The sequence below is a fragment of the Lissotriton helveticus genome, chromosome 2_1 (genome assembly GCF_964261635.1).
Source record: "Lissotriton helveticus chromosome 2_1, aLisHel1.1, whole genome shotgun sequence".
In the NCBI taxonomy this organism is placed as follows: Eukaryota; Metazoa; Chordata; class Amphibia; order Caudata; family Salamandridae; genus Lissotriton; species Lissotriton helveticus.
In genome coordinates this window covers 133,086,703-133,375,060 of record NC_136059.1, presented here as the reverse complement: position 1 = coordinate 133,375,060, position 288,358 = coordinate 133,086,703, and positions in this window count along the sequence as shown.

The following is a 288,358-nucleotide window of genomic DNA, read 5'->3' as shown; positions in this document are numbered from 1 at the left end:
ACAGTACTCTAATGATCCAGTCTCTACGTATGTACTTGTACAATGACCGAGACAAAGTTACATAACCAAAGTCCCCCCCCCCCTGTCAAAGGTTAGTTGGTTGAATACGCTGTCCAGAGCACAATGTAATGTGGTAGGGCCCAGGGGCAGCATGTTGCATACATAATGAACACATGGACCCAGATAGATCGTGGAACTGGGTACAGGCACATGCGCTTGACTTCTTTTTATTACCAGGGTCACATGTCCAGTGACGTCTGTGCTCGATGAGTGTCGGGTGAATGAAAGCCAGCCCTTCGGGAATGGTTGATGCAAACAACAAGTACAACAGTAATCATTGCATCAGACACAGAGATTCAATCATAAAGGGTCAATGATTTGTGCTGCACTAAGGTAGGGGCACCAGATGTGAAATAATACACAAAAGATTCTATCGTAAAGGGTCCATGACGTGTGGTACACTGAGGGAAGGGCACCAGATGTGAAATTATACACTAAATAGTGTATCATAAAGAGTCCATGAGTTGTGCTGCACTGAGATAGAGGCAGCAGAAGCATTTAGTGTCTGCGCAGCCAGCGGTGGTGCACGGTGCACGCGAGCTGCACTGGGAACACTGTGTGTAACCTACTGGACTGCTTCATCTGCAATTGTGACTTAATGTGAAGTATGAGCACTGCTATCTGCAGTGTACATCGAAGGCAGTAGTCAGCACAGACATCAGGGAATGATTTTAGTCACTTCCTCTTGACAAAATTTGAGGACATAGAGTACAAATCTCTCTGCAATAAATAAATCATGTCTCAATTTAAATTGTGAGCTCTGCTGACCGCAGAGTAGGTGTATGGAACAAAAGATGACACATTTATGGAATACACTGACGAAATCTTGGTTCTTCTGAGTACAGTTGTAAAGCACGATATAATTAAGCTGGAATCTGAACTGGTTGTTCATCATATCGTCCACCTTTTCCAGTAGGGAACAGCTGTGGAAAATAACAAGCTTCCAAACTTTTTTCCCACACACTCATGGAAGTTCCTTTTGCTTTTTTCATCTGGAACAATTCAATAGTATCTCCTATCAGTTCTTTTGAATGTAGAGGGTGTATAGTATAATGTTCCTAAATTTCTTCTTTTCTTGAATTCTCCACTTTTTCTATTTGTCCACTTGAAATATGTGTTTTATCTTCTGAAGTAATTTCTTCTTCTTTGACATTTACAGTTTTATAGTAAATATGCCATATTTTCCGACTCTTTGTGGGTACACCATTGTTAGACCTGTCTGCTTCTGAGAGTCACCTCACCATTATGATTTCTTTTGTTCCCCTGTACCTCCCAAAATTTGTCGCTTTTCTTTGTCTGCCAGGACTTTTTATGTGTTGTTTCATGGGGTTAGATGTTCCTTGAAGCCCAGTTGCTCACCAGGTTTGTGGCACCTATTTACAAGACATGGTGAAACCGGTGGCATTACAAACTGGGGTTGTCAACCCAAAGATATGGCCCAAAAATGGTAGACACCCTTTTCCCTCATGTGAGTGACTCCCATTTGAGCCTTCATGAACTTTGACCTTTGGAGGTTTTGGCGCCCTTTGTTTAGCGCGTTTTTCTGACAAGAATTTCTTTATTTCCTCTCAGGTACACAAAATGGCTGCTCTAGAACCACAGTACGGTGGCTCTGTGTGGCCTAAATACACCTCCAAAGGGCCATGTCAATGTCACAGCCAAAGAAGGTTCTAGAACCTTCTGGCTCGTGCCAGCACCCCAGGGCACTGGCTATATAAGGCTCAGTCCCTGGCGGCCATTTTAGATTCATTTTAGATTCCAGACTTGACACCACATTGACACCTGCCCTGTTGACCCCTGAGGTGGCTGGTAGCGCGGGCAGTAGAGTGGCAAAGGTCATTGGCATTGACCCTGACTGGCGTTCCAGTTATCCGCATTAGCGGTGACCTTGCCCCTGCCCAGGGAGTGCCTCATCACCCCCAAAGACTGTGGCCAATATCGTGTGCTTCCCCGCCCCCCCGGTTGTGAATTGCGACAGACTTCACGAGTCGCGTGGCGAGAGCAAGTTCGCCGCGACCGCGATCGTCGACTGTGCCCCCTTCGCAACAGGCACCTCTAGAGGGGAGCTCGGACGTCTCCGAGCCCCACCAGCGTAGAGCGCTTCCTGCGCGGATTGAAGGAGAGGTGGTGCGCCGGGGCGGGGAGCGCCAGCCTTTGTTGGGCGGGACTAGCGTCCCTGCCACTCCCCAGTGACCCAGAAGTTGTGGCCGTGGGCTGGAGCCACCCTGAACGCGGAAGTCAGAGGGAGGTCCGGTGAGCCCCTGAGAATTGCGCCGCTGGTGTGAGGAGTGCTGTGCCCTGACTGAATCACTTTTCAATCACAGCCAACGTGAGGTGGGCCCGTTTCTTCCACTAATGTGCAGCGTTGTGAAGGAACTGTGAACCGGCATTGTCTTCACTAAGCGCGGAAGTTGCGTGACCTCGCCGGCAGCCTGTTCGTCAGTCCAAAGACTTTGAACTGGTGCCGCCTGAGTGCAAGCGATGACAAAGCCCGTAGGCGTGTAGAGACCCCACCGGCAAGCAGAGATCCTATCCCGGTGACAGCCGCGTGCAAATGAGATGTTCACTGTGTTTCCTTGCCTTTTTAGATACACGCGCGTACTCTTTGAATGAGCCTTAAAGAGTCCCAAAAAGCATTCTATGCCCAGAGAAGCCTGTAGGCATTGTTATTGAAACCAACACAAACTGTAAGAGTTATCTTTCCAAATTGAAACGTAATGCAAATGTAATGTTCCTAAAATATTTAATTGGTGGCAGTGATACCAGAAATGAACATGTGTTTATTTATTTAAATGAGCCAGTATTTATTCTGCTAGGCGAAAGTGATAAATAATCTATTGATTTGTGATATTGATTGCTGATAATAAATATTCTATTTATTGATGCTATTTATTCCTGAAATGTATTCTATTTATTGATGCTATTTATTCTTGATATTATTTATGGAACTACTCATTACAGAATTGAAGCCCTGAAATGTGTGACTAAAAGAAATGTATATGTGCTATCCCAATCATCCCTATTTACAGAGAATTTTTACATAAAGGAATCGTATTTTTCTACAGCAGTGGTGTGGTGTCCTTCTTTTTGGTGTGGCTGCACAGGGGGTTATTATTGGGTCAAAGCCGGCTTAACACTACAGCCTTCACTTGCCTTGTCACTTGTGCCAAGCTACCCCCTTTGTGCTGGGCTTGCCCATCGCAGGTCCAACATAAAATTGGTGCTCAGCGGGTGGGATTGCGAGCCGTGCTTGTTTTGTACCCCATTATAATTCAGTGTGCACCACAGGTACACACCTGGAGTTTTCTCCTAGCGGCCCTCTAATTCAATCTTTTGCTTTTTCTAAATTCTTCCTGGAAGTGGGTGGAGGTGACCCTCAGAGTTCCTATCCTTGTAACCTACTTCGGGGTGGTTGTCCACACTTTTCACTGACAAGATGGAATTCGAAATGTCAGAGCTGGAGACCTATACTGTGGCACAGCTCAAGGATTTCTGTCAGGAAAGGGGAGTGTTCGTTAGGCGAGGGGCCAAAAGAGAGGAGCTCCGTACTAGTCTGCGAGCCTGGGTGGAAGCGCACACGGAGGGAACGGTGGAGGAGGAGGAGTCAGACAGAGGTACTGTCATTGAGGGAACTGCGGAATGTCCCCTGGGGGTGGGTGAGATGTCAATCAGCCCCAAGGTAGCCTCACGGGAGGGCAGCAGTGTATCCTCAAGAGGGTTGTCAGAGACCGAGTTAGCCGACAGAAGAGAGGAAAGACAATAAAGATGGGAATTGGCCAAGATGGAGATGGAAGAGAGAATGGCAGGGAGGAGAATGGAACATGAGTTCAAGTTACGAGAACTCGACCTCCAGGCCCACAACATCACTCCGCAGGGTGTCGAGTCAAAGGAATTTGCCAGGGAGTCCAGGCCTCATTTACCCAAGGACGTAGTCGCCAGTTATACCGCTGGAGACGACATAGGCTGACAGCCTGTGAGGTCTCCTTAAGAGTCCATGGGATCCAAGAGAAGCATTGGGGTGGTGGATTATACCGGTACATGCCTCCGACAGGTAGGGATGCCCTATTGGCCCTAGACCGGGAGGAGCAGGTAGAGTACCCCGCCATGAAGGTGGCGCTCATCAGAAAGTTTGGGTTGACCCCAGAGAAATACCGGCAAAGGTTCAGGGGCAGTCACAAACTGAGCTCACAGAATTGGGTTGACTTCCTGGATTATGCCAAGAAAGCCCTAGATGGGTGGGTCCAAGGTAGTGAGGTGGAAGACTATAGAGGGTTGTACGACCTAATACTCAAGGAACATCTACCCGAGAAATGTCTTCCCGAGCTGAGGCAACACCTGGTAGACAGCAAACATACTTGCCCCCGTAAGCTTGCTGAGGAGGCAGACATTTGGGTAAGTACCCGAGTGTCTACGAGGGGGACGGGAGGAGATTCTCAGAAGTCCGGACAGGGCGCTCCTCAGAAGAAAGGGGGAGAAGATAACAAGAAACAGGAGTTCTCCAAAGGCCCCCAAAATAACTTTAAGGGGAAAAGTCACTTTTCCAATTCTAAGGCTATCCCGCAGAAGAACCCTAATCCTGCCTAGAGTCAGCAGCCAAGGGTTATCCATTGCTTTGAGTGCGGTGGTATTGAACATTATAAGTGAGACGTGAAATGCCCAAAGAGGCCAACCCCTCCCACTGGAGGAAAGACCCTGGGAGTCGCTAGTGTAGCGCTCGGGGAGGAGATGCCCATAGATAAGGGAAGGGAGAGGGTGGGTGTCACCTTAGTGTCCTTGGGAGATCGGGAGATGGTTCCAAAGATCCAGGTGCCCTCAAATACTACCAAGTATGGGCAGTGAGTCACCATCAATGGCCATAGAGGGGAAGCTCTGAGAGATACAGGAGCCAGTATGACTATGGTAAGGAGTCATCTGGTGTCCTCGGAGCAGGTGATTCCAGGCGTACTTCATCCAGCCGCGATGGCTGACGGCAGAATGGGCCACTATCCTGTGGCCGAGGTTCCCTTCGAGTGGGGAGGGGTTGCAGGTTCACTTCGAGTTGCCGTAAGCCCCGCCGCGCCAGTCGATTGTCTGCTGGGTAATGATATGGAGCACAATGCCTGGAAGGAGGTGGAATACCGGACTCATACTGAGATGCTGGGTACAACTGCTTGGGGCTGTGTGAGTACCAGGTCTGCGGCTGCTCGGGAGGAGAAGTCGCGTGGGTTGGAGTCTGGAACAATGGCCCACCCAGCTGCTGATGAGGGAGCGTCTCGAGAACAGGAGGAGCCTGCCTCGATGTCCGTGCCCCGTGAGACGGATAGGCCACCTGTGGAGGTCGACCCGGAGTCCGCGGAGGAGGACATGGTTCCGTTGGAGGACTTGCCTATCCCCGCTGAGTGGCGAGTGGAACGGGGACCATCCAGGGAGGAACTAAGCAGGGGACAGAGGGAATGTCCCACCCTCGAGGGTCTGAGGCAACAGGCCGAAGCCCAGGCAGCAGGTAACGAGTCTGGGAACTACCGTGTTTACTGGGAGGATGGTCTCCTCTACAGTGAACCCAGGGCACCAGTGCACGGATTGTCACGGGCCCTGGTAGTCCCACAGTGTTACCGAGCCTTCCTATTAGAGTTGTCTCACGAAATTCCCTTGGCAGGACACTTGGGTCAGGACAAGACCTTTGCCCGGCTTGTCCCCCACTTTTATTGGCCTCGAATGAGGGTGGCGTCTGACGCATACTGTCGGTCGTGCGTGTCATGCCAAGCCAGTGGGAAAACAGGGATGAAGCTGAAAGCTCCCCTGGAACCACTTCCCGTCGTTGGTACCCCCTTTGAAAGGGTGGGCATCGACATTGCTGGGCCCCTAGATCCACCAACATCATCCGGTCACAGGTTTATCCTGGTACTGGTGGATCACGCCACAAGGTATCCAGAGGCAATTCCTCTGAAAACCATTACTGCACCGGTAGTGGCGAAGGCCCTGATGGGGATCTTTACCCGAGTGGGATTCCCCAAAGAAGTTGTGTCTGACAGGGGGACCAACTTCATGTCAGCGTATATGCGGGCCATGTGGAAGGAGTGCGGAGAGACCTACCGGTTCACCACTCCTTATCACCCACAGACCAATGGTCTCGTGGAAAGGTTCAACCAAACCTTGAAGGGTATGATTAGAAGTCTACCCGAAAGTCTGCGGAGGAAATGGGACGTCCTCCTACCCTGTTTGCTCTTTTCCTACAGGGAAGTGCCACAGAAGGGAGTGGGCTTCAGCCCCTTCGAGCTTTTGTACGGGCACCCTGTACGTGGACCTCTCAGTCTGGTGAGGGACTCCTGGGAAAAATCTCCCCGGAAAGTTCCCCAGGATGTGGTGAGCTACATGCTGGCCTTCCGAAGCCAAATGGCTAAGTTGTGGAAGAAAGCTTCTGACAACTTGGAAGCCAGCCAGGCAGTCATGAAAGCGTGGTATGACCACAATGCTCACCCAGTGGAGTTGGAGCCTGGACAGAAGGTGTGGGTGATGGAGCCTGGAGAGCTGAGCGCCCTCCAGGACCGATGGACAGGCCCTTACGAGGTATTGGAAAAGATGGGCAGGACTACCTATCTGGTGGACATGAAAACCCCTTGGCACCCGCATCGGGTGTTACATGCCAATCGCCTCAAACCCCACTTTGAGAGGCCTGAAGTCATGTTGGTAATGGTGACTGACGGTTCAGAGGAAGAGGACACTGAGCCTCTCCCCGACCTTTTTGCGTCTCAAGAAAAGGATGGGTCAGTGGAGGGAGTGAAACTCTCACCATCCCTGACTCCTGAGCAGCAGGAGGAATGTCGCCAGGTCTTGGGGTCATTCGCTCCTCTGTTCTCCCTTGTCCCGGGCAAGACCCACCTGTGTACCCATGACGTGGACACTGGAGACAGCCCACCTGTGAAGTCGAAGTCTTACTGGCTGTCTGACAAGGTGAAGACCAGTATCCAAAGCGAGGTAGCTAAGATGCTGGAGCTAGGAGTCATTGAACCTTCAAGTAGCCCTTGGTCTAGTCCGGTGGTTTTGGTTCCCAAAGCTGCCCCACCTGGCGCCACACCAGAATTGCGATTCTGTGTGGACTACCGAGGACTAAATTCAGTAACCAAGACAGATGCTCATCCCATCCCTCGGGCGGATGAACTAATTGACTGGTTGGGAGCTGCCCAATATCTCAGTACCATTGACCTTACTGCAGGGTACTGGCAGATTCCCATGACTGATGGAGCCAAGGAAAGGTCAGCCTTCTCCACACCTGATGAACACTACCAGTTCTGCGTCATGCCCTTCGGGCTCAAGAACGCTCCTGCCACTTTTCAGCGGCTGGTGAACACGATCCTCACCGGGATGGAGTCATTCTCTGCTGCTTACTTGGATGACATCGCTGTCTTCAGTAACAGTTGGGAGGATCACTTGCAGCATTTGCAAGCCGTTCTCCAGGCCCTGGAACGGGCTGGCTTGACGATCAAGGCCAGCAAATGTCAGATTGGACAGGGGTCGGTAGTGTACTTAGGTCACTTGGTGGGCAGGGGAACGGTGCGGCCCCTTCAGGCGAAGATTGAGGCAATCATGGCCTGGAAACCCCCCAAGACCCAAACTGAGGTCCGAGCCTTCCTGGGCCTCACAGGTTACTACAGACGATTCGTAAAGGGGTATGGCACTATCGTGGCACCTCTTACAGAACTCACAGCCAAAAAGCAACCCAGGAGAGTCATCTGGACGGAGGCTTGCCAGTGAGCCTTCGACACTCTGAAACAAGCATTGTGTAAAGCTCCAGTCCTGAAGGCTCCAGATTTTTCGAAAGAGTTCATTGTCCAGACAGATGCATCCGACATTGGCATTGGGGCGATGCTATCGCAACTCAATGAAGAGGGTCTGGATCAACCTGTGGTCTTTCTGTCACGGACACTGCTTCCCCGGGAACAGAGGTGGAGTACCATCGAACGGGAAGCCTTTGCGGTGGTCTGGGCATTGAAGAAGCTGCGACCATACATGTTTGGTTCACACTTCCTTGTTCAGACAGACCACCGACCCCTTCGTTGGCTCATGCAAATGAAGGGGGAAAACCCCAAACTGTTGAGGTGGTCTATCTCCCTACGGGGAATGGACTTTCTGGTGGAACACTGGCCCGGAGTTGACCACGCCAATGCAGACGGTCTCTCCAGGTATTTCCGCCTTAGTGTTGAGGACTCCCAAGGGGTTGGGTAGTTCTCCCCACTTTCAGCTGGGGGGGACGCGTGTTAGACCTGTCTGCTTCTGAGAGTCCCCTCACCATTATGATTTCTTTTGTTCCCCTGTACCTCCCAAAATTTGTCGCTTTTCTTTGTCTGCCAGGACTTGTTATGTGTTGTTTCATGGGGTTAGATGTTCCTTGAAGCCCAGTTGCTCACCAGGTTTGTGGCACCTATTTACAAGACATGGTGAAACCGGTGGCATTACAAACTGGGGTTGTCAACCCAAAGATATGGCCCAAAAATGGTAGACACCCTTTTCCCTCATGTGAGTGACTCCCATTGGAGCCTTCATGAACTTTGACCTTTGGAGGTTTTGGCGCCCTTTGTTTAGCGCGTTTTTCTGACAAGAATTTCTTTATTTCCTCTCAGGTACACAAAATGGCTGCTCTAGAACCACAGTACGGTGGCTCTGTGTGGCCTAAATACACCTCCAAAGGGCCATGTCAATGTCACAGCCAGAGAAGGTTCTAGAACCTTCTGGCTCGTGCCAGCACCCCAGGGCACTGGCTATATAAGGCTCAGTCCCTGGCGGCCATTTTAGATTCATTTTAGATTCCAGACTTGACACCAAATTGACACCTGCCCTGTTGACCCCTGAGGTGGCTGGTAGCGCGGGCAGTAGAGTGGCAAAGGTCATTGCCATTGACCCTGACTGGCGTTCCAGTTATCCGCATTAGCGGTGACCTTGCGCCTACAGCACCTGCCCAGCGAGTGCCTCATCACCCCCAAAGACTGTGGCCAATATCGTGTGCCTCCCCGCCCCCCCCCGGTTGTGAATTGCGACAGACTTCACGAGTCGCGTGGCGAGAGCAAGTTCGCCGCGACCGCGATCGTCGACTGTGCCCCCTTCGCAACAGGCGCCTCTAGAGGGGAGCTCGGACGTCTCCGAGCCCCACCAGCATAGAGCGCTTCCTGCGCGGATTGAAGGTGAGGTGGTGCGCTGGGGCGGGGAGCGCCAGCCTTTGTTGGGCGGGACTAGCGTCCCTGCCACTCCCCAGTGACCCAGAAGTTGTGGCCGTGGGCAGGAACCACCCTGAACGCGGAAGTCAGAGGGAGGTCCGGTGAGCCCCTGACAATCGCGCCGCTGGTGTGAGGAGTGCTGTACCCTGACTGAATCGCTTTTCAATCACAGCCAACGTGAGGTGGGCCCGTTTCTTCCAGTAATGTGCAGCGTTGTGAAGGAACTGTGAACCGGCATTGTTTTCACTAAGCGCGGAAGTTGCGTGAACTCGCCGCCAGCCTGTTCGTCAGTCCAAAGACTTTGAACTGGTGCCGCCTGAGTGCAAGCGATGACAAAGCCCGTAGGTGCGTAGAGACCCCACCGGCAAGCAGAGATCCTATCCCGGTGACAGCCGCGTGCAAATGAGATGTTCACTGTGTTTCCTTGCCTTTTTAGATACACGCGCGTACTCCTTGAATGAGCATTAAAGAGTCCCAAAACGCATTCTATGCCCAGAGAAGCCTGTAGGCATTGTTATTGAAACCAACACAAACTGTAAGAGTTATCTTTCCAAATTGAAACGTAATGCAAATGTAATGTTCCTAAAATATTTAATTGGTGGCAGCGATACCAGAAATGAACATGTGTTTATTTATTTAAATGAACCAGTATTTATTCTGCTAGGCGAAAGTGATAAATAATCTATTGATTTGTGATATTGATTGCTGATAATAATTATTCTATTTATTGATGCTATTTATTCCTGAAATGTATTCTATTTATTGATGCTATTTATTCTTGATATTATTTATGGAACTACTCATTACAGAATTGAAGCCCTGAAATGTGTGACTAAAAGAAATGTATATGTGCTATCCCAATCATCCCTATTTACAGAGAATTTTGACATAAAAGAATCGTATTTTTCTACAGCAGTGGTGTGGTGTCCTTCTTTTTGGTGTGGCTGCACAGGGGGTTATTATTGGGTCAAAGCCGGCTTAACACTACAGCCTTCACTTGCCTTGTCACTTGTGCCAAGCTACCCCCTTTGTGCTGGGCTTGCCCATCGCAGGTCCAACAACCATTGACAAGAATGACTACAGGTTCAGTATCCTCTGTTTCTACACTAACAGTTTCAATATTTTCTTAAAATCTAAAGGTAAATACACAACTCTTCCTTTTAAACATCTGTGTAGATATTTTGGAGGCAGCTTACCTGTTTTAGGCTCCATACAACTTATAGCCTGAAAAAAGTGCACAGATTGTGTAAGAATGGCCTCATATGTATTTAAATCTTTAAGTTCAGGAGGTATGGCTACCAATTCTACGTATGTATGTACAGTTCTAGCTGGCATTTTGTTTTCTTCTAATTTCTTGTAACTATATATACAAATACATTGTACAGTACCTTTCCATTTATCATTGTTTTCATTTTCATTTTTTAAAATGGGGAGTAGTGTGGCGCCGCGGTCAGGACAACTGACGGTGGACGCTGGGGATCACGGTTCGATCCCCGGCTCTGGTGGCAGGGGTCTGCCCAGCACCATGCGACTCTGAGCAATAGCTCGCTTAATCTTCCCAACGACCCCCAGTGCCAAGATTCCCCTTCGGGGGTGATTTGTGCGCTATACAAGTATTGGATTTACTGGATTTACTGAATAAAAACACATGTACATTCCTAGTTTGAATTTTATAATGAGTACGTTGGCAACAAATACATACATAGTTAGGATTTTCACCAGAAACTACTTTAACCCCTTTGACGCTGATGACGAGCTCAGCTCGTCATCAGCAACGCCTGTCGTACGCTGATGATGAGCTGAGCTCATCATGTAACATGGGTTTTTTTCAAAACGCAGCACGCAGCGGGAAAACCGCTAGCACGCATGCAGTTAAACTTTGTTATTTCTTTTTCAAACTTCAGATCAGTACTATCTTCCATCTCTTCTTCAACACCTACACTTATCAAACTCTCACTTTCTCTACACTCCTCTTGACCAGCAAAGAAACGTAACTCTACATCATCACAATTCTTTTTTACATCCAACACTGAATCATGCAAAAGAGCTGTATTCATTTCATTTAGACATAATGCAGGACTTTTCACGTAGTATAATCTTCTAACTAACTTTTGCATTTTCGAATGATGTACTGCTAACATTCTTAAATGATGAAAACGACTTTAACACACTTTCCTAGAAAGACAAGCCAGGTAATTACCTTGCAACCCTGTATTTTTTCTCACTTTGCAAGGATGCAGTCCTTGTATATCTTAATCTTCTGTTTCACAGTTTTTCTTCCATATTGTCTTAAGAAATTTAGTAAACTATCAATAGATTGTTGAAGTATACTACAAATACTACTACCATCCCATGTAAACACCGGAGCTTGGGTACGTCTTCCTTGAACTTCCTCAGCTATTACTTGTCCAACATTTTTAGGAACTAACTTTTCTTTTTCAATTAGAGAGCCGTTTTTACTTCATAACAATGACCACAGGTATCAACTGCATGCAGTAATCTATTTTGTTGAACTTAACAAAATATTGTATCTTTATATCATATAGTTACTGCTTACCTATATACCGTGTTAAGTTAGCATGAGCTTATTAAATGTTTAAACGCCATTTTTCCTTTTGCTGCTTTTGCACACAACACATAATTGTTATTTTAGCTTTCAACCTAGAAGAGCGTTGTGATTTACATGAGAATAATATGATATTGCTCTGATATCAGCTTTGCTTTGTATACTGTCTACACATTGAGTGCTGAAGCCTCCAAGGATAACCTGACACAGTGTTGTTGTGAGGTCTGATCTTCGCACCTTCCTAGACATAACATTATTGCAGCTGCTGACAAAATCTGGCTTTACGCGTGTTTTATATTGCTTTGCTTAGAGCACACGTATTACACTTGATGGTGCTTCGCATGCAGAGATCTGGTGGAAGATGATGTGATCCTCTGCCACTGAGATCTTGAGGTATGGGCCCGCCCTGCTAAAACCCAAAGAGACCTTCTTAGATATAATATATGCTAGATAGGGAGGGTGAGAATTAGGTGTTATTAACTCCTATTCATTTCAGCATTTTAGCATGCTGTCACCTTTCACATTTTATGGACTAGTAACTATGCTGATAACTTTGCTTCTATTGATATGTTTGCTTGTATTATCTAAGATACTGCGTTTGAGAACCCTGCATTAGTAAATAAATATTTCAAATGTGCACGTGTCCTCTTTTACTCCACGTTCTGGTTTGAAATGATTGTATAACGAAAGAGTGTTCATGTGTTCCACGTGACCTGAGGTATTCTAAGTTCATGTTCTGGTCTGTCTAAACATTGGGAGTTTGTTATGACCAATGAGACACTGTAGCTAGCTCGGTAAGGGGATTTGGGTACTAAGGTGAGTTTTGGGCCACCCTAATTCACTGAGGTTCCAAATCTCTATGGACAGTCCTGTCGGAGAACGGAATTCCCGCTACAATAAAGGGTTCATAAGTTGTGCTGCACTGAGTTAGTGGCTCCTGAAGCACTCAGCATGTGCGCACCATGCGATGATGCTATAATTGATATCAAGGATACTAAAAGGATATTATGTAGGTTTTAGGGATATTTTAGTTAGTTGCCTATTGCACTCTGTAATTAATGAATGAGGCCTTAATTGTGAGCCCTGATGAACGCAGTGTAGGCAGGAGGCAGTGGTTAGCAAGGGCAAGGGCCCACAGCCACGTGGCGTTAAGTTGAGCTGCACAGTTATTGGCAATTCAGCGTGTGTGCAGCCAGTGATGATTAGTGGTGCACTGAGTTAGTGGCACCTGAAGAAACCAACATGTGCACACTCAGCAATGATCGTCCTTTACACATACTTGGTTGCCACATCTGCCAACATTCATGTATTGTGTGGCTGAGGGACCATGCTGTTCTTGGAAGGTCCGCTATCCTGTTCTGCACTACCTCAGTGGTAGGAGGGAAGAGGGTTGTCCGGGGGAAGTCCTGAGGCTTTTGGCAGTGGCGATTGTGGCCTTCTTGGGTGTTAGAGCTGCATGATCAGTAACTTTATGACATGTGTTGGTCTTCAGATATGATTCTGGGCTGGGCTCCCTTTCACACTGTAGGTAGTCATCCTGGTTTACACCAGTAAAATGCAAATGTTAGATTCCTACTTCTAACACAGCTTATTGCCTGTTTTTGGATGGCACCCCATATTTGGCTGCTCGTTGAAGATATCGGGAAGTGGTGTGTTTGTGTTATTCGTGTACGGAAATGCCTACTGTGCCTATTGTTGCTCTCATTTGTGGCAATTTTTTTTGCTGAAGCCATAGCTGGAAAACTGGGGATATCAGCTGTTTTCACTAGGTAGAGAATAGAATGATAATTTAAAATCACTGAAAAAAACAAACGTTTAATGAGGATTTTAATTAGAAATTAGCATTTAAAAAACGTTGAATTTCACTGCAAAAAAACATAGGTTTCAGGGACGTTATAGTTATAAATTAGCATTTAAAAAACCTTTGAAATTCACTGAAAAAACCATAAGTTTCAGGAACGTTATAATTAGCTGGACATTTTACTCTTACAAAACCATAAAAATTCTGCTGTTATACTTAGTTTCAGGTACGTTATAGTTACAAATGAACAATTAAAAAATCTTTGAAATTCACTGAAAAAACCATAGGTTTCAGGGACATTATAGTTATAAATTAGCATTTAAAAAACCTTTGAAATTCACTGAAAAAACCATAGGTTTTAGGAACGTTATAGTTAGCTGGACATTTTCCTCTTACAAAACCATAGAAATTCCTCTGTTATAGTTAGTTGAGCTAATTATGACTCGCACCCCCGAAATGCACTGCTGATGACGTCCCATATTACATCATTCTTGACCTGGTCAGTGACATCAATGATGACATCACTGATGACATCTCAAATGACATCACTGATGACATCATCCACGTGGAAATCTGATGCACCTCCTCACACCTTAATAAAACCTTATATACAACCAGTCTAAAATATAGACAACCATTTTCTAAACAATAGAGATGCCAATACCAGTTACTACGTACACACTCACTGATTCCAAGGTCTACACACACATCCACTCATTCACCCATACAGTCACTCATACATGCAGTGACTCATGGATACAACACTATTATATGCAATCATACACCTATACAAACACTGACACTCCGCCACTCATCCAGAATTACTCACACATGTAGTGAGTCATGCAAAGAATCTAAAACACTTCTATTTACTCATCTATACAGTTATACACACAATCTCACTTATTCATACATATACTAACATATACTTGCTCTCTTATACAATCACTGATACAAGTACACCCTCATCCATACAGCCACTCTCACAATCATTGACTCTCACATATAGTCATTTATAGACTCCAACTCTCACATGCACTGCATTTTACATATGTAGTTACTTGGACATGTAGCAATAAGATATCCATTCACTTACCAACACACCAATACACACACTCACCCACCCATACAGCTATTTCCACAAGCACTCTTAAACCCATACACCCAGTGAATGAATCACTCACACATATATGCACAGAGCCACCGACCTCCCACCCTCCCACATACACACACACTCAGGCACCCATACAAATACCCAGTCAGCCAACTTCCTCCCCAGGATCTCCCCATAACACCCTGCGAACCCATAGGCTTACATTGAGAGCCCCCTGCACCGATTGATTCCCTTTCTCACCCTCCACCTCTTGCTCAACACTCAGACTTGGCTGCGCGCCTAGATGAGATTTCTCTATGGTTGCACCTTCTAACTTCTGAGCTACATGGCATGAAAGCCCTCTCAAATTACTTTTTCTCCCTGTTCAGCTCTTTCCTCACCACTGCAAATGTGTCCAAAGCACCCACTAGTGATAGAAATCCCATGGACAAGCCTTTAGCCCCCGCCTTCTTGAAATCCATTCCCATGTCTAATGACCCCTCTCAACCCAGAAGATATGAGACCTACCTTGTGTTCACAGATCTTCAGGACTTGCACAATTCTTACCCTATTTGGTCTAACCCCGACATGAGCCCGCAGAGACAAATACAATCCATCCTTTCTAACCCCAACAGAGAACCTCCTCGCAATCTTAGAGGCAGCAACAAGGACAACCTCACTCATGTGAGCGTCACCCTGAATCCTTACCCCCCTAATCCCCTACAACTTATATGTGTACTTCTGAATTGCCGATCAGCCAGTAAACACACCACTGATATCTTCGACCTCATCCAACACAAGAATTTGGACATTATCATCTTCACTGAAACTTGACTAAATCCCGCTTCTACTCCTATTTTAGACCTCCTAGTCCCACTCATGATATAATTTGGTTAGAGAGAGCTTGGAAATTGGGTGGGGGTTAAGTCTGTATTCATAGGAACACACTTTTGATTTCTCACGTTGAGTCCTCTGCCCCCTCCTCTTCTGAATATTTTTCTCTCAGCATCTCAAGCAAGAACTTGCTCGTTTGCAAACTTCACACCTTCTACCACCCCTGGTGGACAATCTCCCCTTCATTGAGCACTTAAAGGAAATCATTTTTAGCAATGTTGACTCAGCTATGTCCCAAAATCTTCCTTGTTGAATGTAATCTTCACTGGGCAAACCCCAAATACCTTGTGGTATCAAGCCTTAAAGCTTTTTCAAATGATCATGATCTAACTCAGCACTGTGACCAGCCAACTCATAATAAAGGAGAAACCCTAGACCTCATTAACTCGAAAGGGAAGACCATCACCCTGGATTCCATTTCCCCATGTGACTGGTCAGACTACCACTGCATCCTCTTTTATATCAACAAGGAGGTACAGTTGAGGAAGGCTCAACTAACAAAATCAAGCATATGGAAAAAGGACCTCAGATCAATAAACTCTGTTGAGCTAGCTGCCCTTTGTACATCTGCCTTCTCCTCCCAAGCTGACTTGATTGAGGTGCATTTACTCACTGACTCCTCCAACATCCTGGATGACATTGCTCCAATTCAACATAAAAATGCATCAACAAAAATATTCAAACCTTGGTATAATGAAAACTTAAACACGGAACGTTGCAACCTTAGGGCAGTTGAAAGTTCCTGGAGATCCTATCCCTCCTCGGACCAACTTAAACTCCTAAGAGAGGTTAGGAGCCTCTACTACAAACAAATCAAGAGCGTCAAGGCTAACTACTTCAGGCACCAATTGGATCAAGCGACAAAGCGTTACAAGAAACTTTTCGAATTGGTCAAACAGCAATCAGTTGTAGGTCCAAACTTCTCTGAACCTGTGGGCAGCTCACCTTCTTGCGACACACTTGCTACTTTCTTCATTGAGATATCAAAACTCATCTCCACCGACCTCGCCACTAAGAAGGCTTTACTGCTCTCCAGGGCAGCATCATCCCTTGACTTCTTAGTAAAGCTCAACTCTACCCCCCAGAATGCCAAGAACAATGCGTCTTGGGGCACCTTTACCCGATTTAGTGAACAAGACATCATAAAGATCCTCCTAAATATTAACCCATCCACCCACTTCAATGACCCGTTACCCCCGGTCATCTTCAAGGAAATCAAGAATGCACTCATACCCAACTGGACAAGTTTTGTAAATGCTTCTCTATCTCAAGGCACAATCCCCGACTGCCTAAAAGCGGCTCAGGTATCTCCTATACTAAAAAAAACTACTGCTGACAAGACTAATCTCAATATTTTCCGACCTATCTCCAATAGCCCCACCACAGCAAAACTCCTTGAAAAATGTGTTCAATCCCAACTCTGTGCTCAAATAGAGAGCTACCAACTCCCAGACTAGCATCAATCCGGCTTTCAGGAAGGGCATAGCACCAAATTGGCTCTCACTCATGTTATGGATGACATTTTAAAAATGCTCGATCAAAACAAATCCTGCCTCCTGATCCTCCTTGACCTTTCCTCCTCTTTCAACATAGTTAATCATGACAACCTCTTATCCATTCTGCAAAACAGGATGGGTTTTTGTGATCAGGTGCTACAATGGTTCTAGTCCTTCCTCCACCACAGATCCCAAAGAGTCAAGGCCAATCACTCTCTCTCCTAGCCCTCTCAAGTTCTCATGGGGGTAACCCAAGTATCTGTCTTATCTCCTATCCTCTTCAACTTTTTCCTAGATCCATTAGCTAGCTCACTAAACTCCATGGGTATTCTTTTCCACATGTATGCTGATGACACACAACTCTTTTTGAAAATCTCATCTCAGGAAAACATCATCTCACTCAACACTACCCTAACATCTACTCAAAACCGGTTAACTAAGAACCATCTCCTGCTCAACACCTCAAAAATGGAATTCCTGCTCATCTCCCCTCCGAACCGCATCCCCAAGCTAGACGTCTGGCTGAGTCACCTCACTGCTTTCAACTGCACTCCTCTCATCGTAGACTCAGATAAATCTCTAGGAGTCACCATGGACAAGCAACTGAATATGAAAAATCATATCAGCAATATTTATTATGGTGCAAACCACTTGATGAGGACACTAAGAAACATCAAACCTTTCCTTTCACTTAATGATTTCAAGCAGGTGGTCCAAGCGCTTGTCCTACCAGGGCTAGATTATGGCAGCGCTACCCTCTGGGGCCTTCCCAAATACACCCTGGCTCCACTAGGGGCATCTCTGAATGCTGCTGCTAGACTGGTTACAGGCTCCAAATGCAATGTGCACATATCGCCAGTCCTAAAATCTATAAATTGGCTCCCCTATGGAGCAAAAATTCAGTTAAAGATTGCCGTTATGATAAACAAAGCGATTCACTTCAATTCTCCCAGGTATCTGGCACAAAAACATGAACTATCTTGTAGTGAAAGAGCCTCAAGAAGCACCACTACTTTCCTCTTGAAACCCCTTATCCTGGGCAAAAAGAGAACTTGTCACAGAGCCTTTGCTGGCGCTGCCCCAAAGATATGGAACTGTCTACCACTAGAAGTACGCAGAATATCCTTAACAACGGTGTACAAACTGGAAGTCAAAAAGTTCCTTATGAATAAATTCCTTCCATAAATGGGCTAGGTTCTACTGCCTGATGACTTTTTTCCTACTTCCATGGCACCATCATTTACTGCTATGCTTGTTTATAATATATTATGCCCCTCCTTCACTACCCTTGTACAATTGTTTAATATAAGCACCATGTGGCATTTGTTGTGTAATCTGTGATCATTCTTGTTTTTATCCCTACCTGTTGATGTATTTGCATTATTGTCCTTCCTTTCCTTCCTAATGTAAAGCGCTCTGATATCCTATGGGATCTTGTTCACGCTATATAAAACATTATAAATAAATAAATAAAATAAATAAATAAACCAATCAATAACCCATATAGACACTCATGTAGCTACTCACCATCCAATGCAGCAGCTTACACAGCCATAGACAGACTGATACAGACATTCACACAGTTTAGTCACTGACCCATGCATTCAGTAAGACACATTAAATCACTTACTTTTACAGTCAGTTATTCACCTACTAAATCCTCCATCCAGACACGAATACACTTATACACCCACTCATTCTTCAATACACCTTGGCCAATATATATATAAAACATATTTAAACTTTACACAAATACACAGTCATCGGTGATGTCATCAATGATGTCATTAGAGATCTCATCAGTGATGTCACTGACCATGCCATGAATGGTGAAATATATGACGTTATGAGCAATGCATTGCGGGGGTCCGAGTTATAGTTAGCTGAACTAACTATAACACAGGAATTTCTATGGTGTGTAAGAGTGAAATGTCCAGCTAACTATAACACCCCTGAAACCTATGGTTTTTTCAGTGAATTTCTATGGTTTTTCAAATTATAATTTCTAACTATAATGTGCCTGAAACCCATGTTTTTTTCAGTGAAGGTGAATGTTTTTTGAAAGCTAATTTCTAACTATAACGTCTGTAAAACCTATGGTTTATTCAGTGAATTTCAAAGGTTTTCTAAGTGCTAATTCCTAACTACAATGTCCCTGAAACCCATATTGTTTTTAAGTAAATTTTAAAAATACGTGCATACTATTTGTAGCAAAAAACTAACTGTAACAGTAGTCTGATATAAGTTATAATTTAACAATGTTTAAAACTTAGTTAGCACTAATTAAAATTTAAGTGTAGAAAAACTGTGACACAGCAGCTATGATACCTGACTTCGAACAACACCGCTCACAGTTTGATCCCCGGCTCCGGCGGCACGTTAGTCCACCACTACCTTGCTTAATCTTCTTGATCCCCCAGAGCTCCGGGAAACCTCTCTGGAGCTAGCTGTATGCCTTAATTTAAAACCATAGTGATGTTAAATATTAGCACATATTTTATTTTTCTTCTATTGGGAATGATTTTTTTAATATCCTCTATTTATAATTACGGCAATTAATAGATGTCTTTTGTCTTAAGAAGCTAAATGACACGGTTTGCCGGGTAACAGTTTTTAAGCTCTCCAATGTTATACATATACGTGTGAGGATCGAAATCAAACCTTCACGGCTTCACATTTTCTAACTTTTACCAACACATGTACAAGTTAAACAGTGAAAAAGTGAGCATGTCTGAACTTAAAAAACATGACATCAAAATGGGCGGAGCCCCATGTTCCTTCAGTAGACGATTGAATAACCAAAAAGTATCTTAACCGCACTCGTTGATTGCTTAGTTGTGTTTGTGAAAGTTATTTACAAGTGTCACTTCTGTGATGCAGGTTCCTTTATCTAGTGTCAGATTCTTCTTTTGGACAACAAAAGATATTACTGAGTTGTAAGTTCACTGAAAAAACATAGGTTTCAGGGTTGTTATAGTTAGCTGGACATTTCACTCATACAAAACCATTGAAATTCCTCCGTTTTAGTTAGTTCTGCTAACTATAACTCGAGGACCCGCAATCCACTGCTGATGATTTCGCATATTACAACATTCATGCCATGGTCAGTGACATCACTGATGACATCTCAAATGACATCACTGATTAGATCATCCGGTGAAGGTGGTTTGGTTTGTTATTTAAATATGCATTATATATATAGCAGTCTGCATTGAAGAATGAGTGGATATATATCTATCTGGATGGAGGATTTAGTAGCAGTGTGATTGACTGTTTACTTGACTAATTTATGGTATCTCACTAAATCTATTGGATAGTGACTAAACTGTGTGAATATCTAAATCACTTTGCCAGTTGTGTAAACTGCTGCACCAGTTGGTTCCTAGCTACATGAAAGTCTATCTTAGTTATTGATTAGGTAACTGAGTATTTGTATGGGAGAGTAAATGTGTGTGTGGTGCTTTGCGGGGTGTGTGACTGCCCAAATATGTGTGTATATTTCATTCAGTAGGTATATGAGGTTAAGACTGCATGTTATAACAGTTGCTGGGTGAGTGCATATCTCAATGGGTGTGCTGATAAGCAAATATAGCTCTCAATTAACCCTGGGCAAAGCACTATGCTACGCTGGCGTAGTTTGCGAAGTTTGCACAACTTCGCACTACGTGAGCTGCATGTAGCACAGTGCGAACACGGGTAGAGCAGCGTAGCGTAGTGCAGCAGTCATTTTTTGCTTGTTCGTGGTCCTCAACGTCATGTTCGCGACCGCGAGCAAGCAAAATGACATCCTGGCGAGACTCTCAACGCGGGGAGGTCAGGTTTCTCATTGCGAGTGGTCGTGCATGCTCGCGACCGCTCGCGATGAGAAACTACCAGTTCGCGTTGAGAAAGCTGCCGCTCGAGTAAAAATCTACTCGAGCGGCAGAAAACTACAGCTCGCACTGTGCAAGATGCCGTTTTCAATGAATGCACAGTGCTGGATGCTTGTTCGCACTGTGCAATCATTGAAAATGCATCTTGCACAGTGCGAACATGCTACTACGCAGCTCACGTAGTGCTACGTGAAGTTCGCGTAGTGCGAAGTGCACTTCGCATAGCTTCGCGTAGCGCTACTTCGCGAACTACGCCCACCCTTACTCTCAATGGTACATGTCCGACAAACTAGAAAAATAAATGGCAGTGTATGTGACAGCTGTTCTAGATAGATAAGTATACATAAGACTCAGTGATTGAATGGATAACTGTATACTCGTAATAGTGATTTTATAACACACTAAGTATGAGTTACTATCTATATGAATAAATGAAGTGTGTAGCTGACTAAATGTAAGTATGATCGATTATTTGCATAAGTGAGTCGGATGACTGCATAAGCGCGAACAAGATCCTTGCAGATTCCAGAGCGCTTTACACATATATGGGATCAGAAAAACAAAAGGAGCAGAAGGTTATCAGTGGAGTGCAAAGTAAGGTAAAGTAAACAAGGTACATAGTTGGTCAATCCAGACAATGTAGGGAAAGGATAGATGATGAGTCTCGAGAGTTCCATATCTTATATTCATGTGAATTTAGCCATGAGGATCGATTTGGAGATGAGGAGATAAGTCTGGTTTCTGGAGTGAGGGCATTCCAGATCCTGGGTGCCATCCCTGAGAAGGAGCATTTATAAGTTTTTTCCTTGTGGAATCTTTGTGGTTTCAGAAGAAGATTTTCTGTGCTTCTTGTGGCTCTTGAACCACCTGAAATTGTCAATTTCTGAGTGAGGTAGCTGGGCGAGTATTGGTGTATAGCCTTGTGTGTCGTGCAAGTGATTTTCAGATGGATTCTAGCTTCGTAAGGCAGCCAGTTCAGGGATTTTAGTCAGGAAAAATGTGCGAGCGCTTTTTTGATCCAGTGATAAGTCTCGCTGCAGCGTTCATAGAGGCTCTTAGTGGTGCGGTTGTTGATATGGGGAGACCACAGAGGGCCATGGTCTATCCGAGGAAAAACTATGGCTTGTACTGCTGTCTGGAAGTCCTTGGCTGGGAGGAAGGGTTTAAGTTTCCTCAAAGTATTGATTTTGGAAATTAGCTCCCTTAGTTGCCTTGTTGATATGATGTTGCATATTGAGATTGGCGTCAAGGGTTATGCCTAAAGATGGTAGATTGGACGTTGAGTACAGTTAGGTGTTTAACCCCATCGTCACTGATGACGGAGCGGTTCCGTCATCAGCGTCGGTTGGGCTGTGCTGATGAAGGAACCGCTCCGTCATCGGCACAGCCCTGGGGGGGAGCGCTGGCGCTCCGCCCCTGGGGCATCGATCCTGAGGTTTTCAGCTGGGATGGCAGCGGAAGACTTTCCGCTACAACCCCCGGCCCCCCGCATTTCCTGGTGACATCAGAGCGCTGTTGCGCGTGCCGACGTCATCAGAAAGTGCTGGACGCGCTTGAATCCATATCTTTCCAGCGCGTCCAGCTACAAGGTAGGTTTTTGGTCTCCGGTGGGTCGGGGGGCAGTTTCTTGGTGCCTTGAGGCATCGGGGGGAGGAAACAGTGTTTCCTCTCCCCTGATGTTCCAATGCAGGGCATTCCTGGTGCAGGATCGCGCACAGCATCGCGATCCTGCACCAGGAATGCCCCCACTAGACACCAGGGATCCTTTCCTGCAAATTTTAGGAAGCGACCCCTTGGGCAAGGGTCGCTTCCTTGGGGGCTAAATATTTTTCAGACTTTTCTGCCCCCCCCCCCCCCCGGGCGCAAATCGGGTCAATTTTTTCTGAATCTCGACCCAGGGGGGGGCAGAAAAGGCCACTAGATACCAGGGATTATGTTTTTAGTGCAAAGGAAGCAACCCCTTGGGCAAGGGTCGCTTCCAACGGGCCACATTTGTTTTTTTAGTCTTTTCTGCCCACCCTGGGGGCAGATCGGCCGCTTTTTGGCCCAACTCTGGACCCAGGGGGGGTAGAAAAGACCACTAGACACCAGGGATTATTTTTTTTATTAAAATGGAAGTGACCCCTTGGGGAAGTGTTGCTTCCAGGGGGCTAAATATTTATTTTAGACTTCTCTGCCCCCCTGGGGGTAGATCGGGCATTTTTTTGAGATTCTGGATCCAGGGGGGATAGAAAAGCCTACTAGACAGCAGGGATTGTTTTTTTGTATAGGATGTGACCCCTTGGGCAAGGGTCGCTTCCAGGGGGCTTAAAAAATATTTTAGACTTTTCTGCCCCCCCCCTGGGGGCAGATCAACAGTTTTTTTTCTCATTCTGGACCCCGGGGGGGGGGGGGGTAGAAAAGCCCACTAGACACCAGGGATTGTTTTTTTGTATAGGAAGCGACCCCTTGGCCAAGGGTCGCTTCCTTGGGCCCATATTTTTTTTAAAATATATTCTATTCTATATTTTTGTCTTAATTTTGCCTTTCTGCCCTCTGGAGGGAGCAAAAAAGAAACACTAGACACCAGGGAAAACTTTTTATTTTACATTTATTGCAATCCCTTGGGAAAGGGTTGCTTCCAGGGGCCCCAAATTTAAAAGATTTATATTCTGCCCCCCATGGGGACAGACACCCCATTTTTGACATACCTTGTGACATTGCCTGTTGTAATTGTTTGTTTTTCTTCTAATGTGTATTGTTTTATTTTCTCTTTAGATTGTTGCACTGTGCGGTTCCGTTACTGGTGGTTCTTCTGTTTGTGTAGTTGCATGTGTTTGGTAAGAGACCTTTTTTGTTCAATTTTAATGTAATTGTTTTTTTTGCAAAGTGTGTAATAATACAAGTATGTTTGGTTTCTGTCTTTTGTGATTGTAAAACATGATTTGCATTTGTTCTTGATGTGTACTGCTGTAGATGTAAGTTTTTTTGTCTTCTTTCTAATGGGATATCGTTGCCTATTTGCTGTGTCTTTGCAGAGTAGGTGCTGGTGAGTGTGGTGCGAACACGTTGCGTTTTGCGCTGTTTCCTGTCGCAGGCACTAGGCAGACCCAGGCAAGTGAGGTACCATTTCTTTCAGGAGACCTGGGGGAACGCGGGGTGTGTGGAAATTTGTTGATCCACGCAGATTCCAGAACTTTTCACAACAGAAATGTGAGGAAAATGCATTTTTTTGTAAATTTTTTAGCTTTGCAAGGGATTCTGGGTAACAGAACCTGGTGGGAGGCAGTTGAGTCACCCCATCCTGAATTTCCCTGGGTGTCTAGTTTTTAAAAATGTATAGGTTTGCTAGGTTTCCCTAGGTACCGGCAGAGCTAGGGTTCAAAAACAAAAGGTAGGTACTTTGCCAAAAAAGGGCCCGTTTTCACTGCAAAATTGCGGTGCGACCACATTGCGTTTTGTGCTGTTTCCTGTCGCAGGCACTAGGCAGACCCAGACAAGTGAGGTACCATTTTTTTTGGGAGACCTGGGGGAACACGGGGTGTGTGGAAATTTGTTGATCCACGCAGATCCCAGAACTTTCCACCACAGAAATGTGAGGTAAATGTGTTTTTTTTGTCAATTTCTCATTTTTGCAAGGGATTCTGGAAAGGGGCGACCGCTCGGTCCCCCCGAACATATGGATGGGGGCCCGAACCTCCCGGGAAGCCATTTTGGGCGGGGTGGGCGTGGCCCGGCTGGTATGCCCAAAGCGGCGTAGCTGGAGCGCGCCTTCCCCCGCCCGAGAGGGGTTGTCCGAGACACCTCGAAGGAAGACCACGCCCAGTAGGCGTATCAGGGACGGGTACATGCCCTCCCGCAGAAGGATAAAGGAGCGGGAACCCAGAAGATCGTCCTCTTGTTCCTCGGATCTGAAGGCTGCACCCACTCGTTGCTCGTGAGCCCTCGACGGAACAAGCAGCAATTTTGAACGTGGTAATCCTGTTTTTTCTCTTTCAGTTCAACACGGTTTTTCAGGACCTCGTGGATCGACCAAAGGCGGAGGACTCGTAACCATGCCTAGCAAACAAGCAGGAAAGGGTTCCGAGATGGAGAAGATGTTACGCCTATTGTCGACCCGGATGGCTTGTATGGACCGAAAGCTCGGTCAAGTCCAAACGCTCGGTAGAGGTTTGGCGGAGGTAAAGAAGCAATTGGCTACAATGAACGACCCAGGTCAGCCAAAAAAGGTAATAGGCCCGGCCTTGCCGGGAGTGGTTCCCGGGTTAAGAGGGAAGCGGATCAAAGAAAGGGCAGTCTCGGGGGGGGTCCCGGCACCAGAGGTGCCACCCATCGTCCCCCTAGTACCGGCTGGTGTCCCGGTTCAGGAACCAGTTTTAGGCCAGCCTATCCCAGTGGTGATCACCTCGACCGAGGATGATGAAATGCCCCCAGAATTGGCCGCACAGTTGACCGCATGGCTTAAAACAAAGGTGGGGGGCACAGCGACCCCGGGAGATCCGGCCGAAGAGGCCAGAGTGTTAATGAAGCAGTTGCGGCAATCGAGAGATGTCGCGAAGGCGAGTGTTCCTCTTGTTCCCCCACAGGTGGCGCCAGGAGTACCAGCAGCTGGTCAGGAGAAGGCGGCGGCAACAATAGCCGATCCGGGTAAGATCGCATTGCCAATGGTGGGGGAGGGCTCGTTACCCTCAAGGCGGGAAAAGGTTGCACAGCACGTTCCCTTGGCCACAAAAGAGTTAATATGGGGAGACAAGTATGTCAACATATTTTCATTGTTAACGGACCATCGTGAGATGGAGTATGCTAAAACGCAGAAAGATTTGTGGCACCCTAGTGTATGGTGCGCCAAGATGGCTGAGTTCAGGGTGGAAGAGACAGTGACGAATTGGGTTAAGGCCTTCTCTATATTTACCGCAGTTATGGGGGAATGTAAACCTGATGTTATGACTGAGTTGGTTTGCTATCAGAACCGCATTATGGACTTTTATTCAATGTATGAGGGGGAAGAATGGAAAGGCTATGACATGAAGTTCCGAAAAGCAAAGGAATATGATGCTTCTCTGTCTTGGGATTGTTTGGACTCGGTGTCATGGCACAAGCAACTCCTGCCAGGGGCGACAGGTACGTCCTCGCCAGGCGGGAGCGAGTCCGGAGTTGTCCGCCAAAAGCCCGGGGTGCCCTTTCGAGCAGGCACAGGTGGGGGCTATCAGCCTAGAGTTGGCGGGAAGGGCGGACAAGGAGGGGTCTGTTGGGGCTTCAATCGAGGCAATTGTAACAGACCGCAGGGGACATGCAAGTTTAAGCATGTGTGTGCCGGCTGTGGGAATTCCTCACACCCGGAAAGTGCATGTAGATCAAAGAATGGCGGGACGGGTGGAAAAGGAGGACCTAAGCAGGAGTGAGGTGGACCTTTGTAACCGATTGCCTACACCCGTTGATCTAATGGTTATGATTCCGTGGTTAAACAAATACCCTGATCATGTGTCCGCTGGGGTGTTGAGGAAGGGATTCTTACATGGCTTCCACATCCCGGTGGGGGAAGTTCGAGGGAATTCCTTTTGTAGAAACCAGTTATCGGTACGGCACAACCCGGGCGTGGCAGAAAAGAAAATAGCAAAAGAAGTCAGTTTCGGCCGAGTGGCTGGCCCCTTTTCATGCCCGCCGGTGGCCGATTTCATATGTTCCCCGTTAGGGGTTGTCCCGAAGAAAGACCCGGGGGAGTTTAGACTCATACATAACCTTTCTGCTCCCAGGGGTTCCTCGGTAAATGACGCCATAGACCCAGAAGTTTGTTCGGTACGATACGCATCGTTCGACGATGCCGTGGCCATATTGAACCACCTAGGCCATGGGGCGCTGATGGCAAAATGTGATATCGAATCAGCATTCCGGTTGCTTCCGGTGCACCCGCAGGATCAGCGCCTGCTAGGTTTTGCATTTCAGGGAAAGTATTACATGGATAAATGCATGCCCATGGGTTGTTCCATTTCATGTGCATATTTTGAAATGTTTAGCTGTTTTTTGGAATGGGCATTTACAGAGGCCACAGGGCATAGACATGTTATGCATTATCTGGATGATTTTCTGTTTTTGGGGGCAGCCGGTGATATGAAATGTGCACAGGCGCTGTATGATTTCTGCATCCTCATGAATGAATTCGGTGTCCCTTTGGCACCAGGTAAGACGGTCGGACCATCTACTTCACTGGAGTTTCTGGGTATTGAGCTCGATTCTGTGGAGGGGTGTTTCCGACTACCAGTAGACAAAGTTCCGGGCTTCCTTGATGCAATGCCTGAGTGGGGAGAAAGTGACCCTGCACCAGTTACAACGAACAATGGGTCAGCTTAATTTTGCCTTAAGGGTGATTCCTATGGCCCGCCCGTTTTCGCGCTCTATCGCGCAGGCTATGGGTGGTCTCAAAGAGGCTCACCACCGTACGAGACTGTCTGGAGAGGTTCACCAGGATATGCGTATTTGGTTGGCATTTCTGGCGGACTTCAACGGTCGAGTTGTCTGGAGCTCCCCGCCAGAGTCTTCGGAGGAATTAGGTCTATGGACCGACTCGGCGGGAAGCGTGGGTTTTGGCGCCATCTTAGGTGATCGATGGTCGGCACAAACATGGCCAACATGGTGGCACTCCGACGGCCTCACAGGTAACATTGGGTTCCTGGAGTTATTCCCCATCTGGGTTGCTCTGATGACATGGGCTGATGACTTCAGGGGACGCTCAGTGGTGTTTTGGTCCGACAATATGACTGTCGTAGATTGCATTAATCAACAGGCAGCACGCTGCAAAATGATTTTGAGATTGTTGAAAGAGATTGTGCTGCTGTGCATGAGATTGAATGTACTGTTCAGGGCAAAACATGTGCCAGGTGTACTGAATCATGCGGCTGATGCACTCTCTCGTTCACGTATGCAGGCATTCTGGGGTTATCTGCCCACAGCAGACTTAGCGGCAGCACCATTCCCAGAAGCAATGTGGCTAATCGGTGCCTCGGATTACAAGACCTCGTGGCAGCGAGTTTAGCCCCCAGGACAAGGAAAGCATACGAAGGAGCGTTTCGTTCTTATTGCACATATTTGGGTCCTGTGGGGAGTCTGCATTGGGGTCAGGAGGAGTCCTTCCTGGGGTACCTGGTAGCACTACACAGGGAGGGCCGATCAGTGGCAACGGCCGGTAGGCATAGGGCGGCCATTTCATTCATGGCCCAGGTACACGGCATAAAAGACCCTACGGGTTCCTTTTTGGTGAAGAAAGCCCTTCGCGGCTGGCAGCGCCTTGAGGGTTGCAAGAAAGATAAGAGGCACCCGATTGGCTTGGACAGACTGTCTCTGCTTTTAGCAAAGCTGGACGAGACGTGTTCCTCCCATTACGAAGCAGTTCTGTTCCGGGCAGCGTTCACATTGGCATTTCATGGGGCCATGAGGGTGAGCGAGCTTGTCGCAAGGAACAAGAGAGATATGGAGGGAGGTTTGGGCAGGGATCACATCCAGATAAGGGGTGATTCGATGGTAATCATGATAGCCAGGTCCAAGACCGACCAGGGGGCTATGGGAGATAGTGTGGTCGTACAGCGCAAGCGAGGGTCCCCCGTCTGCCAGTTGAAGTGTGTGGAAGACTATTTGGCGCTGAGAGCGGCCGCTTGGCGGGGGAGCTTGCTCCGACACAAGGATGGCACCCCACTGACGAGATTTCAGTTTCAGAGGGTGCTGGCACTGGCAATCGCTGACGCGGGCATGGACCCGTGCGATTTTGGGACCCACTCCTTTCGGATAGGGGCTGCTACTGAGGCTACAGCCAGGGGTCAGAGTGCCGAGGAAGTGAAACAATTGGGCCGTTGGTCCTCGAATTGCTTTAAGAGGTATGTGCGATTGCACATGTTGTAAGTGATCAATTGACATGCACTCACGTTTTCTGTCTTTTGTTTACTTTGCAGTTTCGCGGCCTGCCATGCAGGGCGGAATTGGAGGTCGACCCTACATCAAGAGACCAGCGGTCAGAGATCACCGACTGGGGAGAGGATGGTATGGGTCGTGGGCCACTCATACGTGAGGCGCGCCGGTGACGTATTCAAGGAAGGTGACGCGATTCACGCACCTGGGGAATACGGGTTCAGAGTGGCTTTCCATGGGAAAGGTGGGCTCGTTTTTGACCAATTTGAGTCATTTATCGAGGGACTTTTAGGGCGGCATAGGTCACCGCCATCTATAGTCATAGTACACCTGGGTGGCAACGATTTGGTGACACTGGGTAGACGAGTGTTACTTGAACGAATCCTGTCGGCTGTTAGCTGGTTGGCTAAAAGAGTCCCGGGGTGCACGATTGCCTGGTCCCACATGATTCCTAGAAGGAGGTGGCAGGGGGGCCTTTCGGTGTCAGCTCTGAACCATTCAGTTAAACGGGTAAATAATAAGATTAATAGACTGTTCCGTTCTGCACAGTTGCATGTCATTCCTCATGGGTGCACGATGGGGTTCACCTGTCCAGGGAGGGGAATGATTTACTAATAGGAGATTTGGTTGCATGGCTGAGAGGTTTGCGGAAGTATGACCTATAGGAGGAGTTGGGGGACCGGATAGTCGGTCAACTATCCGGTCTGTGGCGGTAAGGTCATGATCGGTGAGCAGGAATTTAAAGGTCCCTAGAGTGGGGCGCCACCCACAATGGATGGGAGCACCCGGGGGAAGACGGCCATTGGCCCCTTCCACGGGGAGGCGGCACCCACTAAGGATGGGGCGCCTAGGGGGAGATGGCCATGGGCCCCTCCCAGGGGGGGAGGCGGTTAAATGCCCCTCCTGACTAATTTCCCGGGGGCCGGATATCCGCGACGGCGAATAAAGAGTATGGGGTGGGGGGGAGAGTCCACGCTGTCCTTCCTACAGAGACCTCATACGGGAACTCGGACGACCCTTAAGATGGCGTCGAGTAGAAAGGGGGCCCCCACCACGACAAGGGAAGTTACAGATGGCAATGAGGGTAGAGCCCTCTGCGCATGCGCCGCTCACACGGTGAGGGCGGGAGTTTGGTAGTAGGGATCTGACACCAGTTAAGACCTTGCCGTTGGCCCTTAATGCTAGGATGTACAATTTGAATTAGAGTGTATGCATTTTCAGGATGGTAGCCAAAAGTACATGACTGCATCGAAATGTAATAAATGTCAAATTGTACATAATGCATAATGATGAAACTTTTAATGTTTTAAATTTTGTTTCATATTTTAATAAATACGGCCGGGAGGGTGACTCCCTCCCGTCTTCCAAAAGTTCAACGATTGTCCGACTTCCCATCCTTGGGGATGTGTGTTGGGAGGGGGTGGCGGGCATCCCGGCCATATGGGTGACAGAACCTGGTGGGAGGCAGTTAAGTCACCCCATCCTGAATTCCCCCGGGTGTCTAGTTTTCAAAAAGGTATAGGTTTGCTAGGTTTCCCTAGGTTCCGGCAGAGGTAGGGTTCAAAAACAAAAGGTAGGCACTTTGCCAAAAAAGGGCCCGTTTTCACTGCAAAATTGTGGTGCGACCACGTTGCGTTTTGCGCTGTTTCCTGTCGCAGGCACTAGGCAGATCCAGGCAAGTGAGGTACCATTTCTTTTGGGAGACCTGGGGAAATGTGGGGTGGGTGGAAATTTGTTGATCCACGCAGATTCCAGAACTTTCCACCACAGAAATGTGAGGAAAATGCGTTTATTTTGTCAATTTTTTAGCTTTGCAAGGGATTCTGGGAAACAGAACCTGGTGGGAGGAAGTTGAGTCACCCTATCCTAAATTCCCCTGGGTGTCTAGTTTTTAAAAATTTATAGGTTTGCCAGGTTTCCCGAGGTGCCGGCAGAGCTAGGGTGCAAAAACTACAGCTAGGCACTTTGCCATAAAAGGGTCAATTTTTAACTGCAAAATTGAGGTGTGACCATGTTGCATTTTGCGCCATTTCCTGTCGTAGGCACAAGGCCCACCCACACAAGTGAGGTACCATTTTTATCGGGAGACTTAGGGTAATTCAGATTTGTAAATCAACTGTTATTACCTATTGAATTTTCATGCATTTCTCCCTTCCAAATGAAAGACATTGTGTAAAAAAAAATATTTTTGAAAAATTACCAATAATTCTCATGCTAGTATGAGTATTCCCAATTTTGAAAATGTGCAAATATATACTGTTTCTAAACTCTATAATTTGTACCCAATTCAGAAATACATAGGTGTCTTTCATACCTATTTTTCCATGTATACATTTTCCAAGAATAAGTGCTCTATACCCAGTAAATAATAAAATACCATTGCAAGTTGCTTGTCAGTTTTTGGCTCTGCGTTCGTCGGGTTCTTGGTGAAACTACAAGTCCTTTATATCACCACAACCAGGAACATCAAACGGATGTAACGGTATATTGCTTTCAAAGAGTTGTCAAAATTACAAGAAGTTACAGGTGAAAACGTTGAGACAAAAGGCTGGTTTTTAACTAATTTTCAATTATTCCAATATCTAACTGTTAGTTTCTATAAAGAAACCTTCATGGATTTAGACAAATGACACCTTTCTGAATTCAGAATTGTGTCTACTTTTCGGAAAGGTATAGCTTTCCAGGATCCATTATTGCTTTCAAACTCATTTCTACCATTAACTGGAAGGAGGTTAAAAGCTCTAAAAATAGCAAAAATAGGCTATGTCCCAGATAATTGCCAAAACTGTGTGAAAAATGTTGGTTCTCTGACAAAACAATGTCATTCCCTAAAAGATGAGAAAATGGAGATTTCAGCCCCACAACCCCTTTTTTGATAACATTTGCAGGGAAAAACCTAGAGGCTTTCATTTGCAGCCCGTTTTTCCCAATTTTCTGAAAAAAAACTAACATTTTACCATATTTTGCTTAATTTCTGGGACCCCTGCAATGGAATCCTCAAACCCTGGGCACCTTTAGAATCCACATGATGTTGGAAGAAAAGGACGCAAATTTGGCGTGGATACCTTATGTGGTCAAAAAGTTACAGGGGCCTAAGCATGTACTACCCCAACTCGCCATAAAAAGGCTTAGCACAGGAGGGGAAAAGGCCTAGCAGCGAAGGGGTTAAGCCAATCCTGAGTGATGGGGATTTTAGTGGCAGGGGCTATTCGAAGGAATTCCGTTTATAGAGCATTAAGTTTGAGATGATTCTCGGCCAGCCATGTCTGTGTGTTCCTAAGCATTGTATTGAGTAGTTTGATGTCTTCAGGGGATTGTATTTTAAAGTAGAGTTGGGTGTCTTCTGCGTACATGTGAAATTGTACATTAGATGCTTGCAGTAGTGCGGTGAGTGGTTCCATGACTAGTTTGAATAATGTTGGGGATAGGGAGGATCCTTGTGGGACACCTAGTGTTACAGGAGCGGGCGAGGACATTGTGTAGTTGATCTTGAATTTCTGAGTCCGGTTATGCAGAAAGGAGGTAAACCACTTGAGTACAGTCCCTGATAGACCGAATCTGATATTCAGCAGCTCGAGTAAGTTCTCGTGTTTGACGTTGTCAAAGGCTGATGAGAGGTTGAGTAGGATGAGGAGGCAGGTATCGTTCTGATCTAAGATTTGAAGTGCCTCATCAATTATGTGTGTCATGGCTGATTCCGCACTGTGTCCTGCTCGGAAGCCTGATTGGTGTGAGTTGAGGAGGTCAAACTGATCGGTGTGTTTTGTCAGTTGGAGGTGTACACATTTTTCCAGCAATTTGGCCAGGGTAGGAATATTGGAAATAGGACGGTAGTTGTTTAGGTCCGTAGGGTCGGCTGTGAGTTTCTTAAGTATGGGGGACACTTGTCCCAATTTGAGGGAATCGGGGATGAGTCCTTGTTGAAGTGAGCTGTTAATAATTTTGGTCCAAAGCGGGAGAAGCAGTGGGATGAAGTCCTTTACAGCGTTTGCAGGTAGGGGGTCTGCAAGGTAATTAGAGGGTTTCAGGGTACTGAGCATCTTGCCTATCGTTTCTTCTGTGTAGGTGTGAAAGGACGACCATGTAGCATTGTTTTTTGATTCAATGGGTGTTATGCTGAGGGGGCCGGAGTAAAGGCTTAGATCATTGAGGAGATTGTTCCTGATGTTATCTGTCTTTAAAGAAAGTAGAGAATTCTTTATATGACGGTGGAGTCCTAGTCGTGTTATGCGTTCGTTGAGGTTGTTCCTTGGATTGAGTTTTGATTAACTCAAACAGTTTTTTGGTCCGTTTTGTTTTGCGTGGTCAAACTGGTGGCTAAAGAAATCTGCTTTTGTGCGTTTGATTTCCCTAAAGTAGGCGTTTCTCTTTTTCTTAAGTGTTTTAAGGTACATAGCTGAGGGGGCTGATCTCCAGTTGCGTTCTGCCAGTCTCATGGCTTGTCTATCTTTGTTAAGCAGACCATCAAACCATGGTTTTGAGTTCTTAGAGGAGTCCCTCTATAACTGCAGGGGGGCGACCTCATTGATTATTGAGGTCATTGAGTTGAGGTAGTGGTCGGTAGAGAGCCTGAACGTCTGAGGTATTTGTAGGGGGTAGGAGAAGATTGTAGCTGGGGGAAGGCAATGAGTTGGGGTTGAGTTTCTTCAGGTCTCTTTTCCAGAACTCAAGCTTGGTGGATTGAACCGGGTTGAGTTTAACATTTTCGTTGATGAAGAATGTGATAATGTGGTGGGCAGACCAGTCACAGTCAATCCGAACCAAGTTGGGTGGATTCCTTTTTGGAGATGATTAGATCTTGGATAGAGCCTTTGTCATGAGTGGGGCTGTTGCAGATTTGGATGAGGTCTAGAAAATTGAGGATGTTTTTGAGACTATTTACCACTGAGTCATTGTCACCGTTCCAGTGAAGGTTGAAATCACCAAGGAAAGTTTGAGTGTTTTGACGACCGGAGTTAGTTGTGATCATGTCCATGAGTTATTGAGTGAAATTGAGGTTGTCGCCTGGTGGGTGGTAAATAATATGTAGAGAGCATACTGGTTTGCACTCGCTAATGAGGTCGAGGCAAATGTGTTCACAGGTGGAGAATATAGGGGAAGTGGCTCTAGTAACTGAGAGGTCGCTCCGATAAATGCATGCGATTCCACCGCCTGTCTTGTCAGTCCTATCCAGTCTGATGATGTGGTAGTTGGGTGGTACTAGAATGTCAATGAGTGGTGATGAGGATTCTGTTAACTAGGTTTCAGTGAGAATGGTGAGGTCAAGGTCCAGTGCGTTGATGAGGTCAGCTATGTCAGAAGCATGGCTAGGGGCACTTGAGCCGCGGGGTGACGAGGGAGGAGGAGGAGTCTAGAGGTTTTTTTAAGGTTATTAGGGACGGTACCTCTATTGTTATATGTGGGGGACCTATGCGGGTTGGAGTGGATAGTGGGGATGGGAAGGTGAGTGGTGGCTATGTGGGTCAAGAGAACGGGATCATAAAAACGTAGGAGGGAGCAAAATTCGTAACCCGAGAGTGGATTGATGGTTCGTCGAGGGCAGGTGGCAGAATTACGGGCGGGGATTGAGGTCCAGTATGGAGAGTTTTGTTTGCAAGAATGTGTAGGATGGGTGGAGAACTTGTTAGGTGAGAGGGTACTGGTGGGTGAGGGGTGTGCGGGTTGATTAGAAAACAACTCTTTGAAGGTATGAAGGTATGAAGATCCTCTTTGAGGTAATTTGAGATGTCATCAGCGATGTCACTGACCATGTCATGAAGGATGTAATATGTGACATCATCAGCAGTGGATTGCGGGCCCGCAAGTTATAGTTAGCAGAACTAAATAGAACGGAGGAATTTCAATGGTTTTGCATGAGCGAAATGTCCAGCTAACTGTAAAAGCCCAGAAACCTGTGTTTTTTTTCAATGAATTTCGAAGTTTTTTTTAAATGCTAATACCTAACTATAACATGTATGAAACCTAGGGTTTTTTCTGTGAATTTCAAACATTTCTTAAATGATAATTTTTAAATGTAATAATATTTATATGTATTTTTTTATACTGATTTTCTACAGTTTTTTAACTGTTTATTTTTACAGATTTATTTTCTGAATTACAATATATATTTTTAAAATATTGAAACTGAAATACTGAAATATTGTTTTTTTGTTTTATATTTTCAATTTAATATATTTATATTATTTTCTTTATTGTTTTTTTAAAAATTGTTTTATGGAGTCACGCACCGAAAGCGTACCTTTCTTGATCACTACACGGAACCTAGACGCCAATTTACGAAATGTTGTGAAGAATCCGTGTAGGGTGTGGGACGGTTGTGTATTTTCTGAGATGTGCGCAGTCGCTAACCGACCAGTACACGTTTCCAGCTCCCGCGCATTCGCGACTCACGCTCATTACTGTACGCGACGTTCGTGCGCTTCAGCGTGACGTCATATACTTGTTCGGCGGGGTGGGTGTTTGACACTCGCAAATTATTTTTATGACGAAAATTATATATATATATGTCTTTAATACACATATTAGGGGAAGACATTATCTAAGCTATTCATAAAAATATAATTTTTTTACTTGTAATAAACTTAGAATACTTTTAAATGCAATTTCGCGAAGTTGAGTTGGGTGCGTGCTGCGGACCTCATGTGACCTGAAAAAAAAAGATTTGATTGGTTCATAACATTTCCCATTCTAACTATTGAAGGACCCCACCCATTTCCATCATTCTTCTTTGAGCTTCTTTGGAGAGTGATCTCTGAGCTTGGAAGAACCTATTCCCATTACTTTTTTTTGTTGGTGTTTTTGAGAATAAAACCAACATTCTTCAGTGTAAGCATTTTTAATGGAAGCTTCACGCCCACAAAGGCCAGTATCGGTGGTGTGGAAGTGTTTCACATTTCATGATGAGCAGAAGAAAGTGAACGCCACCAAAGTAACCTGCATGATCTGTGAGAATGTCTTGTCCCGAGGTAGTGCTGAGATAAAATACTCTTGCAGTACTGCCTCGATGTATAAGCACCTGAAGACTCTAGATCCAGTGAATCTGGCTCGGGAGGAGTGCAGGAGAGAACAACAGAACACACCACCTGCAGTGCCTGGTACCTCTGGCAGTTCTACATCACCATCATCATCAAAAATACGTCCTGAATTTGTTCTACTGAAGCAGCACTGCGTAAAGTGAATCAAACTAATATCGTATGAAGAGCAGTCTGTTGAAACAGTGTATGCAGTGCAAAACCATCATTGTTGTTAGACTTTTGTTTTGTGGTATATAAATAAATAATACCGGGACTATTTTTGAATTACATTAACAATAACAGATAGCTCAATAAATAAGAGGCAGGATCCGATGTGTCCGAGTCAGAAGGATTTATTCAGGCAAAAGGGAAGGGACTGGAACGGGACAGCCTGAAATAAAATGAAAAGGAAGGCAGCTGCACCAGTTCATCGACAGTGCAGCATATATATAGTACAACATTACATTACATTATGTTATGTTATGTTATTTCGGTTCTTCTATAGCGCAACAGCTACTCCAGAAGGAGTGTCCCGGCGCTTTGGCGAAGGAAGCCTTCAAAACGGCAACACAACACAACAGCAAAGGAAAATGGCAAGCCTATCTGGTAAAAAGCCAAGCTTTTAAAGCCTTTCTAAAGGACAAAAGACAGGGAATCTGTCTGAGGAAAAGCGGGAGCTCATTCCATGCACGGGGAGCCAAATGGTGAAAAGAGCGACCGCCCTGTCTAGCTCGTTTGATGGCCGGGACTACCATTTTAGACAGGGAAGCAGACCGTAAGGCTCTGTTTGGTTTATAGAGAGCCAAACGTTTCCTCATGTATCTGGGACCAATGGCATGAAGAGCTTTGAAAGTCAGCGTCAGGCTCTTAAACTGAACTCTCTTGGCTATGGGAAGCCAATGCAGCTCTTGCAGCAGTACAGAGGCACTTGCACGTCTAGGGAGCCCGTAGATGGCGCGGGCTGCTGAATTTTGGACTACTTGAAGCCGCCTCACCAGGTACTTGGGAAGCCCCAGATAGAGGGCATTCGCGTAGTCCAATCTGGACCCTACAAGTGCTTGGACAATGATCCGTCTGTGTTTGATGGATATCAGGGGCAAAAATGTTCTAAGCATCCGAAGGATGCCAAAACATTTCCCCGAAAGGCTAGATATTTGGGGCCCATAAGAAAGATCATCGTCAATCATAATACCCAAATTTTTGGCTTTTACGCTTGCCTTAGCAGGTGGAAACAAATCCTGAGGCCACCAACTTTTCCAATCTGGCTCAGAAGCAAAACCAAAAAAAAGCAGCTCCGATTTATCGGAGTTGCATTTTAGACCATGCTCCCTGAACCAGCCGAAGACCGCCTCTAAACAGCTTCTGATGCGGCTCCAGTCAAACACCTCGTTCCTGTTATGGGTAAACAGGAGTTGGGTGTCGTCGGCATAGGACACGATCTGGGCGCCGAAGGACTCCGCTACCTCTGCAAGGGGGGCCAAAAAGATGTTAAAAAGCAGGGGGCTAAGAATAGACCCCTGGGGGACTCCCACTTCCAGAGGTGCTATAACTGCGGAGTGAGGAGGCGCCCAGATCGTTTGTCGGCGGTCGGCTAAGAAGGATTTAAGCCAGTTCCACACCGTCCCCCGCAGACCACATTCCCAGAGACGTATTAGGAGGGTTTCGTGGGGAACGGTGTCGAACGCCGCCGACAAGTCCAACATGACAACATGGCCTTTCCTCCCGCATCCAACACCTCTCTGATGGCGACAGTGACTTCGAGCAACGCGGTCTCCGTGCTGTAGTTTGCACGAAAACCGGATTGGGTATTGTGCAACAGATCGTTCTCTTCGATGTAGTCCGAGATCGCTCTGTGCACATGTCTTTCTGCCACCTTCGCCAAGGCAGGAAGGAGAGATATAGGCCGATAATTGGCATGAACAGTGGAGTCTAAAGTTGTTTTTTTTAGGAGTGGCAAAATAAGCGCACCTTTCCACGCCGAGGGAACCACACCGGAAGACAGAGAAGCATTAAGAATGGAGTTGATAGGACCATTTAAGACTGGGGCTATTTTCTTAAGACAGGAGACCGGGCAAGGGTCCAAAGGTGAGCCAGACTTCAGCCCAGTAAGAAGGGCTAACGAAGAATCAGGGCTTAGTGGGGGAAATTCGCAAAGAGTGGGGGCCACAGCTGGGTTAGTGAGGGAAAGAGCACCCGTTTGATCCACCTTAGTACCATTGGAGTAACTGGCAAGGGACTCTTGAATAATCGTTATTTTGTTAACGAAATAGTGTGCCAATTCCGTCAGCCAAGATTTTGAATGGGATTGAGCCAAGGTACTCCGGGACGGCGCAGTAAAATCCTTAACAATTTTGAAAATGTCCCTACTTGTGTTTCCCGCATCGTCAATACGACGTTCCAGATGAAGTTTTTTCTCATTCCAAATCAATTTATGGTAGGATCTAGTCAGAGTTTTAAATTTGGCTTTTGCCGAAGGGTTGTAGTCCTTCCGCCAAGCTCTTTCGGCTCTCTTGCAATTTTGGCGAGCTTCCCTGAGAAGTAAACCCAGGGGCGGAAAGCCTCTTATTACCTACCTTAGTCATTTTCTCAGGAACGAGAGCTGCCAATCTTGCCGTGAACCAGTCGGTGAAATAGACTAGATCATCTTCTACGTTGCCCGATAAAATACAGGGTGCAGCTTCCATCGCCTGTAATAGGCTCTCATTAGAGAGAAGATGAAAAGGTCGGGACACACGCTTAGAAGAACTCACAAATTTCCTTCTGGGGGAGAAACACATTACATTACATACAGTAGGCGTAACTTGTGACAAGCGTAAGATAAGGACACATAGGCGGAAAAAGAAGGCGTGCACAGGGCGTGCACGTAGTCATGTGATGTGAAACGTCATAGAAGTGTCATGAATGGGCGGAAACATGGAGGGGGCTACCTGAGAGTAGCTGGGACCTTTAACCTAGTGGTGAGCGCAAACGGGCAATGACGTGTTACCAGGGAGAACTGGGGGCTATGACTTCTGCACTAGAAGAGGAGACTATAAGTCTGCGGTGTCAAGACGACATGTACCTATAGCATATCTGGTATCTGGTGTTTGGAGTACATGTTGATAGAATCTAAAAGTTATCAGGGCAAAGGCTACTTGACACTAAGACTGGTGCATGCATTTATTCTACATGTATTGCGTGTGCTAGGAATATTCTATGAATATTAATACAGTATTTCTCTTGCATGGAGACAGAAAGACTAGACCATAGTTGAAACTGTTGATGCGGTTCAGTAGCTTAGGAATGTGAAGACGAGAGACTGGACTGATAACTAGAAGCATAACATACTCTTGGCAGACTGGCAGGCAGAGCCAGGCCGGGCACCGCGCTGCGCGGCAGGAAGTAAGTGAAGGGTCAGGGATGCAGGTGGGGGCTGTATCGCTCCTCGGACTGGGTTCAGGAGACTGGAGCTTGAATCTGGTGTCCGGGCCCTTTTGAGGCCTAGAAACGGGGACAATGCGGTGAATTAACGTGCACACTGTAAAACGTGGCAACATAGGCCTAATACTCGTTGTTTTCACGAGAACTGGATACTGACATACTAGAGTTGGACACAACTATAATTGCGTCTTTAATCGATCAGAGGGGGATATATGCATATCGATAATGCACATATGGCATAGGATGGGGAACACGTAGGCACACATGGCAAGGCAAAATTTACTTTTCCACATTCCCTCCTTGTGCCCTACGTTTCCATCAGGAAACATCAATATTCATGATACCATCTATCTGTTCATATAGCATCATTTGCTCGTCTCGAATTGTCTTGGAACGGGATTTAGGACTAGGAATACAAGAGGTAGCACACATGCCGCAAATCGCAGGGCCACATTGTAAACAGAGGCAGCAACTGAATATGATCATTACTGCTATACCTAGGAATGACAATACTTTCCATCCCCAGGCAGATATTATACTCCAGAGCCAACCGGACCATGTCCAGGTGCCTGGATTCTGGTGTAACTGATGGGCAATTTTATGAAGTCTGGTTATAGCTGAATAAACAAACGGCGCATTATTAGGAATGAAAATGCAGCAACTAGATCCGATGACTCTACATGCTCCTCCTCTATCGGCCAGTATGACGTCAAGAACGAGACGATTTTGGAGCACAACAAAACGCATAGCAGATTGTTCTTCAGTTAAGTTACTTAGAGCGGAAGTAGTCTCATTCACTACTGCTTCAAGGGTTCTGGTTAACCTACGTATTAACTTACTATTCTGGACAGGGCCTATAAAGAAAAAGAAACCTTTATTGAAGTCTTGATATTGTTCTAGAGCAGTTTGAGTTTGATCGACAATTGGGGACTCGGTCTCCCTTCTATGTCTAACGTGTACTAGATGTGTGTTTCTGTGATAATCAGATGGGGCTAGAAAAACGGGTGGCAGTAGGAAGGCAATGTAACAGGTTCCATCCCAATCGCGGGGCAGATGAACATATGCGGTCTGACCACAAACAAAATAAGAATGACGTGAGGCTTTGAAAATAGATTTCCCACTGTCACTATACTCGACCATAGTAGCACAATCACTATGTCCTACATGTGCGGAACCATTCTTTCTGACACATAATTCGCCTTTAACTGGTAGTACTGAAATAGCAGGCAAATCTGGAGTAGTATCGGACTGAACATTCAAAACCATGAAATTCGAGGAATAATTACCTAAATCATATACTTCATTTTCTAGATCTAACCCTGTTCTATGGGAAAGACCTTGCTTGTCTGGGAAACATGTTCGGTTCAGAAGGGACATATCAGTTGTGGAAGACGTTAACGTGGACCATGCTCCACACGAACCATTATGTGAAAATGGATAAGGAAAGAGTGGCAGAACTCCCTTCGGTGTCTGGAAAGGGGGGAGTCGACCACACACCCAACAATTGGTGGCATTGCTGGTCTGGTGTGAATAATGCAGCATTCGGATAAAAGTATTATTACGCATAGCAAGACGATAGGATAACTCGTGAGGAGGCAGATCACTAAATGTGTGCTCTACTGTAACGTTAGAAAACATATGTACATGTGAAATAGGAAAACATAAATGTAAAGTATAACTTATGCATGTAACCATAAGACTCAGGAACAATAAAAAGAATAGAGTAACGATACATCTCTTAGAGTTTTGACTAACTCTCTCACTGTGTGGGTCTATCTCATACATGTCAGGAACCTGTCTAACCGTTTCACCCGAGAGGGACTTAGACAATTAAACTGGCTGACTTACTAGACCTCAACTTGGATTTATACTCCTGCTGCGGAGTTTTCTCTAACAGGGGAATTTTAAATTCCGTTTCTGGGCAGTCCTTGAGAACGGGGCAGTCCTTGAGAAATGTTTTAGTTTTAAGTCCATGGAATTTCTTGACGTGGCTCGCGTGTAGCCACCCTTTTCGGTTCTCGACCTTCACCGCAGTCCGGGTGGTGAGGAGGACGAGACGGGGCTGCTTCCAGCGGGGTTCCAGCGGACTTGAACGATCAAAGTTGCGGACCAGCACGAGATCCCCCGGAACGATCTCATGTGGTTTCACATCGGTGTTGTCTGGAAATGCAGCGGCAACCTGTGAACGACAAGATTGTAGTGCAGACATCAAGGAGGCAAGGTAATCTGTCAGCATATTACTGTCAACATCAGTTATGGTACGGGGTCTAGGTGTAACCCACATGTTAGGGGGATGACCAAACACTATCTCATAGGGGGACAGACCTGAACGGGAGTGGGCGACCATTCTCATATAAAAAAGGGCAACTGGCAGTGCTATTATCCAATCCACACCTTTCTCTGCACATACTTTGGCGATGCGGATTTTCAGAGTCTGGTTATGTCTCTCTACGAGACCGGCTGCTTCAGGATGGCGTACACAATGGAACTTCCACTGGTACCCTAACAGAAGGGAAACTTGTTTCATGAGCTCGGATGAGAATGGCTGGCCGTTATCTGAATACACGACCCTAGGTAATCCATAGCGGGGAAAATACTCACGAACCAACTGACTGGCAGTGGTCGCAGCTGTGTAATCTGGAACTGGATATGCTTCTGTCCACCTGGACAAAGCGCATACAACTACGAGGACATACTTGAAACCTCGACATCGCTCCATCTGAATATAATCCATCTGGAGGACTTCAAAAGGGTGGTCAGGAGGATGGAATCCACCTTGTTCCACCGGGACACTTTTACCTGGATTGAACTGACAACATATCATGCAGGTACGCACTTTCTGTTTGGCGGCTGCTCGTAAATGCTTGTTGAACCAAATGTTCTGGATACTGTCTAACATGGCTTTTTCTCCTAAATGTGCTGGACTATGTGCGGTGTTAATAATGACTTGAACCATAGAGTCGGGGAGAAACCATGTGGCTTTTCCCTTCGTCAACCATCCTTGATCTGTCTGGACCCCTCCTTGTTCGGACCATTTCTTGATTTCATCGGGAGTAGCATGTAACTGTATGTCTATGACATCTTGTGTAGGGTCCTTAACTGTCATACAAGTAGTCTGTTCTGGAATGTGTGTCTGTGTCGTGTTAACTGGAATGTCTGGAGTCTGAGCTGTAAGCTTGGCTGTTCGATCTGCTAGATCGTTACCTTGGGAAATGATATCAGTGACTTTCGTATGTGCCTTGCACTTCATGATAGCGATAGCTGTCGGCAAATGTATTGCATCTAACAGAGCTTGAATGAGGAGACCATGCTGAATCTTGGTTCCATGAGATGTCATGAAACCTCTCTCCTGCCAGAGCACTCCAAAGTCGTGTACGACTCCGAATGCATAACGTGAATCTGTGTATATGTTAACTTTCAGGTCCTTGGCACGTATGCAGGCTTGGGTCAGAGCGACTAGCCCTGCTGCTTGAGCAGACAGGGTGTCTATACGATGTGTTTCAATAACTTCGGTTTCAGTAGTCACTGCATACGCGGCTACTAGTTCTCCTGTACTTGTTCTCATACATGAACCATCCACATAAAGTGTCAGGTCGGGATCAGATAATGCAATGTCTGTCAAGTCTTGTCTTGGCTTTGTCATGGTGTTAACAACTTCCACACAGTCATGTGTGGCAGGATTTGAAGTAACTGACGGTAACAGTGTAGCTGGATTTAAAATGTTGCAGCGTCTGATTTCTATGTGTGGCTGAAACAATGTCAGTTCATAACCTGTTAAGCGTGCAATTGTCAAGTGCTGAGTCTGTGTTCGGTTTAAAAGAACTTCCACGGAGTGTGGAACTTGTACTGTCAGGGAGTGTCCTAACACTATGGAATCACTTTGTCTGATAGCTAGAGCTGTGGCTGCAACTGACTTGAGGCACGCAGGCAGAGCCTGGGCCACTGGATCTAATGTGCTAGAAAAATAAGCACAGGGCTTGTATTGTCCTGCTTGATCTTGTGTAAGAACAGATAATGCAGTACCATCACGTTCTGTAACAAAAAGTGTAAAAGGCTTACTGTAGTTCGGTGTTGCTAGAACAGGTGCATTACATAAAGCTTTCTTTAACTCATTAAAAACAAGTGTATGTTCCTGGGTCCAAGGGAGGACAGACGATACGGCTGCCTCCTGTGTCGTTAACTGTATAAGTGGTTTGGCTAGAAATGCGTACTGAGGAATCCATTGTCTGCAGTAAGAAGTGAGGCCGATAAAAGCTCGTACCTCCTTCTGTGTCTTGGGCTGTGGAAGACATGCTATTAACTGGATACGGTCTGGTGTCAACTGCCTACCCCTCTTGGACAGTAAGTGTCCTAAGTAGACCACTTGCTGGACACAGAATTGCAATTTGGAAGGGGACACCTTGTGCCCCATCTCGGCCAGAAAATACAGAACTGTAAGTGACGCACGCTCGCAGTCACGTTCAGAACGGGCTGTGATCAGTAGATCATCGACATACTGGAGCAGGGCAGTGTCAGTTGGCATGTGAATATTGTCTAGTTATCTTTTAAGTGCTTGACTGTAAATGCTAGGACTTTCTGTGAAACCTTGAGGTGCTCGAGTGAATTTATAGCTTCTTCCATTTAAACAGAAACCGAAAAGGAACTGGCTGTCTGGATGAATGGGGACACTGAAAAATGCGTTCTTGAGATCGATAACTGTAAAGAATGTGGCTTCAGAATCAATGGCTGTTAATAGAGAAGAAATATCAGGGACTACTGGGTACTGTGGTATAATACACTTATTAAGTTCTCGAAGGTCAATCACTAATCGATAAACCGGAGGTGCATTTGGATCAGTACGTTTCAGGACTGGAATGATAGGAGAATTACATATATTGGAGTCAGTTTCTACAACCACTCCTTGAACAATAAGTTTGTCAATAATCTTGGATAAGGCTGCTACAGCCTCAGGTGGCAATTTGTACTGTCTGATTCGTGGTAAAACAACACCTTGCTTCAGGGTCACAAAATGGGGTGTGATATGCATACAACCTACATCAGTTGGACCTTGCGCCCATAAATGCTGTGGTACATTCAATAATCTTGGATCAAAATCACGTAATACATAATGACCTTTAAAGTCACGGAGGAACAGACGGACCCCTTCTGGGGAGCAGCATATAACCGCTCCTAATTCTTTCAGTGTTTTAATTCCTAACAGATTCTCTGGGCAAGATTTCGTGAGTAACAAATCTGTAGTTCGGGACAATGGACCAACTTCTAGAGTAACTGGTTTCGATATTTCATTAACAATAGGCTTTCCTGAAAATCCAAGGGAAACATTTCTAGAGCCTGAGAGCGGAGCCCCTGGAACCTCGTCATGACTGATGGTAGTCCTACTTGCCCCTGTATCAATCAGAAACTTTCTGTCTTTCCCTAATACTTGACTATGTACATAGGGACCCTCTTGATCTACAGGTATCTCGATGAGAGGCAAGCCTACCTCCCTCTCTAGGCTGTTTCATGAATACTGCTGATATTTTGGATACTCTGACTGTGCGTACTGGTACATCTGCTGTGTAACGTGTTGTGTTGCAGCTATAGGCTGCGGTGCTGTGACTGTCTGTTGTGCATTCTGTGGTGGCTGGGAAATCTGTGAAACTTGTTCTTGTCTAGGCGGACGTGGTCTTTCTTTAATCTTACCAGTAGCTATGTTGTGTTTCAGAACTGCACATTCGTTTATAAAATGACCTGGCTGTTTCCAGTAATTGCATGTCCCTTTAACGGGAACTGCAGGATGACTGGCTTGATTCGGATTTCTCTTCTGACTGTCTTGCGGAACAGATTGTGCAACTAATACTTTCATTTTCGTGTCTTTCATACGTCTCCTTTCGTGTTCCTGCTCTTCCCTGATTCTGTTCTGGTGGTACTGGAGCATCTGGAGCATCTGTGACGGAGTATTAGCTTGCCAAGTACTTTCGACTTTCAGTACTCGATTTTTAACTTGTGGACTTGAATTCTCAACTAGTTTGGTAACAAAAAGATGGGGATACGACTCACTACTCGTTTTCAGACCACTATTAATAATAAAACATTTCTCAAATCTAGAATAAAAATCACTAGTATCTTCGTCTTGTTTCTGTTTACAGGCTGAGATGGCATCCCAATCTTCCTTTTTCGTGGCTAGTAATCTTGGCAAGACTTGTATTAACAATTCGGGCAAAGCTTTAGCTTTATCCCCAAGACCGGTACCTGGTACTCGTGAATTATCTTCAGCTTCTAATGCTGTCCAATCTATCTTTTTCTCTCCCACCTCCCATTCTTTTTCTTTGAGTTTTTCATATATGCCCGCAGGCAACAGGACCTTTAACATTTTAATGATATCAGGATACGTGTATTCTCCCATACGGAGCATGTCCTTTAATTCACGGTGGAACCCTGCTGGATCTTTATCATGACAGGGAATTAACTTTTTCATCTCTAAAAGTTCTATTTTTGTGATAGGGGTGTAAACAAATACTCGTTCTAGACCACCACCATCTTTCTTGACTGGATGTACTTCTCGTAACGGATTCTGTCTGTCTATGTAGAATGATTTACTTTCTGGGGGTGAGACGTGAACAAAATGTGGATTCAGAAACGTTCGGTATTTGTGGCGCTGTTCTAGAATGACACTAATTAAATCGGTACCTAGACCTTTCCATCTGTACTGTAGTAACTTGTTCAATATATCATGTGAAGGACCTGGATCAGAATGCTGTTCCTCATATAGTGTAATGAGGTGCTGGATCATATATGTACCCACCAGACGTTGCTCGGCTGGGGGCAGTTTCAGAAACGTTTGTGCCACTATTTCGTCTGGAAAAGTGGTAGAATCAGTAGTCCATCGGACTGCTGATCGGGCTAGTTCTTGTTCATGCATTGTACTAAGCTCACTATACCCTCTTGACTAGCGAGACGCAAGTCATAAAAGCTAGTATCTGTGGCCCTTGTTCCCCTAAAACATCTTTGACGAGGCCCTTAGATGGGAATACTCTTGCCCCCAGAGACATTCCAGCTGTGACGGACCTAGCATTTAAGGTTTTCAGCTGGAATGTCGCAGGGATTGCAAGTAAGTTGGCACTACCGGACTTTGCTGCTTGGGTGGATGAGCACTCAGTGTGTATTTTTCAGGAGACATGGAGTATGGCCCCGGTCCATAGGGTGGGATACTCTTCGCATTCTGTTTCCGCTCAAACTTCGGAAACGGGGAGAGGACGTCCCTTGGGCGGCCTCCTTATCTGGGTGGCCGCCTCTCTAGATTGCAGAGTAGAGGAGTTTCCTACTGGCTGCCCGGATATTCAAAACATTACCCTAACAGACCTAAGGGGGAGATTGGTTCTAAATATCTATAACGTTTATGCTCGTGGGACCAAGGGTGGACGTAAGTCTCCTGTAATATCTCTTCTTGAGACCATCCTAAAAAATACCCCTCACAAGATGCGTACATTGGTTGCAGGAGATATGAACTGTACTTTCGAGCCCCTTGGCTCGGACGTAGCCCTCGACCAAGATGAGGAGGATGCTAGGATGGGGATTCCTGTACTGGAAATTCCTCCGATCAGGAGGTGGTCAGAAGTGGCCCTCCAGCTATATTCCCTGTGTCTTGAATTAAACTTACGGGCAGCTAATGGGAGGACAAACTCGGACCGGATGGGGTCCCATACTTACAATAGACCGGGACACACCTCAAGGATTGATTATTTGTTAATAGATGTACACCTGTGGACCCATGTAAGGGACATGCTGGTGGTCCCTGCTACTGAAAGCGACCATAATTCGCTTTCTTTGAACATGGACCAGTGGTGGCGCCCTAGAGGAAAGGGATACATCACCCCGGTACCTGCTCCCCCAGACGAGTCAGAAGTCTCCCTCTGCGGTAGAAGAATAAAATGGGCGAAATTGGTCCTCTCTGAGGCAAAGGTAGGAGAAATTTCATCCCTCCTAAACCTTGCAGAGGCAATCCTTGGGTCCCCATCTGAAGGAGTGGGTAGAGTGAGTGGGCTTTTTGTCTCCCTGGTAGCGGCCTTGACAAATCTGTTCACCCAACATCCTAATAAGCCGGGTAATAAAAGATCCATAAAGCCCACTGATGGATGGTATACCCATTCATGTAGGGCACATAAGGCAAAATTAGTTGAGGCAGTAAAGTATAAATCCCCCTGTGAGATACAAGACGCAAGGAAGGCCTATAACAAAGCCCTTACAACTGCCAGGAGGGAGTGGGAAGACAAGTTCTGGGAAGACCTCCTGCTAGCAAGTAAAAGTAGGGACACAAGAGCTTTCTGGAATCTTATAGGTTCACGGAATAAACCCGCTGCAACTATGAGACCTTGCAATATCCCGCCCCAAAACTGGGTAAATCATTTTGGGGCGCTATACCTCCCTCCAGATGGGGACTTGAATATGGGGGCGAACCTCTCATTAGTAATTGAACCCCAGGCCTATGATCTCTTCACTCCTGTAGAAATTGAGGGGGTCATAGGGTGGGTAGCCCCCCGCAAGGCAGCGGGCCCAGATGGCCTCCCGGGGGACCTTATGAGGGCATATCCAGTAGAATGGGGAAGGGTGATTGCTGCTCTCCTCAATGACATCATGATGGGAGGAGCAGTACCAGATTCTTGGAAAGGGGCAGTGGTGGTCCCGATTTACAAAAAAGGGTGTAGGGAAACCCCGGGGAACTACCGCCCAATAAGTTTGATAGACTCCTCCCAAAAGATAGCCGGTAAAGCTATATTGGGAAGGATTCTTCATTGGGTGGAGGAGAACAAAATCTTATCAGATTACCAGGCAGGCTTTCGGGCAGGAATGGGGACAATTGAGCAGGTGTTTAGGCTGGCACTTTTGGGGTGGAAGGTGGTGGATCTAGGCAAGGGTAGTCTTTATATGGCCTTTATAGACCTGAAGACTGCCTTTGACCTGGTCCCCCGGGAAGAACTATGAAGGGTACTTCATAAAATGGGATTACCCCCTTACATCTTGTCCCTCCTTATTAACCTCCATGCCAATACCTATGCACAGGTCCGTTGGGGTAAAAACGGAGAGGTCACTGAAAAAATCCCAGTGTCCAGGGGTGTAAGGCAGGGCTGCGTCTTGGCGCCTACCCTATTTTCACTTTACGTAAATGGGGTGGTGGAACATCTCCAACAAGAACCAGCTGACGCTCCCTGTCTCGGAGGAGTTCGGATCCCCACCCTGCTTTTTGCGGACGACACGCTTTTGATCTCGAAGACTCCTCAAGGCCTCCAGAAACTGCTAACGCGCTTCCAGGAGTTTTGTGTTGCAAAAGGGCTAATAATAAACGTGGACAAAACCAAATATCTAGTCTTAAACCCTCCACGGAAATTGGGCCGTCCACCTATGCTTAACTCTGTTGCCCTAGAGAAAGTATCCGAATTCGATTATCTCGGAATTCGGATTATGGATAGAATGTCCTGGGCAAACCATATAGACAAAATGGTCCTCAACCACAAGAGAGTAGGAGGAGCTCTTATGAGGGAGTACCGGGCCTCACCAAGGAGATCGCTTACCCCGGTAATTGAAATTTACAAGACCAAGGTAGTTACATCAGCCTTATACGGGGCAGAACTGTGGGGCCACTCCCGTTTGGACGCTCTGGTGACAGCTGAGAGTAAGCTTCTGAAATCAATAATTGCCATCCCCCTGAGCACTCCATCTGTACCAGTGCTGTTGGACACAGGCTGCAGAAGCATTAAAGATCAAGCCTTGCTTCGCCCTCTCCTCCTGTGGACCCGAATCTGGAGGGGTGAAGAGTTAAAATCCTACGCTGATGGCCTGAGGGATATAATGAGTCTGGGGGGCTGGGCAAAGATAAGATGGCTAAGAGACACCAAAAATCTTATGGAGAAAATTGGTTTGGGGGACTATTGGTCATCATGTTCAGCCCCACCGAAAGATGTGGTAAAGGCCCTTTTTTGGAAATGGGCCGCGGAGCACCTCATTACAAACTCGACCCATTGCAAGTCTACTGCCGCCTTTTTACTGGTTAAAGACACTGTGGCATTTGAACCCTATCTGGACTTAATTACTCTTCCTTTTGATCGTGCCCTTTATTTTAAATTTAGAGTTGGTTCCCTTCCTCTTGGTGCTTTTGTTTCTAACTGGAGCTCCAGGGTTCGTAAGTCCCCAAATTGTGCATGTTGTCCGAGCAAGGTAGAGTCTGTTGCGCATGTTCTGTTTGAATGCCCAGATTATGCAAGGCCCAGGGGTACTTGGTTGAAGCCCCTCTGCCAAAATATGGGCACACGCAGCCACCTAACAGCTTTACGCATCCTAACCACGGACACATCCCCCCCGATCGTATGTGGAATTGCTAAGTTTTTAAAACAGTTTTGGCTTATTCGTTGTAAGAGATTGTCAGTAGCGATTTAATTCTGTTTTAGCTAATTTATCAGCGGACATCTTTTGTCCTTTTATCCCTCTTAAAGGTGTTTTTTATACTGACTTCTTTAAGTGATGCTTTTTGTTATATTGAAAATGATTGTACTGTAAGTGTCCTTATAAGATATCTTGCATATCGAATAAAAGCCTTTGACTGACTGACTGACTATACCCTATTCGTGATTTCAGAATGTGATCGGTAGCTTGGAATACTTGCTCAAGAGAACGCTGTTCTGGTGCTGGAGGAGGAAAAGCTTTCTTGTAATCTAGGCGTGAATGTCGGTCGGAAAGTCTAGTTCTACCTACATACGCTATTCTGTCGGGATTCTCGTTGTCTACCTCTTCAGTAGAAGAGTCATATTCTTTCTCGGTTACTTGTTTTGCTTCTCGTTTCTCGTGTATAGTTATGATTTCCCTACGAATTTTCTTGTACATACTCTCTATACAATTTTGTGTCTTGTGTTTTCCCTCGGCTATATTGTCACTCCACCTAGTCAGGACTTTCAGTTCTTCTGGATCTTTTTCTGGATAATCTTGCTCTCTTATTAAACAGTTAATCAGGAACTTTAAAATCATGAGCTGAGTCTCAACTTTTCTTTGAACCATGGCTTCCTGAATACTTCCTGGATTTACTCCTGTACGGATGAAACAATATATTCTGTCTAGATGTTCTCCCATATCGGGCAGGGTGTCCAAATAGCCGGCAACCCGTCTTAAACGTAATGAATATATGACCATGTGATCATCGCCTGGAACTGGATCATAACGACATTCAGTAAGTGCTCGCTTGATATCTACGTATGTAGACACTTTTGGCGTACGCTGTAACGCTAGTTCATGTAGCGTCAGACGTCTTGGTTGAGGCGGGGTACGAGGAGAACCTCCCCCCGCGGCTCCTAAACTAGAATCGTCGGTGAATACTGTACGGGCTGGTAGAGTGACTGGCAAAGCGGGTACATGTACTGTGGGCTGGGCCGGGGGTGCTGTAACAGGTACTGTAACATTAACTGGACCCACGGGACCAGCGGCTGGAGGAGCAGGAATTACATTATTAACGGGAGCAGGCGGAACAGGATTTGCATAGGCTGGTACTGTGTCGTCCAAATAGGACGAAAGAAAAATATCAGCTGCGGTCGGTTTGTGACGTAGCTTAGTCGGGACCAATGGCGGCGGGAAATTACAGGGTGCTTCCGGGGTTGCTTTTGGCAAGCGCTCGGCAAGAAGAGGATACATACCTTTAATAAGGGCATTTCTCTGTCTGTCTGACTGTTCTGCTCTAACTCGTTCACCTTCTTCGATTAATTCCCTTTCTTGGGCTTTTTCTGAGGATTCTCTACTTAATTCTGTTTTTCTGAATTCTTTTTCGGTTCTTTTATGAGATTCTTTGCGCCATAACTCGATGGCATCTTTCTGGGACTGTCTGGCTTTCTTTTCCCATAATGCTTCTTCTACTCGCATGATGCACTCGGCATCCCATGTACCTGATACGGGCCATCTATATTTCTCTTCTAGTTCCTTAGTATAGTCCGCCCATAAGTCTAGATATATTATGGCATCTAAGCCATGCTTGTGATACATAAAATGTCCTGGACTGTCCCTAGGAGGGACAGGAACTGCTTCTTCGAGTAACCCTTTTCTGGTCTTTAACTGACGTAATTTCGAGAACAGAGGCATTTCGGTAGTACACTTGGAATACAATACACAATAATCACTGTAATAAAATAGCGAACAAAGCACTCATACCACGACATAAAAATACATAAATAACAGTTCGAACAGAATACTACCTGATACACTGAAAACAGAACACATGAATTTCTCGAGAACGAAACTTACTAGAATTACTGGATGCACTGCTAACACAGTACAGAACATACCGGTCCCATAAAGAGACACGTCAGGACCCGTATCCACCTAGGTGAATACTTCGGACTGGATCTGCGTACGCAAACCCATCGGACCAGGACCAAACTAATGATCCTGTCTAGATACTTCCCCTGCGACGGTACTCACCGGGAAGCAGAAACTGGAAGGCCTCGGACTGGACTGGACTGCCACGACGTCGGACTACGAACTTCGGAAACTTCGGTTACAGGTGGGCCTCCGGATACTTCGGACCTTGCTCTCTCGGCTTGGGCTCTGGTCGGGACGAACCGCATTCCACACCGCTTCGTCTGGATGTCGGACCGCAGTCTCCGTCTCCTCCGTGGGCCTGAGGGAGACTTGAAGCAGAAATATCTGCACGTGCACGGTATTGTTCCGTCACGGCTGCAGAGGGTCAGGGGACCAGCGTTGCATCGCCAGCGCGTGAGGAAGGGGCTCGTCCCTATTCGGGCGCCATTATGTGGTATATAAATAAATAATACCGGGACTATTTTTGAATTACATTAACAATAACAGATAGCTCAATAAATAAGAGGCAGGATCCGATGTGTCCGAGTCAGAAGGATTTATTCAGGCAAAAGGGAAGGGACTGGAACGGGACAGCCTGAAATAAAATGAAAAGGAAGGCAGCTGCACCATTTCATCGACAGTGCAGCATATATATAGTACAACATTACATTACATTACATACAGTAGGCGTAACTTGTGACAAGCGTAAGATAAGGACACATAGGCGGAAAAAGAAGGCGTGCACAGGGCGTGCACGTAGTCATGTGATGTGAAACGTCATAGAAGTGTCATGAATGGGCACAAACATGGAGGGGGCTACCTGAGAGTAGCTGGGACCTTTAACCTAGTGGTGCGCGCAAACGGGCAATGACGTGTTACCAGGGAGAACTGGGGGCTATGACTTCTGCACTAGAAGAGGAGACTATAAGTCTGCGGTGTCAAGACGACATGTACCTATAGCATATCTGGTATCTGGTGTTTGGAGTACATGTTGATAGAATCTAAAAGTTATCAGGGCAAAGGCTACTTGACACTAAGACTGGTGCATGCATTTATTCTACATGTATTGCGTGTGCTAGGAATATTCTATGAATATTAATACAGTATTTCTCTTGCATGGAGACAGAAAGACTAGACCATAGTTGAAACTGTTGATGCGGTTCAGTAGCTTAGGAATGTGAAGACGAGAGACTGGACTGATAACTAGAAGCATAACATACTCTTGGCAGACTGGCAGGCAGAGCCAGGCCGGGCACCGCGCTGCGCGGCAGGAAGTAAGTGAAGGGTCAGGGATGCAGGTTGGGGCTGTATCGCTCCTCGGAGTGGGTTCAGGAGACTGGAGCTTGAATCTGGTGTCCGGGCCCTTTTGAGGCCTAGAAACGGGGACAATGCGGTGAATTAACGTGCACACTGTAAAACGTGGCAACATAGGCCTAATACTCGTTGTTTTCACGAGAACTGGATACTGACATACTAGAGTTGGACACAACTATAATTGCGTCTTTAATCGATCAGAGGGGGATATATGCATATCGATCATGCACATATGGCATAGGATGGGGAACACGTAGGCACACATGGCAAGGCAAAATTTACTTTTCCACAGTTTGCTTTTTTTTTGTTGGGATGGCTCTTAATTCCTGAAGTTACATTGTTTTTTGTTCTTTTTTCATTTATTTTTTTAAAAAACACCAAAAAACATAACAAAATTGTTCATAAAAATACAAAAAAAGGAAAAAAAGAAGAAAAAAAAGTTCTTCTCCGAACTAACTTCTCTGGTTAAAGAAAGAACTATATTTGTATGTTAATTCTGTTAGATTTGAGTGCTGCTTTTGACACCGTCTCCCATTCCATCCTGCTGTCCACCCTACAATCTGTGGGTATTGATGGTCCTGCCCTGGCCTGGATTGCTAGCTTCCTGTCTAATCGCACTTTTCAAGTCTTTTCTTCTTCGTCTGTCTCCTCCATCTTTTTTCTTCCTCTCATGGTGTGCCCCAAGGGTCTATCCTCAGCCCCCTCTTTTTCAATCTCTATGTGAGACCTCTTGCTTTCCTGGCTGAAAAAGCAGGCCTCACGATTTATTCATATGCAGACGACACACAAATCGTCTACTCGCTATCCACCAACAAACATCTCCCTACGTCCTCCTTGCAGTCCGGGTTGGTACAAATCTCCAACTGGATGCACAGCCATAAATTAAAATTGAATGGTGACAAAACAGAGCTACTTCTATTCGGCTCTCTCACCTCGCTCTGGGGTCCCCAACACTGGCCTCATCAGATGGGCCCAACTCCCACCCCTTCAGCCTCAGTCCGCAACCTCGGGGTCCTTTTTGACAACCAGCTGTCTTTTAAGCAACACATTGTAAAAGTCTCAGCCACATGTACCACCATCATAAGGTGGCTGAGAAAAATCACGTCGATGCTTCAAGCTGATACCCTGAGGACAGTAGTCCAGGCCCTTGTTACATTTCGCATGGACTACGGGAACATTCTGCTGCTGGGTGACTGTAAGGAGGTAACAAAGAAATTACAGGTGGTTCAGAATATGGCAGTCCGCCTTCTCTGTAACTTGCCTGCCAGATCATCGGCCTCTATCCATCTGCGCAAACTGCATTGGTTGCGCATTGAGAGCCGAGTAAAATTTAAAGCTCTGTGCATAATGCACCATATTAAAATGGGTAAATCTCCAAAATATCTGTCCTCTTTAGTGCAGCATTATGCTCCCTCCTGCACGCTAAGATCCTCTACACAAAACAAATTCCAGGTCCCTCGGGTCAAGAGAGCTAAAATGGGCGGCCTCTCATTCGCTCTACTTGCTCCTTCCCTATGGAATGCGATGCCTCAATCCTTGCGATCGGAAACTTGTTACTTGAGATTCCGTAAAGGAATTAAGACCTGGCTTTTTAACATTTAATATGCGTGCTCATTTCCCTCTCAAAACTTAACTTACTTTCTGTTTGCTTTAGCGCCGGGAAACCTTCGGGTAGCTGCGCGCTTAATAAATGTAATTATAATAATAATAATAATGTGTGAAAGTTTGTTTGAATGTATGTGTATAGCTTAATTGACTGAAAGAATGCATTAGTATTGTATAGTGAATGTATAAGTGTAGAACTATAAGTGTGTTGGTTGGTTAGGGGACTACATGAATAGTGGATAGGAGTTTGAAGCAGTCCATGTGCTAAGGCTGCACTCACTGCATGAGTACTTGGGTACTGACTGAATGATTAGAGTACTGCAAGGAGAGTGCCTGGGTGAATTTATAAGTGGTTGGGTTTTGGCGCAGTGAATGGATTAGTACATGGTGCTGAATACCCACTAGAGGAGTGCACAGGGAGTGACAAGGTGTTTCGTGGTAGTGTATGGATACTGACTGGAGAATCGAAGGTGTAAAAGACAAATGTGTAGGTGGTTAGAAGACTGCATACATAGTGGATAGGGGTTTGAAGCAGTCCATGTGCTAAAGCCTGGCACACTGCATGAGTACTTGGGTACTGATTGAATAATTAGAGTACTGCAAGGTGGGTGCATGGGTGAATTTATAAGTGTTTGTAAGTGTTTGGGTTTAGGTACAGTGAATGAATTAGTACATGGTGCTGAATCGGTCACTAGAGGAGTGCAAGGGGAGTTCCAGTGTGTTTGCTGGAAGTATATGGATGCTGACTGGGGATTTAAAGGTGTGAAAGACAAGTGTGTAAGTGGTTAGAGGACTACATAGCCCATGTGCTAAGGCCTGGCTCACTGCATAAATACTTGGGTACTGACTGAATAATTCGAGTACTGAGTGCCTGGGCGAATTTATAAGTGTTTGCGTTTTGGTGCAGCGAATGGATTAGTACATGGCGCTGAATGGGTCTCTAGAGGAGAGCAATGGGAGTGACAGGTTGTTTGCTGGAAGTGTATGGTTACTGGCAGGGGAATTAAAAGTGTGAAAGACAAGTGTGTAGATGGTTAGAGGACTGCATGCACACTGGATAGGGGTCTGAAGCAGTCCATGTGCTAAGGCCTGGCTCACTGCATGAGTTCTTGGGTACTGACTGAATGATTAGAGTACTTCAAGGAGAGTGCCTGAGTGAATTTATAAGTGGTTGGGTGTTGGCGCAGTGAATGGATTAGTTCATGGTGCTAAATGAGTCACTATTTGAGTGCAAGGGGAGTGACAGGGTGTTTGCTAGAAGTGTATGAATACTAACTGGGGAAGCCAAGGTGTGAAAGACAAGTGTAGGTTGTTAGAGGACTGCATGCATGGTGGATACAGGTTTGAAGAAGTCCACGTGCTAAGGCCTGGCTCACTGCATCAGTACTTGGGTAATGACTGAATGATTAGAGTACTGCAAGGAGAGTGTCTGGGTGAATTTATAAGTGGTTGGGTTTTGGCGCAGTGAATGGATTAGTACATGATGCTGAATGGATCACTGGATGAGTGCAAGGGGAGTGACAGGGTGTTTGCTGGAAGTGTATGGATACTGACTAGGGAAGCCACGGTGTGAAAGGCACGTGTTTAGGTGTTAGAGGACTGCATGCATAGTGGATAGGGGTTTGGAGCAGTCTATGTGTTAAGGCCTGACTCGTGGCATGAGTACTTGGGTTCTGACTCAATGATGAGAGTACTACAAGGAGAGTGCCTGGGTGAATGTATAAGTGGTTGGGTTTTGGCTTAGAGAATGGATTGGTACATGGTGCTGAATGGGTTAGTAGAGGAGTGCAAGGGGAGTGACAGGGTGTTTGCTGGAGTGTATAGATACTGACAAGGGAATTGAAGGTATGAAGGACAAGTGTGAAGATCGTTACTGCATGCATAGTTTATAGGGGTTTGAAGCAGACCATGTGCTAAGGCCTGGTCTGCATGAGTACTTGGATACTGACTGAATGATTAGAGTACTGCAAGCAGAGTGTCTGGGTAACTTTATAAGTGTTTTCGTTTTGGCGCAGTGAATTGATTAGTACATGGTGCTGAATGGGTCACTAGAGGAGTGCAAGAGTGATAGAGTGTTTTCTGGAAGTCTATGGATACTAACTGGGGAATTGAAGGTGTGAATGACAAGTGTGTAGGTGGTTAAAGGACTGCATGCATAGTGGATAGGGGTTTGAACCAGTCCATGTGCTAAGCCCTGGGTCAGTTTATGAGTACTTGGGTACTGATTGAATGATTAGAGTACTGCAAGGAGAGTGCCTGATTGAATTAATTTAATAAGTGTTTGGGATTTGGTGCAGTGAATTGATTAGTATATGGTGCTGAGTGTATCTCTTGAGGAGGGCAAAGGGAGTGACACGGTGTTTCCAGGAAGTATGTGGATACTGACTGGGGAATTGAAGGTGTGAAAGACAAGTGTGGAGGTGGTTAGAGGATTGCATGCATAGTGGAAAGGTGTTTCAACCAGTCCATGTGCTAAGGACTGGCTCACTGCATGAGTACTTGGGTACTGACTGAATGATTAGAGTACTGCAAGAAGAGTGCCAGAGTGAATTTATAAGTTGTTGGGTTTTGGCGCAGTGAATGGATTAGTTCATGGTGCTGAATGGGTCACTAGAGGAGTGCAAGGGGAGTGACAGGGTTTTTGCTGGTAGTGTATGAACACAGACTGAGGAATTAACGGTGTGAAAGACACGATTGTAGGTTGTTAGAGGACTACATGCATGGTGGATATGGGTTTGATAAGTCCATGTGCTAAGGCCTGGCTCACTGCATCCGTACTTGGGTACTGACTGAATGATTAGAGTACTGCAAGGAGAGTGTCTGGCTGAATTTATAAGTGGTTGGGTTTTGGCGCAGTGAATGGATTAGTACATGGTGCTGAATGGGTCACTAGAGAAGTGCAAAGGGAGTGACAGGGTGTTTGCTGGAAGTGCATTCATACTGACTAGGGAAGTGAAGGTGTGAAAGACAAGGGTGTAGGTGTTAGAGGACTGCATGCATAGTGGATAGGGGTTTAAAGCAGTCAATGTGCTGAGGCCTGACTCATTGCATGGGTACTTGGGTACTGACTAAATGATGAGAGTACTACAAGGAGAGTGCCTGGGTGAATTTATACGTGTTTGGCTGTTGGCGCAGTGAATGGATTAGTAAATGGCGCTTAATGGGTCACTAGAGGAGTGCAAGGGGAGTAATAGAGTGCTTGCTGGACGTATTGGTATACTGACTGGGGAATTGTAGTTGTGAAAGACAAGTTTGTAGGTGGTTAGAGGACTGCATACATAGTGGATAGGCGTTTGAACATGTCCATGTTCTAAGGACTGGCTCACTGTATGAGTACTGGGTACTGACAAAATATTAGGGTACTGTAAGGAGAGTGCCTGGGTAGATTTATAAGTGTTTGAGTTTTGGTGCAGAAAATGGATTAGTATATGGTGCTGAATGGATCAGTAGAGGAGTGCATGGGGAGTGACCGGGTGATTGCTGGAAGTGTATAGATACTGACTGGGGAATTGAAGGTGTGAAAGACAAGTGTATAGGTGGTTAGGACTGCATGCATAGTGGATAAAAGTTTGAAGCAGTCCATATGCTAAGGCCTGGCCCAGTGCATGATTACTTGGGAACTGACTGAATGATTAGAGTACTGCAAGGAGAGTGCCTGAGTAAATTTATAAGTGTTTGAGTTTTGACGTAGTGAATGGATTGGTACATGGTGCTGAATGGGTCACTAGAGGAGTGCAAGGGGAGTGACAGGGTGTTTGCTGGAAGTGTATGGATACTGACTGGGGATTGAAGGTGTGAAATACAAGTGTGTAGGCAGTTAGAGAACTGCATGCATTGTGGATACAGGTTTGAAGCAAACCATGTGCTAAGGCCTGGCCCTCTGCATGAGTACTTGGGTACTGACTGAATGATTAGAGTCCTGCAAGGATAGTGCCTGGGTTAATTTATAAGTGGTTGGGTTTTGGCGCAGTTAATGGATTAGTACATGGTGCTGAATGGGTCACTAGAGGAGTGCAAAGGGAGTGACAGGGTGTTTGCTCAAAGTGCATGTATACTGAATGGGAAATGAAAGGTGTGAAAGACAAATGTGTAGGTGGTTAGAAGACTGCATGCATATTGGATATGCTTTTGAAGCAGTCCGTGTGTTCAGGCCTGGCTCAGTGTATGTGTACTTGTGTACTGACTGAATGATTAGAGTACTGCAAGGGGAGTGCCTGGGTGAATTTATAAGTGGTTGGGTTTTGGCGCAGTGAATGGATTAGTACATGGTGCTGAGTCGGTCACTAGAGGAGTGCAAAGGGAGTGACAGGGTGTTTGCTGGAAGTACATGTATACTGACTGGGGAATTAAAGGTGTGAAAGACAAATGTGTAGGTCGTTAGAGGACTGCATGCATATTGGATATGCTTTTGAAGCAGTCCATGTGGTAAGGCCTGGCTCAGTGCATATGTACTTGGGTACTGACTGAATGATAAGAATACTGCAAGGAGAGTGCCTGGGTGAATTTATACCTGTTGGCTTTTGGCGCAGTGAATGGATTAGTAAATGATGTTTAATGGCTCACTAGAGGAGTGCAAGGGGAGTAACAGGGTGCTTGCTGGAAGTTTTTGTATACTGACTTGGGAATTTAAGTTGTGAAAGAAAAGTGTGTAGGTGGTTAGAGGACTGCATGCATAGCGGACAGGCGTTTGAAGCAGTCCATGTGCTAAGGAATTACTCACTGCATGAGTACTGGGTACTGACAACTTATTAGAGTACTGTAAGGAGAGTTCCAGGGTAAATTTATAGGATGTTGTAATGACCAGATTTCCTGACCAAGTTATCAGCTCACCCAAACACCACGAACCCAGTCATCACGTAACTTCATCCCTTCCCATACCCTATTTACAACAGTACCTGGGGTACTTACCTGGGAATGGGGAACCCACACTCTATACAAGCTTGCACAGCTAATATACCACTAAATCCTAGAAGAACTACGGAATTCCATCGTATATCCTATGATCTCACCTTATAGCCCCACAACAATCTGGCTCGGGCTAATCTACTCTCACTCGCATCGGAGAGCAGCTCCAGCGTATAACGCCCTATGCTGAGCGATCTCTCTTTATAGTGTACCCACTTGTAGTCCCACGACAATCCGGCCCGGACTACTCTACCCCCTCGCTTCTCGGGGAGCAGCTCCAATATATACATATATAACACCCTATCTTGAGCGATCTCTCTTTATAGTGTTCCCACTATCCTATTAATACCTCCTGCTCTCTATTGGGAATTTCCTAAGTACCTAATATCTACTGGAAGTGTCTTCTATCATATGAATTATTATTATCCCTCATGTAATGGATAGGAGATCCGATCCTCACACACAAGAACTTCCAAATTATTACATTCAAGAATTATTCCCTGACATGAAACTTACATCACTCTCCGTCTTCAGTTACCTATAGGAAGTGAATAGCCCATCCTTCCATACGACAGTACCTGGCTAAAGAGAAAGGTTAGCTCTATCATGGAAACAATACTCACAGGCATTTATTAAGAACTGGGGTCCCTTTATTAAACAATAAAAATAAACATTGCATTATAAAGTCATAGTAACACCTAGCAATCTAAGCATAGCCTGAACAGTAAAGGAAAGAGTTAATGTATTTGCGCACTATAATAGCAGGACAGACTTCACCTTATAATTACGTAGTCCGGTTCTGGCTGTCGTCTGGGTCCCTCTGTCATCTGTGCCTCGGCTCATATCAGACTCTGCTCTGCACCCACGGATACACGTCTGCACCGCTATGCTCCTTCACCTCCGTCATCCCTCCAAAGCACTGGAACCCTTCTCTGGTCTTCGTCTCTGTCTCTCAGCTCTGCACCGGTCAATCTGCACTGACTTCTCCTCTCCCACGAACTGTCTTCACTTCCAAGCTTCAATCTAATGGTATAGTTTCCACTACTCTGAGAACCATCCGTTCAACTAACTTCTTCACTCTGATTATTCCAATTCTGGCTACAAACTAACTCCAACTGCTCTAACAGACCAATTTGCGATGTAGCGTCGGTCTCTTCAAAGGATCGTCTGCGTATGTCTACCAAGAATCATCTGCCGCCTCTACCTCTCTGCATTTCGATAATATAGAGAGCCCTTCGTTCGTGGAAATTTCCAGACAGTTACCTGCCGCCCGTCAGACTCCTGTACCAGGCTCTGGGCTCTCGACGCTCCCACAGTGGCCACCTGTTGTTTCGTCTTAAACCCGAGCTCCGTTTACATTCCTCCGATAAGGGCCAGCTCTGACCGGTTCCTCTCCAGCGATCAACAGCTCATAACTAAAATATTACTCTTGACCTACAAGCGTCTCGGGCAGCCGAGGCAGAAAGGAAAACGGAGTCTCTCTCGTTTGGGCCTTACAGGCCCGAAAAGGATAAAAGAGAGGCACAGCTCTGTCAAAGTACACAGGCAAGCCCTACCAATAGGTAATCTACCTCCTAGTATAAGCCTTCAGGCCCGAAAACGATGTAAAGGGCACAGAATTATGTCAAAGTCAATAGGCAGACTCTAAGAATAGGCTAAGAATAGGGATCTATCCACTATACTAAGATGGTAGTAGACCACAGTCACCACCACTCAGAAAATAGAACAAATTATATGGACACTACAGATGTATGACGGTACAACTCGTACCGTTACAACACGTCCCTTTACGACGCAGTTTTAACAACGCAAGTCATTACTACGACTTGCGTTGGGGGGCGCTGATAGTGAATAGTTTAATTTACTATTCCAACACCAGTCCCCCTGGATAGTAGGGAAGGTGTTGGATAGTAAATTAAACTATCCCCTGTCATAGAGCGCCCTCCAGCGAAAGTCGTTGTAATGACTTTCGTTGTTAAAACTGAGTCGTAACGGTACCGCGTTGTAGCGGTTCCGTTGTAAAGGATGTTTCCCAAATTTATAGGTGTGTGGTATATAAATAAATAATACCGGGACTATTTTTGAATTACATTAACAATAACAGATAGCTCAATAAATAAGAGGCAGGATCCGATGTGTCCGAGTCAGAAGGATTTATTCAGGCAAAAGGGAAGGGACTGGAACGGGACAGCCTGAAATAAAATGAAAAGGAAGGCAGCTGTAGCGCGCCTCATTACGGTTTAACATACATATATATAGTAAGACATTTCCATTACATTACATACAGTAGGCGTAACTTATGACAAACGTAAGATAAGAACACATGGGTGGAAGAAGAAGGCGTGTACGGGGCGTGCACTGAGACATGTGATGAGAAACGTCATAGAAGTGTCATGAATGGGCGGAAACATGGAGGGGGCTACCTGAGAGCAGCTGGGACCTTTAACCTAGTGGTGCGCGCAAACGGGCAATGACGTGTTACCAGAGAGAACTGGGGGCTATGACTTCTGCGCTAGAAGAGGAGACTAAAGTCTGCGGTGTCAGGACGACATGTACCTATAGCATATCTGGTATCTGGTGTTTGGAGTACATGTTGATAGAATTCAAAAGTTATCGGGGCAAAGGCTACTTGACACTAAGGCTGGTGCATGCATTTATCCTACATGTATTGCGTGTGCTAGGAATATTCTATGAATATTAATGCAGTATTTCTCTTGCATGGAGACAGAAAGACTAGACCATAGCTGGAACTGTTGATGCGGATCAGTAGCTTAGGAATGCAAAGAAGGAGGGCTGGACTGATAACTAGAAACATAACATACTCTTGGCAGACTGACAGGCAGAGCCAGGCGGGGCACCGCGCTGCGCGGCAGGAAGTAAGTGAAGGGTCAGGGATGCAGGTGGGGGCTGTATCGCTCCTCGGAGTGGGTTCAGGAGACTGGAGCTTGAATCTGGTGTCCGGGCCCTTTTAAGGCCTAGAAACGGGGACAATGCGGTGAATTAACGTGCACACTGTAAAACGTGGCAACATAGGCCTAATACTCGTTGTTTTCACGAGAACTGGATACTGACATACTAGAGTTGGACACAACTATAATTGCGTCTTTAATCGATCATAGGGGAATATATGCATATCAATCATGCACATATGGCATAGGATGGGGAACACGTAGGCACATATGGCAAGGCAAAATTTACTGTTCCACATTCCCTCCTTGTGCCCTACGTTTCCATCAGGAAACATCAATATTCATGATACCGTCTATCTGTTCATATAGCATCATTTGCTCGTCTCGAATTGTCTTGGAACGGGACTTAGGACTAGGAATACAAGAGGTAGCACACATGCCGCAAATCGCAGGGCCACATTGTAAACAGAGGCAGCAACTGAATATGATCATTACTGCTATACCTAGGAATGACAATACTTTCCATCCCCAGGCAGATATGATACTCCAGAGCCAACCGGACCATGTCCAGGTGCCTGGATTCTGGTGTAACTGATGGGCAATTTTATGAAGTCTGGTTATAGCTGAATAAACAGACGGCGCGTTATTAGGAATGAAAATGCAGCAACTAGATCCAATGACTCTACATGCTCCTCCTCTATCGGCCAGTATGACGTCAAGAACGAGACGATTTTGGAGCACGACAAAACGCATAGCAGATTGTTCTTCAGTTAGGTTACCTAGAGCGGAAGTAGTCTCATTCACTACTGCTTCAAGGGTTCTGGTTAGCCTCCGTATTAACTTACTATTCTGGACAGGACCTATAAAGAAAAAGAAACCTTTATTGAAGTCTTGATATTGTTCTAGAGCAGTTTCAGTTTGATCGACAATTGGGGACTCAGTCTCCCTTCTATGTCTAACGTGTACTAGATGTGTGTTTCTGTGATAATCAGATGGGGCTAGAAAAACTGGTGGCAGTAGGAAGGCAATGTAACAGGTTCCATCCCAATCGAGGGGCAGACGAACATATGCGGTCTGACCACAAACAAAATAAGAATGTCGTGAGGCTTTGAAAATAGATTTCCCACTGTCACTATACTCGACCATAGTAGCACAATCACTATGTCCTACATGTGCGGAACCATTCTTTCTGACACATAATTCGCCTTTAACTGGTAGTACTGAAATAGCAAGCAAATCTGGAGTAGTATCGGACTGAACATTCAGAACCATGAAATTCGAGGAATAATTACCTAAATCATATACTTCATTTTCTAGATCTAACCCTGTTCTATGGGAAAGACCTTGCTTGTCTGGAAAACATGTTCGGTTCAGAAGGGATATATCAGTTGAGGATGACGTTAACGTGGACCATGCTCCACACGAACCATTATGTGAAAACGGATAAGGAAAGAGTGGCAGAACTCCCTTCGGTGTCTGGAAAGGGGGGAGTCGACCAGACACCCAACAATTAGTGGCATTGCTGGTCTGGTGTGAATAATGCAGCATTCGGATAAAAGTATTATTTCACATAGCAAGACGATAGGATAACTCGTGAGGAGGCAGGTCACTAAATGTGTGCTCTACTGTAACATTAGAAAACATATGTACATGTGAAATAGGAAAACATAAATGTAAAGCATAACTTATGCATGTAACCATAAGACTCAGAACCAATAAAAAGAACAGAATGATGATACATCTCTTAGAGTTTTGACTAACTCTCTCACTGTGTGGGTCTATCTCATACATGTCAGGAACCTGTCTAACCGTTTCACCCGAGAGGGACTTAGACAATTAAACTGGCTGACTTACTAGACCGCAATTTGGATTTATACTCCTGCTGCGGAGTTTTCTCTAACAGGGGAATTTTAAATTCCGTTTCTGGGCAGTCCTTGAGAACGGGGCAGTCCTTGAGAAATGTTTTAGTTTTAAGTCCATGAAATTTCTTGACGTGGCTCACGTGTAGCCACCCTTTTCGGTTTTCCACCTTCACCGCGGTCCGGGTGGTGAGAAGGACGAGACGGGGCTGCTTCCAGCGGGGCTCCAGCGGACTTGAACGATCAAAGTTCTGGACCAGCACGAGATCCCCCGGAACGATCTCGTGTGGTTTCACGTCGGTGTTGTCTGGAAATGCAGCGGCAACCTGTGAACGACAAGATTGTAGTGCAGACATCAAGGAGGCAAGGTAATCTGTCAGCATATTACTGTCAACATCAGTTATGGTACGGGGTCTAGGTGTACCCCACATGTTAGGGGGACGACCAAACACTATCTCGTATGGAGATAGACCTGAACGGGAGTGAGCGACCATTCTCATATAAAAGAGGGCAACTGGCAGTGCTATTATCCAATCTACACCTTTCTCTGCACATACTTTTGCGATGCGGATTTTCAGAGTCTGGTTATGTCTCTCTACGAGACCGGCTGCTTCAGGATGGCGTACACAATGGAACTTCCACTGGTACCCTAACAGAAGGGATACCTGTTTCATGAGCTCGGATGAGAATGGCTGGCCGTTATCTGAATACACGACCCTAGGTAATCCATAGCGGGGAAAATACTCACGAACCAACTGCCTGGCAGTGGTCGCAGCAGTGTAATCTGGAACTGGATATGCTTCTGTCCACCTGGACAAAGCGCATACAACTACGAGGACATACTTGAAACCTCGACATCGCTCCATCTGAATATAATCCATCTGGAGGACTTCAAAAGGGTGGTCAGGAGGATGGAATCCACCTTGTTCCACCGGGACACTTTTACCTGGATTGAACTGACAACATATCATGCAGGTACGTACTTTCTGTTTGGCGGCTGCTCGTAAATGCTTGTTGAACCAAATGTTCTGGATACTGTCTAACATGGCTTTTTCTCCTAAATGTGCTGGACTATGTGCGGTGTTAATAATGATTTGAACCATAGAGTCGGGGAGAAACCATGTGGCTTTTCCCTTCGTCACCCATCCTTGATCTGTCTGGACCCCTCCTTGTTCGGACCATTTCTTGATTTCATCGGGAGTAGCATGTAACTGTATATCTATGATATCTTGTGTTGGGTCCTTAACTGTCATACAAGTAGTCTGTTCTGGAATATCTGTCGGTGTCGTGTTAACTGGAATGTCTGGAGTCTGAGCTGTAAGCTTGGCTGTTCGATCTGCTAGATCGTTACCCTGGGAAATGATATCAGTGACTTTCGTATGTGCTTTGCACTTCATGATGGCGATAGCTGTCGGCAAATGTATTGCATCTAACAGAGCTTGAATGAGGAGACCGTGCTGAATCTTGGTTCCATGAGAAGTCATGAAACCTCTCTCCTGCCAGAGCACTCCAAAGTCGTGTACGACTCCGAATGCATAACGTGAATCTGTGTATATGTTAACTTTCAGGTTCTTGGCACGTATGCAGGCTTGGGTCAGAGCGACTAGCTCTGCTGCTTGAGCAGACAGGGTGTCTATACGATGTGTTTCTATAACTTCGGTTTCAGTAGTCACTGCATACGCGGCTACTAGTTCTCCTGTACTTGTTCTCATACATGAACCATCCACATAAAGTGTCAGGTCGGGATCTGGTAATGCAATGTCTGTCAAGTCTTGTCTTGGCTTTGTCATGGTGTTAACAACTTCCACACAGTCATGTGTGGCAGGATTTGAAGTAACTGACGGTAACAGTGTAGCTGGATTTAAAATGTTGCAGCGTCTGATTTCTATGTGTGGCTGAAACAATGTCAGTTCATAATCTGTTAAACGTGCAATTGTCAAGTGCTGAGTCTGTGTTCGGTTTAAAAGAACTTCCACAGAGTGTGGAACTTGTACTGTCAGGGAGTGTCCTAACACTATGGAATCACTCTGTCTGATGGCTAGAGCTGTGGCTGCAACTGACTTGAGGCACGCAGGCAGAGCCTGGGCCACTGGATCTAATGTGCTAGAAAAATAAGCACAGGGCTTGTATTGTCCTGCTTGATCTTGTGTGAGAACAGATAATGCAGTACCATCACGTTCTGTAACAAAAAGTGTAAAAGGCTTACTGTAGTTCGGTGTTGCTAGAACAGGTGCATTACATAAAGCTTTCTTTAATTCATTAAAAACAAGTGTATGTTCCTGGGTCCAAGGGAGGACAGTCGATACGGCTGCCTCCTGTGTCGTTAACTGTATCAGTGGCTTGGCTAGAAATGCATATTGAGGAATCCATTGTCTGCAGTAAGAAGTGAGGCCGATAAAAGCTCGTACCTCCTTCTGTGTCTTGGGTTGTGGAAGACGTGCTATTAACTGGATACGGTCAGGTGTCAACTGCCTACCCCTCTTGGACAGTAAGTGTCCTAAGTAGACCACTTGCTGGACACAGAATTGCAATTTGGAAGGGGACACCTTGTGCCCCATCTCGGCCAGAAAATACAGAACTGTAAGTGACGCACGCTCGCAGTCACGTTCAGAACGGGCTGTGATCAGTAGATCATCGACATACTGGAGCAGGGCAGTGTCAGTTGGCATGTGAATATTGTCTAGTTGTCTTTTAAGTGCTTGACTGTAAATGCTAGGACTTTCTGTAAAACCTTGAGGAGCTTGTGTGAATTTATAGCTTCTTCCATTTAAACAGAATCCGAAAAGGAACTGGCTATCTGGATGAATGGGGACACTGAAAAATGCGTTCTTGAGATCGATAACTGTAAAGAATGTGGCTTCAGAATCAAGGGCTGTTAATAGGGAAGAAATATCTGGGACTACTGGGTACTGGGGTATAATACACTTATTAAGTTCTCGAAGGTCAATCACTAATCGATAAACTGGAGGTGCATTTGGATCAGTACGTTTCAGGACTGGAATGATAGGAGAATTACATACATTGGAGTCAGTTTCTACAACCACTCCTTGAGCAATAAGCTCGTCAATAATTTTGGATAAGGCTGCTACAGCCTCAGGTGGCAATCTGTACTGTCTGATTCGTGGCAAAACAACACTTTGCTTCAGAGTCACACGATGGGGTGTGATATGCATACAACCTACATCAGTTGGACCTTGCGCCCATAAATGCTGTGGTACATTCAATAATCTTGGATCAAAATCACGTAATACATAATGACCTTTAAAATCACGCAAAAACAGACGGACCCCTTCTGGGGAGCAGCATATGACCGCTCCTAATTCTTTCAGTGTCTTAATACCTAACAAGTTTTCCGGGCAAGATTTCGTGAGTAACAAATCTGTAGTTCGGGACAATGGACCAACTTCTAGAGTAACTGGTTTCGATATTTCATTAACAATAGGCTTTCCTGAAAATCCAAGGGAAACATTTCTAGAGCCTGAAAGTGGAGCCCCTGGAACCTCGTCATGACTGATGGTAGTCCTACTTGCCCCTGTATCAATCAGAAACTTTCTGTCTTTCCCTAATACTTGACTGTGCACATAGGGACCCTCTTGATCTACAGGTATCTCGATGAGAGGCAAGCCTACCTCCCTCTCTAGGCTGTTTCATGAATATGGCTGATAGTCAGGATACTCTGACTGTGCATACTGGTACATCTGCTGTGTAACGTGTTGTGTGGCAGCGATAGGCTGCGGTGCTGTAACTGTCTGTTGTGCATTCTGTGGTGGCTGGGAAGTCTGTGAAACTTGTTCTTGTCTAGGCGGACGTGGTCTTTCTTTGATCTTACCGGTAGCTATGTTGTGTTTCAGAACTGCACATTCGTTTATAAAATGACCTGGCTGTTTACAGTAATTGCATGTCCCTTTAACGGGAACTGCAGGATGACTGGCTTGATTCGGACCCCTCTTCTGACTGTCTTGTGGAACAGATTGTGCAACTAGTACTTTCATTTTCGTGTCTTTCATACGTCTCCTTTCGTGTTCCTGCTCTTCCCTGATTCTGTTCTGGTGGTACTGGAGCATCTGGAGCATCTGTGACGGAGTATTAGCTTGCCAGGTACTTTCGACTTTCAGTACTCGATTTTTAACTTGTGGACTTGAATTCTCGACTAGTTTAGTGACAAAAAGATGAGGGTACGATTCACTACTTGTTTTCAGACCGCTATTAATAATAAAACATTTTTCAAATCTAGAATAAAAATCACTAGTATCTTCGTCTTGTTTCTGTTTACAGGCTGAGATGGCATCCCAATCTTCCTTTTTCGTGGCTAGTAATCTTGGCAAAACTTGTATCAATAACTCGGGCAATTCTCTAGCTTTATCCCCAAGACCGGTACCTGGTACTCGTGTATTATCTTCAGCTTCTAGAGCTGTCCAATCTATCTTTTTCTCTCCCACCTCCCATTCTTTTTCTTTGAGTTTTTCATATATGCCCGCAGGCAACAGGACCTTTAGCATTTTAATGATATCAGGATACGTGTATTCTCCCATACGGAGCATGTCTTTTAATTCACGGTGGAACCCTGCTGGATCTTTGTCGTGACAGGGAATTAACTTTTTCATCTCTAAGAGTTCCATTTTTGTAATAGGGGTGTAAACAAACACTCGTTCTAGACCACCACCCTCTTTCTTGACTGGATGTACTTCTCGTAACGGATTCTGTCTGTCTATGTAGAATGATTTACTTTCTGGGGGTGAGACGTGAACAAAATGTGGATTCAGAAACGTTCGGCATTTGTGGCGCTGTTCTAATATGACACTAATTAAATCGGTACCTAGACCTTTCCATCTGTATTGGAGTAACTCGTTTAATACATCATGTAGAGGACCTGGATCAGAATGTTGTTCCTCATACAGTGTAATGAGGTGCTGGATCATATACATACCCACCAGACGTTGCTCGGCTGGGGGCAGTTTCAGAAACGTTTGTGCCACTATTTCGTCAGGAAAAGTGGTAGAATCACTAGTCCATCAGACTGCTGATCGGGCTAGTTCTTGTTCATGCATGGTACTGAGCTCGCTATACCCTATTCGTGATTTCAGAATGTGATCGGTAGCTTGGAATACTTGCTCAAGAGAACACTGTTCTGGTGCTGGGGGAGGAAAAGCTTTCTTGTAATCTAGGCGTGAATGTCGGTCGGAAAGTCTAGTTCTACCTACATACGCTATTCTGTCGGGATTCTCGTTGTCTACCTCTTCAGTAGAAGAGTCATACTCTTTCTCGGTTGCTTGTTTTGCTTCTCGTTTCTCGTGTATACTTATGATTTCCCTACGAATTTTCTTGTACATACTCTCTATACAATTTTGTGTCTTGTGTTTTCCCTCGGCTATATTGTCACTCCACCTAGTCTTTCATTTCTTCTGGATCTTTTTCTGGATAATCTTGCTCTCTTATTAAACTTTAAAATCATGAGCTGAGTCTCGACTTTTCTTTGAACCATGGCTTCGTGAATACTTTCTGGATTCACTCCTGTACGGATAAAACGATATATTCTGTCTAGATGTTCTCCCATATCGGGCAGGGTGTCCAAATAGCCGGCAACCCGTCTTAAACGTAATGAATATATGACCATGTGATCATCGCCTGGAACTGGATCATAACGACATTCAGTAAGTGCTCGCTTGATATCTACGTATGTAGTCACTTTTGGCGTACACTGTAACGCTAGTTCATGTAGCGTCAGACGTTTCGGTTGAGGCGGGGTACGAGGAGAACTTCCCCCCGCGGCTCCTAAACTAGAATCGTCGGTGAATATTGTACGTGCTGGTAGTGTGACTGGCAAAACTGGTGCATGTACTGTGGGCTGGGCCGGGGGTACTGTAACAGGTACCGTAACATTAACTGGACCCACGGGACCAGCGGCTGGAGGAGCAGGAATTACAATATTAACGGGAGCAGGCGGAACAGGATTTGCATATTCTGGGACTGTATCGTCCAGATAGGACGAAAGAAAAATATCAGCTGCGGTCGGTTTGTGACGTAGCTTAATCGGGACCAATGGCGGCGGGAAATTACAGGGTACTTCCGGGGTTGCTTTTGGCAAGCCCTCGGCAAGAAGAGGATACATACCTTTAATTAGGGCATTTCTCTGTCTATCTGACTGTTCTGCTCTAACTCGTTCACCTTCTTCGATTAATTCCCTTTCTTGGGCTTTTTCTGAGGATTCTCTACTTAATTCTGTTTTTCTGAATTCTTTTTCGGTTCTTTTATGAGATTCTTTGCGCCATAACTCGATGGCATCTTTCTGGGACTGTCTGGCTTTCTTTTTCCATAATGCTTCTTCTACTCGCATGATGCACTCGGCATCCCATGTACCTGATACGGGCCATCTATATTTCTCTTCTAGTTCCTTAGTATAGTCCGCCCATAAGTCTAGATATATTATGGCATCGAAGCCATGCTTGTGATACATAAAATGTCCTGGACCGTCCCTAGGAGGGACAGGGACTGCTTCTTCGAGCAACCCTTTTCTGGTCTTTAACTGACGTAATTTCGAGAACAGAGGCATTTCTGTAAACACAATACACAATAATCACAGTAATAAAATAGCGAACAAAGCACTCATACCACGACATAAAAATACATGAATAACAATTCGAACAGAATTACTACCTGATACACTGAAAACAGAACACATGAATTCTCGAGAACGAAACTTACTAGAATTACTGGATGCACTGCTAAAACAGTACAGAACATACCGGTCCCATAAAGAGACACGTCAGGACCCGTACCCACCTAGGTGAATACTTCGGACTGGATCTGTGTACCCAAACCCATCGGACCAGGACCAAGCTAATGATCCTGTCTAGATGCTTCCCCTGCGACGGTACTCACCGGGAAGCAGAAACTGTAAGGCCTCGGACTGGACTGGACTGCTACGACGTCGGACTACGAACTTCGGAAACTTCGGTTACAGGTGGGCCTCCGGATACTTCGGACCTTGCTCTCTCGGCTTGGGCTCTGGTCGGGACGAACCGCATTCCACACCTCTTCGTCTGGATGTCGGACCGCAGTCTCCGTCTCCTCCGTGGGCCTGAGGGAGACTTGAAGCAGAAATATCTGCACGTGCACGGTATTGTTCCGTCACGGCTGCAGAGGGTCAGGGGACCGGCGTTGCATCGCCAGCGCGTGAGGAAGGGGCTCGTACCTATTCGGGCGCCATTATGTGGTATATAAATAAATAATACCGGGACTATTTTTGAATTACATTAACAATAACAGATAGCTCAATAAATAAGAGGCAGGATCCGATGTGTCCGAGTCAGAAGGATTTATTCAGGCAAAAGGGAAGGGACTGGAACGGGACAGCCTGAAATAAAATGAAAAGGAAGGCAGCTGTAGCGCGCCTCATTACGGTTTAACATACATATATATAGTAAGACATTTCCATTACATTACGTACAGTAGGCGTAACTTATGACAAACGTAAGATAAGAACACATGGGTGGAAGAAGAAGGTGTGTACGGGGCGTGCACTGAGACATGTGATGAGAAACGTCATAGAAGTGTCATGAATGGGCGGAAACATGGAGGGGGCTACCTGAGAGCAGCTGGGACCTTTAACCTAGTGGTGCGCGCAAACGGGCAATGACGTGTTACCAGGGAGAACTGGGGGCTATGACTTCTGCGCTAGAAGAGGAGACTAAAGTCTGCGGTGTCAGGACGACATGTACCTATAGCATATCTGGTATCTGGTGTTTGGAGTACATGTTGATAGAATCCAAAAGTTATCGGGGCAAAGGCTACTTGACACTAAGGCTGGTGCATGCATTTATCCTACATGTATTGCGTGTGCTAGGAATATTCTATGAATATTAATGCAGTATTTCTCTTGCATGGAGACAGAAAGACTAGACCATAGCTGGAACTGTTGATGCGGATCAGTAGCTTAGGAATGCAAAGAAGGAGGGCTGGACTGATAACTAGAAACATAACATACTCTTGGCAGACTGACAGGCAGAGCCAGGCCGGGCACCGCGCTGCGCGGCAGGAAGTAAGTGAAGGGTCAGGGATGCAGGTGGGGGCTGTATCGCTCCTCGGAGTGGGTTCAGGAGACTGGAGCTTGAATCTGGTGTCCGGGCCCTTTTGAGGCCTAGAAACGGGGACAATGCGGTGAATTAACGTGCACACTGTAAAACGTGGCAACATAGGCCTAATACTCGTTGTTTTCACGAGAACTGGATACTGACATACTAGAGTTGGACACAACTATAATTGCGTCTTTAATCGATCATAGGGGAATATATGCATATCAATCATGCACATATGGCATAGGATGGGGAACATGTAGGCACATATGGCAAGGCAAAATTTACTGTTCCACAAGTGTTTGAGTTTTGGTGCAGAAAATGGATTAGTATATGGTGCTGAATGGATCAGTAGAGGAGTCCATGGGGAGGAACAGGGTGTTTCCTGGAAATGTATAGTTACTTACAGGGGAATTGAAGGTGTGAAAGACAAGTGTGTAGGTGGTTAGAGGACTGCATGCATAGTAGATAGCCGTTTGAAGCAGTCCATGTGCTAAGGCCTGGATCACTGCATAATTAATTGGGTACTGACTGAATGATTAGAGTGCAGCAAGGAGAGTGCCTGTGTGAATGTAGAAGTGTTTGGGTTTTAGCGTAGTGAATGGATTAGTACATGGTGCTGATTGGGTCACTAGAGGAGTGCAAGAGGAGTGACAGGGTGTGCCTGGAAGTGTGTAGATACTGCCTGAGGTATTGAAGGTATGAAAAACAAGTGTGTAGGTGCTTAGAGGACTGCATGCAACATGGGTAGAGGTTTGCAGCAGTCAATGTGCTAAGGCCTGGCCTTCTGCATGAGTACTTGGGTACTGACTGAATGATTAGAGTACTGCAAGGAGAGTGCCTGAGTGAATTTATAAGTGGTTGGGTTTTGGCGGAGTGAATGGATTAGTTAATGGTGCTGAATGGGTCACCAGCGGAGTGCAAGGGGAGTGACAGGGTGTTTGCTGGAAGTGTATGAATACAGACTGAGGAATTGAAGGTGTGAAAGACAAGTGTGTAGGTTGTTAGAGGACTGCATGCATGGTGGATAGGGGTTTGAAGAAGTCCATGTGCTAAGGCCTGGATCACTGCATCCGTACTTGGGTACTGATTGAATGATTAGAGTACTGCAAGTAGAGTGTCTTGGTGAATGTATAAGTGGTTGTGTTTTGGCGCAGTGAATGGATTAGTACATGGTGCTGAATGGGTCACTAGAGGAGTGCAAAGGGAGTGACAGGGTGTCTGCTGGAAGAGCATTCATACTGACTAGGGAAGTGAAGGTGTGAAAGACAAGTGTGTAGGTGTTAGAGGACTGCATGCATAGTGGATAGGGGTTTAAAGCAGTCAATGTGCTAAGGCCTGACTCATTGCATGGGTACTTGGGTACTGACTGAATGATGAGAGTACTACAAGGAGAGTGCCTGGGTGAATTTATACGTGTTTGGCTTTTGGCGCAGTGAATGGATTAGTAAATGGTGCTTAATGGATCAGTAGAGTAGTGCATGAGGAGTGACAGGGTGATTGCTGGAAGTGTATAGATACTGACTGGGGAATTGAAGTGTGAAAGACAACTGTGTAGGTGGTTAGGACTGCATGCATAGTTAATAAAAGTTTGAAGCAGTCCATGTGCTAAGGCCTGGCCCAGTGGATGATTACTTGAACCTGACTGAATGATTAGAGTACTGCAAGGAGAGTGCCTGAGTGAATGTATACGTGTTTGGTTTTTTGCGCAGTGAATATATTAGTAAATGGTGCTGAATGGGTCACTAGAGGAGTGCAAGGGGAGTGACAGGATGTTTGCTGGAAGTGTATGGATACTGATTGGGGAATTCAAGTTGTGAAAGACAAGTGTGTAGATAGTTAGAGGACTGCATGCATAGTGGATAGGAGTTTTATAGCAGTCCATGTGCTAAGGCGTGGCTCACTGCATAAGTACTTGGGTACTGACTGAATGATTAGAATACTGCAAGGAGAGTGCCTGAGTGAATTTATAAGTGTTTGGGTTTTGGTGCATTGAATGGTTTAGTATATGGTGCTGAATGGGCCACTAGAGGAGTGCAAGGGGAGTGACAGGTTGTTTGCTGGAAGTGTATGGATACTAATTTGGGAATTGAAGGTGTGAAAGACAAGTTTGTAGGTGGTTAGAGGACTGCATGCATAGTGGACAGGGGTTTGAAGCAGTCCATGTGCTAAGGCCTGGCTCAGTGCACGAGTACTTGGATAGTGACTGAATGATTAGAGTACTGCAATGAGAGTGTCTGTGTGAATTTATAAGTGTTTGGGATTTTGTGCAGTTTTTAAAAAAAATTTTAGATGGGTACTGGTGGTAACTGACTCTGACTAACCAGTCCTAGATCCAGTGCTATGCTAAAAGACACTTAAAATACAGTTAAAACACTTATACACTAGGGAACACTATGTGTTGGGGTACCCCTTTGATTAGAATGACCTCCTCTGTAAGTAGTACATAATAGGGGGGGTGGATTAAAACTACCTCTTAAAACACGCCACAGGGAACGCTTGCACACTGGTGAAGGGGGGTCTGATCAGACGTGTGTAAACATGCCCTTTGGCTGTTTTAATTTGGGGGATAAAGTCTCCTTGAATTGTAAGTTTCCCTTGGAACTAACTTGCCCACCAGGTATTTCAGTTAGCGCCACAGAGCTGAGTTGCAGAGAGGTGTAAAAAGTGGCACATCCTAGACCACCTCTCTGCAACGAAGCACATTGGTGCTTACTGGAAGCACCTGGTCGACTAGTTGGCCCCCAGGGGCCCTCAGGATTGAAGTCAAATTATTTCCCCATTACATGCCCCAGGGCATGTTTGCACACATCACCTCAGGCCCCACCCCCTCTCTTCACTGCAGTGTAAACGCACCCTGTGGCTATTTTAATTTGGGAGATTAAGTCCCCCTGAATTCTGAGGGTCCCTAGTGTCCAAGTAGCCTACTAGGTACCACCAGTAAGTGCCACAGAGCTGCGTTGCCGAGAGTTGTAAAAAAGGGCAAGACTTGGACCACCTCTGTGAAACGCAGGGCAGTGGTGCTTACTTGAAGCACCTGGTGGACTAGTTGGCCCCTAGGGTCCCTCAGGATTGAAGGAGAATTATTTCCCCATCTTAAAACCCACCACAGGGCGTGTTTGCACACGTCAGCTCAGGCCCCATCTCCTCACTTTATCACTATGTAAACGCGCACTTTGTCCGTTTTTATTTGGGAGATTAAGTCCCCTTGAATCCGGAGTGTCCCTAGGGTCCAAGTAGCCCACTAGGTACCTCCAGTAAGCACCACAGAGCTGCATTGCAGAGAGGTGTAAAAAGGGGCACGGCCTGGGGCCCCTCTCTGAAACACAGCACAGTGGCGCATTCTGGAAGCACCTGGTGGACTAGTTGCCCCCCAGGGTCCCTTAGGATGGAAGGGAAAATATTTCCCCATCTTAAAACCCACCAACAGGGCATGTTTGCACACGTCACCTCAGGCTCATCTGTGAGAAAGTGCCATCTTTCTTGCATGGTAAGCCCACACTTTTTGCTGATTTGCTGATGTGCTTTGACTGAGTGTGCCCTGGGCTCCGGGCAATCGGTTGCCTATGGGAATGTGTTCCTTCCATAAAACTGTATTGAAGCTGAAACCCAATCGCATCTCTGGCCACATGTCAGTCCCTGGTAAATGGTACACTAGGTACCCAGGGCATTGTGACCAGAGAAGACCCTCAATGGGCGGCAGACCTTATTGTGCCACCCTTAGGGGCCCTACACCCTGACACCCACACACTGCCTTTGTAGACTGAGTGCCCTGGTGCAGAACTAAATATAGAGTCGACATGGCACACATCCCTGTGTGCCATGCCCACAAACCCACTGCCCTGTCATACATCAATGACCCCTCTAGCTAGTTGCCGTATGCCAGTGGCGTGGGCACAGGTGTATGAGCCCTGTGGCCCTACAGTACCCAGGGCCATTCCTGGGCACTGTAAGTGCAGTGATACCATTAAGAGTATATGGTGCTGGGAGGTTGTCATTACGAACTCCACAACAGCATAATGGCTACACTAAAGACTAACAAGTTTGATATCAAACTTATCAGCACATTAAACCCACACTGATGTCAGTGTGGTATTTAATGTAAAATGCTCTACAGAGGGCATCTTAGAGATGCCCCCTGAACCCTAACCTACGATCCAAGCCTTCTCTGAGAGGCTGCCTAGGCTGCCACAGAGCTGACATGTTGCTGTACCCCTGGGTGGAGAGCCCCCCGCTCTCCTAGGCCTGCAACAATGCTCATCCTTGGCGAGGTGCTAGGTATCCTCCCCCAGGATGGGCAGGCCGAAGCTTCAAAGGCATATCGCCTTTGTGAGACTTTCCAAACCACTTGCTGTACTTAGCAACTGGCCTCCACCGGTTCTGACCCCCTCTCTGGCGGGAAGACTGGCGGGAATCACTACATGAGGAAAGGAGGCGTGCCAGCCTGAAGCACAGCTCCAGGTACCGGCCATCTTGAGGATGGGGAGCCCTGTCCAATCAGAGATAGGCTCCTGCCCTCCTCCCACAGGAGAAGAGCAGGATAAGAGGTGTACTCACCACAGGACAGGGACCTACTGGTCCCTGCAACTTCCCCTACCGATAACGCCCCTAAATTTAGTATTTAGGGGAACCCTGAACCTTCCTTCCTCAGATCCCGATTTCAAAACAAGAAAGATGACCTGCCGTACAGCTGCTAACAAGAGGACGACACCAACTGACTTGGCCCCAGCCCTACAGGCCTGTTGATCCTTGCTCCTGCTCCTGCTAAATCCTGGACAGAAACCGCAAGAACCCCGGAGGGCCTGCCTGCCTTGACCCTCTTAGAGGAGGAAGTGGCTCTGCTCAAACAGCAACAACCCTGGTGCCAGCCACGAACCGCGAATGCAGCCCACTCTGAACCCGCAGAGCCCGGCCTGTGCCTGATTAGACAAAGACACTGAAGACGTCCCCCTGGTGATTCTGACCTGGAATCCAGTGCCCAAGGATCCTCCTCGATGACCCAGACAACGCCTGCAGACTCAGAACCAGGGACCCCTCCAACCACAGCCAGCAGAGCGTAAGATTTCCCGATGTCCAAAGACACCCCTGCACCCGGCACCCCCGGCCTCCTGTGCTCAACTCCAGGGACCCTCAGGATTCATGGGGAGTTAATCCCCCAACTTAAAATGCGCCACGGGGCGTGTTTGCACAGTGGTGAAGGGAGGGGGTAGGCATGTGATGACATGTGTGCAAACACGCCCTTTAGCGCGTTTTAAGTTGAAGAATTAATACCTCTTTAATCCTGAGAGTCCCTGGGGGCCAACTTGCCCACCAGGTACCTTCAGTAAGCACCACGGAGCTGTGTTGCAGAGTACTGTAAAAAAGGGCGCGGCCTCTGAACACCTCTCTGCAACGCAGCTCTCTGGCACATACTGGAGGTACCTGGTGGACTAGTTGGCCCCCAGGGGCCTTCATGATTGAGGAGAAATTAATTATCCAACTTAAAACACGCCACAGGGCGTGTTTGCAGACATGTCACCTCAGGCCACGCCCCCTTCCTTCACCAATGTGCAAAGGAGCCCCGTGGCGAGTTGGTAGTTGGAAAATTAATTCTCTTTCAATACTGAGAGTCCCTGAGGGCCAACTAGCCAACCAGGTACCTCCAGTATGCGCCTCGGAGCTGCATTGCAGACAGGTGTTCAGAGACCATGCTAGTTTTTACACCTCTCTGCAATGCAGCTCTGTGGTGCTTACTGGAGGTACCTAGTGGGCTAGTTTGACCGTGGGAGAGGTGAGGTGAAGCACAACTCCAGGCCCCAGCCATCTTGAGGATGGGGAGCCCTGCCCCATCAGAGATAGGATCCTGCCCCCCTCCCACAGGAGAGGAGGTAGATAGGGGGTATATTCACCCCAGGACAGAGACCTATTTGTCCCTGCCCTTGCCCTACCTGTAACACCCCTAAACTTAGTGTCTATGGCCACCCTTTACCTTTCTTCTTAAGATCCCGATTTCAAAACAAGAAAGAAGACCAAGAAGAAGGAGACCTGCTGTACAGCTGCTAACAAGAGGACGACACCACTCTGTACCCGCCGAGCCGGCCTGTGCCCGAGTGGACAAAGACCCTGAGGATGTCCCCCTGGCAATTCTGACCTGGAATCCAGTGCCCAAGGACCCTCCTCGATGAGCCAGATGACGCCTGCAGATTCAGAACCAGGGACCCCTCCAACCGTGACGAGCAGAGGGTAAGATTCCCTGACATTCAAAGACCTCACAGCACCCGGAGTCCCCCGACCTCCTGTGCCCAACTCCAGGGTGCCTACCTACCCTCCAAGATCCCAACTTACCCCTCGAAGTGTTTGTCTCTCCAGAAGATCCACCGTCCCCGAGCCTGCAGCCTTTGTTCCCTTTTATAGCTCTCCATTGAATAACATTGAGCGCCCAACGGTTCAAAAGCACCCTGCACCCAGTCGCCTGAGTGCCCCTGACAGTGCAAACTTTATCCTATCCTACTTCCCCATTTGCCTTGTGCAAGTAACCAGGAGCCCAGACCCCACAGCTAGCCAGCAGCCACCAACCAAATGCCCCCTGCCTCTCATTGGGTAACTAGGGCCTAACTACCTCTGCACCTGGCTGCACCTGTGCTGCTGAGTGTGTACCAACTGTACCTTCCTCACCCTGGGAGACCCCTGAGTCTATGCCCAGAACCTTAACTCTGCCAGTCAAGTACTTACCTAAAAGCTGATAACTCACTTTTCTTCCATAGGCTAACAATGATTGGTTTCACTTGGAAATTCTTCTAAGTGTGGAGTTTTGAATTTTAAAATATTCATCTAAAATCAGCCGAACTACGAATTCCTATTTACTCACCTGCTATCAGGTGAGACCTCAGGGCTGCATCTTTGAGCCCAGTACTGACCCTGAAAAGTAATTCTAACCATACTTACCAGTAACTTGAATTTCCTTCCATAGGATATCATTGCCTGCCTTTTGCTGAAAAAGTTTCTAAGCGTCGATTTTTGAAACTTACAAATATACTCTTAAAATTGTGCCAACGATAAAAACGTAATTACTTGCGTGTTTTAGATAGAGGTCCCAGTGCTGAACCTAGGAGTCCAGCACTGGATTACAAAAGTAACATGAACATACTTTACCTGCAAATTGAATTTCCTTCGTAGGATAACATTGCCAATTCCAACTGAAAAAGTTTCTAAGTGCCAACTTTTAAAATACAATATTATTCCTTAAAAATTACCACTGTAACCAAAACTCTTTTACTTAACTGTTTACAGCTCATGTCCTGGAACTGAATCTAGGATCTAGTCCTGTGGTTAGAAAAGTAATCTACAAAGTAACAAATTGCCTTTAACCAAAAATTCCCATTGAGCTCAATGTTGCATTGTGTTTGAAATTGTGTTGCCTATTGAAACAAACTGTAACTGTTGCATTCAGGAAGTCTATTGCCTATTTGAAAAGTATTTAACTAAAGTAACTCATCCTGAGAAAGCATATTTTGATACCTTGTTGGTTCTAAAATAAGACAAGTATATCTTTTGATATAAAACAATTGGCCTAGAGTTCAAATCTGAGTGTGTGAGACCATTTGCTTACTGAGTGTGTACAACAAATTCTTTACACTGTCCTCAGATACTGCCTTACTGCTTGACCAAGCTACCACTTTAGAGAGTAAGGTTAATTCTAACTTTAACCTCTGCCAAACCTCTGGGGACTGGGGGCTCTATACACACTGTACCTTACTTTGGTCCAGTATATATAGAGCCACTTTCCTGCATTGGTGGATCAGCTGTGGGATACAAACTTGCATTTGTTGGACTACTTGGTTACAATCTGATCACACAACAGAACTCTTGAAATTCACTTTAGAATTCTGAAATTGGTTTTTCCAAAATACTAAAAGTATTTTCTGCGCCTTGCTTGAATCCCATTAGAAGTCACTATAGGCAAGGTTAGAGGGTTAGAACTGTCAAGTTAGAATGTTTCAGCAGAACCCACCTATTAGTGAAGATAACACCATAGACCTGGTTTAGGAGCTCGACCTCACACCTTACTTACACTTGAATTTCAAGGAATTGTGGTCCTTATGTCATCTTAAAAATATACCAATGGGCCTGCATTCAACCAAACTAGGGCTCCAGGAGCTCCAGGATGCCGCCCCTCTGAACATGGTGATGACCAATACGAAGGAGGAGAGGTATCAGAGGAGGAGGATAATTCCCCCCAGTCATCTCTAGGGAGGAGAGGGCCCACATACCCTTAACTCCAAGAGTCAATTTCTAGGATCATAGGCCTCACACAGGTAGACCAATCCCCAGGGAAAACATTGGGAATAGCCCCAGTGAAGAGGACAGCTTTTTAGCAAAGCTGGCCGAACGAATAGACCTTGTGCCTTATTCATGAAGGACTTGCGCCGCCGGTGCGTCACTTTTAACATGGGAAAAAGTGACACACCGGTGGCGCAAGGCTCTCATAAATGAAGCCCCTAGAGTCCAGACTCCTCGCTCTAGAAAAAGAAAGGAAATAGATGGGTTTAGCACCCATCAATGTTGGCAGCAATACTAAAAGTACTAATAGGGAGGAAACTTCTGATCCTAAAATCCACAAAAGGATTGTCTCTAAATTTGAGGAAGGTGATGACATCACCAATTGGTTCACAGCCTTTAAGAGGGCTTGTGAAATGAGAAAATCAAAAAACCTCTCTGGGGGGCACTACTGTGGGAACTGTTCTCTGGTAACTGCAGAGACAGGGTTCTAACCCTCTCTGAGCCAGAAGCAGGGTTCTATGATCACATGAAGAGCACTCTGATTGAGGGATTTGGACTCACCACTGAGGAATACAGAATTAGACTCAGGGGGGCTCACAAAACCCAGACCCAGTCCGGGATTGACTTTGTGGACTACTCAGTGAAGACACTGGATGGTTGGTTAGCTGGACATGATGTGCATGAATTTACTGGACTTTACAATTTGTTTATGAAGGAACACATATTGAGTAATTGCACAAATGAAAAGTTGCAACAGCATTTGGTAGACCTAGGTCTAATTTCTCTTCAAGAATTGGGAAAGAAGGCAGACCACTCGGTCAAGACAAGGGTGACAAGGACAACCACTGGGGGTGACCAAAAGAAGGTGGTCACAAAACCTCCTCAGGGGAAAGGTGGTGAGAATCCCCAAGATAAAAATTCTGAGTCTTCCAAAGGGCCCCAAATATCTGTGCAGGTGGGTGGGTCCCAAACTACTCCCTATGTGCCTCAGCACAATAGGGGAAATAACTTTGATCCCTCCAAGGCCTATTGTAACAACTGTAAGAAGTTGCAACATTTAACTGTAGATAAAAATTGCCCCATAACAAAGCCCCTAAGGCACCCAGTACAGCCACTTCGGGGGCAGTCAGTCTACAATTGGTATCTGAGGAGTGCATATAGCAAATATGGATGTACACTAAAGCAAGTATATTTTCCATGGGGAAGGTTGAGTTTGCCAATGCTGCTGTGTGGCTACCCAACTTAAAATAGTTTTTACAGTACCCCTGTGTGAATGGGAACAGAATAGAAGCCCTGAGGGATACAAGTGCCAGTGTCACTATGGTGAGAGATACACTGGTTTCCTCTGAGCAATACCTAGTTGGAAAAACTTTTCCAGTGACAAATGCTGACAGTGTCACTACCATTCATCCTATGGCTATGGTGACAGTAGGCTGGGGCGGGGGGTTTACTGGCCTGAAACAGGTAGCAGTCTCTCAGAAATTACCAGCCGACTGCATGCTTGGCAATGACCTAGAAATCTCAGCCTGGGCTGAAGTTGAGTTGAAAACCCATGCAGCCATGCCGGGTATCACTGATTTGGTGTATGTGCAAACAAGAGCACAGAGCAAAAAAGAAGAGTGAACAAGTAGGTTTGGAGCCTGAAAGTATGACCCAACCAACCAAGAAAAAAATCAAGAAGACTGGGAGACCAGCTTCTGCACAACAAACCTCTCAGGACCCCTCTCCTCAGTGAGAGTACTTGGAAACCCTAGAGGGAACTGAGCCATGGAGCTTGAGCCTTACCATGTGGAATTCCTAGGCCCAGGGGCACCCACTATGGAAGAGCTGTGCCTGGGTCAGCTAGACTGTCCCACTCTTGAAAGCCTGAAGCAGCAAGCTGTTTCAGAAGCACAGGGAGATGTCAGTGGTACCCACAGAGCTTATTGGGAAGAGGGATTGCTGTATAGTGAGGCAAGAAACCCCACTCCTTGAACCACCAGGAGGGTAGTAGTGTCACAGAAGTACAGGGAGTTCCTTCTAACTTTGGCTCATGACATCCCCTTAGCTGGACATCTGGGGCAAACCAAAACTTGGGAAAGGCTAGGGAGTCACTTCTACTGGTCCCAGATGCACCAAAAGGTGAAGGAGTTTGTTAGCTCCTGTGTTACCTGTCAAGCCAGTGGCAAGAAAGGTGGCCACGTAAAGGCCCCCTTGATACTACTGCCAGTGGTGGGGGTGACAGCGTCAGGAAACAAATTCATTATAGTGGTAGTGGATCATGCCACTAGGTACCCTGACGCAATTCTACTTAGGACTACTACAGCTCCTGCAGTAGCCAATGCCCTCCAGGGTGTGTTCACCAGGGTAGGGTTTCCTAAGGAGGTGGTTTCAGACAGAGGTTCTAACTTAATGTCTGCTTACCCAAAGCACATGTGGAAGGAGTGTGGAGTGCAGTACAAGTTTACTAGCCCATACCATCCACAAACCAATGGACTTGTCGAGAGGTTCAACAAGACATTGAAAGGTATGATCATGGTGCTCCCTGAAAAACTCAAGAGGAGACGGGATGTCCTGTTACCATGCCTGCTTTTCACTTATAGGGAAGTGCCACAGAAGGGAGTAGTATTATCCCCCTTTGAACTTCTGTTTGCTCATACTTGTGGGCGGTCGATCTTTCATGGTGTTGACCGCCAAACTGTGGAATGCACTTCCTGTCCACATTCGTTCTTTGGAAAATCTCTTTGCTTTTAGGAAAGTCATGAAAACCTATCTTTTCCCCCTGCCTTATTAGCTTCCTTTTGACTTCCGCTTGTTTGTTATGTTCCTTTTCAGACATAGCGCCAGGACGCCCCTTCGCTGGGGCAGCTGTGCGCTCAAAAAATACACTTAACATAACATAACATTAACATAAAAAAGGGTTGGGAGAGGCCTCTACAAGAACCCAAGCAAGTCATTGTGGACTATGTCCTTGGCCTAATGTCAAAAATGGCTGAGTTCATGGAAAAAGCATCCAAGAATCTTGAGGCCAGCCAGGAGCTTGAGAAGCACTGGTATGACCAAAAAGCTGCACTGGTTGAATTTCAACCTGGGCAACAGGTGTAGGTTTTGGAGCCAGTGGCACCAATGGCTCTCCAAGACAGATGGAGTGGCCCTTACCCTATCCTAGAGAAAAACAGTAAGGTCACTTACTTAGTTGACCTGGGCACAAGCAGGACACCCAAAAGGGTTATCCATTATCATTATCATTTACCTGGGCGGTGGTCAAGTCGGACTCCGAGGCTGACCTGAGGCTGACTCCTCTCCACGGACTCATCTGACGACCCCCAAGATGCGGACCATCAGCAACACCCACAACGGACATCCCGACGGATGTATGCGAGCCTGAGGACTCTGAGGAGAACGATCGGCGGCGGTCTGTAGGCTCCGGTGCCCGTGTACATAGACTGTCCAGCTCGGAAGGCGGAGCTGGGAGACCTCGGAGACGGACAAAAGGTAGGATCCTCCGTATCCCCAGCGCGGCCCCACCAGTTGGTAGCCCCCCGAGACCACAACTCGCCGAATATAGGCATTTTGAAAAAAGAAAAAAAAAACGGGGAATCACTGCTTCTGGGATTAAAGAAATGCGGCTCGCCTGTCCTTAAAATGGCGGCCGCATAGGACCTTCTCACTCTTAAACTCACTGTTCTCACGCTGGAGACACAGACAGGGAGAAAGGACTGGCAACCGGAGCCAGGGAAAGAAGACCTCCCTAACCCGACCGAACAGACAGCGAAAAGAGACTAACTAATTCTTACAATTGAATTGAAATAGGACTGGCACCGGGGAAGAGAAAAGATACTTCCCAGAACCCACCTAACTCAGCAAAGGAAACTGTCAAAGGACTAAGATACTCAAGAGAAAGGAGAACTCCCAGAAGCCTCTCAAATGATAAGGAGAATGGCAAATGCACAACAAGTCATGGAGTGGAAAGAAAGAAGGGACTAAGAGAAGCAAAAGGAACCTTCCAACTTCAAGAAGAAAAGTAGAAAGAAAGATAGGACCAAGGAAAGTAAAAAGGGAATAACAACTTCAAGAGAAAAGAGAGAAAACCCTCCCCCCTCGCAGGAATTAATCAGGGAAAATCTTGGCTGACTTTGTGTACTGGCTACTGATCTCAGGACAATTACCCAGCTCAATCAGAGATAGTCAATTAATTAATTAATTACCCTTAACTAACTACAACTATTTACTAACTACATACTTGAATAAAGCAGCATAATCTAATAAGGATTAACGAACAAAGGAACAAATTAAAACTGTATGTTGCAAGTCAACTCAACCTACGATAGCTCCCACGTATACAAAGGTGTATCACTATAAGCAAACTATTCCACTAAGGAGCTATTACCTCCACCTCGTAACAATAGGAAGTAGTTACTACACTGTTACAACCACCAAGATACTCCAGCTGGGAACTACTCACTACATAACGTTCAATTGACCCCGGCATATCCCCAAGGTGAACCGAAAATGGATGGTAGTCACCAAGGATCGACTGGGTCGTATGCAAAGAGCATAGAATACCCTGCAACGCTATCCAAAAATGCTGCCAAAAAACTCAAACACTATACCTTGAGAAAAAACCCGGACATACTGTTCTCTGACCCATATTTTGACAGTGTCAAAGGCATCATGATGAATGATCTTATTTTCTACACAGACAAAACAGCCAAATGGCGCAACGCCCTTTCAAATATGCTGTTCACTAAATCTATAAAAAACATACCATATGGCATAAAGATAACGACCACATTAACCAAAAGAAGCAAGACAGAATTAAGCATTACTATGTATAAAACGAGAATAGTGCTGATACAAGCAAGTAATAGAGAACTCGAGAAATTCGAGTTAACCTTTCAAAACTTGAAGGAATACATTGAAAGACCAAACCACCAAAATAACTTGAAACCACCAGACTGCACGCTTGAAAACAACGACTCCAATACTAGAGACATCACTCCAACTGACAACCTTAACAACCAATCTGCTATCACCGAAGACGTAATCGACAACGAGATGGTAATTACAGAGAATGAGATAGAAAGGATAACACTGGCCACTATTCCTGGAAACAAAGTGAAGAACCGGGCCCCAAGGAAAGTATCGCTGACGCCAACGCACAACTCCACTGCGCCTGAAGAAGAATGTACCCCAGCCCCAAGCGAGTCCCGCATGGATGCCAACGAAACGAAAAAGACAAATGATTTCGACCTCCTCCAGCCTCCACTGAATGCTAGTCCTGAGTCCCATAGTTCCCTATCCACAAAAAGACCCCTCACACCCCATAACATAAGTTCTAATGGCGACATCTCGAAAAGAGCAAGAAATCACAAACAATCTAAGGTTATTAAGAAAAGATGTGTGGCAGTGAGAACAGATCACTCACGCAGAAGAGCAAACTGCAATACTCATCCTATCAGACCTATTGCACATAAGAAATCATCCCGAACACAGAAAGAAGTCTATGAGCTCCAGAAGCTCGTAGGCAACCTGACACAAAACTCAATAAAAATCTCACAGACAATTGGGAAAATCTGGGAGATGGCATTAAGTACACACACTAAGGTCTCACACATCCAGAATCTGGTACTTAGACCCAACAGACCTATCAGGACTAAGCCCCTGTCAAATGAAGAAGCTCTTTCCTTACTCGAATCGTATGAACAACCTGCCTGCAATAGGGAGGAGAACATCAAAACAGTACCTATTGACTCTAACAGAATGTACAGAAAGAATGACAGGAAAGCAATTCATCAAAACTTACAACATATTCAGCTAACAGCTTCCAAACCCGATAGCGAAAAACTTGTTAAAGCACAGAAACCCCTGAATTGCCTACTACTTAATTGTCGCTCGGCGACTAAACACGCATCAGACATAGCTGCCCTCATCATTAATAAGGAAATTGACCTGGCCATCCTCACCGAAACATGGCTCAATGAATCTTCTTCTCCTACCATGGATCTCTTAATACCCCCACAATACAACATCGTCAGATTAGACAGACCAAAGAATGTGGGAGGAGGCATAGCTTGCATTCACCGCTCAGAGATTGAGGTCTGCCAATTCCAATCTGACCCCCTAGAATCCTGCGAATACCTTGGTATTAAGGTGAGAACACCAAATAATCAAAACTGCAACTTGCACGCATTCTACCACCCACCAGGAGAGAACGCAAAGTTCACAGAGCAACTGATGGAGATCATAACAACCAACTCTAATTCGGAGGTCAATAACATATTCCTGGGCGACTTTAACCTCCACTGGGATGACGGCAATGACAAACTGGTCAACTCGCTCAAAGACTTCCTCAGTGAGCTAAAACTTATACAATCTTGCAACCAACCCACGCACTCACATGGAGCGACCTTAGACTGGATTATTTCAAGAAAGGATGAGGCATCAATCCTCGCTATAGACCCATGTGATTGGTCGGACCATCATACCATAACATTCGCGTTACCTACAATGAAAAAGGGCAGGACCGTGCAACCACGCAATCTCAAGAAACTGATCAGAGACACAAAAGAGGCGAATATCGAACTACTGGTCGAAAGGTGTGAGACAGACCTGAAACCACCCAACAATAAGCAGAATGTTAATGAGATGACTGACCACTACCTAACCTCAATTGGCAATATCGTTAATGATACCATGCCCCAAAAACTGAAAAAAGTCGCAGAGAAACCAAAAAACCCTTGGTTCAATGAATCACTGAATGAGGATAGGCGCAAACTGAGAATGGCCGAAAGGAAATGGAGACAGCATCCCTCCTCCCCTGAACTGAAAGCCCTCAGAAAAACAAGGAAAGAATATAACAAAAAGATTATCAACTCCAAAAAAGAATTTATCAGATCTGAATTGGACAGTGCCTTAAATAGACCACGAAAGCTCTTCGAGATTTTAAAACTACAGTCGAATAAACTGGCCAAAACGGTTCATGAGAAGACAAAAACACCCATAAGCTGCGAGGAATTCTCTGCACACTTCACGGAAAAATCCAAAGTGCTAGAAGTTGAACTCACAAATGCAGCAACTAACATTATGACCCTTCCTCCACCTAAAAATGAGGCCATCGTCTCAGCAGAGGGTCCTCAAACAAAAAATAAGGCGAAATGGGACACATTTGAATTATACGACCAGGGAAAAATCGCCAAAACACTGGCGGTACTTAAGCCAAACAACCACTACCAAGACCCTCTACCGGGAAAATGTGTAAGAGAAATCAGCCACACTCTAGTTCCGATATGGACCGACATAATAAATGCCTCACTTACACAAGGGACCCTCCCGGACTGCCTAAAAACAGGGCAGATAATGCCCATCCTCAAAAAACCGACGGCTGACGCAACTGACCCGAACAACTACCGACCAGTGACCAACATCCCTCTACTGGCCAAACTCATTGAGAAGTGCGTGCAGGGCCAACTAAGTCAACACATCGCTAAATTTTCGCTACTTGACGATTGCCAATCAGGATTCAGAACGGGTCACAGCACTGAAACTGCGATCCTGCATATTGTTGATGACGCCCTACAAGCCCTAGACCGAAATCAAACAAGCTTATTGATCCTCCTAGACCTGTCATCAGCTTTTGACACGGTAAAGCATGAATTGCTAATGACCAGACTACAAGACAGGATGGGTCTGTCAGGGAACGTGCTGAAATGGTTCAATTCTTTCCTACAGAACAGGACTCAACGATACCTGGTTAACCAAGCAATCTCCGCCCCGAGCCACAAGGATCAACGCTCTCCCCAGATCTATTCAACTTATATGTTGAACCTCTCACGGAGATCCTTCAAGAATCACAGGTATCCTATCATATGTATGCAGACGACACGCAACTATACATAAAAATAGCCTCCCTTGAGGACATCGACCTAATGAACAGAACACTAAAGAGAGCTTTGCGATGGTTAACAATAAACCATCTGAAACTAAATTCCCAGAAAACAGAATTCTTGCTAATTTCACCGACAAAGAGCCAATCTGAAGTTAAAGAATGGACCAAACTGGTGACGGTGCTAAATTGTACCCCGACCCTAGTTAATTCAGTCAAATCACTTGGAATTATACTAGACGAAAACCTCGACATGAAAGATCATATTAACGCAATGGCCAAGAGCGCCCGCTTCCATTTGAATTACTTAAGGAAAGTGAAACCCTTTATCTCAGAGTCGGATCTAAAACTGGCTATCCAATCACTTGTCATCTCGAGGATCGAATACGGCTGCACCACATTAGCGGGTCTCCCGAAAACAGCCACAGCACCACTAAAAGCCTGCCTCAACGCAGCGGCTAGACTCATTACGGGAACGAGAAAATTCGATCACATTTCCCCGCACCTGAAAGCACTAAACTGGCTACCTTACGAGGCCAGAATCCAAATGAAGATGGCCTGCATTACACACAAAGCGGTCCACCACAACACGCCTAGATACCTGGCTAAGAAACTTAAGCTTTCAGGGGGTAACAGAATAACCAGAAGCGCAAAAGAACTACTACTACGACCAGCCTTTTTCCACAAGAAAAAGACCTACAACCGAGCATTCTCCGGAGCGGCCCCCAGAATATGGAACTCCCTCCCTCCAAACTTCAGGATGATTCAAAATACCATGACATTCAAATGGGAACTGAAGAGCCACATGATGAGTAAATACCCGACATAGAAAAATTAAGAGGACTGAGACGGTCACCTACAAGAATGGAGGCTGCTCCTCGCCATGAAACATGACTGTTGCCGTGTTCAAGCTGAGGCTAGACACCTATAACTATATCTCACAGTCAAACATTATAACTGCTACCTCATTGTTTTTATCTACCCATTTCATCTTTGCGATGCACTTGAATGCCTTATAACCCTACCCCACCGAGCTAGATGCGATATTTCTGACCTGAGCTCAGCCTGCTGGTCATCTATTGCTAATTGGGCATCTAATAGGGGTATATATATCTAATCACATCCCTACAATACACTGCCTTCAACCTCATATCTATTTTGTTACTATTAATGTTAATATAATGTTTATATGTCTTTTCTTTCCATGTTAAGCACCTACTGCTAATTGCACAGATAATAGGAACACTCATATCTAATCACAGCGTTGAGTATAGTACCTGCTACCTCAGATCAATTTGTTATTATCAATGCTATTTGAATGTCGATATGTGTATTTCTTTCCTTGTGAAGCGCTCTGATACCCACGGGTCTTGTCCGCGCTATACAAAACTCTATAAATAAAATAAAATAAAATAAATCCATGTCAACCGCCTAAAGCTCTACAATGACAGGACTGACATCACCTTGCTGATGGTGACTGATGGGGAACAGGAAGCAGAGAGTGAACCTCTCCCTGATCTCCTCTCCTGCAGTCCAACAGATGGGTCAGTAGATAGGGTTGTCTTTTCAGACACCCTCTAAGCCCAACAGCAGACTGACTGCAAGCAAGTCGTGCAACAGTAAGCTAGTCTCTTTTCCCTGACACCTGGCCGGACAAACTCTTGTACCCATGATGTGGACACTGGTGACAGTGCACCTATCAAAAACAATATCTGTCATCAGTCAGACCAAGTCAAGGAAAGCATCAATGCTGAAGTCAGCAAGATGCTGGAGTTAGGGGTTATTGAACCCTCTGATAGCCCCTGGGCTAGCCCAGTGGTTCTGGTCCCCAAACCTCATCATAGGGTGAAAAGAGAGAGATGAGGTTCTGTGTTAGCGTGGGCGTAAAATCCGTTTCGTTCGTGGAATTTGTGGATTTTTGGCAATTTCGCGATCCGCGAATCCCGCGAATTTGCCCAAAAATCCTTACATTCGTAAAGCTGGAGAATTTTTTCGCTTGGTCACGCTTGAAAAATACAATATTGCGCGCACGGCGTTGACTTACCCTGATTCTGTGTTCGCCGAGATGTTTTTCTCCTGGTTTGCGTGTGCTGCGCCATTTTGGATCTTGCTGCGTGATCGCGCAAGAGTTTTTCGACCGCGATTACGTCATCGTGGCCCGCCATCCTGCAGAGTGAGAGTTTGACAATGCGAGTAGGTCATAAGGGCCCGCGATCACGCATCGCAGGAGTAAACAATGCCGAACACGTAGATGCGGCGCGCAGCTAACTTCCGGCGGGAGATTTGAACAGCTCACTTTCCCGAAATTGCAAAAATTGCAATTCTGCACAAGAAATCCACCGTAGGCAGCATAAACCTTCTGAAAATGATGATTTTGATCAGAATAACTCCTCAGATTGACATTTGGCTGCACTTTTTGTTGCAAGGAGTCCATTTTCTTGGGGGGGGTGGGAGGAAGGAAGTGCCTCAGAGTCTCTAACTTCCTGTTCCTGTCCAGCAGGCTCCTCCCAGTCCCTTTTCCATGTCCTGGTCACTTTTCATTTGCATCTGGAGCTGAAAGGATTAATTTTTGTGGCTGCTGCTGGATATTTGTATTTAAGGACTTTTTGGACTTTGGAGTTTGGATCACTTTTGGACTTGAGATTTTAGAAGTAAGTTGGTGTTGTTTGTTTGGGGCATTGCAGTTGCTGCAACTTAAAAAAATATATATATTGTGGGTAGCCACAGTATCCAGTAGGCCCAGGGTTAGTCATGGGTGCATGATACAACTGTTTCTGTGATTTTGTTTTACTTAATTCTCGATTATGTTTTGGAATTTTAGCTCACTGTTATATCTTGATTTTTTTTTTTATGTTGGGGTTCCTGTAAAGTCTCACTAGCCAGTAGGCCCAGGAATAGTGAGTGGTGCATGGACCAAGTCTTTCTGTGGGGTCTCTTGAATCTAGACATCATTGAGGGCATGGTTGGCATTGGATTGTGGTGATTTTTATGTGTATTTTGACTTTTTGGGGTATTGTTGGGGCCTGGCCATGTGGGTGGGGGCCATTGTGAGGCCTGGTCCAGGCAGGGCCTGGCCATGTGGTGGGGGTCAAGGGGCCATTTTGAAGCCAGGCAGTGTGCTCAGGCCTGCACCCGGTTTGCCTTGCTTTCAACCATTATGCCCAGGGGTATTCAGTGGTGCATCGACCTAGTCTTTCTGTGGGGCCTCTTGAATTTAAACATCATTAAGGGCATGGATGGCATTGGATTGTGGTGATTTTTGTGTGTTTTTTGACATTTTGGGTGCTGTTGGGGCCTGGCCATGTGGGTGGGGGCCATTTTGAGGTCTGGTCCAGGCAGGGCCTGGCCATATGGTGGGGGTCAAGGGTCCATTTGAAGCCAGGCAGTGTGCTCAGGCCTGCAGCCAGTTTGCCTTGCTTTCAACCATTATGCCCAGGGGTACTCAGTGGTGCATGGACCTAGTCTTTCTGTGGGGTGTCTTGAATGTTAACATCATTGAGGGCATGGATGGCATTAGATGGTGGTGATTTTAGTGTGTTTTTCGACTTTGTGGGTGCTGTTGGGGCCTGGCCATGTGGGTGGGGGCCATTTTGAGGCCTTGGCCAGGCAGGCCTTGGCCATGTGATGGGGTCAAGGGGCCATTTTGAAGCCAGTCAGTGTGCTCAGGCCTGCACCCAGTTTGCCTTGCTTTCAACCATTATGTCCAGGGGTACTCAGTGGTGCATGGACCTAGTATTTCTGTGGGGCCTCTTGAATTTAAACCTCATTGAGGGCATGGATGGCATTGGATTGTGTTGATTTTTGTGTGTTTTTCGACTTTTTGGGGTGTTTAACTGATGTTCCTCTGGCTTCCTTTGCTTTTTGGTGCACAAGAGAACCACCAGTGCCAGGAAGAAGTCCTTCAGCAGTGTGTGCAGCACAACGTCACGTGTGGCCACAGACAACTCTGCAACTCGTGCAACTGCGGCCTGCTGTTCTGACATCTGAAGAAGATGGGCCCAAAGAAAATTGGCCGTAACTCCTCTACAAAGAAAGTTGCCACTGCCAGTAAGAAGGAGCAGAAGAAGCAAGTGGTGCCACTTACCAAGGAGACTGGTGTGCCCACCCACACTTTTTTCGGGAAAAAAAACCAATGCCTGCAGCAGCGGGGTCCGCCGGGGACCAAGCTGGGAGCAGCACCTCCGCTTCATTGGCCTCTGTGCCACCACACCTAGGGGCCTATTAGGATGGCGGACGGAGGTGCAGGGACCGTCTGCAGGGGCAGCGGCGGTCCCTCCGTGCAAATTAGGATGCGACCGCCACCCTGGCGGTCACATCCTGTATTTTTAACATTGCGGTGGGTGCTGCTTGATGCAGCACCCGCCGCAATGTTAAAACCACATGCAGTGCATTTGCATGCACAAAGCTCCAGGCACCGCGTGGTGCCTGCCGCTTTGTGCAGGCAAATGTAGGGCGGTACCATGGGTACCCCCCATGTGCACCCCCATCCCCCCTTCACCCTGGGGGCCTGCAACGGGCCCCCAAAGAAAGGACTGTATGCCTTTTCGTGGCGGCAATGCCGCCGCGGAAAGGCATGTCCCAGGTCAAATCATAATATTGCTGGCGTTGTCTGAGAGACACCGCCACCATATTAGAGCTTTTCCGCCGCGGTCTCGCCATCCTAATCTGGCAGGGGGTCTTTGGAGGCACTGCTGCGGTGATTCCGCATCCTCTGGGCCGGTGGTGGCTTCCGCCGGCCCAGAGGATGCAGAATGACAGCAATCCTAATCGGCCCCCAAGTTAGGTCCATGAGTGCTGCAGAGGCAGCCACTTTGGTTGTTCAATCACCATCGAACAGTGATGTTGGCTCATCGCAAGAAAGTAGCATACAATCAGAGCCGCAACAACAACCACAGGTGCAACTAGTACAAGCGCAAGTACATGGGCAAGGAGAGGCGCAAGTACATGCGCAAGGAGAGACGCAAGTACATGCGCAAGGAGAGGCGCAAGGAGAGGCGCAAGGAGAGGCGCATGGGGAGGCGCAACTAGAGGCGCATGGGGAGGCGCAACTAGAGGCGAATGGAGCGGCACAACTGCCCACAATGCTTGTTCCTCCAGAAGTAGGGGCACATCAGGAAATCGAGATTCAAGTGGAGGTATCATCCGAGGAAGCCACTCCTCCTGAGAATGATCCATTGTCTTCCAGATCCCCAGCAAGAAAAAGGTTAAGGAGGGCTACTATAAGTTCTTCTTCAAGCACCCTTCCTTCTCTTGATCTTGCTCTTGATTGGAACCCACAAATGCAGTCTGAGGGGGAGGCACGCCATGAGCTGACAAAGGTAGCTAAGCCTAAAAGGAAGGTTCCCGCAAGGTTTCCACTTATGGGTGATGACGACGAACAAGAAGTGGTGTCTTCTGCTGCTGATGAACAGTCTGACGACGACCCAGTCATCACAGTCGTCACTCCAGCCCCAGTGGGCATGCAGCAGACAGACATTTTGACCCTATCCCGAATGGCTGCTGAGTGGGATGTGGGCGGCGTGGCACTGGTACCACCACCAACACAGTTAACTACAACACCATCACGACCTACAGCTTCCATATTTTTTTTAGCCAGAAGGGCCGGCAGGGACCTCCATCCAACTCGACCTCCATTGCCTCAAGTAGTAGTGCTGTAAGTGAACAACAGAGTCGAATTCAGCCACGCCCATCCTCCACTTCATCTGGCATTGAAACTCAAAGTAGCACCTCCACCATCAGCAGACTTCTCCAGTCCCCAGTTTGGGACTTCTTTACTTTTAGCCAAAAGGCGGAAAACATGGTAATTTGTTCGATTTGTAGATAAGCAGTTAGTCGGGGTAAGCTTGGTACCAACTATGGCACCGGAGGCCAGAGAGGTCATCTCAAAAAACACCACACTATCGAGTGGGAGGCGCACCTAAGGAAGATCCAGGAAGCCAAAAGAAAAACAAATCCAAATGTATCCATTGATATTGCATCTGATGATGATGAGGGGCTGATCGTGCGGGGGGAAGTGAAGAAGTCAAAGACATTTTTTCTGGTACACCCAGTACCCCTGAAAGCAGCACTGCAGTGGTAGCGCCCAAACCACTACCCCTGCAACATGTATGAAGCACACTAAGAGTCTGGGAGAGACACCTATGTGAAAAAGTACATCAATTAACCTAACTGGTTTGAAGAAGTCTGCATCATCATAATCACGTAAAACGGTCCAGACCACCATTAGCCGAATGTTTTGGTTGGATGCGCCATTTGAACGCAACTACCCACCGGCAGGTCTGTATAACGCAAAGCTGGCTAAAATGCTAGCGCTGGACCTTCTCCCTTTGTCTTTTGTGGAAGGGGGGTGTTTTCTAGAATTTGTGGCAACAGTCTGCCCTAAATGGAAGGTTCCTAGCCTAGTTCTATTTTGCCAGAGTTGCGGTTCCTGCACTACATCAAGATGTGCATGAGGTGATTGGGGCAGCTTTGCAAAAGAGTGCTTTTCACACTATCCACCTTACAACAGACATGTGGACCAGTTACCAAGCCCTTGATTACATGTGCATCACTGCACACTGGGTCTCTTTCACAGGGGTTAAAGAGAAGCTATCTGCAGGTGTTGTTCCAGACACAGTTTTTCAAGCTACTCGGAAACATTCAACACTAGCCATGTTTGCCATGGAGAAAACTCATACTGCACCTAACCTTTTGGAGGAGTTTGATAGGAAGGTCTATGAATGGCTGCATCCAAGAAATCGCATAGTTGGTTATGTTTCCACGGATAATGGCAGCGATATATAGTTAAGGCCATGCAGGATTGTGAGTACTTCAGAGTGCCGTGTTTGGCGCACAGTATTAATATCATGGTGCAAGATTTCTTGAAAAAAGAAAACACAGTCAGCAAGTTACTGACCACCTTCCGAAGAATCTGCACACATTTCAGCCATTCTTTTAAGGCCCGGAAGCAGCTGAGGAGCATTCAACATGAACGTAAACTGCCAGTCAAAGGACTCATCCAGGAGGTGGCAACACGTTGGAACTCAACCTTTTACATGCTTGAGCGTCTGTCTGAGCAGTGGGGGGTGATAAATGATTATGTCTATAAACTGGATTCTACTATGAAAGACATGAGGCTAGAGTTGGAGGAATGGAAGCTAGTTGCAAGCCTGACAGACATGCTTCGTCCTTTTGAGGTCTTCACGCATGAAGTCAGCCGGGAGGACTGTTCTTTGGGCAAAGCTATCCCATTGTTGGTCATGCTAGAGCACCAACTGAAGTCGGTGTCTTTGGAAACTGATTAACGAGGGAGTACGTTCACCCGGCGGAGACGACTGCACTCGTCAGATGGAGTCAACTATCGTATTAAAATTTTTTCCTACAATGGCTGCGTGAAATACCCACACCCAGTTTGAATAGTTTTTGTCACAATTGCAGAACACAACATATGAGATTTGCCATTACATTATCTTTATTTCGGACACCAGTACATGACGTTTACCGCTTCAGCCCTGCTGGCCAAGTCCAAAATTCTTGAGCATGGATCGAAATATTGATTGGGAACAGACGTGATCTAATTTTAGAACGTGAACTTTGTGAAGCTCGCCCTGAGGAAGCCCTGTGTGGGGCGAAACACGTTGGCTGTTCTGGCTGTGTTGCAGGTTTTTGAAAGACGTTATGGCATTCTAAGTGACAAGAAGACAAGATTAAAAGATTCAGTGTTGAAAACGAAGAAATAATTTGGATTTGTTTACTACATTGTGCATTCATGCCTTTTATAATTGTTATGTTGCCTCTCTATATTTAAGATATTGAAGGCGGTGTCTTCAACGTTCCGAGATGATGCTGAAAAGCAAGACGCATATCAGTTGGCGGAGAGATTATTAAGCCGCCTAGTTGACAATGAAAGGCTTAAAAACATAAATACAGAACAACATTACATTTGTGCCACTATTCGGGATCCACGGTACAAAAAGGCAGTGGCCAGTAAAGCAATCATTCCTTTTGATGAAGCAGATGTTTCAAAGTACAAACATTGGCTAGCTGTGTCAGCCACTCGGTTCGAAAAAGAGCGGCAGAAAATTCAAGGAGCCGGCAGGCGTACAACTGAATCAGCAGGCCATCCGGCGTCAAGTTCCACTTGTGAATCTGTGGCCGAAGGGAGTCACTTTCCCTCACAGCCGTTAATGACACCAGCAACCGTATCATCATCCTCCCCTGCACCAGGCCCAGCCATAATATTGTGGGAAGCGGATTGGCTAACTCATCAAGGGTTTGCTTGTTCCAGTGATGCAAAGGCCACAGATGGTACGCAAAGTGGAGCAACCCTGGAGAACCTTGAGTCGATGGTGCAGGCCTCTCTGGATGACCCAACAGAGGTCTTTGTTAATCAGAACCCATTGCTGTATTGGTATAGGAAAAGGCCTCTATAGCGACTGATCACCAACCTGGCTCTAAATTATTTGTCTTGCCCACTCGCAAGCCTGTCTACTGAACGTGTTTTCAGTGCTGCTGGTGCCATTGTAACTTCAAAAAGGACCCGCCTCTCGCCCAAAAATGTGGAGAGGTTAACACTGATCAAGATGAATCAGCACATCATACCACCAGATTACAAAATATGTGAATGCACACAGGAAGAAGAGGACACCGACTTAGGTGACAGTAGTTCTTGTCTGTTAGCTGACCTACTTCTGTCTCAATTCATAGAGTTTGAGGACAAGCTCTACTTCCCTGATACCGAGGCCTGAAAATTACTTCCTTTTTTTTTCGTCCTTATTCACTTTTATTCCTGTGTGTCTTTCTTTGTTTTGCAACTTTTACCACAACAAAACTCTAATGACCTAATCACAACAAGTCCATCAGCAGCACTGTCTTCATCTTTTTTTCCTTATTGATTTGAAGGTGCCGCAGTCTGCATTCCTGGGGTTCACAAGTTCACAACTCAATCATGCTCCTCTATCCTCTTCCTCCAGACTCCCCCTATCCATTTCCCTCAAGGCAGATGGATGGATTACGCAGAATAAAGAAACTTTGTCTTTGTAGACGAGTCCCCTCAAGTGGGACTGAAATTAATGACTGTCAAATCAAAGTTTATTATTTAGTTAGTTAAAACCATAACAATTTAAAACCAGTATTTTAAAACAAAGAAAAAAATAAAAACAAATCATTGTCGTACAAGAAAAATAACCATACAATCGTTTCATCTCTTCTGATTGTTCTAAAATTCATTATAAAAAAAAAAGACAGTACAGTAAGATCAGCCATTTTCCTCCTTAACCAAGTTTCCAGTCTTTTTACAGAGCTTAGTTGATACTCTAAGGAATTTAATCAATCTGCCCTTCAGAGGGTGGGATCTTCCGGATTTACATACATTCATTTCATCTCTTCTGGTTGTAGTTTGCTGGATTTGATCTGTCTCCTCCTTTAAATATTGGAGTCAGTATCGAGCCTTGCCAATTTGTTGGTATACAGTTTTAGAGCTCTACCTCTTGGTGTAGACCAAGTAGATGGTTACTCCAATACGATGTATCATGTTTAAAAATTGCTTGGGGAATTCCGTTGGGCCAGGAGCGCCTTCGTTTCGAGCTTTCTTGATTGTGCGTCTAACTCCTTCGCTTGAAAGGAACGAGTGAGTTGTTGCTAGTATCAATTGGCCATTATCCTCTGTGCACTTTAACCCATCTATCGATTTCTTTTCTTTATGTGAGGTATCATCTTCTTCTGAGATGGTGATTCCTTTGATCCCAATGGGTTTGTCATTTCCCGCGGCTAAAATCTGGCAGTTTCTTTCTGCTGTATCTTGGGTATTTATTTCGAAAAACCTTGAGGTCAGGAATCCCGCCCACTCACGTTCTTGAATATTTGACGTTAATACGTTCACAGGTCTCTGCAGTTTATTTATGGTAAGCCAAAACTGCTTTGAATTTGATTTCTTGGAGATACAAAGCAGTTCTACCCAGAATTTGTCATTCATTTTTCTTTTTTCTTCCAAGAGTTCTTTTTTATATCGCTTCCTTAGCTGCCGTACGCTGTCCCAGGCTGCGGTGTCAGGTACTGTTCTTTTTAGTCCCCTTATATTTTTTTTGAGGTTGCGTTTCAAGGCTCGTAGACCTGCAGTTGTTGTTTTTACGGGGTGATTTTTTGGACATGATATCTTGTCTGCCTTTGTCCTGTACACATTAGAGAAGAGAGGTCTGCTGTAAATTTTTCCCAGACTTGGGTGGTGGTCTGGGCTTCTACTTTACAGGCATTTATCTTATTTTCTAGTTGTTGCTGAAGTGTTCCCATTGTTTCATTTGACCATTTGAGGCGTTTTAGGTCAACCTTTTGTATGCCTCCTTCAACTATTGTATTTGCCTGATGTTTAGTGATTTTTAGCCTGAAGTGTATGAGTTGAAATGAGTGATCACTCTTGGTTGTGTACTCAATAGAAAAGTGGGAGAGGAATGGCATCAATGATACTGAAATGACTGTGTAGTCTAGTCTTGATCTTATCTTTCCCCCGTGAAATGTATGTTTAGGTGGGAAGTCATCTGGAGTTCTGCCATTTATTACTCTTAATCCAAGAAACTCAAGAGCATTTACCAAGCCTTGTCCTGCGTGATCCTTTTTAAACATTGTTGGCTGATATTGTTGTGGCACATTCCAGCATATGTTATCCGATGCTAACAGGTCATCCTTATCCGGGGTATGAATTAAGTTAGAGTTAAAATCTCCTGTAAGTATCAGGTCCCATGAGGGAAAAGTACTCCTGATGTTTTTAATTGTCGTAATTAGCTGCATATTGTGCTCTGCTTTTTGCTTGGTCGACGGATGAGCATATGTATTTATCAGCAGGACAGTTTTTAATCTCTGCACAGACACTGAGGTTAGTTTGATCAGTTGGATGTTTGGTCCTACTGAGTCCATCTGTTCAGAATCAATTTGTAACTCTGTGGATATGTAGACCGCCAGGCCCCCTTTCGGCCGAACATAAGATTTAGTTTTGGTTGCTGGTACCGTATAGTGTATGTAATTTATTAGAGGTAGGTCTTCTAGTGCCCAGGTTTCTTGCAATGCGATTATATCGCATTTTTCCAACTTGTCTAGTCGGGACCCGCTTTCTAACCATTTTAAGGCTCCCGCGATGTTCCATGAGAGCATTTGGATGTTTCCTGAGTCTTGAATGGCTAGTTCATTTTCAATCGGTCACTTGCAAGTGTTCGTATTTAGCGCTCCTGGCAGCCAGTCCCAGTTATCCTTAGACCCCTCCGTTCTAGGTGCCAGGTCATTCTGTCGGGCTCTATTCAGTGCTGTAGGAAGGCTGCTGCCAATTGCTCCTCTGAGTAGTGTTTGATTATTCGACGAGGTTCCTTTTTGCCTTTGACCGATATAATTGATGTTTAAATTGCTGTTTAGAGGTCCCGGGTAGCGAGGTTTTATTGGTCAAATAGTATAAGGCTGGTATGTTTGCTGTTAATTTCAGAATATTTCTCCTATTCAGAATGTCATGCAAACCTTTTGACTCATATTCTGGAGTTAGCAATAATTGCCATTTTGATGAAATGTTGCGGTCTTGAGCCTGATGTACTGCGTCTTTACTCTTTTTTTCCGTTTTGATTTGCTTTGTATAGTCTTTAATTTCTACTTTTATGTTTACGTGTTGATTATTGTCTCCCAACTCAGAATGCAAGGCATCGATGTCATCAAGTCCGCATCTGGAATGTTCGGGAGTTACCGATTCCTGGTGCAAATTTGTTCGGGTGTCATCACCATTCTTTTTGGGTAGAAGAATTATTTGATTTTCAACCCATGTCTGTGTTTCCGCATGACCTGACACTTTGAAGATTTCTATTTTTTTACCTTCAATCTTGCTGTCTCCGCGCTTTTGGATCTCCAGGTTCTGGTTTTCCTGTTTATCAACACTTTTATTCACATGCCTTCCAACCTCACAGGTTCCTGTGAAGTTTTGTTCCCTGTTTTTGGTGTGGGTTTTTTGTTGATCTCGTGTATTTGCTGCTTTATCTCCCTGTTCTATTTCGAGCCGGGCGTTGTGAGGTGGTATGTTGGTCAACCTGTGTCCGGGTTGTTCATGATTTATCTGATCATCTTTGATGGAGTCAGTACTTTGACCACTTTTGCTCTGGGAATCTTTAGTCTCCTTTAACGTCGTTGTGTGAGCATTTCCAGATGCATTTCCCGCCTGAGTGGGTTTTTTCTTTAGCCCATGTTTATTATCTGCTTTTCTTTTCGTGATGTTCTTTTGGTCCCCGGTGTCTTTGGTGTCTTTGCATGGTTCCTGGGTTGACTCTCCACTACAATCTTTTGTCTGGATAATTTCTACAGGATTTTCCTTATCTACAATTTCTGAAATCATGTAGCCTAACGAGTCTTCATCTGTAAAGCTGTCCGAGTCCATAGTTGCATTACTTATTTTTGCACTAAAGAACATTGGGTAGATCTTAGTTTTTTGCTGTTCTGTAGTTGGAGACTGTTTGTTCTGTGCTTTTCTATTACGTTTTTTTTTATTTCCTTGACAGCTTTAATCCTATTTTACTTATTTCCTCCTGGTTGGGAATGTCAGTATTTCCGGATGACTGGTTACCAGTTTCAGTCTTGTTAGATTCCGAATTTACGAGAACTTTGATGTTTTCTCCCTTATCGTTTATTTGTTCGTCCTTGTTTTTATAATCTCCCAAGCTTGATTTATTTATTAATATTATCTGTTCGAGAAGTGTAGGCAGAAGACTTAATTTGTCTATTATTGGGCTACAAGCGCACTGAGCAGAGTACTTTGCCTGAACTCTTGAAATGAAGTTGTTCATTTTTTCCAGTTTGGTGTTAATCCCTGCTATTTGTGATCCAATTATATTCATGAGGTCAATTTGTATGTCCATTTTATCATTTTGCATGTTAAATGCCGTTATTGTTGTCTGTAATGTGTTCAATAAAGATTTAGAGATCTCCGAGAGCACACTTTGATCGATGACTTCTCTCCTTGTTGAGCCTGTGATTTAAATTCTTGGTTGGGGTTTTGGTCATGATTAACTTGGTGCCTGGTGTCATTAGCCTTCCTAAAGGGATTGTTGTTATTGCTTATTTTTTTATTTTTTAGCTCCTTGATAGTCCATGTTATTTTGAGCATTGACGTTGCGCTTACTTCCCGCTTGGAAAATGGTTTCCAAGATGGTGTTTGCATGATATCCTTCGCTAACGCCGACATTGTTTCTTTTTGCCCATCGTTTTTTGTACATTCCTGGTCGCCTTGATCCACCTGGTGCACCTGAGCGGCTATCTGGTGCCTTGATGTTCTTACGATGTTTGTGGCTGGCTTGGGGGTAGAGCATGTGTGCTCCCCTTGAGGTGTTTTAAAGATTGCTGTTGGAGAATTAGATTTTTCCCTGTGGCTAGGGTTCTTATGACTAGAGTTTAGCTGGCCTTCTATTTGATTTGAATAATCTAAGCTATCTCCAATAGTATTATGTATAATGTCGTCACTTTTTGTTCTGTCTGCTTGAACCTGATCCATGCTCAGGCATGTGTCCTCTTTACATGTTATGCCAAAGCTAGTGCCATTACATGACACCGCCTTGTCTGTCTGATTTGTGCCAGGCTTTCCCACACTCTGGCTCGGTTTTTGCCACAGCCATTGTTCAATTGTACTATTTAGGTTTAGGTTTGGCGCTGATTTGTTTTTTTCCTTGTTATTTTCAGGCTGGGCCGATAAGGCTATCTGAGGTGCTAAAGGAGTCATTTGGCCGGGGATCTCCGCAGATGTGGAGTAAATGGCAGCTCCAGGGTCCTTGAGTAGTAGCAGTCTGTCACTCGGATCTGGCTTTCTTTTAGAGCCTTCCTCTATGCTTCTAAACATTGTTAAGAGAGGCGATAAGAGTGGACTTTTTTGCTTAGAGTCACAACCTTCGGGTTTTGAACCTTGTTTTTTCTTATTAATTTGTTTTTCGCTCCTAGTTTTCTGGGCAGGGGTCTGTCTAACTCTTCCTGATCTCATTTCAGTGATTTGGTAGTCACCCCCAAGGTCCTGCTACTGCCGCTACTCCTCATTGCCAAAGCCCTAATTGCTCGTGTCCCCTCCTTATAACCTGTCCTGTGACTCCCTCTTTCGACAATGATATACTTGGGCAGCAATTAGGCAACAGTTAGGCTGCAAGTACATTCCTCAAACTGTAGGCCGAATGAAAAGAAGGTCTCTAACTGCCCACCCCCAGCTCCCAGCTCTCTCCGCTCAGGGAAGCAAGTCGTGACTCCCTGCTGTACTGGGGGTTCCTGTGACCCCTGGCCCGTCCGGCGATACTTGCTGCTCGCTTGCTGCCCCGTCTCATGCAGTTAACAAGAGCGAATTTCTTTTCCCTCCGCTCCTCTCCACCTGTCTCTACTCAAATCTCTGGAGCACGAGTCACTCAAGCAATACCATTGATACAAAACCCCGGGCTGGGCTCATTGACTCCTCGCTGAACGAGCACCGAACAGCCCTGTAAGCACTCACTGTTATTCGCTGTTAACTATTTTTTTTCTACAAACTCGGTGCTTTACAGCCCCTACTGCACTCAGAGCTTTGCACCCCCCTGCTGCATTTGGGGGTCGAGACCTCCACTTGGTCCACTCCGCCCTCCGTGCAGGAACCCAGGTGAGCTCACTCGCAGCTGCTCACAGTTCCATCCGAACAGGAGAGAAAGGCAAGGGGCTGAAAGAATACTTGTGGCTCCTCTCCTTGAGGTTAATCAACCCCCCATGGGGCCGCGATGAGGTGGGACTTTGCCAAGGCTAATGTGATGGCAATAGAGGCGGCTCCTGTGGGGACCCGCTGTTCTCGAAAGAAAGCACTCAGCCGCTCCTGCTGAGAAAGCTCCCGCCGCACCAGGGGGGACTTCCGCCTCCCGTTACTCGACGTGCCTGGGGCTCACCTGTACCGGCACAGTTTTGCCTCTCAGTTCCGTCCTCGCAGTTCGCTGGTTTGCACGGCCAGAAAATTGGGTCCGTGACCCTGTTTGCCTGCACTCCGGCTTCTTTTGTGGCGGGTGCGGGGGGATGGCGTTGTTCTCACAGCGCTTTGATCAGCGCTCACGCCCGACCTCACCGCACCCGTAGCCTCCTATGCTCTGCTCTGCTCGCTCGGCGTCTGGCTGGATGCAAAACGTGGATTGGACTCCTCCAATTTACCACGATAATATTGTACCTCGATGTTTCAAGGGCCCAGCAAAAAAGGAAAAACGTCTAAAGAAAGTTCCAAAAAACACTGTTACGTTCAGCCCAACCAGTTCCAGATAGTTTGTGAGACCCAGGCGGAATAGCTCTACTCTACTCTGCTCACAGCACGGCTATTCTGCTTACTCTGCTGCAATAATCAGGCAACTCCCCCCAGAGGTGTACCGGCAGCTCTCTCTTTCAGGTAAGCACTGCGAGGGGGGGTCAGATAATTTTCTGATAATTTTCTGCCAGGAAAGATACTGGGAAAGTACCTCTTGGGACCTCCAACGTGGAATCTCTCTCTCACTGCCAAACAGCAACAAACCAGGTCCCAATTACTGACTGACTACATGCTTGCTGATTGCTGACAGAGTTATTTCTGAAATTGACAGGAGAGGCTGCCCTGTGGGCCCTCACTTTCCTAAGAAGATCTGGACAAAAAGTAGAACAGGTAATGAATAATGAGAAGATGGCATGCAGTGGACAGCAATGGCTGTCTGGCTCTGATGAAACCAATTGCTGTTTGTTTTTTGTGCATGAAATGAATCATATGTCTTGTCTTAGTTATTACTTAATCTTTTACACAGTAATTGTAACTCATGTCTACTACTCTGTTTTTTTTACCTTGTTTAATTCAAATTGTACTTCAACTTCAGGGGCCACTACGTTGCATTTTCCAATATGCAAAATGTCCTTGGAGTGGACTCACTTGCCAATATACCATGATGATTGAATTAAATAATATATATTTTTTCTTTACAGTCACTCACTGGGATGGATGGATCATCAGCATCGGTTTACGGAAGAACTATGGCCAATTAATGAGTGGCAAACATGTAAACCAGTCTACAACAACTACTGCAGCAGAACTACATGTCTGTCTATTCGTGGTATGTAGTGGTCGAGGGCAAGGTGGAGAACTAAGCCTTATGGGCCCAGCGGTGCAGGGCACGCCTAATATCTCCGGGTTCACGTGCCTTGTCGGACAGAGACACGAGACACTCTGTTAAGCGTAGAAAATCAAGTTTATTATCTGCAGCTAAGCACAGCACAGTTGTCCCAGAAGTACACCAATGGTAAGTTCTCAGGAGACTGCCACTTACCACCGTGGCTCACAGCCTCTTATAGTACACATATTTACAATGGCCACTCCCAAAACATACAAAACTGACAAATAGGACAAGTTCGAAAACAAGCTATCAAGTATCTTAAACACGCCCTCCTTTTAGACCCCGTGTGCTCTCCTCCCCTCAAGTTAATCAACACTAGTGCCAGTAATTCAATTTGCAGGTGGTAGAATATGTTCGCGTATTTCAAAGGATAGTTTGTGTAATAAGAGAATACATGAAGAGAATAGCGAAGGCCAGTCAAATAAGATAAAGTAAGAAAGAATGGTGGGACCCAAACAGTAGAGTAAGACAAGGATTAATCAGTCTAGACATGGATTGCCAAACTCGGCTAGACCCTGACATTGGTTTCGTAAACAAGGACAAGGGTTTACTTTTTAACTAGGGAGACGCAAAGCAGCTGAAAAAGCAAAAATACTCTGTGCGCTTTGCTGTCTGAGTAAAAGGCAACACAAAATGGCGCCAGATACAAAATGGCGGCTGAATACGAAGTGAAATCGAAAATCACAGAACCTCAGAGGCAGTGTACTGTTGCTGTTATGCCAGGCAGAGTCCACTCCACTCCACACAGCAGTTCATGTAAAAATGGGGCTATGTGGCTTGCTGCATACAATTAGATATGCTTTGTCTGTCTGACAAAGAGCCTAGGTATGCTACATCTGGTTGCTTCAGTCAGTGGTGCCTGCCTTGACTGTCTGCATGGCCCTGCCTCAAGCTTGGGCCAAACATCCGTTATGTTTGCGAAATTTGCTGTTTTTCGTTTTTTCGCAAATTCTTGAGCGGAACGGATTTTTGGCCCATGCTTGCGGCAGGGCCATGCAGACGGTCAAGGCAGGCACCACTGAGTGAAGCATCCTGATGTAGCATACTTAGGCTCTTTGACACAGACAGACAAAGCATATCTAGGGTTTAGGGTTTAGGGTTCAGTGCGATTTACTGGGGTTTTTGGGTTTAAGATGGTAGGGTTCCCGCGGAGTCTAGGGCTCAGGGCCCGATGCAGGCTAGTTCATAATGATGTTGGCAAGGTTTTAGGGGGGTTTGGCGTTCTTTGGTCCAGAATTGGCAGAATTTTGGCCTTTTTTGGTGTTTTGGGATGCGTGTGTGAAAAGTGAAAAGTAGTCGTAGACCTTCTTCTTCTTCTTCTTCTTCTTCTTCAAAGAGCGCAGTGGTTTGATTTTGTTCACCCTTGCTGAGATTCTTGGGAATCGCTGGAACAAGTGTCCAGGTAAGTTTCCAGAGTATCAAAGTAGTGGAAGTGCTGAAAACAGCAATGTTTTGTGAACGGCGCAATTTGCCATGTTTTGGATATAACAGCATAGCATGTTTTTGGGGGGCTGTTTGGGGGTTTTCTAGATTTGTGGGGCTGTGTTTATGTATCTGGGAGCACTGCTGGGAAGGTCTAATTTTGATTGCAAGTGGTTTGAAGAAAATCCATGGTGGAAAAGGAGGGTTTGGGCCTAGTTGCAGACAGCGTTTTGGCACAATTTAAACTGAGGCCTAGCAGTATTGCATGTTTTTGGGGGGCTGTTTGGGGGGGTTCTACGTTTTTGGCGGTGGGTCGGGGCATCTTGGAGCACTGCTGGGAAGGTCTAATTTTGTTTCAAGTGGTTTGAAGAAAATCCATGGTGGAAAAGGGGGATTTGGGCCTAGTTGCAGACAGTGTTTTGGCACAATTTAAGCTGAGGCCTAGCAGTATTGCATGTTTTTGGGGGGCTGTTTGGGGGGTTCTACATTTTTGGGGCTGGGTCTAGGGGTCTTGGAGCACTGCTGGGAAGGTTTGATTTTGATTGCAAGTAGTTTGAAGAAAATCCACGGTGGAAAAGGGGGGTTAGGGCCGAGCTGCAGAGTGCGTTTGGAGCGATTTTCAGGTAGGCCTCTGTAGATTTTCTAAGTGTGGCATTTTCCATTTTTGCATTTGGCCTGTTTGGGGGTGTTCTACTTTTTTGGAGGTGGTTCGAGGGGTCTGGGGGCACTGCTGGGAAGGTCTAATATTGGATGCAAGTGGTTTGTAGAAAATCCATGGTGAAAAAGCTTTTCTTTTTTAGCTCACTTGCGTGTTTTTGGGGGCTGTTTGGGGGGTTCTAGGTTTTTGGGGATGGTTGAGGGGTCTGGGAGCACTGCTGGGAAGGTCTAATTTTGATTGCAAGTGGTTTGAAGAAAATCCAAGGTGGAAAAGGGGGGTTAGGGCTAGTTGCAGACAGCGTTTTGGCACAATTTAAACTGAAGCCTAGTAGTATTGCATGTTTTTGGGGGCTGTTTGAGGGGGTTCTACATTTTTGGGGCTGGGGCGAGGGGTCTGGAAGCACTGTTGGGAAGGTCTAATATTGGATGCAACTAATTGGAGAAAATCCATGGTGAAAAAGTTTTTCTTTTTTAGCTCACTTGCGTGTTTTGGGGGGCTGTTTGGGGGGTTCTAGGTTTTTGGGGCTGGGTCGAGGGGTCTGGAAGCACTGCTGGGAAGGTCTAATTTTGATTGTAAGTAGTTTGAAGAAATTCCATAGTGGAATAGGAGGGTCAGGGCCTAGCTGCAGAGCACTTTTGGAGCAATTTTCTGGTAGGCCGCTGTAGATTTTCTAAGTGTGCCATTTCCCATTTTTGATTTTGGCCTGTTTGGGGGTGTTCTACTTTTTTGGGGGTGGGTTGAGGGGTCTGGGGGCACTGCTGGGAAGGTCTAATATTGGATGCAAGTGGTTTGGAGAAAATCCATGGTGAAAAAGTTTTTCTTTTTTCAGCTCACTTGCATGTTTTTGGGGGGCTGTTTGGGGGGGTTCTAGGTTTTTGGGGTGGGTTGAGGGTCTGGGAGCACTGCTGGGAAGGTCTAATTTTGATTGCAAGTGGTTTGAAGAAAATCCATGGTGGAAAAGGGGGGTTAGGGCCTAGCTGCAGAGCGCATTTCGAGCGATTTTCAGGTAGGCCTCTGTAGATTTTCTAAGTTTGGCATTTTTCCATTTTTGCTTTTGGCCTGTTTGGGGGGGGGGGTTCTAGGTTTTTGGGGGTGGGTTGGGGGGACTGGGAGCACTGCTGGGAAGGTCCAATTAAGTTCTAAAATCGCAGTTTACACTTTACATCTAGCTTGAGGGGAAAGATCCGCAAATTTCACCCACACTTATTTATCCTTGAAAAGGAGACTCAGAGTACGCACTTTCGAAAAAATGCTTGTATGTATTGTAATACTGTCGACTCTGAAACTGAAAGTGTTATTTTGCACTACACAGCGTACATTATATTTTCTTCTCCGTGGTGTTTTAATATCTCTTCCTGTTTTTCCATCAACAATTACAGGCCGGCTTTTAAGGATGAACTCAGGCTTACCATTAGCGAGCAGCAATTCAGCATCCACCAGACAGGCAGTGGACAAGGTGTCTTCTGGTCCCCAACATTGATCGACGGAGCGTCAGACGGAATGGAGGAGTACCGGAAAAAAGAGGAATGGCTGGATGCATGCAACTTCCCAACTACAACAACATACAGTTACAGTATCCATCTTTATTTCTACTTATCTTTTAAGTAATGTTATTGCTTTGAACTTCTATGAGTGTGACTCTGTGCATTTGTTTGCTCTCTGCTTCAATTCATCCCTCCAGCCATTGTATACTTTTTTCTTTGCTATTTTTGAAACTAATTTAATGTACTAAGTGGTTCTTCTCTCTGAGGGCAGATAGGCAAGTGAAATTGCGTAATTACTGCAGCCCTGTACTGTCACATTGTTTCTTCGCAGTTAGTACATTGTAGAAAGTACTACTTACTTTTCAGTAACTTATCCATTTAGCAAACAACTACATGCATGCAGTAGTGCATGCACTTCCTTTATATCACTTAAAAGATTTATGGATAGCTTTGTATCCAAAGACTTGTTTATCTTCATTTCTTGTTTGTCCATGCTATGGTTTTTTTCCTCTCTCCACAAAACTTTCCCAACAAACCCCATTCCCTTCCAAGTTTCAAACCCTAACCCTCTTCCTCCGGGCTGTGTGGTTTTCATTGAGGTGTGAGTAAATTACAACAATAATTCCACACACTTGCTGGGGAGGATAAGGTGCAAGCAACCTCCTCAAATCAATTTTATGGCAGCTAGATGAATCCTAGGATATTGTAATTCTGGTTAAAAAAACAACGCTGAGTATTTTAAAACAAATTCCGAATTTCATGCCCACCATCGATTGGATCCATCGTCAACATCATACTCCTACATGTCAAGAAGACTTGTTGTTACGCTGCTGTGTCACTGTTCTTGTTGTAGCCATAATCATCCATGCAAGTCTTTTTTCCCCATAATTATCTTCAGCATTTCTTAGGCTACTGTTCCTTCTAATACTCCTCTCAGGCCACTCAATGTCTCATTTTTTGTACTTTGTTTTTCATATGCTGCTACTGCTAGTGTGGTACCACTCCTACTAACACCAAAACAACGGAATTTCGCTCCGGGATGGCGTAATCGCCATTTGCCATGCAGCCAGCACTGTGCCTAGCTCTATTCTCAAACACGAATCACAGGTAAGATAAGCATTTTGGGGAGGTAGAATAATGGGATAGGACTCGGAGGAGAGACTGACAGTAGTACTAGTAAAGTACTAGTAGGCCAATTGAATTTACTAACTCTGTTAGTAGTACTTTTGAACATTTTTGGAAGTTTTAGATAATTCATGCTGGTAAGTTTGAGGAAACCAAACGTGCCGTAACCCCCGCCCACCACCCCACAAAATACCATCAACGTGTACCCTATGTTGAAGTATGTTAAATAAATAATTATATATTTTCCCTAACAAAAATAAACTAGTCCCACCCCTCCCTAACCCAAACAATTGTCCATTTCAAATAGTCCTCTGAAAAGTCCCAAATAATCCCCAACTCCCGATTCCCACCCCCCCAACGGTCTTTAAAAAAGGTGCCGTGCTGGAGGCTGACTGCTGGTGGACACGGGGGCAGTGCTGGAGGAGGTTGTTGATGTTGACGCCCCCTCCTCTAATTCCCGAGCCCACAGCCGGCGATATTCTATGCAAATGGCCTCCAGCTTCCGGGCCCTGGCCCGGACAGCCATCTCCTGTCTGGTGAGCTTTTTGGGAGCATCTATATGAAGAAAGAAAGAGAAATAATGTAACCAATAGTCTTTAACAATAACACAAAGTAATTCAACCCAAAGTTGTCTCACAGTAACACTAGCAATTTGAAAGCACTGTATAACATTTTTGCATGTATCTTTCCGCCGTCTTTAGCCTGTAACAGTGGGAGTTTCAGGAATTCTACTACCAGGCAGCACTATGGACTCAATACATAGTCAGAGAGTCAGAGAGTACACCAGTATTCTTCTTTTTTTCTCTAGTTTTGCGAAAGAAATTATTTGTGTGTGAACTTGTGTTAGCCGGCATAATGCCAGCTCAGTCAGCTTGCACCCAAGAAAAAGAGACTGAAGCCATGATGACGCAGACTTGCATGCATTACTTTAAGCAGTACATGCAGGTGGGGATAGGGAAGCTCTTACTTTTGTATAGGGGTGGCACTGGCCATACTTGGTTACATCAAGGGCTACTGCTCAATGTAATTTATATTTCGCACTGCCCCCCCTGGGCCTTAGGTACTAAAAAAGGTAAAAGGAAGATTATTAATTTCTGATCATGTATCCAGACGATCACATGATCTCTTTGCTTATATGATGGATGACTTTAGGTGCTTTGTTGTGATAGATTGAGTAAACAACAGCGATAGTCCACCCATGATTAACACAGCAGAAAGAAAATTATGAACATAGGGAGTGAGTGTGGTAACCATAATTGCCAGAGGAAGGGACTTGACTTGATATAATTATCAACTATACAATACATACACAATATATGCTGTGCTTGCAAAGTAAACTACTGTACTGTTACTTTAGGCAAGGGAGACTTTCTGAACAATCACAACTTGTAGTATTTGGATTTCCTCTGCTTTGCTACTCTGGCACGGACATCCTGTTCGAACAAAGTAACACTCTACATGCACTGAGCGTCTGCTCTACATACACCTCTGCTATGTATGAGGAAGAAGATACCATCCAGGCTTCCAAAGTAAACGTCTATCATTCTTCTTAATGTCTCAACTGTAACAACTTTACTTTTTCTCAACAACCAAATAACACCCTTTTCATTTTATTTGGTAAACCACCCTCTTGGCTTGCATTTGAGTTTCACCCAAATGATATATTGCAATGCCCACCACACATGAATTTTCTGATTCACCCACACAGGCAGTCATTTTTTCTTTCTCCCCCAACCATCCTTGCTTCAAGCAGCCATGCATCTGATTCCTTCCTATAAGCCACCTATGCCTGCATTCAAAAACACGTATCATTCTTTACAGTCATAAATGTTACGACTCGCTCGTCCTTCCATTGACCCTAAGTTCTATTCCTTTTCATTCATCACATCCCTCAAGTTCATCTGATATGACTTGGCTTCACGATAAAAGTTTCTCAGCTGATTTCTAGTCAAATAGAGAGGGCCATTGCTTACTCGAGAACTACCACAGGTAATGCTATTGCTAAGTCAAGGGTGACTGTCTTCTCCGTGATTGGCTAAAATGTAGTTCTTAATCAGTAACTCTTCTTAACAGTACAGTGTACTTGTAGTAGTGTACTGTGTACTGTGCAGTACATCATACACTCCTTTGCAAGCCTACTGTAAAATGTCAATAAGTAAGGAGTATAATAATAACTTACTACCGTCCACCGCTGCTGAGCCATCCCCCTCAGCTCCTCCTGGTGGCACTTGTGGCGCCGCCGCATCCAAGCTTGAGTGGACCCCTCCGTGCTGCTTGCCCCAGCACTAGTGGTGGCAAGTGCTGCATCCGATGTTGTGACGCCTAAAAAAAACATGTCATATTTTTAGATGCCATACACCACCCCCTACTTCGTCTCATAATGGAAGAGAAAATGTTAAACAATTTTTAACTATTGGGACTGAAAAGAAGTCACGGTTTTGGGGAGGGTGTTAACTTATATGGTTAGCCATAACATGCAACTCTTTTTGGCACAACTGATGAATGCTTGCTCTTTAAAGTGCAACATTTTTATAATTACAGACAGAACCAAATACTCCTCATCACCACCAGGAGGACTTGAAGTTCCAACAAGGTGAGGGCTCCCGAGTACCGCACAGTTACTTCTGACTGAGGTATGTGGAAAGTCGAACTGCACCTATCATCAACAATGTCCTATTTCTCTTGCACATTCTTCTGTATGTGCAGAATAGTCCCTGAAACACTAGCGGTATGGTATGTGCTACTACCAAATCAAAAAGCCAACTACTAGCTTAGTCTTGGTGGACATTGACATTTTGTTTTTGGAAATTGTCAAAGCACTAACATTAAGAAGACTGGAATAGACAGCAAGGGCAACCCAGAGGACTGCACTGAGTGCCTCTAGATCTATTGCTGGATCAGAGTTTTGTTTAACACCGTTTGCTGACTGGGCAAGCTTAGCTACCTACACAGACCGACTCATAAATAATAGTAAATAATAGTAGCACATAGAGTGATGGTAGAGAGGCAGGATAGGAATGTAGAAACAGTCTACAAGAAGATAAAAGACTATTTTGTAAAAAAATAGAATTAGGAAACAGTTTGGAATGAATAGGAGCTGTAAAAGTTAGGGAAGCATAATTATATTAACAGCAGAACAACTTACTGGGGCCAGCAGAAGAGCCTGCAGAGGACCGTTCCTGCCCACTCTGTTCCACCGGAGTCTGGGGTGTTGCTGTCTTCTTGCCCCTGGGAGGTGCTGATGATCATGAAATAAACACAAACATGGAAGATTGTTTTTTAGGAAATAAATGATTTCTTTGACCACAATCTAAAATTATCTCGGGGAAACAAATTAGCAACAATTGCACTACATGTATTGACCTATCTGATCTGGTCAACTAGGAGGATACTAGTACAGTATTTCTGGATTCGCAGACCGTCTACTTGGAAAGTTATGTAAATCAATAACTAAACCAACATCAAAAAGTTTCTACTACGACTGCCAGCACTCAGAGCACGCGACGTGACAGACACAGTCCGTCATCATGATTGCAGAGCACAAAAAAAGTCCTACTACTAATAACAAGTCATAATATACTCAACCTATCAATCCAGCACTATCTGTTCTTCTTAGTGGCAGCAGGAGTACAAAGGACGGACTAGACTTGAGTCTATAGTCTCTCTAGCATTACGCAGTTCTGTAAAGTACTACACTCATACATATTCAGGCCAAATGAGCACAAAGTTACTAACAAGTAAGCATAGTAGCAACGCCACTGAGGAGGCGAGCACCTGCAATCACAGAAGCTATTTAAACATTATTTTACCTGCAATGTAATCGAATTGGCAGCAAACATATATTAGCAATAAAACACAGAGCAGAAGAAAACAAAGTAGTTATTAAATAGCTACTCACCAAGGCAAGGGATCTCCACGCCTAGCCGGTGGAGCAGGTCCTGCTCCCGGTCGAGGACGTCGGCCCTCCGGTGCGTCGCTTGGTCATAGGTGTGCCGGACCCCCGACTACCTCCGCATGGCCCGGCACACCTTATCCCACCGCTGGCGACACTCCCGGAGGCTATACCCTTGACCGAGCCTGCCCCCTGCTGCCACGGTCTTAGGGTGGTGGCGCAGAACAAAAAATATAAGAGGGGCCACCTCCACCGCGGTGAAAACCTACCTTGCCACTACATGCTCCCTCCTCAATCGCCCGCATGGGAGCCGGGTACGGGGTAAGGGACCCTTCCCCTTACTTTTCCCGGCTCCCTTTGCCATGGTCCTGGGCGCAAGAAGTAAAGAATAGGGGGAACAAAATAAATAAAATAAAAGAGAGAGCTAAACAAAAAAAGTAGTTATTAAAGTAACAAAAAGTTGAAAAAAACACAAAATATAGATCTAGACAAATAGAGAGATAGATAATGAGCAAAAAAGAGCAAAAAAAAGTTCAAAGAAACAAAGGATTGCAACGATTGAAAGAGGATAGAAAAGCCATGCCCAGAACCATAGCAATGAATGAAAAACAAGATGGCCGCGCCCATTGAGGACCGCGTGGGGAAGTTTGTGCGATATTTTCCCCGCGAGCACGCAAAAACACATGCAAACTTGCAATAGCGCCCTGCACACAACGAGAGCTTGCAAATAGCGCCCTGAAACCGAAATACGCAATGCGCACAAGATGGCCGCACCCACGTACGACCGCATGGGTAACTTCGCGGTCGGTGCGCTGCAAGCGGCCCGCAAATACACAAAAAACCCTGCGAACACGCAAAAAAAATCCACGAATTCGCTGATTATGCGGAACGCGAATTCACAAATTTCGCCCATACTTAGTTCTGTGTGGACTATAGAGGGCTCAACTCTGTCACCAAGACAGATGATCACCCTATTCTAAGAGCAGATTAACTGATAGACAAATTGGGGGCAGCCACATTTCTCTGTACCTTTGACTTGACTGCAGGGTACTGGAAGATTGGCATGGCCCCAGGAGCAAAAGAGAAAACAGCATTCTCAACACCTGATGGGCACTATCAATTTACTGTAATGCCTTTTAAGTTAAAGAATGCCCCTCCCCCTGTTGGAGTCCTTTAGTGCAGTTTATATTGATGATATTGCTGTCTTTAGCTCCACCTGGCATGATCACCTGATCCACCTTGGGAAGGTTTTAGCAGCCCTGCAATCTGCAGGCCTAACTATCAAGGCACCCAAATACCAGGTAGGGCAGGGCACTGTGGTGTACTTGGGCCACCTTGTTGGTGAAGGTCAGGTGCAACCCTTATAACCCAAGATCCAGAGTATCATGGACAGGGCAGCTCCAACCACCCAGATCCAAGTCAGGGCATTCATTGGCTTGACTGGGTACTACAGGAGGTTTGTGAAGGGATATGGATCCATTGTAACTCCCCTCACAGAACTCACCTCCATAAAGATGCCCTAGAAAATCAACTGGACTGTTAGTTGCCTAAAGTTAGTTGCACCAATTCTAAAAGCACAAGATTATGCAAAGCAGTTCATAGTGTATACTGATGCCTCTGAGCTAGGGATAGGAGCGGTCCTATCCCAGAGCAATGATGAAGGCCATGACTAACCTGTTGCTTTTATAAGCAGGAGGCTATTCCCCAGAGAGCAGCGTTGGAGTGCCTCTGAGAGGGAGGCCTTTGCTGTGGTTTGGTCCCTGAAGAAGTTGAGGTCCTACCTGTTTGGAACTCACATTCTGATTCAAACTGCCCACAGACCTCTGCGATGGCTAATGCAGAGGAAAAAGGAAAATCCAAAACCACTAACATGGTCCATTTCCCTACAGGGAATGGACTTTGAAGTGGAAAACCGACCAGGGACAGCCCATGCCAATGCTGATGCACTTTCCAGGTTCTTCCACTTAGACAATGAAGACTCCCTAGAGCAAGGTTAGTCTCATCACCTTTAATTTGGGGGGGTATTGTGAGAAAGTGCCATCTTTCCTGCATGGTATGCCCCCACTTTTTGCTGAATTGCTAATGTGCTTTGACTGAGTGTGCCCTGGGCTCCTGCCAATCAGGTGCCCAGGGTCTGTGTTACTTCCTAAAACTGTATTGAAGCTGAAACCCAATTGGCATCTCTGGCCACATGTAAGCCCCTGGTAAATGGTAGACTGCATGCATAGTGGATAGGGGCAGTGGCTCCGGCCAGGGGGCACGTTTCCAGAGTGCTCAAAGGAGGGGGCGTGGCCTCCGGCGCAATGCCGCTCTTTTTCTTTCTATTTTTGTTAGGAAGGGGTGCCTTTCAATTAAACATTCTGGGTGCACATAAAATGAGAAATGTTTGTTCACATGTATGACTATCCTTAGAAGTTCAGCGTGGTGACAAGGCATAGCATTATATATCGGAGTACTTCTCCCTCACATGTGTGCCGAGAACGACTGTCACCCCCTTCTTTTCCTGATATTCTTGGCCCTGGAGACCCCATCCCCCAAGGCCAGCCCCCCAATTGTTTTTTTAAATTAAAAAATTGGGAGGCCTTAATCGGCCCCAGGGACCCCATCCCCCAGGGCACGTCCTTTTTTTCCCTAATTTTCAATCTTTTCGAGGGTGGCTGCGTTGCCCTCCTCCTCAGGCCTTTTATTGCCCCGGGGACCCCTCCCCCAGCGCCGGCCTTTAAAAAAAATATATTTATTACATTTTTCTAAAAATTTGGGGGAGTGGGGCCGCGTGGCCCCCCCTCCCAGGCCACTAATAGAGCCGGGGACCCCATCCCCCAGGTCTGGCCTTCTACATTGGGGGGTGTGGGGGGTCCCCAATCACTCCACGGTCCCAGCCGGCTCACCCTTCCCTGCGGGAGCCAGCATTGCTTTTCCACATGCAGCTTCCGGTCAATTTGGATTTAATTTTGAAAGAGAGAGCAGGTTTTCCTGCTCTCTCTATCAAAATTCAAACCAAATTTACTATGGCAAGACGGGAGTCACGAGGCTCCCGCCCTGCCATATCAAACTACAGTGTCCCAGGGGTGGGCACCCCGGGACACTGTAGGAGCCGACCCTTAGGGGGTGGCGGTCCTCTGGGCTACGACAAGGCTCCAGGAGTGGGACCACGCGGGCCCCCTCCCACCATTTCTAAAGCCCTCGGGTGTGTGGGGGGGCCGTGAGCCCCCTGCACATATTACCATAAAGCCCCGGGGGTTGACTGTCCCCAGGGCTTGGGGGGCCTTTGAGCTCCTCCACTCATGTTTTTTAAAGCCCCGGGTTGTCTGTCCCCAGGGCTAATATATTGCCCCCGGGTCTTGGCCCACCGGCGGCTAATTAGAAACAAAGCGTGAAGGTCTGCGCATGTTTTTTTTTCCGTGGCAGGTTGAGTGGCTCTTACGTTCATCCTGTGAATTAAAAACAAAATTATAATTTTTTAATTTTGGGGGGCCTTGGGGGTCCATGTGGGACCTATTGTGCAGGCCTAGTGGGTCAGGGTGTTTCTACCCTTCCCACTTTGTGTGTTTTGAATGTTTGTTTTTCTGCTTTCTTGTGCCTCGGTTCTACCGAGGCACAAGATGGCTGCCAACATTTCCTGGTTTGAAGTGTTGACAGCTAGTTAGCATAAAGCTTGTGCTCGGGAGGGTCCACGGCCCTAGATATATATATGATTTAACTTTTGATTTTCTCAGCAACTACTGAATGGATTTACACCATTTAACAAAAAGCCACGACTCTGAACCAAGGGCTACCTTTTTGACAAATTTGGTGTCATTCCGTTCAGCAGTTCGGGCTGTAGCTGCGGCTAAAGGTTCCTATGGGAAATTGCATGGGGAAAACATGTTTGGGAACCCCCTTTTTTCTCGGCCCCCGCTTGACAAATCATCGTGAAACTTCCAGGATAGGAGCAGACCGGAGCGGGCAATACGTTTTGAAAATTTTGCAAATATTTGTCAATCGGCGCCAAAGTTATTGGGAATAGAATGTTGCAGATTTCCAATGGAAAATAGGTCCTAACTATAACTACCTACTGGCTACCACCAGCAGGTAATATATACACATATACCATTCAAGTCAAGTCAAGTCAAAGATAGCTTTATTCGATTCCATAAAAACCATAAAAGCACATGTAAAAAACATTTGGACGTTTAAAATTAACATTTTAATTTAAGATAAACAGTTTCAATTCCATTCACAATTCACAAATGCTGATACACCTGCACCCTACACAGACTTTTATTTACAGTACACAATTAAACAGAACAGTTATGCGCATGTACACCCCGAATTTTTAAGCGTACTCGCAGATGTTATATTTCCTTTTTTGTGATCCTAGCAGAATGGACTGCAGTTTTCTTGTTTTATATGCCAGCTTTTCCCTTGGTTACATTCCTGGCTGTTTCTCGTGTACAATCTGCATCAATTATTGAACCACTTGCGTTTAACTAGATTATGTTCAACCTGTTGCCAAACATCGAATAGCTGCACGTCATGGTAAAAGACATAAAAGGAGCTCACTTGCCTCAATTGAATTATAGCACTCTTCTCACTTACAATGTAAAATGACCGATATATTGATTATTGCTTAAAGTAAACATGCATTGACAAAGCCAATATTTGTGACATTGTAAGTAACAAGGAACACAAACAGAGAGAGTGATAGGGCTCAGGAGAAGTAGGAAAATGACACCACAGGAAATGTAGGACTTAAAATAAGTGCTCCTGCTGTTTCTCTGTGCTGCCAAACTTATTGATACGAGAACTGAGGCACAGGAAAACACAATAGTTTCCCTTAAATATTTGGGAATATGATGTGTGTTAATGATTGAGCATAACATTCAATAGTACTCTTCCTATGTACACAGTTACAAAATGGAGAACACAAACCTGATGACCCTAATAGGACGATTCTCCATTTTTGTGAAATTGAGAAACCCAAATCCTATAACGCATCTGAATGAATTGGATCAAGAAACACTGAAAAAGGGGTGGGTATTGGAGAGGATATACAGCCTGATTCATGAAGCGAAATAGCGCCCGCAATGGCTGCGAAAACGCAATTGCGGGTGCAAAACACGGAATCGGCATTCAAGTACGAAATAGCGAAATCGCAAAAAAATAATAGCGAGCGGAATAGCGATTACGCTGTAAAAGTCGCAGACTCCGGGAAGTCGAGCATTAGCGATAATGAAATAGCGACCAACCACGGAATCTGCGAATTGAATAGCGAAACGCAATATTGTCTCAATCGGCATTCATGAAAGAAATACATTAGCGAAAAATTGTAAATCGCACATTAGCGCGGCGCAATTTAAGGACAACTCAAAGCAGGTGGTAACCATAAAAGCCATGATTAACCAAAATTTGAAAAACTGTTAGCCAATCACCAACAGGTCCAGGCCTGACCAATCACACATAAGGACATTCAGCAGCAGCAATAGGCGTTCCACAATGCCTGGGATGTACATGGTGGTGAGGCGGCGAAGGCTACAGCGAGCAGCACGGAGGAGACGCATGAGGCAGGCAAGGATTTACCGGCAGCGGGTCACCTTGCTGGGGCAAACCAGAGAACAGATTTATGCTAAATACAGGCTGAATGGGGAAATGATCACCTGGCTGATACAAGAACTCGACCCCATCATGCAGCACCCAACAAGGCGAAACAATTCTGTGCCCACACATGTGCAGGTATTGTGCAGCCTGCACCTCCTGGCATCCGGCAGTTTCCAGGGCATAGTAGCCGCTGCTGGGGGGATTTCCCAGCCCACCATGTCACGCTGCCTCCACACTTTTGTTGACGCCATGCTCACCCAGCTCCACCGGCACATCACATTTCCCACGAGCCAACAGGATTTGGACCTCACAAAACTACAATTTTATAATGTTGCCCATTTTCCCCATGTCCTTGGCTGCATAGACTGTACCCACGTCGCCATCTGCCCACCAGCTGGCACGGAGTATATGTACCGCAACAGGAAGTCGTACCACTCCCTCAACATACAGATGGTCTGCAATGCCAAGACCATCATCACTGACATTGTGGCCCAGTACCCAGGGAGTACCCATGACTCCTTTATCTTCAGGCACAGCGGACTCCACACACGACTGATCAGGGGAGAGTTTGGGGAAGGACACCTACTTGGTAAGTACACTTTGTCGACAATGTCACATTGCTATGAAGTAACTGCGCTGCACAGGCAATCAACATCTGCTCCTCTCATTCAGGTGACAGTGGCTACGCCCTACGGGAATACCTCCTGACCCCTTACCTCAACCCTGCCACACCTCAGCAACGCCGCTACAATGTTGCGCACATCCGGACAAGGAACTGTATTGAAAGGACATTTGGCCTGCTCAAGAGCAGGTTCCGTATACTGCACAAGACAGGTGGGGCCATGTATTACAGTCCTGCAGCGTGCTGCCGCATTGTGGCTGTCTGTGCAATGCTTCATAACATTGCAACCAAGCGCCGGATACCAGTTGACATCTCAGGCAGTGAATCTGAGGGGGTCGACCGGCCACCAGCACATGCGCACCATGCACGCGGGGAGAACCCAGCTGAAGGCCACAGACGTCGCAACCACATCACAGCTAACAATTTCTAGCCCACCCCCTTCCCCCACCCCACATATCACAATTGCATGCAAACTGTAATGATTACACAAGGCGTATGTGTGCACCAAAATAAATGTATTTGTTTGAATCACAAAAAAATAAATGGGTCTTCGTAACAACTATTTACAAAATGCAGTATTCATGCATACTGCATGAGACGCTCCATGGCAGGCTTAAGTTCAGCCTGCGCCTGTGTCCCTGACACAATGTCATTGGCGCCTCCGGCGCACAATTCCCAGGCGCCTGGGAGCCTCTTCCTCTTCCTGGGCAGCTGGAGCTGGGGCAGCCCTTGTGCTGCGCCTAGGTGGGGGGGCCTGCGTGGCAGAGTGGCTGCTGACACTAGAGGCACCCTCACTAGCATCATCACCCCCCACAATTGCCGGAATCACAGGTGCGTGCAGTGCGGTGACGGCGGTTGTCAAATGCTCCAGCACCCGGGTAATATCCTCGCAGCACTGGACGAGTTGGTGCTGCTGGGTTAACGAGCGCCGCGCAAGCAGGGTGGTGGCATTTGCCGAGGCATAATTGGAGCGGCTATAGGTGGACAGCCGGCTCAGCAACTGGTGGTGGCGCCTGCTAGCAACACTTCGGTGCTTCACCAGCGCTGCAGTGTTGTGTTCCATAGCCGTCGCCATGCGGTCAATGGCCGCCGTCATGCGGTCCACCCTCTCGCCCACTCCCGCCACATTGCGGCCGATCTTCTGCAGCTGGAGCTGGATGGCTCCTTGCTGCTGCGACTGGCGCTGGTGTAAACGCAGCATGCGCCGCTCCACACTCATGCAGGCGTGGAAATGGCCATTGCCCCTCCTGGTGGTCGGCCGCTGTGTAGCGGATGTGGCTGGCCCAGATGGTGGTGGACGAGCTGCAGGTCTTGCAGCAGCTGGTGTTGCAGGTGCGGCAGGTGTGGTGGGTGGCCTGGCCTTGGCAGCCGGTGGGCCTAAGGCAGATGCAGCAGGCAAGGTGGGTGGCCTGGCCTTGGCAGCCGGTGGGCCTGAGGCGGATGCAGAAGGCAAGGTGGGTGGCCTGGCCTTGGCAGCCGGTGGGCCTGAGGCGGATGCAGCAGGCAAGGTGGGTGGCCTGGCTGCTGGTGTTGGCGCTGCCGCAGGGGCTGGTGGCTGGGTAGCAGGTAGGGATTCCTCCTCCTGGGCCTCCTCGTCGATCAGCAGCCTCTCACTGTCGCTGCTATCTCCCGCACCTGTGAGGGTAAGTGGATACTCATTAGGTGCATGTGACTGTCAGACGTGCAGATGTTACATGCATGCTGGGTGTCATTCCCTGGGTGGCTGTGTATTTGCGCACTTTGGAACCTTTCGGGCCGCATTGTGGTACTACTACATTGTGGACATACTACGTCTCCCACAATGCTTCAGGGCATTTCCTGATGCACGGCATGACTAAGGGCCAATGAGTGAGCCTATTTGGTCAGGGGCGGTCATAGGGGACAGGGTCGCAGTCGCATGCCACTTACCTTGGGTGTCTTGGGTGGGGCGGGAGGAGTCCAGAGGGGTCACGCCAACACACGCCTCCCTCTCCAACGTGTCCTCTACCCGGTCCTCCAGGGGGGTGTTGGGTGGGACAGTCGGTCCACCACCTCCGGTGCCTGATGCCTCACCAAGGCGCTCCGCCACCCTCTCCTTGGCACGCCCTCGGAGGTCGTACCACCGCTTTTTTAATTCCTCCAGGGACCTGTCCGCAACGCCCACAGAGTTCACGCTTGCGGCAATCCCCACCCAGATCCTCCTCTTCTCCTGCTCTGGGACCCTCCGGGAGTTTGCACCAAACAGCTGGTCGTGGTTGGCCACCACACCCTCTATGAGGTTCTCCAGCTCCTGTTCGGAGAATTTCAGTTTGCGCTTGCGGCCAGCGCTGTTGCTGGGTCCGGGCTGCGGGTCGTCTGACATAGCGGTCGCTATTTCGGCGGGGTCGGGATGCGCAAACGGCGGGTTGGTGGCAGCTTTCCGTCGTGGACAGTCGACTGATAGCGTCACTGTGGTGTTTGGGGGTGGGATTTGGCTGCTTCCTGGTTGTGATGTCATCACGGTGCTCGGAATGCGTCTTCCCGTTTTCCAGATCCCGCGAGAATGCGACTCGCAATCCCGTGCAATCGGGATTGCGAGCGAAATCTCGTGCGATCGGGATTGCGAGTCGCAATCCCGATCGCAGGTAGCCGGAAATAGCGATTATTCTGCGTTTTTTGTGGGTCGCTAACGGCTTTAGCGCCCGCATGCAAGTCGCTATTTTTTCTCCGAAAAGTACATGAATGCCGTTTTGCGTTTCCTCAATAGCGAGTCGCTATTGATCGCTATTAGGGACACGCAAAACGGCCCGTACATGAATCAGGCTGTTGGAGATTTAGTAGAGTAAACACAGTAGTGGCACCATAATGGAATAAGGACGAGTAGCGGTACGCGCTCAAGGAAGACATAGGGCAGAGTTACTAAGATGTAGTCAGGGATAGAGGTACCAGGATTTATGTAAAGGTAGATATACTTGGGTATTGGTAGGAATCGCAGTACTGGAAAGGGGCGACCGCTCGGTCCCCCCGAACGTATGGATGGGTGCCCGAACCTCCCGGGAAGCCATTTTGGGCGGGGTGGGCGTAGCCCGGCTGGTATGCCCAAAGCGGCGTAGCCGGGGCGCGCCTTTCCCCGCCCGAGAGGGGTTGTCCTAGACACCTCGATGGAAGACCACGCCCTGTAGGCGTCTCGGGGACGGGTACACGCCCTCCCGCAGAAGGATAAAGGAGTGGGAATCCAGAAGATCGTCCTCTTGTTCCTCGGATCGGAAGGCTGCACCCACTCGTTGCTCGTGAGCCCTCGACGGAACAAGCAGCAATTTTGAATGTGGTAATCTTGTTTTTTCTCTTTCAGTTTCGAGGGCCCACAGATTTCAGGACCTCGTGGATCGACCAAGGGCGGAAGACTCGAAACCATGCCTAGCAGGAAAGGGTTCCGAGACAGAGAGGATGTTACGCCTCTTGTCGAATCAGATGGCTTGTATGGACCGAAAGCTCGGACAAGTCCAATCGCTCAGGAGAGGTTTAGCAGAGGTAAAGAAGCAATTGGCCGCATTGAACGACCCAGGTCAGCCAAAAAAGGTGATAGGCCCGGCTTTGCCGGGAATAGTCCCCGGGGGAAGAGGGAAGCGGGTCAAGGAAAGGGCGGTTTCGGGGGGGGTCCCAGTTCCAGAGGTACCTCTCATCGCCCCCCTCGTACCGGTAGATAACCCGGTTCGGAACCCAGATGTAGGCCAGCCTATCCCGGTGGTGATCACCTCTGTCGAGGACGATGAAATACCCCCAGAATTGGCCGCACAGTTGACGGCATGGCTCAACACAAAGGTGGGGGGCACAGCGACCCCGGGAGATCCGGCCGAAGAAGCCAGAGTGTTTATAAAGCAGTTGCGGCAATCGAGAGATGTCGCGAAGGCGAGTTTTCCTCTTGTTCCCCCACAGGTGGCGCCGGGAGTACCAGCAGCTGGTCAAGAAAAGACGGCGGCAACAACAGCCGATCCGGGTAAGCTTGCATTGCCGATGGTGGGGGAGGGCTCGATACCCTCAAGGGGGGAAAAGGTTGCACAGCACATTCCCTTGGCCACGAAAGAGTTAATATGGGCAGTATGTCAACATGTTTTCATTGTTAACGGACCATCGTGAGATGGAGTATGCTAAAACGCAGAAAGATTTGTGGCACCCTAGTGTCTGGCGCGCCAAGATGGCCGAGTTCAGGGTGGAAGAGACAGTGACGAACTGGGTTAAGGCCTTCTCCATATTTACCGCAGTTATGGGGGAACGTAAACCTGAGGTTATGACTGAGTTGGTTTGCTATCAGAATCGCATTATGGATTTCTATTCAATGTATGAGGGGGAAGAATGGAAAGGCTATGACATGAAGTTCCGTAAAGCAAAAGAATATGATGCTTCTTTGTCCTGGGATTGTTTGGACTCGGTGTCATGGCACAAGCAACTCCTGCCAGGGGCGACAGGTACGTCCTCGCCAGGCGGGAGCGGGTCCGGAGTGGTCCGCCAAAAGCCCGGGGTGCCCTTTCGAGCAGGCACAGGTGGGGGCTATCAGCCTAGAGCTGGCGGGAATGGCGGAAAAGGAGGGGTCTGTTGGGGGCTTCAATCGAGGCAATTGTAACAGACCGCAGGGGACATGCAAGTTTAAGCATGTGTGTGCCGGCTGTGGGAATTCCTCACACCCGGAAAGTGCATGTAGATCAAAAAGTGGCGGGACGGGAGGAAAAGGTGGACCTAAGCAGGAGTGAGGTAGACCTTTGTAACCGATTGCCTACACCTGTTGATCTCATGGTTATGATTCCGTGGTTAAACAAATACCCTGATCATGTATCCGCTGGGGTGTTGAGGAAGGGATTCTTACATGGTTTTCACATCCCGGCGGGGGAAGTTCGGGGGAACTCCTTTTGTAGAAACCAGTTATCGGTACGGCGCAACCCAGGCGTGGCAGAAAAGAGAATAGCAAAAGAGGTCAGTTTAGGACGAGTGGCTGGCCCCTTTTCCTTCCCGCCGGTGGCCGAGTTCATCTGTTCCCCGTTAGGGGTTGTCCCGAAGAAAGATCCGGGGGAATTTAGACTCATACATAACCTTTCTGCTCCTAGGGGTTCCTCGGTGAATGATGCCATTGACCCAGAAGTTTGTTCAGTACGATACGCACGATGCCGTGGCCATATTGAACCACCTAGGCCCTGGGGCGCTGATGGCGAAATGTGATATCGAATCAGCATTCCGGTTGCTTCCGGTGCACCCGCAGGATCAGCGCCTGCTAGGTTTTGCATTTCAGGGAAGTTATTACATAGATAAATGCATGCCCATGGGTTGCTCCATTTCATGTGCATATTTTGAGATGTTTAGCTGTTTTTTGGAATGGGCATTTACCGAGGCTACAGGGCATAGACATGTTATGCATTATCTGGATGACTTTCTGTTTTTGGGGGCAGCCGGTGATACGAACTGCGCACAGGCGCTGTATGATTTCTGCATCCTCATGAATGAATTTGGTGTCCCATTAGCATCAGGTAAGACGATCGGACCATCTACTTCACTGGAGTTTCTTGGAATTGAGCTCGATTCTGTGGAGGGGTGTTTCCGACTACCAGTAGACAAAGTGATCAAGTTCCAGGCTTCCTTGATGCAATGCCTGGGTGGGGAGAAAGTGACCCTGCACCAGTTACAACAAGCAGTGGGTCAGCTTAATTTTGCCTTGAGGGTGAATCCTATGGCCGGCCCGTTTTCGCGCTCTATCGCGCAAGCTATGGGTGGTCTCAAAGAGGCTCACCACCGCACGAGACTGTCTGGAGAGGTTCGCCAGGATATGCGTATTTGGTTGGCATTTCTGGCAGACTTCAACGGTCGAGTCGTCTGGAGCTCCCCACCAGAGTCTTCGGAGGAATTAGGTCTATGGACCGACTCGGCAGGGAGCGTGGGTTTTGGCGCCATCTTAGGTGATCGATGGTCGGCACAAACATGGCCAACATGGTGGCACTCCGACGGTCTCACAGGTAACATTGGGTTCCTGGAGTTATTCCCCATCTGGGTTGCTCTGATGACATGGGCGGACGACTTCAGGGGCCGCTCAGTGGTGTTTTGGTCCGACAATATGACTGTTGTTGATTGCATTAACCAACAGGCAGCACGCTGCAAAATGATCTTGAGATTGTTGAAAAAGATTGTGCTGCTTTGCATGAGATTGAATGTACTGTTCAGGGCGAAACATGTGCCAGGTGTACTGAATCATGCGGCTGATGCACTCTCTCGTTCACATATACAGGCATTCAGGGGTTATCTGCCCACAGCAGACCTAGAGGCAGCACCATTCCCAGAAGCAATGTGGCTAATCGGTGCCTCGGATTAAATGACAACGTGGCAGCGAGTCTAGCACCCGGGTCAGGGAAAGCATACGAAGGAGCGTTTCGTTCCTATTGCACATATTTAGGTCCCATGGGGAGTCAGAATTGGGGTCTGGAGGAATCCTTCCTGGGGTACCTGGTTGCACTACACAGGGAGGGCCGATCAGTGGCAACGGCCGGTAGGCATAGGGCGGCCATTTCCTTCATGGCCCAGGTACACGGCATAAAAGACCCTACAGGTTCTTTTTTGGTGAAGAAGGCCCTTCGCGGCTGGCAGCGCCTTGAGGGTTGCAAGAAAGATACGAGGCACCCGATTGGCTTAGACAGACTGTCTCTGCTTTTAGCAAAGCTGGATGAGACGTGTTCCTCCCATTACGAAGCAGTTCTGTTCCGTGCAGCGTTCACATTGGCATTCCATGGGGCCATGAGGGTGAGCGAACTTGTCGCAAAGAACAAGAGAGATATGGAGGGAGGTTTGTGCAGGGATCACATCCAGATAAGGGGTGATTCAATGGTAATCATGATAGCCAGGTCCAAGACTGACCAGGGGGCTATGGGAGATAGTGTTGTCGTGCAGCGCAGCCGTGGGTCCCCCGTCTGCCCGTTGAAGTGTGTGGAGCGCCTGCTTGGGGGGGAGCTTGCTCCAACACAAGGATGGCACCCCACTGACGAGATTTCAGTTTCAGAGGGTGCTAGCACTGGCAATCGCTGACGCGGGCATGGACCCGTGCGATTTTGGGACCCACTCCTTCAGGATAGGGGCTGCTACTGAGGCTACAGCCAGGGGTCAGAGTGCTGAGGAAGTGAAACAATTGGGCCGTTGGTCCTCGAATTGCTTCAAAAGGTATGTGCGTTTGCACATGTTGTAAGTGATCAATTGACATGCACTCACGTTTTCTGTCTTTTGTTTACTTTGCAGTTTCGCGAGCCTGCCATGCAGGGCGGAATTGGAGGTCGACCCTGCATCAAGAGACCAGCGGTCAGAGATCACCGACTGGAGAGAGGATGGTATGGGTCGTGGGCCACTCATACGTGAGGCGCGCCGGTGACGTATTCAAGGAAGGTGACGCGATTCACGCACCTGGGGAATACGGGTTCAGAGTGGCTTTCCATGGGAAAGGTGGGCTCGTTTTGGACAAATTTGAGTCCTTTTTTGAGGGACTTTTAGGGCGGCATAGGTCACCGCCATCTGTAGTCATAGTACACCTGGGAGGCAACGACTTGGTGACACTGGGTAGACGAGTGTTACTTGAACGAGTCTTGTCGGCTGTTAGCTGGTTGGCTAAAAGAGTCCCGGGGTGCACGATTGCCTGGTCCCACATGATCCCTAGAAGGAGTTGGCAGGGGGGCCTTTCGGTGTCAGCTCTGAACCATTCAGTTAAACGGGTCAATAATAAGATTGGTAGATTGTTCCGTTCTGCACAGTTGCATGTCATTCCTCATGGGTGTATCCGGGGTGACCATATGTATCTGAACGATGGGGTTCACCTGTCCAGGGAGGGGAATGATTTACTCATAGGAGACTTTGTTGCATGGCTAAGAGGTTTGAGGAAGCATGACCTATAGGAGGAGTTGGGGGGACCGGATAGTCGGTCAACTATCCGGTCTGTGGCAGTAAGGTCATGATCGGTGAGCAGATTTCAAGGTCCCTAGAGTGGGGCGCCACCCACAATGGATGGGAGCGCCCGGGGGAAGACGGCCATTGGCCCCTTCCACGGGGAGGCAGCACCCACTATGGATGGGGCGCCTAGGGGGAGATGGCCATGGGCCCCTCCCAGGGGGGGAGGCGGTTATATGCCCCTCCTTACTAATTTCCCGGGGGCCGGATATCCGTGACGGCGGATAGAGAGTGTGGGGTTGGGGGGGAGAGTCCACGCTGTCCTTCCTACAGAGACCTCATACGGGAACTCGGACGACCCTTAAGATGGCGTCGAGTAGAAAGGGGGCCCCCACCACGACAAGGGAAGTTACAGTTGGCAATGAGGGCAGAGCCCTCTGCGCATGCGCCTCTCACACAGTGAGGGCGGGAGTTTGGTAGTAGGGATCTGACACCGGTTAAGACCTTGCCGTTGGCCTTAATGCTAGGATGTACAATTTGAATTAGAGTGTTTTCAGGATGTTAGCCAAACGTACATGACTGCATCGAAGTGTAATAAATGACAAATTGTACATAATGCATAATGATGAAACTTTTATTTAATGTTTTAAATTTTGTTTCATATTTTAATAAATACGGCCGGGAGGGTGACTCCCTCCCGTCTTCCAAAAGTTCAACTATTGTCCGACTTCCCATCCTTGGGGATATGTGTTGGGAGGGGGTGGCGGGCATCCCGGCCATATGGAAAGGGGCGACCGCTCGGTCCCCCCGAACGTATGGATAGGTGCCCGAACCTCCCGGGAAGCCATTTTGGGCGGGGTGGGCGTAGCCCGGCTGGTATGCCCAAAGCGGCGTAGCCGGGGCGCGCCTTTCCCCGCCCGAGAGGGGTTGTCCTAGACACCTCGATGGAAGACCACGCCCTGTAGGCGTATCGGGGACGGGTACACGCCCTCCCGCAGAAGGATAAAGGAGCGGGAATCCAGAAGATCGTCCTCTTGTTCCTCGGATCGGAAGGCTGCACCCACTCGTTGCTCGTGAGCCCTCGACGGAACAAGCAGCAATTTTGACCCACCCACCAGCCCCTGATAGCAAATGTTTGGAGGAAAATAAAGTTTTTCTGAGTGATGAAAGTATAGGCCTTTTTCCTTGGTACAGTGATTAAAGGAACTTTGAGAATAAAGAATGGTTTGCATTGGAGAAATGTCTTCTTGCAGGAAAGATCAGTGATAACAGTAAGATGATGTGAAATTTTTCTTTTCTAGTAGGTAAACAACTGTCGTATTTATTTGTCGGGCGGTAAGGTCATGATCGGTGAGCAGATTTCAAGGTCCCTAGAGTGGGGCGCCACCCACAATGGATGGGAGCGCCCGGGGGAAGACGGCCATTGGCCCCTTCCACGGGGAGGCGGCACCCACTAAGGATGGGGCGCCTAGGGGGAGATGGCCATGGGCCCCTCCCAGGGGGGGAGGCGGTTATATGCCCCTCCTTACTAATTTCCCGGGGGCCGGATATCCGCGACGGCGGATAGAGAGTGTGGGGTTGGGGGGGAGAGTCCACGTTGTCCTTCCTACAGAGACCGAAAATCGAAAAGTAGTATGTGGTGCACAGCAATTTATTCAATAAAGTAAAAGTTCAGTTGAAAACTGTGGTGGGTGCACTGGTGGGTGGTGTCTCCGGCCGAAACACTAATTAACGTAACGAAGTTGTGTATGCATAAGGTTATGCAAATACATCCCCACTTATGGCACACCGATTAGGAAAGGATTCCTTACAATGTTTGATCATCCAAAAATGTAGAATTTATTGAAACAACATGTTTTTTTCATCAGATGGTCGATATTAAATTCATATTAATCCAATTTTGTACAAGGTTTCAAAATGAGGAACATTCGAAGAGGATAACTCCAATGCATTTCGGGCGGTGCCCTTTCTCAAGGAGTACTGTGGAGAAGACAAGAATCTGTGAGGGTTGGGAAATGGGAAGCGCTGAGGTGACCTAAATTGTTTAAAGTGCCTATCAATAGGTGAGGGAATAAAAAACGGTAATCGGTATGTGAAGGGTGGTGCCGAGGAGTGTGTAGACAGGAGAACTAAAAACGGAGAGTGCACTTAACGGTATGCGAGCGTCAATGGCAGAATCTGAGGCACGAAAGCCTGGAATAGAACTTACTTGAAATTCGATGTAACGCGGAGCGTTACTGACGGGTTCTAAACGAAGTTGAGAACGCTGACACAGGAGGTCCGAATGTGGGAAAGATAAGAGTAGAAACTAAAGGTAGAAAGCGGGCTGAGGTGAAAAGTAAAAATAAAAAACGGACTGGATTAAGAGGAGGTTGAACAATGTGGCGTGGCGCCATCTTGGAGAGGGGAAAGGTGAATGAACGGGGAGGGTAAAGACAAAGATGTAACACAGGCAACAGAGGCAATGTCAAGAAATATGACAAAATTTACAGGTAACAACTATATTCAAAACGATCATTAAGGCCAAAAGGCTTCTGGGTCTGTAAACGAAACATCCATTCAAGTTCTCTTTGTAAAAGAAGTTTGTTATTATCAGTCCCTTCTTTTTTGTTGACAGTTTCAAGAATGGTGAATTGCAATTGAGCAATGGTATGACGAGCTTCCAAAAAATGTGTGGCAATACTAGATTTCGCATTTTTGAGTCGAATGTTGGATTTATGTTCGTTCAAGCGTGTCTTGATTTTCCTTTCTGTTTTACCAACATGCAATTTGCCGCAAGGGCATTTGAGGGCATATATTAGGTTGGAAGAGTCACATGTAGCATTGACTTGTAATTTGATGGCGTTGCCTTTCATTGGGTGGCGGATGATGTTGCCTTTTATAACACAGTTGCAGTGACTGCAGTTGAGACAGGGTTGGGTACCTTTGTAATTTTTAGCTGAACTGGTGGGTTTGGATAGTATTTCTTTAATGTTTCGGCTTCTGGTGTGTGCAAACAAGGGTAAAGATTTGAACATGTCACCAAAGTCTGGTTCAACTTGAAGAATTGGCCAATGTCTGAGAATGATTCTTTTGTAGATGTGGCTGACAGTGGAGTATTTAGATACTAAAACAATTCGTTGTTGTTCTTTGGTGGGTTGTTTGGTAAGGGCCTCTTGTCGAGGTATTTGTGCCACACGAGTTTGTGCCTCAGATAGGACTTGTTTGGGGTATCCTCTATCCAGAAATCGATTCTGCATCTCAAGCATGCGTGTTTTCATGGTTTCTTCATCAGATACTATGCGCTTGACGCGTAGTAATTGAGAGAAAGGCAAGTGTTTTTTTAGAGACTCTTGATGGTAGCTGTGATAATGCAACGTATTGTTGCGGTCGGTGGTTTTTCTGTGTAGGTCAGTGGTGATGCCAGTTGCAGTGATTTTAATGTTGACATCCAAAAATGATATTTCAGTGTTGCTGGTCTGCCAGGTTAGCTTGATTCGTTCGTCCTTTGAATTAAGGTGACTAAGGGATCGCTCAAGAGATTCTTTGGTATCGGTCCAGACGAAAAATAAGTCGTCGATGTATCTGACGTAGAAATTTATTTTGTCATAAAAGTTGATGTCACCATAGATGTGTACTTTCTCAAAGTTTTCCATGTAGATGTTAGCGTATGTGGGGGCAGCACAATTTCCCATCGCCATTCCAGATAGCTGTAGGAACCATTCGCTGTTAACTTCAAAGTAGCTGTGGTATAGTGTGTACACCATTAATTCCATCAGAAAAGATTGCATGGGATGATCAATATCACTGTGTAGTAGAGCTTGCTCAATGGCTTCAATGCCACCCTGATGGGGGATGGAAGTGTATAAAGAGCTGACGTCAGCTGTACAAAGTATGTATTGATGGTTGTCTTCGACTTGAACCTCGGTGAGTTTGAGCAAGAATTCAGTAGTGTCCTTGATGTAGCTGGCAGCCTTGGTAACAATGGGTTGCAAATATCGATCTATGAGTTTGCCTGAAGGTTCATGGATCGAACCTTTAGTCGATACTATCGGCCGAAATGGGGGATTTTTGAGATCCTTGTGTATTTTGGGACTCATGTGGATCGTGGGACTTCTTGGATGTTCAACCAACAGGAAGTTTTTGGTACGTTCTTGAATGATGTCATTATGAAAGGCTCGCATGACGATGTCTTTGAGAGTGATCTGGAATTCTTTAGTGGGATTATTTTCAAGTTGCATATAAAGAGAGGTGTCTCGTATATGTTCTTGTAATCGTTGTGTGTAAAGAGAAGTGTCCAAGATGACCAGGGCTCCTCCCTTGTCGGCTTTGAGGCATCTTATGTCCACATTGTTGGCTAAGGATTTAAGAGCGTCTCGATCCTTGGTAGTAAGGTTCTGATTTCTGGCGCTCCTGTGGAAATTGATTTTGGCAACGTCATTATGGACCAATTTTTCAAATACATCAATGGATTTGTGGCTGCTAGGAGCCTGGAATGTACTTGAAGGTCGAAGACCTTTGAGTTGATCTGGTTTATCCCCTTGGATTGGGGGCAAAATATTTTCAAAAAATATTTTCCTACAGAGACCTCATACGGGAACTCGGACGACCCTTAAGATGGCGTCGAGTAGAAAGGGGGCCCCCACCACGACAAGGGAAGTTACAGTTGGCAATGAGGGTAGAGCCCTCTGCGCATGCGCCTCTCACACAGTGAGGGCGGGAGTTTGGTAGTAGGGATCTGACACCGGTTAAGACCTTGCCGTTGGCCTTAATGCTAGGATGTACAATTTGAATTAGAGTGTTTTCAGGATGTTAGCCAAACGTACATGACTGCATCGAAGTGTAATAAATGACAAATTGTACATAATGCATAATGATGAAACTTTTATTTAATGTTTTAAATTTTGTTTCATATTTTAATAAATACGGCCGGGAGGGTGACTCCCTCCCGTCTTCCAAAAGTTCAACTATTGTCCGACTTCCCATCCTTGGGGACATGTGTTGGGAGGGGGTGGCGGGCATCCCGGCCATATAGGGTAGAGACAGGGTTACAGGCACTACAGTACTGGTAGATTTAGATATAAATGTAGAGATAGAACTAGTATGGACTAGGCAGTGTAGAGGTTCTAGGGTTGGAATAGAAGTAATAGGTTATAGACAGAGATATTGATCCTTAGGTAAATGTAAGATAGACAGGCCTATAAAAATCCACATGTGCATTTGCTACTGTGAACTATGGGGCAGATTTATGATGACTGGCGCATCCCCAGGGATGCGCCAGTTATATTGCGCCGCTGCTCCGCCACCCATGGTGCACCGCATTTACAATGCGGCACACCATGGGGCAACAACGGCACAGATGCGTGACGCATCTGTGCCGTGAACGTGGCGCATTGCTGGAGTTGCGTCGCAAGCGCGACGCAGCTCCAGCAAGGTTCGGGGGTGCCCTATCTGACCAATGCTGCGTCAAGACCTACGCCTGCTTCAAGCAGGCGCAGGGTTTTGACGCAGCATTGGCCTGAAAGTGACTGAGTGAAAACTTATAGATTTCATTCAGCCACTTTTGAGAGGCGCACCTGCCCCGGAACGCCCACCCTGCGCCAGAACGCCCACAAGTGGCGCAGGGCTTTACAACGTGACGCATCTGCCTATATGCGTCACGTTGTAAATTGGTCGTAGGGATGCGCCACGTTTACGCCGCAGTTGCGTGACGCAAACGTGGCGCATTACCAACATAAATCTGCCCCTTCGTTTTTTGCAGTGCAAGTCAGTTTGCAGGCATACTTGCCCAGTCTGGCGGGGAAGCCCAAACCTCAATAGCCATGATAATTTACAACCAAGGTACTGCAGCCCACTGGATGTAACACTAATCCCTTGTTGTGCAGCAAATTAACTCCATGCTCTTTAACTCCTCAGACCAACTTCGCCACATAACTAGATATGTGTGAAGAAAAATAAGTTGATCATTTTCTAGACCTTCTTTATAGTAATAAAAGATTGACAGGGAGAGCGCTATACCCCATAGCGAACAGACATTATACACCAGCATACCTTGACAAGTGGCCTCCATTTTGCATTTTTCCCCATTAAAGATGGTGCCAGAGGCTGATGAAGGTCAGAGTGTCATTCACAGGGCCTGTTGTGTACCATACAAGTGCTCAGACAATGCTCATTAACTGCTATGGACTTTGCTGCGAGCACTGAGTGATCCCCAGCATATGTGGCCAGTAATAATTGCCTAGAAGACTTAATAAACACTTTCTAACCTTTATTGTGCATATCTGTGATTACTTTTCGATTTTAACCTTCTCCTGAATTCTGTGCTACATAAGGATGACTCTAGGTTTCCTTTTAATGTTATCGGCTACTTTTATAATTTCTTCCTATGCATTTCAGGTAGCTGCTTCTTACTTGTTTACTAGTTCTGCTCTTGTATACCCAATAGCTCACCTATGGAGTAACACTCCCTTCCTTGATAAGGTGGTTATTATGTTCCAAAATGTTATCCAAATGAGGCTCTACCCATTCCTTCATAAAAGTTACCGACCCTTTAAGGCACTGGTTACTTCTCTTTTAAGTATCTCTCAGGCCTTCACTTTACCTCACATCCTGGCAGGATTTTTCTGGCTTTTACAAAAGCTTCTGTTCTGTCACAGAGTTGGCACACTGTGGCTGTACAGAGACCTCGCCCCCCCCCCCCCATTGTGAGTGTGTAATTACAGCAGGCTCAGCATTTAGTGCCTCTCTCCCGGTGCACTGAAGCATCAGACACTGGTACCCATTGCCAGTTGTCTTCCACCACCTCTGATACACAAGACACATCTCTCAGAGATGTTCTTGAGAGACAAATTAATGTTAGCTAGTAATATGGTGGTCCACACATTCAGGGGTTGGTGAGACTGCTAATGGTTATAAAAATGAATGGTGATACCAGGTAATGGGTGGAGTGAATTACACTTAGGTCAAGCTGTACCAAAGTAGAGTTGGGCACAATAGGTAGGAGATAGATACAAGCATGGGCATGACTAGAGCTAGTAGGGTGTCAGCAGAGATGCAGCTACCCAAGCATCTCTGCAAACACCCCTCTGAGACTAATTTGAGTGGATTAAAAAACCAAGTCCACATTCTGTCGGAAATTGAAGCAGTACATTCATTTGCTATAAATTACACTATTGTGATTAAGTAATTTGTCAAAGGCAGAGATGTAGTTGTATTAGACAGCAACAAATATCATCAGGAGATTCTGCTAAGTAACACTATGCATTACTGATAGATCAAAGACAATCCCACTGCACATTTGGCTGAGAACATTAACCCCTTCGCTGCTAGGCCTTTTCCCCCTCCTGTGCTAAGGCTTTTTTTGGTGTTTTGGGGTAGTGCGCGCTTAGGCCCTTGTAACTTTTTGACCACATAAGGGATCCGCACCAAATTTGCGTCCTTTTCTTCCAACATCATGGGGATTCTAAAGGCGCCCAGGGTTTGTGGATTCCCTTGGAGGGGTCCCAGAAATTAACCAAAATATAGTGTTTTTTTTGTTTTTTTCAGAAAAATGGGAAAAACGGGCTGCAAATGAAAGCCTCTGGCTTTTTCCCTGAATATGGTATCAAAAAAGGGTTTGTGGGGCTGAATTCTCCATTTTCTCAGCTTTTAGGGAATGACAGTGTTTTGTCAGAGAACCGAAATTTTTCACTCAGTTTTGGCATTTTTCTGGGACATAGCCTATTTTTGCTATTTTTAGAGCTTTCCACCTCCTTCCAGTTAATGGTAGAAATGAGTTTGAAAGCAATAATGGATCCTGGAAAGCTTTACATTTCCGAAAAATAGACAAAATTCTGAATTCAGAAAGGGGTCATTTGTCTAAATCCATGAAGGGTTCGTTATAGAAACTAACAGTTAGATATTGGAATATTTGAAAATTTGTTGAAAACAACGGCCTTTTGTCTCAACGTTTTCACCTATAACTTTCTCTAATTTTGACAGCTCTTGGAAAGCAATATACCGTTACATCCGTTAGACCTTCCTGGTTGTGGGGATATATGGGACTTGTAGTTTCACCAAGAACCCGACGAACCCAGATCCAAAAACTGAGCAGCAACTTGCAATGGTATTTTTTCATTTACTGGGTATAGTGCACTTTGTCTTGGAAAATGTACACATGGAATAATCTGCACGAAAGACACCTATGTATGTATGAATTGGGTACAAATTATAGAGTTCAGAAACAGTATATAATTGCACATTTTCAAAGTTGGGAATACTCATACTAGCATGAGAATTATTGGTCATTTTTCATAAAGTTTTTTTTTCTACACAATATCTTTCATTCAAAGGGAGAAATGCAAGAAAGCTCAATTGGTAATAACAGTTGATTTACAAATCTGAATTACCCCAAGTGTCCCGATAAAAACGGTACCTCACTTGTGTGGGTCGGCCTTGTGCCTGCGACAGGAAACGGCGCAAAATGCAACGTGGTCACACCTAAATTTTGCAGTTACAAATTGACCCTTTTTTGGCAAAGTGCCTACCTGTAGTTTTTGCACCCTAGTTCTTCCGGCACCTAGGGAAACCTAGCAAACCTATACATTTTTGAAAAGTAGACACCCAGGGGAATTCAGGATGGGATGACTCGACTGCCTACCACCAGGTTTTGTTACCCAGAATCCCTTGCAAAGCTCAGATTTTGAAAAAAAAAACACATTTTCCTCACATTTCTGTGGTGGAAAGTTCTGGAATCTGCGTGGATCAACAAATTTCCACCCACCCAGCGTGCCCCCAGGTCTCCCGAAAAAAATGGTACCTCACTTGTGTGGGTCGGCCTTGTGCCTACCACGGGAAACGGCACAAAATGCAACGTGGTCGCTCCTCAATTTCCCAGTGAAATCTTAAGCTCTTTGGACAAAGAGACTACCTTTTGTTTTTGAGCCGTAGCTCAACCAGCACCTAGGGAAACCTAGCAAACCTATACATTTTTGAAAACTAGACACCCAGGGCAATTCAGGATGGGGTGACTCGTCTGCCTACCCCCAGGTTTTGTTACCCAGAATCCCTTGCAAACATAAATATTTGACCAAAAAAACACATTTTCCTCACATTTCTGTGGTGGAAAGTTCTGGAATCTGCGTGGATCAACAAATTTGCACCCACCCAGCGTGCCCCTAGGTCTCCCGAAAAAAATGGTACCTCACTTGCGTGGGTAGGCATAGTGGCTGCGACATGAAACCGCGCAAAACGCAGCATGGTCGCATCTCAATTTCCCAGTGAAATTTAGCACGATTCGGACAAAAAGACTACCTTTTGTTTTTGCGCCGTAGCTCTGCCAGCACCTAGGGAAACCTAGCAACCCTATACATTTTTGAAAACTAGACAACCAGGGCAATTCAGGATGGGGTGACTCGTCTGCCTACCCCCAGGTTTTGTTACCCAGAATCCCTTTCAAACAAAAAAATTTGACCAAAAAAACACATTTTCCTCACATTTCTGTGGGGGAAAGTTCTGGAATCTGCGTGGATCAACAAATTTCTACCCACCCAGCGTGCCCCCAGGACTCCCGAAAAAAATGGTACCCCACTTGCGTGGGTAGGCATAGTGGCTGCGACATGAAACAGCGCAAAACGCAGCATGGTCGCACCTCAATTTCCCAGTGAAATTTAGCACGATTCAGACAAAAAGACTACCTTTTGTTTTTGCGCCGTAGCTCTGCCAGCACCTAGGGAAACCTAGCAAACCTATACATTTCTGAAAACTAGACACCCAGGGCAATTCAGGATGGGGTGACTCGTCTGCCTACCCCCAGGTTTTGTTACCCAGAATCCCTTTCAAACAAAACAATTTAACCAAAAAAACACATTTTCCTCACATTTCTGTGGTGGAAAGTTCTGGAATCTGCGTGGATCAACAAATTTCCATCCACCCAGTGTGCCCCCAGGTCTCCCGAAAAAAATGGTACCTCACTTGCGTGGGTAGGCATAGTGGCTGCGACATGAAACAGCGCAAAACGCAGCATGGTCGCACCTCAATTTCCCAGTGAAATTTTGCACGATTCGGACAAAAAGACTACCTTTTGTTTTTGCGCCGTAGCTCTGCCAGCACCTAGGGAAACCTAGCAAACCTATACATTTCTGAAAACTAGACACCCAGGGCAATTCAGGATGGGGTGACTCGTCTGCCTACCCCCAGGTTTTGTTACCCAGAATCCCTTTCAAACAAAAAAATTTGACCAAAAAAACACATTTTCCTCACATTTCTGTGGGGGAAAGTTCTGGAATCTGCGTGGATCAACAAATTTCCATCCACCCAGTGTGCCCCCAGGTCTCCCGAAAAAAATGGTACCTCACTTGCGTGGGTAGGCATAGTGGCTGCGACATGAAACAGCGCAAAACGCAGCATGGTCGCACCTCAATTTCCCAGTGAAATTTTGCACTATTCGGACAAAAAGACTACCTTTTGTTTTTGCGCCGTAGCTCTGCCAGCACCTAAGGAAACCTAGCAAACCTATACATTTTTGAAAACTAGACACCCAGGGCAATTCAGGATGGGGTGACTCGTCTGCCTACCCCCAGGTTTTGTTACCCAGAATCCCTTGAAAACATAAATATTTGACCAAAAAAACACATTTTCCTCACATTTCTGTGGTGGAAAGTTCTGGAATCTGCGTGGATCAACAAATTTCCACCCACCCAGCGTGCCCCCAGGTCTCCCGAAAAAAATGGTACCTCACTTGCGTGGGTAGGCATAGTGGCTGCGACATGAAACAGCGCAAAACGTAGCATGGTCGCACCTCAATTTCCCAGTGAAATTTTGCACGATTCTGACAAAAAGACTACCTTTTGTTTTTGCGCCGTAGCTCTGCCAGCACCTAGGGAAAACTAGCAAACCTATACATTTCTGAAAACTAGACACCCAGGGCAATTCAGGATGGGGTGACTCGTCTGCCTACCCCCAGGTTTTGTTACCCAGAATCCCTTACAAACATAAAAATGTGACCAAAAAAACACATTTTCCTCACATTTCTGTGGTGGAAAGTTCTGGAATCTGCGTGGATCAACAAATTTCCACCCACCCAGCGTGCCCCCAGGTCTCCCGAAAAAAATGGTACCTCACTTGCGTGGGTAGGCATAGTGGCTGCGACATGAAACAGCGCAAAACGCAGCATGGTCGCACCTCAATTTCCCAGTGAAATTTTGCACAATTCTGACAAAAAGACTACCTTTTGTTTTTGCGCCGTAGCTCTGCCAGCACCTAGGGAAAACTAGCAAACCTATACATTTCTGAAAACTAGACACCCAGGGCAATTCAGGATGGGGTGACTCGTCTGCCTACCCCCAGGTTTTGTTACCCAGAATCCCTTACAAACATAAAAATGTGACCAAAAAAACACATTTTCCTCACATTTCTGTGGTGGAAAGTTCTGGAATCTGCGTGGATCAACAAATTTCCACCCACCCAGCGTGCCCCCAGGTCTCCCGAAAAAAATGGTACCTCACTTGCGTGGGTAGGCATAGTGGCTGCGACATGAAACAGCGCAAAACGCAGCATGGTCGCACCTCAATTTCCCAGTGAAATTTTGCACTATTCGGACAAAAAGACTACCTTTTGTTTTTGCGCCGTAGCTCTGCCAGCACCTAAGGAAACCTAGCAAACCTATACATTTTTGAAAACTAGACACCCAGGGCAATTCAGGATGGGGTGACTCGTCTGCCTACCCCCAGGTTTTGTTACCCAGAATCCCTTGAAAACATAAATATTTGACCAAAAAAACACATTTTCCTCACATTTCTGTGGTGGAAAGTTCTGGAATCTGCGTGGATCAACAAATTTCCACCCACCCAGCGTGCCCCCAGGTCTCCCGAAAAAAATGGTACCTCACTTGCGTGGGTAGGCATAGTGGCTGCGACATGACACAGCGCAAAACGCAGCATGGTCGCACCTCAATTTCCCAGTGAAATTTTGCACGATTCTGACAAAAAGACTACCTTTTGTTTTTGCGCCGTAGCTCTGCCAGCACCTAGGGAAAACTAGCAAACCTATACATTTCTGAAAACTAGACACCCAGGGCAATTCAGGATGGGGTGACTCGTCTGCCTACCCCCAGGTTTTGTTACCCAGAATCCCTTACAAACATAAAAATGTGACCAAAAAAACACATTTTCCTCACATTTCTGTGGTGGAAAGTTCTGGAATCTGCGTGGATCAACAAATTTCCACCCACCCAGCGTGCCCCCAGGTCTCCCGAAAAAAACGGTACCTCACTTGCGTGGGTAGACATAGTGGCTGAAACAGGAAACGGTTCAAATCGTACGGTGGTGAATTTACATTACCTTATTGCAAAACTACCTTGATTTTGGGGGGGGGGATCTGAATTTGTGGCCCGGGGCTCGGTGGTATTCTTTGCAAAGTAGCAAACCTAAACAGTTCTGAAAACTAGACACCCGGGGGAGTCCAGGGAGGTATGGCATGCATGGGTCCCCCAATGTTTTCCTACCCAGAACTCTCTGCAAACCTTAAAATTAGGTAAAAATTGCACTTTTCCAAACTTTTTGGCGTGGGATTGCCGTGCCGGCAAAAAAGTCGTACCACCCTGCGTTCCCCTTGTTCTCCCGAGTAAAAGGATACCTCACTTGTGTGGGTGCCCCAAAGCAGAACACCCCAAAAATGAATTTTGAAAAAAGTAGTTTTTACTCATATTTACGTTTTACAAATTAAGCACCCCAGCCTAAGTCACTTGCCTTTGGCCCACCCACACAAGTGAGGTATCATTTTACTCGGGAGAACAAGGGAAACGCTGGGTGGTAGGACATTTGTTCCGGCAGCGAGATCCCACCCAAAAAAGTATGGAAAAGTTGGTTTTTGGACCAAAATTTCAGGTTTGCAGGGGTTTCTGGGTAGGAAAACATTGGGGGACCCACGCATGCCATACCACCCTGGACTCCCCCGGGTGTCTAGTTCTCAGAACTGTTTGGGTTTGGTAGTTTCCAAAGATGCCTGCCAAGCCCCGGGCCAAAAGCTCAGGTGACCCCCTCAAAAAATAAGATTATTTGGCTAAAGGTAATGTTTTCGTCTCCACAGTATGAATTGGGCCTTTTCCTAAAGCAGCCGCTATGCCTACCCACGCAAGTGAGGTACCATTTTTATCGGGAGACCTTGGGGAACGCTGGGTGGGAGGTAATTTGTGTGAGCCCAGTGATGCCACGCTTTCCCACACTAAAACGTGTGAAAAAAAAAGATTTTTTCAAAGCAAAAAATGAGGTTTGCAAGGGATTCTGGGTAAAGGAACGTTGGAGGATCCACGCAAGCCATACCTCCTTGGAAGCCCCCGGGTGTCTACTTTTCAGAAATGTGTGGGTTTGGTAGGTTTCCCTAGATGGCTGTCTCGCACGGGGCCAAAAACCCGGGTAACCCCTCTTGCAAAAGCTGGTGGACATGAATTCTCCAGCTTTTGCAAGAGGGGTTACCTGGGTTTCTGGCCCCGTGCGAGACAGCCATCTAGGGAAACCTACCAAACCCACACATTTCTGAAAAGTAGACACCCGGGGGAGTCCAGGGAGGTATGGCATGCGTGGGTCCCCCAATGTTTTCCTACCCAGAACTCCTTGAAAACATAAAAATGTGACCAAAAAAACACATTTTCCTCACATTTCTGTGGTGGAAAGTTCTGGAATCTGCGTGGATCAACAAATTTCCACCCACCCAGCGTGCCCCCAGGTCTCCCGAAAAAAACGGTACCTCACTTGCGTGGGTAGACATAGTGGCTGCAACAGGAAACGGTTCAAATCGTACGGTGGTGAATTTACATTACCTTATTGCAAAACTACCTTGATTTTGGGGGGGGGGGATCTGAATTTGTGGCCCGGGGCTCGGTGGTATTCTTTGCAAAGTAGCAAACCCAAACAGTTCTGAAAACTAGACACCCGGGGGAGTCCAGGGAGGTATGGCATGCATGGGTCCCCCAATGTTTTCGTACCCAGAACTCTCTGCAAACCTTAAAATTAGGTAAAAATTGCACTTTTCCAAACTTTTTGGCGTGGGATCGCCGTGCCGGCAAAAAAGTCGTACCACCCTGCGTTCCCCTTGTTCTCCCGAGTAAAAGGATACCTCACTTGTGTGGGTGCCCCAAAGTAGAACACCCCAAAAATGAATTTTGAAAAAGGTAGTTTTTACTCATATTTACGTTTTACAAATTAAGCACCCCAGCCTAAGTCACTTGCCTTTGGCCCACCCACACAAGTGAGGTATCATTTTACTCGGGAGAACAAGGGAAACGCTGGGTGGTAGGACATTTGTTCCGGCAGCGAGATCCCACCCAAAAAAGTATGGAAAAGTTGGTTTTTGGACCAAAATTTCAGGTTTGCAGGGATTCTGGGTAGGAAAACATTGGGGGACCCACGCATGCCATACCACCCTGGACTCCCCCGGGTGTCTAGTTCTCAGAACTGTTTGGGTTTGGTAGTTTCCAAAGATGCCTGCCAAGCCCCGGGCCAAAAGCTCAGGTGACCCCCTCAAAAAATAAGATTATTTGGCTAAAGGTAATGTTTTTGTCTCCACAGTATGAATTGGGCCTTTTCCTAAAGCAGCCGCTATGCCTACCCACGCAAGTGAGGTACCATTTTTATCGGGAGACCTTGGGGAATGCTGGGTGGGAGGTAATTTGTGTGAGCCCAGTGATGCCACGCTTTCCCACACTAAAACGTGTGAAAAAAAATGATTATTTCCAAGCAAAAAATGAGGTTTGCAAGGGATTCTGGGTAAAGGAACGTTGGAGGATCCACGCAAGCCATACCTCCTTGGAAGCCCCCGGGTGTCTACTTTTCAGAAATGTGTGGGTTTGGTAGGTTTCCCTAGATGGCTGTCTCGCACGGGGCCAAAAACCCGGGTAACCCCTCTTGCAAAAGCTGGTGGACATGAATTCTCCAGCTTTTGCAAGAGGGGTTACCTGGGTTTCTGGCCCCGTGCGAGACAGCCATCTAGGGAAACCTACCAAACCCACACATTTCTGAAAAGTAGACACCCGGGGGAGTCCAGGGAGGTATGGCATGCGTGGGTCCCCCAATGTTTTCCTACCCAGAACTCCTTGCAAACCTTAATTAGGTAAAAATAGCACTTTTACAAAAATTTTGCCGTGGGATCGCCGTGCCGGCAAAAATGTCCTACCACCCAGCGTTCCCCTTGTTCTCCCGAGTAAAAGGGTACCTCACCTTAACAGAGTTACTCAAAAGACAAACATTCAAGCACGGCTATCTATTCCTCAAAGACACACACATACAGGTTGGATTTGGCACGAGGGCGAGTGATGGTTCAGTATATAAAATTTTATTAACAAGATATTTCAAAAAAATGAAATGCTCTGTCAATAAATAAATGCATAAAAACCGAACTAGTGACTCGCAACTCGTGAGCTGTAAAGCCACGACAAGGCACCAACCGTTTTACAGGCCATTCACGCACCTTTCATACCTGATACAAACAAGACCACTGACACCATCTGGAATAAAAGCAACACATTACAACAATCACAATAAGGGACAAGGTACACCCTAATGCAGAAAGAGAAAAAAAACAATTATTACTGCACACCCATCTAATCCGCAAGCACACACACATACTGGTTGGATTTGGCACGAGGGTGAGTGATGATTCAGTACATACAATTGTATACGCAAGTAATTTCACAAAAATGAAATACACTGTGTATAATTGCAAGTATGATAAACTGAACCACTGACTCACAGCTCGTGAGCTGTAAAGCCACGTCAAGGCACCAACCTCTTTACAGGCCATTCATACACCTTTCGTACGTGTGACACATTCAAAACATTCACACCGCCAGCCGCGGACCCATCACATTTCAACACTCACACCAGCAAACAGCGCCATTCAAGGGCCCATCACTTTCACACGCCCACATTTCTGACACTGGAACTGCACAAATTGATGGACTGCGTGGAGTGTCACTCAACAAGCAGTGTGTGCAGTGACCAACAGAAAGTAACTACTCACACACCGCCAGCCGAGCGCCAGTCCACCCACACCACCAGCCAAGCACCAGACCATGCACACCGCCAGCCAAACACTCAGCGCACACCACCAGCCAAGCGCCTCTCCACGCACACCGCCAGCCAAGCACCACTCCGTGCACAGACAGCTAAACACCGCTCCACGCACACCCTCCAGCCAAGTACCACTCCGCAAACACCACCAGCCAAGCGCCACTCCACACACACTGCCAGCCAAGCACCATTCCACACAAACTGCCAGCAAAGCACCATTCCACACACACTGCCAGCCAAGCACCACTCCACACACACCGCCAGCCAAGCAGCACTCCACACACACCGCCAGCCAAGCACCACTCCACACACACCGCCAGCCAAGCACCACTCCACACACACCGCCAGCCAAGCACCACTCCACACACACCGCCAGCCAAGCACCAGTCCACACACACCGCCAGCCAAGCACCACTCCACACACACCATCAGCCAAACACCACTCCATGCACAGACAGCCAAGTACCACTCCACGAACACCACCAGCCAAGCACCACTCCACACACACCGCCAGCAAAGCACCACTCCGTGCACAGACAGCCAAGCACCACTCCACACACACCGCCAGCCAAGCACCACTCCACACACACCGCCAGCCAAGCACCACTCCACACACACCGCCAGCCAAGCAGCACTCCGTGCAGACAGCAAAGTAGCACTCCACGCACACCACCAGCCAAGCGCCACTCCACACACACCGCCAGCCAAGCAGCACTCCGTGCACAGACAGCAAAGTAGCACTCCACGCACACCACCAGCCAAGCGCCACTCCACACACACCGCCAGCCAAGCAGCACTCCGTGCACAGACAGCAAAGTAGCACTCCACGCACACCACCAGCCAAGCGCCACTCCACACACACCGCCAGCCAAGCAGCACTCCGTGCACAGACAGCAAAGTAGCACTCCACGCACACTAACAGCCAAGCGCCACTCCACACACACCGCCAGCCAAGCACCACTCCGTGCACAGACAGCAAAGTAGCACTCCACGCACACCACCTGCCAGGCGCCACTCCACAAGCACCACCAGCCAAGCACCACTCACCGCCAGCCAAGCACCATCCAGCCTAGCGCCACTCCACACACACCGCCAGCCAAGCAGCACTCCGTGCACAGACAGCAAAGTAGCACTCCACGCACACCACCAGCCAAGCGCCACTCCACACACACCGCCAGCCAAGCAGCACTCCGTGCACAGACAGCAAAGTAGCACTCCACGCACACTAACAGCCAAGCGCCACTCCACACACACCGCCAGCAAAGCACCACTCCGTGCACAGACAGCAAAGTAGCACTCCACGCACACCACCTGCCAAGCGCCACTCCACAAGCACCACCAGCCAAGCACCACTCACCGCCAGCCAAGCACCATCCAGCCAAGCGCCACTCCACACACACCGCCAGCCAAGCGCCACTCCACACACACCGCCAGCCAAGCAGCACTCCGTGCACAGACAGCAAAGTAGCACTCCACGCACACCACCAGCCAAGCGCCACTCCACACACACCGCCAGCCAAGCAGCACTCCGTGCACAGACAGCAAAGTAGCACTCCACGCACACCACCAGCCAAGCGCCACTCCACACACACCGCCAGCCAAGCAGCACTCCGTGCACAGACAGCAAAGTAGCACTCCACGCACAACACCAGCCAAGCGCCACTCCACACACACCACCAGCCAAGCAGCACTCCGTGCACAGACAGCAAAGTAGCACTCCACGCACACCACCAGCCAAGCGCCACTCCACACACACCACCAGCCAAGCAGCACTCCGTGCACAGACAGCAAAGTAGCACTCCACGCACACCACCAGCCAAGCACCACTCCACACACACCGCCAGCCAAGCAGCACTCCGTGCAGACAGCAAAGTAGCACTCCACGCACACCACCAGCCAAGCGCCACTCCACACACACCGCCAGCCAAGCAGCACTCCGTGCACAGACAGCAAAGTAGCACTCCACGCACACCACCAGCCAAGCGCCACTCCACACACACCGCCAGCCAAGCAGCACTCCGTGCACAGACAGCAAAGTAGCACTCCACGCACACCACCAGCCAAGCGCCACTCCACACACACCGCCAGCCAAGCAGCACTCCGTGCACAGACAGCAAAGTAGCACTCCACGCACACTAACAGCCAAGCGCCACTCCACACACACCGCCAGCCAAGCACCACTCCGTGCACAGACAGCAAAGTAGCACTCCACGCACACCACCTGCCAGGCGCCACTCCACAAGCACCACCAGCCAAGCACCACTCACCGCCAGCCAAGCACCATCCAGCCTAGCGCCACTCCACACACACCGCCAGCCAAGCAGCACTCCGTGCACAGACAGCAAAGTAGCACTCCACGCACACCACCAGCCAAGCGCCACTCCACACACACCGCCAGCCAAGCAGCACTCCGTGCACAGACAGCAAAGTAGCACTCCACGCACACTAACAGCCAAGCGCCACTCCACACACACCGCCAGCAAAGCACCACTCCGTGCACAGACAGCAAAGTAGCACTCCACGCACACCACCTGCCAAGCGCCACTCCACAAGCACCACCAGCCAAGCACCACTCACCGCCAGCCAAGCACCATCCAGCCAAGCGCCACTCCACACACACCGCCAGCCAAGCGCCACTCCACACACACCGCCAGCCAAGCAGCACTCCGTGCACAGACAGCAAAGTAGCACTCCACGCACACCACCAGCCAAGCGCCACTCCACACACACCGCCAGCCAAGCAGCACTCCGTGCACAGACAGCAAAGTAGCACTCCACGCACACCACCAGCCAAGCGCCACTCCACACACACCGCCAGCCAAGCAGCACTCCGTGCACAGACAGCAAAGTAGCACTCCACGCACAACACCAGCCAAGCGCCACTCCACACACACCACCAGCCAAGCAGCACTCCGTGCACAGACAGCAAAGTAGCACTCCACGCACACCACCAGCCAAGCGCCACTCCACACACACCACCAGCCAAGCAGCACTCCGTGCACAGACAGCAAAGTAGCACTCCACGCACACCACCAGCCAAGCGCCACTCCACACACACCGCCAGCCAAGCACCACTCCGTGCACAGACAGCCAAGTACCACTCTACACACACCACCAGCCAAGCGCCACTCCACACACACCGCCAGCCAAGCACCACTCTGTGCATAGATAGCCAAGTACCCCTCCACGCACACCGCCAGCCAAACACCACTCAGCGCACACCGACAGCCAAGTACCACTCCACACACACCGCCAGCCAAGCACCGCTCCACGCACACCATCCAGCCAAGTACCACTCCCCACACACACCACCAGCAAACATGCCCACGGGGTCGCTTCCTAAAAACTTTGTGTTAGTGGGCATTTTCCGCCCCCCCTGGGGGCAAAACGGCAAAAAAAACAGGCCGATTTGCCCCCAGGGTGGACAGAAAAACAAAAACACAATCATGTCCACCTGGAAGCGACCCTTACCCAAGGGGTCGCTTCCCAAAACAAACACATTGCCCCAACAAAAATCCCTGGTTCTAGTGGGTAATTTCTGCCCCCCCTGGGGGCAAAACGGCCGAAAAACGGGCCGATTTCCCCCCAGGGGGGGCAGAAAAACGAAAACATACTCAGACCCCACCTGGAAGCGACCCTTGCCCAAGGGGTCGCTTCCTAAAAACTAAAATTACATCCCTGGTGTCTAGTGGGCATTTTCTGTCCCCCCTGGGGGCAAAACGGCAAAAAAAAACGGGCCGATTTGCCCCCAGGGGGGACAGAAAAACGTAAACAAAATAAATGGCCGCCATCTTTGTACAAATCTATATCCCTGGTGCTAGTGGGGAATTTCTGCCCCCCCTGGGGGCAAAACGGCCGAAAAAACGGGCCGATTTCCCCCCAGGGGGGGCAGAAAAACGAAAACATATTGCCAGCCAGCCTGGAAGTGACCCTTGCCCAAGGGGTCACTTCCTAAAAACTAAAAGTATATCCCTGGTGTCTAGTGGGGGCATTTCCGCCGCACAATCGCGACGCTGTGCGCGATCGTGAGGCAGAAATGCCCTGCAAAGAGACATCAGGGGAAAGGAAAATCTCTTTCCTCTCCCCTGATGCCTCTTCGCTGCCCCAAACCCCCGCCGGAGTCCCAAAACCTACCTTCTTCTGAAGCGCGCAGGAAGCAAATGGCTTCCCGAGCGCTGGGAATCCCTGATGATGTCAGCGCGCGCTGTGCGCGCTGACGTCATCAGGGATTACCATGGGGGGGGGCGGGGGCGGCAGCGGAAGCTCTTCCACTGCCGCCCCCAGCAAAACAATGACGATCTGAGAGCCTCGGGGGGAGCGCCAGCGCTTCCCCCGAGGGTGGGGCTGATGACGAGCTGGCCTTGTCATCCGCGCAGGACAGGTAAGCGCGATGACGAGCCCAGCTCGTCATTAGCCCCGAAGGGGTTAAAGTACTTATGCAACAAGCACTGGAAGAAGGCTGAATTTGTCATGAGGGTACCAATTTATGAATAGAAAGGGTCCTCATTCTCCAGTCATCTATATTTTAAAATATTTTACAGAAGGTACACAAAGGCCTTAAGAACCCCCATGGGAGACCAATTATTTCAGCTTTGGGCTTCCCTCCTTGAGCCTTTTGCCCAATACGTAGACCATTTCTAATTAGGATGATTACTTTAAAGATGCAAAAAAGAATTGTTGGCACGTTATTAGACAGAGGCTGTCCCACAAAATGGGCAAAACAACCTTGAAAATAGTTTGGTTTACTGTGTGTGAAAAACGTCTGGTGCCCAAACTCAATATCAATAGTAATACACCAATCACTTGCCATTTGACCTATAACCTCAAAACTAATAAGGTGATGCACATTAGCCAAAATAACTGGAATATTTGATCAGATTTTGATATTCCAAAACCTTTATTTTTTGTAGGGGAGGCAAGCATTTACAAGAAATGTTGGGTTTAGGGGGCCATTACAGTTTTCAGAGCTCTTCAGCTTGTAGATTCAGTAGATTCATTTGTGACACAAATTCTGTAAGACTCAATAATATGATGCACAAACAAACAACATGTTCCCACTGCAATATGAGAAATGTTGTTACTTTGTAAAATGCTCTTGTAAAAAGGTGTATATAGGTCAGGCAAAACAGCCAGTGAAGATATGTATTCTACAACATAGATTTCATATAAAATGTCATGTATTAGGGGCATCAGTGGTTGACCACTACAGAAAAAAGAATCATTCTGATGAAATGGTCAATTATTATGGTTGCACAACAAACGGCAAGCAGTGGTTCTATTGCTTCAGTTTTGCCTACAATTGAGACTAAAATGTATTTATTTATGTATTATTTAGCGCCCGAATCACCCCCGAAGGGGTATCTCTGCGCTTACGGACATGCGTGAAAGTGCTGATACATTGTGAGGCGTCTAGAACAGGAATGTTTTCAAGGACTTTCTGAAGTGAAGATGGTCCGGGCACTGTCTCAGTGTAATTGGGAGCAAATTCCAATTCCGTAGAGCAAGATAAGAGAGAGCCTTCCCCCAGTCCTAGACGTAATAATCCGGGGAACTTTGAGAAGGGATTTGGAGCTGGATTGAAGGTCTTTAAGGGAAATATATTGGCTAAGTGTCTCTGCAAGGTATTTTGGACCATTGCCATACACCGCCTTATGAACGATGCAGCAAACCTTGAATTGTATGCATTTGCGCGCCGGAAGCCAGTAGATGATCTATCGGGAGCATTCAGCACGAGTTGTGCTGCTGTGTTTTGAACTACCTGCAAGTGGTCTAGCGAGGCCTCGTTAGCCGAAATCAATAGAGCATTACAGTAGTCAAAACAACTCAAGATTAACGTCTGAATAAGAGCCTTCCCTGTATGGTCTGAGAGAAACGGAAATACTCGTCTCAGCAGACTCAGTACATGAAAGCATGAGCTCACTTTATGAGTCACCTGCGCCTTTACATTCAGATTGAAAACTTTGACACAGCTATAAGTGACTTAAACAAAATCGAAAAATTATAGTCTTTGATATGATGGTTGCTCAGAGTATCCTTTGTGGATGACACCTTATATAAAGTTGTTTTCCTGCACCAGAACAATAGATCTTCAAATATGGTTCTGACCTTTTTTATGGGAACCCTAATTTAAAATTGTTATCTACATTGAATATGAATTACAATTATTATTTCATGATTAGAGCTTTAAACCCATTATGGTGGTTTTGCAAAATGTGACAAAGTAATGTGTAAAATCGGAACATTGACTGCAATAGCCCCTATATAAATCATATGGTAGGATACAATATGTGGGTACAGAGGAGTACTGATCATAGATAATGCTAACAGACAAGGGGGCATATTATCAAGGGGGTTTATCTCCGCTTTTTTGGCTTTCAAAGCCAAGAAAGCGTAGATAAAATTATCTCCCTATTACCTAGCTGTCGCTAACACCAGTTAGCGACAGCTAGTAGGAGATAGTGACCATCCTGGGCCCCGCTTTGCATGTCAGTGAAATTTATCACTAATGACATGCAAAGTGGGCGTGCCAAGATGTTAGCGACTGGAAACAGTCGCTAACATCGCTATCTCCTATTAACAACTTTTGGAGATATTCGCCCTAAGCGCGAATATCTCCAAAAGCTAACACCTGCCCTGAGCAGTTCTTAGCCATGTTTATACAATGGTAGGTGGATAACATGTCTAAGAGCATTAGCTCGGTAATGCCTGAATATCGCTGACTTTTCAGCGATATTCATGCATTTCGGCCGATTTTTATTGCTTAGGAGATAAACCTTGATAATAGCAAGGTTCCTAAGCGATAAAAATCGCCGCAGCACGGCGATAAAAATATTGCCGCTAAGTCAACATAGCGATAATTATCGCTAGTTGTTGGTAATGTGCCCCAAGATTGTGTACAATATGGTCTCCACCTTTACGTGATAGGGGGTGTCCAGACTAGGGAATACGTGCATTGTTGTATGTGCTTTTGTGAATAAGTATCTTCTACTTTATTTTTGTTTTATATATGGATTGGGGATATATTGTCCCTTGTTTTTAAACATCTAAATACTCACTTTTGCCTGGCAAGCTAATATCACTGGGTAAGATGGCTGCTGTTGGTTCACTCTCCATCATGTAACCCACTCACTGCATTCATAGCTCACGGCGCTCCGGGTCCATACAAATTTTGCATAATTTGTAGTGAGGAAGCTTCCACAAGTTTTTTGACTAGTTTGCATTTTTTATACAAGGGAATTCATAATCTCTGATATTCTATTTGAGAATGTTACTATGGATTTTGTCCCATCTTTTAATGTCAATAAACTATTGATAGTCAGGTTAAAGCACAATACACATAATAAGATGGACTCCTTTGGTGCACCCCCTCATCACATGACATACTCCCAGCATGAATATTTCATGACACACTGGTAGAAATAGTCGTTTGCAGCATGCAGAGTGGTTGCTGTTCCACAGATTGTTTCAATTAATTTGAGTAGTATATGGAAGGGTACCTCCGGCTAACGAGATAAGAATGGATCCGTCAGTTTCATCTAAATATTTGATTTCTAGAAAATTGTAGCAAGTATAATTTGCATGTTGTTTAAGAGATGGTTAATGTTACTGTTTTGTATGTAGGTGTGTTATGTGTTCCCTAGGTAGCCCGTTGTCAGTTTTCCCAGCCTAACTGTGTACATTGTAGACTGCTTTTGCATTGCACACGTTACAAAATATCACGCTTGTTTTGTGCCACATTGTATTTCTTACAAATTGGCTGCACATGTTTTCATATTTAAAGCTATCTGTCGTAAGTGCATTAACCACCTGAGGTATACTGCTAGTCTTTCATTTAGAGATTTTTGGGATTTAGAAAAATACTGTCTGTGATGGCTACAAAATTCATTTTGAACTGAGAGATTAAGGGTATTTTCACATCAAATTCTTGAAAGATGTCCCACCTCAAGTCAAAAGGAGTGATCAGCCCACCCTTTTTGAAGCCAGCCATTGAGCACCTGAATCTAAGACATCCAGTAGTGTAATTTCATGTCGACCATCGCCGTGCATCCCTTGTCTGTAGACTGTGCGCACCTGACCTAAGGGCATTGAAACACTTTGCAAAAGAACAAAGTGTACATCCATGGGAAGGTTAACTGACTTGTCCAGATTTGTAGGATGTTGATTCACGAACAAAGATTCAACCCAGTGCCAAGAGTATCTAAGCCTTTGCCTTTTCCTTGCATCAACAAGGTAAAGGCTTAAGTAAGATTTACAAAACCAAGCAAGGGGCGATATGCATGAATTTGTGAGTTAATGTAATGCAACACATCGGCTTGTGCCACGTTGCTTTAGATTTCATAGTAGTGGGCATTTGATGGGGGAAGCATGGGTTTCCTATGCATCCACATTAAGAATGAGCATTCCTATGTTGACACATGGACACCTAGTTTGCTACTTACCTTTGGCCTCCAGATGCTGCTTGGTCCAGACTGATTCATTGACACTGTAACTGCCCAGGTTTTCCGACTGGTGTTTTCCCGAATGGGTTATTCACCCCTGTTCTACCTGCCAACAGAACCCCCGCAAGACCTACTCAATGCAGGTGTGACTGCTCCGAGGGTATGCTACTGGCCTGCTGCAGACGTGCCAAAGACAAGCGCATCTGTGTCCGTTCATGCCTGCACCTTATGCTTGGTCATTCAGACTGGACTGTTCCCATGAGGCTTAGGTTCAAGACTGATTTGCATGTGGCTGGGTCTAAATTAGGATGGCAATGTGAGCAAATGAACAATGGATTTAACCACAGATCTCTTGACCGGGAGTAAATGTATGATTTATTCAGCATTCCATCCGTCATTTTTTTGCATAGTACTTTTTGCCCTCAGTGGGATAGGTATGCCCAGTCGTTAGTCCCTTGCTCACCATGCCACTGGTTTCAAACTAGCCTGGCTGATGAGTGGTAATACCATGAAAAAAGCCCTCGCACTGCTGTTTGTCAATATCTTTGCATTAAGTGCGGTTCCTCTATCGCTCCTTCTGTTCTTTCTCACCAGTTTTTTTTCTGTGAATGGAGATTCCAGTCCAGTCCATGTTTTCGTTCGCATCCTGTATCCTGCACACGGCAGTCAGCAGTCAGCCGAGGCGCAGCGAGGAGGCGGCAGGTGAAGCGAGGAGGCAGCAGGCGCTGTCCCGATCACAGCCCCCCTCCATGACCCCCTCCCAGTCCCTCATCGCAGCCAGCTGGGCGCTGCTCTACCCTGGCCACGGTGAGGGCAACGCTTTGCTTCTGCCGCTCTTGCCACCCTTGCTCTCACCCTCAAAACCTGTTCCCACTGTCGCGACCTCCGCCTTCATTAGCGGCTAGTGTGGTCCTGGACAGAGGAGGTGATTGCGGTGTTGCGGTGGTCCGTGCAGCAGCCCTTCCTTGGGTCCTTGTGACTCATGTGCCCCTCCTGTGGCCTGTGGCTTGCGGCCTGGGGGGGCACGGTTGCAGTCCATCACTATCTCTTCTTGACCCGTGACCTCCGCCCTTCAACCACCACCCTAGTCTCTCGCCCCCCTGCCCCCATTAGCAGTCACTGCAAGGCTGTGAGCAGGGCGGGGGCAGAGGGGGGCAGGTGGGACAAGTAGGGTCAAGGTGAGGGTGAGGTGTGGGGGGCCGAGGTGTTACAGTAGTGACCCTGAAGTCAAGACCCGGTAGAAAAGGCAAGACACTGCAGGACCTCTGGACCTCCAGATCTCAGAGACATCAGAGACAGCAGACGCGCAGACACACAGAGGAGTGTAGATTTAAGACACCCAGTGGGGTAATGGCAACAGGGAAATAGTAAGCGGGAGCCAGTGAAATTTTGGGGGAGCGAGTCCAGCTGTTGACAGTCCAGTACGAGTCCCCGCAGAGGTGGTCCATCTAGAACAAGCATTGCCGGCAACTCTGCCGATCATTCAGTTAGCTCCACTAGCCTACTCCAGCTCCCCTATCACTTTTTACAAATCACTTAAAAAACGTCTGTCTGGAAGAAATAAATAAAAAATAAAAAAACACCTCTTGCAAATCAAAAATAATAATAACGGTCATCAGTTCCATCAGTACCAGTTTTAACACTGTACCAACACATAGAAGGATCTGGAAGGATAAAAACAATGAAACAATAAAAGGATAAGACAAGGATAAGGAAAAACTAGGAAATATTAGGAAATATTAGACTCTCCGGCTGCTCAGGACCCTAGAATAACGGTCACCCAAGAACCATCTAAGGATCATCTAAGGGTCATCTGGCATTGGCAAGCAGGCAGGCAGGCTCTTAATATATTATAAAAAATATTTCAAATCAACAACTCAGCAACCAATAAATTCACCGGAGAGAAAAAAACAAAACAAACAAATCTGTAAAAACAAGTTAACAATCAATAACATCTGCATTACAACACAGTAAATCTACAGCAAAAAATCAAGGGCTCATATTAACCCAATCGATCGATCAAGTAGTTGCTTAATTAACCCCATTCACCTGATTGCTTCAAACTATCAACCAACCAAGCCGGACCATTACCTTAACCAACTGATAGGAATAACCTGTAACGGCCAGGAAGCCCTTCAGCTCTTTAAACAAATAAAAAATAAATAAATAAATAAAAGGGAAAAATTCTCTGGGATGAGGTCAGGACGAGTAAGGAAAGCTCCATCAAAACCCTCCAAAAAAGGTGCAAAGAAAATGGACCCCTGAGATCTTCTGGCAGAGCCCTCAATGGCCGCCTCGCCTCACCAAACATCAGCAAATTCAAGGACAGCTTTCGATCCAGGGCCTGTACACGTCTGTCTAACCCCAGAGGAATAAACACCTGGCTCTAAAGAACAATCTAAACCAACAAAAATCAAGGCTTCACTAAGGGACTACGTTAGGATCACAGTACCAGCAATAGCACGGACGAAAACAACAAGCACCCTGGACAAACAACAGGTATCCCCCTCCCTGCAGGTACCCACCTTTGTAGCCTCCAAGCTATTGCCACATCAAATTACAGTTCTGCCACAGATCCACAGGGCTGCTGGAGGGCCCGACGACTCAAGGCAACCCAGTGCTTTATCAACAACAGAATCTCCATGCAAAAGCGTCCTAGAAGCCCTGGATGTAAGTCAATCACAACAGGCTCCCTTTCAACCCCAAGCTCAACATACAACTCATCTAAAACAAACTTCTCCCAACGTAATTACCCATAGAGACGTCCACCCATCAACTTTTCAATCATTTTTTAACTTAAGCCCGCTTTCGCCATCTGTATTTTACTCCTCAACCAAACCTAAACCTGACATGCTACAAAAGAGTCCTAAAGCCTTATTTTTAGGGGTGGGCGGACATTTCCATTCCACCATGGAGTGGAGGCAGGTGCATTCAATAAACTATGTCACAGGCTGCGCCACGCCCAGGAGGGTTCCTTGGAGGCCTGACTCTGGCAGGAAATACAGAAAAACCAGACCAGCCACAAACATCAGCAACTCTTGGATAGTGGAGAAGTGTGGCTCAATGGTTAGAGCGTTTAATCAGGGGTTAGGGGGCACTCCGTTATTCTCAATTGTAATGCTTCTCAAAATGGTGCTACGGTTACCCGGGTTTGTCAGTCCCTTGTTGAGAAAAGCTTGTTTATGTTGGGTATGCTGGCCCAACGTACCGTGCACTGTCCACTTGGTGCCAAGCACCTGTACTTATTTCATTTTTCAACAAATAATAATCCTTATGTATTCTCAATTATTTATGTTTATTTTGTATTAGCTTATCTCTTTTACTCATGAAAAAATTAACTTAGTATTCCTTTTCCATAACTGATATTATGTTCACAGTCACAAACAATAATAACGTTTCAATTCATGTTATTCTTTACAATGCTATACATTATACATGCTTTGCAAAAGTGCCCAATGCATTTCGGCACTGTCAGTGTGCCTTCATCAGGGGCGGATCTGTAAAAAACGAACAAAATAACCCAAGAGAAATATATTCTCACACACAGGTTCGAACATTGAACGCGACGCACACAGGTATGAGAACACCTAAGACATACAACAAAAACCCATGAGCATTCTAAAAACAATAATTACAAGGTTATTTTGTTCGTTTTTTACAGATCCGCCCCTGATGAAGGCACACTGACAGTGCCGAAATGCATTGGTCACTTTTGCAAAGTATGTATAATGTATAGCATTGTAAAGAATAACATCAATTGAAATGTTATTATTGTTTGTGACTGTGAACATAATATCAGTTATGGAAAAGGAATACTAAGTTAATTTTTTCATGAGTAAAAGAGATAAGCTAATACAAAATAAACATAAATAATTGAGAATACATAAGGATTATTATTTGTTGAAAAATGAAATAAGTACAGGTGCTTGGCACCAAGTGGACAGTGCACGGTACGTTGGGCCAGCATACCCAACATAAACAAGCTTTTCTCAATGGTTAGAGCGGCAGACCCTGATGCAGAGGTCTAGCCTGGGACCAGGGTTCAATTCCCCGCCTCGGCGGGTCTTGGGCTCAAAAATTCCATGGACCTGATAATTCTCACCTCGGTGCCTATTCCAATCATTGATTCCCACTCTGCAACTCTAGGCAATAGCTTCCTTAATCTCCACAATGGCCCCCACAACGCTAAGGATGCCTGGCATCCACCTTGGGGGTGCCCAGGAGTGGACACCTCACAGGGAAAGCCAGGATGGGTTCCACAGCAGTATTCGTACAACCGCCTTGAGACCCTTGCGGGTGAGTAGTGCGCTATACAAGTATCAATTTTTTGGATCGCAGTTTACAGCTACTAGGTGCAAAAGACCTCAGGGATATAAATCCCTCTCACCAGGTGTTAAAGTCCGCCATTAAATTTTTTTTTAAATTGTGGTCCTTTCACTCGGACAGAGCAATACTGTCAAAGAGGAGACACGCTTGGGCCGTAATCGCGAATTCTAAAGTGGGGGTTCAGCCGCTCTACCTGTCAAGCACATACGCACTTTATTGGAAGCACAAGTTTTTAGCCTTGAGGATGGGTGAATAGCCCTTTCTGAAGAACCTCCAGGAATGGCGCCGGCCGGGTAGTAGCACTAAATGCAGGTTGTGTGGCTACCATTCGGAAACAATGGAACACATCGTTTGTGCATGCCCTGCACTGCTTACAGCCAGACCGTCACTGCTGCGAGGCCAATGTATTACGTTGGGAGTTCGATCGTGCCGCCAAGCAATAATGGCAGCTCTTAACCCTGACAACACCAAGCTAAACATTGGGCTTACGAAATTCGTCCATAAAACTACTTGAAGCCCCAATCACATCCAAATCCTTCTCACCATAGCACGGTGGCTGAGGTAATAGACTCAACAACAAAATCAGAGACTACAAGAAATCCAGAGTGATATCCTTCATCAGAACATTATTAGACCTTAACGGCCCCCCAAATTTTAAGTTATTTTAAATCCACAGTTTTTAACATTTATCACAGTCATTTTTATCATTCAATTTCATCATGTTTTAAATTGTAAATGTTTTTTTACAACCAATCAATAAATAGTATATATATATATATATATATATATACCATGAAACCTGTCCCGGGATGCATATGACTGGGTCTAAACTGGGTTGGCATGGTGAGCAAAAGAATGATGGATTTAATCCAGATCTCATGACTGTGTGATTTATTCAGCATTCCATCCATTTTTGTTTGCAAAGCACTGGACCGAATCTAGAGCCACATCCGTAAAAATAAATCATTGCCACCTTTTACACTCTCGACCCCGGATGACAAAATAAACACTGCCAATGTGCTGACCTACACTCCCCGGTAGGACCTTTCGCCTTCAGCCAATGCCACTTCACCTGCCCCTGCACACACACCATTCCAACCCTGAAAACATCACAGACACCACCTGAACAAAAACACGAACTCGCATGCACCCTTCTCAACACACAATCACTATGCAAGCATTCCACTGGCTTATGGGACCTCATTGCCACCCTCACACCCAACATAGTCTTTCTCATTTAGACCTGGCTCAACCCACATCTGGCCCAGTCATTGCCACTGCGATTTCCAACGGGTATAGAAAATCTGACACCAGGAATGCACCAACAAGCCAGGAGAAGGAAACAGCCTACATCCACACAGAGAAAATATGGTGTACCACCACTGAGAGTACCACCACCCCCATGGAACATCTCAACTTAAAGCTCCACATGGATGACAAGAAACTGAAAAATCTGAGCAACACTTGCATGCCGACCCGCATGCACACGCTGAAGCTTCTGTAACACCATTGCAGACTTAATTGTGCCCCTAGCCTTTGACCCCAAGGACTACATATTACTCAGCAACCTAAAGCTACACATCGACGACCCCAATGACAAAACACTGCACACCTCCTTGACAGAATGAGCAGTCTCTCATAGACCCAGATCATCAATGAGCCTACATGTAGGAATTTGGCTCTGTATATACCATACCAAAGTGAGGTATAGTGGGCACAAAGTATAGTGGAACCCCAAAGGCAGACAGAGATAAAGGTAGGTAGCACCTCAATCTCTATTTGTGGTAGTGTGATCGAGCAGTAAGGCAGTATCAGAGGACATTGTTAAGTATTTGTTGTACACACTGTCAGCAAAGGAATTCACGTATTCAAAGACTGAACTTCAGATCAATTGCGATTGTTAAAAATATTCTTTTAGTTATTTTATTTTCAAGAACCAACCTAGCGTGGCACAGTGAAGCAATACATACTTTACAGTAGTGATGCATTTTGTAAACAGTTTGAATTGTGATTGCATATGCACTTTGTTTTGACTTACAGTATGGTTGCAGAGAACTGCAGTACTTTATAAATACAGTACACAAACTTGAACGGGCTTTTCAGTAAAATACCAGGTAAGTTACTTTTTGGATTACTTTTCTTACACATAGTAGTATACCTAGATACTACTCTGGGACATTTCCTGAAATCAGGTGAGTTAAATTGTTTTGGTTAAACAGTACAATTGTAAAGAATTTCTTTATGTTTTCCAACTCCACACTTAGAAACGTTTCCTAGAAAAACAGTCAATGGAGGAAAACAGTGTTATCGTTTTTTTTTTAGTTCAAAAATTTTTTATTACATTTTTAAAAGACATATAAATAGATAAATACAGTACAAAGTGATACAATTGATGAGAATGAAGAAGATGAAAACTTCAATTAGTACTCTCAAGAAGTACATAGTATCATATGAGCATATAAAGAGTTATGACAATGAGCCAAAAATGGTCAACAAAAGTATCGCCCTGATGAAAGAAAAGGAAAAATGTGTAGAGATAGAAGAAAAACAAGAAAAGAGAGAAAAAAGAACAGAAAGAAAAGAAAGGGGGAAGGAAAGGAGAGGGAAGGAAAGAGAGAGAAAGAAGGATCAACTGAGGTGCTACAAGAAAACAATAAGTCTACATTTAACTAGACGATACAAAGGGATATTGATCAACCAGCCCTTTCGAAGCCAACTCCATATGTGAATCTAGAGCTCTCCAGACACTACTAGAAAAAGTAGGGGTGAGATGAGCCCCATCCACCGAAGTGTGTGCACTTCTTAAAAAAGAGACCCATGCCCACCAGGTATGGTATGATATGGAAGAAAAAGACGTCCATTCCATAAGAATCACTTTAACAGCTACAGACAATAAAAGATCCAACAATTGTAACTCTAAGGTATCTAGCGGTAGAGGCACTCGGGAAGTCAGAGGACCCAACATAACCATGGGAAAGGACAGCTGGAATTGGGATTGAAAGATTAACATGAGATGTTTATGTATTAAATTCCAATAGGGCTGTAAAAGGGAACATTCATAAAACATATGTGGAAAATCACCAGCAGTCAGACCACAACTCCAGCAAAGATCTTCATCTTTTAGGTTTAGAGAATGTAGCCATACAGGAGTCCAAAGGAGAAGATTTATTGAGAAGAATTTAGATTGAATTAAAGAAGGGGCTATTTTATTGCGTCAATGAGTTCTTGATCAAAATGACGTAACCACTTTTGTTGGGTAAGAGTAGGTGAGTCAGAGGGAGTGGAAGACAAGAACTTATACATTTTTGAAGCTCTGTGACCAGATAAATGAAACAATGTAATAGTAGTCGAATTGGACTCCAAACGTAATTTAGCAAGAGCAACCTTTATTTTAAGGAAGGTATAAAAGTCTAAGTTTTCAAGTCAAGTCAAAGTCCACTTTATTCGATTAATTAAAATCATAAAAGTATTCTACAACATATATCATACATTCAAAATATCTTAAAATCAATTAATACAGTATTAAACATTAAGTGGAATTAAAAAACAAGTTAAAAGGGCATTATTTACATACAATTTATTACAATTTGCGCTCACCAATACAGTAGACATGAATTTAGGTATCTGTCCTCAATTGTAATTCCAATCTTAACCTTGATCTCTTACATCTGACAGATGCGGCCAAAAAACTAGCAGTGCAATACATAATTACAGGGGAATTCATCATCTGTAAATATAACAATGCAAGCTTGTACTGCATAAAGCCCATCTCCTTCAGGATTGGTTTTAAATATCGAGTGCGAGGTTCACAATAAAAAGAACAGAAGAACAAAAAATGCGCATTATCCTGGGTTGAAAAACCCAGGACATGGGGACGACTCCTCAAGCTTACACCAATCTTTCTCGTCCCACAGAACCATGTAAATTTGATTAAAGCGGAACTTAGACAGTAACCACCTATGAAAAGAATTAGTGACCACTGCCAGGTAAGGAGCCAATTCAGATGATAGGGTTATCATTACATGTGCCCTCACTGAGGGTTTACATAACTCATCCGCTTCGCGCTCAGCCATGCGTAACCTGATGAAATTGGTCTTCACCCACATTAGATCAGCTTTACACAGGGAATCCAGACTATCAAAGATTTCAGGGCGTCCCAGCTTTGCGGCCAGGGACTCAACATATGACAACCACTGAATATCCCTCCTGTGGTCTAATTTGAGACAATCTTTAATGATCCTGTGGTTAAGGCTAAGGTTCGGATTTAGCCAGAGCTTAATCCACATCAGAAGCGGAGCTAGATTAATTATATCTAGGATATAACCCAGACCCAGCTCAAGATGTAAAGAATGAGTAGCAGTCGACTGGGGTAGTCCCAGCAAAGAACGAAGAAATTTGTTTTCCTCTATCTGAATGCATTTGGAATTAACATATCCCCAAACTGCAGCCCCGTATCTAGCAATCGCGGCGGTCTTGGCTTTGTAAATGGCCAGGATAGCCTCGATTGGTTTTCCGCCCAATCTCTTTGCGAACCCCAGGATTGCAGAGTATGAACTTCTCACCGCGTTCGCTTTTGATGTTAACTGCGGTGTCCAGGTTCCCCTTTGATCAAAAATAACTCCCAAATAAGTAAAAACTTTAACACTTGAGATGACCTCACCTTCGCAGAAGAAGGTTTTTTCTTTAAATTTGCCGCAACCTGCTGACATAGTGTGCGATTTATTTTTATTAACCACCAGGTCAAGACTTGACATAAAGTTACCAAATGAGTCAAGTAACTTTTGCAAGGCAATTGGGGTCCTGGCTATTAGCACCGCATCATCGGCATAGAGGAGCACCGGAATTGGTGCACCCCCCATGCTCGGAATATCCTTTGTGGCTGCCATTAAGTCATCCTCCAAAGAATTCACGTATAACGTGAATAACATTGGCGCCAGTATACATCCCTGACGGACCCCTCTAATTGATCTAAAGCTCTCCGTACACTTTCCGTCAGTTGTCATTCTGATGCGGGCTCTCAGATCTTTATGGAGCTCCGCCAGAAAGTGTACCAAGGAGCTATCGAGGCCCATCTTCAGAAGTATTGCCCACAGTCTAGATCTATTAACAAGATCAAAGGCTGTGGACAAGTCCATGAAGCCAAGGAATATACTTCCCCCTTTTGCTCTAGTATATTTGGAAATTATGAGGTGGAGATTGAGGCATTGATCCTCTGTACTCCTGCCTGTCCTAAATCCGTATTGTGCCTCGGACAGAATATTATTCCCCTTGGCCCAAGCGGCTATTCTCGCCAGGACAACCTTCCCTAAAATTTTTACCGAGGAGTCCAGCAACGATATTGGTCTGTAGCATCTTGGTTCTGCTCTCTGCCCTTTATTAAATATTGGTACTATCGTAGCTAAAGACCAGGTCTGAGGGAATCCCACTGCAGCAGAAGCATTAAAAACTTTCAATAAAATATTGGCCCAAAACAGCGGATTTGCCTTAAACATATCCGCTGGCACTCCATCGGGACCCGGGGCCTTACGTCCTGCCGTGTCCTCTATGGCTCTAAGTACCTCAATTATATCAAAACTCACGGGCTCCAGGCGAATCTCAGTAGTAGGGACTACAAAGGGTTCCAGCTCCCTATTACTATCATAAATTTTTTCAAAATGGCTAAGCCAATCTTCCTCTGATATATTAAGTTCCAGTGCAGAGTTTTGGTCACCTGAAAGTAGGGGAGTGTTAATAATTGACCAAAACTTAGCACTGTTTTTTAGGGTGGCTTTATCCATTAATTCTTCCCAAGCATTACTCTTTAGTTCATTTTTGCGCAATTTAGTGGCCATGGTAAAATCCTTTCTTAATTGTGTAACTAGTGCTTTGTCCCTTGGGCGAGTATTCAGTGCTTTCTTAAGGCGGTTATGTGCTTTACTACAATTATTATCGAACCAGCCTTTCACCGATTTATGTTTACCCCCCTGGCTTTTAGCTGTGAGGCTAGTAGCCACAAACCGGCAAATACCTTCGAAGGAGGATATAACCTCCTTGTTCCCAGCTAACGGGTTGGCACACACATTAAGCTCTTCAGAAACTGAAGAGGATAAATTTAAGAAAACATTTTCAGGTACTACCATTTCCCATTTGATTCTTCTCCCCTGATCCTTAACCTTTAATGGCAATATAGACCGTGGGGTATCAGATGATTTTAACAAGAAAGAGCTATTTACTAGCTCCAACCCCACAGGATTATGATCACTCATTGGCATAGCGATTGCATTATATGAAATCACATAATTAAGGAAACCTAATGAAACAAAAATAAAATCAATTATCGAATCACTAGCCCTTCCCGTGTAAGTGGCAACCCGTGTGCTCTTATCATAGAACTCTGGTTCGTACAACTCATTTTCCCGTAATAAATTTTCGAGCACCGAACCCTTCTGTGTATGTTCAAGGTGAGGGGGGGAAACACTATCAGTCCCATCTTCATCCGCTAAAACACAATATGAACACAAATGTACATTAAAATCGCCCATTAATATAAATCGACACAAAGTGGTTTGTTTGTCCTTGTAAAGACTTAAAAAATCTGCTAACCATGCAAAATGCACAGTTTCTGGGTGACCGTTCGGTGCATTATAGCAATTAACAAGAAGCAATTTACAGCCATCATCCAAATTTATCTCTAGGATAAGGAAATTGTGAGAGGCACAGTCAATCCGAGTTATTTTGCCCTTGATGTTCACCGATACCAACGTCAAAAGACCTCCTTTATTCCGGCCTGCAGGGGAAGGCAAGGCAGGTACAAAATAAGAAGTAAAGCCATCCAACCAATAGTCACACTCCATGTCCCAAGTCTCTTGAATAGCAATGATATCATGGAGCTTTACAAAGTTCTCCCAGATTGGGTCTCCCCTCTTCGACCGTAGACCAGCGATATTCCAGGATAACAATCTGACTGTATCCCCTTTAACTGTTGTGATCTCAGTTAAACTATTACAGTCCACAACAGAAGAAGGTACATGAACCGTAGGTGTTGATTCCACTGTAACATCGTCCACTGTACCCTCTCCGGCACCACGTCAATCGCAAAGATCGAGACCTGAGAGAGCGTCGAATCTGTTGTGAGTTGCAATAGAGGGTCCAAAAGTAAAGAGATTATCGCATCCCTGGAACGGTCTTTGGGTAGCTGATCTTGGCCCCACCGGGGTAAATGGACTCAGTCTTTGCCTGGGCGAAGAGGCTAAATTGACATGATTGTAAAAATACCCTAACGGGCGCACTTGAATACCATTGCTGTCCTCCATCAATGATGATGCCCGTAGGAGGACTGTGGCCGCATGTTGTGGGTATTTAAAATTCACAACCACACAATCCCCTCTACAAGTTTTCCTCGAGGGACCAATCCAATTTACCCTCCTGGTCGTGATAATGTCTCCGGCAAATTTAGTAGGGAAACCACATTTGGAGCTCAGCCAAGCCACCACTTTGTTTTTGAGGGAATCATGAGCTTCCTCGTGTGGTTCGGTTGAGCCTGGGATATAAACTGGGGCATTTGCCAACACAACGACATAAGGGGCGCAATCCGGGGGTAGATTAGTAAAGTTGTTGCGCCTACTTTGTATGGCATTTGTATTATGTGAGAGACCTGGCCTCTGCTGTCTCGCAGCCGTGTCTATTGGCAAGGGAGAAGTAGCTGAAGGGACAATAATTTTGTTATCCGCCCTGTTAGCATGAGGAATCGAATGAGATGGTATGGGGTCTTTAACCGCATTTTTCCCTACAGCCCCAGAGCTCGCTGTACTAGTTAGGGGGAGTGGGGGATTAACCTTAGCTAGATTGGCCAGCCGCTGTTCTAACAAACCTCCTAGTCTTGTTATCTCCGCATGAGCAGTGTCCAGTTTGACTGCTAGGGAGTTGTGGTAATCCTTAAGTTTTAGATCAATAGTGGCCTCTATGGTTTTAATTAACAAACCAAACTGTTCAGGGCTCAAGGTAATACTTGATTCTATTTTACTCTCTGCGTTCAGTGACACCTTAGGAGAGGTATGACTGTCAGGCAAGTGAGTGTCCCCTCTTCTCCTATAGGTGATCTTGCCCCCCCTCTTGCTCTGCTGCTTTCTACAGGTTCTAACAGGTCTCACACTTTGATTCTCTTCCGCTACCTCAACCTCAACCTCAGAGTCCGAAGATGATTTGTCAAGCGTTATTGTATCGGGGGCCTGATGGATCGAAGCTACTACTATACTAGCTACATTAGGTCCACCTAGCCCAAACTCAGTGCTATTTTCAATCTCTGGTGTCGCCTCCGCCGCAGATAATCCTACCGAGGAAAGATCATGTTCTAGAGAACCACCTTTGCCCAATGAAGCCCTTCTGTCATCATTGATTTTATTCACCATTTTGACGAGGAAATTGTTCATAGAACCTGCCCCCGAGACCACCTTATCTTTCTTTGTACCTGACATAAGGGAAGTTTATACGGTGATTATTTACAACTTTGCCTTTGCCTAGGTGTCACCAAGAGAAATACGACCAGATTATCAAGGTATATGCCAGGGAATCCCTCAGCCTTATCCAACGCAGCTCCACGAAAGTTGGAAAGCACGGTTTACTACTTACAAGGTCTCTGGCCCAGCCCAGCCTCCTCCTGTCTCCGACGGCCTCAGACGGCCCGCCCTCTGCCCGGGCTCCGCCCGGCGCCGCCCGCGCGCGTCCGCGACGCGGAGGAAGCTGTTCCCTTTTGTGCGCCTCCTGGCGCTTACGGCGGAAGAGGAAGCGGTGTGGGCGCAGGGCGCGCTGGGAGCTGTAGTCCGGTCACAGCGTCAGGGGCCCAGCGTCGCTGCGAGGACTTCCCCCGTGCAGGTCAGTTTCTCAGCAAGCAGGCGGCGAAGCGCTATGACCCCTCCTCGGGCCGGTGTGCGCTCAGAAATGACCTCCCCGCTCCTCAGTGGGAGCTGTTCCCTTTTGTGCGCCTCCTGGCGCTTACGGCGGAAGAGGAAGCGGTGTGGGCGCAGGGCGCGCTGGGAGCTGTAGTCCGGTCACAGCGTCAGGGGCCCAGCGTCGCTGCGAGGACTTCCCCCGTGCAGGTCAGTTTCTCAGCAAGCAGGCGGCGAAGCGCTATGACCCCTCCTCGGGCCGGTGTGCGCTCAGAAATGACCTCCCTAAGTTAGTGAGAGAGTATTGTCGGGCTAGAGAGGAAAAGGTTAAAGGATCATTGTTAGAGTCATATAAATGACGAACTAGTGTAATCCCTTTAGATGCCCAATAAGGTATTAAAGTGGGATCAATAACGAGCTTAATTCTAGGATTATGCTACAATGAAGTCCACCTCGATTTATGTATTGGAGAGTCCACTTTCTTGTCAATAGATCTAACTGCTGCAATAGTAGCCAGGATGATTGTACGGGAAAACGGAATAGATAAGGTGGATATAGTTAAAAAAGAAAAGGTTGGCAAGGAAAAAGAAAAATCTTGCTCAATCTTCAACCAAGAAGGCATATGTCCAGAGGCAAAGGAAAACCATAGAGCACCTTGAGAAGCTAAAAAAGTGATTTGATATTTCTCCCAGTTAGGAAAATTACAGCCACCCATATCATAAGGTTTCCTTAAAAATGTATACGCAATTCTAGCTCTCTTATCATTCCATAGAAATTTAGACGTGAGGGTGTCAATCTCATGGAAAAAGGAAGAAGACAATTTTACATGGAGCATAGATGATAAAAAATCAATAATAGGAATAACCATCATTTTTAAGGTTTGAAGACGACCCCACCAAGAAATATGTTTAGGGGACCAGGTATCCAAAAGATGGCGTATTTTGAGTAAAGTTTGAGCCTCGTTGTCAGCCACTGTATCGTAAAGAGTGTTACAAAACCATATCCTCAAATATTTAAGTTGTTTGGATTGCCATTTAAAACCAGCTGTACCCATATGTGCAGGGAAAAAATAAGCATTTAAGGGGAACATTTCTGTCTTATCACTGTTAAGGGTATATCCAGAGACACCAGAAAAAAGAGAGATAGTGTCAGTAATAGCGGGAATGGCCGACACAATTTCATCTGAAAAAATGAGAACATCATCCGCATAAGCAGCTGTTTTTATGCAAAGAGATCCGAAAGTAAACCCCTTGATATTTGGGTGGAGACCAATTAGACGGAGGAGCGGATCAATAGACAATAAAAACAAAAGTGCAGACAACGGACAGCCTTGTCTAGTACCTTGACGCAAATTAAAAAATTCGGACGTGGCCCCATTTAATCTAATATTTGCCCTAGGCTGGGAATATAAAGACATAACCATGGTAACAAAAGAATCAGCAAGATTATCTGCACGAAGATCAGCATGTAAAAAAGGCCAAGAGACCTTATCAAAAGCCGTTTCGGCGTCTAAGGCTAACGCAGCTGCCGGAAGAGTAGACCGCTTGGCAGCACCCAAGATATGGCAAAAGGTACGGACATTATCTCTGGCTAGTCTGCCTTTAACAAAACCCGTCTGCGATGGGTGAAACAAAGCAGGGATATAAGATTCCAACCTCTTAGCGAGGATCTTTGCAAAAATCTTAGCTTCCATGTTAAGTAAAGAAATAGGGCAAAAGTTCTTAGGATCTGAGTGATCCTTACCTTCCTTTGGAATACCACAATAGTGGCATCTGCCGCAGTACCCGAGACCGAACCGTTACGAATGAAAGCATCAAAAACCGCCTTAAGGCGAGGGACCATTAAAGGAAGAAAGGTTTTATAAAACATATGGGAAAACCATCCGGACCCGGAGCTTTACCTTAACGTGTGGTCTTAATGGCATGTATAATTTCCTCAGACATAATCGACTCCCAATTTATCACCATCTTCCGTTGAGACAACCTGAAGAGGAAGAGTACTGGCATTTCTCATAAGACGACTGATTATTGGGGGTATAAAGATTACTATAAAAGTCACGAAAAATGTCAAGGATTTCCTTAGACTGAAATTTTGTAACCCCAGATTTATCATTAATAGAAGAGATTTGATAGGATTTATAGCTAGATTCTTGGAATTTTAACTTTGCTGCTAAGAGTTTACCAGCACGTTTTTCAATAATAACCGCTTGGATTTCTGGCCTTGAACCCCAATGCGAGCTCTACTGGTAACAATGGTATTATACGAATATTTTAGGTTTTTAATGGTTTGCAGTAATTGTGTATCTTTAGAACGTTGAAAAAGAAGCTCATGTCGTTTAATACCATTAGCCAGATCCGTAAGTTCTTTTTTGACAACAGCATTTCTTTTTGCCATTATCTGTATAACGTGCCCTCTAAGTGTACATTTAAATGCATCCCACAAAACTATTGGCAAACTAACTGAGCCTTCATTATCAAAAAAGAAATTTTCAATTTCGTAATGTAGAGCCAAAACTTGAGAGTCATCGTGTAAAATCTCTGTATTCAGTTTCCAAGAGCGAGGTTGTGCTTTAGGGGTTAGAGTTAAGAGAGAAAAGGAAAAAGCCACATGATCTGAAACAAGAATAGGATGGATATGTGGAGAAGATGAGGATTGCAAAAGAGAGGAATGAACCAAGAGATAGTCAATGCTAGAAAAACTAGAGTGAGGAGAAGAGAAGAAAGAAAAATCACTACCTGTAGGATTATGAAGACGCCAAATATCTTGAAGATTAGCAGAGGAGCACATTTTTAACAATTGTTTGTGAGCTCTGGAAGAGCGAAAGGGGAAAGCGGAATTCCTGTCCAACAAGGGATCCATTGGTAAGTTAAAGTCACCCCCCACAATTAGATTCCTGTTATGAGGAGTATGTGCTAATTTTTTAATGATCTCCCGCCAAAACGAGGGATCATCGCTATTTGGAGCATAAATATTTAAGACATAAAGGTCAACAACACCATCAGAAAGTCTAGATAACAGCCAACAACCCTCCGAATCATGCTCCGCAGAAACCACGGAGAAACCAGAGTATTTAGAAATTAGTGTTATCAGACTATTCTTTTTCCCCAGGCATCAGAACACACCACATCCAGGACCCACTCCTTCCTCAGCAATAGAGCCTCTTTGTAAGATACTTTTGTTTCCTGTAAAGTACCAAGTCTGGGGATAAAGATTTAAAATAATCCAGAATTTTAGCTCTCTTCACCGGATGATTCAGCCCCTTAACAACCCAGGCATAGTCCTATATCAACAATGAGATCCGAACCACAATGATAAAAGGAGGAACAATACAAAAAGCAAGGCAACCTTCCCAAAAACACAATAAATAACATAAAAAAGGAGCACCAACAGAAGATCCATGAAGAGTGAAACGAAGAGAGAAAATACAAAGTAGAGGAAAAGAGAAAAGCAAAAGAGGGAAAAGAAAGAAAAAAGGAAAGAGTCCCACCAGGGGAGGTCTATGTAGGACCAAGTTCATACCAGGGGGGACATGGAGGGGCAAGCAAGGGGACCGCCGGGAAAAATATAATAGTGAAACCAACGACCCCATATTAGGAAAAATAGTAAATAAAGACCTAAAAAGGAATATGAAAAAGTAAGTGCCAATGAGCCTTACAATGCATATTGAAGAGAGAACTAGAAGAGAGAGCATAAGTTAATCAAACAGACCATAACAGCTAATAGAAGCTCTCAAAAAACATCAGTCAACTAGATATAAGAAGCAAGAAAAATTCAATACAAATATTATAATAATCATCATGAATAAATACTACCAAGAAAAAACCATGAGTAAAATGCATAACAAAGAATAAAATCTACAGCTAAATATGCAGTATATAAGGAAAAACTGTATGTTAAGCAAACCTAATACATATTAAGAATAGATTGTGAGAGCAGAAAAGATGCATATAAACAAACAAAAGTACTGCAGGAGTAAAATATACTTATATATATATCACATTACAATAACAAGAGTAGGGAAATCAATTAATGAGCGACAATAATCAAGAAAATTATAAAGCATATCACTAAACAGTGAAATGAAATAAGTTAAAGATGCTAAAATATGCGTATCAAAACTAGAAATAAGACATCCAATAAACTAGGAATACATATAAATGACATAACCAGTGTAATCAAACATAAAGAAACAGAAAAAACAGAACAAATAGCAAGGGAGAAAGAAATTACGAGAAAAAAAAGGATCAAACAGAACAACAAATGAATGAAAAAAGAAGAAGTCATAAATACGTAAGAAGAGACATTCAAATAAAAGAAAACAAAACATCTCCAGAAAAATTTGAGCACGGGCCATGGATAGAGGGTGCAGAGTGGTGCGGATATGCAGTGTCTGGCTGGAGCCAGAGGTTGCAGATGAACAACTCCAGTGTTCACAGGAGACAAGTCTTTGTGGTTGAAGGCAGGCATGTCTTCTGGGGTTTTTGAGGTAGCTGGCTGCAGGACACACCAGTGGCCCGATTCACAGAACTAACTTAAGACAAAATCCTAAACTTACTACTTTTGGTATTCACAGAAGTTAGGATTTTGTCTTAAATTTGTCTTAAGACAGACTTAAGACAAAATCCTAACTTAAGTCTGTCTTAAGACAAACTTAAGTCTGTCTTAAGTCTGTTTTAAGACAAACTTAAGACAAAATCCTAACTTCTGTGAATACCAAAAGTAGTAAGTTTATGATTTTGTCTTAAGTTAGTTCTGTGAATTGGGCCCCAGGATTTTGCAGGAGTAGGTTCGCGGTGGAGGCAGGCTTATAGGGCTGGGGCCAAATCAGTGGGTGTCTTCCTCTTGTTAGCTTCGGCACAGCTCTTAACTCCTTCTTCTTTTCTTGTTGCAGGTTCTTGTCAAGAGGAACCAAGGTTCAGGGTTGCCCCTAAATACTAGATTACCAGGTAGGTAAAAGGTAGGGAACAATGGGTCCCTTCCTTAAGGTGAGTACACCCCCTATTATGCCATCCTCCAATGGGAGGGGGGCATGAGCCTGTCCCTGGTTGGCTGAGTCCCCCCATCTGCAGGATGGCAGGACTGAGAGTTGTGCTTCACCTTGCCTCCCCCACCTGAGGGGTAGAGTTGGCAGAGGTGGGCACACCTCTCTGCTTCACTTGTTTTTCCCACCTGTTCTCCCACCCAAAGTGGGGGAGTCAGAACCAATGGGGACCAGTTGCTGAAAGTAGCAAGTGGCCTGAAGAAGCTCACAAAAGAAGCAAGCCTTTGAAGCTTCCCCTTTGTGCACCCTTCGCATCCTGGGGAAGGAGGCTTGGCACCTCGTCCCAGGATATGCATTGTTTCAGGCCCCAGAGAGCAGGATTTTTACCTTTCATTTGCATTAGCCATCTGAGAGGTCTTAGTTTAAACTAGGAAGTAAGAACCAAACACAGAAAGGCTTCCCTCTCAACGGCACTCCAATGCAACAGGTTTGTCTTGGACTCCATCATTGGTCCGGGATAGGACCGCTCCTATCAATACAATAGCTCAGAGGCATCAGTCTGCACAATGAACTGCGTGGCATAGTCTGGAACTTTGAGAATTGGTGCTGAGCACATAGCCTCTCTCAGGGTGTCAAAAGCCTTTTGACAACTAACTGTTCAGTTGACCTTTTTGAGCATCTTCTTGGAGGTGATTTATGTGAGGGGAGCCACAATGGACCCATATCCCTTCACAAACCTCCTGTTGTACCCATTCAAGCCAAGGAATGATCTGATCCGGGTCTGGGTTGTTGGTGCTGCCCAGTTCAGGATGGCCTGGACCTTGGGCTGTAAGGGCTGTACCTGGCCTCCATTAACAAGGTGGCCCAAGTACACAACAGTTTCCTACCCTATCTGGAGTTTGGATGCCTTGATAGTTAGGCCTGTAGTTTGCAGGGTATTTAAAACCTTCCCAAGGTGGATCAGGTGATCCGGCCTGGTGAAGCTAAAGACAGCAATATCATCTAGGTAAGCTGCACTAAGGGACTCCAATCTAGCAAGGACTTGGTTCACCAACCTTTGCAATGTGGCAGGGGCATGATTTAAACCAAAGTGTATAAAAGTAAACTGATAATGCCCATCAGGTATTAAGAATGATGTCTTTTCTTTTCTTCCTGGGGCTATGCAAATTTGACAGAACCTTGCAGTTAAGTCAAATTTGGCTGCACCCAATTTGTCTATCAACTCATCTGCCCTTGCGATAGGGAAAGGATCTGTCTTGGTGACAGAGTTGAGCCCTATATAGTCGACACAGAACCTAATTTTTCTCTTTCCACCCTCTGGATGAGGTTTGGGGACTAGAACAAATAGGCTGGCCCAAGGGCTCTCAGAGGGTTCAATAACCCCTAACTACAGCATTTTGCTGACTTCAACTCTGATGCTTGTGTTGACTTTATTAGACTGTCAATAGATTTTGTTTTTGACAGTTGAACTGTCACCATTATCAACATCATGGGTACACCAGTTTGTCTGACCAGGGGTCAAGAACAAGAGCATTGCATACTGCTGCAAGACTTGCTTGTTGGGCAGAGAGGGTGTCGGAAAAGACAACTCTATCCACTGACCCATCTTTTGGGCTGTATGAGAGGAGGTCAGGGAACAGTTCACTCTCTGTCTCCTGATCCTCATCAGTCACCATCAGCATCATGATTTCAGCTCTGTCATGCAAAAGCTTAAGGTGGTTTACATGGATAACCCTTTTGGGTATCATGTTTGTGCCCAGGTCAACAATGTCTTCTTTTCTAGGATAGGGTTATTGCCACTCCATCTGTCCTGGAGTACCCTTGGTGCCATTGGCTCCAAAACCCACACCTCTTGCCCAGGCTGAAATTCAACCAGTGCAGCTTTTTATTCATACCTGTGCTTCTGAAGCTCCTGGCTGGCTTCAAGATTTTAGGATGCCTTTTCTATGTACTCAGCCATTCTGGACCTTAGGCCAAGCACATAGTACACAATACCTTGTTTAGGTTATTGGAGAGTCTTCTACCAACCCTCTTTTACAAGACAGAGTGGTCCCCTCACAGGATGCCCAAACAAATGTGCAAAGGGGAAAACCCTACTCCCTTCTGTAGCACCTCTCTGTAAGTGAAAAGCAGGCATAGTAAGAGGAGATCCCATATGCTTTTGAGTTTTTCAGGGAGCACTGTAATCATGCCTTCCAATGTCTTGTTGAATCTCTCAACAAGGCCATTGGTTTGTGGGTGATTGGGTGTGTGAGAAGTTAGCCTGGCATATGATGTCCATTAGTTCTAGTGGGCACCTTGCACCAGTCTAATCGACCCTAATTGATGGTGGTTGCAAAGTCAACCTTATAGAGAGCTACCCTAGTAGTAGCATGGACCGGCAGTCATCAGGCTAAGACTTCAGAAAGCGTCTTAAGCAAGTTGTTTTACCAATTATAATCCCTTGAGTACCAAATGAAAGGACACCACACAAGGTGTACATCAAATATATATGTATTTATTCTAAATATACGGTATACGTTATGCCCTAGGGGCCTCACAAACCATATACTAAAATAGTGGTATAAAAACCACGAGAGAAGTAGAAAGCAGGCCTGGGGCCTGTGGAATCACTGGGGCTACTCTAAACAACAACAAGGTTGGGAAGTAGGAGGCCCACGGGAGACGCGTGCAGTGTCTAAATACAGCTGCGGGTTACTGTTGACTTTCTATGGGAAACATAGAGGTTACAAATATACACTTTAAGGACACTTCCAGATGGACTACAATGGAACCCTTTTAAACTAGGACACTTTGAGAGTCAAGACCGACGGGAACACCGGAGTACTCGTGATGCCTCACCCAGGAAAGCCAGGTGCATAGGTGTCTTTTCGTGTCGGTTTGGTCGTTGTTTTCAATGGAGAGCTGCAAAGAAGTGCTGCAGGCGACCAGAGGAAAAGTGTCCGGGTGGATCCAAGGGTGGATCAAAGATCTGGAGAACCTGAAAGCAGAAGGGACAGAGTCTGGGTCACTTGACAGTGACCAGGGCGGCGATAGAAAGATGCCATCAGATGTCGGGTGATTTCAGGTGAAGATGTGAAGTTTGTCTCTTCAGCCACGAGGACCAGGAGGTGTCAACAACAACCAGGAGCTGGATTCTAACTGCCCACAAAGGATCTAGTGGACTGCAGTGTCAGTATCCCGACTGGACCCAACAAGCCTTGGCAAACGCAACCCACACAGGATGTCGAGATTGGCTTCGGTGCAGACCAGTAAGGTCTGAGGAACTTCTCCTTTGTAGAGAAGCTGGAGCAAGCCTGATGCAACCAGGAAAGCAAGTTAGATGTAAAGGAAAGTCTTCGGGGGCTCACTAGCTAATGGACTAGGAACCGCAAAGACTCGTCAAGCTGAAATGCAAAAGCAGGCTCCACGGGTCACTCGTGGAGTGAGGGCCTCTGAGCTTCAGTGAAAATGATGCCTGGGTCCGGGGCTTCAAGCACCCCAATGCACGACTTTGAGTTAGCTCGTGAAGTGAGTGCAACTTGCAAAATGCAGGATGTCCATGAGTTCTGGTTCCACATATCTCGTGTCTGCCACTTGTCTCAGCTTTGCTGTGAGCAAAGGTCGAGGTCGGAGATGTCTGGAAGTCTGGGTCCTGTGTTTCAGATTCTTCAGGAACCAGCAGGAGCCTCAAAAATTCAGACTGGCAAAGTTGCTGTTGGTGCCTGTTTGAACAGGGTGGACACTCCTTGACCACAAGGGAGATGTCTTCCGTCTTCCAGTCAAAATGGAATGTCGAAGGGCCAGGATTTATGTTTCAGGGGCTGGAATACCCTTAAGGTCCCCCCTATGGGTGAACCTGGGAAGGGGGTGGTTACATCCCTTTCCCTTTTTCCTGTTTGGTACCAGAGCTGGGGCAGAGTTCCCCAGCAACCGGTTTGAACTGGGAAATGCATGGAGCACCTAGTGTGCCCCAGGCAGTATCTGGAAAGCATTCACTGAATGCAGCCCTCCCTGCCCCAATACACAAAAGCCTGTCTGGGGAGGTACTGGCACTTCCTGGACAGGAAACCTATTGTCCAGGCCTCCCCTGCCAGTGTTTCATCCAGCAACAGGAGGTCAGACACATGTCTGTGGCAGCAGCATCCATTTTGTGATGCTGAGGCTCTGTTTAACTTTAACTGGGTAAACCAGTAACTACAGGTCGTCTCCCTCTAGAAGGGTGGAATGCTACCCCCGCCACCAGGACTGGTGGGGGGGGGGGGTAGTATTCCAAAGTGTTTGACACCTTACATGACATGTTTTGATAAAGCCAAACCAAAGTTAGCATTAACCGCGAGGATTATAATGCACTTAAGAGTATATGGTATGGCTATATCATAGAACAGCTATAAGGAGATGGTTCCAAAAGCTGCAGAGGGGCTCAGCTCATGCTAGGGCACTCTCTCAAATATACTCTGCCTCCAGGATTGTTAAGGCCTGCCATAGGAGTTGCTTATAAGTGTATATGTACCTATATGTATATGTATATTACCTACTGGCGGTCACCAGTAGGTAGTTATAGTTAGGACCTACTTTCCATAGGACATAACTTTGGCGTCTGTGGACGAATCTTCGTGAATTTCGACAAGAAAATGGCCTGCTCGGTTCCGCTCCTTCCCTGAAAATGTGGGGGTGATTCGTCAAGTGGGGGCTAAGAAAAAAGGGGGGTCCCAAAACGTGTTTTCCCCATGCAATTTTCCATAGGGACCTTTAGCCAGGGCTACAGCCCGAACGACTGAAGGGAATTACATCAAATTTGGCAGAGAGGTAGAGTTCGGTTCGCAGATTGTGCTTTTTGTTAAATGGTGTACATCCGTTCAGTAGTTTCTGAGAAAATTACAAGTAAAATCATAGCGATATCTAGAGACAGAGTTCTACACGTGGACGGAGATCCGTTCAATAACGAGCGCAAGCTGTATGCTGATTGGCTGTCAACTGTCTGTCAACACTCGAAACTAGGAAGGGTTGGCAGCCATCTTGTTTGTCACGAGAACTGAGTCACAAGAAAACAGTAAAACAAAGTTGAGAAAAAAAGAAAGGGGGCAGGGTAGAAACATTCTGACCCTATAGGCTTGCTCAGGGGGTGGTACATGGATCTTTAGGGTCAATTTTCTTTTTTTTAAAATAAAAATTTGTGGGGTACTCATGTGGTACTCGTACGCGGTGGGAAAGGATCAGACGCTTCGCCCATCACCACCCCCTTTTGTACCGCTTTGTCCGCCATAAGTTGGCAGGGTATGCTCAGACGTGAGTCCCTTGCTCACTTTGCCACTGGATTCAAGCAAGCCTGGCTTAAGATGGCTGAAATGCCAGAAACTGGTCCTAGGAAGCTTGTTTCCGGTCCAGGGAAGGCATGGCTTGGCTGTTCGGGCTGGACTGTTCCCAAGAGGCACAGGTTCAGACTGATTTGCATATGGCCATGTATGAACTGGGGTGGCAGAGTGGGCTAAAGAACGTTGATGGATTAAACCCAGATCTGTTGACTGGGTGTGAGTGTTTGATTGGTTCAGACGCTCCGTCCATCACCACCCCCTTTTGTTCCGCCAATTAGATCAAGACAATCCTGAGGAGAGCTGCCTGTGGCTCTCCGTTCCCTCCGACTCAGCTTTAAACTGCAGCTGAATCACCGAGACACGTCGCACCTCAAAACTGTAAAAAAAATGTTACCTGGCGAAGCATTCAGCCTTGAGACCCACTCCCAGGCAGTGGTGGAATGGACAGCAATAATCAGGTGAGTCAAGCACTCTGACTAGGGTTGTCACATTTCTACGAGAAGTGTATTTGTTTTATCAAGTCTGCTAATGCATGGACATAATACTAAATAGAACTGGAAACAAAATCAGATTTATTCATTAGTAACTTTCTATTTCTATGTTTGGTTACTCTAAGTAATAGTCATGGATCAGTGCTAGAACACGCTTAAAGTGCTTTCTATTAGTATTAGTTCTTTGTAGTATGTTCAGTTAAAGGTTGCAAATATTTACCAGCTTTAGGTGGTTTTGCTTACTTTTTTACATGCGGGGAGTAACATATCTGCCCTGATTTCATTTGATCTCTGCTGCATGTGATTACCTGCATTAGGCCGCATGGGGATGTGAAATGTTTTGTGATAATTTCTTTACTGTCATATCTTCTATGCTGACAAATCCTTTCATATCAGTATTTTAATCTTCTATTTCAGGGTTTTTGAAGCAGTTTCAAGGTATTTTAGGGTTTCTTGTTCATCAAAAGTGTCTGATATTTTAAATGTATCTCTTTCCATGAACCTCATTGCTATGTTTTTCTTGAGAGAAAATGTCACCCCAAGTGTCACACATTTGGCAGGTCACTGACAACACTAAAACCCTTCCATTTCTGGTATTTTGTAGCAGTTTTAAGATCTTCTTAGAGTGCCTTGTTAGTCAGTTGAATGTAATTTCTGATATTTATATGTTTTGCTGGTCTTTAGTGCTTGATTTTGCTTGCAAGAAATTGTGACTCATAATTCCACTGAAATTATGAAAATGTCACACATAAGCAAAAAGAAACCTTCGCAGCTATAGGGGTAGCTATAGTAGGACTGGGTGGTTTCTTGTTTTAGCAAGCAGCATCTCCAGTTAAGTGTCCCAACTTCTTATAGTTGTTGCACCAGGCCTTTTAAGGATAAAAGTTTTTTCCCCTGTACTTGTTAGTAGATTGAAAAGAGTTTTGGGACCCACCCCCCTGTGCAGGTTTTTGGGGCCCTTTTGAAGACTCAGGGTTTTTATCTTGGGGATTCTCACCACCTTTCCCCCTGGAAGGTTTTGTAACCCATTTGTTTTGGTTACCCCCAGTGGTTGTTTTTGTCACCGTTATCTTGACTCAATGGTCTGCCTTCTTTCCCAAATATTGTAGACTTACACATTTTCATTTAAAAAACCTTTGAAATGCATTGAAAAAAACATGAGTTTGAGACACGTTATAGTTAGAAATTAGCATTTAAAAAACCTTAGAAGATCACTAAAAAAACATAGGTTTCAGGCATGTTATAGTTAGAAATTAACATTTAAAAATCCATAGAAATTCACTGAAACAACTATAGGTTTAGTTAGTTGGACATTTCACTCGTACAAAACTATAGAAATTCCAGCGTTATAGTTAGTTCAGCTAACTATAACTCACGCCCCCACAATACACAGCTGATGACGTCACATATTACATCATTCATGACATGGTCAGTGACATCACAGATTACATCACTGATGACATCCCAAATGACTTCACTGATGACATCATCCATGTGAAAATCAGATGCACCTCCTCACATCTGAATGTAGCCTTTGATACACCCACACTAAAATACATGCTACCATTTAAAAAAAACACATCTATATCAGTTACTAAATATGCACTGACTGATTCCTAGGTCTACACACACATCTACTCATTCACCCATACAACCACTCATACATGCAGTCACTCATCAATACAACACCATCATATGCACTCATTCACCTATATAGACACTCACACACTGCCACATACCTTGAGTTACTCACACACCTAGTCAGTCATGCAAAGAATCAATAATACTTCCAATTACTCACCTATACAGTTATACAGTCATCACCTCACTTATTCATACAGATATTAACACATAATTACTCTCTTATGGAATCACTGATACAAATACACACTCATCCATGCTGCCACTCTCATAACTACTGACTCTGACATATAGTTATTGAGATACATTATCACTCACATATACTGCCTTTTACATGTGTAGTTACTTGCACAAGTACCATTGAGACATCCATTCACTCACCAACATACCCACACATATACTCACCCACCCATACAGCTGTTTCCAAACATACTCTTGAACCCATACACTCAGTGAATCAACCACTTTCACATCTATGCACATAGTCACACACCTCCCACAACCCACACGCACCCTCAGGCAGCCATACCAATACTCAGGCAAGCAATCTATAACCCATATAGAAACTCATGCATCCGCTCACCAACCTGTGTAGCAGCTTACACAACAACAGGCAGACTGATACAGACTTTTACACAGTTTAGTCACTAACCCATGCATTCAGAAAGACACATTTAATCACTTATAAAGTGATTCACGTACCTACTAAATTCTCCAAACAGACATGTATACACCCGCTCATTCTTCAATACAGATCGGCATATATATAAAATAAATTTAAACTTTACAGAAACACACACTGGATGATGTCATCAGTGATGTCATTTGAGATGTCATCAGTTATGTCATCAGTGATGTCACTGACCATGTCATGAATGATGTAATATGTGACATCATCAGCAGAGCATTGCGGGGGCGTGAGTTATAGTTAGCTGAACTAACTATAACGATGGAATTTCTATGGTTTTATTCAATGATGAAGCATGTCACCGTGGAGAAACCCTGTTGAGTGAGGGGACACTAAGAAAAAGAAAAAAAATCCTTTTGTTCTACTAAACACATTATTCCAACCCCAATGAGTGTTGTGAATATGATTATAGTAACATAGCTAGGCTCTTGATCTCTGGTTCAGAGGTTTTCTTGACTTGTACAAACTGTGGAGGGTGAGCCTAAGCATTTTCCCTCTATCTCCCTTTGATTTTTGATAGTTGCACAATTACTCCATAACTTCAATTGTGTCCAAAACATACCTTAGTTCATTACTTACATAGCAGGCATGGTAAAGGGGAGAACTGAGTTGGACAACCTAGGATAAGCACAATGATTCAGACACGCTGATACATGTGTCACTCATACAGTAAATATCAAACTAGAATTGTTCTTACAAAATGCACTGTGTGCCATTTACATAACCCTGGGCGAAGCACTACGCTACGCTCGCGTAATTTGCGAAGTTTGCGCAACTTCGCACTACGCGAGCTGCACATAGCACAGTGTGAAAATGCATATCGCAGCGGTCATTTTTTGCTTGTTCGCGGTCCTCAACGTCATGTTCGCGACCGCGAGCAAGCAAAATGACATCCCGGCGAGACTCTCTCAATGCGGGGAGGTCAGGTTTCTCATTGCGAGTGGTCGTGAATGCTCGCGACTGCTCGCGATGAGAAACTACCAGTTCGCGTTGAGAAAGCTGCCACTCGAGTAAAAATCTACTCGAAACTACAGCTCGCACTGTGCAAGATGCCGTTTTCAATGATTGCACAGTGCCGGATGCTTGTTCTCACTGTGCAATCATTGAAAATGCATCTTGCACAGTGCGAACATGCTACTAAGCAGCTCACGTAGTGCTACGTGAAGTGCGAAGCAAACTGACTGTCTGTTAAATGGACTTCAAGGTGCCCCAAATGTTACAATGTGAAGGATGGGAAATGTGCCATCAAGCATGTCAAAGAATGGGATGATGCATGTCATTACAATAACCAATACTGTAGAATTAACTCAGAGCCAAAATGCATGACATTGAGTCGGAGACTTCTAGACAGGGCTAGCAAACTAAAAGTTAAATGGCATCTAATCATATGTATGGCAATGACATTCATTGATTGTCAATATGCGGCAAACAACATATGACAGTCTTGTACAACATATGACAATCTCTATCTGCATGATATGTGTCAAAACAGAAGCCATGCAGGTCTCCACATTCCATTTTGCGTTGTGCATCCCAACAATGGAAAATAATGATGTCCTTTGGGGATGAGTTCCTGCTCCAAAATGATACTTTGACACATGACAAACCTAACTATATCTGTAAATATTTGGACTCACTATAAGTAACCTCATTACGAATATGGGATTGCATATAAGCATATGTACTACAATTCCACATTTATAAAGGCAAATGTTCAAAATTACAACTCCACACTCTGCAACATTTAGGATGTCCACCTTTCATTATTCAAGATGTAGTGCAGACTACCATATGTCATACACTACATTGTGAAGTTACATATAAACTCAATTATTTGTCACTATGAACAATCTTGTCTAGTTAGCATTGGTAAACAATTGCAAATCAAAAACATTGTAACCTCATTCATCAATGCCTGTTCTTGAGCTGATTAACATAGTGGAATGTCACCATACAAATGTGTGACCTATGTGTTTCCTGGAGATATGAACATGTAAACATCTCATGTTTAAATTACTATATCTGTTATACCAACAGGACTATAATCTGGATACATATGACCATTGCGTAGTTACCCCATGACATGTCTGTGAAAAGAAATATGTCTTAAAATGTGCCTCATTGATGATCAACACATCAGAAATCAGAACAATGATGTCAGATTCTAAGTTAACACTACTACCTCACTACAACAATCCCTCTTAAAAGAAAAGGACACAAATCAAGACATATGTTTGGTGTCAAATAAATGAAAGAATAGTTAATACAAAAAAATCGAATGTAACTTAATATGTGCTCATTCAACAAAAACTGTGTGTCTTTAAGTACCATTTGTGAGAAAGTGCCCTCTTTCTAGATGGTTGCCCTCATTTTTTTCTGAATTGCTGATGTGCTTTGATTGAATTTGCCCAGGGCTCCTGCTAATCAAGTACACAGGGCCTATGTTCTTTCCCTAAAACTGCATTGAAGCTAAACCCAATTGGCATCTCTGGCCACAGGTCAGCCCCTGGTAAATGGTACCACCATTACCCAGGGCACTCGGACAGGGCTGCATTACTTATTATGCCACCCTTAGTGGTCCTGTACCATTACACCCACACACTGCCTTTGTGGGCTGCATGTTTTGGTGCAGAACAAAGTGAAGAGTCGACGTGGCACACAGCTTTGAGTGCCATGCCTACAACCCACTTCTCTGGCATATATCTGTAACCCCTCTAGCTGGGTGCACTATACAGGTGGTGAGGGTACAGGTGCATGTGCCCTGTACCCATACAGTGTCTAAGTCCATTCTTAGACATTGTAAGTGCAGTGCTGCCATTCAGAGTATATGGAGCTGGGAGGTTATCATCATGAATTCCCCAGCACCATAATGGCTACACTGAAAACTGAGGAGTGTGGTATAAAACTTCTCAGCACATTACACTCACACTGATGCCAGTGTGGTATTTAATGAAAAATACACTCAGAGGGCATCTTTAGATGCCCCCTGAAACCGAACCTACCACTAGTGTCCAGGCTGAATGGCTGCTTACAGCAGCCACCACCAGGTATGTTTCTGGACCCATGGTTGAGAGCCTGCTGCTCTCTGGGGTCTGAAACAATGCACATCCCCTGACGAGGTGCCAAGACTCCTTCCCCAGGATGGGCAGGGTTCACGAAGGGGAAGATTCCAAGGCTTGCCGCCTTTGTGACCTTCCCCAGGCCACTTGTTGCTTTCAGCAACTGGTCCCCACTGGGTCTGACCCCAACTTTGGGTGGGCGAACCGGCGGGAAAAACAAGTGAGGAAGAGCGGTGTGCCCACCTCTGCCAACTCCACTCCTCAGATGGGGGAGGCAAAGTGAAACACAACTCCTTGTCCCCCCCATCTTGCATATGGGGGACACAGTTAACCAAGGACATGCTCATGCCCCCTTCCCTCTGAAGTGTGGCATAATAGGGGATGTACCCACCCCAGGGAAGGATCCCATTGGTCCCTATCTTTTACCTACCTTTAACTCCTCTAAATCTAGTATTTAGGGGCATCTCTGAACATTGCTTCCTCAGACAAGAAGAAACTAAAACAAGAAGAAGAGGGACCGAACAACCGTACAGAAGCTAAGAAGAGGAAGACACCCACTGACTTGGCCCCAGCCCTATCGGCCTGTCTCCACCTTGAACCTGCTCCTGCAAAATCTTGGTGTTTCCTGCAGCCAGAAACCTCAAAAACCCCAGAGGACCTTCAACCACAAAGACTTTGGGGCAGATTTATGAAGGTCTTGCGCCACGTTTACACCGCTGTTGCGTCACGCAAGGCGGCGTAAACGTGGCGCATCCCTACGAACGATTTACAACGTGACGCATCTAGGCAGATGCGTCACGTTGTAAAGCCCTGCGCCGCTTGGGGGCGTTCCGGCGCAGGGTGGGCCTTCCGGGGCAGATGCGCCTCGCAAAAGTGGCTGAGTGAAATCTATGAGATTTCACTCAGTCACTTTCAGGCCAATGCTGCGTCAAAAGCCTGCGCCTGCATGAAGCAGGCGTAGGTCTTGATGCAGCATTGGTCAGATAGGGCACCCCCGAGCCTTGCTGGAGCTGCGTTGCGCTTGCGACGCAACTCCAGCAATGCGCCGCCTTTACGGCACAGATGCGTCACGCATCTGTGCCGTTTTTGCCCCATGGTGCGCCGCATTGTAAATGCGGCGCACCATGGGTGGCGGAGCTGTGGCGCACTGTGGCGCACATTAACTGGCGCATCCCTGGGGATGCGCCAGTTAACATAAATCTGCCCCTCTGTCTCCTATGAACAATGGATTCGTTTATCTGCAACCTCTGGCCCCGGCCGGAAACCGTGAATACGCACCACTCTGCAACCTCTGTCCACAGCCTGAGCTTGAGTGGGCAAACACCAAGAGCAGGTCCCCCAGTGATCCTAACCCCAGATCCGGAGACCCCTGACCTGCCTCAAGCCTCCAGCCAATTCCTGCAGCCTAAATTCAGAAGGTCCCCCCACCCGATACCAGGAGCTGGTAAGAAGATCTGTCCACAAAAGGCACCCCTGCACCCGATGCCCCACTGCCTTGGGAAGCCAAATTGACAGTGCCTAATCAACCATCAACTTTCCAACTTCCCTATTGAAGTGGTGGTTGCACCCAGAAGACCTTCGTCCCAAAGCATGCAGTGGTTTTGCAAACTAGAAACTCCCCATTGAAAGCTTCAGGGCATCCGATGCCAAAACAACACTGTGCACCTGGCTGCCCTAGTGCCGCTGAGGGTGCACCATTTGTGCTGGCCTAGACCCCCATTTGCCCTGAGCTTAAGTCCAGGAGCTTTGCTCCCACAACCCGGAGGCCTGCTCATCGGCCGCCACACACCGGAGGCCCCCTATCCCCAATTAGATAATATAGGGCCTCAGCACTCTACAACTGGCTGCCCTAGTGCTGCTGAGGGTGTAACTAGACTGCATCCTTGACCCTTGGGGACCCATGAGTCAACCCCCAGAACCTCAACTCCCACTACTGAATACTTACCTCAAAACCGATAACACTATTTTCCTCCATAGGATAACATTGACTGTTTTTCTGTGAAACGTTTCTAAGTGTGGAGTTTGAAAACCTAAAAAAATTCTTTAAAATTGTACAGTTTAGCAAAAACGATTTTACTTATCTGTTTACAGGAAATGTCCCAGAATAGTATCCAGGTATACTACTCTGTGTAAGAAAAGTAATCTAAAAAATAATGTACCTGTATTCTTACTGAAAATCCCTTTCAAAGTATATGTACTGTTTTCTGAAAAGCCTTGCATTATCAGTAACACTAATGTAATCAAATCAAAGTACATTTACAATTGCAATCTAAACTGTGTTACAATCTGTATACTTACTGCAAATGACTTATGTGCCAGACTTGTTGGTTCTAGGAAATAAAATAACTGAAAGAATATTTTTATACAATAACAATTGGTCTGAAGATTAGTCTTTGAGTGTGTGAATTAATTTGCTGACTGAGTGTGTACAACAAATGCGTAACACTGTCCTCTGATACTGCCTTACTGCTCAACCACACTCCAACAAATAGGTGAGGTGCTTTCTAACATTACTTCTGCCTTCATTTGGGGTTCCACTGGACTCTGTACACACTGTGTATATAGTATATATAGAGCCAGCTTCCTACATTGGTGGATCAGTGGTTGGATATAAAACTTTGCATTCTTGGACTACTTGGATACCACCTGATTATTCAACAGAACTCTTAAATTGTCTTTAGAATTCTGATATTTTAAATTGGCATTTTTACAGAATTACTAAAAGTCTTGTTCGGACCTTGGTTAAGTGCCTTTAGAATTTTAGAAAATAAAAAGTCACTACGACCTCCACGACCTAGGCCCCAAGTACCTCAACGACCGCCTGACCTTCTACACGCCCACCCGCCAGCTACGATCGACCAGCCACGCCCTTGCCACCGTACCACGCATCCGCAGAGCCATCGCCGGAGGAAGATGCTTCTCCTACCTTGCGGCCAAGACATGGAACTCCCTCCCCACCCACCTACGGCTGACCCAAGACCACCTCTCCTTCAGGAAGCAACTCAAGACCTGGCTGTTCGAGCAGTAACTTACCCACCTCCCCCAGCACCTTGAGACCCTCCCGGGTGAGTAGCGCGCTTTACAAATGCCGTGATTGATTGATTGATTGACTATAGCTAGGGTTAGAGGAGTTAGAAATCTTTTTTTTTAAATGTCTCACAACAAGAACCCAGCTGTTAGTGAAAATAACCACAATGCCATAGAGGACATGGTTGAGGAGTTTGACCTCACCCCTTACCTTCACTTGCCTTTATAGGAGTTAAGGTCCAGATGTAAAATTAGGAACATAACAATGGGGTACCATCCCACCAAATAAAAAGCTTTAGGAGCTGTTGGCTGGGTATGCTCAGGACCACACATCTCAAAATGGTGAAGATGAAACAAATGAGGAAGAAGAGGAAGGGGATGACTAGGTAGATCAACTCCCCTCCACTTCTTAGGGAGAAAAGGGTCCAAGAACCCTTGACTCCAAGAGTAAACCTTTCAGTACCTAGATCCCATACAGGTAGTTCAGGTACCACTGAGGACATCGAGGATAGCCTCAATGAGGAGAAAAACCTTTTAGCAAGGTTGACCACTAAGCTGGATCTGGAGACCAGACTCCTGGCTCTAGACAGAGAGAGCAGAGATGTGGATAGCACCCAAAGAGCAATCTTATGATCCTTAAATCCCCAAAGGGATTGTCCCTAATTATGAGGAGGGTAATGATATCACAAAAAGGTTCACAGCCTTTGAGAGGACTTGTGAAATGACAAAGGTAAAAAAATTACTCTGGGGGGCCTCCTTTGGGAACTGTTTGGAGTAAGACCTCTGACCCTCGGTCTAGGTCCACTCTCTTCCCTCAGCTCTGTCTCCAGACCCGACCTCCTCCTTGGGAGGTTCGAGGCTGCTGCCCGCTCCTGCTGCCCGCTCCAAAAATGGGACCAGACTACATGCAACCACCGTAACCTTTCTCAGCCATTTATTTTCTTAATTTTTCCCTGTTGTGCCACTGTTATTGTGCCCATCTGTGTCTTGCTCTAATTCCACCACTGTTCCAATTTTCTCATGCCTGCCTGTTCCTTTCGCAGCTGCTGCCCCTGCAGCCCCTCACTGTAGGAGAGTGGGGTCTGCTTCCAATAGTTACCTCTACTTTTTGCTGTGATTCACTGTTTTTTTTTACTTCAGTATGGCTGTGGTCCTGCTAGTCAGGCCCACAGCCCAGCTGTTCTCTCTAAATTTAAACCATGTACTTTAGGTACATACCAGATTGGGTACTGGGTCACCTTTGTAAGCCCCTGTATATGGTACCTTAGGTACCCAGGGCATAGGTGCACTCAAGGCCTACCAGGGAATGCAGCATGTATTATGCCACCCCTGGTTAGCCTTCCAAACTGACACCACAGGTCTGTACCTGCAGCCTGGGTAAGGTGGTGTAATCACCCCTTACTTAGATATAGTATACCTATATCTATCTATATCTATCTATATATATATATATATATATATATATATATATATATATATATATATATATATATATTACTGAAAAAAACATAGGTTTTACACACGTTATAGTTAGGAAGTAGCATATTTACAAAACCTATGTAATTCACAGAAAAAACCATAGGTTTGACACCAGTTGTAGTTAGCTGGAAATTTTACTGATATAAAACCAATGAAATTCCACGTTATAGTTAGTTGGACTCACTATAAATTGCGCGTGTAATGCACTGCTGATGACGTCACATATTACATCACTCATGACATCACTGATGACACCATCCAGTGAATGTGTGTCTTTCTGAAAAATAAATATGTGTTACATATGTATATATTATTGAATATCTTAGTGAATACATATATTACTGAGTAATGCTTAAATATTTAAATATATGTATTAGTGTTTCACTTTGTGTATAAGTGGCTGCATGGGTTGATGAGTAGGTACATGTGTATGTATATAGGTTATTAGATGTTTTTCTTAGTATCAGTATGAGTGTTTGCATGGTTTGGTGGAGGTATTACTTAGTACATAGATGCAAGAATGACTGAGTCTCTGTTTGTATGTGTTTTCAAGACAGCATATGTGAAGGACTGTATGGGTGGATTAGTGTACATATGTCTGTGTTAGTGAGTGAATGACTGTCTTATTAGTGTCTTTATCAGTAACTACATATGTTTTAATGTAGTATATGTGAATATTGATGTATATAAGTGACTATATGTGAGAGTGAGGGATTGTAAGAGTTCCTGTTTAAATTAGTATGTGTTTCTATAAGTGATTTTTTAAGAGAGTAAGTATGTGTAAGTTTCCTTAGAAGTAAAGTGGTCGTGTGTGTATAGCTGTTTATGCAAATAAATGGATGTTCAATAGTTTATTTGCATGTGTGAGTATGTGTGTGAATAACTTTTGGATAACTGTCGGTGTGTAACAGGATGTGTAGGTGTATCACTACATATGATTAGTGAATATATGTATGAGTGACTATATAGAACTGTTGGTGAATTAGTGCATGTGTATATAGATGGTGGAATTATTGAATTGGTTGTTGTAACTGGTATGGGTATCTCAATTTTTTTGAAAATTTTAGTTTCTATTTTTGAATATGCGTTTCAAGGGTTAGATTACAGTGAAAGGAGGTCTGTCACTGTGTCACAAGGATGGCGTCATCAGTGATGTCATGAGTGATGTAATATGTGACGTCATCAGCAGTGCATTACACGCGCAAGTTATAGTGAGTCCAACTAACTATAACGTGGAATTTCATTGGTTTTATATCAGTAAAATTTCCAGCTAACTACAACCGGTGTCAAACCTATGTTTTTTTCAGTGAATTTCATAGGTTTTGTAAATGCTACTTCCTAACTATAACGTGTGTAAAACCTATGGTTTTTTCAGTGAATTTCATTGGTTTTTAAAATGCTAATTCAGAAATATCTCGTGTATACAACCTATACTTTTGTCAATAAAGTTCTGGCAATATTTTTTTCGGAAACAAGCCGTTTTCTTCACTGTTCAAGTTGCATAGAGACTCCTTGTAAAGCGATACAGAATTAGAAAGTCTGTACCTTGCCTTTTTTTCAACGCATTAAAATTTGTCTGTAAATAAAAATTGCCTTTCTAAACTTTCGTGCACGACCCGGTGTGCGCACTCTCGGCAACAGTTCTCAATAAAATGGATAGCGCATTTCCAGGCTTTCGTGCGCGACCGACTGCGCGCACCCGCCTATATATTTCGTGAAAACTTTGCAATCTGAACTTATTGAATTTCTTCATAGACCCATCAAAGAACTTATAATACGTCAAAGAGACTAAACCTAGGCTTCTTTTTTAATATTATGAAAATTTTTATTAAATGGAGCCGAATGTCTTTTTAAACTTTCGTGTGTGACCGAATGTACACACCTTGGTATTTTAAAAAAAAATATAAAAGGTTTTATACTTTAACAATTGTATGCTTGAATCGAGCTCAGAAGATATATTATATCCAGATATGTTTGGATTTACTCCTTTTCACGTTTTGAAACATCGCTGAATTAGACCGCTACTTCCAAATGGCGTACGTGACCAGATACTATCACCGCGTACACGTCCTGAGACGCGCATGTGAAGTCATGTGACTTGAAAACAACACTTCCAATTGGTTCTTTGTAGTTTCTATTCTGCAATTTACACAGAGGACTCCACCCACTTCCCTCACTATCTTTTGTACTCTCAAAAGAGAACAACGTTCAACATCCTTTGGAAGACTTTGCTGAAATGGCTGCCGCCCCGCATTCATCTTCCGAATCTGAAGGAAATGAGCGATTACCTTTAAAAAGAAAAAAGGAATCTTTTATTTGGCAATTTTTCACTTATCCTGAAGAACAAAATTTATTTATTTATTTATTTATTTATTATGCATCTTGTAACGCGCAAACTAAAACCCAAAGGTGTCAAGGCGCCTAACAAAAAAGATCAAAAGTGCGGGACACATCTACTCAAACGCTTGTACAAAAAGGCGAGTTTTAAGGGCAGATCTAAAAGTCTGAAGGGAGGGGAGGGACCTAAGTTCTAACGGAAGATCATTCCACCATTTAGGGGCCAGATGGGAGAAAGCCCTACCACCCCATCTGGTTTTCCTGATGCGCGGGACGCAAAGAAGAAAATGGTTAGAGGAGCGGAGGTTTCTGCCAGGATTATAATAGGACAGGATGGATCCAATGCCTGTAGGGCTACTTTTCGCCAACGCCCTGTAGACCATGCACATGGATTTAAAGACTATCCGCTCCTTGACCGGAAGCCAGTGAAGCTGCTTCCTTGCCAGCGTGGCCGAGGAGCGGCGGGGAAGGTCAAGGACAAATCTGGCTGCCGCGTTCTGGACTACCTGCAAGCGCTGCAGCTGACTCTTATTCAGTCCAGCATACAGCGCATTGCAGTAGTCCAGACGGGAACCCACAAAGGCGACAGCCAGTTGCCTTCTTGCCTGCACGGAAAGGTAGTTCCTAATTTTCCTCAGAATGTGAATTATGCCCCAACAGGTGGAAACCGTCCTATTAACCTGTTGGCACATACCAAGGATGAGATCAATCATAACCCCAAGATTCTTGGCCACAGAAGTAGGTTTGGGGCAGGCACCCAATGAATCCGGCCACCACTCCAAGGACCAGATCTCCTCCTTTCCGCCGAAAACCATCACCTCGGTCTTCTCCCCATTCAATTTCAGTGAATTGTAGATCATCCACTGGATGACAGCCTCCATACAAGATCTAAACTTGGAGGCTGTCAGCTCGGTTGACTGGGAGAGAGACACGAGGATCTGGGTGTCATCCACGTAGGAAACTACCTCCATCCCGAAAGATCTAATAAGTCTGGCAAGGGGGGTCACGTAGATGTTAAAAAGGGTGACTCTAAGCGCCGACCCCTGAGGGACCCCACATTGCACAGACAGGGATGGAGATAGAAATTTTCCCAGCATTACCCTCTGCTCTCTATGGTCGAGGAAAGAGGAGAGCAGTCCCAGGGCTGCCCCCCGGACCCCAATCTCACCCAGTCGAGATGTTAGGACACGGGGAGAAAGGGTATCGAAGGCAGCCGTGAGGTCCAGGAGGATCAGGAGGGATGTCCGACCCACATCCACGCTCATACGAATGGAATCGAGCACCAGGGTGAGGGCAGACTCGGTACTGTGTTCCCTCCTGAACCCATGCTGGGAAGGATCCAGACAACCTGAGTTCTCCACAAAGACAGCAAGATGCCTGTTTAAATGGGCCTTTAACATCTTCGCGGGAGCTGGGAGCAGTGAGATGGGGCGAAAGTTCTTTAATACCCCTGGATCTAGGGAGGGTTTCTTGAGCAGTGGTTTTACCACCGCGTTTTTCCACGGCGGTGGAAAGACACCCTCCCTCATTACCCCATTCATGATGTCAAGCAAGGGGGGTAGGAGAGTTCCTCTACACTGCTTCAGGATCCTAAGAGGGCAGGCATCCAGCGGAGACCCTGAATTAGTTTTGTCAAGCAGCATCTCAAGATCTTGTAGAGAGAGCGGAGGAAAGGAGTCCAGACAGCCGGCCGAAGGGAGCTCTGCCAAGGAGGTGTCCAAGACCACAATGGCCGGTGCCTCAGCCATTTGTATCCGCTGTGCCTCCAAGGAGGCAGAAATGTCCATTATTTTGGACTGAAAAAAGAGGGCTATATCATTGCAGAGCTCCTGAGATGAAATAACAGGATCGGGGACCTGAAGAGATGTAAGAGAGTCCACGATCCTGAAGAGCTCTTTGGGAGATGAAAGGGAGGCAAAAGAAAGTGAATGCGCCAAAAGTTACCTGCACGATATGCAATTCGGTTCTCTCAAGAGGAAATCCAAGAACAAAATATTCCTTTTCCATACATACCATGGTGCGGCATGTCAAACAAGTGCACCCTGTGGAATTCGCAAAGGCATCGACAAGAGCCCTGGCCACGCTATTACCATCAGAGGTGGCCAGCACATCTTCTGGTGGACGACCTGTATCTCCATCGAGTGCTGTGATGGACTTGAGACCATATCTTGCAAAGGTGCACATGAAATGCAACGAATGTGGAGAAATTCTTCTGTACGGAGAGCAGAGCCTCATTCTTACTAAACTAAAAATTGAGAGTCATAAATGCCCCAAGAAAAGATAAATGTATTCATTTCATTTTGATCCTGTGTCACACATGAAAATGTTGTTGCAAGTTTAAAAAAATCAAAAACAACATAACACTTGTTTAAAAAAAATAAAAAAAAAAGTTCTTTTCAGAACTAACTCATTCTACCAAAAAGAGCTCCAGGAGCATATTATAAAGGGGGTTTATCTCCGCTTTTTTGGCTTTCGTTCGTGCGCGACCGTGTGCGCGCACCCGCCTATATATGTCGTGAAAACTTTGCAATCTGAACGTATTAAATTTCTTCATAGACCCATCAAAGAACTTATACTACGTCAAAGACACTAAACCTAGGCTTCTTTTTTATTATTATGAAAATTTACATTAAATGGAGCCGAATGTCTTTTTAAACTTTTGTGCGTGACCGAATGTACACACCTTGCTATTTTAAAAAAAAATATAAAAGGTTTTATACTTTAACAATTGTATGCTTGAATCGAGCTCAGAAGATATATTAAATCCGGATGTGTTTGGATTTACTCCTTTACACGTTTTGAAACTTAGCTGAATTAGACCGCTACTTCCAAATGGCGTACGTGACCAGATACTGTCACCGCCTACACGTCCCGAGACGCGCATGTGAAGTCATTTGACTCAAAAACAACACTTCCAATTGGTTCTTAGTAGTTTCTATTCTGCAATTTACACGGAGGACTCCACCCACTTCCCTTACTATCTTTTGTACTCTCAAAAGAGAACAACGTTCAACACCCTTCGGAAGACTTTGCTGAAATGGCTTTGTAACCTATGGGGCAGATTTATGTTAACTACTTCATACCCAGATATGCACCAGTTAATGTGCACCACAGTATGGTAGTGCTCCGTTACCCATGGTGTGCCACATTTGAAATGTGGTGCACCATGGTACAAAAACACCATACATGCGTAACACATCTGTGCTCAAAAACGAATACATTGCTAGAGTTGCATCGCAACTGTGATGCAGCTCCAGCAAGGCTCACCAATGCACTATATTCACAATGCTGCGTCAATACCTACGCCTGCTTCAAGCACATGCACAGTTTTGAAACAGCATGGGCCTGAAAGTCACTGAGTGAAATATCATACATTACAGTCAGCCACTTTCAAGACGCATTCCTTCAGAGGAACACTTACCGTTTATTAGAGGTAGATCATCCGACTCCACCGGAGGACATCCCTAATAAAAAATACATATATATAAAATGCGGACTAGCCGCTGTATCGTGCTAGCAAACTTTAACTTAAAAATCGTTAGAAAAAACAAAAGGAATCGAGCAAAATCAGTAGGCCACTGATAGGATCTCTTTTTGATCTCGCTAAAATAGAAACCTTAGGAACAACCCCTCATGAGAAATATGAAACTAGTGAGAGAAACCGAGCTCGACGCCATGATGGCTGCAAGATAGCTCGGCTCCGACGCCCACCCCGCCCAAAATAACGACAAACCCTATGCAAATATTATAAATAAATACAACACACCAGCAAAGTAACAGGGTAAAACGTTTTATTAAATAACTATTTACATGGCAGCCTGCTGCAACATGAAAACAACACTTCCAATTGGTTCTTACTAGTTTCTATTTTGGAATTTACACGCAGCACTCCACCCAATTCTCTCACTATCTTTTCTACTCAAGAGAGAACAACGTCCTACATTTTTCTGAAGACTTTGGTGAAATGGCTACCGTATCTCATTCATCTTCCGAATCTGAACAAAATGATCGACTACCTTTAAGAAGAAAAAAAGAATCTTTCATCTGGCAATTTTTCACTTATCCTGAAGATCAAAAGAAAGTAAATGCACCAAAAGTAACCTGCACGATATGTGACTCGTTTCTCTCAAGAGGAAATCCAACAAAAAATATTCCTTTTCCATACATACCACGGTGCGGCATGTCAAACAAGAGCAACCTGTGCAATTTGCAGAGGGATTGACAAAAGCCCTGGCCACGCTATTACCATTAGAGGTGGCCAGCACATTTTTTGATCGACGACCTGTATCTCCATCGAGTGCAGAGATGGACTTGAGATATTTAACTATATATGGTCTATAACCTATGGTTTTTTCAGTGAATTAGCTCCGCCGCCCACCCCGCCCAAAATAACGAGAAACCCTATGCAAATATTATAAATATATACAACACACCAACAAAGTAACAGGGTAAAATGTTTAATTAAATAACTATTTACATGGCAGCCTGCTGCAACATCGATCCAAATGCATGGTTTTTTCAGTGAAATTCCTCCGCCGCCCACCCCTCCCAAAATAACGAGAAACCCTATGCAAATATTATAAATATATACAACACACCAACAAAGTAACAGGGTAAAACGTTTAATTAAATAACTATTTACATGGCAGCCTGCTGCAACATCGATCCAAATGCATGACACTGTTCCTGTCAAGGTAGCATAGCTGGCGGCCTAGGGGTGGAGGACCGTTGTGCAAATACCCCGGGGAGGACTGTGGATATGCTTGGTCCCTGAGATTCTTAGATGTCACTGCCTTCCACAAATGTCATAAGTCCTGGATGTTGGGTGCCATAGTTGAGGGTTTTACCTAAAGACACGTCCTGCGGTGCCCTGGTCCAACCATCACATATACCTGCGCCAGGAGATGGCGTGGGGTGCACTGGAAGGGAGAGGTGGCGCGAACGAGCCTCCCCACCTCCCCTGGTGGAGGTTTCTCAGCTACACCCCTAAAGACACGTCCTGCGGTGCCCTGATCCAACCATCACATATACCTGCACCAGGAGACGGCGTGGGGTGCACTGGAAGGGAGAGGCGGCGCGAACGAGCCTCCACCACCTCCCCAGGTGGAGGTTTCTCAGCTACACCCCTAAAGACACGTCCTGCGGTGCCCTGGTCCAACCATCACATATACCTGCACCAGGAGACGGCGTGGGGTGCACTGGAAGGGAGAGGCGGCGCGAACGAGCCTCCCCCACCTCCCCAGGTGGAGGTTTCTCAGCTACACCCCAGCGCTTCACTGATCTCCTTGTCCTCAGTCAAGCATCAATAGTAAGATTTTCATAGGTGAGTGTAGGTTCATAGTTTGCCATCCACAGACTAAAAGCCTGGAGTGGCAGTGAAAAAACCATAACTAGGTAAGAAGGAACGCAGAGGCTGTAGGAAGGACTCTGGATATGCTTGGTCCCTGAGATGCTTCGATGTCACTGCCTTCCACAAATGTCATAAGTCCTGGATGTTGGGTGCCATAGTTGAGGGTTTGACCTAAAGACACGTCCTGCGGTGCCCTGGTCCAACCATCACATATACCTGCGCCAGGAGACGGCGTGGGGTGCACTGGAAGGGAGAGGCGGCGCGAACGAGCCTCCCCCACCTCCCCAGGTGGAGGTTTCTCAGCTACACCCCTAAAGACACGTCCTGCGGTGCCCTGGTCCAACCATCACATATACCTGCGCCAGGAGACGGCGTGGGGTGCACTGGAAGGGAGAGGTGGCGCGAACGAGCCTCCCCCACCTCCCCAGGTGGAGGTTTCTCAGCTGCACCCCAGCACTTCACTCGACATAGGCGGCCGGCTCCCGGGGTCCGGGGGAACTTTTAGCCTTTTGGTGACTCTTCCATTCTGGACCTTGTCCCACAATCCATTTGACCTGAAGACACGTCCTGCGGTGCCCTGGTCTAACCATCACATATACCTGCGCCAGGAGACGGCGTGGGGTGCACTGGAAGGGAGAGGCGGCGCGAACGAGCCTCCCCCACCTCCCCAGGTGGAGGTTTCTCAGCTACACCCCAGCGCTTCACTCGACAAGCTGAGTTGCGCCCGCTCCTGCGGCACAGTGCCTCGCTCGGCCAGCTGAATTCCGCCTGCTCTTGCTATTACAGCGTCTCACCCGCCATCCGGCTGAATTGCACCCACTCTTCCGGTACAGCGACAGGCGGCTGCCACGGAGCTCATGAAATGGCGGTCGGCTCCACAGACTTGGGCCTGGCCTGCAAGGATGGCTCTGGACAACCCTGGAACTCGGACGCTTGACTGCTACGGCATGGGCCCCATTCCCAAAAGCGTCCCATCAGCCTTGAAGATTCTACAAGAGTCACCGGGGCCCCCGACTCCCGCAGAGTTCCGGTGGGGAGTTTCTGCCATGATTGCTCACAGAATGGCCACGACGTAGCCACGGGGTGCTCTCATGCTGACACCAGCTTCAGTCTGCAACTTCCAGAAACACTGTAGACTACCAATTCAATCAGTTCCGGTGCAGCCCCAACGACGTATCGCGTTGTTGCATAATGCGTCATATGACACGCTGCGTTAGCGCACCCGGAAGTGCTCCGGAGTGCGAGGTGCGAAGCGCAGCTTCCCGGAAGCAATCCGGGGCGCGGCGCGGAGCGCGTAACGTAAGCATAACAGGTCATGTGACTTGTTAATAAAACTTTTCATTGGTTTAGAAATATTTTTTGTCCCAAATGATGAAAACCCCTCCTTGTTTCCTCTTGACTCCAGCCCCCTCCCCAAGTCTTGCTCGGCCAGCTGAGTTTCGCCCACTCGTGCAGCCTACGACATGGATACGCCGGGGCGTTATGGATCAGTATGAGCAAATATACACTTGGGGATTCACAAGCAACAACAAGCCTTTGTATTTGGGGCTCTAAATCAACAACAGTGAGAGAACAGAACCGAACTAAGCACTCAGAGGCTACGTTTAAACGTAACATCATCTCCCCAAAGGTACATCACCTTACACACACATGCACTCTGATCTCCTTGGCCTCAGTCAAGCATCAATAGTATGATTTTCATAGGTGAGTCTAGGTTCATGGATTTCCATCCACAGACTAAAAGCCTGGAGTGAGAGTGAAAAAACCATAACTAAGTAAGAAGGAAGACAGAAACAGACTCTTCCTCTGCAACATCCGGCTCTGCATCGCTACTTACTTATAAATGCAGAAAAAACTCAATTAACACAAGGGCTCTTTTCAGAGCCACCTTATATCAAAGCACTCAAACTTCTGATTTATCTCCATTTTCACACTCTTCTAAATAAGTGTGCGCGCCCGAGTGCGCGCACCCCGCAAATTTTTTCAAAAAAAAAAATATATATATTTTCGCCTTTAAGGACCTTACTGCACACCCTGAGAAAACCTACTCAGCAAAACAATCTCTACCTTCTCCCCTTTCCATGTTCCAACGCTTTCAAATGAACAATATATTTACTCGCAGTGACAAAATGGCGGTCAACACTTCCTGATTTCCTTCGAATCAAGCGTTAACACACGTCACGCAGCAAAAAAAAAATTCCGCTCGCGCGCAGCCGCTGGAGTGCGCGCACCCGTGCGCGCTTATAGATATATAATTGACTTTAACTTTGATTTTCTCAGCAACCATTCCAAAAAAAGCGTAATCTGCGAGCCGGACTCTACAGTTTTGCCAAATTTCTTATAAATCCATTCAGCCGTTCGACCTGTAGCCGTCTCTAAACGTCCTATGGAAAATAACATGGAGAAAACACGTTTTGGGACCCCCCTTTTATCTCAGCCCCCACTTCACCAATCCCCCCCCAAACTTTCAGGGAAGGAGCGCAGCGGACCGAGCCATCTTATTTGAGAAATTCGCAAAGATTCATCCACCAGGGGCAAAGTTAATCCAAATAGAATGTTGAGGATTTCCTATGGAAACTAGGTCCTAACTATAACTACCTACTGGCGATCGCCAGTAGGTAATATATATATATATATATATATATATTCACTAAAAAAAATATGTTTCACACATGTTATAGTTAGGAATTAGCATACAAAAAACCTTGCAAATTCACTGAAAAAACCATAGATTTCACACATGTTATAGTTAGGTGGACATTTCACTCTTACAAAACCATTGAAATTGCCCCGTTAGAGTTAGTTCAGCTAACTATAACTCGCGAGCCCGCAATACACTGCTGTCACATATTACATCACTCATGATATGGTCAGTGACATCACTCATGACATCACTGATGACATCTCAAATTAAATCACTGATGACATCACTGATGACATCATCCTTGTGAAAGAGTGGCAGACCTCCTCTCAGGGTAGTTTGCGTGTCTGCAGCCTTTCTTATTTTTCACCTTATTCATCTTCCACGCAATCAACACATCATGCACACATACACACACCTACTTGCTGCCATTTTTGGCTGGTGTTATCAATTAATCTTCAATTTCATATTCTGATTTAAAGTCAAGGCCCTTCATCGAGCCTTTTTGTTATAGCTACTACCCCGGCCGAAGGTAGTGGGAAATGTGCACACTTGCTACCTTTCTTTGCTGGGTTTATCAATTATTGTTCAATTTCATATTCGGATTCAAAGTGAAGGCCCTTTATCGAGCCTTTTTGTTGTAGCTACTACCCCGACCCAAGGCAGTGGGAAATTTGCACACTTGCTGCCTTTCTTGGCTGAGGTTATCAATTATTCTTGAATTTCATATTCTTCTGATTCAAAGTCAAGGCCCTTTATCGAGCCTATTTGTTGTAGCTACTACCCCGGCCGAACACAACACTAGATGGCAGGACTATGGAAAGCATCTAAATCTACAGCACTACATGCCAAAAAGAAATGCTTACTGTGTAAGGGACATTTTCCATCTGTAAGATGTAAGATCTGTCAAAGCAGTATATTTGGTGTGTGGTATTTACAATGTGACGCATTTGGAAGGTGCATCACATTGTAAAGCCCTGCGCCAGAAGGACGCTTTCCTGCGCAGGGGGGGTGGGGTGTTCTGGTGTAGGAACGCCTCTTAAAAGTGACTGAGTGAAATCTATAAAATTTCATTCAGTCACTTTTGAGCTTATGCTGCGTCAAAACCCTGCACCTACTTGAAGCAGGTGTAAGGATTGACACAGCATTGTGAGCATAGGGTCCCAAAAGCATTGCTGGAGCTACGTTACGCTTACAACGCAAGTCAAGCAATGCGCCGCCTTCACAGCACAGATGCATCACATATCTCTGCCGTTTTTGCCCCATAGTGCACCACATTGTAAATATAGTGCATCCATGGTGGTGATGTCACAGTACACAATAACTGGCATATCTCTAGGAATGTACCACTTATTGTGCATCTGCTGGTTAGTGTTTTAACAAAGTGAATTGATTCTTTTAGAACAGTGTATAGATAAGCACATAGTGCTGTTTGGCTCACTACAATACTGAAACAGAAGTGTGATAGCGTTTGCTGGAAGATTAAAGATACAGACTGGGGAATTGAAGGTATAGTGCATAGAACACTACGGGGCAGATTTATGAGGCCCTTGCGCCACGTTTACGCCGCTGTTGCGTCACGCAAGGCGGCGTAAACGTGGCGCATCCCTATGAACGATTTACAACGTGACGCATCTAGGCAGATGAGTCACGTTGTAAAGCCCTGCGCCGCTTGTGGGCGTTCCGGCGCAGGGTGGGTGTTCCGGGGCAGGTGCGCCTCGCAAAATTGGCTGAGTGAAATCTATAAGATTTCACTCAGTCACTTTCAGGCCAATGCTGCGTCAAAAGCCTGCGCCTGCTTCAAGCAGGCGTAGGTCTTGATGCAGCATTGGTCAGATAGGGCACCCCCGAGCCTTGCTGGAGCTGCGTCGCGCTTGCGACGCAACTCCAGCAATGCGCCGCCTTTACGGCACAGATGCGTCACGCATCTGTGCCGTTTTTGCCCCATGGTGCGCCGCATTGTAAATGCGGCGCACCATGGGTGGCGGAGCTGTGGCGCACTGTGGCGCAAATTAACTGGCGCACCCCTAAAATGCCTGTTCTCAGTGGCTTTTATCCCTGTGGTCGGTGCAAGGCCTGCAAGTTCAGTAAGCGGACGCTTACCTTTAAGATACCAGGTCTGGCCACACCGAAAAAGATTTTGAAATTTTTGACTTGCTCTACCCCTTTTGCGATTTACTGCCTCACCTGCCCGTGTGGTTTAAAATATATTGGCAGTACCACCAACGCTGTAAAACTGAGAATATTAGAGCACATGCGTGCTATTGCCAAAAAGGATGATGCTTACCCTGTGGCAAGGCATTTCGAGAAGATGCACAATAGCAACAGGGATCTGTTGTCGTACATCTGTCTCGATAGTGTACCAGTTAGCATTAGAGGAGGGGACCGCCTTTTGAAGCTCAGACGCCTGGAATCCAGGTACATAATTGACCTACAGACCAAGATTCCGAGGGGTTTGAATATGCATGAAGAGCTATCAGTGCATTTGGGATAGGTTTTGTGTTTATTCACATTAGAGCAATGAGTCTGTGTGTATTTTAATGGTGACCGTCATGTTCTATTATATGTTTGTGCCTTCCTTCTATATGATGACTTATTGGATTCATCGAATCCACAACTGTGACTGCTTTCTTTAACTTTGAACATTTGAATATATTATTTGGCTAATTGATGTTTTGTGCAGAGATGGCATTGGACTTGTTGATCTTGTAGGCAATGCACCCATGAATTACCCATTTGTGGGCAATATTTTTTGTAAAATTTTGTAAAATTAAGGGAGTGTTCATGCTTGTTTTTACGCTATTTTGCGTGTAAAAATTGTGATTTCACAGAGGTTTAGTATGGTTTTGACAAAGATTTACTCTCTATGGGGTGTTATTTTACATCAGCCTTCATCGGTACTCAGGATGTTAGAAGGATCACCTTTTGCCCATTCAGGGCTATATAATATGTGATTATTGGAATCTATGTGTCATTAATGACACTATTATAAAATGGCTATTTTATAGCAATATATGCGCTTTTCATTGAATGTATATACGTTCTAAGATGGCTGCTGTTTTATTGAAAAATATGTAGTCCGTTTTTACTTTCCATCACATCCTGACAAGTATTAAGTGTTTGTATGTCCTCGCTTCTCTCACAACTTGACAAAGCCCTACGGCGAAACGCGTCGTTGCTGTCTGTTCCGCCGTGAATAAACTGGTTGGAACAACCCCCTGCGAGTGCTGCTTTCCTTTGTGGATTTCATTATCCAGGATTGCGTGTTTGAACATATATATATATATATATATATATATATATATATATATATATATATATATATATATATATATATATATATATTACCTACTGGCGGTCGCCAGTAGGTATATATAGTTAGGATTTTTTCTCTATGGGTTTTTTGAAAATTCTATGTCTAATAACTTTGGCGTTTGTGGACGGAATTGGCTGAAATTTTCAGGAAAATGGCACATTTTGTTTCTGAGCAGCCCCTGAAAATTGGGGGGGGGTTCGTCCAGGGGGGGTCGAGAAAAAAGGGGGGTCCCAAAACGTGTTTTTAACATTGAGTTTTCCATAGGGCGGTTGGCCTCACTTTTAGCCCGAACGGCTGAATGGATTTGCACGAAACGTGGCAAAATTGTAGGGACTGGTAGCCCGATGTGCCTTTTGTAGGTCTCAATATATGTGCTACAGTGGATTTTGAGAAATTAACGTTTAAAAAAAGATATATATCTGTAACAGCGGACCGGGCAGCGCTCCAGGACGCGTACTTTTCGCGCAACGGAGCTTTGTGAAGCGAAGCTGATTGGTTCTCCGGCGTCTGTCAACATTCCAAACAGTCCGTAGCGGCCGCCATCTTGTCTCTCGGTAGGATCGAGAGACAAGAGGAGGCCAAAGCGAAGGGGCAAATGACCATAAGGGGGAATAGTAGATCCTCGCTGACCCCCTAGGTTTGATGTGGAGGTTTTAAAAGGGCCCCGCGGGGCAAAAAAAATAAATAATAATAATAATCGAACGGCTGAATGGATTTGCACGAAACTTGGCAAAATTGTAGGGACTGGTAGCCCGATGGGCCTTTGCTAGGTCTCAATATATGTGCTTCAGTGGATTTTGAGAAATTAACGTTCAAAAAAAGATATATATCTGTAACAGCGCACCGCTTCGCGTACTTTTCGCGTTACGGAGCTTTGCGAAGCGAAGCTGATTGGCTCTCCGGTGTCTGTAAACATTCCAAACAGTACGTAGCGGCCGCCATCTTGTCTCTCGGTAGGATCGAGAGACAAGAGGAGGCCAAAGCAAAGGGGCAAATGACCATAAGGGGGCATAGTAGATCCTCGCTGACCCCCTAGGTTTGATGTGGAGGTTTTAAAAGGGCCCCGCGGGGCAAAAAAAAAAATAATAATAATAATCGAACGGCTGAATGGATTTGCACGAAACTTGGTAAAATATTAGGGACTGGTAGCCCGATGTGCCTTTGCTAGGTCTCAATATATGTGCTTCAGTGCATTTTGAGAAATTAACGTTCAAAAACAAGATATATATCTGTAACAGCGCTCCGCTTCGCGGAGATAAAATTATATCTGTATTACCTAGCTGTTGCTAACACCAGTTAGCGACGGCTAGTAGGAGACAGCGACCATCTTGGGCCCCACTTTGCATGTGAGTGATATTTATCACTAATGACATGCAAAGTGGGCATGCCAAGATGTTAGCGACTGGAAACAGTCGCTAACATCGCTATCTCCTATTATCAACTTTTGGAAATATTCGAGATAAGCGCGAATATCTCCAAAAAGTAACAGCTGCCCTGAGCAGTTCTTAGCCATGTTATCCAATGGGAGGTGGATAACATGGCTAAGAGCATTAGCTCGGTAATGCATGAATATCGCTGAGTTTTCAGCGATATTAATGCATTGCGGTCGTTTTTTATCGTATTTGCGATAAACCTTGATAATAGCAAGGTTTATCTGCAATAATTTCTGACGGTAAAAAAATCTTTGCAATGCATCGTTAGGGATAAATATCGCTTAACTTTGGTAATATGCCCCAACGTCTGTTAACGTTAGATTCGAAGGAAATCAGGAAGTGTTGAAAAACATTGTCTGCGCCATCTTGTCTTTTTTCAAATGCCACACTTTTGTCGTGCACGGCAGCCATTTTAGATGCCTTGACCAGACCCACTCTGTGCACGCTGTCGATCCTTAGCATGGCTCCCCACCCTCGCAAGCATCTCACCCAGGCAGTGGTCACCCCCGCTCTCTGTCTTATGCATGGGTAATAAACCTCCCCCCATCTGCGCTGCTCTTCCCTGAGAATCACACCCTGTGCCCGCCCGACACCTCCCTTTCGCCCTATTCACTACCGCACCCTCTGACACTCCTTTTCCTCTGTGTCCGATTGTCCAGGCCGGTCCTAGGCTATCAGCTAGCCCTGCAGATGTAGTTTATGGCCACAGCTGTAAAGAATCACCCCTCTTCAAAGGAGTTATAGTAGATCAAGGCCCACACTCGATGAGATCCGTCACAGCAGAAGCGTTGCTATTATCTGAAAACCATCCTGTATTGTGATTGGGGAGGGGACCGAGCGTGAAGCGGAAGATTCCAGGGATGACTCTTTGTACATCAAAGTTTTTACAATTATGTGTCACATTAAAAATATATAGCACTCCGACAAAGTAGTAAGATTATAAAACTTTAATAATTTATAAATATATACAAGAAAACAAAAATAGTAATAACATATAAACATTTTTAGGGAAAAACAACGAAGTAGCGGTCGGCTGTGCGAATAGTCCCAACGCAGCACAACGTCCAGATTTCCGGCGTGGGGCGTCGCGGGGGGTGGGTCATCAGTAGCAAACTGTTGTGCGAATAGTTCCAAGGCAGCAGAACGCGCCGAAATCTAGATGACACGAAAGTGATGTCTAGTAAGTTGCCACCCAGCAAATAACGGCGTGGGGCGTCGCGGGGGGTGGGTCATGAGTAGCAAACTGTTGTGCGAATAGTTCCAAGGCAGCAGAACGATGGCACCAAGGTGATGTCCAGTAAGTTGCCGCACTGGTTTTGGTATCCTACAATGCTGCTCCGAATAACGGCGTGGGGCGCCCTGGGGGAGGCGGCGTGAACGGGCCTCTCCAGGTGGAGTGTCATCTGTTGTAGTGGGGGGCCCCTTTACCGTTTCAGTTGCCATTCCGTCCGTTTTTGGTCCACTGTGTCAAAAGCCGCAATTCAGCTGAGTTGCGCCCACTCTTGCGGTGCAGCGATAGGCGGCTGTCACAGGACTCTCAAAATGGCGGCAGGCTCTTTCCTTTTTGGGCCTGGTCCACTGAAATGGCCCTGGGACACCTTGGAAATCGGACGCTTGTCTGCTAGGTCTTGGACCCCATTCTCGAAAGCGTCCCCTCCGCCTTGAGAATTCATCAAAAGTTTTGGGGGCCCCGACTCCTGCAGGCTTCTGGTGGGGAGCGGCTGCCATGATTGCTCGCGGAATGACCACGACGGAGCTACGAGATGGTGGTGCTCTCATGCTGACGCCAGTTTAGTCTGAAACATCCAGAAACAAGGTGGGGCTTTCATCGTTTGGGAAAAAAAAAAAGTTTTCATCCAATGAAAAGTGTTGTTTTTAGGTCATATGATCAAGCCTTCCATCATTAGGAAACCAAAAGTAAAATGAACCAATGAAAAGTTTTATAAACAAGTCACATGACCTGTTATGCGGCATAGGGTATAAAATGCGGAGAAAATACGTTGGCACGTGAGGCGGCGTCAGTAGCGGACCGATGTGCGAATAGGCCGAAGGCAATACAACGCGCCAAGATCCGGATGGCACCGAGGTGGTGTCCAGCAAGTTGCAGCACTGGTGTGGCCATCCTACAATGCTGAAAGTCGGCGTGGGGTGCCCCGTTGGCCTGTGAGTTTGCGTCAGTAGCGGACCGATGTGCGAATAGGCCGAAGGCAGCACAACGCGCCAAGATCCGGATGGCACCGAGGTGGTGTCTAGTAAGTTGCCGCACTGGTGTGGCCATCCAACAATGCTGAAAGTCGGCGTGGGGCGCCCCGTTGGCCTGTGAGATGGCGTCAGTAGCGGACCGATGTGCGAATAGGCCGAAGGCAGCACAACGCGCCAAGATCCGGATGGCACCGAGGTGGTGTCTAGTAAGGTGCACTGGTGTGGCCATCCTACAATGCTGAAAGTCGGCGTGGGGCGCCCCGTTGGCCTGTGAGTTTGCGTCAGTAGCGGACCGATGTGCGAATAGGCCGAAGGCAGCACAACGCGCCAAGATCCGGATGGCACCGAGGTGGTGTCTAGTAAGTTGTCGCACTTCTGTGGCCATCCTACAATGTTGAAAGTCGGCATGGGGCGCCCCGTTGGGCTGTGAGATGGCGTCAGTTGCGGACCGATGTGCGAATGGGGCCAAAGGCAGCGCAACAATATTTTCTGACTGACACCACAAGGCGCTGAGATGCCAAGATCTGGATGGCACCGAGGTGATGTCTAAGTTGCGGACTGATGTGCGAATGGGGCCAAAGGCAGCGTAACAATATTTTTTGTATGGAAGATACCACTAGGCGTTGAGATGCCAAGATTCGGATGGCACCGAGGTGATGTCTAGCAAGTTGCTGTACTGGTGTGGTCATCCTACAATGCTGAAACTCGGCGTGGGTCGCCCCATTAGCCTGTGAGATGGCGTCAGTAGCGGACCGATGTGCGAATAGGCCGAAGGCAGCACAACGCGCCAAGATCCGGATGTCACCGTGGTGGTTTCATAGTTGAGAGGCACTTCATCTGCAGTGGGGCGCCGAGATCCGGATGGCACCAAGGTGATGTCTAGCAAGTTGCTGTACTGGTGTGGTCATTCTACAATGCTGAAAGTCGGCGTGGGGCGCCCCATTAGCCTGTGAGATGGCGTCAGTAGCGGACTGATGTGCGAATGGGGCCAAAGGCAGCGCAACAATATTTTCTGAAGAGAAGACACCAAAAGGTGCTGACATTCCAAGATCCGGATGGCACCGAGGTGGTGTCTAGCAAGCTATGCAGTTGAGTTGTGTGCGCACTTGCGGCGAATAGGTCGAAGGCAGCATAACAATGTTTTTTGAATAGAAGACACCACAAGGCGTTGAGATTCGGTTACCACCGAGGTGATGTCTAGCAAGTTGCCGCACTGGTGTGGCCATCCTACAATACTGCTCCGAATAATGGCGTGGGGTGCCCGAAGGGGGGGGGGAGCCGGCATGAATGGGCCTTCCTAGGTGGAGGCTCGTCTGCTGTAGTGGGGTGCCCCTTTACCGTTTCAGTTGCCATTCAGCTGAGTTTCGGCTGCTCTTGATGCTACAGCGACAGGCGGCTGCAAGAGGACTCTCAAAATGGCGACCTGTTCTTTGGATTTGGGCCTGGTCCACTAAAATGGCCCTGGGACACCTTAGAACTCGGACGCTCGATTTGTTTTTCCTTTCCTGTACATGCAAAAAAAGGTAAATGCCCGGTACGTTACACGCTTCATCTGCCACGATGAACTCTCCAGAGGAACCGAAAAAAAATATAGTTGTGGTAACTATACCATGCATCGTCATATGGAGAGGTGGCACCAATTAATTATAGTGCTGCATAAAAGAGAGATTTGGAGGAGAACCCCTGACCTGCTAGTACATTCATCAAAGAAGTGGCACTGAGAGCTTCAGAGGCAAGGGAAACGGTCCCAAATATTTAGAAGAACTTTGGAAAGATTAAAATGACATGTTTAGATTGTGCCAAATTAATTTCATGTGGACAGATGAGTGTTACTCTAATAAATACAGCATATGAACATCATCATAGTCGATGGTTGGTAGAGACATTTTGACTATATCCTGGACCTGCCCGTCCTCGCCCAAAATGGCGCCGGAATAAATGGGACTCGTAACTCCTTGTTGTGTACTGGTTGCAGAACCTTGAAATCACGAGATACGTATGCAGTTTTGAAGCACATGGCGGGCGGGGACGAGAATTGATTGAATATTTCGACATCCCTATTGATATTAAGTTCTGATGTGTTATTGATTACTGTACTGTTGAAAGTTCGAATTAACGTCACCCATGGTACTTGCCCGCAAATGTATATCTAGATAATTTTATTGTAACTGGCCCTGTCGTATTTTAATTATAAAATGTACGTCCACCGATTCCGTAACTGTTAGACACCTTAGTTCTTGCAACCTAATGGCCCGCCCGTTACGTTCCTCTACAGTGTAAATGTCTATTCATCATATACGATTACAGTTTGCTCTGTGGCAGGCCCACGTGGTTATAGGCTCGTATTTGTATAATGAAATTTTCACAATAAAGGTTTTTAAAAGAAAACATGGTAGTAGTATATACATTGGTAAAGTTTTTAATAATAGTGACTGTTTTAGAATCATTAAAAGGCAAGTGAAATAAAGCAGACCAATTACATGAAGGGTAAAAGGTATAATACGAAGGAACGCAGTAAAGATAAATGGTCAAGGGCTGTTGTGTTTTCTATTCCTGCAACATAAAGTGATCGATAAGAATCTCATATTCAGGCGTATCGGCGACTAAGACAGCAGGTCGACCCTCTTTTGCTCAACGGCTCCGTCATGGGACGAAGAAACGCTCTTTTTCTCGAAAAAAGAATATATTTTACTTGCAGGACAGTTGTAAAATTTCCGGGAAAGTACATTAGCCTGGAACATTATAACATATATTTAAGAAAAAATAATGTTCGGAAGTAATGAAAAGCGTAATTTTTAGGTCATATGACCAAGCCTTTCATCATTACAATAAGAAAAGTAAAATGAACCAATGAAAAGTTTTATTAACAAGTCACATGACTTGTTATGCTTACGTTACGCGCTGCGCGCCCCGGATGACTTCCGGATGCGCTAACGCGGCGCGTCATATGACGCATTACGCGACAACGCAGGTACAGAATATAGTCAAAATGTCTCCACCAACCAGCGGTCGGAACACAACCCCTTTCAGCAGGCTAAATAGTTCTGTTAAATGACAACAGAAGGGACAGGCAACAAGAACCATCAGTCAAAGAGGGGAGGGCTAGTTCTTCTCTACCGGGTTACATTGGGGCGCTACCGGAACTGATCGAATTGGTAGTCTACAGTGTTTCTGGATGTTTCAGACTGAAGCTGGGGTTAGCATGAGAGCAGCACCATTTCGTAGCTCCGTCGTGGTCATTCCGCAACCAATCATGGCAGCCGTTCTTTATCGTTATTTTGGGCGGGGTGGGTGGCGGAGCCGAGCTGTTTTGCAGCCATCATTGTGTGGAGTTCAGTTCATCTCACTAGTTTTGTATTTGTCATGAGGGGTTGTTCCTAATGTTTCTATTTTAGCGAGGTCAAAAAGAGATCCCATTAGTGGCCTACTGATTTTGCTCGATTCCTTTTCTTTTTTTTTACACGATTTTTCGTTATCTGCAAAGACTAAACAGAGTATTGCGACTCTGTGTTTGTTTGTAAATAGAGAATGAACCAAAGATAACTAATTCTAAAACAGTAAATACTTGGATAACAATCAATCAAATGGAGAGAGAAACAGGCACGACGGATTACAACGGGGGCAAAGGCCTGCGTTAACTACCTTTCACTATCTGCAAAGAGAGAGTACTCCTAATAGAAATGAGGGGAGGGGGGCACCATTCAAAGCAGATCAGTGTGCATAAACACGAAAATGTTTTCACTTACCACGTACTTGACATTCGACAGCTTATGATATTTGCTATTAAAAAACCATTGAAATTCACTGAAAAAACCATAGGTTATAGACCATATATAGTTAGGAATTAGCATTTACAAAACCTTGAAAATTCACTGAAAAAACCATAGGTTATAGACCATATATAGTTAGGAATTAGCATTTAAAAAACCTTATTTTACTCACAAAAAACCATTGAAATTCCATATATAGTTAGTTGCACTAACTATATATCGCGCACCCGCAATCCACTGCTGATCATGTCACATATTACATCATTCATGACATGGTCAGTGACATCACTGATGACATCACTGATGACATCTCATTTGACATCATTTTTGTGCTAATACGATAAACCTCTTCAGACTCTAATATAACCTTAGATACACTCAGTGTATACAGACACTCACACACTGCCACTCATCCATGGAGTTACTCACACACCCAGTCAGTCATGCAAAGAAACAATCTCACCTCCATTTCTTCAACTATACAGTTAAACACACCTTACTTATTGAAACATATACTAACACATATTTACTCTCTTATACAATCCCTGATACAAGTTCACAATGATCGATACAACCACTCACTCATTCAGTGGCTCTCATGCACAGTTATTTATATATGCCAACTCTCACATGTACTGTGTTTTACATATGTACTTACTATGACATGTAGCATTGAGATATCCATTCACTCATCAATACACTCATGCACACAGTCAACTGCCCATGTAGCTGTTTCCACATGCACTCTTGAACTCATACACCTAGTGAATAAACTGCTCACACATCTATGCATAGAGTCACACACCTTCCAGCCACCCCCACACAAACTCAATCTCCCATAGAAATACTTGGGCAACCAATTAATAACACATATAGCCTCTCGTATAGCTAATGATCAACACATGCAGCAGTTTACAGAACAACAGACATAATGATGCACAAATTAAGACAGTTTATTCACTAACCCATGCATTCAGTGAGACACATTTAATCACTCACTCATACAGTCAGTCACGCACCTACTAAATCCTTCATCCAGACACTTATACATCCACTCATTCTTCAATATGTAAGACATATTTTAACTTTACAGAAACATACAGTCACTGGATGTTGTCATCAGTGATGTCATCAGTGATGTCATTTGAGATGTCATCAGTGATGTCATCAGTGATGTCACTGACCATGTCATGAATGATGTAATATGTGACATGATCAGCAGTGGATTGCGGGTGCGCGATATATAGTTAGTGCAACTAACTATATATGGAATTTCAATGGTTTTGTGTGAGTAAAATAAGGTTTTTTAAATGCTAATTCCTAACTATATATGGTCTATAACCTATGGTTTTTTCAGTGAATATATATATATATATATATATATATATATATTCACTGAAAAAACCATAGGTTATAGACCATATATAGTTAGGAATTAGCATTTACAAAACCTTGAAAATTCACTGAAAAAACCATAGGTTATAGACCATATATAGTTAGGAATTAGCATTTAAAAAACCTTATTTTACTCACACAAAACCATTGAAATTCCATATATAGTTAGTTGCACTAACTATATATCGCGCACCCGCAATCCACTGCTGATCATGTCACATATTACATCATTCATGACATGGTCAGTGACATCACTGATGACATCACTGATGACATCTCAAATGACATCACTGATGACATCACTGATGACAACATCCAGTGACTGTATTTTTCTGTAAAGTTAAAATATGTCTTGAGTGGATGTATAAGTGTCTGGATGAAGGATTTAGTAGGTGCATGACTGACTGTATGAGTGAGTGATTAAATGTGTCTCACTGAATGCATGGGTTAGTGACTAAACTGTCTTAATTTGTGCATCATTATGTCTGTTGTTCTGTAAACTGCTGCATGTGTTGATCATTAGCTATACGAGAGGCTATATGTGTTATTAATTGGTTGCCCAAGTATTTCTATGGGAGATTGAGTTTGTGTGGGGGTGGCTGGAAGGTGTGAGACTCTATGCATAGATGTGTGAGCAGTTTATTCACTAGGTGTATGAGTTCAAGAGTGCATGTGGAAACAGCTACATGGGCAGTTGACTGTGTGCATGAGTGTATTGATGAGTGAATGGATATCTCAATGCTACATGTCATAGTAAGTACATATGTAAAACACAGTACATGTGAGAGTTGGCATATATAAATAACTGTGCATGAGAGCCACTGAATGAGTGAGTGGTTGTATCGATCTTTGTGAACTTGTATCAGGGATTGTATAAGAGAGTAAATATGTGTTAGTATATGTTTCAATAAGTAAGGTGTGTTTAACTGTATAGTTGAAGAAATGGAGGTGAGATTGTTTCTTTGCATGACTGACTGGCTGTGTGAGTAACTCCATGGATGAGTGGCAGTGTGTGAGTGTCTGTATACACTGAGTGTATCTAAGGTTATATTAGAGTCTGAAGAGGTTTATCGTATTAGCACAAGAATGATGTCAAATGAGATGTCATCAGTGATGTCATCAGTGATGTCATTTGAGATGTCATCAGTGATGTCATCAGTGATGTCACTGACCATGTCATGAATGATGTAATATGTGACATGATCAGCAGTGGATTGCGGGTGCGCGATATATAGTTAGTGCAACTAACTATATATGGAATTTCAATGGTTTTGTGTGAGTAAAATAAGGTTTTTTAAATGCTAATTCCTAACTATATATGGTCTATAACCTATGGTTTTTTCAGTGAATTTTCAAGGTTTTGTAAATGCTAATTCCTAACTATATATGGTCTATAACCTATGGTTTTTTCAGTGAATTTTCAAGGTTTTGTAAATGCTAATTCCTAACTATATATGGTCCATAACCTATGGTTTTTTCTGTGAATTTCATTGGTTTTTTAACAGCTAATATCTGTAGCTGTAAAATGTATTCTTCTTTAAATCCAAAAATATATTTTATATGTTTATGAATAATTTTTTTTTTAAATATTTTTTTTTCTTCGTTCCCGCTTCGCAAATCGGGAAGCTTCCCGTTAGCTGACCTTGATGCCGCGAAATAGACCGCGAGCCGGTAAACGTTTCTTTACCGCAAGTGCCGCGTTACAAAACAACATCGTGACGCCTCCCGTCCGCATGACGTTTCACGTTGTCGCGTGATACGTCATATGACGTACTACGTTAGCGAACTGGTACGCGAAGCGAGTCGCAAAGCGCAGGTTTCTGGAAGCAAACCGGGAGGCCCTGCAAAGCGCTTAACGTAAACACAGCAAGTCATGTGACTTGGTAATAACACTTTTCATTGGTTCATTTCACTTTTGGTTTCCTAATGATGTAAGACTAGGTCATATAATCTAAAATGAACACTTTTGATTGGTTGAGAACTCTTGTTTTTCCCAAATGATGAAAATCCCTCCTTCTTTCCTCACTCTGACTTTCATCATTGTGAGAGAAAGACCCTTTGTGATCACTGAGCAATGGCTTCTTTAGTAGCTTCAGCTGGTGCTTCCCCACCACCTCCACCACATCCAAGGAAGAGTGGACCACCTGCTCAAGTTATAATTCAACAAGAAGAAGAAGAAGAGGAACAGGAGGACGAGTACGAAGAGAGGCAGTTTTTGCCTGAGCAGCCCAGGACGTCTCACCGGAAAGAAAACTTCATTTGGCAATTTTTTAAAATTCCCAAAGGTCAGAAAAAAGTAAATGCAAGATACGTAACTTGCCTTATATGTCAAGATAGACTGTCCAGAGGGACCGACAAAAAATACAGTTTCGGAAACTACACAATGCATCGCCATATGACTAGGTGGCATCCTAACAACTACAGTGCTGCACAGTTTCGGAACGACCTAGATAATCTCCCTATTATGGCCAGAAGATCTGTTGTACCGGAAGTAACGGGACCAGAGGGCAGGGAGATGGTGCCAAATATACAAATGAGATTTGGTGAAGTAAAACACACCTGCGTATTTTGCGATGGATTCATTTCCTACGGAGAAAGAAGCATCACTCTGATCAACAGAGCTATTGACTATCATATGCAAGTTTGTCCGAAACGCCCAAAATAATAAATACTTCTTTTTTTTGTTTTGTTGCTCCTGTTGAGCCCTTTACAATGAATCGTTTTCATTGCCCCCTCCAAGAAAAACCCAAAAAAATATAAAACTGTTCCGAAAAATTCAAAAACAGTAAAAAAATGTTCAGAAAAATAAAAAAAAAAGTTCTTTTCAGAACTACCTCCCCGTTATTAAAAAATTGGTACAATATTTGGAACTGTGCCAACCTCTATTTCTCTTAGTTCGCTTCCTAGTTCGCTCGCCGGTACGCGAACTGGAAGCGAACCAAAAACAGTAAGTATAAGGGAGGGAAACACACACTTATGTTAAAATAAAGACAGCTATAGGGGAGTAAACTAGAGATACTATTACCCGTAATCCACTGCTGATGATGTCACATATTACATCATTCATGACATGCTCAGTGACATCATCAGCAGAGGATTGCGGGTTTTTTGACAACATGCCTTATCCACGGTTTAATAACGCTGCCTTTTGCTTTATATAAGTTTTCAAATTGTATGAAATATATACCAATAGGTCGTTATGAACCTTTAGGTAGTGCTTTTCTTCATGAGGTCTGGTCGCTTCCATACACATACAGATGTTTCAAAGATGATCAAGAAGTTTATCTGAATGGAGAGGAATGCACTGAGACGCCAGATCATTCACTAATGTGTAGGCACATACAGTTACACGGTTCATGCAACAAACACCGACCAAATATGGCTTGCGTGTTGCAAGGCACGCCAGTTCCTGCTATCATCCCCACGTTCAAGTTGTTGGAAAATGGTAGTTATTTGATGCTCAATAATGAAGATTGTTCTGAGTTAATTAAAAGTATTCCTTTTATCGTAACAGTAAGTGAACGGGTTATTTGCTGCAGAAATGTTCTATTTCCTCCCACACATGAACATAGGGAGTTTTCAATCTGGCCACAAATACCAACCTTGGGACACGTTTCAACGGCATGGCAAGAATAAGAGCTCTTTTGTCTCAGAGAGAGGTGGCCTTGAGTTCGGCCCGTGAAACTTTCGTACTTCACATAGCGAACACCCGTACAGAGGTGCACACCCTTTTCAATTAAGATTTGCCTTTCAATTTCAGCAACATGTTTCCGACTATCTTTAACGCATCCTCCACAAAGTCCCTGACACACTTTTTTAAAGTTGTTACCAGTGGTCTCGTGACTTCATTTGAGAAAATCTTTGGAGTCATCCCTGCTTCCTTTCATTGTATTTTCTGCACTCTGGTTCGTGGATTGGCATTTTTACTTGCATTACCAGCGGACGCTCTTGTGCTTTTTTACATTTTTAAATATGGATGTCCCTCCTATGCAACCTCCGACCCTGCAGCTGCTGACACTGTTCCGCAATCGCATGCTAGAATATTATGGCACAATGCCGTTGGCGATATTAAGCACGGCATATGGATTATCTTTTCGGTTCTCCTACTTCACCTGTGTCCAGCCTGTATTTCACTGCCTGACCTGTGATTTCGATTGGGCCATTGATTTGTGTCTCTGCGGACCGGTTTCTCCTGACGTCGACTTTAATCAGCTGATGACTCCTATCATTACTCACGAGTTGGTTTGTCCTGGCGAAAGGATTATGGCTGTGGCATTGATGCATGGACTACTTGGTCCCTGGAATTTACTGGCGGCAGCACAGTCTTTCTTGGAAGAGAGCTTTCTTGAAAACCCACCGAGCTGTCCTCTGATGGTGATAGAGGATCCGGTGCTGGGAGAGCACGTATGTTCTTTTCCGCTTTTAAATTGGATGGCTGAACTGTTTTCGGATGAAGACGGTGACTTCCTATTGGAGGCTGTTGCAGCTTATTTTGCATACACAGTTATGTCATAGACCTTTTTCATGTTTGATATGCTGAGTACTAGCATTTCATTGACAATTCATTGACTTATTTGTCAAGTTTTTATTATTTACCTTGCCTATTGGCTTAAGACTCGATAAAGTACTTGGCTGTTTTATTTTTCTTTAGCATTAAATTTTCCTAGTTTTTAATGCTTTACCTTGCGGACCGTCCACATATAAACTTGCAATCTGCTCTCATGAGATGGCACTTCTATTATCTTATTCAGTTCGTTTCCGGATCATGAGGAGGTGTCATCTAGGTCCTGGATATCTTTACACCGTGTTAAGTTAGCATGGGCTCATTACCGGTTTAAACGCCATTTTTCCTTTTTTGCAACTTCTGCACACGACACTTAGTTGTTGCTTTAGCTTTCCACCTAGTAGTTCATCGTGGTTTACATGAGAATAATATGTTATTGGTCTACTACCTGCTTTACTTGTTAAACTATATCTGTACAGCGAGTGCTAAAGTTTCAAGAACAACACGATACAGAATTGTTATGAGGTCTGATCTCCACGACTTCATACTCATAACATAAGTGCAACTTCTGCCAATTCTGGGCATGAGGCGGGTTTTATATTGCTTTGCCGAACACACATACACAACAGTTGATGCGGTTCACATGAAGAGAGAGCTGGTGTATGGTGATGTGATTCCTTCAAATCTAAGACACTAAAGTATGGGCACGCCCTAAACCAACACAAAGAGACCTTCTTAGCAAATAATATAATATGTGTATTAGGGAGGGTGAGATATAAGCAGCCGCGGGCCGTGGAGGGAGTTACGATGGGGCAGGGAGGCGGGGAGGGGGAGAAGCAGGGTGGAGCCCTCTCTACCTCGCCCCTCCCCCTCCCCGCCTCCCTGCCCCACCGTAACTCCCTCCACGGCCCGCGGCTGCTTATAAGTGTTGCTAACTCTTATTCATTTACAGCATGTTAACATACTGTCACCATTCGCTTTTTATGTACTAGTAACTATGCTGGTAATTTTGCTACTGATAATATGTGTACTTGTATTCTCCACCCTGCTTCTCCCCCTCCCCGCCTCCCTGCCTCACCGTAACTCCCTCCACGGCCCGCGGCTGCTTATAAGTGTTGCTAACTCTTATTCATTTACAGCATGTTAACATACTATCACCATTCACTTTTTATGTACTAGTAACTATGCTGGTAATTTTGCTACTGATAATATGTGTACTTTTATTATCTAAGGTACTACGCCTGAGAAGACGGCATTAGTAAATAAACATTTCAAATACACATCTGTTCTTCTTAACTCCATGTTCTGGTTTCTAAGAAATCTATAACGACCGACTGTTCATGAGTTCCACGTATCCTGAGGTACTATAAGTTCATATTCTGGATTGTCTAAACATTGAGAGTTTGTTATATCCAATGTGACACTGTACCTAGCTTGCTAAGGAGTTTTTGATTACTAACGTGAGTTTTGGGACACCCTAATTCGCCGAGGTTCCAATCCTCTGTCCACAGTTCTGTGTGACAACAGAAACCCTGCGACAGGGGCACCCCCGACCCTTGCTGGAGCTTCATCACACTTGCGATACAACTCCAGCAATGCATTCGCCGAGGTTCCAATCCTCTGTCCACAGTTCTGTGTGAGAACAGAAACCCTGCGACAGGGGCACCCCCGACCCTTGCTGGAGCTTCATCACACTTGCGATACAACTCCAGCAATGCGCCACCTTTACGGCACAGATACATCACGCATCTGTGCTGTTTTTGCCCCATGATGCGCCGCATTGTAAATGCAGCACACCATAGGTGACGGAACAGCGGCACAGAATGACTAACACATCCCTGGTGATGCGCCAGTCATCATAAATGTATCCCTATGCTTCTTATCTTGTTAGAGATGAACCGCCATATATATCATCAAAGTTTTTTGCATTTCCTAAATAGCGAACTTTAAGGAATAAATAGCGATTCTTTACCATTCCTAGTTTGCGATGAGCTATTTGCTAATTAGCCTAATGTAGCCCAATGAAGCCCAATGTAGCCCAATGTAGCCCAAAGATGGCCGCCAGACACACAAAAAAACAAATGTAGCCCAAATATCAGCCAGATGTAGCCCAACTATAGCCCAGTGACAGAATGACCAATCAGCTTCGCAAACCTCCGTTACGCGAAGCGGAGCGCTGTTACAGATATATATCTTTTTTTGAACGTTAATTTCTCAAAATCCACTGGAGCACATATATTGAGACCTAGCAAAGGCACATCGGGCTACCAGTCCCTAATATTTTGCCAAGTTTCGTGCAAATCCATTCAGCCGTTCAATTATTATTATTATTTATTTTTTTGCCCCGCGGGGCCCTTTTAAAACCTCCACATCAAACCTAGGGGGTCAGCGAGGATCTACTATGCCCCCTTATAGTTATTTCCCCCTTTGTTTTGACCTCCTCTTGTCTCTCGATCCTACCGAGAGACAAGATGGCGGCCGCTACGGACTGTTTGGAATGTTGACAGACGCCGGAGAACCAATCAGCTTCGCTGCACAAAGCTCCGTTGCGCGAAAAGTCCGCGAACCAGAGCGCTGCCCGGTCCGCTGTTACAGATATATATCTTTTTTTAAACGTTAATTTCTCAAAATCCACTGGAGCACATATATTGAGACCTACAAAAGGCACATCGGGCTACCAGTCCCTACAATTTTGCCAAGTTTCGTGCAAATCCATTCAGCCGTTCGGGCTAAAAGTGAGGCCAACCGCCCTATGGAAAACTCAATGTTAAAAACACGTTTTGGGACCCCCCTTTTTTCTCGGCCCCCACTGGACGAACCCCCCCCAAATTTTCAAGGGCTGCTCAGAAACAACATGTGCCATTTTCCTGAAAATTTCAGCCAATTCCGTCCACAAACGCCAAAGTTATTAGACATAGAATTTTCAAAAAACCCATAGAGAAAAAATCCTAACTATATATACCTACTGGCGACCGCCAGTAGGTAATATATATATATACATTTTTTGAAATGTCTTTAAAAGATACAAAGCATATGTACACACCTATGTAATCCTTCCATGTTTTGTTACTTCAGCTCTGTAGATGCACATTCCATGGACCTTTTTTAACACTTACTTATATTTACCCTAAACATAATAAGTAATAAAAAAATTATTATATTATAAAAGACAAAAAAACTATAGTTACAATATATCTTTTACAACAGAAAATAATTTTTAAAGCATTTAATTTGCCTTTTTTGCTGTTCTCAGGATATATTGAATTTCACTAAAAACAGTGACTTCAATAGTACTCATCACATTACAGCGAGCAAAAAAAAAGACAATCAGTAAGATTATCTAAAAAAAACATTCAACATTCTCAATATCAATCTAAAAAATAGAAATAAAACAACAGTTTAAAAGTGTTTTTCTAATAGCAATTTCTTATATAACTATCAGATATCTCAAACAATCTTAAAATAACAAAACACTATCATTAATTTTTATACACTGCAAATAAAGTTATTTATAAATATATCCTGACAAAATATACAAAAAATAGTCCTTAATGCTTTTATTTACTTTTCCTCATGGCCAAATGGTATATCTCAAATTCTTACTTCAGAAGTTGTTCAATATTAATCCTCAGCATCCGTCTCCTACCTTTCTGATCCAAAACCACCAACATCATTTGCAATGTCCCGCAGTGCTTATCCCTCAACTTGACACTATTCAACATCTACATGGCTCCTTCACTCAAGTGGCTCGCCATCACAACCTGAACATTATCTGCTAAGACAAAGACACCCAACTCATGTTCTCAAACACCAAGGAGCTACATAGCACCCAAAGACGGTGAAAACTGCATAAGGATCAACTCTCTAAATCTTAATTCGGATAAACACCTACAACGACAACATACAAAACACCTCAGCTCAACTGATCATCAATGTCCCCTGCCGCAGACACATCACCCACCACCTGAAAGACCTACACTGGCTCCACCTTGCCAAGATTATAATCTTCAAGTGACTCACCCTTACTTACAGACTACTCTACAACACCAGACCAACCTACCTTAAAAGCAGTAATCTTGAAAGGCCAAATTTTGTTCCTAAAATTTTGGCTTAAAAAATATTAGGTAAGAATTTGGTAACTCTTTAGGCAAACGTTGTTTAAAAACCAATTGACTATCATTACAATGCATCCAACCTTTCAGACAAGTTAAATAAACAGTGTAATGTCCAGATGTTGAAGAAGGTCGATCATGAAAAATAATTGCTACAGCTACAAAAGTTCTTCCTGATATTGAAAGTTGACGAGCTACAAATGTTTTAATTAAAGTTTCCAATTTTCTTCCATCACCTCTACAACATTACAGCATTAAAATGACATACTGTCCATTTCTTTGTATAAATAATGTTGATAACATTTCTGAATTACATTGGATACACTCCATGTTTTGACTTGCTCCTCTAACTAGATTGTTAAAAGACACTGATTCACAGTCAGGTAAAGTCAAATATATGAATCTTTCAGTGTCTATGTTAGTGCCACATATAAACAAACAATTTTCATACTCATGTTGCCATTTATAAGAAAGGCCAAAAAGGTTTTCAATATTTATACCTTTATCTTCCAATACAACAAGCATATACAATAAAAATTCCTGACAATCTTGCTGAATATTCTCCGTAAATTGAGTAGAACCAGAACATATGTCTAAAACATTTCGAATATCAGAAACACTTTGTATTTTACTTTTATCACTACTACATTTCTCATAAACAGAATACAACAACAAACAGAATCTTTCTTCCCGATTTTCAACAATTTGCTGATGCAAACTTTCCAAGAAAAAAAACAACATTAACTACTACATTAGCATAGCAGTTGACACCAGAACTATTTTCAATCTGATACCAATATTCTCTTCAACACTGTCCTTCTTCTTTTTACTTGCAAACTCAACTTCTTCTTGTTTTTTTCAATATTGACCTAAATTGGGTGCATATTCTCTTCTTAACCTATTATACTCTTTCACACAATTCGCATCTGCACGAATCTTTGTCTCATCAAAATCAATCAAGTACAATCCAGATAAAGTTCTGACTCGAGACAAAGCAACATATGCCATACCTTCTTTAAACACAGTACTTCCAATATTCACTAAAACACTATCTACACTTAAACCTTGAGATTTATAAATGGCCACCGCATATGCCAAAGAAATAGGAAACATTTTTCTGCATACAGCAAACCTTTTATGAGCAAAAACCGAGCTGAACAACGACTAAATTGTTGTACTTCTGCAATTTCATCAAATTTGATTTTAAAAAATTCAATACCATCTCTATTTACATAATTAACGAAATCCACAATTTTACCCATTGCTCCATTTACTAAACCTTTTTCCACATTCAAATTACGTTGTAAAATTACCCTACAGTTTACACATGCATATAAATTCTTTTCTAAACCAGCAGTTATACTTATCGCTTTCTCTAAAGAATCCAATTTCCTCTTCAACTTTTCAGTCAAAATAATAGTGATTCCTTCATGTTCTATTTTATCAATATCTTCCAATTTTATAATTTCTTTATTTTCCAACTTTTAAATTTCTTCATTGAATATAGAACATTCACGCAGTGTTGGCATTAAGCAGATTACAGATTTGTTTTCTGCAATTCTAATATATATTTTCTTAGGAACAATATTTTCATTTGGAAGCAAATTGGAAAGTAATCGTCTCTGTAAAGCTTCTTTGCCATGTTTAGTCACTTTTCCAATTCTTATATCTAGAAGAATAGTTCCATAATCAGCATCATTTGCCTGTCGCATCTCTGTGATAAGTTCCTTAGACTCAAAATATGACCAATTGTTAACATTTCCAATGCTCCCCAAAGACTTTCTCGTATCTTCATGCGCCAATGTTTTAAACACTGGGGGCCTCATTGATGAGGCTGTGCGTCACTTTTATGCTGCCGGTGCGTCACTTTTTGTGACTCACCAGTGTCATAAAAAATGCGCCTTGTTGCGCCATATTTACAAAGTGACGCATCTAGGTAGATGCGCCACTTTGTAAACCTCTGCGCCACATTATACCTGCGCCAGGTATAATGTATGCAAAGGGGGCATTTTGACGCAAGAAAGGGTCATGGAAGTGACGCAGTGAAATCTATAAAATTTCACTGTGCCATTTCTTGGCCGCTAATGCATCAAAATCTTACGCCTGCTTCATAGCAGGCGTAAGACTGACGCAGGCACTAACAACATGGGACTTGCCCATGTGAAAGTATACATTGCTCGACTTGCGTCACTTTTGTGACACACTCCAGCATAGCGTCACCTTTGCGCCTACAGATATGTCAGAAATACTGACGTATCTGTAACTCCTTGCAACTCGATGCGTCGTATTATAAATATGATGCATCAATCATGACGCAAGGAGTGCGCACTGAGAAGTGACGTATCGCTGCTCTGAAGCAGCGATGCGTCATTTCTCGTAAATAAGGCCCACGTTGTCCTTTTACAGGAGTAAGTTGTAGTAGATCTCCAAAAACTATGAGGTGTTTTCCTCCAAATAATACATCACACTCTGTTTTAAGAATTTGCTCCATTCTTAAATGCACAAAGGCAAGCATTAAGTTTGATACCATGCTTACCTCATCAATAATAAGAAGTTTCATTTTCTTCAAGACTCTTGAAAATTCACAAAAAGCTTCTCCAGATAGCTTGTGGTATTCCAATTTGTTTTCATTCTCTACTGGGCGCATTAATAAACGATGTAAAGTAATTCCTTTAATATTGTGTGCTGCCAATCCAGTTGGAGCAGTGACAACACAAGACAAATGCGACTCAGTTGTTTTCTGTAGAAAAGTTGTGATTACTTTAATTAAAAAACTTTTGCCTATTCCAGCTTGTCCATTCACGTACATTCAGATAGGTTGAAATGATAAGCAAGAGCACTCTTTCTTCTCATGAAGTAATCCATGATCAACCTGTTCTCTCACTTGCCCATATATTTCTTTCTGCTCAATATTTAGTTGTTCTTCCAACTTTCCTAAGTTTGTTACATCTTCTTGAACTTGATACATTTCTGTTTCCACCTCTTCCAGAAAGGTGGATCTGGGTCAAACCACCGTACTGGTGCTGCTAGATCTTTCAGCAGCATTCGACACCCTGTCTCCTCTTACCTTAACATCTAGGTTAAGGGAGGCAGGGGTCGAAGGACCGGCTCTTAGTCTCCTGAGCTCCTTTTTACATCAACGAGAGCAGCGTGTCATGCTAGGTGAGTACCTCTCCCCTGCTAAGTCTTTGCAATGTGGGGTGCCACAGGGGTCGGCATTGAGTCCGACCCTGTTTAACATCTACGTGGCCCCCCTTGCAAGACTAGTAAGATCTCAGGGGATGGAGGTAGTGTCGTATGCCGACGACACGCAGATTATGGTATCCCTGACTCACTCTGTGAATGAAACCGCATCGAACTTTAGGGCCTGCATGCAACTTGTTGCAGAGTGGATGATTTCCAACTCCCTAAAGTTGAACGGTGATAAGACAGAGGTCCTGGTCTTTGGCAAAGACCAGGGCATGTGGTCAGGTGATTGGTGGCCTCCTTCTCTAGGTAGCTGCCCTATACCTACACAATCTGCTAGGAACCTTGGGGTCATCTTTGACACCAAGCTCTCCATGGAGCTCCAGGTCAATAGAACGGTGGCTACCTGTTGGGGTGTCATCAAGACCCTGAAAAGGATCATTCACTATCTGTCCCCACAGGCACGGAAACAGGTGGTGATCGCCCTTGTTGGCTCAAGGCTAGATTACTGCAACTCACTGTATGCCGGGGCCAACAAGGGCCTGCTCCAGCGTTTGCAGGTCATCCAAAACGCGGCAGCTCGGTTTGCTCTCGCTCTGCCTTGGCTGGCTTCTATGACCTTAGCGAGGAAGAACCTCCATTGGCTCCCCATTCCCTCTAGGATTACTTTCAAACTCCTCTGCCTAACATATAAGGCTTTAACTGCAGGCTCGGCTGATGCCCTCGGGTCGTTACTTATTAGATATGTCCCGACCAGATGCCTACGTTCTAGTGAGCTTAGTCAACTGGTGATTCCCAGAGCCAAGAAGGCTAGATGGGGGAGTAAAGCTTTTTCCATACTAGCACCTCATATGTGGAACTCACTCCCCTTGGAAATTAAACTACTGCCTTCCCTTGCCCTCTTTAGGAAGTCACTGAAGACTTGGCTCTTTAGTAATGCATATCAGTAGGCTCTGTTTCTGTCCGCTAACAGCCTGTTATTTGACTTAGGCGCCTTGACGCCCACTGGGCATAGCTGCGCGTTATAAATGATATTTAAATTAAATTAAAATTATAAATGATATTTAAATTCCATAGAAGTTGCTGCTTCATTTTGAACAATTGGTTCTCCTAGTGGATCTTGACTCAACAGAGCCGAAGTTTGATTTTCTTGAGAACTGTCTCTGGTAATCTCAGCTGCAATAGTAGCTTTTTGCTCAATTTCATTGTTCAACATTTTCACATAATTAGCAAAAACAAGACATTCTATAGTATCTTTACTTGCGTTGAATGAATCTTCATAGCTCTCAAAATCTCCAAGTAATTCCAATTCTGAACGCCACGGCTTGAAAAGTTGCAAAAGAGCTAAATAGTAAAATTCCCTTTTGTCAGGAGTTTCGCAACTCAGTTTAGGGTGATTAATCAAATTTCCTTTTGTTTGTTTCACCAAACATCCTTCAGAACCAATCACGGCATATATACCATTATTGATGTTTTCGGTAATATTCCGTTAAAAAATATAGTTTTGCAGCACTTCATAGAGACACATGTTCTCAAGATGATGACTTCTATTTGGATAATATGTATCCAACATATTTGTTTTCACAATATCTGTACTTTCTGGCTCTTTTTCAGCTAAATATTCAATTTCTTGTACAGATTTAAGTACTCAATTTTGTGTTGCAGCAAGACCTAGACTCACCCAAAGGATTCTTCTAGATTTGGAGTACAGACTTGCAGATAATAAGCGATCCGAATAGTCATACGCTCCAATTTCTCGATGAGATAAAGACTTTCTTGTGATAGTATGTCGCAAAGATGACATAAAACAATTCACTCTTCCTTTTGATATTACAGGACGTGGAAATGCAAAACAACATTTGGTGTAGAATTTGTCCTTTGATTTGTACTTTCGATGACAGTATTTGCCACAACGATGGTTTGGAATCTTAAGACTTGTTGTCTTAAGTCCTTATCGAATGTACTTTTGGGTATATCACATGTAGCATATTCTTCAATAAAAGACAACACAGTATCATCTGAGTCTGTTCCAAATTTGGGATCATCTTTGATTCATATTAGCATAAGTATGTGAGGAGCACCTCTCGCTTGATACTCCTTTCTCCAAAAGAAATCCAGAACCTCTCCAAGAGGAGGATTTTTTTATTGGTGATAAAATACATCATAGCTTCAAATCTTCGATTGAAATACCTGCATACATTAACTGGTTTCAAAGAGCACAATTTTCCAGGTGGCTTGTATTCAATATTTACTATATTTGGATTTGTTTCTCGAAGAAATTGAAGTAAATCATCCCAAGCATATTCAGCATAGCTTAGAGTAAGGAACCAGGTAGGAGTTCCTAAGTTCCTTAGCATACATTTAAGTTCTCCATGACGACGGTACCAGTACTCATTAGTACCACGCTGACATGCGATGAGATTAATTAGCTGAGATTCTAAAACATTATCTTTCTGCTGTACTTTATCCATAAATCCCTTTGCCAAAACATTTTGCAGATGAACACCTGTTTTCAATATATGATTCACTGCATAAGAAAGTCCAGACAAGTCACTCTCAAACAAAAGATGAAACAAATACGGAATACATTGTCAAAATCTTGGATCTTCTACATACAACCTTGATGTCTGGTACTCAGATGCAGGAATCTGCACAGGTCGGTCATAATATCGTCCTCCTTTCCCTGTTGGAAACAACTGAGGGAAACATCGAGCTTCCAAGCTTTTTTCCCATACACTAATGGGCCTTCCTTTTGCTTCTTTCATTTGGAATAACTCTATAGTATTACCCATCACTTCTTTGGAATGAAGTGGATGAACACTATAATGTTCGTAGATTTCTTCAGTTCTGGACATATCCACTTTTTCAATTTGTCCACATGACGAGTCACTATCTTCTTCTACAGTCATTTCTTCTTGTCCCAAATACCCATTTTTATAGTATTGATTATTTTTTTACCAGATACAACGTTGCCTTTTTCACTTTCGTAACATCCACTAATTCTTGCCAGATTTTCTAACTCTTAGTCGGAACGCCATTAACTAAAACAACTAGAGGTTCATCTTCAACATTTTCTACACCAATTGTTTCAATATCTTTCTTTAAATCTAAAGGCAAATACACAACTCTTCCCTTTAATCCTCTCTGTAAATCTGAAGGAAGCAATTTCCCTGTCTTAGGCTCCATACGAACAATAGCCTGAAATGGATGCACACATTGAATAAGAATAGACTCATAGGTATTTAAATCCATCAGTTCAGAAGGAATATTTACCAACTCAAAATTATTATGCACAGCTCTAGCAGGCATTTTGTTCTCATCTAATTTGTTATAACAATATTTACAAATACGCTGATCAGAACCCAAATCAAAACAATTCTCTACCAACAAATAAGTAGCAAAATCTTTCCACTCATTATTATTTTCCTTTTCACTTTTTAAATACAAATCAACAGTCCTGGTCTGATTTTTATAATGAGTTCATCGACAACAGATACAAGAATAATTTGGCCTTTCAATTGAAATCACCTTAAACTTTGTAATTTCTTGCTCACAATTTTCTACACTACAACATTGTACATTCTCTTCCACATTTCCTTCTATTAATGTCTCAGTTTCTGCACTGTCTTCCTGAGGACCAATGTAACTAACCTGAATTTCATCACAAACATTTGTTACATCTGATACAGATCCACGCAAACGAGCACTGTTCAACTTTTTTAACATTAGTGCTGGACTTTTTGCATAATACAATCTTCTGACTAATTTCCTCATTTGAGTATGCTGAACTGCTAACATCCTGAAATGGTGAAAAACACTTCGACATACTTTTTTAGAAAGACAAGCCAGAGAATGACCTTGCAAACCAGTATTTTCTCTCACTCTGCAAGGGACTTGTCCTTGCAACATCTTAATCTTTTGTTTAACATTTTTCCTAGTATAGTTAAATTAGAAATTGCGTAAAAAATCAATAGATGCTTGCCGTACACTACAAATACTACTTCAATTCCAAGTGTACACTGGAGCTTTAGGATTTCTCCCTAAAACCTCATCAGCTAACACCTCTTCTGCATTTCTTGGAACAATTTTCTCTTTCTCAATAGGACAACCATTTCTAACCTCATAAGCACGACCACTAGTGTCAACTGCATGCAACAAATCATTAATCTTTAGATAACTCTCTTCATTAAAAAAAGGCTCAGAACTTGAACTATGTTTCCATACACCCAAAAAAATCTCAGAAAAATTACTTTTTGTTAATTCCTCTTCTCCACTTACTTTTAGCCTTCATTAAATGGATTGGCTTATCTAGTGATCGAATTCTATTGATTACCTAAACAAATAATTTTTCTTTCAATTCGAAAGCCTTCTCAACTAGATTTTCTATACTTTTGTTCTTCTTATATAAATCTGTTTTTTTTTACATTTCTTCACTTCCTTAATTAAATTCGACACAATTCTATTATAAAACATTTTTTTCCTAATTTCCTTAAATAGGGTTTTCCTCCTTTTACTATACACTGTTTTTTCAGAAGTTGATTTTCCATGATTGTTCTCTATTTTCTTGTTTTTGTTTTTGGTTGCAGATATACTAATAGTATTTTTCACTTTGTGCACACTACTCTTAGGGGCAGATTTATGAAGGCCTTGTGCCGCCGGTGCGTCACTTTTTCCCATGTTAAAAATGACGCACCGGCAGCGCAAGGCCTTCATAAATCTGCCCCTTAGTGTTTCATATTTTCCTCAGAAAAGTCTTCGTTCTCTTACCAGGAACTTTTTTCTTTTTGTTAACACATTGTTCTTCACGTCAATCTTGTGGATGACTTCTCTTTAAATAAACAGCTTTCTTTTGTTGTTTCCTCTTTTGAGCTATTGTAGGCATGATGAATTTTTTTCAGTGTTGATAAATAAAATCTATTATAAAAAATATATATAACATTTCAAAAATAAATATATGAAATATACTATTATATTACTTATAAGAAAAGAGGAAGGATTATGAAGATAAAGGTGGGACTATGAAAATAGAATGACTTACAACAAGAGAAGAAGGAGTATGAGAGAAGGGAAAATATGAGGGGAAAGGGGAGTGTAAGCAGACACTGCAATGTAAGGGGATAAAGGGAATATAAACAGACTGGAAAGTATGAAGAGGCAAGGGAGAGAGTATGAGGAGAAAGGTGGAAGTATGAGGAGAGATGGGAGAGTGTAAGAAGAAAGAAAGAGAGTGTGAGGAGAGAGGGGGGCAGCATAAGAAAAGAGAGAATATGTGGAAAGAGGCGCAAGTATAAGAACAAAAAAGGAATACAAGGAAAGGGGGTGTGTATAAGGAAAGAGAGGAGAGTACCAGACGAGAGCAGGGAGAATGTGAGGAAAAGTGGAGCATAGGGAGTAAAGGGGTGTACAAGAACAGAGGATACAGTTTGAGGAGAAAATAAGGAGTATAAACAGATGGGGGATTATGAAGAGTGAAAAGTGTATGAGGAAAGAGGCAGGGGTATGACAAGAGAAACAAATATAAATAGAGAGGTCAGTATGAAAAGGCGGGGAGTATGAGGAAAGTGCTGCAGAGTTTATGCAGGGAATCAAGGAGGAGTAAAAGAAGAGAGCAAGCCCTATGAACAGAAATAAGAAGTATAAACAGAGAGGACAGAAAATGAAAATAGAAAAGGAATATGAAGAGAGACAGGAAAATATGAAAACAGAGAGAAGGACTATAGGACAAAAGGGAATATAAGAAAAAGGCAGTAGTATGAGGAGAAAGAGAAAAGAGAGGAGAATATTAAAACGGGGGAGTATAAGGAGAGGGGGGATGAGGAGTGGAATGTGACAATAAGAACCTAGAGGAATATCAGTATAGAGTGGTGAGTATAAGAAAAGAGAGGAGAAGTGTGAGCAGAGAAAGGGGACTATGAGAAGAAAAAGAAAAGTATGAGAAAAGAATAGGGAGTATGTGCAAAGAAGTGCGAGAATAAGAAGAAAGAGAGAATATAAGAAGGGAAGAGTATATGTGAAGAAAGAGGAAGGAATATAAAGAGAGAGAGAGACAAAAATGTGGAGAAAAGACAAATATAAGGGAAGGCTGAGTGTATAAGGAGAGAGGGAATACAATGAGGAGACAGTAAGAACTATGAGGACAGGGGTGAATATAAAGACAGGAGAGAATATAAAGAGTAGGGGAAGTAAGCAAAAAGAGGAGCAAGTATGAAGAGAAAAGAGAAGTATAAGAAGAGAGGAGAATATAAGAAAAAGGAGGTAGTATGATGAGAGAGGAAAGAGTGAGAGGAGCGAGGAGGGAGTATGACACGAGAGTGTAGAAAATATGAAAAAATAGTTGAATATAATTCCTTAATGTACACAGATGCACAGTATGATATTAGATAATAAAATATGAGACCATGCATTATACCATAACACATTTACTACTGTAAAACGTTTAAGTGACTATACACATTACATGTATATATTTACTACATTTCAGTGAACAACCCTGACTCATTTGAAAATACATTTGCAATTTACAACATTATTTTTGCCCACATTACATTAAAAAAATGACAAAATAAAACAACAAAAACGCACAAGGGGCTTGTAAATCTGCCCAGAGTGTATACAGAGAGAAAGAAGAAAGAGAAAAGAACAGGGAGGATAAACAAAAAAATGAAGTATGAAGAGAGAGGGAATAAAATGAGGAGACAGCTGGAATATGAGGAGAGACAGGGAAATATAAACACAAAGAATGGCACTATGAGGACAGAGGAGAATATAAGAAAAAGAGGATAGTACCAGCAGATTGTAAGGAGTAAGAGAAGACAGGGGGAAGTATGACAAGAGAGGGTAGAAAATATGGAAAAAGGGGAGAATATAATTCCTTAATGTACACAGACACACAGTGTGATATTAGACAAAAAAATATGAGACCATGGATTATACCAAAACACATTTTCGAATGTAAAACGTTTAAGTAACTATACACATTCCATGCATATAACTACTACATTTCAGTGAACAACCCTGAATGATTTTGCAAATACATATGCAATTTACTACATTACTTTTCCCAACATTACATCAAAAAAAGTGACACAATAGAAAAACAAAGACGCACAAGGGGCTTGTAAATCTGCCCCAGAATGTATGAAGGGAGAGAGAAAAGAGTAAGAGGACAGATCAGGGACTATGAAGAGAAAGATGAAGTATGAACAGAGAGGGGGCAAAATGAGATAAAGGCAATATGCGGAGAGACAGAGGAATACAACAACAAAAAGACAAAAGGGGCTTATAAATCTGCCAAAAGTGTATGCAGCAGTGTATGTATACTCACTACAAAATTGAAGATTTAGAACACAAGCCTAATTCTAAACAAGCAACACTATTAACTATTAATTACTACAAAAAGTGACTGCACACATTCAACATTGTTTAGTACTGCACTTTATTGCACAAAGGTGACTCACTAAACAAATGAACTTACCAAATGAATTTATCACAATAGTTATCCAAATGAAGAGAATACATTACTCTTACTAAAAACAAAATGTACCACATACATTCTCATACAACTTATGAACTCACCTTTGAAATCGATTTCTAGATTAAGAAGAATACACACAGTAAATATTCTTATACAGAATCTCTCTAGTTCAGTTTTTGCAGCAGAACCAAGAAATGGCACATTTTCCATCTCAATTTTCACGTATATACACGTTAATAACAAATCAAAATAATTCACAAATTAATTAAAAAAGAAACACATTTCTATTGGTTCAACATTTGAAACTTTTCCAAATGACATAACTTTCCACCCCACCCCCAACAGATCATGCAAAAGTCAACTGTCAAAAGTTCAGCACTCTATAAAACACTGCTCCTCAACAAGTTTAGACTGTGCATAAGCACTTACTTATAAGTATCAATTAAGACAAAAGGTCTCATTAGAACCAACCAACATATACACATAAACTTGATAGATACCTGTAAAATAACTTTTTTTAATAGATTTTTTCTTGCTTATGTACGCTTATGGGACAACTTACAGAAGTCGCACAGTACGTCGTCCGTACGTGCATGGTACGCATACGGTAAATCTACCGTAAAAAAAAAATAGCCTCTATCACTAATTTTTTATAATCCCTGGGGACCCCATCCCCTGGTGCTCAAATATAACGTTGGAGACCGTGGGGGGAGCCCCAAAGCCCTCACGATCCCAGCCAGCTCCCCGCGTCCTTCGGGAGCCGGCATTGCTTTTCGTCACAGAGAGCAGCTTACATGCTGCTCTCTCTGACAAAAAGCAATCTGCTTTCCTACTTGAAAGAGAGAGCAGGTTAACCTGCTCTCTCTTTCAAATAGGAAAGCGGTTTGCTGTGGTAGGGTGGAAGCCGCAAGGCTCCCGCCCTACCATAGCAAACAGCAGTGTCTCGGGGGAAGGCACCCTGTGACACTGCAGGAGCCGGCACTGGGAGGTGGTGGTCCCCAGGACCTTCAAAGGCTCCAGGAGGGGGGCCGTACGGCCCCCCTCCCAACATTCAAAACCCCCGGGGGGTGTTGGTCCCCGGGGCTGGGGGGTCCATCACGGACTCCCCTTTTTTGTATATTACAGCCCCGGAGAGGTGGCGGTCCCCAGGGCGTGTACGGGGGCTTAAGCCCCCTACACAGATGTTTTAAAAAAAAAAAAGAAGCCCCGGGGGATAGGATATTATAAAAAAAACAGATAGAGACTATTTTTTTTTTACACTAGATTTACCGTGTGAGTATACCACGCACGTACGTAGGACGTACTGTGCAAAGTCTGAAAGTCGTTCAGTAAGCATACCTAAGCAACAACAAATAAAATATTTTTTTCTTGAGGATCATTGTAAAAACCCCTAATCAGCCCTAGGGGGTCAGGAAGTCGTATAGCAAATAGCAAAAATTTCCTGTCAATCAACACACTTAATCTACACACAAATACAATTAAATAACAAATCACATTTATTCCCACATTAAATCAAAATAAAACACACTTTTCTATTGCTTGAACTTTTGCACCCTTTCCAACTGACAAAACGTTCAACCCTACCCCCATTCCACATTCTGCCAGTTACCATAGAAACACTTCAGGGAACATCTAACTGAGCACAAAGGTGAAAAGTGCATCATACATTGTTGCAAATTAAAACAGCAAGTGTGCTTGACTTGACAATGTACCAGCTTATCTTATGTAACGTTCTTTTCTATCAGTTTTTCTTAACCAATAAAAATTACTCTTTTAAAAAATTGAAACATGCACCCTAGTTTTTGTGTAGAATGTTGTCAAACAACCAATCATTTCTTTTCTTTTTTCAAAACGGCATCTTACCCACCATTTTAGAAAAATCTTACTTTTCAAACTGCCATTTCATTTACAGAGACCATCTGAGTGCTTACAGACCTCTCTTCAAGATTCTTGCAGTGTGAATTGTGGGACACAGCTATATTTTCTGGAGCCAAAGGTATGCACAACAGAAAGGAACTCCCAAAGACCTAGGTTTACAAAATGTAGACTTTAAATGGATTGGACAGAGAGGATTAAAGTGGCACCAATTGATGCCATTGGTGAAATCCTTTTTACATCTCCAACACCCTGACCTCATAATTATGCACTGTGGTGGCAATGACCTACGCACTTCAACATGGGTAGGTCTGGAAATGCTTATGAAGGACACCTTTCGACAATTGATGACACTTTTCCCCAAAACTGCCTTTGTCTATTCTAATATATGCCAAAGGCAGAAATTGAACTGGTCCAACCACTATTGTCCACAGATTGAGAAAGCTAGGAAACATGTGAGTAAATCTGTTTCTGCCTTTCTCCAAGACTATAGAATGGGGTCCATCTACCACAACAATCTCCATTTCAATATGCATGACATCTATAGGAGAGACGGTGTACATTTTACAGATGAGGGAAACAGAGTCTTCCTCTTGAACTTTAGACTCTGCATTGGTACTTATTTGTAGGTACTAAAATCTCCCAATAAATACAAGGGCTCTTTTTAGAGCCACCCAACATCTAAACACATACACTTCATAAATATCTAAAAAATATTTTTCTTTTTCTTGCTTAGGTACGCTTATAGGACGACTTCCAGACTTCGCACCGTACGTCGTCCATACGTGCATGGTACGCATACGTTAAGTCTACTGTAAAATAAAAATACCCTCTATCACAAATTTTTTATAATTCCCGGGGACCCCAATCGCCCGGGGCTCAAATATAATGTTGGGGGCCGTGGGGGGAGCCCCAAAGCCGGCTCCCCACTTCCTTCGGGAGCAGACATTCCTTTTTGTTAGACAAAACAGCTTACATATGACTCTCTCTGATGAAAAGCAATCTGCTTTCCTACTTGAAAGAGAGGGCAGGTTAACTTGCTCTCTCTTTCAAATAGGAAAGCGCTTTGCTGTGGTAGGGTGGAAGCCGCGAGGCTCCTGCCCTACCACAGCAAACAACAGCCAGCCCTGGGAAGTGGTGATCACCAGGACCATCAAAGGCTCCAGGAGGGGGGCCCCGCATACATATAGTTAAAGCCCTGGAGGGTGACGATCCCTCCCCTCTGGACCCCCATTATGAAAAAAAAATGCCCCCGGGATTTGGCCCCCCCAGGGGCTAATTAGCAATAATGCGGGCTTCGGGTTTTTTTTCTTTTTCGCCCAGTACGCGTACCATACGTGTACCCCGCGATTTATTATTATTTTTTTTTTAATAAAAAATGTTGGGCCTAAGGATCCTTGTGGGACCCCCTGAGCAGGCCTGGTGGATCAGTATGTTTCTACCCTGCCCCCTTCATGTGTTTTTTGCGGTTCTTTCACTGCTTTCTTGTGACTCGGTTTTACAGAGGCACAAGATGGCTGCCAACACTTATATAATGTAAACATAAGGAGTGAGTGCTTATGATACAATAAAATGAATGTGGTGGAAAGCGTGATACCAATAAATGTAAAAGCATTTCTGCATTTCAACCATATAATGAATATAAAAGACTCAATAAAAATATTTTCAAAATATGAGTATTTATTGCCCAGATTTCCTTTGTGGTGATTTCTTAGTTCCAGGTCTAGTTGTCAGAACGGCACACACACTCCCTCATGGCTGGTATACACCCCACCACACCCATCCAGCGCATTTGTCACTACACACGTGACCCTATGTATAAAAAAGACAGAAAGCACGTGTTGTACGCCATTTTACAGTTGTTCCCAAAGTACCGAACAAGGGGCCTACTACTACATGCGTGGCCTATTTGGTCACCTAGTTAGTGGGCCCCGACGCACTGAGCGGGTGAAGAACCTGCGATGATGAAAATGGGAGGACGAGTATGTCGTTAGCCATAGAGATATCAAGTTCGGCACCATATATGAGACTTCTTTGTTGGAGATCGGAACTACATCATGAGCAAGGTGTCTTTTCCACGAAAAGGTGAGCAGTGAGGCTTGAGTACGCAGCGGAAGGAGTCAAAGGTTTGTAGCAGACTACATACAAAAACGCGACTTAGCGTTTTAGACGAACGCACTCCTATATAGTGTATTAATTTACATCTATACATTTTTTTCCCAATAGAAGGAACGCTGAAATGTCTGGAATATTGCCTATACAAATAGTTTGTAGAAATGTGAAAAGGAACGTGTATAAAAGCGCAATGTTATCTAACTCCAAATTAATATGGTAACAATTACCAATCATAACATCTTTCTTTTATTATCTTTTAGATGTAGAGCTTCAGGGTGCATTATGTCTGGCACGTGGTGAAAAACACTGGTGACAAAAAGGTGAGCTGCGAGTATTGTTTTCAGTCACTCTCTTATTTCTTCTCTCGTTTCATAAAAAAATTACACACAATGTTAACTACCTTTTTAACTTACAGGTTGTGTTTTCCAAATTGCCGAAACCCCCGCAAAAAGAAACCTACAAAGCTCTATGTTCGTGTATTCCACGATGATGCGGGGCCATTGTAACAACGACTGAAAAGCCTGCTACAAAACATGTGGTGCACACTCTTTGAATGACGGTAATGGCACAAGGTGAGCAAAGAAGCTTGTTTCCGAAAGAACAACAAGTTATCTGTGAAAGGAGAGAGTGGGTAGTGTGCAGCAGCTTGACTGTTTAAAAATGTATAATTACCTGAGGGCAGTAACAACAGATAAGTTACAACAGTCTGAGGAACATATCTTTAAGCTTATTGCACCACTTTTGTGTCACTTTTAATATGGGAAAAGTAGCGCAAGAAGCTTGCAAATCTGCGTCTGAATTTTTAAGAAAAACTCTCAACTCCAGACTCTGCGAGTTAATAGTGTGCAATAGTCTAGGTACGCAATTCTAAGAACTGACATTAAAATTACTTTTGTCAGAAGTTTCTCAACTCAGTTTTCGGTGATTAATCAAATGTTCTTTTCTTTGCTTCACCAAACATTCTTTAGAAGCAATCATGGCCTATCGAGCAACAGCAATGGATTTGTCTGCAACATATTGAATATACTTTGACGTGTAGAAGCAGAGTTAAATTCAAGTTGTGAACTCAGATGGCCGCAGTGTTTATACAAGGTAAACACAGTGGCCTAGATATACAATGCCTCCATTACAATGCATTAGAAATAAATCGGCGTATTTACAATCCCGTTGTGCCACTTTTGTGTCAGTAACGCAGTAGGCACTTCCATATAGACACCACTTGAAGGCGGGACTATAACAGAAATGAAATGTACTAGGCACACTGCACACGTAAAATCGTAGTGTTACCTTGACTTGTAATACTTCACCTTATTTAGTCACATCTACAAAATGTTAAACTCTAATTTTCTTTTTTGTTTTGCAGATTACCTATCGTCCACATCACAATTTGTTTATAATATTGTTTTTTAAAGTTATTTTTCTAGTTGTATATTATATTATCTTTAAGTTACGTTTACAGTTATTGTTGTTTTAATAAAAGTTAATTAAAAAAACGATATACTTATTTTTTTGGGGGGGTGACGATCCACAATAAAAAAATATTTATAATTTGAAGTACTATAGTAAGATGTTTGAGAGTAGAGTTGAAAAGTACTGGCTGTACAATAAGTTATATTTTCTCTGGATGGACTACAAGACAGAAAGGAAATCAAAGTAAAACAAAACAATGTATACCACATTTACAAACCTCTTGGGGAATTTTCGCATGCAAAGCTACCCCCCTACAAAATTAAGTGTGTGGGCCTCAATGACGCCCTTCAAACCACATAAACAATCACCCCCCCAGAGATTTCTGTATTGTGTGAGAGGGGATGAGTGGCCCTCTGCCTGGTGCCCTGGAGTCCACCACCCCGAGACCCGGTTGCTACAGTGTCCAATGGGGGAAACAGCCATTATAACGTAGTCATAAGCATGCGTGATCGTCACCACTAAGCCATTAGCACGCATGTGGCTTTACCACGCATGCCTTTACCACGCATGCTTTTACAACTAGTATACTTTTACCATGCATGATAAAGGCATAAGCATGGTAAAGGCTTTGTGGTGACGGTCACACATTGTAATGACTGGCTTACGTGCTTCAAATTAGTTTTTAGGTATGCGTGTGACCAAGTCTGATAAGATGGGAGGCCAAGGATAAACACCGTGGTGTCTGTGGCAGGAAATCTCATCAATCACTGAGAAGGTGGGGGGGTAAAATGAAAGTAGCAGGTATAATAAAAATAACGGAGGTAAACTACTAAAATGGCAGAGGACGGAGTATGTAATCAACGTCTGGCGCCTCGGCATATGTTTCAAATAAATATAGATAGAATATAATTATTAATATATTACAAAAGTCTGGCAGCGGACGAGGCACACAGTCCGGGAGAAGAAAGCGGCAAATTTAATACCTGAAATGAGGAGACATTTGCTTGGCAAACTTGAAGAAAAAGAAAGAAGCGTGGGCTTGAAAACGAGGCACCGCATGCGTAGAGAGTACAACTGGTGCAGAAAACAGAAAGTTTTACATACTATCATAGAAATATAGCTCTTTTTTTGACCAATAAAGTGAGTTCTGAAAATAACTTTTTTTTGCAGCCCCAATGCCCCCACGGTCCCAGCCGGCTCCCTACGTCCTTTGGGACCCGGCATTGCTTTTTGTCAGAGAGAGCAGCTTACATGCTGCTCTCTCTGACGAAAAGCAATCTGCTTTCCTACTTGAAAGAGAGAGTAGGTTAACTTGCCCTCTCTTTCAAATACGAAAGCGGTTTGCTGTGGTAGAGTGGGAGCCGCAACCCTCCCACCCTACCATAGCAAACAGGAGTGTCCCGGGGGTAGGCACCCCAGAACACTGCAGAAGCCGGCCCTGAAAGGTGTTGGTCCCCAGGGCCATCAAAGGCTCTAGGAAGTAAGCTGTGCGGCCCACCCTCCCAACATTCAAAAGCCCCGAGGGGTGGTGGTCCCCGGGGCTGGGGGGTCTGTCACAGACCCCCCTATTTTTTATATTAAAGCCCCAGGGAGGTGGCGGTCCCCGGGGCGTGTGGGGGGGCTTGAAACCCCCCACACAGTTTTTTTAATAAAAAGAGGCACCGGGTGTGGCGGTCCCCAGGGCTCCGGGGGTCCATGAGCCCCCCGCATACATATAGTTAAAGCCTCTGGGCCCCCATTATGAAAAAAAATTGCCCACGGGATTTGGCCCCCTCCGGGGGCTAATTAACAATAAAGCGGACTTCGTTTTTTTTTTGCCCAAAACGCGTACCATCCGCGTACACAGCGATTTGAAAAAAAACTATTTTTAGGGCCTAAGCAGGCCTAGGGGGTCAGGATGTTTCTACCCTGCCCCCTTTGCGTGTTTTTTACAATTCCTTCACTGCTTTCTTGTGACTCGGTTCTACCGAGGCACAAGATGGCTGCCAACACTTCCTGGTTTGCAGTGTTGACAGACAGTTCACAGTCAATCAGCATGCAGCTCGTGATCGTAATTGTACGGTTTCTGGTACACTTACTGTATGCGTACGGTACTTCGTCTATAGATATCACTATGATTTTACTTTTTTTACTTTTGATTTTCTCAGGAACTACTAAACGGATTTATACCATTTAACAAAAAGCAGAATCTGCAAACCAAACTCTAACTTTTTACCAAATTTGGTGCAATTCCCATCAGCCGTTCGGGCTGTAGCCCTGGCAAAAGGTCCTATGGAAAATTGCATGGGGAAAACACGTTTTGGGACCCCCTTTTTTCTCGGCTCCCACTTGACGAATCACCCCCACACTTTCAGGGAAGGAGTGGAGCGGAGCAGGCCATTTTCTTGGAGAAATTTGCAAAGATTCATCCACTAGCGCCAAAGTTATTCCAAATAGAATGTTGTGAATTTCCTATGGAAACTAGGTCCTGACATAACTGCCTACTGGCGACCGCCAGTAGGTAATATAGACACATATTAGCCTATAAGTCACTCCTATGGCAGGCCTTGACAATCCTGGAGGCAGAGTGCTTGGTTTTGTGTGAGAGGGTGCCCTAGCATGAGCTGAACCCCTCTGCAGCTTTCAGAACCATCTTCTTATAGCTGTTCTATGATATAGCCATATTATATACTCTTAAGTGCATTATAATAGTCGCGGTAAATGCTAACTTTGGTTTGGCTTTATCAAAGCATGTCGTGTAAGGTATCCAACACTTTGGAATACTACCCCCCGCCAGCTCTGGCGGCGGGGGTAGCATTCCACCCTTCTAGTGGGAAAAGACATGTACTTACTGGTAAACCTGGTTAAAGTTAAACAGAACCCCAGCATCACAAAATGGATGCTGCTGCCACAGACACGATTCTGCCCTCCTGCTGCTGGATAGAAACTCCAGCAGGGGAGGCCTGAACAATAGGTTTTCTGTCCAGGGAGGCGCTGGCACCTCCTCAGACAGGCTTTTGTGTATTGGGGCAGGGTGGGTTACATTCAGTGAATGCTTTCAGACACTGCCTGGGACACTAGGTGCTCCATGCATTTCCCAGTTCAATCCAGTTGCTGGGACACTCAGCCCCAGCTCTGGCACGAAACTGGACAAAGGGGAAGGGGTGTAACCACCCCCTCCCCAGGTCCTCCCATAGGTGGGACCTTAGAGTTAGCCCAACCCCTAATCTTGCTACAAGCATAGGATCCCAGTTCCTAGGACTTTAGATTACCCTGCAACACATATCTTGGACCTTTTCCAAATTTCATATCGACTGGAAGACGGATGAAATCTCCCTTGTGGTCAAGGAGTTACCACCCTGTTCAAACAGGCACCAATTGCATCACTGCTGGTCTGCATTTTTCAAGGCTCCCACTGGATCCCTAAGAATCTGTGACACAAGACACAGACTTCCAGACATCTCTGATGCTGACCCGAGATCCCAGCAAAGCTAAGACCCGTAGCAGACAGGAGAGACATGGGACCGGAAATCCTGGATATCCTGCATTTTGTAAACTGCACCTACTTCCCGAAGTATCATGAAGTTCTGCATTGGGTTATTTGAAGGCCCTGCCCCTAGCACCTTTTGCCCTGAAGCTCAGAGGCCTTTACTCCACAAGTTTTCCGTGGGCCTGCTTTGTGCATTTCAGCTCGAGGCTACTTTTTGGTTCCTAATCCATTGGCTAGTGGGCCCCCACGAAGGGCCATCTTTGATTTAGTGAGCTCTCTTTGTTGCTCCAGATGTGCTCCTACTTCTCTTCAAAGGAGAATTCCCCTAGACTTTTCTGGTCTGCACCAAAGCTAATCTTGACACCCAGCGTGGATTGCGTTTGCCAAGGCTTGTTGGATCCAATCCATATTCTGACACTGCAGTCAACTAGATCCTTCATGGTGTAGCTCAAATCCAGCTTCTAGTCACTGTCGATGCCTCCTGGACCACATGGCTGAAGAGACAAGCTTCACCTCTTTCACCTCAAAGCACCCGACATTGGCTGGCAGCTTCCCATCGCCATCCTGGTCACTGGCTAGTGACCCAGTCTCTGTCCCCTGTGCTTTCAGGTTCTTCAGATCTTCGATCCACCCTTGGATCCACCCGGACACTTTTCCTCTGGTCGCCTGCAGCACTTCTTTGCAGCTATCCATTGGAATTGACAATGAAACCCGACACCAAAAGACACCTATGCACCCGGCTTCCCTGGGTGAGGTAACACGAGTACTCCGGTGCTCCCGTGGGTCTTGACTCTCAAAGTGTTCTACTCTAAAAGGGTTCCATCGTAGTTAACCTAGAAATGTCCTTAAACTGTAAAATTGTAACTTGTTTGTTTCCCATAGAAATTCAAAGGTAGCCCGCGGCTGTGATTAGACACTGCACGCGTCTCCCGTCTGCCTCCTACATCCTAACCTTTGGTGGTGCTAGACAGCCCCAGTGATTCCACAGGCCCTAGGCCTGCTTTCTATTCCACACGTGGTTCCTATACCACTATTTTAGTATATGATTTGTGAGGCCCCTAGGGCATAACGTATATTGTGCAATTATTGTATGCTAATTAAGTTCCTTGTATTGTATATTTACCTTTGCCCTCATAAAGAGACCAGAGGAGTTGTGTTTAGATGAAATACATATATATGATAAATACCTTGTGTGGTGTGCTTTCATTTGATCATACAAGAGATTATAATTGGTAAAACAACTTGCTTAACTCGCCTCTAAGTCTTAGTCTGAAGACTGCTCTCCACAGCTGCCACTAGGATATCTTTCTATAAGGTTGACTTTACAATCTACCATCAATAAGGGTCGTTTGGACTGGTGCAAGGTGTCCAGTAGAATAGTGGACATCATATACCAGGCCAACTTCTCACACTCACCCCTGGAATTCCCCCAGGAATTCCCCCCTGGAATTCCCCCAGTAATGCGATCGCTCCTGGCTACAAGCCTCTCCTCCCTCCCACCTTCCCTAGTTCATGGTGACCCCTGCACGGTCATGCAGTGAACGTGCAGTGAACATGCACAGTGGGCTTGCCACCAGTGTGTCAAAGGCAGGCCGGTCTGTGCCCGTCTGTGACCCAACTGTGGCCAGCGCCAGGAACCCTAGACCTCCCACTACCAATCGCTACAACACCACCAAACTCCTCGCACTCAAACCTGGAAGACTTAGAAAATGCCAAAAGGCCTTGCCGAACATGACCCATGGCCAGTTCTCCTGCCTCCACTGCCACCAGACTATCTCCACCGCCCCAGCTTCCAACACCGCCGACGCCAGCACCAGCGACACCCTAAAATGAATCCTCCTGAATGTATGCCCAGTACACAAACACACCATGGAAATCTGGAACCTACTCGACTCTCTCTCGCCTGACATCGCCTTCTTCACAGAGACCTGGACCAATGCCACCTTCGCCCCCGACAGCAGCACTGCCATCCCAGATGGATACAAGACCCAGAGGAAAGACTGCCCACCACCCAGGAAGGGACCTCGCCATCTCCTACAAGAGCATCCTCTGCCTCACCACCTCCAGCGAAACCTTCCTCTCTGCCGAACACCTGCACTTCCAGATCCAGACCACCCCAAAAGCCACACTCTGAAGAACCCTCGTCTACAGACCCCCGGACCCTGAACACCCGTCTCCACCACCATCACAGACTTCATCACACCCTACGCCATCACCTCAGTAAACTACATACTCATTGGAGTCCTGAACCTCCACCTCGACAACCCCAGCAACTCCAAATCCACTATCCTTTGTGACAACCTCACCAGCATCGGACTTCAACAACTCGTCAACACACCGACCCACAGAGCAGGACACACCCTCGATCCCATCTTCACAACAGGTAACAGCATCCAATTGAACCACACGACACAGCTCCCATGGACCGCCAACCGCGGCGTACAATTCGCCATCAACAAACCCAAGGCACCCTAACCAGCCCCATGCTGGCAAGAAAAGACCTGGAGCAAGGTGACTGATGCACAACTTAACTCCCCCTCACCTGAGGCAAGCACACCTGGGCACCTGATGCAAACGACACAGCAAGAGAACTCCACACCCGGATCTCCGACTGCGCATACAAGCTTGCTCTGCTACGCAACCCCGACAGACAACGCCCCAGGAAAGCAGACTGGTTCACCACCGCTCTCCAAGAAGCCAGACGCACCTGCATATGCCTGGAGAAGAATTGGAGAAAGTACCTGGACAACAAAAAACCCCACCACCTACAAAGACACCATGATGGACTACCACAAGCAGATCAGAGACACCAAGAAGAACTTCATCCACCTCAAAATCCTGGCCAACTTCACCAACTCCAAGGAACTTCTCAGTGTCGTTCACGAATTCACCAACCCACGCAGCAAAGCCACAGACATCACCCCATCCCAAGACCTCTGCGACACACTTGCAATATATTTCCACCTCAAGATCAAAAACCTCTATGACAACTTCATAGACCATCCACCAGGCGCCACAGAAGGCCCCCCAGAAACACCAGCCAGCCCACTATCTCCAATTGGACACCGATCACAGCTAACGACACTGCCTCGAACATGAAAAGCATCAACCCAGGGGGCCCACACCAACCCCTGCCCCCCTCACATCTACCACAGAGCCTTGGCTACGATTGCACCCAAACTACAACGCACCATCAACACCACCTTCAAAACAAGCACCTTCCCAGATGACATGAAGCATGCAGAAGTCAGACTTCTGCTCAATAAGCCCACAGCTGTCCCCACCGACCTCAAGAACTATAGGCCCACCTTGCTCCTCGCCTTCACAGCCAATGTTGCAGAGACAACAGTCAACAGGAAACTAACACGATTAATTGTAGAGAACACCGTCCTCGACCTGTCCCAATCTGGATTTCGGATCAACCACAGTACAGAGACTGCCCTACTCGCCACCACAGATGACACCCGCACACTGCTGGACCAAGGCCACTACACAGCCCTCATCCTACTCGACCTATCAGCGGCCTTCGACACCATCTCCCACCACACATTAGTCACCAGACTACACGATGCAGGCATACAAGGAACAGCCCTGGACTGGAACTGATCATTCCTCACTGGAAAGGATCAGACTCCCACCCTTGGTCTCCAACCCCATGAAAATCACCTGCGGAGTCAAACCATGTTCATCCCTGAGCCCCACCCTCTTCAATATCTACATGGCCCCCCTGGCAGCCATTGTCCAACAATACAGCCTCAACATTGGATCCTAACCCAATGACACCCAGCTCATCCTCTCCCTTACCAAAGACCCCACCACTGCCAACCTCAACTTCCAGAAAGGAATGCAAGACGTCACAGTCTGGATGACCAACAGCTGCCTGAAGCTCAACACCAAGAAAACAGAAGTCCTCGTCCTTGGTACCACCCCTTCTGTATGGGACAGCACCTGTTGGCCAACCACCCTCAGAAGCCCACCGATCCCCTCAGACCACGCCAAGAACCTCGGAATCGTAATCGACTCATCACTCACCATGAACCAACAGGTCAATGTCAACACCTCCAGCTACTTCAACACCTTCCACAAGACCTTCAAGTGGATCCCCCCTGAGTCAAGGAAGACAATCATCCACGCACTTATCACCAGCAGACTGAACTATGGAAACGCACTCTATGCCAGTATCAACAAGTCCCTACTCCGCAAACTCCAGATAATACAGAACACCGCACCAGACTAGTCCTCGGCATCCCCTGACACGAACACATCAGTCAACACCTACAAAGTCTCCACTGCCTCCCTGTGGAGAAAAGAGTCACTTTCAAAATCCTCACTCATGCCTACAAATGCCTACACAACAATGGGCCCAAATACCTCAATGACAGAATCAACTTCCACATACCCATAAGAAACCTCTGATCTTCCAACCTCGCACCGGCCAAAACACCGCACATCCACAGAGCCAGAGCAGGCGGAAGATCCTACTCTCAATTTGCAGCCAAAACCTGGAACTAGCTATTGGCAGACATCAGATGTGCCCCCTCCCAGAACCCCTTCAGGAAGACCCTCAAAACCTGGCTCTTCGGCTAAACAGACCTGGGGACCCCCCTCTCCCTCAGCGCCTTCAGAACCTCACGGCTGAGTAGCACGCTTACAATTCCCTGATAGATTGATTGATTGAACTTTTACTGGTAACTGCAGAAACAAACTCCTGACCCTTTCTGGGGCAGATGCTGGGTCTTATGACGTCATGAAGAGTACTCTGGTTGAGGAATTTGGACTCACAACTGAGGAATACAGAATTCGATTCAGGGGGCTCACAAAACCCAAAACCAATCCTGGATTGACTTTGTGGACTACACAGTTAAAACACTAGATGGATGGTTAACTGGACACACTGTGCATGATTTCAATGGACTTTACAATCTGTTTATGAAAGAACATATTTTAAGTAATTGCATAAATGAAAAATTAAATCAGAATTTTGTAGAACTAGTTCTAATTTCTCCCCAAGGATTGGGAAAGAAGGCAGACGACTGGGTCAAGACAAGGGCGACAAAAACAACCACTGGGGGTGACCAATAGAAAGGGGTTACAAAAGCTACCCTGGGGAAAGGTGGTGACAATCCCCAAGATAAAAAGCCTGAGTCTTCAAAAGGGCCCCAAAACCCTGCACAGGGGAGTGGGTTCCAAAACTTTTCCCAATCTTCTAACAAGTACAGGGGAAAAAACTTTGAACCTTTAAAGGCCTGGTGTAGCATCTGTAAGAAGTTGGGACACTTAACTAGAGCTATTGCGTGCCCAAATAAGAAGGCCCCTAGTCCTACTACAGCTGTCCCTGGTGTAGCAAGCCTTCAAATGTGATCAACAGTGTGCCAAGAGCAAATCGGGTTGCACACTTAAACAGTTCTAGTTTCAGAAGGGGAAGTTGAGGTTGCGACTGTAGCTGTGTGGCCACCCAACGTAAAGAAATACTTACAATACACTTGGATTCATGGAACTAGGATAGAAGCTCTGAGGGATACAGGTGCCAGTGTCACTATGTTGAGAGATACACTGGTTTCCCCTGATCAATACTTGATTGGGAGAACTTACCCTGTCACCAATGCTGACAGTGTTACCACTAACCATGCAATGGCTATGATGACATTAGACTGGGGGGTACTGGCCTGAAACAGTTAGTGGTCTCTCCAGAGCTACCAGCTGCTTGTCTGTTTGGCAATGACCTGGAAACCTCAGCATGGGCTGAGGTCGAACTGAGAACCCATACAGCAATGCTGGATATCCCTGAATTGGTATCTGTAAAAACAAGAGTACAGAGCAGAAAACAAGGTAAAAAAAGAAGTGTTGGAGCCTTAAAGTATGTCCCAACCATCCAAGAGAAAAAGTAAGAAGACTGGGAAACCATCTTCGGTACAGCAAAAGGACCCGGGCCCCGCTCCTCAGGGAGAGGACTTGGACAACCCGGAGGGAACTGAGCTCATGGAGCTCAGGGACAAGACTTGGACAACCCAGAGGGAACTGAGCTCATGGAGCTGGCCCTTACCAGGTTGAACTCTTAGTCCCAGGGTGACCCTCTAGAGAAGAGGTGTGCCTTGGAGAGCAGGACTGTCCAATTCTTAAAAGCCTGAGGCAGCAAGCTTCTGCACAGGAAAAGGGAGATGTCAGTGGTACCCACAGAGTTTATTGGGAAGAGGGACTACTGTACACTTAGGCCAGAGACTCCAAACCTGGAGCCACCAGGAGAGTGGTAGTAGCTCAGAAGTACACAAAGTTTCTCCAAACCTTAGCTCATGACATCCCCCTTGCTGGGCATCTGGCCCAAACCAAGACTTGGGAAAGGCTAGTTAGCCACCTTTACTGGCCACAGATGTTCTAATAAGTAAAGGAGTTTGTCAGCTCCTGTGGCAAGACAAGTAGCCCAACAAAGGCCCCCCTGATACCACTCCTTGTGGTAGGGGTTCCCTTTGAAAGGGTAGGTGTGGACATAGTGGGTCCAATTGATCCTCCCATAGCATCAGGAAACACATTCATTCAGCTCCTGTGGCAAGACAAGTAGCTCAACAAAGGGCCCCCTAATACCACTCCCTGTGGTAGGAGTTCCCTTTGAAAGGGTAGGTGTTGACATAGTGGGTCCACTTGAACCTCCCATAGCATCAGGAAACCAATTCATTCTAGTGGTATTGGATCATGCCTTTAGATAACCTGAGGCAATTCCCCTTGGGACTAGTACAGCTCCTGCAGTAGCAAAGGCCCTCACTGGTGTCTTCACCAGGGTAGGGTTTCCTAAGGAGGTGGTTTCAGACATAGGTTCCAACTTCATGGGCAGTACAGGTTTACTACACTCTATGACCCACAAACCAATTGCCTTGTTGAGGGATTCAACAAAACATTGAAAGGCATCATTATGGGGCTCCCTGAGCAACTCAAAAGGAGATGGGATTTCCTCCTACCATGCCTGCTTTTCGCTTACAGAGAGGTGCCACAGAAGGGTTTCCCCCTTTGAACATCTGTTTGGCCATCCTGTTAGGGGACCACTCTGAATTGTAAAAGAGGGTTTATAGAAGCCTCTCCAAGAACCCACACAAGATATTGTGGACTTTGTGCTTGGCCTAAGGTCAAGAATGGCTGAGTACATGGAAAAAGCATCCAAGAATCTTGAGGCCAGCCTGGAGCTACAGCAGCACTGGTATGACCAAAAAGCTGCACTGATTGAATTTCAACCTGGGCAGAAGGTGTGGGTTTTGGAGCCACTGGCACCAAGGGCTCTCCAGGACAGATGGAGTGCCCCTTACCCTATCCTAGAAAAATAGAGTGAGGTATAACCTTGGGTGAAGTTCGTGTAGCCGTGCTATGCGAGACTACGTGAAGCGTCACAGAAAACTCTGCAACGTTACACGGAGGTACGCGAGCATGCGGTGTTGCTAGTTTCTCCATGCTCGCGTATGCTCGCGAGATGTTTTTTACGTTTGTGGCCATCTTGTTTTCCTATTCATTGTATGGTTCTGGGCCCTGTTTTTCAATCCTTCTCTTACCTTTTCAATCCTTTGTTTTTCACACTATCTTCTTTATTTATTATCTACCCCTCTCTGTCCCTAAGTGTATATTTTCTGTTTGCTTTCTACTTTTACTGTGTTTTTTAAACAATTTTCTATTGTTTTATATTATTTCCTTTTTTACTCTCCTACTTCGTCTCGTGGCTTTATTTTTTACACCTACATTTTCATTTCCACCCCTGCCCATCCAAGAACCATGGCTAAGGGTACAGGCTCCAAGAAGAAGGCACCTGCACCCAGAAGAAGAGCCGCCTTCCTTGCAGCAATCTGCGCCCGGAAGGGGTGCAGGCCCAGGCCCTTTTTAGCGAGGCAGAGGTCGCCCTCCTTGTTTTTTTGTGCAGTGCCACTTCCCCTTCACCTTGGCAACAGGCAGCAGGCCTGGCTTTGGGTATGCTACCCAGGATCATCACTGCCGGTGTGTGAGGGTGCACCAGACAGTGTTTTGCTGCTATGGGGTCAAGCGCGCCCATAAACAACTTACCCACCGGTGGTCAGACATCTTGGACCCGGAGTAGAACCTGCTGGACCTGCTAGGTGTTGAGGTAGTGGTAGCTGATAGTATAATACTAGTAGTATTGTGTGTTTTGTAGACTGTGTTACTGTTATTGCAAATATCATATTTTTCCAAATAGCAATAATGCTGCTGCTAACATTGCAGGTACATTACATTTAAAAATCTTCTGTGATTGTTATTCTTCTAGACACAGGTGCAAGGTGCTACTAATCTTAATTGTTTGTAACTTTGTGCTTGTTTGTGCTGATTTTGTAAGAGAGTTTACTTTAGAGAACTTAAGTTAGGTAATGCTAGGGAGTCTCTAGTCCTTCCTTTGTCCTCCTGTCACTAAGGCAGTGGTGGAATGATAGGTAGTTTAGTTACTTAGTATTAGTTGGTAATTCTTTAGCGGTCTGTGTGACGCATTCTCTGTCATGTCACATGCTGCTAAGTGCTCCTTACTCCAATCCTTAGTAGAATCTTTTGTGGGTTGTTAGTGAGTGAGTAATAGGCTTCTCAGAACATTAGCAGCAACCAACCAACAATATGATGTAAGCAAAAATGTATGCATGTGTCCTCCATCATGCATTTTAAGGACTAAAATAAATGGAAATACAGATTTAGTGAACAAGTGACCCATTTGGAATAGGTGGGCATGGGCGTAGGAACTGTGGGGGACGCGGGGGACATATCCCCCCCAGGTTTTGGAGTGGGGGGATGCAGGGGACAAGGGTGGGGGGACGATGGGAAAAACACATTTCCCTTCTCTCTCCTGAGAGAGAGATTAGCAGGCCTTTAGCGCGTGAAAAAAAAGTGTGAGCGGAGCTGCGTGACCTAATGGCCCTGCACTTGACCTGGCGCCGCTCCAGTTACCTATCTGTGAGCCGCCAATGATCCGATAGTCACAGCATAAGGTGACATCAGAGGCCACTCGCACCCTGCCTCTGCCCTTTTGAACTCTTTGTGTGGCGCAGCACCCTGAGGCTCCGGGAATTATTTATTTCTCACCTCAGCTGCCTGTAGCCAGTGCACTGATTGATTTGCTGACCTCGGACTCCTCGCCCCCTGTGTCTGTTGCCAGCTTGAAGACGGAAGGGCTGCAGCAGCACGCTCCCACTAAGTGTGAGGTCCCTCCTGCGTGAGTACCTATCCTATTGAAGTGACTGACTTTTGGTTCGGTTAACTTGTAAGTAAAGCCAAGGGCTGTTACACTGCATTCATCTGTCGGTCTGTTGTACTCGTTTTTCCCCCTCCCTCATTCTTGCGCATCTCCCTTTCTTCTGTTCTGTGACTCCACTTTTAGTTTGCTATTTGCTGAACTTTGATTTTACCTGACATTGACATGTGATCAGCAGGTGTGACATGACAGTGAAAATGTTGTGCTCCCCAGTTTTAGAATTCCAGTGGCTCTGCCTAAAACCCATACCCTCCTCTTGTGTAACACAGCCTCCGCTCCAGTGCGCTGGCCAGCAATGACATTCCACAACATAACACAATGATGCGATGCAACCAGTGCGCTGCTGAAAGGAAGAGCCGTGTCGGCTCAGATGTTCTCATCATGTCACAATCTGAGTGCCGTTTAACTGGGTGCGTGCGCACTCATGTCTTATCGGCTTAAATTAAACGACAAAAGACTTACTGCTGCCATTTAAGTTATACATGTGCTGATGATGTACATATCACTGCTGACTCAGCCTTTCATCCTTTGGAGGTCGCTATACTGAACACCAGGCGCTGGATGTTGCACAATAAAATGCGATTTATAGGTTCTGGTGCCATTTACATATGATTTGGTCTATTGATTTAAGAGATGAATAGACTCTCAGTGGCATTGTACCCATACACGGACACGCACGTGCGTAACCCCCTCCCCCCCTTCCCTCCAATCACACAAGTTACAAAATTTACAGTTGCACGAGGGCCAGGTAGGGGGGTGTAAATATTACAGGAACCCCAGGGCCGCATCATTGGAGTATAACACAAGATATCCAATAGGCGACTTTCTATTTTTTGGAGCAAGCTGCACTCAAAAATGTTTCCCCAGAAGAAAAGCGTTTTTTTACAACAATTTGTTAAATATAAGAAGAACGTCTAATCATTTAAAGACACTCCCAGGATACTTTTCAGCACAGTCAGCTGCCTCACAAGAGCACAACGTATTTAAGATCTGCGGAGGTCTGCACGGGTCAAACATGTGTACTTAACCTTTAGGGCCGCCATGTTCTCAGCTTGTGTCCAGCTAGTTTATGAAGTGCATGTTAACATGATTGGGAATGGGGCCGGTGATAACTTGATCTCCATCTCTCAGACAGGCACTGCCACAACACATCAATGCAGAGCAAAGCAGGGCCTGCTGCTAGTCTGGCTTCATCTGCAACATCTGAAAGAGGGATTCAGTGCTCTCAGACCACCCTGGACTGCCATTAAAACATTAGCTAGGTCAGAAAATATTTCGGTCATTCAAACCTTTGGACTCTTCTTGCCCTAATATTTTAATCCACTATTTATTTACAGAGGGTAACATTACAATTAGATTGTCTGTGGCTTGAAATCCGGGCTTGCTATTTAATGTTCAAGACGTTTGCAGTATTTGAAAAGACACGCAGTTTGGTGGTTTAAAATGAAATGTGTAATTCTCCCCTTCAAGAGGTGAGCTTTCGGTGGGGGCGTTCTCCTTTGCTGAGCACAATCTAACAGTGGGAGTACTATGTCCTTGAATCTGCCCCTAGGTGTAGCTAACAAAGGGCCCTGATTCCACCCAGCATGTTAAAGTGTTGTTTACTTTCCACGAAGAGAGCCCTGGTTCATTAAGCTAAGGGTAAAGGTGAAGCCCAGCCATGTGGGTTGGTGCTGCCGAAAACTAAATGCATTGGCATGCAGCTTAGACAACAGTGAAACTAGCCATTCCGCACTTAATGGGACTTAGTTCACATGTATGACATGACAGTGAAATCGGGAAGGGGGGATGAATTACTACTAGCGAAACAGCAATAAAATCAGCTGACATGAAAATATAGAATGATCCAGAAAACCAAGATGATGTTGTGATTGGATATGTTCTGTGCCACACATTACAAGTTTTTTTTAAATACATGTGAAAAACACATGACTTTAGCTTTGGTTAAAATTCTTAATTTAGGGAAACAATTATTCATTTAAGGAATAAGTCACTTCAAGTGAATTTTGACATTTTTACACATACCTACAGTCTCTGCAAAGATTTTGCCTCGTTAGTACCAGTATAACATACAAATGCAGCAATGAGAAAGGTGACCAGTCAACCTTTGCAAAGGGCCCTCCACTTTGCAGCAACATAAGTCACATTTAATCAGTAATTTTTTATCCCTGTGAGCTACAAACCACTTTTTAGTTAAAATTGTCAGATTATTCAGCAGATGATGAATTATGTGGCAAATATGGTACAACTATAATTATGATCAAAACATTTGCAAACTAGGATATTTGCTATTCATATTTGAACTGCGGAAAAGAGAAAAGTACTGATGACAGAAGCTGCTTGGCTCAGAGACAAATGGCCTGTGATTCCACTTTTAAGCGTATTTGGGACATTCTGTGATTGGAAACATATCCCACTTTGTGAATGTATTTTAATGTCAATAGCTCATATTAAACCTTAAATAAGCATGTGCGGCTTTTGGTTGAATTAGATAGCGTAGTAGTTTGTAACTGTTCAGTGAAATGCTAAACAAATACTAAATATAGGGAAGATTTGCTCTTTCTGGCCGACTGGCCACACCTCTGACTCCACCCATAAATCTAATCCTCAGGTTATTCTGGGCCTCTGATTCTCTGCCCACAGTTCTACTACTCCCACTCTGACCACTGCTTTCAGCTTATTATGTTTTCAATGTCGAACCCCCAGAAACTAGAGTATTATCAGAGTAGGGGTTAAGCGCGACAGTCGCAGATCACAGTTGGATCAGGTGGGAACTGGGGTTTGAAATTAGGAATCACGGGCTGCATAGGGGCAAGGGCACTTTCCCTGTGCCTTGCCATTTTACTAATGAAGCCCAATAAAGGTACCAGAGGACACTATCAGGAAAAACGCTATTTTGTAGTCCCTGACTTTACTTAAGCACACTAATGCATCTTGGGATGTGTAGTCTTGCATTACATCAGCTTAACCAAGTGGACTAATATACTAATTTCAGGAAAAGGGAAGAACCATGGCTTGACCACTGTGTATCTAATGATATTATAGAGTACGCTGATAACATTAATTGAAAGCTACATTTATTCAGGCAGAACCACTCTGAACCCGGAGAGAAATATGAGGGCCCTTGTTGCAGGCGTGGCAAGTGTAAACTGAGTTGCCCCATTTTCAAGTCTTTTACCATAAAGGCTTGACAGTGTTCCCAAATTACAAATTGATTTTCCCACTTAAGCCTCTTGTGCTTGTGTTTGTGATTCACAAAAAGTGCAAGAGATTTACTCACAGTCTTGAACCAGCATTTGAAATGTGAGTAGCCCTTATGACCTTACTGCACAAGTCGGCGCCTGTCCACCTTTAGAAGTGTCAGGCCTGCTAGGGCATCTTCTTGATAAAACGTGTGCCAAGTGCCACATGCCCTCCGAGCTTTCTGTTTGTGTTTGTTTGTGACAGCTGTGGGTCATCTTGAATTAGGGACACTCAAGTGGGATTTCAGGAAAAATGATGCTTTTGAAGACTGTACAAATAAGATTTTCAGCTGATTGACTTTAAATTTAAAGCTCTAAGTGGACAAGAATTATAGATGAGGTCATCAGCCCTTTGCATCTGGTACTTGTAGTTTTATGTTTTCTACTATAGGCATGGACTTTGAAACCTAGCCTTACATAGTGCAGCTGAAAGTCAACCAGTGGTGTTAGAGTTATCTGGTATCTTGGCTATTAATGCTTTGGGAAGTAGTATTCTTTAAAGCTGTGTTTCTTCAATGTGTAAAATTTACACCTGCAGGGGTCACAGCTATCATACAAACAATGAACATAGTATTTGCACAATTTTTTATTTGATTTTTAAGTCTGGGAATTGGCAAATTGGTACTCACTCCCTTACATATTTTGGGTGCAAGGGCAGGCTATGGCAGAGTACCGGTGGACTGTAGGCTAGAGGTTACCTGCACCATGTTTGAGCCTTCATGCATCTCTCACACACTCTCTCCTAGTTCTGTGTTTCACAATTCTCTATTGCTCTTAAAACTATGTGGAGTTTTACACCTGATGGTATCTGGGCTCAGGATACTGCTAGTGAAGATTTTGTCTCAAGTCCCTCAGTTTCATTTCTTTGTACTTGTCACCATTTAACAACTGAGCAAGAATCATCTTAGTTCCACATTTGAGTAGCCAGTACATCTTCCAAGTCCACTACTTGCCTGCCTTTCTTACTATTTCTCTTAATAACTATGCGATTGTATACATTTAACGCACGTACTGTCTCACACAATGGGCGATTTGTATAGGGTCACTGGAAAGTCCACCAGGTTGTCCCTGTCCCCCCCAGAAATTTAGTGTCCCCTACGCCCATGTAGGTGGGCTAGGTCAGGTGGTACTTAGGCTTAGGATTCTGGAATCAGAATGGAACACAGGATTAGTGTTCATAAATATTAATTAGACGCTCTGGAAATCCCGTAATACTACTAGTCAATCAGATTAGATAGGTACCGTTTATTGTTATTATTGTTTCTAAAAAAATATTTTTTTGAGCCTTTGTAAAATTTTTAATTTGTTTCACACCAATCATCAATGTTTGTCTTTTTCTTTATTATATCTTACTTGATCAGCACCCAGGGTGAAGAATACGGGGTTAGAGTTGGTGCCAGCTTACCTCCCAGGGCCAGGACCGCTCCTCTACCGAGGGCTCTGCTGCTGGCCCCAGTAAGTGCTTCAGTTGTTAATATTCTTAATTATATTTCCCTAACTTTTGCTGCACCTTATAATTTCTGAATTATTATTTTTTTACGAAATCTTCTTTGATCTAGACTATCTGTTTCTACTACTATATTAGTCTGTCTGTAGCTAAACTTGCCCAGCTGGCCACTCTTTAAATTTTATTTAAAAGATTTTAAAACTCAGATTCACCAATATCTCTAGCCACTGAGTCCACTCCCTTGGGTTGTCCTCTTCTAGTCCTCTTAATCTTGAGAGGCTTTTTGTTATGTACTATCTCTTCTGTAGCGCACGGCTACCCCGAAGGGTGTCCCGGCGCTTTGGCAAAGAGACCTGAAACCGAAAAACACAACACTGCAGCTCACAGTAGTCACAAGAATTATGAAGAGAAAAGCCAAGTCTTCAGCTCCCTTCTAAAAGAAAGGAGACTGTTGGCTTTACGAAGGGTAATAGGGAGCTCATTCCAGCTGCATGCCGCCAAGTACCGGAAGGACCGTCCTCCCATCCGGGCACGTCTAATAGACGGTACTTTGGCTTTAGCCAACCCAGCCGACCGCAACATCCTCCGCGGCGCATAGAAAGCCATGCGCTTCCTGAGTTCGGGCCAACTGAGTGAAGGGCCTTAAACGCCAAAGTAAGAATCTTAAATACGATTCTTTTGGAGATGGGCAACCAATGCAACCTTTTAAGCAGATCCGAGGCTCTTGCTCTCCGTGGAAGGCCAAAAATAGCTCTTGCCGCTGAATTATGCACTATTTGCAGCCTGGCCAACAGATATTTAGGCAATCCTGAATATAGGGCATTGGCGTAGTCGAGTCGCGACCCAATTAAGGCCTGAACAATAATTTTTTTGTACTGCAAGGAAAGCAGCGGAAGAAATTTTCTAAGCATCTTCAGGATGCCGAAGCATTTTCCGGATAACCCAATGATATGGGGTCTGAAAGAAAGGCCGTCGTCGCACAACACCCCAAGGTTCTTCGCTTGGGACGACACCTTCTCAGGAGGAAACATGTCCTGGGGCCACCACGATTTCCAGCAAGGATCAGGAGCACAGCCAAAGAAAAGCAGCTCAGACTTATCTGAGTTGCATTTCAGGCTGTGCCGTTGAAACCACGCAAAGACCGCACTCAGGCAGCCTTTGATCCTGGCGCCATCAAAAGCCTCGCCCTTCCTGCAAGTAAACAGGAGCTGGGTATCATCAGCGTAAGATATGATCTGGGCACCAAAAGCCTCCGCTACCTCCGCCACAGGGGCCATATAGATATTAAAAAGGGTGGGGCTCAGAATAGACCCTTGGGGAACCCCCACCTCTAGCGGCGGCATTTCAGCGGAGAACGGAGGTGCCCAGATCACCTGTCGACGACCCGATAGAAAGGATTGAAACCAATCCAACACCGTCCCACGCAGCCCGATCTCCCAGAGTCTTAAAAGGAGACCGTCATGTGGGACGGTGTCGAATGCCGCAGGTCAAGCATGACTAACATAGCCTTCCCCCCTAGATCTAGAGTTTCCCTGATAGCTTCGGTGACCTCAAGGAGGGCTGTCTCCGTGCTATAATTAGCACGGAAACCAGATTGAGAATCATGGAGGATGTTGTTGCTCTCGATGAAGTTGGTAATCGAGAGCTGTACATGTTTCTCAACCACCTTCGCCAGAGCAGGAAGCAGGGAGATTGGCCTATAATTAGCCTGCACCAGGGGATCTAATGTAGGTTTTTTGAGTAACGGCAGAATCAGCGCGTGTTTCCATGCCCGCGTAACCGCTCCCGTACTCAGGGAGAGATTAAGCAGAGGGTTCAGCAAGATGTTAACTGCAGGAGCCACTCTACCCAGACATTTCGCTGGACATGGATCCAGAGGTGAGCCAGACTGAAGCCGGGACAGCAGATCATAAGATGTGGCACAGGACATCGGTGGAAAGACCAATAGTATGGGCTCTGTCTCTTCCACTAATGAAGGTAAAGAGCTCAGTTGATATGGTGACATTTCCAACCAACAATATGCCCAACCAGATATTTTACTATTTTTGATAGGATAGGAAATACTACTACTAGTGTCTAATTTACTCTATACCCAATTTGTACTAGTGATGTATGTGGTATATGTATGTATTTGAACTTTTTTTTCAATCTTGCTAGTGAAAAAGAATAAATAGGGGGAGGTGTTTATGGCATCTAAAAAATGGGCCACAGCCAGTTTTTGATTTAAATAATCTGCCAATTTTGCAACACACAAACAGATAGATGCCGTACCCACACTGAGTGACTTGTTCTTCTAGTACTGTCAGTCTCTGTTCCTAGTCTATGCAGTCTGCAACTGGACTCAAGGGTGTGGGTGTGGGAATTAATGAATTAATTTCCATTATAAATTATGACTCCCCCAAACTTCTTCTCTTATCAGGTGATGATGGTTTGGTTTCCCAAGATGCCATGGTTGTAGTGGTAGTAGAGGACACTGGCAGTAACTTTTGCGAAAAAAGAAAATGAGACAGTCCGTCGCCAGAGAGAGACTTTGGAAGCAGTAGTAGAACGAAGTACAGTACAGCAGAAAAGAATACTACCATACAAGAAACCCTAATTAATGATGATTAGCAATGGTAAAGTAAAATCAAGCATAATGATAATTGACACAATCGGAACCTTTATTGCCGTAAGGAGGAGGATGAAGAATCCAATTGATGCCGGCAATTGATTATGATGTATTATGTTCCTTTGGAAAAACCTGTTCTTGCAAATATACTGATCATGGGTGGGCAAGCAGAAGAAGATACTCACCCTGCCTCGAAATTGAATTAGTGTTTCTTTCACCACATCCACCCCAACAAGTGTATGATCAATTATTGGTGTATGTTGAATTTAGCTGCACCTCGATATAAATCATACAGCTTGGGGGAAGAGGGTTAGGGTTCCATGACTGGTTGGGAAGGGGTATTTGAGGGAAAGGTTTGACAAAGACAAACACTACACATGGACAACAACAACTGAACAAACACAATCTTGGCAGACAGCCATCATATATCTGTTAAGGGAGAAAAGGGAAATGCATGCATGATGATGACTTGATGGTTAATGATGATAAGTAGTACGTAATAACTAGACTAGAAGACAGTACAGGGTAGCAGTATATTATTAATTATAATTATCAAGTCAAGTCAAATATACCTTTATTACGGCCAACATGGCCCAGAAAGTGCAAAATTTTACAACAAACGTTTGTAAGAGTCATTTAAAAAGAAGAGCTTTGAATAAAATCCCATAGCATTTACAAAGATTAAAAAAATCAATAAAAAAGTATTTTATGAATACATAAAATCAGAGTTTTGGTCTTTCTCCCCCCCTTTTTTTTTTAGCAGGAAAAACTTCATTCAAAGTGCATGGTGCCTTATTCTGTTTTTTTTTTCCTTTTTTCCCCTTACTTTTCTTTTCCAGAACCAAATTGATCAGGCTAGTGCATTTGGAATTTTGAGAAAGACCCTTCTTGTGCACCACATGGAGAACAGAAATCCCTCCACACAGTAGGCAATTGGGATACAAAGATCAAATTTCAGTATCCTGAATGTTTCAACACAGCGTCTACTGCCTAGATTTCTGCAGATCTGCGCTAACCATCTCTTTCTCATTTTACTGTACCCCGGACATCCCAAAAATACATGAAGTTCAGATTCCTCAGAATGGTTACAAGCGGGGCACCTGACCTCGTTTTGCGGTTTCCATTTAGAGGTCACACAACGCAGAGGCAAAACTCCAAATCTAAAGTGCAGATAGAGTTTTCTGGCTGTTGGAGGTTTAATGAGGTCAAAAACCCTTTCAAAGACGGGACTGTCCTTAATTTCCAAAAAGGTTGAGGTTGATTTGCATATATTGGGATTAGAGTGTAGCAGGGCCATTCTATAATTCTTATAGATGATCTTTAGTTGCTACCTCCGGATCAGACCAACATACCCCCAAACCCATGCTAGTTAATAAATGTTTAACATGGGAAAACCAGGGGAGCCTAGCAGCACCCCAAATTTTAAAAACTTCGGACATTTCTTCTCTATATATAGAAAGTTCCGGGGTCGACCATAAATGGCGCCAGTATAAAAGGGGTCTAAGGCATAGGACTGCCTCCAGTTCCATCAAACCCAGATCTAGACGGAGAGGAACTAGAGGAGTGGTACGCGGCAGTCTAAAGAGATTCCTAATATATTGGTTCTCAATCTGCAGTAGGGACTTGGGCCTGCAGTGACCCCAGAGTTCTGCTCCGTATAATGCACCCCCGCAAGCCTGGACCTTGTAGATTTCCAATGCCGGGCTGACGGCACTCCTGTTTGAATTATTAAAAACCTTCAAAATTCCCCCTGTTGACTGAGCTAGTTTTAATGTTGATTTCCCTATATGTGCCCCCCAATCCATGGTCTCAGTGATTGTGATGCCTAAATACGTGATTGATGTTACTCTTTCTAGGGGTTCATTGTTTAGTAGAGGGTTCATTGGTTTATTAAAAACCATAACTTTCGTTTCCTGGAGGTTGATCTCAAGCCCTCTGTCCTCACAGAACAACTGGAATCTGTCCAACACCCTTTGAACGCCCATGGGGGATTTAGATACCAGGAGCGTATCGTCAGCAAACATCATAGTTGAGATTCTTTTTGAAGCTAATTTGGGGGAATCTAGATCTTTATCTTGTGACAATACATTAATCAGGTCACTTATGTAAACGCTAAACAATGTAGGAGCAAGTACGCAACCCTGATGCACACCTCGTTTAATAGGTATAGGGGCCGATAAATTACTATCCCTACCAAATCTTATTTGTGCAAAGTTGTTTTCATGCATTCGTTGAATGAGGTGTATAAGATACGCCGGGGCCCCCAGCTCAAGTAAGACAGACCATAATTTTGCCCTGGGCACCAAGTCAAAAGCTGACCTCAGATCAACAAATATCAGGTACAAACTGCCCCTCTCCAGACAAACCGTCTTCCAGTGGAGTAGTTGGAGTCTTAAGACTTGATCCAGGGTTGACAGTTTTTCCCTAAACCCTGCCTGGAGTCTATCCAGGATTGAAGTCTCAGTAATAAAACTCGTGCAAAAATCTTTTGAGGGATGTCTATCAGACTAATTGGTCTGTAATTACTTGACAATAAGGGGGAGCCCTTTTTAAAAATGGGGATTATTTCTGCGCCTGTCCAGCTTATAGGGATCTTCATGCCCGACAAGATTGCATTAAAGATAACCCACAGATACGGAGCCCAAATTTCTGGCTCACTCCTGAAGAGATCCCCCGGGATTTTATCCAAACCAGGGGTTTTGCCTGGGGCTATTTTCTCTATTGCAGCCTTTACTTCCTGCAGGTTTATAGTTGGGGGATGGATATCATCCAAGTATTGATCACATGGGGGGAACTCTGTGTTCTCTGTAACTTTATACAAAGATTCAAAGTGTTCCCGCCAGACCTCTTCTCCCAAGTTCGGTTCTAGTGCTCTTCTGGGTGCCGCTGTACCTGAATTTACGATTCCCCAGAAAGATCTCATATCTCTTTCCCCTAGAGAAATTTTTAGTAAGTCCCATTTTTCCAGCTCCCACCTGTGTTTAGCTCTTTGGACAGCGTCTTTATAAGCCCTTATCCGTATTTTAATTTGGTGGCGATCATTTAATTTGATTGAGGCCACCAGTGAGCTTTTAGCTTTCCAGCAAGATGAGTTGTACCATGGGTGGGGCGCAGGCCTACTGTTTTTTTTTTTGGTTTGCTTGGGAAAAAAAATTTGAATACTATTTTCTTAAATTTTTCGAGGTTGAGCTCGATCGCCTCTTTATCTATGCAGTCTCTGTTTATGTTATATAGGGTAGAGGCTTCTAATGAACACCGGTAAAAGGGCATCATAAAGAGTGCCCATATTTTCCTGCGATTTAACGAAATTGACCCATCGTACTGGCCTCCTGCAATTAGATAATGTTATCCCCTGGTCGTTATGGGAATCGGCACAGTGCAGCACGTTAGAGGTAACTGAGTGGAGGTCAACTACTAATGCGTCATGGTCGCTGTCGATGCAGGAAGAATTTTAGAATCAACCATCCTGTCCCAGTAGTTAGTATTTAGCAGGATATAGTCCAATATAAACCCTCGATCTTTACTATGGAATGCAGGCGCAGACGATGTGTCAGAAAGAGTTCTGCCATTGCATGCTCTCATTGAATGATTTAAAAAAAAGGCAATTCATCTGGATTACCAGGGGTGTCAATTTGAGCACAGGAGGACAGCCAGATTCCAGGATTTCGAGGAGGGAGTCCTCCTCAGAGATAATATCACAGTTCAAGCCCTTTAGGGGCTCGAATTGGCAATTGAAATCCCCTCCTATTATGACCATATTTTTTACAGGGGTGGTGGATAAAACTATATCAAGCTCCTCGAGGGTAGACGACTCCTTTCCTCTAGGTGTGGGTATTGAATAAACATTGATTAACGTGATGGGGCCGTGCAGAGAAAACTGCAGCTGTACGCATAATATGTCCCTAGAGGATGTATCTATTTGGGCTGCCGTACAGCAGAGATGAACACCCACCCATATAATTAGTCCCCCCGAGGGTCTTCCAACACCCGCATGGGTATCCGGAATATGGAATGAAGCAAACCCTTGCATGGTGACTTCGCCTCTAGCCCATGTTTCCATGAGCATACAAATGTCGTGTTCTGCAATGAACGTTTTCCACTCCGGGTCATCTAATTTACTATTAATGTCTGCTATATTCCTGGGCAGGATTTTTGTAATCTCTTTGCTGGCTATTTTCGTATTAAAATTCTTCTGAGCCTGGGGATGGCAGTTCTTAGATCCTACATTTGAAATTACTTGTACAACTGCCTTCTCTAAACTTCTCGCAACTGTGAAGCTAGGAAGGCCAGCTAACGGGGTGAGCCCATCCCCTATTGGGATACTGGATCGGGAACCGCTCAGGTACTCTCCGCCCACATCTTCTTGCCTAGGGAGTTGGGGTTCAGGAGAACACACCCCGTTTTCAAAATCAACTAAGTTTGCCGGCTTCACCTCCTGTGCTACTACTGGGGCTGCCAACTGTCAATCTACCCCCTCCAGGGGGCTAAACCTATTACCAGTAGGTATGTTGAAGGTGTGTTGATTTGTCCAGTTTTGGCCGGTGTTTAAAGGGAAGTGATTAGGCTCAGGGCAACTCCCCTTCATATGGTTACCATATTGGTACCTCGGTGGTGCTCTGGGTGGGTAAAAAAAGCCCAAGGAGGTAAAAGGATATTACCCGGTTTCATACCTGTCCCAGATGCTAAAACTCTTTTAGTGACAGCAGGATTTCTAAAATTAATGACTATGTAATTGCCATAAATATCTTTCTGGCGTTGACCAATCCAATCTAGTGGTTCAAATTTCTTCAGGGCTTTCATAGCAAAAGTCGCTATGATTTGTTAACCAATGTACACTTTTATTTTTTAGATTTATATTTGGAGGTTTGGAGAGTTGGTCAGATTATTCAGACACACAACCTACCGCTGGTTGGCTTTTCCCATCAATCTTTTTGGATTCCCCAGCACTACCTGTTACTGTTTGTTGAGCCGTTTTTCCCTTTGCTTGATTTGTAGTAAGATTATCTAGGTCTTTTTCCGTGATAGTCCTTGCCTGTAATTGTGCTCCTGGGATTATGTTAATTATTGGCAATAGTACTCTTCTGTTCGTGCTAATATTGGGTTTGTCTCTCATTGGGGTGTTAGTAGTAGTACCTCTAGGGATATTCTCCTGATGAGGCGTACTCTTGGTGGCTGCTCCCTTAGCAAATATTAGTTTTAGACCCTCCAGGCTTTCTAGTAATGGCCTGAGTTCCTCCTTGACGATAACTCTCAGGTGAGTCTCTAAATTAGTTACCAAATCTGACATCCACCCAGGCTGGTCATCTATTTGTACAGCATGGTCGCCTGTCATATTGGACATTGGTGATTTTACTAAATCTATCTTGTTTTACGATTTACGAGCGTGCTGCTCATTCAGACTGAGACTTCCTAGTGCTGTTAAGCGCTTCGCCTGCTCCCTTCTCCTTACCTGGGATTTCAGACCGCCCTCGGCCGAGTATTGACGCCGAGGGCTGGGATCTGTTTCGGGCCGCCATCTTGGGGGTAGGACTCTCCGCCCTCGCGCTCTAGTAGCGCTACATAAAGCTCTTCTTTCCCTCCGCGCAGCGGACGCGTACTGCGGACGCGCCGGATCTGCGCCGGAGTCGCGCCAGAGTCCTGCCCGTCTGCGCCCGTCAGCGTCCCGGAGGCGTGAGGCGTGGCAGGATTTCTTGGCCGTCCCCTCTCCTCTCTCTGCATCAATATGTTGTCGTATACATCCAGGGAGCTCCACTCTTTGCGCTCTGTGGAGGCCTCCTGCCTTTCAGTTTTCCCGGGGCGTTACAGGGGTAAATATAAATGTCCTTGCTGTAAGTGGCATCCTACCAGGGTTCTCCCTACTACCTCCCTCGCGAAGGAGTGCAGCATTACTCACCCTTGCTTACTCCTTAATACCAGGTCGCTGCCCAGACATACTCAGGAGATTTATGATCTCCTCTCTACAAACAACCCCACCTGCCTTATGCTCACTGAGACTTGGCTGCATGAATCATCGCAACCGGATATTGCGGCTGCTATTCCACCTGAGTATATCATACATAGACAAGATAGAGCTAAAGGAAGAGGGGGAGGAGTTGCCCTTGTCGTTAAAAAATCTTCTACGTGTGCAGTTGTGCCCACGCAGAATATCATGGGTGCCGAATCTCTTGCTTTTACCCTCTCCCTATCACCCCAGCAAACCGTGAAGGGTCTTATAGTATATCGGCCCCCAGGCCCTATGGGGTCCTTTTTTGAGGACCTCCAGCAGGTCCTAGCTATACTAGTTCTTAGATCAGAACACTGTTTATTGGCGGGAGATTTGAACCTCCATATGGAAGATCAGCAGGCTCAGGACGTTGTGAAGTTATTAGATATTACATCTGCCCTGGGTCTGCTTCCCTATCTTTCGGGCCCGACCCATGATAAAGGCCACACATTAGACCAGGTCTTTTCTACCTCACCAATTACGGTCACTGCACTCGTGCCTGTATTGTGGTCCGATCACCATCTCGCTCATTTTCAAATATCTGGCACTGAGAAACCATCTACCAGAGCCCCCAGGCAACTGGGAAGGAACTATAGGGCGTACCATCAGGTATCTCCCGACATGTTATCTCAGGCCCTGGTGAACCATCCTCTCTCCGTCACGGGGGATCTGGAGTTCGACCTAGAGACCCTGCAGGCCTGGCTCTTAGCTAGATTGAATGAGCTAGCCCCTTCACAGCCCCCTAGATCAGACACCAAACGATCCTCGGCCCCCTGGTTCACGGCAGAGGTCGCCCAATCCCGTAGACAATGCAAAGCCGCGGAACGCGCTTGGAGGGCCCAATATGACGGGGAGGCAAAAGAGACCTATAAGTCCATGATGAAATCATATCATGCTTTAATCGTACAGGCTAAGAAGTGTTATTTTGCAAGGACAATTGAGGAAGCAGCTAACTCCTGTAAGGAAATTTTTCTGATCGTACGAGAATTTACTACCTCACGCTCGATCTCAGACCAGGAGGTTCCAGATGAGAGTTGGGCGGACACCATTACTAACTTTTTTACGACCAAAATCAGACAGATTCAGGAGTCCTTCTCTCCAAGATTGACAGCGGACCATTCGATTCTGTCTAATGAGATAGCACACCAGCCTATCTCTGGCCCGGCCCTTTTGGACTTCCCGCCCCTCACAATTGCTTCATCTTTAGCTTTGATGAGGAACCTGAAATCTGGTTCACCGTGTGATCCTTGCCCGGCAAAATTTTTAGCCAGAATGGCAGATGTTGTCAATCCATTGGCTAACCCTATTCTGAATCTCTCATTGAGTCAGGGAGTTCTGCCACCTTCCTGGAAACAGGCTATGGTGATTCCGCTCCTTAAAAAGCCCAACCTTGCCCCAGAAGCCCCGTCCAACTATCGGCCAATTTCGCTCCTTCCTGCACTGACTAAAATCCTGGAGAAGCACGTTCATAGCGTGCTTTCCAACTTCCTGGAGTCTAATGAGCTTCTCCATGCGTCTCAATCGGGCTTTCGATCCAACCTAAGTACCAAGACGGCGCTTCTGGAAGTCTCAGAGATTGTAAAGGAGGTGCTGGATGACGGAGGCAGGGTGATGTTAGTCATGTTAGACTTGTCGGCGGCTTTCGACACCGTCCCCCATGAGGATCTCCTCATAAGACTCCATGACATCGGTCTTGGGGGGACGGTGCTTAATTGGTTTTGTTCCTTCTTAGCCAACCGCCGGCAAACGGTCTGGGCCCCTCCTGGATCTGCCGAAATGCCGCCTTTGGGAGTCGGAGTTCCTCAGGGCTCAGTATTGAGCCCAACTCTATTTAACATCCTTATGACCCCTCTGGCAACTTTGGTGGAGTCTTTCGGGGCCCAGATCGTCTCATATGCTGACGACACCCAGCTTCTCTTCACCTGCCGTAAGAGCGAAGAATTTGATGGGAAAAGTATCCGTGAGTGCCTTGGGGCTGTTTTTAACTGGTTCCATCTGAACAGCCTCAAGTGTAACTCGGACAAATCTGAGATACTTTTCTTTGGATGTCCCTTGGAACCGGACTGGCATGACTGGTGGCCGGCTGACATGTTCCCTCCGGCTCAGGCTTCCATTTGGGCTAAGAACCTGGGAATGAAAATCGACAATGGGCTTACGCTTAATTCCCAGGTGGCTACCCTTACAGGAACCTGTTTCGGCATCCTCCGGATGCTCCGACGGTTTTTTCCTCTTTTGTCCCACGAACACCGGAGAATAATTGTTCAGGCCCTCATTGGATCCAGATTGGATTACGCTAACATTCTGTATCTGGGTCTTCCAGAATACCTTCTACAGCGTCTGCAGGTGACCCAGAACGCGGCAGCACGAGCAATTTTTGGCTTGCATCGTCGAGCCAGTGCCTCAAATCTGTTGCAATCCCTCCATTGGCTTCCCATATGGAAGAGGATAAAGTTCAAGGCTCTGACATTAGCTCACAAGGCACTGCATGCCACGGGTGCTAAATACCTACAGAAAAGGCTGGCCTTTTACCTGCCGACGCGATCTTTAAGATCGGAGTCTTTGGCCTTGGCCGCGGTTCCACGCATAAAGAGGGCACGCCTGGGAGGGCGGTCTTTTAGATACTTGGCCCCTCAGCTGTGGAACTCCCTTCCTTTGTCGTTGCGGTCTACGTCCAATCTGTTGGCCTTTAGGAAGGGTCTCAAGACTTGGTTATTCTCCAATTAGAGTTCTACTGTCTTTTTTCTTTGTGTTTCCGTCTGTTGTTGTGTTTTTTAGCTTTCTTTTCTGGGTCTGGAGCATAAAAGCGCCGGGACACTCCTTTGGAGTAGCCGTTGCGCTATACAAGACCCATATATAACATAACATAACATAACATAACATTGTTAGCTTGCACAATTTTCCGCTTTGCTGGTGGCTTTGCTTTTGGTCTTGGTTTAGCTTTAGTATTTCTATCTAGCCTAGGGCGGGTACTACCTGTCCGGAGTTCCCTATTTGTGGTTTCTACATCTGTGGGAAAGTCACTTGGCGGTTCATGTAGTGATGGTTCTGTTTCATCAGGGTAATGGGAAATCAATGTACTGGTGGCTAGATTAGGTGTAATCGATAACCTCCTTTCCGTCCTTTCGATTTCAGTAGCTACTGCCCCCAGAGCTTTCGCTAGCATCCTATCAATTGATGTTTGTTTCTGGACAGGTGTATGCTGAGGTGGTGGCAGTTTCTTTTCTGGACAGCCCTTTTTCCCCATTCTACAATATATCAAATCAAAGGAGGGAGTAGAGAAAAAGTAAAAAGTAGTAATAAAAATAGGTATGCTAACACAGGCTAACAAGACTTGTATTTGACTGTATAATTAAGCTGGATATTTCCAAATCCTTATATAAATAAATTTTGCAATTGGGTTTAATGTAAGTTCGTATTGACTTGGAGGCCAGTAAAGTGTCTACAGTACCTTATTGTCCGTTGTTTCAATTGCCGAAAACAAGGGGGGTGGCCCTGCCCGGCCTCCTCTGGACCCCGATGGCCATAGATGGCCCGCCCTTTGCCCGGACTTAGCCGGCGCGGCCCGCTTGCATAATTATAATTATTCAATTTGCCTTGCCTCTCTGCCCTCAGAGAGACCCACATAACATACATTTTATGTTCTGTTGTACCAGGCTTCCTTTTAAAGCTAGCAAAGACAATTAAAAAATAGCTGTGGGGATCAATTATAAGCAAAGAGCAAACATAATAACAACAACACACAGTCATAGTGATTGGAGAGAAAAAATAAATCAATTTATTTTAACGATGATGAATAATACTAAAGTTACTGGATGTTATCCTGATCAAATTGGGGAATTGCATCTCAGCATTCCTCTTGGCCCTCCCTTTCATGGACACTGCGTCCGTCAATCTTGGATGCCACTGCCTGCCTGACGGATGCGGATTGGTAGGTGAGGGTGAGTGTGAGTTGTTTTTCTCTGTTTAGCACGAGGTAAAGGCGTCCTGTGTGTGTAGATAGAAAAACAAAAGGGATACTAAAGAATCAAGGCGAAAAAATACAAACATTACGGAGGAGTGCAAACACTTTCAGAGGTGACATGGCTAACTCATGTCTACTCTGTTGTTTGTTTCCAGTATTAAACTACAACAGCAACATGACAGACCAGGCCCACAGTGCTCACGCAACCTCCACTTAGCTTAGATTTTGACTGAGCCAGACAGAGCACACATATACAGCAGCATAACATTTTCTAAAGAAAGTAACTAAATACATTTATGGCTGTCAGTCCTACAACTACTACATTTGAGACTCGACTCCACCACTACACAGACATGTAGGTCTGCTGTGGTTGTTGTTGACTTGTTTACCTTTTATGCCACTTCGTGAAATGCCCTGAGTTATTCCATCAATTATCTCCGATCCAACTGTCTGACTGCAAAGATACTTTGTGGTCATCATCATGGTGTTGTCCAACGCATTCTATAGTTTACAGAGTGAGTCCAGATTCCATGTTCAAAAATGCAATGGACCAGCCTGCAGTAGAAGTACAATTCTGTTATTAAACAACAAAAAGGGAAACATTGAATTGAGTCACTTTTAGTGTGTATATATACTAGTAAGCTTTGACTTCATGCACAACAACAACACAAACACCAACCAGTCGCAGTCAGTGTCCAATGCCTGCCATCATTATCTGTTCCTTCTCATCACAAAGTTAAGGGGCAGTGCCTCTCGACTCGGAAAGGAGGATAGCTATAGTCATCATGTTCCACTTCTTTTAGAGGGACTTGACGAGGCAGTATTTCTTGTACTATGCTCCATCCAATGTGTGGCTTGAGGGAAATGGATTTAGAGCGAGTCAGGAGGATGGAGCAGGACTCAGAGGAGTAGGCTTCTTTGATAAATGCACACAGCTGCAACTCCAATATGGCAAAAAAAAGAGAAGACGCGGTGATGGATTTGTTGTGAGTCAAACCAGAAACACAGAGAGACACACAAATAATAAAAGTAAATAAGGAAGAATGAAAGTAACAAGCTGAAAGCCTAGTTGTCAGGGAAGTAGAGCTCCTCCTCAAACTCTGGTGGTTCAACCAAAAGTAGGTAATCTAACACACTACTTCCATCACCTAAGTCGCTGTCCTGATCTTCATGCTGTGATTCACATATTGTGTAATCCGGTGGTATAAAGTGCTGATTCATGGTTAACCTCTCCATGTTTTAGGGCTGGAGACTGGTTCTTTCACTGTTACAATGGGACCAGCAGCACTGAAAACACACTCAGAAGAGACACTTGGGACAGGGCACGCCAGATAGTTTTTTGGCCAGCATGCTGAGGACTGGCCATAGGCGCCTTTTCCCATACCAATACACCAATGGATTTTGATCAATGTAGACCTCTGTTGGGTCATCCAGATAGGCCTGGACCATCCGGTCAATTCTATGGGATGCTCTGCTTTGCTGGGCCTCTTTTGCCTTTGCATCAGCACTAGACCTAACAAGCCTTTGCTGTAGCTACCAATCCCGTGCCGAAGTTACTGGGGCTGATGATCCTGTTCTTGCTGTTGTTGATAGTGTTGGTGACTGCTGTGAGCCAAACGCACTGCCCTCAGGCTCTGAAGTTGAACTTGATGCCGGATGCCCTGGAGTACTTGTTGTAGGCTGGAGTAGCGGGCCTCTAATTACCAGCCGTTCTTTTTCAAAGTCACTGGCTACCTCAGCTATCCAAGTTTTGTACTTGGCAACATCCACTTCTGAAAAAGGCATTAATGTCTTAGTGTTCAGTACTGATTTGTACCGTGGATCTAGAATTGTGGCAGAAATGTAATGTTTGTCTGAAACAATCGTAGTTTGCTCCCTTATATTTTCAACTAAGCAAAGGGCTGAGCTCCCCACCAACTCATATGCTTTTTTTCTCCACGCCTGCGTATGTTTCAGACACCGCCTTCAGCTGTTGCTCTAGCATGTGCAACAATGGGATTGCTTTGTCCATAGTACAGTCCTCCTTGCTGACTTCACATGTGAAGAGCTCGAAAGGAAGTAGCATCTCTGTCAGGCATTTAACTAGTCCACATTGGTCCATCATGCCTTTCACAGTATCATCCCCAAGTATTTGCATTACATTGTCATTGATTGCTTTGTACTGATCAAACAGACAATCAAGCATGTAATAATTTGAGTTCCAATGTTTTGGCACTTCCAGGATGAGTGCTTGGACAGGCACTCTATGCTCACTTTCAATGATCCTCAGCTGCTTCCAGGCTCTAAAAGAATAGCTGAAATGTGTGCATATTCTTCTGCAGGTGGTCAGTAAGGTGATGACTAGGTCTTCTTTTTTTCAGAAAGTCTTGAACAATGCTGTTAATACAGTGCGCCAAACACAGGACCCTGAACCAGCCAATCGTGCCCATGGCCTTAATTATATTACTGCCATTGTCCATGGCAACAAAACCAATGTTAAGCCCTCTTGGGTGCAGCCATTCAAAGACCTTGCTGTTAAACTCTTCCAAAAGTGATGCAGCAATATGAGATTTCTCCATGGTGAACATGGCTACAGTTGCATGTTTGCGAGCGGCATTAAAAATCTCAGTAGTGTCAACACCTTCGATATCTTTTCTCTAACCCCCACAAAAGAGATCCAGTCTGCAGTGATGCACATGCAATCAGTGGCTTGACAACTGGCCCTTATGTCTGTTGTCAGGTTGATATTGTGAACAGCATTCGACTGGAAAGCTTGTCCAAGCAATTCCAGCATGTCGTGATGTAGTGCTGAAACAACAACTCTGGTGAGATAGGACCGGCTGGGAACTTTCCATTTTGGGCAGATGGCTGTCACAAATTCTAGAAAACCCACCCCTTCTACAAAAGAAAAAGGGAGAAGTTCCAGTGCTATTATTTTAGCCAGCTTCGTATTGTACAAACGTGCCGTTGGGTGGTAGCGTTCGTACTGCCCCTCCAACCTAAGCATGCTTCGAATTGTAGGTTGGTAAGTTGGATTTTGCTTCCTTTCTGGTGCCACTGATGGAGGTGACTACTTGAATCCAAATGTTGTTAGGCTCAACTCCACACTTTTTTCATTGCTGTATCCTGACTTTTACTATGGTGCCACTGAGATGTTGCTGAGGCTGATGACGATGTGGGCGGTAGTGGTACCACTACACTGCTAGGAACAGGGCTACTTTGTACACCAGAGAAAGTGTCTCCCTCTTGTTCACCTTCCACCACAATTGTATCTTCTTCTAATTCTTCATCCAAACCAACAGCAATGGCTGCAGTATTTTGACCTCTAGGGTGTACCTCCCTCTGGATCAAGTGGTGTTTTTTCAGATGGGTTGTTTGGCCTCCAGTTCCAAGCTTACCATGACTAACACCTTGTTGACAAATTGAGCACATAGCAACATTCTTCTCCTTACTGCTAACCGAACAGAAGCCCCAAATTGGGGAGGTGAACTTTCTTGCGCTGCTGTAGGTGCCACTTCCAATGCCGGAAGAACTGGAGGGTGTGCTTGGAATTTGACTCTATGCAGAATCATTACCTGCTGAGGTGGTGGTTGTGCTGGATGTAGGTCCCTGCCAGGCCTTTGCAAATGCAAATATGGAAGCTGGAGGTGGTGTTTGTGTTACCTGTGTTGGTGGTATTGGTGCCACATCCCTCACAGCAATTTGGGATGGGGTAAATTTGGTTTCCATCTGCACTGGGGTGGGAGTGATGTTCATGATGACTGGCTCGTCATCATCCTCCTCTTCTTCATCTACCTTCCATAACTCTTAGGCTTTCTGAAACCTTCTTTTTCCCCAGCCTTATTTTGTGGCGTGTTACTCTCAGACTAAGCTGGCGGCTTCTAAGTGGTATCTAGATCATCAGAAGGGGGACTTGAAGAAGAAGTTGATGGACTAATCCTCCTGTTCCATTCTGGGGATCTGGAAGACAATGGTTCTTCTGAAATAGTGTCTGGCTCTTCTTCCTCTGCAGGAAGCTCTATTTCCTGAACTGCCCTACTTTAGGAGGAACAACTACTATTGTGGGTGGTGGTTGCGGCTGCTGTTGCTGCAGTTGTTGCCCACATATCTGATGAGTTTCCTCCTGGGTTTATTGGGTACTACTTTGTGATAACCATAAATCAATTTCAACATCACTGCTCATTGCCGTTTTCTCAATTACACTGGCTGCCTCTGTGACACTCTTGGTCTTAGGGCCTAGGTTGGTGAGGGGGCACTCATGCAGAGGTACTGCTCTCAGCTTGCTCCCTGGACACTGCTGCTGCAGGCTTAATTTTTTGTCTCCAAAAAACATTTTGGGTGGCACACCAGTCTTGGTAAGTGCCTTCTCTTCCTTCTTCTCACTGGCAACATTCTTGGTTCTGGAGGACCTGTTACCTCTCTTTGGAGCTATCTTCTTCAGATGTCAACAGGACACAGTTGCACACGTGGCAGAGATGACTGTGGTCTCATGTCACTTGACATTGTGAACAGCAGGGCTTCTGTCTGGCAGTACAATGGGTGATGATTACACCTCTTCCTGAGTCTTTTGTGCACCTAAAAGCAAAGAAGTCAGAAGAACATCAGTGAAATGTGGCAGTTGTTGTTGTAGTTCAATCACTACTAGTACAAACAAACATATATAATTTATAACTAAATGTATGATGATCACACTTGTTAGTGTTATATTATCACATTTTATTAACTCAGTTTTAAACAAAACATAACAACAGTGTAGCCATTTGTGAGATTTTGATAACAAGGGCTTTCATGGTATACTGTGTACACTCAGGAAGGATAGGAAAGAAGAAAAACAAAAACAAAAATACAAATGTACTGGAAGTAGCACCTGTTTGGCATTAATTTGCGCATCACGTCATGTAGGGAGTTGCAGCTGGTAAAAAGGATGGCAGCAGCAAGCCAAGAGGAACAAAGGAAAAACATGCAGGCCTATATGGCAAAAGCAGCATACTACCAAACTACTGCGACACAATGGTCACCAGCCACATTGCCACTCACAGTCACAACAAGCAGGTGGCCTGGAAAACAATGAACTCAAGCAGGCCTATAATATGGCCAGACAAAGGAGGCATGCTAAACAGCACAGCTTTGAAATGCAAAAACGAACATCCACAGGACTAAAAAAAAGTTGGAAAGTTAAACAACACAAGTACAACCACACCACACACATATCCAACAAAGCCATTTATTTAACACACATCACAAAAAGTGGACTACCCCAAAACATTTTTAGAAATTCAATCTAATGCCATCCATACCCTAAATAATGTTTAAATTCAACAGACACCACAGAAACAGTTGTTTCATGCACCCATGAGTAGCTCTGGGCCTACTTGGCTGAAAGGCTTATTGGCAGACTGGGCCACAAGCTTGCAGGCCTATGGTAAAAGCACGCTTGCCTGGCTTCACAAAATGGCCACCAGCCACTTGGCCAGGCCACCACAACAACCAGAAAGGGAAGACAGACAATGCATTCCTAAGGAAAAAACACACAGCCTGGCTTCACAAAATGGCCGTCAGCCACATGGCCAAGCCACAACAACAAGAAGCATAGACCAAAAGGATCAAAGGAAAGACATGCAGGCCTATATGACAAAAGCAGAACACTACTAAACTACCATCACAAAATGGCCACTAGCTACATGGTCACTCGCAGTCACAACAAGCAGGAGACCTGGAAAACAATTACCTCAAGCAGGCCTATATGGCCAGACATAGGAGGCATGCTAAACAATACAACTTTAATGCAAAAATGAAAGTCCACAGGGATAAAAAGGATTTGAAAGTTACACAACAACCACACCACACACACATCCAACAAAGGCATTTATTTAACACACACCCAAAAAGTTAAATTACCCAGAAAAACACATTTTGCAAATCAATCCAATGTCATCTATGCCCTACATGATGTTTACATTCAACAGACACAACAACAACAGTTGTTTCATGTATCCATGAGTAGCTCTGGGCCTACTAGCTGAAAGGCCTATTGGGCCAGACTACTGGACTAGTGAATTAAATAAGTATTGCAAATTGATTGCAAAAGTTGGAGCAAATGTATTGAACTTTGCAACATGTTTCTTTATAAAAGAAAACTAGTATAACAATTACATACAAAGAAAAAAGAAAAAACAACTTGACCCCTACTGAAACTTCAGGCCGCCCACAGCAATACATTTAATAACAACTATGAAAAGTATAAGAAAATGTAGGTGCAATGCTCCAATCAAACAAACAATACCTATTCTCCAACTTATTTGTAAAATCTCAAATCCAAAAGTCCTCAAATCCAATGATATATGATGTAGCAGGCACAAATTAAAATTATTCTTGCATCAAGCTTCAATTCCACTAGTCATTACTAGATGTCCCTCACGAGTCAAATGCAAAAGCCTCCTGAAAGGGTTTCAATGCTTTTGTGTTTGACTCGTGAGGGACATCTAGTAATGACTAGTGGTACTGCAGCTTGATGTAAGATTAATTTCAATGCATTTGCATTTGACTTGTGAGGGACATCTAGTAATGACTAGTTGAACTGCAGCTCTTTGTAGAATTATTTTGAAATTGGATACTATAATATTCACTGCCCACTGCTAATCTCGTCCCAAAATGCTTTGCAGGGCCTTTGATTGGGACTCTTTTTTTGCCAATAACTGTGCTTGGGGTGGTCCTAAGAGGATGGGACCACCACCGAATCGTTCATCAAGATGTGCTTTTTGTTTATGCTATTTGTGTTCAAGACATCATCTTGGTACTCCCCCTAGGTTAGGAGGGACCCCAAAATCCTCACCTCTCGCATTGTTTAATATTTTCAATCGCAAAAGTTCACCTTTGTGAATTGGTTATATGCTTTTTTGCATGTCATATTGCTTTATCAAAGCATCTGTGGCTTTGTTAATTTACCTGCTACGCTACGTGATTAAGCATAGTTTTTGTATTGTGCTACGTGCAATTTGCGGAGTGTGAAATAGTACACTCTACGCATTCTCCGTTAGCATAGTGTAGTGTGGTAAATTAAATATTACCCTGGCATAATTTCTAGGCATTAACAATTAGCATGTATCAAATGAGAGGCAGAGAGTCCGTGGTGTCCAAGTTAAAAGGGCTTTATTCCAATAACTCGAGTTAAGGGAGAATCTGTTCCATCACCACTGAGGTTCAGGAAGGGTCTTCTAACATTATTACAAAGAACAACACATATATACATTTTTTCTTGTACATAGGGAGGAACGCTCCAGGCAGTGCAAGAAAGAAAGAGATAAGAGCATGTGGGCGTGCATGAGGGTGTACACTTGATGAGTCACAGGTGGGTGATAGGTGGGTGGCTACATAGAGGAGGAGTTACATGGCAGGCTGGAACTTTGCCCTACTTGTGCACGCAATTTGAGCATGACGTGCAATTGACGTGTAACTGGGAGGAGAGCTGACTTTCAGTCTAGTAAAGAGGCCTTCAGTGTCAGGGAGACCAGCACATCTTGTAATATCTGATATCTTGAGTCCGGGGATGTTTTATCTGAAGCAAAGGTTGCTCATCACTAGAATCAGAAAAAGCATATATTTCTTCGTTCATTGCGTGGGGGCTGTGAGCTTTCTACGGATGCAAGCACTGTAATTTCATTTAACAGAGACAGAAAAGCTGGGCCCTATCTCAGCAGACGGGTTCTGTTTACCTTTTTCACCGGGCATGCAGATAACTGTTAAGCAAAATATACTGTCTTGGCAACCCTTGCTCAGCTGAGCTAGAAGTATGCGAGGTCAGAGATACGTAACTGCAGCTTTCAGTGTGTCAGGAGTCATGAAAACCCTAATTCAGAAAGTGGCTCAGACTGAACCACAAAAAGGGTTCATTACGATATTTATTTAAAAGTGCACAATGCAAATACATGGGCCTTCATGTTACCTGAACGTTTGGGAAACTTGATGACAGGCACCTTAATGCAGGACGTGATTGCAGAGGCCTTGTGACTCAAGCCACTAAGAGGAATATGCATGGGTGACATGCACATACATGTAACATAGGGTACACGTAGGGGGCATCTTGGTCAGGCAAAATTTCATTTTCCTCATTCCCTCCTTGTCCCCTACGTAACCCTTCAGGATACATCTATATTCATGAGACCGTATAGTTGATCATACAGCATCATTTGTTCATCCTTAACCCTTTGTATACTTGGATGTGGAACACATGCAGTTGCACACAGGCCGCAAATGGCCGGGCCACACTGCAGACAGAGACAGCAACCAAATATCATAAGTAGGATCATTCCTAGGAAGGACAACACTTTCCATCCCCAAGCAGATATCACACCCCAGAGCCAACTGGACCAAGTCCATGTGCCTGGGTCTTGATGTATGCCATGAGCAATCTTGTGGAGCCTTGTTATCGCTGCATACACAGATGGCGCGTTATTTGGGATGAAAACACAACAACTAGATCGGATCACGCTACAAGCTCCGCCCCTATCCGCCAAGATGACGTCTAGAACGAGTCGATTTTGAAGAACAACAAGTCTCATAGCAGACTGTTCCTGGGTCAAGTTTGCCAGGGCAGATGCAGTCACATTCACTACTGCCTCAAGAGTCCTTGTTAACTTGCGTATCAGTTTACTGTTTTGGACGGGACCTATGAAGAAAAAGAATCCTTTGTTGAAATCTGTATATTGCTCCCAAGCTGTTTCAGTCTGATCAATCCCTGAGGCATCTGTCTCTCTCCTTACTCTAACATGTTCTAGTCGTGAATCTCTATGATAATGGGATGGGGCCAATAATACAGGTGACAATAAGAATGCTATATAACAAGTCCCACCCCAGTCTAAGGGCAGATGTACATAGGCTGTCTGACCGCAAATGAAATAGGTATGGCGTGATGTTTTGAAAGAAGAAAGTCCTTAATCATTAAACTCTACTACAACTTTACACTCGCTGTGTCCCATATGTACTGAGCCTTTCTTATTAACACATAAATCACCTTTTGCTGGTAGAACTGAAATAAACGGTGGACCTGTATTTTGCTTGGGCTGAACGTTTAACATTATAAAATTAACGAATGCATTTCCCTGCTCGTACTCTTCATTCTCTAGATCGGTTCCCTTCCTTTGGGGAAATCCGTCTTTGTCTGGAAAACATGCTTCATTCATTACTTTATTCAGGTTTCCATATATCCAGCCACCTGGATAAGCTATGTACTTTCTATCTATTGAGGTCATTAAGGCAAACCATGCTCCACATGAACCATTGTGTGAGAACGGTAGAGGATAGAAGGGCAGAACTCCCTTCGCCCTTTGATAAGGTGGCAGTTGGCCACATACCCAGCAATCAGTCGCATTGCTGGTCTGGTGAGAATGGTGTAACATTTGAATAAAAGTATTGTTACGCAATGCAAGTCGATATGACAATTCATGAGGTGGCAGTTCACTAAATGTATGCTCTATGGTGCTGTTACTGGAAGAGTGTATATGTGAGGAAATAGGAAAGAAAACATGTAGTAATAAAGTGACACAGATTATAACAATGCACAGAATAAAAAGAATGATCAAAGTAACTATACATCTACTGTGTACTAACTTGCAGTATTTTGCTTTCATCTTGTTTTTCTTACTATTCTCGTCTGTGATCTTATACATGTCAGAAATCTAGTCTAACCGATTCACCACAGAGTGGACTTAAACAATTAAACTACGTCTGACTTACTAGATCTCAACTTAGACCTATACTCCTGCTGTGGAGTCTTTTCTAGTAAAGGCGGCGCAGGCGGCGCAAGCGGCGCAAAGTCTGTATTGTCTTTAATGTTTTTATTCTTTTCAAAAGTTCCAGGTTGTCCAAAGTATCTCTTGCAGTGATGAGCGTGAAGCCATCCCTTTCTTCCCTCTACTTTAATCGCAGTCCTCGTGGTCAGTAACACCAACTTCGGCGTCTTCCAACGTGGCTCAAAGGGGCTTGAACGATCAAAGTTCCTCACAAACACGAAATCACCAGGAACTATGGCATGTTCCTTGACCTGGGTGTTGTCAGGGAAGGTGGCAGCAACTTGTTTCCGACAAGAAAGTAGTGCAGACATCAAGGAAGCCAGGTAATCTGTCAGCATGTTACTGTCAACATCATATTTGGCGGTCTACCGAAGACTACTTCATACGGGGATAGGCCTGTTCTGGAATGAGCTACCATACGCATGTAAAAGAGGGCAACCGGTAAGGCTACCATCCAATCCACGCCTTTTTCTGCACATATCTTAGCAAGTTTTGTTTTGATTGTCTGATTATGTCTTTCTACAAGGCCTGCTGCTTCAGGGTGTCTTACACAATGGAATTTCCAAGTATATCCTAACAGAAGAGACACTTGTTTGATTAATTCAGAGGAGAATGGCTGACCGTTATCGGAATATACGACCCGAGGCAATCCATACCTGGGGAAGTACTCGCGCACTAATTGCCTGGCTGTTGTCACAGCAGTATAATCTGGAACTGGATATGCTTCTGTCCATCTAGATAGTGCACACACAACTACCAAGACATACTTGTAACCTCTACATCTGTTCATTTGGATATAATCCATCTGGAGGACCTCAAAAGGGTGGTCAGGAGGATGAAATCCGCCTTGTTCCACCGGAATGCCTTTACCTGGATTGAACTGGCAACAGATCATACATGTTCGTACGTTCTGCTTCGCTGCTGCACGCATGTGCTTGTTAAACCAGATATTCTGCAAGCTGTCTATCATTGCCTTTTCTCCCAAGTGTGCTGGACTATGTGCTGTGTTTATGATTACTTGTACCATAGAATCTGGAAGAAACCATGTACCTTTTCCCTTAGTCATCCAACCTTGGTCAGTCTGGACCCCTCCTTGTTCAGTCCATTTCTTTATCTCATCTGCAGTGGCATGTGTCTGTATGTCGAGTACATCTTGAGTGGGATCCCTGACTGTCATACATGTTATCAGTAATGGTACCTCTGTCCTTGTCGTGTCTGTTGGTGTCTGGGCTGTCTGGGCTGTAAGTTTAGCTGTTCGGTCTGCCAGGTCATTACCCTGGGAAATGGTGTCTGTAACTTTGGTGTGAGCTTTGCACTTCAGGATAGAAATGGCTGTAGGTAAATGTATTGCTTCCAACAGGGCTTGAATGAGCTGGCCGTGCTGGATCTTGGTCCCATGGGAGGTCAAGAAACCCCTCTCCCTCCATAAGACCCCGAAATCATGAACAACGCCAAAAGCATATTGTGAGTCAGTATAAATGTTTACTTTCAAGTGCTTAGCTCTTATGCAGGCTTGTGTCAGACCGATGAGCTCTGCTGCTTGTGCTGATAGTGTGTCTATTTTCTGTGTCTCTATGACTTTAGTAGCAGTGGTCACAGCATATGCTGCTACTAATTCTCCTGCACTCGTTCTCATGCATGATCCATCTACATAGAGCGTTAAGTCTGGGTCTGGAAGTGCAATATCTGTCAGGTCTTGTCTTGGTTTCGTCACTATATTCATTACTTCCACACAGTCGTGTGGCGGTGCATTTACTGTACTTGAGGGCAAAAGTGTTGCAGGATTCAGAATATTACAACGTCTGATCTCTATGTGTGGTTGAAATAATGTCAGTTCATATCCTGTCAGTCTTGCTACAGTCAAATGTTGTGTCTGTGTCCTGTTTAAGAGAACCTCCACTGCATGTGGAACCTGTACTGTCAGAGGGTGACCCAACACTATCGAGTCACTTTGTCTGATGGCTAGGGCTGTTGCTGCAACTGATTTCAGGCACGCATGCAGAGCCTGGGCCACTGGATCTAGTGTACTAGAAAAATAAGCGCAAGGCTTGTGTTTTCCTGCTTGATCTTGTGTGAGGACAGATAACGCTGTTCCATCTCGTTCAGTTACGAAAAGCATAAAAGGTTTACTGTAACTTGGAGTCGCTAAAACTGGCGCTTGACATAATGCTCTTTTTAATTCCTCAAATGCCAAGGTGTGTTCTTGTGTCCAAGGGAGGACAGTCGGAGTGGCTGCCTCCTGTGTAGTTAACTGTATGAGTGGTTTGGCTAGATAGGCATACTGGAGAATCCATTGCCTACAGTATGAAGTGAGGCCAATAAATGCACGTACTTCTTTCTGTGTCTTGGGCTGTGAAAGGTTAGCAATGATCTGTATACGTTCTCGTGTTAACTGTCTACCCTCCTTGGAAAGCAAGTGTCCAAGATACACCACTTGCTTTTCACAGAATTGCAACTTGGACGGGGACACCTTGTGCCCTTTGTCAGCCAGAAAATGTAAAACTGTCAGTGATGCATTCTCGCATTCTGGTTCTGATCGTGCTGTAATCAGGATGTCACCTACGTACTGAAGTAGCGCAGTGTCGGCAGGCACGTGAACACTGTCTAGCTGTCTTTTTAATGCTTGACTGTAAATGCTAGGGCTTTCTGTAAAACCTTGAGGAGCTCTTGTAAAGACAAAGCTAGGCCCTTTTAAACTAAATCCAAAAAGGTATTGGCTATCTGGATGAATGGGTACACTAAAGAATGCATTCTTCAAGTCTATGACAGTGAAGACTGTGGCCTCAGAATCAAAAGCAGTCAATAATGATGAAATGTCTGGCACCACTGGATATTGTGGTACTACACATTTGTTCAATTCTCGTAGGTCAATAATGTTCTTAACCCCTACCTTTCTTTGTGCCATGGCTTGTGCTATACTATCTGGTCCCTCCCCCGTTCTAATGAAACGGTACATTTTATCTAGGCGTTCTTGCATGTCTGGTAATGTCTCTAGAAATGCAACGGCTTGTCTTAGCCTACGTGAAATCACGCCCATCGAGCCTTATCCTGGTTCTGGATCATATACACAAAATGGAATGGCTATATCTACAGTAGGCACCCCTCCCACTGCCCCAGGACCTACGTCATCTTTTACTAGCTGCTGCTGAAGTTGCTGGAGCTGATCTGCCGGTGGGGGTGGAGGGAAACCTGCATTAACGTAGTCCGGAAGGGAATCGTCTAGATACGAGGAAATGAACGCCTCCGATGCTGTCGGCTTTACTCTACGTTCTCTATATGGTACAGGTGGTGGTGTTCGCGACCTACTGGGTCTCTCTGAGGTGGTCACTCTAGCTAGTTCTTCTGAGAGGACGGGATAAATACCAGTAACGACGGCATTTCTTTCTCTATCAACCTGTTCTGTTTTGACCCGTTTCCCCTTCCCCCGCAATTCTTTTTATTTGGCTCCTTCCCCTGCTTGTTTAGTTCTCTCTACTTTATTAAATTCTCTCTCTATTCTCCTATGTGACTCTTTGCGCCACAACTCGATGGCATCTTTCTGAGAGGGTCTTGATTACTTTTTTCATAGCGCTTCCTCTACTCCAATAATGCATTCTGAATCCCATGTTCCTGAGATAGGCCATCTATACACAGTCCGTCCTCCTCCTGGGCCTGAGGGAGTAACGGGAAATCCCGATGGCGTGTACACTTTAAAGTCCGTCACGGCTGTAGAAGGGGGCAAAGCTGGACCTACAACTCCGGCGCGTGGGGAAAGGGATATGTCCCTGTTCGGGCGCCAAATTAATGTGGTAAATTAAATATTACCCTGGCATAATTTCTAGGCATTAACAATTAGCATGTATCAAATGAGAGGCAGAGAGTCTGAGGTGTCCAAGTTAAAAGGGCTTTATTCCAATAACTCGAGTTAAGGGAGAATCTGTTCCATCACCACTGAGGTTCAGGAAGGGTCTTCCAACATTATTACAAAGAACAACACATATATACATTTTTCCTTGTACATAGGGAGGAACGCTCCAGGCAGTGCAAGAAAGAAAGAGATAAGAGCATGTGGGCGTGCATGAGGGTGTACACTTGATGAGTCACAGGTGGGTGATAGGTGGGTGGCTACATAGAGGAGGAGTTACATGGCAGGCTGGAACTTTGCCCTACTTGTGCACGTAATTTGAGCATGACGTGCAATTGACGTGTAACTGGGAGGAGAGCTGACTTTCAGTCTAGTAAAGAGGCCTTCAGTGTCAGGGCGACCAGCACGTCTTGTAATATCTGATATCTTGAGTCCGGGGATGTTTTATCTGAAGCAAAGGTTGCTCATCACTAGAATCAGAAAAAGCATATATTTCTTCGTTCATTGCGTGGGGGCTGTGAGCTTTCTATGGATGCAAGCACTGTAATTTCATTTAACAGAGACAGAAAAGCTGGGCCCTATCTCAGCAGACGGGTTCTGTTTACCTTTTTCACCGGGCATGCAGATAACTGTTAAGCAAAATATACTGTCTTGGCAACCCTTGCTCAGCTGAGCTAGAAGTATGCGAGGTCAGAGATACGTAACTGCAGCTTTCAGTGTGTCAGGAGTCATGAAAACCCTAATTCAGAAAGTGGCTCAGACTGAACCACAAAAAGGGTTCATTATGATATTTATTTAAAAGTGCACAATGCAAATACATGGGCCTTCATGTTAGCTGATCGTTTGGGAAACTTGATGACAGGCACCCTAATGCAGGACGTGATTGCAGAGGCCTTGTGACTCAAGCCACTAAGAGGAATATGCATGGGTGACATGCACATACATGTAACATAGGGTACACGTAGGGGGCATCTTGGTCAGGCAAAATTTCATTTTCCTCAGTAGTGCTACGCCCAGGGTTAGTTTTATGCTGCATGAGAGATATTTTTCTCCAGATTGCAAATTCTGCGTAGTCGGCATCTCAATCTTCACGGAACTTCTGCCGGATGTCCAATGGCGCGTCTGTATAATATGTTTGCGATCAGATAGGAAATCTCGTTGGCGAATGCAGGGATCCCGGTAAGTCGCTACTGCACACATGAAAACGCATTTTGAAAGAGCGAAGAAGAATAAAACTTGACTCCATATTTGTTTGTTACTAACTTCCTAGATCAAACTGATCACAGACCTCTCAGGTGGCTAATTCAAATGAAAGGTGAAAATTCTAAACTGTTGAGGTGGTCCATCTCCCTACAGGAAGTGGGCTTTGTAGTGGAACACAGACCTGGGACTGCCCATGCCAATGGAGATGGACTCTCTAGGGAAATGTGTTTTTGTCATCCTCTTTCGTTGTGTGGGGTTGTGTGAGAAAGTGCCCTCTTTCTGTATGGTTGTCCCCACTTTGTGCTGAATTGCTGATGTGCTTTGATTGAGTGTGCCCTGGCTCCAGTTAATCAGGTACCAAGGGCGTATGTTCTTTCGCTAAAACTGCACCGGAGCCAAAACACAATTGGCATATCTGGCCACAGGTCAGCCTCTGGTAAACGTGCCACCAGTACACAGGGCACTGTAACCAGAGAAGGCCTCTAAGTGCTGCAGCACTTATTGTGCCACCCTTAGAGGTTCTTTACCATTACACTCACACACTGCCTTTCCAGGCTGCGTGTTTTGGTGCATAACAAAGTGAAGAGTCAACATGGCACTCATCTCTGATTGCCATGCCTACAACCCAATGCCCTGGCATAGGTCAGTCATCACTCTAGCTGGGTGCACCATACCAGTGGTGAGGGTACAGGTACATGAGCCCTGCACCCATATAGTGTCTAAGTTCATTCTTAGAAATTCTTAAGTACAGTGCTTCCATTAAGAGTATATGGTGTTGGGAGGTTGTCATTAGGAATCCACAGCACCATAATGGCGACACTCAAAACTGAGTAGTTTGGTATCAAACTTCTCAGCACATTACACCCACACTGATGCCAGTGTGGGATTTAATTAAAAATGCACATAGAGGGCATCTTAGAGATGCCACCACCCCTTAAGTTAGGAATCTGTCTTAAGTCTGTCTTAAGTCTGTCTTAAGCTTGTCTTAAGACAAACTTAAGACAAAATCCTAACTTCTGTGAATACCAAAAGTAGTAAGTTTAGGATTTTGTCTTAAGTTAGTTCTGTGAATCGGTCCCATAGACTGTATACATACAGCACCTCTTGCTATCTGTAAGCAGAAGGAAACCCAGACTTCAAGGCTGACACACTGACGAGAGACGCTGCAGCTGCGACATGCCATCACTCCAGCTGACAGTGGTCTGACGATCTCTTGCGGGGTGTCTTACTCAAGTCCAGGACGGGGTCCCGCACTCTCACTATTCAGGTATGGGGTTCAACTAAATCCTAGTGGGATTGTTGGCTCTTAAACGTAGGCACTTAGACTTAGGCGCTTAGATTTAGGCTCTTTTGCACCTACGCACATGCTAGGTACACTTAGGTACATCTAGACAGGCATCTTAGGAGTACGCACTTTGTTTTATAAATGCTTTTCATATTCATGTATGTGTTCATGAATATTGCAAAATGGTAGAACAATACTATTTCTTTCTATTCACTTTACAGCTGGTTCTATATCCCTGCTACAGTGTTACAGTTGTAGCAGCGCACTTATGTTACATGAAAAGAACTACGGTACAATACATTTTTATTATAAACACGTTCAACTGTTTCTTCTGTGTATCTCTGTGAGAGCAAAACAAGCAAGCATGAGCGACTGAGTGAAAAGTAATATATTGTTTCCACGAGTCTGAGGTTATTATGTTCTGAAGTTGCAAAAACTAATCTCTCTGATAACAAGAAATGCTAGTAGCACTGCAAGCTAGCTAATGCGAAAACATAGGCTGACATATTCGGTGGGGTTGTACAAACTCAGTTTGCCACCAAGCCCACAGTATATGTTATCCGTAAACAGCATAGGTCCTGCATGAAAGGGTACTATTGGAACTAGATTACAGCACATTAAACCCACACTGATGCCAGAGTGGGATTTAATTAAAAATGCTCACAGAGGGCATCATAGAGATGCCCCTGAAAACGAATCTACCACTAGTGTCCAGGATGAGTGGCAGCTTTCAGATGCCTCCACCAGAAATGTTTCTGGAGCCCTGGGTAGAGAGCCTGCTGCTCACAGGGGCCAGAAACAATACACAGGTGCCAAACCTCCTCCCCCAGGATGGGCAGGGTTCACAAAGGGGAATCTTCAAAGGCTTGCCACCTTTGTGAGCTTTCCCAGGCCACTTTCTGCTATCGGAAACTGGTCGCCACTGGTTCTGACCCCCCTCTTTGGGTGGGAGAACAGGTGGGAAAAACAGGTGAGGAAGAGAGGTGTGCCAACCTCTGCCAATTTCGCTCCTTAGGTGAGGGAGGCGAGGTGAAGCACAACTCTCAGTCCCCACCATCTTGCAGATGGATGACTCAGCCAACCTGGGAGGGTGGCATAATAAGGGATGTACCTACCCCGGGGAAGGGACCTACCTGTCCTCTAAATCTAGTATTTAGGGGCACCCCTGAATCTTGCTTCCTCAGACAAGAAGAAACTAGAAAAAGAAGAAAGAGGACCATACATCTGCGCATAAGTTAACAAGAGAAAGACGCTCACTGACCTTGCCCCAGCCCTACCCGCCTGTATCCACCTTGAATCTGCTCCTGCGAAATCCCAGTGTGTCCTGCAGCCAGCAACCTCAAAAACCCGGGAGGACCTGCCTGCCTTCAACCTCAAAGTCTTTGTCTCCTGTGAACACCGCATTTGTTCATCTGCAACCTCTGGCCCAGGCCAGAAACAGCAAATCTGCAAAGTTCTGTACCTTTCCATGGCCAGAGCTCGAGTAGGCAAACACCAAGAGGAGATCTCCCGGCAATCCTAATAGGAGATCTGGTGACCCCTGACCTGCCTCAATCCTCCAGCTGAAACATGCAGCCTAAATCCAGAAGCTGGTAAGAAGATCCAACCCCAAAAGGCACCCCTGCACCCAACGCCACACAGCCTTGGGTGACCTAACTGACAGTGCCTAACCAACCCCCAACTTCCCAACTTACCTCTTATAGTGTTGGTCGCACCCAGAAGACCTTTATCCACACGCCTGCAGTGTTTTTACAAATCAGAGATTCCCCATTGAAGCTACAGTTCTTCTGACGCCAAAACAGCAATGTGCACCCAGCCGCCCCAGTGCCGCTGAAGGTTCAACTTTTGTGCTGGCCTAAACCCAATTTGCCCTGAGCTAAAGTCCAGGAGCTTTGCTCCCTCATCCAATGGCCTGCTCATCAGCAGCCACCAACCGGCGGTCCCTACCTCCATTGGATAACATTGGGCCTCAGCACTCTGCACCCAGCTGCACTAGTGCGGCTAAGGGCATAACTAAAGAGCATCCTTGACCCTGGCTGACCCCTGAGTCTACCCCCAGAACCTCAACTCCCCCTACTAAATACTTACCTCAAAACCAATAACACTATTTTCCTCCCTAGGATAACATTGACTGTTTTTCTGTGCCAGGCTTGCTTGGTTCTAGGAAATAAAATAACTAAAAGAATATTTTGATACAAAAACAATGGGTCTGAAGTTCATTCTTTGAGTGTGTGAATGCATTTGCTGACTGAGTGTGTACTACAAATCTTAACACTGTCCTTTGATACTGCCTCACTGCTCACCTTTAAAGATTAATGACACCAAACCTTATAGTTGGTTTATCTTTTCGGACATGATACCACCGTTGCCACACATCTGAGCTAGGCTATGGAGCAGAGTCAAACAACAAACCCAGAAGATTCCCAAGACTCCCTCATTGATGACCCTGATCTCGCAGACTTGCGCGATGATGGCACTGCTGTCATTTCTGGACAGCTTAGCCAGACAGATTCAGTTTATCTCATTGGGGCCAGACCTCCAACCTTCACAGCTGGTATATAAACATCCACAACCAATGCCCCTGGACTGAGTGGCAGTAGGCAGTCCTGTTCAAAGTCAACGGCCACTGGAGCCAGATGCGGGTAGAGTACAATTGTGCCCAACCTATTTGACACTCCTGAGAAGATTGACAACTAGCCTTCTGAGACGATGAATTCAGTTTTATGTCTCTGGGCCCACACCTCCAACTACCACCACTGATGCAGCACAAGCCATACCCAGTGCCCCAAGTACAGGTGGGCCCATACTTTGCTCACCAGTTCTGCCTCCTCAAGTGGCTAAAGACCACCAAGGGCACTGAAGAGGCTGTGCCGAGTGGGAATAGGCAGTCCTATGCAACGGCGGGGGCCAGTGGTACCAGACATGGTAGAAGGAGACGTAGTATGCTCAGCTGAGGCCACTGAAGATATGAATGCCAAGGCTGCCCTTGCACAAGTCATGGGTATTTATCAAGACTGCTATGATGCATTGGGCCATGTAGTGTCTGTCCTGAGGGAAATGACTGAGCTGCACCAGTCTAGCAACCAGAGTCAGGTGGCCATTCAGCTTGAAATAGCTGGGTTACACATAAAGGTGGCATCTTGGGTTGATGTGCTGCGGGACACCAATGTAATGTAATGTAATGTAAGCACACATTTATATAGCGCTACTATCGCTCCAGGGAGCATCTTGGAGCTTCATACCCAACCCTGCTGAGATAAGTTGGTGGACAGAAGGCAGTGTCACGCAGTGCACGCTCTACACCAATGCTCTGCAAGCTACATCAGAGAGCGAGAAGATCCATGTCTTCAGGGATTTCCTAAAGTCATTCTCCTTGACTATACAGCGGAGCTGAGCTGGCAGTTTGTTCCAAGCTCTTGATCCCAACACAAAAAGAGATTTCCCTCCTTTAGTGGCCAGTCTAAATCTGGGTACAACTAGAAGATTTTGATTGGCAGACCTCAAACAGCGTGTTGGCATATAGCGTTTAAAGCCCCTCAGAAGATATCTGGGGCCCTGAGACTGAAAGGCTCTAAAGGCAATAACAAGAATCTTAAATAATACACGCTTGTGAATGGGCAGCCTATGTAAGGCCCTAAGCGCCGCCGAAGCAGATGATCTTCTCGGCCAGCGGAGTACCAGGCGAGCTGCAGCATGCTGGACCATCTGCAGCCTATGCAGCACCACTTTATTGGTGCCTGCATAAAGACTGTTGCAGTAGTCCAATCTGGATGTTATAAGGGCCACTGCCACAGTCTTTCTGGCTGCCAGAGGAAGAAGATCAAAAAACTTCCTCAATGATTTCATGATCTGAAAACACGAGCCCGCTACAGCCACTGCTTGCAGTTTGAATGAGAGTTGATCATCAAATTTGACCCCAAGATTTCGCGCAGAAACAATGGTGTTAGGAGGAGCTTCTGCGTCTTCGGGCCACCATTGTGAGGGGGAAAACGGGTTTTGAGATCCAAAAGATATTATTTCTGTCTTCCCCGAGTTACACCTGAGGTGATTGTTAGTCATCCACTCAAATGTAGCCCTGAGACAGTTCATCAAGTTTTCTTCCGCCCCAGGCAGCTCCCTATCCAGCACTAAGATCAGCTGGGTATCGTCAGCGTACGATATGACTTCAATCTGATAGGACGCAATCAGCTCAATCAGGGGGACCATATAAAGATTAAAAAGAACAGGACTCAAGCTAGCGCCCTGTGGGACCCCTGAGCTGACGGTCTTTTCCTCAGATTTGTAGTCACCTAGTACTATTACCTGACGTCGTAGAGAAAGGAAATTAGTGAGCCATGCCAGCACCACTCCACCTATACCTGCGTTCTTCAAGCGGTCGATCAGGATTGGATGTGCGACCGTATCGAAGGCCGCCGATAGGTCAAGTAGAATCAAGACGGCCTTCTTCCCTTGGTCCAGTGCCATTCGTAGCATCTCGGCTGAGAACAAAAGGACGGACTCAGTCGAGTGCTTGGACCGAAACCCTGATTGATTGGAGTGTAAGATGTTATTCTCCTCCAAGAAGCTCGTCAGATGGTGATTGACGAATTTCTCCGTCAGTTTAAACACCGCCGGGAGTAGGGAAATAGGGCGCAGGTTGGACAGAATGGTTGGGTCTGACAGGGCTTTTTTCTGCAGTGGCATAACCGCTGCACATTTCCAATCATCTGGGATTGCTGCTGTGGCCAACAAGGAGTTGATGATACTATTAATCAATGGGTTTAACTCCGCAACCAAAGTTCGAAGGACCATAGGCGGGCAGGGATCAAATGGGGACCCAGATTTTATGGCCAAAATGGCCTGATACGAGTCCTCCAGAGAGACCTGCGCAAATGAATCCAAACAAAGAGTATTGGGTATCAGAGCGCCTGTCCTCATTTTATCCGGAGTAGCCGGGATGGAGGGGCTCGATGGAAAATCTCTAACAATATCCTGAATTTTCTTTTCAAAATAGTTGGCTATGTCGTTACAGAGCGAAAGCGTGGGCCGTAGCTCCTGGGAAAGTGCGGTGGGATTAGTAAAACTCTTGACTATCTTGAAGATCTCCTTCTGTCCCCTGTCCGAGGAAGAGATAGCCTCCAGGTAGTAGTTTTTTTTTGCCAGCTTGATTGCGGCATGATAGTTCTTACGTGCCAATTTATAAATATCATGAGCAGCTGGCTCATATTTCCTTCGCCACCTGCGCTCCAAGGATCTTACTGCACTCAGTTCCATTTTCAAAGCTAATGTAAACCAGGGGGCGCTCTTTTTATTTGTGGGGCCACGTGCGTTTCCACGCTTCTTCCTCGCGTCCAAAGACAACCCGAATGTTGCTAACCATTCGCAATATTGGTGGTTATCTGTTAAAGTGCACCCTGTTAAACCAGGTTTACTGGCCCTCAACTTCTCCAAGAGCTCCGGTCGTGCTAAGGCAGTGATCCAATCTGGCTAGCGACCAGCCGAATCTAGGTCTACATTTGGCACCGGAACCTTCTGTTTCACCAGAAGATGAAATGGGGGTAGTTTGTGATCTGACCAAGTCAAGGTATATGGAGCCTTAACTGACAGACCATCCATATTAGAACAAATGCAGTCCAAGACATGGCCTGCTGCATGGGTGGGTTCTAGTGTCAACAGGGTAAGGCCAAGTGTATTTATAATATCCATAAAGTCACTGGTGCCTGGTTCCTTAGGAGAATCTAGATGGAGGTTAAGGTCTCCCATCACTGTGCAATGTGCGAACCTAAGAGTAAGCTCGCTCAATGCATCTCCAACACTTTCCATAAAATCTGTCAAAGGGCCACAAGGGCGATAGAGTAGAGCACCGGAGAAGGAGAAAGAGTCATGGACGGTAAGGCAGAAAGCCATAGCCTCCGCTCCTTTAATGTCAGGCAGTTCAAACGTTGTACATTTGATAGCGGTACGATAGATGATTGCCAAGCCGCCTCCCCGCTGCAGTGGTCTGTCCAATCGTTGGATTGAGAAGGCATGTGGGAGAGCCACAGCTAAGTCAGGATTGCACCATGGGCGGAGCCAGGTTTCCGTGACAAATAGCCAGTCTAAATCCATTTCAATGATCAGGTCATGAATATGCTGGGCATTTTTGCATAGTGACCTGGCGTTGAGAAGCCCCCCCCCCGAAGAACAGTTGAGTGAGAATAGACATGGGGACTTAATACAGGAGTGAGCTTCATCTTACAGTGCTGACATAAGGCTGTTGGGTATCTAGGGACAAGAGATTGTGACATGAGGGAGGGTGAATATTAAAGGAACCTAACCAATCCCTAGAATGCACTACAGGTGTAGGAATGGGGGCGGCATCCCTTGCCCTCGCCGCAGCCTTGACGCGGACGAGCGCAGACGGGCAGGACTCTGGCCGGACTCCGGCGTGAGTCCGGCAGTCCCGCTGCGCGTTCCCGCTGCGCGGCATCAAGGCGGATTTCAGTAGGGCCGAGTTCAGCCGGGCAGAAGACTAGGGCGCTTACCAAAATGGCGCCGCATTTTTGTCCCTGCCTACCACCAAGATGGCTGGGGGCGTGAGTGTGAGGAGCTAAGTGACCCGCCAAACAGCGGTGAGAAATATCATTTATGATGCAGGTAAGCGCTATGTGTGCTTATTAAAATAATGTCGGCGAATTTGTAATTTTATTAAAATTAAGCGGCGATATTAAAAGCGCATACTAGCGCGATATGCTCAGGCTGGGCAGCGCGTCATGTGAGTCCAGCGCAGCGCTACAACGTACCTTTGTCTTAGGCCGAGCAGGCGGATGCTAGCGTCTTAAGTAGGGCCGAGTTCAGCCGGGCAGAAGACTAGGGCGCTCACCAAAATGGCGCCGCGTTTTTGTCTCTGCCTACCACCAAGATGGCTGGGGGCGTGAGTGTGAGGAGCTAAGTGACCCGCCAAACAGTGGTGAGAAATATCATTTATGATGCAGGTAAGCGCTATGTGTGCTTATTAAAATAATGTCGGCGAATTTGATACCAACCTCTGCCGGGTTTTCCCACCTACATCAACCACATCCTCTGGTCCAAGCACATCACAGCCCTCAACATCAGCAGCAGCCAGAGGGTTTGATGGCCCATCAGAGTAGGACAGTCCTGTAGACATTCAAAATTCAGCAGCCCCAGATCCCACCCAAGTCATGAGGAGGGGACCTCCACCAAGACCCGAGGAAGGAAGATATCCAAGACCTCAAATTCTGCCAGTGGTCTACTGACCATGATGTCTGTTTGTGGGCTTATAACACCTCCACTCTGTTGACTGTCCTTGAACTCTACTCCCAGCACTGATGTGGGGAGGAAGTCGGACATCTGTACTGAAAACATGGACTCCACTCCAATGTTTTCATTCACCATGAAAGTTGTCCTCAGCACATATTTTTTGGGGATCACTGTTTATGACACTGAATCCTCCGTATTTGTTGCATCTAATAAATATACATCACTTCAACATGTTTTTAATCCTCTCATTTCAAAACAGATCATGTGGGTGTAGTATGATCTGAACATCTATGAATAATAATACAATGCCACCAGAACCTTGAAAACCTAATCTAGAAAATGGGATGCATGCTGCATTCTAAAATATGTAAATTTGTGATTTTCATTAAGGTGCATGGCCTCATACAAACTTTAGACCAACATTGAATTCAGACGTTGAAATGGTGTGAGAAGATTAAATCAAAGGTAAACTTTACTCAGTAAGGCATTGTTGCTGAAAACCTAGGTTACTATCACAAAAAATGACACGGTGTCATGTAGTCCCTATAAATCTATAGAGGATCTGCGCATTTAGACAACATACACTACAGGATTGGTGTCCAAACTGATTCCGGACACCCCCACCGGATATGTTAGCCTGCATACCAGCTAACAGTGCCACTATAATACCCTTCTTACCAAAGAGAGAATAATTCCTGGCAACTATCGAACATGACAACTCTGTCCCATTAGGGAACTTGAAACCAGTACAGTACTTTTCGCCCCGTTACTCGTGCTCACTTTTGTCTCAGAGTAATACCCAGAATAAACTGTGGGGATGTTTTTCAATAAGTTTTTATTGAACCAGCATTATTCTACTATAAAAGAGGTGCTCAAGATGCACAATGTTGTGTTTTTTTGAAGGAGAAGGACGGCAAGGTCAGCGAGGAGCAGGAAGAAGCGCGGCCAGGCAGAGGAGGAGGTAGCCAATCAGGTGACTTCCTTTTTATTTATTTTTTATAATTTTGGAGGAGGTAGCTTATTTCTATGGAGTTTTTTTCAATCTCCGTGGAAATAAACATAGAGAGACTACACCTGCTATGCCCACCCTTAATCAGTACATCACTGATCCAATGTCTGCATCTACACTCTTCACCACATAACTTCAATTATGAGAAGTAGTTTTGTATAAGGCGCTGTATGACATCTTCACCTTCATCTTCCTTACTTCCATCATCTTCACTAGGCATTTTGCGTGCCTCACTCGGTGGGTTTTTGTGGTCTGGGTTATCATCTTCATCATTAATGATAGGTACGTTGCGTCTTAGGGCAATGTTGTGGAGGATACAGCAGGCCACAGTGATCTGACATACATTCATGGGTGAGTGGAGGAGGGCCCCACCACGCTCATCCAGGCATCAGAACCTGGCTTTCAGGAGCCCAAAAGCCCGATCCACTGCCTGAAGTGTCCTGCCATGGACCTCATGGTAGCAGACTTACAATGGCATTGTGGGATTCTTCTGCATCGTCTATAGCCATGGCATGTTTAGTTATGCTGAATCACCTACAAGTTAGATTGATAGTAGTGCACAAAGTGACCACAATATTTTGTTTGTTTAAAGAGGAAACATACATGACACCTACCCACAAGTTAGTCAGCTGTGGAATGCTGCTGTTCTGTAGTATGAAGAAATCATGTACAGATAATGGGAACTTGGCATGAATGTGGGTGATGTACAAATCTGCAAGGCAAGCCACTTGCACATTAATGAAATGATAGTGTTTCCTGTTCCTCTACACCTGCTCACTGTTGTGTGGTGGAACCAAGCCAATATGTGTGCCATCTATTGATCCCATTACACTGGGGATGGGACCAAGTCCACAGGAATCTGCTTTCACATTGGCCAAATTGTAACGTTGTGGAAACTTGAAGTATGTGCCAATGTGCCAATGTGGATTGTATTGTGGTCCTCAAATTAATGAAGACAACAGCAGAGACTAGGTAATCTATAGCAGAGCTGGTTTCAGCATGTAATCAGATGAGAATTTGTGGGTTGAGTATATGTGGTTGTATCTGTTGGGCTTATTTTTACCACCAGTGTGTTGAGCTATGGACAATGCGTTGGTGTACTAAAATAGGCTGGGTTTCAGAAATTATATTTTTTATGAGTAGGTTTTAAGTTTATTGTTGTGTTTATATTTTTCGTAGACTGTTTTTAGAATTGGGACTTTATTTGACTTTCCTGAAGAAGGTGTTGGCCAAAAATGAGTGCCCACCGAAATGTGTTGATGCCCTTTGGAAAAAATTATGTAAAATTTGTGGTGACAACTGTAACGGACAAAAGTATTTGGATAACTATCTACAGTTGCTTAATTGATCCCTGTTTGATTTAGTGGTTTTCTCTGGAAATAGGAATTCTTTTTTTCCTTTTTGTATGTTCCCAATATTTGTGTTTAATAATTAGCTTGTTTGTGTACAAATGTGTTTTTAATAAAAATTATCTCTTTCCCTTTTGCTGATGTTTTTAACTTTACTGTATAGTCTA